General features: G+C 41.3%; 9 protein-coding genes across 20 annotated transcripts; 5 read left to right on the top strand and 4 right to left on the bottom strand.

The window, feature by feature from the left end:
• Nucleotides 1-5,650: 5,650 nt before the first annotated feature.
• Nucleotides 5,651-14,169, top strand: LOC139589942 (melanoma inhibitory activity protein 2-like). Its single transcript, XM_071426851.1, has 6 exons — nt 5,651-6,038; nt 7,577-7,710; nt 8,984-9,070; nt 9,382-10,534; nt 13,681-13,884; nt 14,036-14,169. The coding sequence occupies exons 1-6, from the start codon at nt 5,924-5,926 to the stop codon at nt 14,158-14,160; spliced, it is 1,818 nt and encodes a 605-aa protein (XP_071282952.1). The 5' UTR covers nt 5,651-5,923; the 3' UTR covers nt 14,161-14,169.
• Nucleotides 14,170-15,645: 1,476 nt separating this feature from the next.
• MIA2 (MIA SH3 domain ER export factor 2) lies at nt 15,646-45,950 on the top strand. 5 transcript variants are annotated; one of them, XM_071426847.1, is made up of 24 exons: nt 15,646-15,798; nt 17,184-17,315; nt 19,743-19,764; nt 19,882-19,970; nt 20,352-20,423; nt 21,105-21,215; nt 21,550-21,621; nt 22,030-22,134; nt 25,590-25,712; nt 26,263-26,386; nt 27,205-27,254; nt 27,437-27,527; nt 28,744-28,882; nt 30,460-30,561; nt 31,883-31,943; nt 32,264-32,299; nt 33,225-33,292; nt 33,961-34,043; nt 34,399-34,530; nt 36,055-36,207; nt 37,578-37,709; nt 40,233-40,309; nt 40,708-40,984; nt 41,792-45,950. In XM_071426847.1, the coding sequence occupies exons 1-24, from the start codon at nt 15,772-15,774 to the stop codon at nt 41,938-41,940; spliced, it is 2,427 nt and encodes an 808-aa protein (XP_071282948.1). In that variant the 5' UTR covers nt 15,646-15,771; the 3' UTR covers nt 41,941-45,950. The 5 variants fall into 5 exon arrangements, with proteins under 5 accessions (XP_071282948.1, XP_071282947.1, XP_071282946.1 ...); XM_071426846.1 differs by lacking the exon at nt 15,646-15,798 and adding an exon at nt 16,048-16,204 and having other exon boundaries at nt 27,208-27,254; XM_071426845.1 differs by lacking the exon at nt 15,646-15,798 and adding an exon at nt 16,048-16,204.
• On the bottom strand, nt 45,951-65,269 carry FBXO33 (F-box protein 33). The gene is made up of 4 exons (XM_071426850.1): nt 64,690-65,269; nt 58,193-58,303; nt 51,947-52,632; nt 45,951-47,937 (listed from the first exon to the last, which is right to left on the bottom strand). Exons 1-4 carry the CDS (start codon nt 65,196-65,198, stop codon nt 47,666-47,668), a joined length of 1,578 nt encoding a protein of 525 aa, XP_071282951.1. The 5' UTR covers nt 65,199-65,269; the 3' UTR covers nt 45,951-47,665.
• A 3,723-nt stretch (nt 65,270-68,992) lies between these two features.
• On the top strand, nt 68,993-86,923 carry ZNF410 (zinc finger protein 410). Of its 2 annotated transcripts, XM_071426842.1 has the most exons (10): nt 68,993-69,049; nt 70,228-70,437; nt 79,116-79,251; nt 79,543-79,776; nt 80,063-80,254; nt 81,105-81,264; nt 81,583-81,764; nt 84,429-84,518; nt 85,627-85,752; nt 86,300-86,923. In XM_071426842.1, the coding sequence occupies exons 2-10, from the start codon at nt 70,405-70,407 to the stop codon at nt 86,482-86,484; spliced, it is 1,338 nt and encodes a 445-aa protein (XP_071282943.1). In that variant the 5' UTR covers nt 68,993-69,049; nt 70,228-70,404; the 3' UTR covers nt 86,485-86,923. The 2 variants fall into 2 exon arrangements, with proteins under 2 accessions (XP_071282943.1, XP_071282944.1); XM_071426843.1 differs by lacking the exon at nt 70,228-70,437 and having other exon boundaries at nt 69,003-69,049.
• Nucleotides 86,924-87,397: 474 nt separating this feature from the next.
• On the bottom strand, nt 87,398-96,868 carry FAM161B (FAM161 centrosomal protein B). Its single transcript, XM_071426834.1, has 8 exons — nt 96,502-96,868; nt 94,784-95,346; nt 92,740-93,077; nt 92,220-92,347; nt 91,767-91,934; nt 91,178-91,277; nt 89,644-89,774; nt 87,398-89,425 (listed from the first exon to the last, which is right to left on the bottom strand). The coding sequence occupies exons 1-8, from the start codon at nt 96,648-96,650 to the stop codon at nt 89,335-89,337; spliced, it is 1,668 nt and encodes a 555-aa protein (XP_071282935.1). The 5' UTR covers nt 96,651-96,868; the 3' UTR covers nt 87,398-89,334.
• Nucleotides 96,869-96,962: 94 nt separating this feature from the next.
• COQ6 (coenzyme Q6, monooxygenase) lies at nt 96,963-106,292 on the top strand. Its single transcript, XM_071426837.1, has 12 exons — nt 96,963-97,154; nt 98,941-99,075; nt 99,788-99,846; nt 100,947-101,070; nt 101,503-101,633; nt 101,998-102,105; nt 102,195-102,257; nt 102,576-102,683; nt 103,065-103,267; nt 104,394-104,509; nt 104,873-105,039; nt 106,136-106,292. Exons 1-12 carry the CDS (start codon nt 96,995-96,997, stop codon nt 106,163-106,165), a joined length of 1,404 nt encoding a protein of 467 aa, XP_071282938.1. The 5' UTR covers nt 96,963-96,994; the 3' UTR covers nt 106,166-106,292.
• On the bottom strand, nt 101,629-138,165 carry ENTPD5 (ectonucleoside triphosphate diphosphohydrolase 5 (inactive)). 6 transcript variants are annotated; one of them, XR_011679171.1, is made up of 15 exons: nt 133,000-135,744; nt 132,619-132,896; nt 131,348-131,427; nt 121,403-121,546; nt 120,972-121,047; nt 119,340-119,375; nt 118,411-118,499; nt 115,755-115,834; nt 114,512-114,573; nt 113,025-113,126; nt 112,041-112,181; nt 111,646-111,702; nt 110,058-110,173; nt 109,741-109,892; nt 101,629-105,886 (listed from the first exon to the last, which is right to left on the bottom strand). XR_011679171.1 is itself a non-coding variant. In XM_071426841.1 (14 exons), exons 2-14 carry the CDS (start codon nt 132,833-132,835, stop codon nt 109,806-109,808), a joined length of 1,287 nt encoding a protein of 428 aa, XP_071282942.1. In that variant the 5' UTR covers nt 132,836-132,896; nt 138,144-138,165; the 3' UTR covers nt 106,810-109,805. The 6 variants fall into 6 exon arrangements, 4 of the variants coding, with proteins under 4 accessions (XP_071282942.1, XP_071282940.1, XP_071282941.1 ...); XR_011679170.1 differs by having other exon boundaries at nt 101,629-102,037; XM_071426841.1 differs by lacking the exons at nt 101,629-105,886; nt 133,000-135,744 and adding an exon at nt 138,144-138,165 and having other exon boundaries at nt 106,810-109,892.
• Nucleotides 138,166-143,836: 5,671 nt separating this feature from the next.
• On the bottom strand, nt 143,837-154,347 carry ALDH6A1 (aldehyde dehydrogenase 6 family member A1). Its single transcript, XM_071426836.1, has 12 exons — nt 154,226-154,347; nt 153,992-154,054; nt 151,844-151,918; nt 150,342-150,503; nt 149,683-149,761; nt 148,833-149,135; nt 148,005-148,126; nt 147,568-147,757; nt 146,707-146,888; nt 146,116-146,295; nt 145,827-145,925; nt 143,837-145,362 (listed from the first exon to the last, which is right to left on the bottom strand). Exons 1-12 carry the CDS (start codon nt 154,283-154,285, stop codon nt 145,258-145,260), a joined length of 1,620 nt encoding a protein of 539 aa, XP_071282937.1. The 5' UTR covers nt 154,286-154,347; the 3' UTR covers nt 143,837-145,257.
• A 121-nt stretch (nt 154,348-154,468) lies between these two features.
• Nucleotides 154,469-200,313, top strand: LIN52 (lin-52 DREAM MuvB core complex component). 2 transcript variants are annotated; one of them, XM_071426832.1, is made up of 6 exons: nt 154,469-154,626; nt 154,709-154,783; nt 154,968-155,005; nt 155,469-155,535; nt 156,540-156,623; nt 158,470-159,502. In XM_071426832.1, the coding sequence occupies exons 1-6, from the start codon at nt 154,608-154,610 to the stop codon at nt 158,550-158,552; spliced, it is 366 nt and encodes a 121-aa protein (XP_071282933.1). In that variant the 5' UTR covers nt 154,469-154,607; the 3' UTR covers nt 158,553-159,502. The 2 variants fall into 2 exon arrangements, with proteins under 2 accessions (XP_071282933.1, XP_071282934.1); XM_071426833.1 differs by lacking the exon at nt 158,470-159,502 and adding an exon at nt 191,869-200,313 and having other exon boundaries at nt 154,471-154,626.
• The last annotated feature ends 31,169 nt before the right edge of the window (nt 200,314-231,482 follow it).

Here is a 231,482-nt window from a genome sequence, read left to right as displayed (position 1 = left end):
AGGACAATGGGTCTGGTTGCTGAGCTAAGGACTGGATTGATCACATTGTTTTAGGTAATATTCCCAGCTGCAGTATATTTTTGACTGTGAAAATACAGGAGCTTTGTTGCTGCATAGGAAGCTAAACATTATTTAATGTTTGTTAGAAGAAACTTACTAACTACCATTGTCAAGCAGTGCCATTAATTGTTAGCATTCCTAGATCTAAGCAGCTCAGTGTAATGTGAACATCAGTGTGTGATAACTTTGAAGTTTTCTAAAAGCTAAATACTCCAATGAATATTCCACTACAGAAATAGTGCAAGATGGTAATGTACTATTAGCACCATAAACCAGTAGTGTGTATAGTAATTGTTACATTTTACTTCAAGGTTCCCTCCTCTTATCCTGAAACAATATCAGAGCTGTGGATAGGAATGAGACCATGAAAATAGCTGACAACTTTAAGACGTAATTTGATGGAACAGTTTGTATTTTCTATGTGCTTAGTGCAGATAGCATAGAGGTAGGAAATGATTGAAACATTTTCTTATCCCTTCCCCACAATGGTGAGTGGAGATCAAAGGAAAAATGCCTTGTTCACTTTTCACTCAAGTAAAGTGGACAAAGGAACAATAGTTTTTCCCTTTTCTAAGAATGAGGTAGAGATGCTTTATGTGAGCAGGGAATATACCATAGATGCTCTGTGCCTGTCTTTTGAAGTGTTTCCATCATGTGCTCCCTTGTAGCTTTCAGTATAGTTTAAGAAGGCTGTTGGTGGTTTGGTTGTTTTAGAACCTCTGCACTATGCACTGACTCTGTACTATAAGTTGCTGGGTTTTTCTTCAGTCCTGATGCACAGATAAGCTGGAATTCTCCAAGAATGTCTTTTTCCACAGTACTCCACTTGGAGTGCTTGTCAGAGTAGATGTTACACAGATTGTTCATTGAATGTAAGCTGAAACATGACTTTGAGTAAAAGGCATACTTCTTCAAATTCCTGTTCCTTAGAGTGATGTCTTTGTGCTTGGAACAGCTTCTTTATATTTTATTCAAAGGAAACCTGAACATAATTTTTCTGCAGACAGTAGGTGTTAGAGAACTGAACAACTCCCCTCCAACAAAATTAATTTCAAAACCAGTAAATTTACAAATAGATTTCTGGAACATCTTTGATTCTCGGGAAAGTAATGGTCTTGTGATTAGGCCCCAGATATAAGATTCAGGTTCAGCTGCTGATTTTATAGCAATTACTGTGGTACAACAGCGTAAACATACTCATCTAATGTATGTCAGAGATATTCAAAATTATTTGCCTGGTCAAAGAAGAATTTCTCTGAGAATATGTGTATTTATGATGGGATGAAATGCTGCAGCAGTGCTGCATTAGTAACGTATAGAGATCTGTGTTATGGAGGATGTTCAGTCTTGGGGTTTTTTTCTCCTGGTTCAGGCAGTTTTTATTACATGACAGTATTCTATTATAGGGCAAAATGTGAGGCGTTCAAAGCTTGGAAATGTGTTCTCAAGATTCAGAGGAATAAAAGTCACAACTTCCATGATTTTTTTGAAATGTGCTGTCAGTTGTCATGTTTGTAACTGTCTTTGTAATAGAGAAGTAACAGTGGCTTTTTCTTGCAACTGTTGTTCTGGTTGAAAAAGTTGGTTTGGGTCTGGGTGATGAATGACTGTTACCTGCTTAGATTTGTCTAACTGGAAGAGTGAATTAGTATTACTTCCTCTTGCTTATTTCTTAAAAGATACTTGTTTAAAGAAACAAAATTTTTCTGACATGACATTTTAAATGTAAAAGTCAATTTGTATTTTAATTCAAATATCCAAAGTCAAGAGTATTATATTGTTAAACGTGCTTTACCCACGTACTATAATCTTCCACATATTATGCAATATTCTACACTGTGAAACTGCATTCTGTGTGGAGCCCTTTGGTGCTACCAAAACAGTATAGCCGTAGCTGTATATTCTGTTCTTAGTATGAAATAGATATTAGGATAACTTCTACCAACTTCTGATATGCTTTGGTCTTTATTATCAATGCAGATACTGAATAGTCTAGGAAATGTAATATCTTCACTTCTACAAAGCCATGTCTTAAAAGAGCCATCCAGTGTGCCATATTCCTCAGATTATTTCAATTACTCCATTAATTCTGATCCTTCTTTGAATTCTACTATGCTTTAAGAGATGTCTGCCTTTCTACTTCAGTAGTTACAGTTACTAAGATGTCATTGCAAATAAAAATAGTTCAGTTCTAATGAAAGATATTGGAAATAGATCTTTTTCATGATTGTTGTTTGTTTTTGCATGTGCAATAGTACTCACATTCATTGCTCCAGTTCTCCAGAACAGAAATTAACTGAAGTCTCACTCAATCTGCTATAAAGCTTTCAACTTTGTCCTTTGGAATCTAGCTACAATAAACTCCATGAATCTTTGACTTCAGTTCAAAGGTGATTAGAAGTCATGCTTGATAGCCTATGCTATGTATAGGATTTGCACCCAAAAGATTTACAAGTAAAGTTGCTAGAGGAACAAATAACATAGAACAGAGATCAGAGCAAGGTTTGTCAGTGCTTAAGCCTTGAAGAATGCTTATAGAGACTAAGCAACACAATAAGCAGTGCCCAGAATAACTTGAAAATTTCAAATGCAGTTTTAACTGAGTAGCTGAGATTTTTACCTCCACATAAACATTTGGACTAAGTTTGGCATCTATATGAAACTGAAGCCAGTGCCATTTTCAGAGGTATTTTCACAAATACAGTAATATTGTGCAGACCTCAAGGTGTGGGTCTGATTGTTCTCCCCCACAAACCTACTTAAGTATGTAAATTTAGATGTCAGAATACCTCACTTTTCTATTTTTGGGTGAATGGGCTCCATGTTGCCAGGCTTGAAAAGGGACTGTTAACCCTTCTAGGCCCATTGTTGTGTTTTGTCCCATGTTCTATGGTTGGTGTGCAACACTATGAAAGACTTCTGACCAGTTTGATAAAAATGTCCTTTTTTTCCTTTTTTTATTCTTTATTTAATTTGTACAACACTAAGCACATAGAAAGTCCTTTCAATATAAATTACTTGTATATTTCTCACCAATCTTTTTTGTAGAAACTTGGGAATGAAAAAAAAAGGGGCAGCATTAAGGTTAGTCAGGAGTGACAGGGGTGCTGATCTGCACTGTATTCCTTGGTGCTCTGCAGTGGATTACCTAACAGCAGGGACAGCTGGTGTGACAGGTCATAGGATAGGCTGCCTGACTATCAGCTCATGTGGCAAAGGAAGGGCCAAAGTGTTAGATTGCAAGTGGGGGACATGTCGTTTCTGTGAAGTTCTGTTTGCAGGCCACTGCTGGTTAAGGTGACCCTGGCTCACTTTGTGCCCTTTTTTGCTGGCTCTGTAGATCAGGCTAAGCACCAGTGTCTGGCAGGTTTGAGCTGTGGAGCAGAAGCAAACTATGCTGCAAGTAGGATACAGCTTAGGTTTGTAGAAAGAGAATACAGTGACCTCTGCATGAGTCATACTCAGGACAGAAGGAGGGGCAGGCTTACTAGGAGCCATAATGACTGCAAAGTGCAGGTTGGGAAGTAATGCAGATTCTTGGGGTGCTATCTATAAGGCAGGGAGAAGAGGCTTCCTCATGCAGGACAGTGGGAAAGGAAATGTGAAGTTTTTTTATAGGTTAATAAGATACTGTGTTTAGCTCACCAAAGAAGTCTGGGACAATTATATAAAACCTCTGAAGCAAAACCTGCTTCTGATACAAAGAAAGAAGGTGGAGGCTTTTTCTTTTTACAAGTAGTCACATGTAAAAGATAATGAGTAGAAAATTCAGGGGAGATTCTGATTAGACAGAAGAGGAAAATATTTCACAGTGAGAGCAATTTGCCATGGGAAAAATCTCCCCATAAAGTGGTGGATACCCTATGTTTTGACACTTCTAAGATTCACATAGACCATCTTGTTTAGACCATGCTTTTACCAAGAAAAGTTGGACCAGATAAACCTTAGGCCCCCTCCCAACCTGGTATTCTGATTCTCTGCAGGTTTTCATTTATAGCAAAACTTCATGCCAATATAACTATTGTACATCTCCCTGCATAATTGCTACTTTAAAGTATAACAAATTTGAGAAAAAATATTTATAACTACATTTTGGATAATAGGTTGCTAAGAAACAGGATATTCTTTAAAAAGCAGAGCTTGTCATTTGCTTAACTTTGCTGTATTGCTCTGTGATATATGATGCAGAGATAGCATATGGATTTTCTACTTGTCTTACAAGCCTGAAAACTGCCAGGCACCTTTAAGACTTTGGAGCCAAGTAAGCATTCCCCATTCTAAAGGATGGACTGTACTTAGATGTAGTGCATGAGAAAGCTCCAAAAGAATATGTGGAAAACATTGCTGTTCCAAGTTCCCAATGACCAATTATAAATTATCTAAAACATATCAGTAAACAGAAAAAAAATTAGTTTATTCTAGAAACAAACAAACAAAAAAGCTAAAAGACTGTCAGGAGCTAGGTTAGTATTAATGCAAATCAATATAAGCATAAAATTGATAGTTCATCTATCATGTTAAGGATATAGAGATTGACAGAAAATCACAACCTCTGCATTCCAGCTGGACCTTACAGATCAGAGGGTCTGAATGTGGCTGGGCTTGATTTATAATTATAATCAGTTTGGCATTATAGGTCTGGTTGTATTAAATAAGAACTTTCACAAGCCCAGATTCACAAATTTACCATTTACCAATCCAAAACTGCAGGTCAAGCTGTGCTCAGTAAGAACCTTCACTGTCCCAGACTCACATGTAGCACACAGTTTGGTTTACTGAAACAACAGAAACACAGACTTGGAATTGCTGTTGATAAACAGCACTGGATGTGACAGAGCTCTAACAATAACAATAATATTGTGTTAGCCTGGCTAATGACAATAATCCTATGCAGAATCTTACCAAGCAAGCTTCTCTGCTTGTGAAGAGAGGAGAGTAACGCACCAAGATCTTACCAAGTTAGCAAGAGTAACTGACTCCAAGATCTTTTTGAGTCTTTCACTAAGTACATGAAAATTCTATCCAGCTTACATACAGCCCCATCTTATTCTCCTCCTCCTTCTTTACATGTAGCATAATCTAGACAGAGGATTGAGTAGTATAGTCATGTATGTAGTAGCATGTACTTCAATAATCTTATTAGCATACTTAGGGTTGTGCTTTAATATTTAAATATTTAAACCCTTACTGAGGCAGAAGTTACTTTTTGGCCATGGTGTCCTTCAAAGTTCCCGTAATATGATTTTGTTATTTTCTGTTCAGCTCTTCAGGGCCAAAACAGGACCATCCTATCTCCACCGGGCCTCCTCCAGCCCACTCATCCTTTCTTGATGTCAGCTATGCAGAAACACATCTGCAGAGATAAAGCAGAAGGAATGTGGTGTAGGCTGTAGATAGTAGGCTGTCTTAGACCTTGCCAGGTTTCTTGGTCATCACACTACACCATTCTAAAATCACATGAAAGAGGTACATTAAAAATGCATTCATAATCCAGAAATAATCCTAATACAATTGCTGTTGAATTTCCCCCACCACAATCTTGTACAAACTCAGTACAGAAGAATCTATCTGAGAGAGGCTAAATTTTTATTTGACCAGAACTACTTTCTTTGTATTCAAAACATTAGCCTAGCTATCAGAACATAGTTAATTATTAATGCATGTGTATAATCAGGACACCTGACTCTGCAGATTGTTAGTAGGTTAGCACAGTGTACTTCTGTTTAAGCAGATCAGAGAAGGAAAACAGGATTGAAAGTTTACTTGCAATGCTTTGTTAGGCTAAGGAAAATGTAGAATATTCTTGCTAACTGCACATCAATGCAGTTTCCACAGTTTCAGTGCATTCTGGATTTAATCTAAAATGTCAAGGATCTTGGATCAGAGAATTCTGTTGTTAGTAATTTCCTTTTCAGCAAGTGTGCAGAGTACAAAGATACTTTCAAAATGGAAGAAGTGTGGTGATCCAGAATGTGAGAGTAAGTAAAAATTTGGTTTTTTCAAAGGGAGTCTGTGGTGTATATGTAGCTATTGGGAATCATAATGTCGAAATTAGCAATGAAACAGACTGAAAATGAGTAGCCATAGCAAATGTTTGTGGTTAAGTTTAAGAGAAATAGGCTTAAAATTTTAAAAGAAAAAGAGGGAAAAAAAGACTTGCTGGATTGTTGTGTAAGGTTATACAGATCAAAGTTCAGTAAAAATATTTTTGAATAGCTCGTTTTCCTCAGGTGTCCCCAAAACGGGCAGTATAAAACAGCTTTAAAGTATTTTTAACTAATTCTTTACAGGTACAAAATAAAATAAACAAAATATAAATAAAATGGTAGGTTATAAACTGAGAAAGAAGACCCTTTATCATGTGTTTATAGTACATTCATAGCCCATCTGCAGAACTCTTGAGTTTTTTTTCTACCTGCAAACTGGTTTGGGATTTCTTTTGTAATCCTTCTTACGAAACACTCTTTACAAAACACTGTTAATATTTGCGCTTTACTTATTTTTTATTCTTTTACATGAAGTAAGTGCTGTAACTATTAATTGTGGTTCTCAAAGAGTAAATAACTCTGCAGGAGGCAGAGCCACTGAGTCACAAGTGGACGAATGTCCTGTTTACTAACCACTGATTACCATTGTGAAACCTGTCATAATCATAGTTGAAGCTGTTTCTAACCTGTTTCCATTTGTTCAGCAGACTTAGGTGTTGTATTTTCAATGTCTTTTCAATCTTCCATTTCCCCTGAAGTGGGAGAGACCTTAGATTTCCTCTGATAATGGATTTCTATTTTCTTGTGGGAGCCAACTTCAGTACCAACTTCAGTAGGTTTTGGATGTTCAGAAGGATGTTCCTCAATCTTTGTGAAAGAGCATGTGAAAGGGGCTCCAAACTGACCAGAGCACATTACTACTGAGTGGTTTCTGTGGGGAGACTGGGGTGGAGACAAAGAAAACTTAAAATAATTCAAACTGAGCTGGAAACTTCAATTTTAACAACATGTTTAAGGTTTATATTCCTAAAATTTACGTATTTTCATAATAAGATAAATGTATTCAAAAAAGAGGATAAAATCCCTAAAATAATTACCAGATCTAACTTAGAATTTCTGAAATATAAAATTATAAATATCCCTGGGAAATACTTTTTAGCTGTTTAGCCTAAATAAATGTTAATGTTAATTTAATTACTTTAGTAGATTAGTAATTGCTAATCCTGCATACATTCTTTCTATTTAAGCATTGAAACCTTGGCTAAACAAGAACCTAAAAATGCCATATAGGACAAAAGCTTTTCCCCTTGATGTTTGCAGTACATGGGAAAGAAAACAAGACAGGGCTGCTTTTTGCGTTAGTTGATTTCCACGTGATGATATAAATGGATTAATATTATAACAAAGCACATACATAAAAATGTTTGCTACTGCAATTCATCAGTATTTGATATATATCAGATTTCTTCAGTAAAGTGACTTCAGATAAAATGGATGCTGTAGTTGTTTATTTCTTTCCATTATTCCAGAGGCAATGAGCCGAGTTCAAGCCACTACCGACTACTTAGGGCCTGACTGCCGGTATCTTAACTTCAAAACAGGGGAGGAGATCATCGTATACTCCAAACTTTCAAGGGAAAATGAAAACTTGTGGACAGGAAGTGTAAGTAATTCAATCTGAAAGATTTTCCCCATAATTATTTTAGATATAGTAATAGCATAACAACCACAGTCTGCTTGCTTCTAAGGATCTTCTATCTCTTTTGGAATATTAACCAGCCATGGATGAATATAGTATTTGGGTCATTGTTACCATCTTTATACAGAAAGAGAAAATCCAAATCCTGGCAAAGATCACTCATAGAGAAACAAAGTCAAGATCCAAATACAAGTTTTCTGCTTCCTTCATCTTTTCATTTGGCTGTAATTATTTAATCTGGTTCCCTTGAAAACACTCAGATCTATCAGGTCAGGTTCCTACCTATAGGTCTGTGGGTAAGACATCCAGTATTGGGACCTGACTTCACAGTTCAGTGGTTAAGGAAAGCTCCCAGAGAAGTTACCATGCATATTTAATGACTTGGAACAAGTGTCAATGAAATTAGAACAGTCATTTAAGAAGGAATGGATGCATTGATCCAAATCAAGTTTTATTGCTAGTAAAACTGCCTAAGTGCTTCAAAACTACAAGACATTAGTACATCTTTTGGGTAGTTTTTTTTTCTGTAAATAATCTGTCACATCTATTGTATATCAATAAAATTCTGTCTTCCTTTCTTTTTCATCCAAGTGTATCTTTGCAGGTACATCACTATTCCTTGCTTGCCAAGATATATCCCTCCATTAAAGGCTACATGCAATGGTTTGATGTAAAGACAGCAGTGGTTTTTTGGCCAGAGGGACTTGATTCTTCTGGCCTCTATCATTAACTTATTTTCTGTAGTGTTGCCATCTTCTTTGTAATTTTCTCTTGAGTTGCAGCTAGTCTCATATCTGAATTTCATATCCTATTTTTCTTGTAACTCAATATGGGTCATGAGTTATTAAGGCATGATGACATTTTTCCCACTTGAGACAATGGGAAATTTGCAGCCAATTTTAGTAGGAGCTGGCTGTGACCCTTGGTGCACACAGCACTGTCTTCAGCTGAAGCAGCTTTAAGGATACTGCTTTGGTACTGCACAAACACATGTTCATAAAAATAATACAGAATATAATAGCATGGAGTAATATCCTTCCTTTTGCTTTCTGAAATGGCAAGGGGAACACTTCCATGAAGGAAAAATAAACCAATTATTTGACAAAACAGAATTAAGGAGATAGGGGGCTGTTCTATAAGCTTATTGTTCGTCCATACTTTTCCAGCATAGGTGCAAGTCCCTAACATATATATCACTGAAGTTTAAATGCTCTTATTAGTTTTATATTTTTTACAGAAAGGAAAGGATTTTGGATATTTCCCAAGAGATGCTGTGAAGGTTGAAGAAGTTTTAATTGGAGAAGAAGTTGAAGTGCTCACTAAGGTAAATCAATATCACTAGATTTTCCAATGTCATTTACAACAATTGAAAATCTAATATCCAGTTAGAAATTCAACTGTTGATGGATTATTTCAGATTATTCAAAATGTGTATTTATAATTGTTCCAGTTGCATCTTTATTGTTCTCTAAAATAATTTCTATAGATATAAATATATCTAGATCTAGATGTATAACCTTTAGGAATAATACCATTAATTAGAGTTCTTTGTGTAAAGTTATAACAGAACGAACAACGATATATTTTGCTGTAGAATTACACATTAGAACATTCTAAAAGTTATTATTCTTTTAGGAAACTGATTTCCTTTGTCTTCATGAAGATAAGTACAATTTTGAAAATGAAGATAACACATTACATGATCACAAAAAAGAAAGTGAATATTCATTGTCTGATGCAGAATCAAAACTGCATGAAAACAAACTCTTAAAATATACAAGAGACCCCATACAAAATGAAGAAAAAACTGAATCAGTTTCTGAAAATGACTCAGAGGATTATCACATTCAGGACTCTGTAAACAAAAAGTTGGTTAGAAAAGATGATACTGAAGAGCCACAAACACAAAACAGTCTCCCAGTAGAACCTGTTCAAACTCAGTCTAGTTGGATTTCAGGATGGTTCATCACAGAAAGTGAAAATGATGAAGAGCCCTTAAAAGCTGCTACTGAATCTTCAGAAGCAAATAACTATCAAGGGAGAAAAACAGAGGTAGCAGCTGAAAATTACAGTTTTACAGATTTACATGAGTCAAGTGATAAGGAGGAACAAGAACCCCCTGCATCTGGTTGGTTTGAAGGTGGACTGACAAGCTTTCTGTATTTTGGTGAAAAGAATGAAAATGATGATTTGGCATCAGAAAAAAATGATCCACAAAACCATGATGTCTCTGGTGTGCCTGAGCACTCTAGTACTGAACAGGAAACAACAGTCACTGAGGTACTGCCAGAAGAAGAAAAGAGTGGAAGCCAAGAATCCAAATCAAATTGGTTTAATTTGGGTTTAAGTGATGTTCTTAATTTTGGCCATGCTGAGGAAGCTACAATTGCTACAGAGGACCAGAGAAGCAGAGAAACAACAGATGAAGCAAATAAGAATGAGGAAGAGCAGAGTTTAGACCGGAAAGAATTACATATGTGCACAGAATCAAAGGAAATAGTTAGTGCGGTGACAGATGAAGGAGATGAGAATATTGCACAAGAAATAAAAGATTCAAACAGTAACAGGCCATATCCTGGGGAGGTACCAGCATGTGCACACACTCTTAATGACACCAAAAACACCTCAAATAGCAAAGAATCATCTTTTGATACACCAACACGTGACAAAGAGAAGCCAAATGAACTTTACAGTTCAGAAGAAGACTTGGTATCAGAAAGCCAACTGCTGAGAAATACTGAAGCTGAAAAGAAAAATCAGGAGTCAGAAAGCAGACATGGCAAATCAGGTTGGTATACAAATATCTATGATACTTTTATTAATTATAATATGGGCAAACATGATAATCAACAGGAACATGAATCAATTGCATCAAATCAATTGTCTAGTTCTCATGATTCCCTCCAAATTGTGATCCCTCAGACATAAAAAATACAGGAGAAAAGCCTGAAATATCTGAAGAACAAAGCCATTGCTTCTCTTTTAGTCATTTTGAGGACATACTGAAGTTTCTGAGTTCAACAACCAAAGAAGGGCAAGTACAGCATTATGGGGAACTACCAAGAACTACAAATAATCATCTGGGCATCAAAAAGACCTCATGTGACAGTGAACCGAGTCTTAGTCTGAAAACATCCAAACTAGTCAAAGGTTATGGTGTACAAAAAATTCAGCATCCAAAAGCCATTTCAAAATGGATAGTACTGTAAAAGATGAAATTCACAAATCAGAGAATAAAAGTGTCTCACAGAGTTTTTATGAAAACATCAAATATTTCAGTCAGGACATTTTTAATGATGAACATCATCAGAAATCTGGGGAGTCCTAAGAACTGACTCCAGACCAACCTCTCTCTCCTCACCTCTCATTGAATGGCCTCAGTTTAAAAGGTAACAAAATTTCCAAAGAAACTGGCCATTTGGAAAAATATGGAGTTTCAGAATGGAAGGTAAAAACTGATAGCTGAGAAGAACTAAGTTTCCATAATAAAGACAGAGTTTGGTAAGCCTTGGTAAAATACCACAGGGCAAAGAAACTGAAGGCACTTCAAATCAGAAGGTTAAACATAGCACATCAGGTTACAGTAACACAAATACCTCCACAGAGAATGATCTTTCCTGGTCAGCTGGCAGTGTGAAGTAATGAACAGGGCAGTGGAGAAAAAACTTCAACAAAATCTACCAAATGAGTAGAAGATTGGACAACTATTGATGATCTTGCTAATAGCTTGTCAGAGAGTAACAATAAACTGAACAAATTCCTATAAATGTGCAACACCACCAGGAAGGTGGAGGAGAACTAAAAGAGGAAGATTCATGTTCCAAGCATCAGCTTCTGGTACCAGAGAATGGACAGTCTTAATCTAGATCTCAGGAAGAAATATAAAAATTACCTGTGACATAGTAAAACAAAATATTACTCTACATCCTCAGATTTAGGCCAGTCAATTCAAATCACCATGACAGTGCAAGATACAAAAGCATAGAAAATTAATCTGAGTTTTGAAAGGCATACTACTTCAAAAGACAAAGTAGTACTAGTCTTCAGCTGAATTCATGTCCAAAAAAGTATTTCTAAAGAAAACTTATTGAGAATAAAAGCAACGGTCATGTGATGTAAGTCTGACCAAGTGTAAACTTTTACCCTTGGAGCTCTCTAAAATACAAGACATTTTTTAAGAAAAAAAAAAATAGATAGCTAGTGTCTTCTAAGGCCATTTAGCTAGAAAGTCAGACTGCTATTAAAAAACTGGATTAATTAAATCCTGGCAACCTGGGATTGCTCGTAAACCTGGCTGAGAGAGTAGACATTGAAAAAGAAGATGATGGTGTAACTGAAAGGATGAGTAATGCTGAACAAAAAAAATTGCTGTTACTAAAACTAGTTAGGAGAAGAAAAAAAGAAAGATTCTGAAAATGAGAGTCAAAATCCAGAAATGCAAATAATAGCAATTATATTCTAACAAAAAGGATTTCAGTAATATTTTTACTAGACAATCAGGGTTCTTTGAAAATATATTTAGTAAAACTAACAATTAACCCTGTCAAAAAAAGTCTAAGCATTTATGTTTGATCAAAAAACCCAAATGAAAATAGAAGTGACATTAGGACCAGTACACTTGAATACTACACAGAAGAATGAGAGGAAGTTGAAAGGAATCTGATCAATGTAAGATACTATTACTAAATATAGAGAAGGTGCAGAAAAAACCAAAACCAGGCAAATATTGTATGATAAACAGATTTACCAACCCCATTAATTACATTTCAACAATTTTATTTAAATTAAAACAAGATGTTAAGCAACCCTTAGAGTATCTCTGTGATGGAAGCAAACTGCTGCAGTGGCACCAGCAATTTGAAAAGATTCACAGTGAAATCACAGCTTACTCACCTAAAGATAATGCTGTGTGGAGGGAACAGGTCATTGTGTCTGCACAAAAGGGGCACAATTTGGACACTGAGCAGGAAAAATATACAGAAAAAAGGAATGTTCTTCTAGAGCTGCCAGAGCTTTTGTCTGCTATAACAATTAAGTGTGCTGCCCAAACTGCAGCTCAAGTTACTAGAGTAATGTTTCACTAACAGTGATTTAGCAAGAACAAAATATCCTTTGTTGGCAAAAATAAAACCACAACAGATGGAACATTGTCTCCTTCTGGTGATTTAAAATGAAGAGGTAGTGAGCCTAACTCATAACAGTTATGGACTGATCTATGATATTTCGAGGATCTGATAACACAAGTTGAGTTAATATAATGGTAACAGTTTCAGAGCAAATTACTCCTCTTGAACTACTGGACTACTTCTGATGTGTATCTTTGGCCAGTACTGTCTTGAAGCATATGACTAAATTTAACAATCTGTAACTTTTTTTCTTTGTGGGTAAGCACGGTGTGGGGTTTTTTTTGCAAGCAGTATTTTATTGGCTTCAGGCATTTACTCCAAGTTACTAAAACTGAGGCAGCCAGGTGCCTTCAGTCATACTTCTACATGAACATGCCTGTGGTTCTTGTATTTTGCAGGGAAGCTTGGTATCTTGGAATTTGTTAATTTTTAATCTGCCATGGTATTTTCAACTGTTCTCACTCTAAAGCTTACCCCACTTGTATTTGGATATAAAAAGGAGACCTACTAATCCTGACCAGGGAATCTACAAACTATCAAAACCAAACATATTTTTTCCTGAATACTTATTTTTAACTTACTTTACTACAATGTAAGTTTTGCTTAAAGCTCTATCCTTCAAATTCTGAGATCAATATTTGTATAGTTTCTTAAGTCATACATCTGTAGCCCATTTACTCTAGTGTTGGGCTTTAAGTTGAGGAAAATAAAAACAAAAAAAATAAAATCTCTGTAAAAGTTAATATCTTATAGGAGTAAGTTGAATCCTCTAAAAGTAACCATGATTTCCCTTCACAATTATGTGCAGGAGTAGGCAGAAGAAAGCTACTAGAAGAAACACCGGAGAAGGAGTATGAAATGTATGTAGCTGAAGACAGTGATCAAGATTCAAAAGCAACAGCCATTGCTTCAGTAAATTCTGAAACAAAAATGGACAGTTCAGCATCTGACTCTGAGGCTGATGTGAAAATGTCTTTCTCTGACGCCATCCAGAACTATGTTCCAAGTAATGGTAAGTGCTACGTTCCATAATTTTGAGGAAAAGAAATTTGCAATCTTAAAAAAAAAAAAGCAAAACAAAAATCAATTAATCCAGTTGGAATTATATGAAATTGACAATAGGAATGTAAAACCTCTTGTTTTATTCCTTATGATCTAACCAGAAGGAGGCTGGATACAACAGATACTTCTGTGCTTGAATGTTCTGGAGTTCAGAGAAACAATAAAATCTGCATCGTCAGCAGTGGTGATTATCATCCAAACGGTAAGAATTCTTTCAGGGTTATAACATCAACATTAGTGCAAATTTAAGCCAGCTACAAGTTCTGTTCTGCAGTGAAACTCCTAAAAATTTTTTTAAAAATCCTTTTAAATAAACCCTCTGCAGTTCCCTGCTTCCAGGGTTATCTGATGCCAAATGAGACAGAGCACAGTGTTAGGTCAGCTGCTCATCATCTGCCCTTTTGCAGGGCAGAATCTGATTAACTTAGGGTATGAGGATTTGGGGTTTTGTTTTGTGGGCTTTTTTAACAGGCAGAAAACACCTGAGTGGTGTTTTTAATTTTTTGTTTGGTTTTGTTTCTTTTTTTTTTTTTAATGAAACTAATAGCTCCCTCTAATAGTTTCATTAACATATTTTTCATAAAACTAATATATAGTTTCATAAAACTAATATATTAGTTTCATTAAAAATTCTCAGAACAGTACTCATGAAATTTGCTTAGACTTAAAAAACTGGGCTTATGACGAATAAAATAACCAGACAAGTTCCCTTTTTAAAGCGTATTTTCAAAACCTTGATTCACAAATCCTCCCCTCATTCATAATTGCATTAAAGATACATTTCCATGCAAAATATATATATAAAATAGAAATGGGGTTATTATTGCTATGGGGGTGTCTTAAACATCGAAACGTAGTGCAGAGTGAAGGTGAACCTTAAGGGGCACAACTGCACAAGAAACAATGCTGCCAGAGCACCGTGAGGAAAAGGCAGCTGTTCCTGCACTGTCTGCTCTAAATAAGAGAGTGGTGGCCGGTGAAGTGCCATTTGGTAAACTTCACTGTGGTGCTTTGGTTGAACTTCGTTTAGATGGGGTAATTGAAGTTTAAGAACCACATAAATTTATTTCTGATTTCCAGTATATGTATATAGAATACAGTTAATTTGTAGTTTAGGATGAGGAAAACGGAGGGGCTTTGTCCCTCGTGACTGACTGCAACTCACTGACAGGTCACTGCTATGGCCAAACTCGTTCTTGTACTGTTTGATACAGATAAAAAGCTAGAAAAGGCACTTCCACCTTCCATCTATCACTCACCTTGCATTGTAAAAGTCGCTAGCACACGGGGGGTTTTTTTGTTTGTGTTTAGGGTTTTTTTGTGGGTTAGTTTTTTGTTTTGGTTTTTTTTTTGGTATGTTGTTGCTGTTGGGGTTTTTTTTTTTGTGTTTTTTTGTTTGTTTGGTGGTGGTAGTTTTTTTGTTTTGTTTTTTGTTTGTTTGTTTTTAAGTAGTTAAAAAACAAAACCCAAATCAAATTAGCGTTAATCTTAGTGAATGAGACGAAGAAGAATCCTTTGCTATGTGGCATTGCATCTCCCCATACACCTGCTACCAGCAGCCCGCCAGGGTCATTTTTAGCACAGGCACTCGGCAGAGCTCGGGCCCGCCCAGCCCTGCGCACCCGGGACCCACCTGCGGCGGGGCCCGCCGGGAGCCGGGCAGGGCAGGGGAGGGCAGGGCCGGGCTGGCAGTGCCGGCGGGGCGGGGAGGGCAGGGCAGGGCAGGGCAGGGCCGGCCCCGCCGCCCGGGCCGGGACACGCGCGGCGGGCGGCCCGCCGGGAGCCGGGCCTGCCCAGGGAGCTTTATTGCCGTGCCACGGCTGCCGCCCGGGCGGGCATGGAGGCGGCCAGCGCCGCACGGGAGGTGAGCTTCTCTGAGCGCAACTTCAGGGAGGAACAGGAGCAGGTTCCGCGGGGCCACGTCCGTGCTGGTGGGCGCACGCCGAGTGCAGCTGGCGGTGCCTCCGGCCGGCGGCCCGTGTGCCCGGGGAGGGTCTGCGGCGGAGGTCGGGAGCGAGAGCCGGGCCCCGCGGCAGCCACCTGTGCCGTGCGCCCCCCGGTAGCAGTGGTTCCTCCCCGCCCCCCCGGCGGGCAGTGGTACGGGCCGGTTGTCAGGCGGCGGGCCGGAAGGGGCGCGCGCCGCCCGCGGGAAGATGGCGGCGGGCGGGCGCGGGGGGCCCGGGGCCGGCAGCGGCACGGCCGGGCTGTGGCCGGGGCTGCGGGACAGCGCCCGCCGCTACTGCGGGCTGGCCTGGGAAGGGCTGCGCTGGGTGAGTGACCGAGTGACGCGGGGCTCACGTCTTGTGAGCCCCCGCGAGGGCCCAGGTCTTGTGCAGCGCTGCTGCCGAGGGGCTCGGGCAGGGGAGAAACCGAAATTGCACAGTACCGTGTCCTTAGGCACGGGTCACGTGTAGTAAATTGGAGCCACATGGAGCACGTCTTATCTTTAAGCAAATAGATCCGTTTACAAATGAAACGCGAGTGTATCGAAGTGTTTAAAATGTGTTAAATCACCGTTGTGTTGAGTATGTTATTTTAGCATGAGGTTGGTTGAACAGGTTTTTCTACCAAGCAAGTTTTCTAGGAGACAGTTAAGAAGTACTTGCTATTGTTGATTCTAACAGCAGTGAAATGTGTAAGACAACTCAAAGGAGAATTTTCCATAGTAAATTCTTAGTACCTGAAGAGGCCAACAAAAAGGCTGGAGAGGCACTTTTTACAAGGGGCACGTAGTGATAGGATAAGGGGGATGGCTTTAAACTGGAGAAGATGACTTTAGGTTAGATAAGAGAAGGAAATTCTTTGCTGTGGGGGTGATGAGGCACTGGAGCAAGGTGTCCAGAGAAGCTGTGGATGCCCCATCTCTAGGAAGTGTTCATGAGCAGGCTGGATGGGTTTTGGGGAAGTAGGTCCAGTGGGAAGTGCTCTTGCCACTGGCAGAGGGATTGAAACTAGATGATCTTTTAGATCCATTTCAACCCAAATAATTCTGTGATAGTTGATAGTCTCAGAAAGAAAAGGTTCCAGAGCTTTATCTGCTGGTTTTCATGTCTTGTGGGAACTTTTTTCCTTCACCTGGTAAATCTGTCATTTAAAAATCAAATGCTTCTGTTAACCATTTTCTCAGAGTTTTGGAAAAAAATAGATATACAAGCCTTGGAAGTAAACAATGTCAACATGTAATGTCTGTTTCTGTGGATAATATTAGCCTCTTTTCCTTTAGCTGAAGCTTTTTACTTTACTTTTCAGGCTGTGGCTTCACTGCCTGAAGATATGAGACCTGGGCCTGATCTGTATGGTTTCCCATGGGAAATAGTGATTTGTGCTGGCATTGTTGGAGCCTTGACAATTCTGCTGTTCCTGTACAGAAGTTATCAATCAGTAAGTGTTGTGGTCTAACACCAGAGAGCAACTAAGCACCACACAGCCACTCTCTTGCTCCCTCTGTCAGGTTGGAAAGAGGGAGAGAATCAGAGGACTAAAAGTTAGAAAACTTGTGGGTTGAGATGAAGACAGTTTGATAGGAAAAGCAAAAGCAGTGCACGCTACAAAGCAAAACAGAGAATTGATTCACTGCTTCCCAAGGGCAGGCAGGTGTTCAGTTGTCTCCAAGAAAGCAGGGCTCCATCACATGTAGCAGTGACTCTAGAAGACAAACTCCATCACTCCACATACTCCCCCTTCCTCCTCCTTCTCTCAGCTTTTTATGCTGAGCATGATGTCAGCATGGTGTGGGTTATCCCTCTGGTCAGCTGAGATCAGCTGCCCTGTGTCCCCCTCCTAGCTTCTTGTGAACTTACAGCCTCCTTGTGGGTGAGAAGCAGAAGAGGTCTTGACTCTGTGTGAACACTGCTCAGCAATATCTAAAACATCTATGTGTTTTCAGTACTTTTCAGCACAAGTCCAAAATACAGTCCCATGCCAGCTACTGTGAAGAAAATTAACTCTATTCCAGACAAAATCAGCATGGAAAGTGTTCAAGTTACTTGCAGATACATAGAGTGCATTAATAGTTTCCATTGAAGTTGTTATCCTTCCTGTTCAAGATAGATAATGCTTCAGAATTTTAAATCTATTGTGATTGAATTTAGAATTTCACTAAAACAGAAGTTGAAAAGTCTGTTTTGTCAAGATAATAAGTGCTTGAATATGTACTGAGTGACTGTTGTAAGAGGAAATGCAATGAAACTTGCTGCAGTAAGGCTTCCTCTTTAATTTCTACACTGGACTTTCAAAGTCAGCCCTTAAATTATTTTCACAGGATACGGATGTCTTCCCTAGGGTGTATGTATTGATATCTCTGTGACTAGCTTGGCCATAGCCAGAGCAGCTCAGGTCTTTCAAGCAAAAGCAATCCATGTGGTTTCCTGTCAAGGGAGGCATTTTACAACTCTTTGAACAGTGATGCCTGGATTCTGTTTATTGCAACACTGGAACACTGAACCAATTTAACTGCATGCTCTTTGTGAGCACTAATCTGATGACTTTGAGAGTTGCAGTACTGAAACCTTTCAATGCACAAATCAGATTATATTTTTGAGGTAATGCCTATCTTCTCTTGAGAGTAAGTAAAGATCTGAGTAATAAAAGTTGCCTACCGTACTTTTCCTGCTACGGAAATGGGGTCAGTATCAGTAATTCAGTATTCTAAACTTCTTCCCATTTTTCGCATACTCTCATACAGGCATTGTGATTTGGGTAGTAGGTGTAATGACACTCATGTTTTAAGACTGGTTTCATAGCTGGTTAGTTTTTCAGTTATGAGCAGCTGCATTTTTAGGGTTTTAACATGAACTGACCTTCTCTGTAAGGGGATCAGTGTTAATGTAAGTTAAGTAACTATAATTTGGTTATACCTTTTGTTCTCTAGAGGCATCCCTCTGGGTGATACAAAAGGCATTTGGGCTGAAATCATGCAAACAAGCTAACCTGGTATTGTTTTCCTCCTGCACATGCCACTTAAGGCAGGAGATATTACAGAAGTTATTGACAGCTTTTTCAGTCATCCATACTTAGAACTGCACCGGCTGCTCCTTGAAGAATTGATGGTTACTGAAAAGTAATGGAGTAATTAACCATCCATTGGGGATGACAGGATAAAAGCATACTTAAAACTTTCTTACCCTTTTTTCGTTATTTGGATTCCTTGGCTTTAAATTAGGAGGAAACGGGGAAGATCTGAGGGCCCCATTGTTACATTAGGCACATGACCCAGGCCCAGCCTGAGAGAAATGCTGTGTTGTAACAGTTCTGTGGGTTCAGCCAAGTTCTGCATCCTTGTAGAGGCCATTTGTGACAGATTTTGCCCTGCAGTTTGTTAGATTTTGATTCTAGTGCACTAGACTCTACATGGCAGCTGCTCACTTGGCACTTGAAGGATGCCCATCAGGTTGTACCTTACTGCAGCTTTTGCTGTTTTATGTTGTAATGTGTGGGAGATCTTTCCCAATAGGAAATCTGAGCTCACGTGTGGAGCTTCCCCCTCCCTTCCCTTTCCTACTCTTCTGACTGTTTGTTATGTGGTGAATATACGGAGGTGTGTTATTAAAGTGATCCAGGTGAAAATTAATCTCCTTTCCCCTCTTTTGTCTGATAAGAGTGGGAGAAGGACAGGGCAAACACACAGACATGGAGGGGGTGAGAGCAGCAGATATGATTGCCTGTTTTTAGTAGGAGCCATATTTATATTCCTTTTTTAAGTTCCATGGTTAAACTTGGCATGGAATCACAGCTTAAAAGATTAGTTTTCAGATACTCTGTGAGAGTAATTGATCAGACATTTTCAATATTTATTCTCTTTTTTTCCAGGTTAGAAGTCGACTTTATGTAGGTAAGCTTATTTTTGATACTTAATTCTTTATATTTCACTGGAATATGACTTTATTATTTCTTTTTTCACCTTTAATTATTTGGATGATGCAACATTTGCTTCTCTTTCACTTTTTAGGAAGGGAAAAACAGCTTGCCAATAAAGTTGCTGAACTAGTTGAAGAAAAATGCAAAATTCTTGAAAAACTCAGCCTCTGCAAAAAAGAGGTAAAAGTCCTCATTTATTGCTTTCAGATGTGTTGTAGAAATGGATTCTATCAAGTAAAGTATTAACTTTTCTAAAAGTAAGATGTTTTAAAGCTTTCAAAGGGATTCCTCAAATGTTTTTTCTGTCAATGCCTTTAGGAGCAATTAAGGTGTTGGCAAGTTTTGACTTCAAACTCTCAGTACAATATATTTCACTGGAAGCAATTTCAAAATGTCTTTTTTTTGTTTATATCACTGGGATAGTGTAGTAGGGTTAAGGCTTTCCTGATTTCCAGCAAAGTGCATTTTGAATATTTAGGTGATGTCTGTGTTTCAGACTAGAGCATTGCAAATTAATGCCGGTATTTACCCATATTCTGACATAAAGTAATTCCTTTTCAGTTTGAAGATTTACAGTTGTCTCTGAAGGATGGTAACACAACAAAAGAATCAACAGACACATCTTTTTTTGAGGTAAACAGATGAATGGAAATTGTTACTTCTACAGTATAAGGCAGTATTTTAGGAAAAATGTGGCCCATATTAAAAAACACCCAAACAAACAGAGTAAAAACAGTAGCAAAAAAAGTTAGACAAACCCAAGAACTCCAACGCAATAGTTTTAATCGGGTTACTGAAAATGACTTAAAATCAAAGCATTTAAATTAAGAAAAGCCTTTTTTTAACAATTGCATTGAGGATGAGTAATACTAGAACAAATGACATATTGGACAATATTTAAGAAGTAAATTGTTCGCATTTCTAGGAGAGAGGGTAGTGCATGAATTATTTCTTTTCTCACATCTTATCTAATTCAAATAATGTCCACAGTCTACAGGTGCACAGTTTTAAGGAAAAATTCCCACTACATTGTTTATATCCCCCAAACTGAGAATATATTTGTAAAAGAGTTCTGGATAAGTGAATCAAATACCTAATAGGCTCTGTAAAATTCATGTTAAAAAAAGTAAGTAGGTTTATTTCATTTTGCACCTCAGATCCTGCAGAGCTAATTCTTAGGGCTTTTGTTCATGCAGGAGTCTCTAGAGTATTTGAGTGAAACCTACTTTGCTGTCATATTTAAAATATATTTGTTGTCTTCATATGTAATTAATATCAAATGTTTTATTAACTCACAAACCAACTTGAATTTAGGAAATGCATGAAAAGCTGAACAAGTCAAACTTGAAACTCAACGAGGAAGTAGAAAATCTAGAAAAAGAGCTGGAAGAAGAAAAATCGAAGCAGTCGGAAAATGATACCTTGGTAGGAATAAATAGAATCCTGTCTTTCTTTCTATTCATTTAAGAAAAAATTCTCACAGAAAAAAATCTCTGCAGATAAGACACACTATTTTCTTTGTGTGTTCTGAAATAAAAACTACATTTTCCATTTTGTCTTCCCTGTAACATTAGAAAAATGATAAAGAAAATACTCAAAAGAAGAAAAGCCGGTTTTGTTGCAACATGTTTTTCCACACATTTTTACTGACTCAGCAGTAGAACTTTCTCAGTTTAAAAATAAAAATAATTTTATCAATTACCTAGACATTGTCAGTCAAATATGTGAAAGAAAGTGTATGACAACTAATAATTTTCAGGTGGCTGAAATTCAGGAGAAAGTGGAGTCTTTAGAGAATGAAGAAAAATCTATCCAGTCACAAATTGATGAGGTATGTCTAACCTTTGTAGCTTCTGTTTTCAAATCTTTGCAATTTCTATATTCTCCATGTAGTTACTGCTTTAATTTTTTTTTCTATTAGGGGTGCAGAGATCATATGCTGTGTAAACCAAAAGAGTTTGTAAACTTAGTACTTTGGTGTGGGCAACTTTTAACTTCATATAGTGATTGGCATTTATTGAGAAGTAGTTACCTTGTCTTTTCTTAGTTTTCTTACTCCTCAATGATACATAGTATTGTAAAACTACAATCAGCAAAAACTGTTGAAATTGTAGAGAAAATGTGAGAATATATATGTAGCACAGCCAGAAAACCTAAGACAAGTCCTGTAATACCATTGTGACCCTGCCTATATCTTCACCAATACCATTTAAGCAACAGACTTTTTAATTTCATTTAGGCCAAGTCCACCCTAAAAGTGTATCAGATTAATACTGAGAGACTCAAGACATCTGTTCAAGATGCAGTAGATGAAAACAGCCATCTCCAGGAAAGTGAGAAACAGGTAGGTTCTTCCTAGTCATCCTTAGAAATACTGTTTTCCTATGATACTGATAAATATGATTTCTCCAAAGAGCTCATCTTCAACAAGTGTACTAACCTCTTGTGTGTTTTAGTAAATGGAATGAGGAGGAGGACATGGTTTTTAAAACAATTTTATGTTTGTCTAAAATAATTCTGTTTTAAAAGAAATGCAGTAGTTACAGTCTGTAGGGAATCATGCATGGAGCTCAGTGGAAGGAGAGCATGTGGTGATGTAAGTTTGGTAAGAACTTTGCTGAGACCTGTTGGAAAGCAGAAATACCTGAACAAGTCCACTGCTAAGATTTTCTACAGAGGCAGAGAGAAAATTCTTTTACTTGGTCTAGAAAACCAAAGAAATTGAGGAATTTCAGAGTATTCAGAAGGCAGGTAAAAACATACTCTGGTACCACTGTAGATGTATTAATTGAAAGTCAGGTATGTAATAGAGAGGAACAGAAAAGATTGTTACTTCCCAAATTTAATTGTCTATTTTCCTCAGTGCTGTAGCCAGATCACAAAGAACACTGAATATTTTAAAATATTTAGTATATGCAATAGTTGTCCTTTGCAATAGGCTGTTTTGCAGTGTAGCTATTTCTTTTTTCCTAATAAATAGTTTCTATGAACATGTAATGCTCTGTGTAATGTTGGTTTGAGATGGTTTGTTGTGGTTTTAATGGATATGTGCTTATTTTCCTGACTGATTGATAATCTGAGAGATATTATCACCCTGTTGTCTGAGGAATAATCTGATAGATACTTGCATGGGGGAAAGAGTAGTGATGGGAGTGGAAGTACAGGCCTGTTGCTTTTTAGCATATTTAGTCTTATAAAAAGCTGGGGAGTGCTTTAGTCCTCTCTGTCAAAACATGGTGTATGTCAAACTTAGTGGTTCAGGAGAAAAGAAAGAGATACATGAAATAATTTTTTTTTCAGTTCTGCACAACTCTCTTAGTAAAACTTGGTCTTTTTCCCTAATTCTAGAAGCAGTCTGTGATTGGCAAAAAAGGAAGACAGTTTTATTAAGAGCTGTGGGTGGAGTAGAAGTGGATTTGGCTGTTATAATTGTGAGATTAAGTTACTTGAGAATTACATTCTTTCAAGAGTCTTTTTTTTTTTCTAATCTCTACATCCTCTTTGTGAGGAGGAAGGATCTGGTCTCAGTGCTATGTTTCAAATGTGACAGTATTCTTACGTAATAAATTTTGAGAAGCAATACATAAATTTTTAATAGAGAGGAGTTTTCTTTTTTCCCCCCTATGGTCATTTCTTGGGTTCAAATAGAAATAATCCAATTATTTTTGTGTGACAAAAATCTTCACTTTCCTTCCTTTTTAATAAAGTAAAAAAAATAGTACTTAGAGAAAGATAATACTAAGTGCTGGCAATTGCCTATATTTCTTAGGTAATCATTTTACATCAAGGAAAACCGGGGGGGGAAAATCAGTAAAAACAATTTTTAGTGTTTAATTGCCATGTTCCTAGATGAAAAAAAGTTCTTTTGTATTCCTTCCAGATAAAACAACCTGGGTATAAGTATTTCCTTAACCACATTATTTAGGATTAATTGCTATACTTTGTTGTTAACTGAGGTTTGTTGCTGTGCATATTGTAGTTTGTTGTGCTTTTTAGTAGATAAATAACCTAATGTTATTTGTTGCTGGAGCCTGATAAGGAAAAAATAGAAAGTGTCTGCTTTATTTATTTGTGTTCTCATTTCTGAGGTGCTTTCTAATTGAGTGTTAGTTTACTGTACCAGAATATACATATCCTACTTTGTTTTTGTTTCTTACTTTTTTTTTTCAAAGATGGAATTTCACATATGCTCAAAAGGTAACAAAGGTGTTATTTGTTCACAGAAACTAGAGTCCTTTCTTCCTCTGTTCATTTGCATAAATGGGTCATAATCTTCTGGCACATCATAGCTTAAACTTTATAGGAGATGTGCTGTTTCAGGTTTGTTATGTGTCAGAGGATTGGGCCTTTTAGGTTGAACAAGGAAAGTGTTAATGAACTTCTGTGCTTTGCTGGTTTGTTTTTCTTCTTCAGGATCATTGGAAATATATATTGCTTTAGCTCATTGCAAATCCTTGCTGTTTCTCTTTATTGTAATTCTTACAGGTGTATAAAGTCATGTAAATTTATTTTCTCATTGGCTTCATGAAGAAGAAATCTCTTAAAAGTCATCTTTTGATGATGGAAATGATAAAATAGTTGTCTGTGTATGTCTTCTAATCCCTACTATGTTGTTTGCATGATGCTGCAAATTCATACGTGGCTTTTATGGCTTGGAAAGTGCAATTGTGTGCCAAGGGGCAATGTGTGTTAATTCAATTCTAGTCACATACCTTTTGTTCTGTGCTGTCTGGTTTCTCTTTGATAAGTGTTCAAGCTTGCTTGTCTATTTGCATGGCAGTTCCCCTGTTTAATTACCATTTTCTGGTTGTATTTTTAGTATAACTGCCTGTTATGTTCTTCTTGCTCAACTTAGTTATTCTTTTCTGTACTTTTACTACTCTTAAATTGATAGCCTGTTCTGCAACTTAGAGCAGTATTTTTTGACAGACTCTTAAGACAGTTTGGTTGTACTTTACCCCATGTTGTGGTAGCACGTGTTTTGTCTTAACAGAAATTTGCATCTGTTCAATTTTGTTCTCACAATGTCATGAGTTAATATGTTGCAGTCGTTATTTTTAATAGCTGGTGATAAGGTGTTCTAATCCCTTTACTCAGTAAAATATTTTTCTGAAGTGAGATTTTACTAGGGAATATCTGTAAAATGTAACCTTGGAACCTACCTATCACTTTAGTTAAGCAGAGTCAATTGCAGAGATACATACTAGTAGGTGTTGCTTACACACAGCTGTGACTTTCATTAATGGGGAAGCTTTCTTAAAATAATATTTTAAAACTATTTCAGGAGGTATGGAGGAAGAGAAATAGTACAGTATTGCAAGTCACATGACTATAAATAACTGCCTAAAAGCTTCCTGTTTTCCCTTACTTTTCTGACTGTTTCTAAGTTGAAAAGACACAGGCACTGTGTATTCCTATTGGGGTGTGTTTTCCATCCATTCTCCAGTGTATGTCATTGTTAAATAAATTGTCACTATTTTATATTCATTGCTATTGTCACATCAAGGTTTTTAAACTTCAGTGGAATAAACTAAACACGTGCTATAAATGCTTAAAATATCCTAACAACTAATTACAATGGACAGCTATAGCAGCTAAAGCAGCTGAACTAAACATAGAAGTCTTAACTTTCAACTCTATGGCTATAACTTTCTTGTACTCTTATCTCTGTTAATTCTTACTGGTGGGTGAGAGGTTTAAATCCCACTTATGTATAGCCAATACCTGTAACTCAGTACTATTCATCTTCAATTCTTGGTTTTGTAGACAGTCACACTAATCTGGTATTTCCCTTTTTAGCTTTTACAGGAAGCTGAAGGATGGGGTGAACGACTTAGTGAACTAAATGAACAAACAAAGATGTTTGAGTCTTCTAAAACAGATGTAGAAGAAGTTTTGAAAAATAAAGAGAGCCAAATCAAGGTAAATTAAGACATTTAGGATTGAATCAAATTATTCAGATTGATGCTAATCATAGAGTTCCAAGAAAGCCTGACAACCTCTCTTTGTCTTAATATGCCTTACACTGTTTGGGGCTTTTGTTTGCTGTCTCTATTCTCTAATGTAATGTTTCTGGCTAAGCAAAAAAAGGTTGCTTAGCAGCACAATGGAGCTGTCTGATAAAGACAACTAAGGAAAAACTCTTTTAGTTCTGATAGAGTATTGGCTTTCCTCCCTGTCCCCAGTTTGTAGTGTGGAACTTGGGTGTATATTCTTATAGTTGTGTACCTTACATATACAAGCCACACTAAAATCATCCATGCTTAGAGCTATCTGAAAATTCTTCACAAGGATATGCCTGTTGACCTGCAAATACATGCTTTGATAGAAAAAGTATTACCAGACATCTAGAATCTTGTATGTGGGCCTGACTTAATCTACTAAGGGACCTAAATAAAGAAAGTAATTGTAATGATAGCTACATTTTCATTGCTTTTATTTGTTTGTGAGGTTCTTGTATGCTTTTTCTTAGTCACTGACACAATATATACTGAACATGAAAGACTGGAGTTCAGCAATACAAGAAGATGGTGACACTGAAGACAACCACTGGGACACAGATATAAAGGGGGAAACAGAGAATGGAGAGCACTTAGGTATGGTTTCCCTATTTAAATATTTAACAGATGTTTTAGAAATACAGAACTGACTAACTGCCAGAAAAGTTGCAAGATTAGCTTTATAGAAGTTAGATTTTTAAATCTCACCCAATGTCTTTCATGTTGGACAGTTAACTGATGCTTGGACATCTCTGGAATAGCAACCTATTTTCCTGTTCAGCACTGTGTGGCATACAGACTGTCATAGAACAATGTAAAGACTCAGTGGCCAGTCTCTTGCAGAATTCTGCAATACATGTCTGTATATTAAGCAGTGACTTTGTGGCATTTCTAGCTGGAAATCTTGCTTTTATTTATTCTTCAAGTTCCTCCCAGCAGTAGTATTGAGGGTCCTTAGAGCCTAATTTTTTCTTCCATATCCTTACAGAGGTGTTGCTTGTTGCAGGCAGTGTGGTAGCATGTCATCTAAGGGTGTAGATGTGAGTCCCCTTAAACAGCAACACAGAAAAGCTCTTCTTCCTCCTCTTTCTTGCTGCAGCTTCTTTTTGTGCTGGTACTTAGGGTACCACAGGGCACAAGCCCATCAGTCTCGGAGTGTGTATTCAGCATCTCGCTGTTAGCATGACCAGTCTGAGTTGTGACTGACTGGCAAGCAAAGCACTACAATGGCATATCTTCTACTCACACCCCTGCTTTGGTTTTGCTCCTTTATCCTCCAAGTATGCTGTGCCTGTTGTTAGCATACCTATGTTGTATGATGGCATTGCTCTTGTATAAAAACCAAATAATAGCAGTAAGCTCTGTCACAAACCCTTTCATGCTTTTTATGTGATTTGTTGTTCTGTTCCTTCAAGCAGATGATGAGCAAAAACGAACTGTAAAGAAATTGATCTATGCTGCAAAGGTATGTGATTTTAAGTAGCTTGTGGGTAGAAGAGGGGAAACTAACTAATATGTAGTTATTCTGGTAATACCAGTATCAGAGTTTAGCATATTTTAAAGTTTAATTAGATATTTTTGCATGCTAGCACTTTCTTAATCTTGTAATCTTATAATGTTCTCCTTTTTTTTCTATTTTGATTGTAGTTAAATGCTTGTTTAAAGACCATGGAAGCAGAAAGAGACCAAATGTATTCAAAACTGTCTGATGAAAATAAAGCTAAAGAGGAACTTATGGGTAATTAAATTCTTTTTTGCCTTTAAGATGCTGCTTTGGTAAAATGGTATTACAGGCTGCAAGTATTAATTCCAGTAAAAACTGAATTAAGTTTACAGTAGTAACTACTTGATTTTTAAAATTAGTTTTTAAGTTGCTTAGCTCTTTTAAATACATGATTTTAGATGTGGAGCAATCAAAGTTGTAATTTGATTGTACTCTGTTGAAATATTCTGTAACTATAAAGTTAGCTATAGAATCTTAAAATACAAGAGCAAAGTAATGTTAATAAATACATAGTACCTTCTTTACATAATTTCTGGACATGAAACAGTGAAGTTTTATTCTAAATTTTAAAACCATCTATTAAAAGGGTGGCTTAATTATAGTTAGTTTGTAATGGGTGCAAGCTCAATCCTTAAAATATAAAGTACTGCATTTAGAGAATTGAGCTAAAAAACATCCTGCTCTGTTTCTTTTCCTCTGTTGTGTAGGACATAGTGAATTAAACCTTATGAAATGAAAACAACTCAAATTCAAATTAAAACCTGTAATTAGCTATTGCTTTCATAATCATAGCTGGCAGGGTAGCCAGCACTTGTGAATGCACGGCTTTGTTATTTGGGTGGTGAAATACTCTGTCAGACTGTATTTTTCAGTTTCTTTACAGTCCTTTAAACATGTTCCTTGCGCTAGTGAGTTCTCCAAATTGACTGTAGCTCTGTCTCATGGAGATGTTCAAACTTACTTGAAGCCTTGTTATATTTCTTGAAAAGAGACACAGGAATAGTAAATAGGAAAAGAAACATGATTTTGAATTCAATTTGGAAAGATAAAGGTAGTTTGACAAATCTGAGTTATCCATTCAGGCTGTTGAGGAGGACCTTGTTTAGGTAAATCTGCAAGAGTGTATGGTGGTGCTAGTTGTACTCCTTTAGTGAAATAATGACAATAGTAAGAGCTCTAAATGAAAATTTAGATTCTGAATTACAAAGCTGAGTTGTTTTCAAAGAAGTTAGGTGGTTTGGAGCAAAGGCCTGATACACACACAGGGCTGCACGTCATGGCAGGTAGAGAGTATAATTGCTGGTTTCTCATTTTGTGTCATATATTGAAATATGTTAACTTTGTATCTTATGTTACTAAATCAACATAGCATCAAAGGTTTTTACAGACTTCTGTATACTGAAATATTGCCAATGTGTTATCCCAGTATAATTATTTCTAATTTTGACAGAACGCATAGAAACCCTCCAAAGCCAGCAAGCTTCCTTGCAGTCTGAAAATGAATCTTTTGAAAGCGAAGTTCAAAAGCTTCAGCAGAAACTTAAAGTAATGACTGAGCTTTATCAAGAAAATGAAATTAAACTACACAGGTGCTGGTTCCTCTTCTTATCTTCAATGCTTGCTGTTGGATTTGAATGTAACTCTGATTTGGAAGAGTGAAAATTATTGAAAGTTTGAATACTGCTTTCCAGAATTTTCTGCATTGTGAAGACAATTTATTATGCTTTCATGTACATTTGTGTTTACAGTAGTTTATAGAAACTGTTTGCATGAAACAATTCATTTTAGGACTTTACCACAAGCAAGTACAGAAACAAAGAAGTAACAGATTTTTAATCTATGAAATAAGGCAATTAAAGTAGGACAGCTTGATTATTTTTTCTTTAATTGAATTATTATATGATGTAATACATGTATCAAAGTTGCTAAAAGAAAATAAGTAGGTGCTTTAACTGTGAGATATATTTTATATAATAGGGCAAGGAATGTCAGAGGAATGACAAGACAGATATAAAACTAAAAGCATAGGCAAGCTCTTGGTGGTAAGCAATATAGAGCCCTTGTGAATCAGGCTTTCCTCACCAAGAAAACCAGAAGATGAAGGGTGTACTATCTGCCTCACAGTCAGAATGTTAGTAGGGATTATGACCTAGTGATTGAAATCAGAAATATTTTTAGGACTAGAAATTAAATTTGGTCCAGGGCATATGGTAATCTTCAGGAGTGTGTGTGTGGGGCAGCAGGGCACATCACTTCAGGGCATGCATAAAATTACAGTTTTACTAATCAGAAATTATTTCTTCAAAGGGTAGGCATAATCTTGAAGGCAGCAAGACAATCAGCACAACATTAGATCCTGTACTGAGCAGTGTGCAGGACCTTTTTGAAGTATTACTTTCAGTAATCTGCTCTGTAGCATGTATATTTGTGTAGATGTTTAGCATCTTTGTAGATGCAATAAATCCTAGAAATCACTGCATTAGTATTTTGATTTTATAAAAAAGAGCAGGGAGGGAGTGGGAAGAAACCTGTTAAAAAAAAAGATACAATAAGCAGGCAGAAAGCAGACTGTGTGGATGATATTTAAAAATACCCTTGCTAAAACTCAGCAAATGTACAGTGCTTATCAAAGAATTTTAGAAAAGCCAAAAAGGAGTGGGGAGAAGCAGGTGGGGTGATGTAGCAGCACAAAAACCCCTTAGAATTAATTAAGGCAACATTTAAAAACTTGGTCCGTTCAAACAGGGAAAATGAAAAAGTAGGTAATGAAGATTGAGTAGAAAATAAATTTAAATCATGTTCACAAGATCCACAATTTAGACAGCTTGATAAGAGCTGCTGTTCACAGGAAAATTACTAGTTTATCCATTCAGGGCTGTACTCAGCAGTGTATCCATGTGTGTTCTGCAGAATTTTATGCATGAGTTTTTTCTTCTGTAATGCCCAATAAGGCATTAGGACAAAAAAGGAGGACCTGGAAAGACTTCTTTAAATAGCTAGTAACAATCTTTTTTTCCCTCTAGAAAATTATTTTTAGAAAATACCAGAACAAATCTCTGACTGTTCGTGTAGTTAGGGTTTTAGTTTGTTTGATATGATTTGTGGCTGCTTTCAAGATTGTTGACTTGAAACAAAATTAACCATCGTTTTTGAATTTTGTTTAAAGGAAGTTGACAGTAGAAGAGAGGGAGCGTCTACAGAAGGAAGAAAAGCTTTCTAAAGTAGATGAAAAAATTATTCATGCTGCTGAAGAACTTAACAGCTACAGGTAATTGCAGATTTTAGTTGTTTAATCACTTGTTCCAAAGTGAAGAAAGTGCAAATAGAGAATTTTAAAAAACCACAGTATATGCAAATGTATTTTCTTCCAGTTTCTTTGTGGTATATGTGTGTTAGACACTGGTTTGTGTGTAATAATACAGACTAAGGGTGGTTTTACTTTTAAAAAAAGTTAAAATGTTAAAACATTTGGGTGTTGAAGATTATGGCACCTGCTCTTCCATTAGAATCCTAATTGTACTGATACAGTAGCTTTAATGGTGTGGTAGAAGTGGGTCTCTAATCTAGTTCTTTTTACTGAACAAAGCTAAACATAAAAAGTTAAGAGAATGTGAAATAAATAGTATGTTCAGTTTTCCTACTGAGCTAACATTTATGCTGTATAGTTATAGTATTCTATTTCTATTTCTCAAAGCTTTTCAGATAGTCCTGTTGCTTAGAAATTATTAACAAAAATATTGTCATGGGTGAATATTTGCTGTAGCTGTTTCCTAGCTGCTTTGCTCTGGTTTTTGTTACACTAGATGTGTACCTCTGGGTTTTTTCTGGATTTCCTCTAACTGCATAATTTTTCAATATGTAATGTGTATTTGCCATTTTACTTCATTTTTTATGGGGGTAGGGTTCAGTTAGTTAGGCCTAACTGAACAGTAGTGATCAATACTTCTTCTTTGTGGACATTCTTCACTATCCATACAGGAAGACAGAATTCACTCTTCCTGATTTATCCAGAACATGGATTTTGTAGGCATCCTAATTTTAACTATAATATTAATATTGCAAATTGAGTATAACCAAGCATTGTCTGTGTCTTTGGCCCACCTGCTGAGAAAGTGTAGAGCCTAGAGAGGCTGTTCACAGGCAGCTGGCAGCAAAGGTGGCATCAGACATGAGGTCTTGAAGTAACTTCAGTGCAGGTGCTGCAGGGGCCTGTCCCTCAGGACTGACTGTGACAGTGTGGTGCTCCAGCCCCATCCGTTCCTGTGCTGAGCTGGGTGAGGCTGGCTGATAGGGCATGTGAGGAAGGGCAGCCTTTATGCTGGAAACATCACAAACCACTGAAAACTTGGGGGTGTGTTGGGGTTTGGGTTCTGTTCTCTTGTTTGCATCCCTGTTTGCTTAGAATGTAAGGCCTAGAATTTCCACTGTTAGTATAACTTTTTGTATCCCATGGGCCTAAGTGACAATACTGTCTTTTGGATTTAAAAAAAAATAATTAATTACACCTTGTGGCTATTGTTGAGTTTATTGTGTTCAAAACTTTCCCTGGAAGCTTCATTGCAATATCATAAATTCTCATTTTGTTACAGAGAGCGAGCAAAGGACCTGGAAGAAGAGCTGGAGAGAACCATTCGTTCTTATGAGAATCAGGTATTTTGTGCTGTGTGACAACATCTGTGCCAGTAGGAGGGATTTACTGCAACTGGAATACCACTTGCTGTTAGCTTGTGAGCTGTATTTGGCTTGGCTTTGTTGGGTGTCTAATTTTGCCTCCCCCTCCCTCTTCTTAATGTCATCTGGTTTTGACTGACATGATTTCATAGCAGAGATCACCAGATAACTTTATTGAAAAGTTGAATTTTCGGTTTAGGCACCTCATTATAAATTACCTACACACATTAAATTTATAAAAAAGAGTATATAATCATAAGTTTTGGGTTTTAGGAGAATGATGAATGTCTCTTTCACAGATTACTTCACATGAGAAAAAAGCTCATGATAATTGGGTAAGTTCCAAATACTGAATTTTCTGTGTTTTCTGCATCTTCATTTTTCATTATTTGTAAAGTTTGCTTTATCACCTTTTGGTTCAGACTAAAAACAGATCATCAAAATTATCTCAACCTTTCACTTTGAAACATATTTCTTGCATAAATACACAAAAACATGTTGAAAACACTTCTATTATATAAAATAGTTGGAAAAACTAAACGTGATACTTATGAACACAGTAGAATGATAATCTTATATCATTTGTTATAGCAATAAATCTGCTGGAAGAACATGACACCATATAACAAATGTGTGACATTTTGCTAATAATGAAAGCTTTTGGCCTTGTTTCAATGCCATTTTGATATTTTCTTTGCGTGTACTTCACTTCTTTTATCAACAAGTAGAACACATTATGTCCTGTGAGAACAGTATGTTCCATTGACAGCTTCCTAACAATGTTTCTACAAAATTTGTTTTTGCCTTTTTTTTTTTCCAAACAGGAAAATTTAAAATATCTCCTGACTAATACATTCTTCACTTTCACAGAATGTCTGAAATAAAACCCTGCTAAAAGCGGTCGTGCTTTGTGGTCATAATTCCAGAGATTTTATCTATCTGATTTTAAAATACAACATTCTTACATAGAATTTGAGACTTCAGATCTGTAGATGCTTCAAAGCAGGTATAACCAAAGAATTCAATTTCTGAAGTTTTAAGAACCTGCAGGAAAGCCTTATCATTCCTCCAAAATTTGAGTTTTAGAGCTGCTAATATAATTTGCTGACATATGTGAGGCTCCGTACATGAGTCATATCTTGTGAAAATACAATTTATACACTTCACATAGAATGTCTTGGACCTAGGACTTGTCATATTTGTGAAGCATTTAATTAAAAAATAGCAGTATCTAAGCCTGGTTTTTGTCCTTTCCCAAAGCTGACAGCCCGAGCAGCTGAAAGACACCTCAATGATATAAAAAAAGAAAATGCACATAACAGACAAAAGTAAGTGCAGTTCTTCTCTACTCCTAAACAAATGCAGTTTGGCATGTGTTGGATTTAGGCAGATTGATGTTTTCTGTTAATGTATTGTGGCCCAAAGACAGCAGAGAGATCACAGTGTTTGAGTTCTGAAAGAAGGGGAGTCACTTGAGCTTTCCTGTAATTATGACATGCAAGAAAGTAAGAACTGAGGAACTATGTGAAGTACTGAAATACCTGAGGAAAGAGCAGAATGTAGTACTAGAACACAAATCTTGGAGGGGAGGGGGGGGGGGGGGGTTGATTGTTTGTTTGTTTGTTTTAAGTGAGTAAAATGATTTCACAGCTTATCTTAGAAGTTAATGCTGAACTAACAGTTGGTGGTAATTGAGAGGAACTTTCAGGTGTGAGGTTAACTAATACTTGGAGGGCAGTTAGAGTGATGTCATACTAGGAATGTGACATCTAAAATGCAACTTCAACTTCTGAATTACAGTTTAAACACAGCAGCATAGAGAAATACTTCCAGGCATAATTCAGAGTACTGTGACAACCTTTGTCATATTTATTTAGGAAATAAAATACCTTGCTTCATTAACCAGTTAGGTAGAAAGCCTGGCAGTAAACAGTGTAGTCTGGTAAAGCTTTTGCATTTATTAGTCACTTACTACTTATTTGTTGTCTCTTTGCAGATTAACTGAAGCAGAATTTAAACTTGAACTTTTAGAAAAAGACCCTTATGCTCTTGATATTCCAATGAGACCATTTGGCAGAGGTACAGTATTGAATTGTAAAATAGAGCCTAATTCTTTTGGTTTATGGTTTTGTTTCCCAAGACCACACATATTTAATTGTTTGAAAACTATCTTGGCCATGTGTATGTACAATACCAGTCATTAAAAAAAAAAAATTGGGTCATAAGTGACTCTAGGTCACATCAAGTATTTTGTTGAAACTAAGAGCATTTATAGTATTGATGAGAGTAGACTGGGAATATGTTACACATGGTAATGAGAGCGCAGTTTTCATTTTAGTTACACAGTTTAGTTTTTAACTTCACATGAGAAGTTATTTATACAGTTGTTAAACTAAGTATTGTGAACTTGAGTATTTTGTTTTAACTGTTCCAGAGCATTCCCCATATGGACCCTCACCAATGGGCCGGCCTTCATCTGAAACAAGAGCTTTTCTTTCCCCTCCAACTTTATTGGAGGGTCCTTTAAGGCTTTCACCTATGCTTCCAGGTGGAGGAGGAGGAAGAGGTACAATTCTTAAACTTGAAAATGTATCTATTCTGGATTTCTCTCTCCTCTCCTATAAACCTGTTACACCTTTTCCTCTTGTTAGTGACAAAAAGTATTAAAACAACCAATTCAACATCAACAGTTAATTGAACAAACTCTTCCTGCTTTACAGTTTGCTTCTAAAGCTTTTTAATGTGTAACAAGGCAATTGGAAATCTAGTTTTTATTGGTAGGTTGGTCAGTGGATTCATTTTAGAAGCATAAATTAAGAAAAGTAAAAAGCCAGACTTATCCCTTGTCTTTTCTTTCTTGGACAGATGGGGTTCTGCTGAAATAAATGTGATTATAAAGTAAAAGGGAGTCAATTATTTTTCTGAAGAAAGAATACCACCCCTTCCATCTCACTGGTCTGCAGTCTGTGAAAGAATGTTGTCAAAACATGAGGCAGTTTTATTGGTGGTTGTGGTATTAGAAAGTTACTGGTTCACTAATTTGTTTCCCTTCCCTTTGTTCTAAATATGAAGTAGCCATCATACAAGTGTTTCTTCCCTACTGATAGAAGGGACCAGGAGGTTTGTGTGTCAGGAGTACAATTCAGAAATTCCAGAATAGGTGAAAGTAAGCTGGGGTAGCATAGGTTGTAAGGGAAGAAAAATACCCTCCATTCATATTTCTTATGCTGATGGAAGCAGTGTAGGTAAATGCTAGAGTGAAGTTCAGCATCTGTTGCAGGTAATAAAGAAGCTACTGTTTAATTTATTTTTACCATTGCACCCAGTGAAGCCTCTACTTAATTAGTGGGAAATATGTCTAAATTTCTATTCCATAAGGATTTCAGTAAGAGCCATTATAGTATTATCTCAGAGTGAACAAGACACACAATGGCTTCAAGTTTTAGGTTGAATTATAGCATGGAGAACTAGGGAAATGATAGCAGAATTCAGTATTTTTGTAATTTTTCAGACCCAGTCTGTTTTAGAGAAAGCTTGCCATTTAAAATCACTCATTTTTACGGTTCTTAGTGTGCACTTGGTTATGTGTTGACCTGGCCTTAGAGGATTTTTTTTTATTATTTGGTTCGGATTTTTTTGGTTTGGTTTTTTTCCTTCTTCTTGAATAAAGAATTAGACCCAGAAGCGTGTTGAATGCAGATGGGTGTTTTATGATACCGGTATTAACTCTCAGCCTGCTAATTGCTAGTTTGATTAGCAGCAGGTGTTTATCACTGAGAAGATTATTTATCATGAGGGTGCTGGTGTCTGGTGCACATTAACTGGAACTTGTACAATGATTAGTTTTTTAAAAGCATTGCAGGTCCTCTGTGCTGTGCTGTTACTGAGCTAAGACTTTTCACTGCACACCTTTGAACCCTTCTCGTGGTCGGTAGCAAACAGCCGGAGTGTCCCGTGGAGCCAGCACCTCCTGTGTCCTGGCAGTGCTGGCATTCCATGATCTGTTCCACTGTTTCCAGACTGAATGAGGAAAGCCATGGCAGGGGATTTAAAACACAAGGGTGAATAACTACTCCATTTCTTCAATTAGGATCCAGAGGACCAACTGCCATGTACGAAGCTGGAAGTGAAAGAGGAGAGCTGAATTCTGATAGATTAACTGATCCCCACAGACCACCATCAGATACTGGATCCCTGTCTCCTCCTTGGGAAAGAGAACGCAGGATAATTCTGCCTCCACCAGGTAAAAACTCTGCTTAGCTACTGTATCCATGGAAAAGAGCATTTACTGACTTGCAGTCTATATATTTAACTATTTGGGTTTAAAAATATTAAGTTTTTTCTTGGACCTGCACGTGCAACTGAACTGGCTTTTTTTAATAGTAGTTTTTTCCTCTTCTTGAACAGTGTGATTCACTTGTACTTCTCTGCTATGTTTTAAATACATGTTGGTATTATCAAGGGACAATCAACTGTTTGGTTTCATCATTTTACTGGGAGTTTGTTCAGTGCATTAAAAGACCTGTCTGGGCTGGATAGAAGTAAATTACTAAGAGATTTAAGAAGTAAAATTTATTTAAGTCTAATTTATTTAAATAAAAAATAGACAATGTCAAAAAAATTTTTTTTAAAAAAACCCATTTATATTAATAGTACAGGAGTACCATGGTACATTCATCCTGTCTGGCATGTGTTTTCCTGTTGATACTGTCTCTTCAATGATTAACAGCAGCAAAATCAGTCTTCACTCTCACTTCTTCAGATAAACATCTGTATTGCACTTAACCACTCAGGGAAAGCAGAGATGGGTTAATTCTGCTGATATTTCTCAAGAAAAAACTTGGGGGTATGGACAACCTTCCTGGATACCTGTAATAAAGAAGAAAAAATGTTACAAGTTTTGAAAAAAAAATTTAGGTAACCTCAGTTATTACTGCAGCAAGCAATACACATCTGTGTGAATTTCAAAAATTTCAAAAATTTCACATCTGTGTGAAAGCCTGGTGGTAGAACTCAGGGTCCTCTCAGGCTGCAGTTTCTCATCTGGCAGGTGTGGTCTGTTGACAGGATCCTGTAGAGAGGTAGTTTGGTTTCCTTGGCCTTTCCTTCTTGTTCTTAGCCCACCTTTGCCCCTGGATCTCACTGATGCAGTTTGTCTTGTAGCTGCATGACAGATTGCTAGATCTGATGCTGGCAAGTTGGTGGAAACATATTACAGCACTATGAAACATAATGGAAAACAGTATTCTTACCTAAGAATGGCTTAAAACATACAGTTACTTATTTTGTCTTCCATCTTTGCTAGGTTGAACCTTTGTTTCAAGGCCCCATTGTTTATAACTTACAGCAGAATTTTGAAAGTTATGATTGCCCAAGTTAAACCAAAAATCAATGAACTTTTTCTTTTGCAGCTCTTTAGAAACATAAGCAATTGGATATACTTAGTGGGATTCCTCTGTATTATTTAAGATTTGTTTGCTCACCCTGATTAATAGACACTTTGTATATTTACAAGAGCTTAAGATACCCAGAAAACCTTTCTGGTCTAAAATTGTGTGGAATGGAAGGAATAAATCTTCACAGACCTGGTTTTTGTGATTTCTTCAATGTTAGGTGACCCTTACACTGATCCAGCTCTTTCTGCTCGAAGACAAGAAAGATTTTTCCCTAATCCTCCAAATACTGGAAGGCTTTCTGGACCAGCAGAACTACGAGCTTACAATGTTCAGTCTTTTGATAAAACAGGTGGGAGTTGCTTCCATGATACTCTAGAATGGAAAATCCCAGTGTAAGCTGACTGTGCATGCTAAGCTGTGGCAAGAAGTCAGGTTTTTAGCTACCACAGACGTGAAGTTCCATTGTGTAAGAAACATTTGAACACCTGCTGGCCTTGATGCAGCCATTCCCTTTTGGAGCAATAGCCCTCCCTGCTGTCAGGTGGGCAGGATTCTGTCAATGGCAGTCATCAGGTATTTTTGTGGTCTACCCTCACTGTTCTGTGTGTTAACCACTCATAATTGGTTGAGAGTCTGTTTTGGTCGCTCCCATGAGGCTCATCACAGCATTAAAACATCACAAACCCATACTTGCATTTCTGTACCACATCTGGTAAAGTTAGAAAGGCTTAGACTCACAGAGAGTGAAACAGAAACAGCCAAATGTTCAGGTGTCCACTGGCTTGGTGCACAGAGGCAGAAGGTCTGAGGCCTCTTCCTTCAAAGTGTTCACCATAGTGGCAGCTTCTTGTAGGTCACAGTGAATTGCCCCCAGTTTAATCACACCTTTCACTGGCCCACTAGTTTTGAATTTGCCAATTATGTACATTTTAGTTTGTGACGCTTGGCAGCTGCCAGAAGCTCATAGTTAAAGTTTGGTCACAGAGCTTCATACTTACTAAGCATTTTTCTTCTTTATGTAATGCCCTGGTAAGTCACAATTGTCTGATTCATCAGTGAAGTGAAGCCATTAAATTCCCAGCAGAAACTTCACCACCCAGGACTCAGTTCCGGACAGGATCCAGTAGGAAGTTTCTATCTCCCTTGCACCATTTCTGGCCAGAGGAGAGAAAACCTTTGCTACTCGGTGTCACAGTATGTGAGAACTGGGACTGCTGAATGTAGTTTCAAGTTGAAGGTTCAGGTTTCAAAGTGAGTTTTCTTTACTGGAGGACAGTTCTGTTCCTGTGCAGCTACTGACCTTCCCCCTTTCCCAACCTTCTGGCAGTTGCACTTCTGCTTTCTCACTTCTGCCTTCTGATACTTCATGTTCCACTGAGCCCTTTCTTCTAGCACCTGGCTGCTGACTGAAGGACAGCAGAGGTGCACTGTCTTTGTACTTACTAATGCATCCTTTTTTTACCCCTTTCTTCAGTCACTGCCAAGCAACAATTAATTTTTTTTAAACGTTGTAGTCAGTTCCTGGGAATTCAAAGCTGCTTGAATGGGAACAGGGTTTTGGATAACTTTGTTGCAAGTATTTAACAGGTTATTAAGAACGTGTGAATGTTGCTTTTTAGAGACACATAATTTCACTAGAGTTGGCTGAGTATTTGTAAAAAACCCCAAAACCCCAAAAAAAGCCCTTCAATTAAAAAACCAACCACCAAAAAATAGCCCATCCAGCATATCTGACTTCAGAACAGAAGAGTGTCTCACAGTACTGAAATCAAGGCTCCTACTCATTAGAGTTAACAGGTTACATTTCTTAAGAAGATAATCACAATGTTATTTAAAGTGAAAAAAAGAATATGGATTTTCCTAAGATGGTGTGGTAAACTATGAAAACTTTTCACTTGAGGAGGTACCTGGAGCAGGAAACTTCTTGTCAGAAAGAAGAGTTAAAGGCTGACAGAGTTTGTGAGGAACTTCTAAGGATCTAAAATGCAAAGTGTTATGCAACATAAATATCAAGGCATGAGTATTCTCTTTGTCTGTGTGACATAGGAGTTTAAGTGTTTTAGATTAAGCAACAATATCATCAACAAGGCTGGGCCTGCTTGAAATGACAAGTAATTTAGAGTTTTTGAAAAGACCTGTCTGTTCATTGAGAAAAAAAGCTTTGTTTCCTTTCAAGGAGTAGAAATACAACATGCACATAAAAACTCTGTCACTAGTTAAAAGGCTTGTTTTGGTTTGTTCTTTTTCAGTATAATCATCTCTATTCAAGCTGAAGCATAAGAAAGCAATATTTTTCAAATCCCAGATTTGGGGGGCTGTTTGTTTGTTTAAACAAAGTGTATTTAGTGTATATATTTAGTGTATTTCTATCCAGTCGGATTCTACTCTCTGACAATTCCCTTTAATAGTTTTCTCTAGTTGTTATTGAAAATACTTGTTCCTAGCAAAGTTTAAAAGTAAAAAGACTGAAGTTTCTATTTATCTCTTTACTTATAAAGTAAATAAGGCTAATGAGAGGAGGAGGAGGAGGATGATCATGATGATGGTTATTATTATAATTTCTTCTGACAACTCATCCAAAACTGATGTAGTTCTGGAAGTTTCCTTGATATTTGTGAGCCAAGGAGGGAATTGTTTTTAGTCATACTTGAATAGGATTGGTGTGAAGCTGTGTGCCAAAAGCATATCATAGCCCAGCCATTCCCAGCATGGGGCTTACTGAAGAAATAAACTATTAATGGGAGGGAGGGGGAAAATGGAACTGCTGCTTGCTGTTGGTTTTGTTGCCAGTCTATCCTGATTTCAGAAAAAATACTGAAATCAGTGGAGAGAAAGAGATCAGCACTGAATAACTTTAAACTTTTGCATACAGATGGACAGACATCTTCAGAACATAGTCCACGAACAGAACCGAGTGGAGAGGGGATGAAGGATCATTCTAACCTTAGTGTAAGTAGCTATAGAGAGGCTTGATTTAAAGAAGCTTTAATTTTCTGCAAGAAACATAGAAACATTTGTCTGTAGTCCATTGGTCACATTATACTGCACTCTTCAGTGCAAATTATAAAATTATATGTATACTTTACCACAACAGTTATTGTCTCGTGAATTACTTTGATGTATTATTAATATAATCCCTGTTGAAAAGTAATTCTATCCCAAAAGACGAAACTATGCTCAAGCAGATGGTCAGTACGTGTAGATAGCCTTGCTCAGGATCTTGCTGCAGCTAAGGCAGAGTTGGAACTAGCTCTTAGCTAGTGTCACAGCCACATGAAAGTGGGCCTGATGGCACTGGAGATGTTCCCTTTCCCTCCCCTAACTTCCCTGGTTTCCTTGTGTTGCAGAACTCGCTCCCTGATCAGTCGCTGGCACCTGAAAGTGAAGCTGTGGGTTCAGGGTTTGCACCCCCACCTTTCCCTCCAGTCAGACCCCCACTGATGCCTGTGGATCCCAGAGCACCACCAGTACCTTTCATGAGACGAGGCCCTCCTTTTCCTCCCCCTCCTCCTGCTGGCATCTACGGGCCACGGGAATGCTTTCCAGGGCCACGGGAATGCTTTCCAGGGCCACGGGAATGCTTTCCAGCACGAGACTTCGGGCCTCCACGCCCCCCGCTGCCAAGTACGTGCCTTTAGCCAGCCTTTGCTTCAAGCTGATGAGCATGAGTGCTTTGTGCAGGTAGTGAGGTACCACAGGGGGTAGATGTGTACATATTTGCACAACTGCTTCTCAGTTCAGCTAACAGGGAGCTAAATCTTTTCTGATTTAGGTTCGTTGTGTTGTACACTTCCTTTTTCACAACAGCTCATCTTGATCTTGTAACAAATACTAACTTTAGCTGGAAAATATGGAACATGTACTGTTCAGCATCTAAAGGATTCTTTTTGGGGGGTAGGAAAGCAAGTTAGTAGGTTACCTTAATCATTTTCTTCCTATGAAATTGCATCTTCCATAAATCTTAAAAAGTTTCATCCTCTGGCTCTGAAGTGTGCTGGTGCCCTGCAAAGGGACAGTCCCAAAACAACTGTTTTCCCTTGGAGTTTGCACGACTGGAGCAAGGTGTAAGTATCAGACTGCAGGACTTCTTTCAGACTCTTGCTGTTCTCTGAGTACATGTGAAGAACTAAGCAATTTATCTGTGAAAATATCTGTAAGGTATGGCATGTAAGGGTTGCTGTGGCAGACTGAAGGGGCAGCAGCAGCCCAGGAGCTGGCAGTGGCTAGCTGCTGCTTTGAGACTGTTGTGGGTAACTACTGATAAAAGTGATGGTTTTGCCCTCCTCCTGCCAGGCATCTCTGTCTCTTTGGATCCTGACATGTGACTTCTAGTTAGATGGGCCTAGCTGAACAGTAAGCTAGCAAGAGGAGCAGGTGTACATGTTTAGTGTCATGATTGATATTAACTGCATTACTCTGATTCTCTCACAGTAAGAAATCCATTTCCAATGAGACCTTATCCTCACTATCCACCTCAACGACCTGGATTTTTGCCTCCACCACCTCCTCCTGAAAATAGAGTTGAACCATCTCAGTCAAATCCATCAGCTGTAGAACCAGAACCACAGCAGGAGACTTGACAGTCATTTGGGAAAAGTCCTGAACCAGTTTTGTGCTCTCCTACTGGCATTTTTCCTTATGTTAAGTAACCATTGTTACTTAGGTCTATACAAACTACTTTGCTCAAATTGAAGCTTAATAGGAAAAATTCTCAGGATAGTATTTTGTAAATAAAGAATTAAATACCTATGAATATTGTGAATAAGTGATTTCCACTGTACAATAGTCATTTTAAATTACGCATTTCTAACTTGAGTAGTCTCTTCAGAGGTGTATAAAATTAAATCATGTGAACCTTATTGTAAAAGTCCAGCTGCTTTGTGCTGGTTGAGCTGTACAGGGAGTCTCTCTGCATGCCAAAAGTGATGCTTGCTGCTTTATGAATAGGATGTGAAAACAAATGGAAACAGTTAATAAAAATCTACAGAAAATGAAAGCAATGTCACTGGTAACATGGTATAATAGATAGGTAAAGATGAATAACCATGATTCTCCACTTGAGTCCCCTCTGTTAGTGGCCTCCTAGGTGATCTTTCAGCTCTCAAGCTCTACACTGTGGCAGTTCTCCTGCCATGACACTGAGGGGGAAGAGGCAGCAGAAAAGCTGAGCAACTCTCCCATTACTCTTCAAAAGCTGGAGTGGAGTAGTGTTTATTGAAGATGTGTACAGGGGGTTTTTATGACCTGGGAGCAAGGAGTCACAGCTAGGATATGCTCCAGCACAGCCCAGCCCTTGCTTTTGAAGACATATGTCTGCAGCAAACCAGTAGGAGGGGTGTGTTTTTACTGTCCCAACATGAGTTTGGTTTATTAGGTTTCAGATTTTAGCACCAGTATTAGGAAAATGCTGGGCAGGACAAAAGCAGAATTAAAAAGTACAAGAAGGAAGTGGCAAACTGCAGCATTAATAAGTCTTTGTCTATGAAAGGAGTTGGTGTGGTACCTGGTTCACCTCCTCAGGTTCCTGTGTGGTGCTTCCCTGGCAGGAGTGGCTGTCCCAGCAGGCACAGTGCAGGGTGGGGCTGCCCCGTGCAGAGTCAAGCTCAGCTTTCACTGGTGGCTGTACAATCTAAAGATTTCTGCTAGCAGCTGGTGGCTGTTCTGACAGTTTGGCTTCAACTTGAAAATAATGTAAGGACTCAGTTCAGTCATTTGGTAAGGGACTCTTCTAAGACAAAGAAGCAAACTGGTTTTAGCAAGCCCCAACTCAGCAGCAGTTCAACCACCAGCCTTCATTCTCTGCATGCACACACACATTACACACAGTTTCAGGCTTTAATGTAAATGCAGCCACCACACCCCATAATTAGAAGTTACCAAAAAAACCTCCAGCCCACTTTTTTTGCAATTGCTTAGGTAGAGTCTGCCAAGAGAGCATTTTCTCTTGTAGTTCAGTCTTCCTGCTCCTACCATTGTTTCCACGTTGGCTTGTTTCAGCTGTAGAACTCTTCCATGGCTCACTCCTACAATTTCTTTATCCCTTCTGCTTCTAGCACTCAAAGCATTTAGGTTAAGTATTTGTACTCCAGTGATTCAATGACAGATTCTGACAACAGACATTTTAAAGCATCATCCATGTTAAATTAACCATGTAGTTTAATGTGGCTGTTGCATCAGCTTTAGCCAATTATTTGATGGCTATGAGTTTGCCTGAGAGACTTCACAAGGATTCTCAAAGGAGTTACTGAGTTTTACCCTTGTCCTTGTCATCAGCCCTAGGAGCAACCAGAACTGCCAAATACAGCCTTGCCCTTGCACAGAGAACCAGGGTATAGCACAGAAATCCTGGGCTGATAACACTGCCATAAACCTTTTTCATTCCTTGCCCAACTCACCTGGGAGGTGCAAAAACTATTTATGAATGTATCTCAGTTTTCTGAGCAAACACAGTATTTTCTCCACATGGGTTAAATATTTGTTCTAAGTTAACTCTAAAAAATTCTTCCTCCACCAAAACAGTCTATGCCCACAATGGTACCGAAAGCTGCAGGCAAAAGGAAAGCTAGCTGAACTGAGAAAATGCAGGAAAAGCATGGATTGGATCATCCTGCAGAGACAATGGCATAATTTGAGACATTTTTCCCCTCCCTAGTAGCAGTCCAAAATTTTATTTGCAAATTTGGAAGCAAGGTTAGGTTTATGTAATAGGAAGCAGGTAGATGGTAACCTGTCAAATGCAGAAAGGCCACACAAAAGTGTATGTGGGGAAGTCCCTGTTCTGCCCACCCCCAAAAGAATAAGCAAAAGAATAAGTTTTGACAGGTGAAGGCCTGAACCTAGCTGAACCTTGTGTTCCAACAGCTGAACCTAGAATGCAAAAGACTGACATTGCCATCTCTTCAGCAAATACAAAGAAACAACAAAAATAAAATTCCTTTTGGGATCGTGCAAGTTCAAAGCAATTTTGCAATATTTTGTAAGGTCCCACTCCAAACGCATGAGAATATTAAGATTATCTTAATTTCCTAACAATTACAGACCACTTCAGCTTGAATCCCTTCATCCTGGTATCACTAATAAAGATTACTGCTGAAAATACAGGCAGACAACAAACCTCACTTCTATCTATTCCTAAGAGAGGAGAAAAATCAGGGGTGCATTTCTCCACCACTGCTCAAGGTATGGCTTTCACCACACCCTCCTGCTTTAATGGAGTCCCTGAAATTTCCAAGATAGATTCCAGCCAGGAATCTGTTTTAGGTACAGTGATTTTGTCCCTGAACACAAGCCACACCCAGTGAGCAGAGTCCAGGCTGTATGAAACAAATCAGACCTGGAGCATTCTAACAATGCACAGCCATTGCTAAGAGCCAGCTCTGGCTGCAGCTGCAGTGAGTGAAAGGGCTGCACACCCCCCTGCTGTAGTCAAGTGAGCTGCTTCCCCTGCTCCTCATCATATCTTTCAAGATTAAATTAATTAAAACAAAGCAGAAAATAGGTTAGACCAAACAGATTAAAAACACATTTATACAACAGAAAGGCAAACAGGTTACTTCCCAACTCTATTTAGTAAGGCAGTTGCCCATAAAATGCCATAGCTTGCAGAGATAAAATTACCATTCTGCAACTGTTTAAAGCAGAGGACACTGAATTTGCTTTATTTGTTTCTGTGTGACTTCCTGAAATCTTGAAACCTTCAAAACCAAACTTCACGTTCAGATGCTGCTGAGCAATCACCATGAGATTTATCTGCTACATAAACCTCCCTTCTGAGGCCAAGCCCTGAAAGGCACCAAAACAAGTCCCAATATTTCACTTTCCTGGAACATGAAAAGCTGTAACTGTATTTACCTTATCTTAATCCCCCACAGCGTCTCTTCAGTATATTGGCAAACGATCTTGCTTACCAAATCTGGAAGATCCAGGAAACTGCTTGAACAAGCAGCGCACTTTTCACACTTGGCAGCAGTTTGGGCTATGGTAACATGAAGTTCAGAAGCTCAAATCAAGTCCGTGCTTGGCACGCACACACTGACCAGCCACTCTGACAAGCCTCACAGCACAGTCAGCCACTGCAGGGCACAGCAGCTCTCCAACAGCTGAGCAGACATTGCAGCTTTCATTCAGAAGGCACAGCTGTGTACTCTGAGTACGGATAAAACGTCAAACTGAAGCGTTGCAGGTATTCATAATCTATTTAATAGTGGGACACCAAAGAAGTACTACACATTTTTCTTGAGCACATTAGATTTTGATTTAAGCAATTGCAATTGATGAAGTAATTTCTCAAAAATAGTCTTCTATATTCTACAGTCCACAGTTTACTGTATCAGTCTAATAGGTCATATAATGATATACTGTTTGTGCTAACTGGTCTGATCTTTAGCAAAGCATCCTTCCCATTCCTCCACCACCCCAAAAAGTGTTGACAAAATTCAGCCAAATTTTAAAAAATTGTGTGACTTATTTTAGATTTTTCTGCTGTCCTAAACACAATGGGAGCTACTAGTTATACACATCTTATGAACGATGTTGCATTTTAATTCTAGAAATCTTCATGCTGATAACAATAAAGTATTTTATACAGCGATCAATTTTTAATGCTTTATTCATTGATTAAAAGAATATAACATTTAACATAAACCATACAACATCAGTCATCAATTCAAACATTCAGCTGGTTTCCTTACATTTTCTGTCAGGAGTTTTTTTTTAATCTGATCACATTTATAAGATAAAATCTCACCACATCTGGCATATACACACACTGTGCCAGTGGATTCACTCTACTGATGTACATATAAAATCCGCATGGTATGTGCTCACTGGAGACAAAACAGCGCACACCTGTCAAAAGGTCATTTTAATATAAGATGGTAAAACCATTTGTAAAACACATATAAACTTTTTCCATAAATAGAATCATATCTGGACATCTGTTGCATAAATTGTGTTTTCCAAAGCTTACAATATAGCAGCCAGGTCTCAGCACTGCTGGGCACCCACGTTGGCCACTTACTTTATTATTGCAGACTGTCCTTTAAACATTAAATGCACAACATTCGTACCACTTAAAACTGGGGTCAGGTGGAAGTCTCACAGAGACCACGTCTGTACCGCGGTTGCCCTGAAACAGTTACATCGGCTTCTAAAGCCTCTCAGATATAACAAGATTTTAAAACATACTTCATGGAATGTTCTTCATGCATCATAGCAGCTCATACCTGTGATAGAACAAGCTTTGTATTTGTTTCCTTTCCTTCCTTTACATTCACTATTCACAGTGAAACAGGTGCATGTTTGTTAAGAGTTCTGAGGTTGCTGACTGAGCCACAGCACAGCTGTGTACCACAGGTCGAAATTCGACCTTATATATTACAATCTAGCAGTATCTGGCTGGCCAAAAGTTGGCCTGCCCCTGCCAGCATGTGGGCACTTCTTCGTTTTTAATCTATTCTTTGGCAGCTGACACAGGCGCTGACAGAGAAAATCCAGTGACTTGGTTATTAGGGATTTCACGACTAATGTTTGTTTGCAGGTGTAGACCTTTGTATTGAAATCTTCACTGTTATGCGTTTACCTCACCGGAGCGCACATTTCTTGCTTTCTCCTTTTAAACTTTGGCCCAAAGCTAACTTTTAAGGAAGATGACAGAACGTGAGAACAAACAAGGAGGAGCTTGCAAAGAATCCAAAAGACTACAGCTTTATGGAGTGGATGTGTAAGTGCAGGAACCCGAACCGCTAGTGTTTCACACCGCCGCTTAGCAGCTAAGGAAAGCCGAGAATGGAGTTAAGCCATGCTGCAGAATCCGCACGTGAAATCAAGCAAGGTAAGAGTCTTACAGTGAACAGCCCTGGACAGACTTCTCGTCCCTTAAGCCTATTAAGTAGCATGCTACTGGATTAAGCACACAATGACAGCATAGAGATCCACTGGGCTATGGATATGGGTATTAAAAACAGTTGGCTCCCAAGCACAGGACTCCAATAGAATAGCAAAAGAATTCAAAATGCAGTTACTCAATTAAAGTAAAGTTAGCCGGCAACCTCTGACAGCCTTTGGCTGTATCTTTGCAAGGTTTGGTAGACAAGTCCATTAACCGTGAAAACCCTAAACACTGCCACTTTCAGCTTCTAAACCAATACCCGACTACGTTCTTTGATCAAGAAGTAGAATACACATATATAATTCTATATAGCTAATACTGATTAAACACAGCACAAAAGGGGTTAATTCACACTACCAAAAAAACATAATAGGACCCTACTTGCATATGTAACCACAGGAATTGTAAATAAGGAGCTAAATGCCTTCACTGAAGCTTTGCATCTCTCTGTAAAAGTGACGGGTTGGCTCAGTGAAGACACTGAGCAGCTCTATGTCCATGACGGCGTGCCAAGGGCGACCCAATCCAAGAGATACTTGCTCAATGAAATTGTGTACTGGATCCACATCCTGATCAGCCAGTTCTCCTTGGTCGAATTCAATGCTTTCTTCTGTGACTTCCAGTACTTTCAGGTCAGAGCCACGAAGACGAGCAATTGCTATAAGATTATGAGCCCAGACTGTGTAACCTATGGGGAAAGAAAAAGTTGTTCTGTCATTTTCCTACAAGGTATTTTCTTACTCTACTACTTAATACCAGACCATCCCAGTATCTCTCTGAACCTATTCCATCATGTTCCATCTGGCAGAATTCCCCTAGGGCATGGCGGGGGCTTTCTGGTTTCAAGTGGGGAAGCCCCCATTTTACACTCTGAATAAGTAAATATAAAAATATTTCAGACAATTTAATCAACCTTTTCTAGATCTTTTTCTCCTACTTGCAGAGCAGTGGACTACTGTAAGTTTATATAAACTTCAAACCTCCTGTGATTTACTGTGTAGTAAAATTAGAACAAAAAAAGTGAGTTATTAATTAACTGAATGCATAAAAGGAATGCTTTAAAACTCTGCTTATGCTAGAAAAAAATACTTGCTTTCATTGCTTTAGAAAGTAGACTTATTAAAAAAAACCAAGCCACCACCAAGCAAACAAAGTCAGCACGCACACAAACCGAAAGCCTCTGCAGCATCTTCATGTCACCCCAGTGTGTGTGTTTATGTACATATTATATATATATATATATATATGTAAGATAAACTACGTGCATCTTGTTATTCTGTCTGAGATAAAATATAATTACAAAGCTTCCCTCTCTTGACCCTGTATATTAGCATTTCTCTTTAAAAACTCCTACTCCTCCCCCAGTTACCTGTAAGCTTTCTGCGCCTGGCTAAGAAAAATGCAAAGTTCCTCCCTATTCAGATGCAAACCACAGATGGGAACGTCCCTTTTGGGGAGCTCTGCCAAATCAGCCCTTCCACTGCAAAAGGCAAGGCTCATTTCTGCCATGATCATCATTCTTGCAGGTGCTAAACTTCTTGGTGAGATGCCCAAGTAGATTCCAAGTAAAGCTGCAGTCTGCACAATATTTGAACTGGAAAAGATGAAGTGCTGAGCAGTAAAAGCTAACTGTGGTTTGGTCCTCCAACAATGCAGTTAACATGCTCTACATCATAACGTATCAAAATAGATTGTCAGAGAATGAAGAAAAGATGTCAAAGTAATAAATAAAAGAAATTTATGTTCTGTTTTCTTTTACTTTTTTCTATTGTGTCTCTGGAAGTATGTTGGTTAGGGTAGGTGTTCAACAAAGAAGCCTGCACAGATCTGTAAGGCTCATTTCTGGTATATTAACCATTACAAATGCATGAATTCCCACAATCTCCATCTGCTGGATACTTCACCTCCAACACAACCATCCCCAGAAGATGAAGCTGTTTTAATTCAGGCAGCTTAATTCAGTGTCCCTTCCTTAATAGGGACATTGAACTCAATGGAAAATTCCTCCCTGTATGATGACACACTCCTGTCAGGACATGGAGCTCACACCACCTTCCAGTTATCTAGACTGTAAAGGAACTTACCAAAGAAATCTTTGAAAGCAAGTGCAAGAATAAAGGGGGAAAAAAAAAAAGAAAAAAAAAGCCCGGTACACAAAACCCTTTACCATCATTTGGGCAGGTATACAGCTTTTGCTGTAACTTTTTATGGTGAGGTCCTCCATGCACTAGAACAACCATCTTATTCCCAACTTAATCTCATTTTAAATGAACTCTCCTTTCAAAAGCTCTGCCTGAAACTTCTTTGTGACCTCCCAGCTGCCAAAAACTCTCTGTCCAGCTAAGTATTCAGAGGTAAGAGGAAATGATCACTTCACTACTGGTATCACTGAACAACAAATTTACCATGAGCACACTGTAATTTATTCTTCCTTGCTAGTAAAAATTTCAACTTTAGTTTTGCTCATGGACAGAATAAAACTTCACCATGACGTTTATAACACAGAGTCATAAAAATCCATGTGGAAGTATCCTTCCCTTAAGGAGGAAGAAAAAATAAAAAAGGCCTTTGTTCTCACAGATGGACCATGCTTTTTATTCACAGTGTCAGATCATACCACTATGATATCCTACTGTCTCCATCCCATCCCAAATGGTCACACACTCTTTACAACCCTTTCTTCATTCTGCAAGAATGTATTTAACATCTGCCTTCCTCTGGCTCCTGGACATTTCCACCATTTGTCAGTGGCAAGACAATGACTTCCCCCAAAAGACAATCTTGAGGGAGCCCATAGAAGTGTCCTTAGCATATGTTTTCCCCTTTCGATCAATGACAAGTGGCAGCCACAAGTAGATGGAAATAAAAGCTTTTTCAGAAGTAAACTTATACCAGAAGAAGAAACATACACACACACATACACACAAAAAAACCCCTGAGAAGCACTGGAAGCTGAAGAATAACCACTTCAGGAGACAGAAGAAGAAACCTGAGCACTTCAAGCAAATTATGGCACCTTGAACAAAACCACCTTTTCCTGAAGGAAAACTTCACAATATAATATGACAAGTGGAGCCAGAAAACATTATATGGTAAACCTCAGGGAATCCAAGCATGAGGCTAAGATGCTGTACTGGATATTTCTTCCTAATAGTGTTCCATCTACAGCTACTACTCTCCAAGAACGATGCTTGCAGTACAGTACTAGAAAAGTTATGTCCACAACTTAGAAAAGATCAGGAGGCATTTAAAAGCAGCTTAGCCAGCTTCTGCTGCAAGGAGGGGGAAAAGAAGGGTAAAGAATGCAAATCCCAATGTAACAGCGAGGTGATATTTGGCCATTTTCTCTCACAGGCAGACACAGCATCTCTCCAAAGAAAGGTGATGTAGCAACAACCATTTGCTAGACAGAAGCATAAGGGATGTTTGCTTTCCCAATACTCTGCACAAACTAATAATTTCTACTGAATAGAGACACATGCTGATATGATACTTACACTAGCTTTTAAAGTTAGATAATATATTAGAGGGCTTTTCTGTAGCAGGAGGATAATTTAAGGTAACACAGTTTTATTTTTTTTTAAAGGTCCTCAAACATGTATCCAAATTCTAGAACAAACTGCTAAAAGCCACACCTAGATTGGCACAATCATGTACCAGCACCCAAAATCTGTCTCACCAGGAAACTATTAAGGAGATACAGCCCAATTGATCATACCTTCCCTGCCCCCAGCAATGATTTTTCAGTAAAAGACCACAGGGGAAAAAAAAAAAAAAAAAGAGCAAATAGAGCAAATTCAGCAGGACCTTCTGACTTCAACTGATGGAAATCTGAATGTCCACTTCCTGGTGAAGGTCTCCTGTTTGCACTGAACAACTGGAGATTTACTCCCCCAAGCAGTCTGATGAAACACATTTATTCTTATGCAACACAATAGCCATTGCTTTAACTCCTTCATGCATCAGCAAACTTGGTCTTGGTAAGCTGATTCCAGCACAAATAAAAAAAACATTATTCTGCATTATTTCAGTTTCGGGTGCCTTAAAATTTGCCAGACTGCTGTAACTTCTACCACCAAGTTCTCTATTGATGATAGAGCTGAATACATTCTAAAAGTTGTTTGCTACTATATGGCAAATAAGTAAGTGGGATAAACTTAGCTCTGGTATTACTGGTGAAGCCAACACACTCAGTGAGGCAACCGCCTCTACATATTTTTCAGCCTTCATCTGCTGGTAGTCTTACCAAATTGGTAACACATTTCTTCTTCTCAGCTTTGGGGCACTTAACCAGTGTTATTTACAAACAGGAAGCAAAATCATCTAATCTTGCCAGCATATGAGGTCACAGAAAAACAGCAAATGTTTTCAGTTCACGTACACGTAACCAGTCACTTAATGGAACTTGCACAGTGCAGACCACTTGCAGGATAAGCCTCCTGGAATGCTCACTTCTTAAGTTATCCTCATTTCTGTGAGGAGTTTAATAAAATCCTATGTGACTTCTCAACAGAAGTTAGTAAGACACAAGCAGGTTTAAAACTCATATATATTAAACACCTTCAACAACAGCATGTATAGCAACAGTGCAGCAGCCTTTTGTATAACATGCCACTAAAACACACTATGATTAGAAAGGCAGAAGGCTTGTAAGCATTTAAAAGTCACATACTATGCCCATGCAATGTGTTACCTACCATGAACAGCTAGGAGAGACAGTCTTGTGCACCTCCAGGCTAATAAGACAAGTGGATCTTCATTCCGGTTGTCACTGAGATCTGGGAAGGCAGACATATCTATCACATCATTCATTAGTATAAAATGAGTGAGGAACTTGTCATACTGCCTGGATATGAGATCAACAACAGCTCCTGAAACACAAGTGACATAGCTGTCAAAGTGAATCCTCTCTAGGGGGATACTGGGCTTAAGAATCCTTAACATATCATCACTCTTGACATCAAAAGCCATTATATAGACCCGAAGATTAGTGCTGTTGCGAGTCAGCGCCTGCCAATTCTCATCTTTTGGCATATTGTCCAATGACTTGTGCATTATGGAAACACTGTGGACCAGGAGAGACAGTCGATGCAAAGGCACATGGTTGCTGTCAGCCAGGACTCTTGCCATTTCAGCTGTAAAATCACAGAAATCCAAAGCGAGCGAACGCAGATTCACAAAACGCTCCAATTCGACCGCAGTGATAAGAGTGGTATTACCAGGGATGTGGTTGTCCAATAAGCTCAGATGTTCCATGGTGTTGGCTATGGGGTTTGATAAGGAGGACAATGATGTGGGAGTTACTATTTGCAGCATTAACCCACAAGACAGCCATTTCAATTGCCTGCTATTGCCTAATATCTCTTCAAACAGCTGTTGGATTCTGTAAGTAAACAAAACAGACAATGATCCTATTAAACATGGTTTAGTCTTACCAACTGCATACCATTCAACTGTTTCATTCAAGAATTACTCTTCCCTCATTTATAGCCTTATTCTGCAGGAAGATGCTATTATTATAGTTCTTATGAACTGCAACCAGATTGCAGACCTCCCAGAGCATTTCAACATCCACTGCACTAAAAAGGTTAAAATTGTAAACTAAAAGAAATAGGTACTTTGTCTTTCAAAAATGGTGACACACTATGAGCCTTCACTTCATGTATTTTCCAGCATGTATTTAACACCTTCCCACATACATTTTAAGGTTATGCAAATAAGAAAACCTGTAATGCTTTTCAAATGCAGCTCTTGTTTTTAAAAACAGCTTTTTGTATTTCCTAACTTCTCCAAAACTGCAAATTAAGTATGGAAAAAAAGTAATTTTCAATGAAAGGTGACAAACTTGGTTTTGAGAGTAAGTTAGAATGATGTGAAATTACCCGCTTGATTTGCTCATCAAAGGGTAAGGAACAAACATACAAGAAGATACTTTAAATAATTCCAAATGGAAAACTAACTGGATTTTCAAGAGCCAACAGGTTCATGTTTTACCAAAACAACTTGGACCTAGTAACATTTCAATCTCAAATTATCAGTGCCAGATTACTATGAACTTATTCTGATGCACTCACCTCTCCTACCCCTTTTTATAAGTGAATAGATGTTCTTTATGTTAAGATCTTTTGTTCAAGAATGCAACAGAAGTATTTTAATTTTTCAATATTAAATTCTAATAGTACAGTCACACTCTAAAAACTTTCTCCATGTAAGTATTTTTCCAGTCTCCATTCCAAAGCTGTAAAAGTCCAAAAGAGTCCTCCTGCCCAAATGACAAGTGCTCTTTTAGCATATTAGACACATGTGTAGGAAAGTATTTGATCTCAAGCCCTGGTCAGCATTACAGAGAAGCAGTTGAGCCAGGCTATGACATCAAGAAATAAGATGCCATAAAGCCATAAAATATCAAGAAATAAGATCCAGTATAAAAACAGCAGAAATTTTTGTTCCCCAAATCAGGTAATGGCTTTGCACAGAACACTTCTTTTACTGCTATGAGGATCTGTATAGTTTATACATCTAAGCAAAAAAAATTTAAAAAATTTATTCTCATCCACATAACTTTAATAGAGATAATATCCAGGCAAAATTAAAGGTTTAGGCCAGTATCCTGACTGACAGCAGAGAAACACTAGCACCTTAAGGTGACAGAACAAGGAAAGCACATGGGGCAACTTATCAAATACCTCTCTAGTTTCCAAAACTTTGTAACTCAGTTCTGAGAAGAAGTGGCTTTATGTATTTTGCAACTCTCAGAGACTTCACTTCTACAAATTCATCCAGGTTCCCCCCTTAGGGAAAAAAGAGTTTAGCAACCATAATAAAGAACTTTGCAGTGTGATTATCTCCTCTTCTTGCTTGCTCTGAACCTGTCACCTACTACCTTTGATGCCCCATAACCCTTCTGTTGTAATAAAGTTGAAAGATCAGTGCTCACTCACCCTCTCTCTTGGCAAATCCTTATTCATCCCCTCCCTTGCCTACATGTTCTTTCTTCCTTCTCCTATGAAGTTACTGGGTTTGCAAGGCCTGACTTCACCCAAATGGAAAAGCTGGTGTGGTTACTGTATTTATTCTACACCCCAGTTCCCTTGGGAACTGAGGTGTAGAATACTCATATCCTTTACCTAGGATAGTCATCAGGTAAAGAGACTTCTATATTTCCAGATTTCTCCAAATATTTTATTTAAAATTGAGGACTCACAACTGTGACACAAATGAAACTGTTTTAAACAACAGGTAAGACCCACAGAACAGTGCAGTTTTTCCATTTTATTCCTAGATTTATTTAGAGTTAAGAAGAAACTTATTTGATCCTGGCAGTGTTTGTTTCATCATTATTCTTGCCAATGTTCTATTGAAGGCAGATTACCTCAACATCCCCCAAAGAAAAAGATTCTACCACAGCAATCCCAAATTTCTTCCAAAGACTCTTCCCTCCCCCCATACACATCTACAAAAGGTGCTGTAATGGATGCAGCAATGGTAGGATTTATTTCGTAATAGCCCAGGTAATCAATCTTAGTAGTGCTTTCAATATTTTACAGAACTGTTGATGACAAGTTAATTTTGAGGTGTTCAGTAGAATGCTACCACCTATATGCCTCACTGCACTAAAAATCTGTTTAAATTGGGGTTCTCATACACCTTAAACATCTGAGTTTAGAAAAATATTGTTTTAGTGCCAGCAAAATTTAATAAAGAGAAATATGACACAGTACTCTGCAAGTCTAAGGTAGCTTTTTTCCCCAGTGGGAACTGCAGTAAAAAACTTTTTAAAAGAGAGAAAATGATTTAATGCAATCAACTTTTTATTGCAAGCATCACAGTATTTACACAAGTATGCAGATATCTGCTACTACTCTAATGACCTGTAGGTCCTAAGAAAACTTTCTCCAGTTTTTAGCCAGACAGAGATCAAACACGTCACTAGAGAACATTTAATAGCAATAATTTCTGAATTGTTTTTAATACCTACTTTTTAAAAAGGCCAGACAGAAAGCACTATATAAGATAGAAGTAATTAATTTTAACATATTTCAAATAATTTTTTTAACAGCCTAGCAGATTTGGTTTTTTTCTCCCCTGCAAATTCTTATGCACATTCTATTTTTCATAAACAGACTGCATCTAACTGGAGTTTGCAAAAATAGCCTGAACTGCATTCTGAAAAATAGACACATGAATTCTTGGAAATTAACACCCACTCTATTACCACGTTAATTTTACCCCAACTGCCCAGCAGGTACTACAACATTCATGCTAACTTAACACAATTATTTCAGAGCTCACTTATAAAACCAAAATTTCAGCATATAACAGAAAATCCAAGCAGAACTCACTCAGCACATGCCAAAAAGCAATGCAGCCTACTTATGTCTCAACAAGTGCCATCAGCCCCCTTTGCTTCCTGCAGGCAGCAATTATGGGATGGTCACCATTGACCTGTAACCTACAAATTATTATACTGAAACAAACAACTTAAAAAATAATATTTTTTTAAAATATACTTTCACAATTAATGTCCCAAATGATGCTTTCATCCAGAGGACAGACCAAAGCCTGACTAAACAGGCACAGTTAGCGTTTAAGCTCCCAAACCAGTCCTAACCAGGACTGAAGCACATCCATGGCCCTGGACAGGAAGCAGACAGATTACCAAGGTCCATATGGAGGCCATTTGTTTAATTAAATACTATCAATCAAAATATTTTGTTTAATAACAGAGGCTAAACTGGTTCTTTTGGAAACCAAACTATCTGAACCACATGGATCAATCACGAGAAGCAGATTTCAGAAAGCCAAAATTTCCAACAACTACCCTTTATTAAACTCAAGACAAATGAACTGTTTACACCGAGCATCCCAACACTAAGAAACAGAGTTGTAAAGAGAATTTTAGAAAGTAACCAGGGACACACATGGTGTATAGAAAAGGAATAAGCATCACAAACTCACGCAAACGTATGTTTTTGAAAATATGCTCCAAAGCCTCCTCTGCCTCAGGAAAATCCTTAACCTAAAACCTGAGGAAGCATCCTAATGGCTCTGTAATAGCTGAGATTGCACCTACAGTCTGTTACACCCAGCTCAAAGTCAGATTTCGGGAATCAACTTTTTTTCCCTGACTGCAGGAAGTTTCTGAAACAGCTAATAAGGTTCATCACCATACAGGTTCCAAAAATCCTCAACTACCAGTAACAGTCTCCAAAGGTTGCTTACACCTTTCACTGTTAGTTACCAGCATTCACATTTTGCAACTTACTGATGCAAACCCCACATGAAAAACAAGGCTAAGAAGCCATAAAAATTTACTTTCTGAACTAAGTCTGCTACTAGCTCTCAGACTTCAGACAACTGAATAAAACACTGTCAGCTTTCCTTTAATTTATACAAGGACTAGCAGGTCCAAATACACTGTTCTAGTCTAGAAAAAAAACCAACCTACTAACAATAACCCCCCCCAAAAAAGAAACAACAAAAGAAAACACCACCCCCACCAAAAAAAAAACAAACAAAACTAACCAACCAAAAACTCACAACAAGAAACAAACAAACACAAAAACCCAACACCAAAATTAACTAAACTAAAAAGAAGTAGCATTTATTATTTATTTGCTCATTCCAAAATGTGCAAAGGTTAGTATTAATCTAAAAGACAAACAAGTTAGATAATCAGTTTTGAATGGTTTATGGCTCCAAAATGTGAATACTGGTTTGAAGAAATGTTTGACCATGCACTCAGCTGAGCAAACATCTGCCTAGATGGCTCCCTTCAAGTCCCTTTGCAAAGATTTGATAATATATTTATATTTTCACAAAGGGTATCAAATAAAGGAGCTTTTACCAAATGAGCCTTTTACCTGCACACAGCACTACAGTACATATGTTAGACAGAATCACAAATTGCTCCAAGTTCTGCACTGGAAACATAACAGATGAAAAAGACACAGTATGTGACTCACAGCTCTATTTGCACTGGTTTGCAAATTTAGGTCAGGACCAAACATTCAGTTTGATGACTGTATTCACATACATACATTAATCCGATAATATACCTACATTGGTTCTAAAAATCACTCAAAACAAAAAATAGTAAAGACCTAGAGTGGCTGTACTTACTCTACTCCCAAGCTACTGGGTGAAAGATGTTTAAACTGACACAAATTAAAATTATGGTATTCAGGTTTTATTGTATCAGAAGTTTTAGCAGTACTGCTAAAATAGTTAACTCAGCATCACTCCCTCTGTGGTAATTTATTCCAGAAGTCAGCAGTTGTTTATATTGTATTTAACCTTTTCCAAAGAAGAACAAATAACTATTTGGATTATAAGCATTCAAGGACTGTCCTGTAATGTAATAATGGCAAGCTAAAATACACCTCTGAACTATACAAGCACACTGAGAGCTGTGATCTTTCAGGAATTCTGAAAATACATAACCTAGTTTTCAGATGCAGCTTGAAATAAGTTGTAGCAGTTCAACAGTTTCTCTGTTTCTCTCCCAAGTTTTGAGCAAACTTGAAAGAGAACATAAACACAAATATGTTTTTAACTCTTGTGAAATACAACAGATTGCTTCCTTTTCTAATTTTTTTCATGTACAGCAATAGTAAGAGGTGCTGGTAACAGCTCCTCACCCCTCCTCCCCTTCTGTGGCATTAATATAATATTGTTTCTAGAACACAATGAAAAGAGAAAAGAAAGGATTCTCATCCTACTGAGAATGGAGGGAAAAAAACCCAAAAAAATACAACAGCCAAAAAACCAGACTACTTCATGTAAATAGCAGGAACAAGAACTTAGATTTTCACCCTGGTAAAAAACTTAAAAGCTTCTCAGACACGTATTTCAGGAACTTCTGAAAGTCCTGTCATCTATTTTTTTTATTTTCATTATTATTATTATTATCCTGTATTTGATAATTTACAAATATAACTTACTGCTTAATCTTCTTGCCATCAGGATCAACCTTTCCAAGGTAGGTATTTGATATGGTTCCATGTTGCTGCAGAATGCTTATATCCCCAAAGAGACTTAACTTCTGGAGGTTCCTAGGAAACAACAAAATAAAAAGGAATCTGTACACAAAACTAAAATGGTGTGGGAAATCATTCTGGATAAGACAAACGCAGGCAATAAACCCCACTATTACATGGAACACATAGCCTGTGTTGGGAAACTTATGCAGGCACATAGGGAACTACAGCAAATGAGACTAAAGGGGAAGAGCACTACACAAACTGCTGAAACCAGCTGTAAGATCAAATACTGCTTTTCAGTCAGCACTGGAGTATTTTCAGCAAGCCTGTAGCACCACAAAGAAAACTCAGGAGTGGTTTCACACAATTTTTAATCCTCGTAAAATGTGTGTTAAGTGTCACAATGAAAACATCAAATAGTTACTCCTTTCAACATTTAACACTGCATTTAATGCCCAAGTAGAATACAACCACAAACAACCCTGCCTGAGAACTTACATCAGTACTCCATCAAGGCATCATAAACCTCAGACAGGAAAAGGAAAAGCTCCCCACACCCTATTCAAATGTCTAATTTCTGTTGTATCAAAGTAGGGGAAGCTTTTCTAATATTCCCCATCAGTAAGGAATAGTGCTCCACCATGACATATGATTTTAACCTTTAGAAGGGATACCTAAAAAGAAGTGAAAGAAGAACCTCTGAGTTGATGCTGAACATGACACAGTGCACTAGACAGTCACTTTTCCTTTCCCTACTTCAGTTTTCTGACTTGCATCTTTTCTATTCCTAAAACAGATCAAGAAAGAGGTATGCAAATGACTGCAGTTTTAAAGTAGCTGTGTCGCATTTACTATTATTATTTTTGTAGCTGACTAAGTTTTGGGTCAACATTTCTTGTATTTATATAGCCTATAAATTAGATTTACTCCTAACACACAAGGACTAGTCTGCAATTGATAATTAACAAGGCAGAAACTCCAGTTTCACCACAAATGGACACATAAATTAAATTAATCCTAAACAGTAGATGCCAATTAACCTGTAGCTCACAATTACATGGGTTACCATAAATCCTTATTTCTTCTGGCTCACAAAGCATATACTAGTATTTCAAATCAGCCTTGAGGAAAATGCAATATGATTACCATGCTCAAAGCATAGGGAAGCTCTGGTACAGTTCACTACCTCCACAGTACAACCTGATATTCTACCAAGAGAAGACTGGGGCAAAAAAGGATTAAGTAGCCAAGTTTTACATTTTTAGTAGGTATGAGTTGCCGTCTATAATTGTTATCTACCATAAATCATAATTTACCTGTTGAGAAGTTCCTGTATTCAAAAACAGCACCCTGATAGCCTCAAATCTATCCACTGTTGCAGCTGCTACTTTTTTTCTATATGAGAACAACAACTTAATAGCGAGATCCATGAGCTCCATATAAAGTCTGACAAATACTGGAGTCAAATACCAAGAATTTACAACTGAAATTCCAAATATTTAATATTTTGTATTTTAAATACAGGCCTATTGTACTGATGATACACTAAAATAAACTAAGCCTTAAAATATGATCAATATTCTACATATCTCACTAAGACATTGCCTGACCATACTAAAGAATAAGTTTGGCAGGGAAACCTAAAACACTGGCACACCCAACTTGAGAGTATTTTGAGCTCTTTTTTCCTCAAAAGCTGTAAGAGATAATCTGGTATGACAGGGAAGTAGCAGAAACCTCCACCAGGTTTGAAAAGTAGTGTTCACAGACAATGCTGTAAGTAACCTTTATCTTTTGATCTTGGTGACTTATTTATGAGAGTCAAGAGCCAAAATGCAGTCTCAAGAACATTTCTGAATCACCTCCATATTCACATCGAACACAGGTCTCAGTTTGTGCCACTCATACCACCAGCCAATGCTACAGTAGATGTAGGCAGGCATTAGGAGGACCACCAAAGCATAGCACACATGGAACACTAATTGCTAGCACCCCAAATATTTTTACTTCATCTTTTTGACTGCCGTTTCATGCAGTACAGAGACAAATGGAAAAGTTCTCTGCCTGAATACTTAACCAATGACAATATCCAATTATTTTTCCATTCACAGCACAGTTATTATCATCTACAAATCTGATCACAGTTCAACACAATGTTAGATTTTTGCTACTATTTGCACTTTTATTGCAACTCCATGACATTCAGCTCACTGCTCATCTTCATGTCAGAGAGTCCATAAAGTGATTGCTATTTAAAGAAAATTATTTTAAAGTTATTTATCTTTGGCTTAAAGTCATAATGGCATCTTAATCCTGTGTAGTATCCATACATACAGCTGGGGGTAAAACTTGTGTTTTGGAAGGATTTCTAAAACATTTATTTTCCGCTAGCTCAAATAGCATACTAGAAATAAAAAACTCCTTACTAGGCTCCATCTTCAGTTTTGGTCGGTCTTTTTTAATACCCAATTTAAAAAAAGCACAAAATGTCCTTGCTTACATTCAAGGCGAACAAAGTGGTAAGGCACATATTGTATTACTGCACTAGTTTCTGCCAGTTTCAGCTGCCTGTTTAGACCAATAGAAAACAGTCATTAGAAAACATCAAAACCAGATGCAGCCTACTGCTTTGAGCAATTCATCAATTTTTGGTAACTCCAAGAGATACCAGACTTCAGCAAGACACCACAGCTTTATAGTAATCTGCATTTTTGTTTCCACAGCAAAGATCAAACAAGTCACACAATTTAACATGCTGCAGAGGAAAAGAGGGGTGTGTGTGTGTGTGTGTGTCACTACCTTCCTATCTTCCTTTGTAAGCAAGGAAGGAGGAGTAGAGGAGACAATACTTTGGTATCTTAGAGTTACATAAAAGAACAGGATTTTCCTACTGAATGATCACAAGGTGCTTATTAGCTGTTGTATGCACATAAGTGCAAACAAAGTTTGTCACACTCCCACCCTGCCTTCTAGAACTCAGTTTTGAAAGATCAGATCAAGAAGGAGCAGATCATGAGGACTTAAGAAACATCATGCCCACCCACACCCTTTTTCTCAGTAGTAAGTAGAACATCAGCTTTTAAACAGTTATAAGCTTTGTTATTTTGCTACATTTGCTATCATAAACATAAAGGCTTATGGAAAAGTTACAGATCACTATAAGCACTATTTTAGTACCTTTTTAAAGGTACTAAATAAATGTTAATTCATTAAATAAATGATAGATTCTTAGAGCTCATCAAGGTCCCAATCCTATTACTTCATATGCTGCCACCCACAAAACAACTTGAGCTCTGCTTCAAATATAAGACAGACGTTGAACATACCTTTTTGGATGGTAACTGGCTGGCAGCAGGAATATTTGTCAAAAAAATTTCAGTTGTTTTTAAAACAAGTTGTAGACAAGTTGTTATTTCCTTAATTCCATCAGAACTAGCAAAGGTCACTCCAAAATATTTTTCTGGAGATTTAACATACAGATTTGCTTAGAAACTAGCAATTTCATGTTGTACAGAAAATGCTCTAAGTAGCAAAACCATACATCATTCCCCTCTAGCCAAGAGAGCATTTAGAAATTTCATTACTTTTAGTAATTACTTTTCTTAGGTCCTGCAGTATTGTAAATCCTCAAGGAAATCTGTAGCCATTTAAAATACATTATTTTTCTTGCAAGGAGGAAGGTTGCTACTGCATTGCTTAATAATAAATTTAAAACTCCAAAACAACTCTACACAGTTAAGAAACAGCATCACAAAGGCAGATTTCTTCTTTTCAGCTCTGAAGTGTAAAATGGAACATTTTTTAAACTTATCTGCCAAAAAGCTATCACAAGGGCTGACAGGAGTTATGAAAGACTGTCCTGTTCTAAACTTAATTCCAAAAGGAATGCATTTACAGTGATTCAGCCACTGAAGAAGTTAAAAATTTCCATTTACATTATTTTGGAAATTACAATTGCTATCTTGTGTACAGTGAAATACAGTGAAAACAAGAAGGAATTATTAAAGCCCTTGAGTTACAGATAAATAAAGAGAAGCAGAGAAATTAATTATGGACTGCAGTCCCTCCTTAGACAAAACTAAGCATCAAGCAGGTGACAAGGTCTCTGGTTTAGACATTAGGTGGCCACAGTAAGAACTAAGCAGCAATTTGGCACATGGTAATACTCCTCCTCACCTCTTTTCAACCTCAAAAGTCTACTTAAAGAACTAAAACACAGTGTTCTACCTAAGAACTAATAATTTATAGGTAGTTACTTTGCAAGGAAAAAAACCCCTTAAACATCACAATAAACTAAAAACCTAGTCTGTTCAAGGAAAAAAAAAGAATCTATTCTGAAAGTAAAACTCAAAAAAGGTCAAGTACTTAATGTAAATTATGACACTCTTCCCCCAGTTTTTTAAATGCTCATTAAAAAAAGCCTGCTGTAATAATCAGGTACCCTGTGTTACCCAGTCATGCATCATTCATTTCAAGCCAAAAGAGCAGCACATAAACGATTTAGAGACAGCAAGAGAGTATGGCAATGCAAAATCCTATCAAAGTCGGTATCTTTTCTTCCCTGTTTTACCACCAAAATGATACTAATCTACCAGAGAACAGGTACTGGAGAAACAACTATTTCTGCACAGTGTTTTACTGCAGTCCTGAGTCCCACTGTGCATACAGAATCTGTAAAATGAGCGTCAGAAAGGAAGTATCCTTGTACAGATTTCAGATAAGGCTATGGAGAATTTTTCAAAAGAAAAAGTGTATTAAAAGCCTTCTCACATTGCAGTTAATTTTGACAGTCTCGAACTTCAGTGAGGAAAAAAAGAAACAATTAAGTTTTCTAACAACATCCCCGTGCAACAGCTCCTATAGATATTATTTTACTTATTTTAAAATTCCAAGCCCATGTCATATCTGCCTCAGATCAGACAACCACCACAATCACCTCAACATTTTTTCCTCTTATAATACTAACTGGATTTCCCGCAGAGTCAACAGTTAAGTGAAAGCTCCTGAAATGCAAGAGGGGACCAATCAAGACAGACGATCACGATTCACACACTAAGGATTCACAGGGCAAGAAGTAAATTAAGATAAAGGTGAGCTGGACTAACGAGCTGTTTTCTGAAGTGAGGTCTGTAACTCTCAGCCATCGCAGCTGCACCACAGGAAGTACCTGCTGGGGGCAACAGAGCAGAGGAACTGAAAGCGAGACTTCACACACCACATTTGCATTCATCTCAAACCAACGAGGAACTGCATTTAAAGTTCTCTTGCTTCAATTCAAAATAAAGACAAGGAAGGCCTCAAGCTACTCTCTCATACCTCTGGAATCAAAGGAGGCGGTAACAAGATCATGACTCAGTTGCAGTTAGTTTTCTAAAGGCCATCCACAAGGTTTAATTCACCCTAAAGATGCCCTAAAACACTTGCAGCTTTTTTTCTTCCCTTGATAAGTGAAGCTATATGTGCACAGAGGGGAAATAATATTAACTATTTCCTCTCCTAAAACCTACATGGCTTTCCAAACTCATCATAACCTAACTGTAATATCCTTGCTTTCCTTACATGCTGACTAGAGGCCATACATTAGGATATCTGATTATCATCTTATTATCTCTATCACACCCCCACACAGTGAAGAGAATGCAAGTATTTTTGTCTTAAGGACCTCAAAGCTGAGGAAATTAGCTAACCTGCCAAAGTAAGTGTGTGAAAAACACAACTACAAACCACACGAAAATATTTCTACCATTTAAATTCAATTGGGCCAAGAAAGTCCTACACGTGAACATATTTTTCAATAAACAAAAGAACATAAAACCTCCTCAAACCTCAGACAGGCAGTTAAAACGAGAGGTGGCATGAAAGCTCAGCTTTTCTACAGCAAAAGACCTCATAGTTGGAAAGGCAAAGGTATGTTATTGGGGCAGTACTTCAGCGTGCCAGAGCTGTAATTTTAACTCCCCCTTACTAGTTTCTCATACTTTTTTGCAAGCATACACAAGGTCTAAACTCTGTCCGTAGTAAGGCTTATTTTAAGTGAGAAACCTGTCTTGTAATGCAGCAAATTCAGGCTCCTGGCTCTCCACTTGCTCCGTTAGAGCTGCATTCCCCGCTTCCATCCAAAAGACGAAGAACTTTTTATTACTGCAGCTGTATTTGTTTTGCGAATCGATCAGCCCGCTCGCCGACTGGTCGTCTGAGCGTCTATATTCCTCCTCAAGCCACATTATATGATAAAAATTAGGCAGCTTGAAGTGGCGCGTCCCCGTTCCTGCCCAACTCAGAGACTCTCTCTCACACACACACAGAGCAGCTCCGAGCGCAGCCCCAGCACGAACCGGCCGCCGCCGGCTCGGGCGTTGTTTCCGCCCGCACAAACCGGCGGGACGGCCGGACCGGGCCCCGCGCGGCTCGGGGGCTCCGTCTGGCCCCCGCCCGGCACGCCGCTCCCCCGGCCGTACCTGTTGTTGCGGACGCTGCTCAGGACGCACAGCACCAGCTCCAGGTAAGTCCTCAGCAGGTCGAGCCAGCGCGGGCTCAGCGGCGGCGGCGCCTCCCCGTCCCCCGCCACCGCGGCGCCCTCGCCCGCCGCCGCCCCGCCGCCGCCGGTGGGGTAGTTGTCGGCGGCGAACTGTACGCGGAGCTCACGGACGAACCAGCCGCACTTGCGCATGAGGAACTCGAGGCGCGGGCGCTCGGCGGGCGAGACGCGGAGGCTGAGGCGGAGGCGCGGCCAGAGCGCCGGGTAGAAGAGGCACTCCCGCCAGTGCGAGCAGGCGGCCGAGGCCCGCAGCCGGTCGGGGGCCGCCAAGAAGGAGAAAATGTGGACCACCAGCTCGCTGGGCAGGGAGCCGGCGCCCACCGCCTCCCTGCACACCGACATCCCTGGCGCCGGCCCCAGCCCCGCGGCGGCGGCCCCGGGCGGCGGCCCCGGCCTGGCCTGCGGCTCCTGCGACACAAACAACAACATCAATGACACGGCGCAGGGGGGCGGGCGCCGGCCGGGACGCGCCTGCTGCCGGGACGCACCACCCGCGCCGCCGCCGGCGGGGGAGGCGAAGGGGCGGAGCGGCCGCTACCACTGGCCGGCACTGCAGGGAGAGGTGGACCGGACCACTCAGACCTGAGGGCGATGTGTGAAGGAAGACACCGCCGGCGCCGCGCTCTGTTTCTGCGGGGCGGCCAGAGCCGCCGCGGCGGAGGGAGGAGGGTTCCCCCGCGGGGAAAATGGAACGTGCCGGCGGCGGGCTGGGAGGCGGAGCCGGCGCGCCCGCCCCGCGGGGGACGTTGGCCGTTCCCCCCGCCCCCCCCCCCCGTGCCGGCGGCGCGGCCCCCCCGCTCCCCGCCCCTCCGGCGGCTCCCAACGCAGTGCGGCGGAGGCTCTGCCCGGGGCGCGGCCCGGGACCACATTCCCTGCGGGCTCCACAGGGGGAGCGGCCGCCGCTGCCGGGGGGCAGACGCAGGACGGCCCCCGGTGTTTAGGAAAACTTGGAAAGGGTGTCTGGTGATGTCTGGTGGCGGCGGCGCCGAGGCCCGTACGGGACCGCACGTACGCCTCTGAGCCATCAAAATTACCTCAGCAGCATTCCTGCTGCTGCCGCGGGAAACGCGCTGACTACGCAGGAAAGGTGGAGCACGGCAGAGTCCGACATGTGACAGAACCGGGTGCGAGCCTGGGGCGATGCAGGAGAAAATGCTCCAAATCTTATCACTCTTCAGTTTCTTAAATCTCACACGCTTTTATAAAACCCGTGCCAACATCCGCTGTAGGTGTGTAAGGGTGACTTCTGTGCATACAGAGTTTTGAAAGAATTTAGGTCTGTTACGTGCTGATGCTGTAAAGGCTGAACAACAAAGTGCTGATAATTGCATACATTTTTATAATTGAAAAACAACTCATCGAAATAAAATTGAGTACTGCCAGTATCTTGGAATAATGGACACAGTTTATTTAACAACTTTATATCTCAGTTTTCAGAAATGTACGCACAAAATAATTAAAGATGTGCTAATAGAAATGAAGTCTAGACTCCCCTCTATACGGAGTAGGCACGCATTATAACCAGATTCATTAGCAACCAAATCTAAACCAGCTCTCTCCCTTTACTCCATGACTACCCGTTTCTGCTGTCTCACAACAGGGGTGAAAAAACAGCATCAGTTCTCTTTTCTTGAATCTGGTCCTGGGGGAAATCTGTCTTCCATTTCCCCCTGATTGGAGAGAAGGAGCCTGTAGAGGCAGATGTTGCTATGAAAGTAAAACTACAGAAAATTCCCAGGGCCAGTTCTCTCATCAGGGACCAGTGCTTCTTCACTCACCTGCACAAGTGACTTGAACCAGCATAAACAACTCAGGTAATTGCTGTGCTACTCCCACTGTGGATTCCACTAAAATTCCCCAGGCAGTCAAGATGCAAGTTCTGCAGCAGCCAAACTCATCTGGCCTAGAAGGATGCAAATGAAAAGAACTTATGCGCCTACATGTCTCCATATTTTAATATCTACTCAACGACTCCCCATCGTTGAGCTGGTGATGATTCAAAGGACTTCCAAGATTACTGAGCATCTTAATGTAAAACAGCATCAAGCTTTATGACTCAGTTCCTTTGGATTACCAAAGCAGCATCAAGAAAAGTTGGTTTATGAAGTTAGTAGTTCTGCATTTGTTGTTAACTTTGTTGGATTGTATTGGATCTGTAATGAAATGGCATGCTGAGTTAGGAAAACTTTCCTGTCTGACCATCCAGGACCTACTCTGGCAGTCACACTCTCACCCACCTAAGCTGGGACTGAAATCCCTTCCCAGTGGGCAGCCCCAGTGAGCCTGACTCCCCACACACCCCCATACTCACACAGTCAGACAAGGTTTCCTTACCATCTCAAAGCCAGGTTTCCCACAGCAGAGTCTCACTGGTCCCAATCCTTAAAATAATTCAATCATGATGAAATAACTAAACAGCTTGAGCTGGGGTCCTGAACAAAGGAAACCCTAGGTTTTTTACCCTCACAGTCTAAGCAGGGAACATTTGGGGGCCCTTGGCTCCTGCTGTGTCTCTGAGTGTCTGGTCACCTGGTTGGGCCACAGGTCCCTGAGCTTGTCAAAGGGTTGGCAGTTCACAGCCTCTTACCTCCAACTCCAGACATCCAGAGAACTCAATCTGCAGCTTATACTGCAGTGCAAACCAAGCTACCTGCACTGAATATATTCCTCAATATATTTCCACAGTACAGTGAAATGGTCTTTTACTGTTACTGCTGCATAGCCATTTAATGAGCTCCAGCTTTTTGGGATTGTGTTTAAAAATTCAGTCTCAGAAGCTATTACTTTCATTTTTGTTAGCTTAAATAAATGAATCTGTCTAAAGCTTCAGGCCACCACAACTGTGGCTGAGTGGTCCAATATGATAAATGCCAGACTTTATAGATTCCCTGATAGAATCCATCTGCAGGGCCAGTATGGCACTGAGGCAGCCCAGTCTCTGAGGCTGTTGATTCTGGGTGTTGAATCACTTTTCCCTGCCTTGTACAACAGAAATGTGCTTCAGCTTGACTGAAAATTGATTTCACAGTGCAGGCTTTTGTTAATATTAATGCAATGCTTGCAAGCTGATGGGATAATTACCTCAGAAAAAGACATGCATCTAATTTGCTTGCAGACTTTATGGAGTGACCAGGTGGTTCCAGCAGGTAGCTGGTCAATAGTCTTTTTGCTGAAGCACTAGGCTGTCAGTATGATTCCTCCATTAAGCCACTCACTGCACATTTAAAGCTGAGGGAGATAACTGTGAATCTTTATGCTGCAAATCAAATTTTCAAATGTTCTGAAAGGCCGTGAAGCCATATTGCATATCTTGGAGGGACTGGAAAAAAGAAATCATTCCAAAGTATTTCAAGGCAAGAGATGACAGACATTTACCAAGAAGTGACCACTGATTTTTTTCACAGTCCATTGTGGATCAGAAGAGGCAGTGTTCTGAGGGAGCCTCAGGAAACCTGATTTTGCTAGCCTTGACAGCTGCTGTTGGGTTACTTCCATAGCATGAGGGTTTTCACTGCCTATCAGCACCAGGAGTGTGCCACGAGCAGCTGTGCAGTCAGGAATCACACATGGCTCCAAAGTTATGGGTTAGCCATAACCAAGTTAAAGTTTACAGGGCCTGAAGGTCACTGATTCAGCTGCTAATGTCAGGACCAGAGGCTGCCAGCTTCTTCAGGTGCTCTGTCCTGGTCATGTACAGATAACAAGCTAAAACCAAAGTGCAAGTTTTTTTAAAATTACTCAGTCCTTTATTGTTTTTTTTTAAGTACATTGCAAAGACATGTATGTTTCTGGAATTAGTAACTTGGGTATATTTTTTTTTGTGAGCTACAGTGAACTCCAGGAGTTTTCCATCATTAGCAAGAAGAGACAGAGCAGCAAGTCAGAGCAAAGCCTAAACAGAAACAAAGTATTAGTAGGAAACAGGTGTTTCCACGTGTGCTGTAACAACCTGGAATAATGTGTCTTCCGTATTGATTTATGTGGAAAAAAGGAGCTCAGCAGATTGAAGGTTTCCATAAGGTTCCGGCATAATGTTCACCGGTACGGTAGAAATCCATATAAAAAAGGTTTACTCGAAGAGGAACCAGGCTGCAGCTGAAGACTGCAGTCCTGGTAACGATCCCAAGGGAACGGGGGGATCCCAGGCACCGAGCTGTTCTTGTCTCTTTTCGGGGCGATGAGGGAGCAGCCGGCGGCAGCGTCGCCCCGCCCCGCGCTCGCCCCGAGCCCGCGCGGTGTTTCCGGCCGGGGCTCGTCACGTCCGGGCGGCGGAGATGCCGGTAAGGCGGGTGCTGGGGGTGGTCCGGCCGCTCCTGCGGGACTTGCCGACCCCCGAGGGGTGCGGGAGCCCAGCGAGCCGCGGGGCGCGGGGGGACGCCCCGGCCCTCCTGTCCTTCCTGTCCCCGCTGCCGGGGCCGCCCCTCACGGCTGCGGCCGGACCCCCGCCCTGGGGCGGGTGGCACCTGCCCCGCCGGGCCTCGGCGCTCCGCCCTGCCCCCGTTCCTCCCCGGGCCTCCGCAGGGCTCCTCCCGGCCGGGGCGTGGGCAGCCGGGCCAGGCAGCGCTGGCTGTGGTGCCCGTGGGTCGCTCGGGGCCCGCCCTGCCGGGCACGGGCTGGCAGGAGCAGCGGGCGGCCGCGGGGGTAGCGCCGGGCCCGCTGCGAGCGTAGGGCTGAGTTACTCTGCGCTCGCTCGCTCTGTGCGGTGTCTACCCCCTCCACGGCAAGTGAAGCTCCGTGCTGCAGTGCTGCTGTCAGGAGTGTGAGAGGGAGGCTTTTAGGTTCTCTTTTTAGCTGATCCAGTATTCTCGTTACTTTTTAACATGGTCGATAGACTGGTAGTTGTGTTGGAAAGGGGAAAAAACTGTATGTAGTTCACATTTTTCTCCCATCAGCAGTGTGTGAGTGTATTCCCGGCAGGCAATAAAAGCTTGTTCTCAATGTTCCTCTTTTAGCACAAGCATCATATGTGTGTTTGTGAAATAAGTTCTATTTATCTGGGCTCACCAAGAAATTAAATTTCTGATTCTGTGAAATATCTCGACTGACAGGAAGAACTGATGTTTCCTGCTAACAGGTTGTTTGTATATGGCTCCCTTTTATCAATAATTTGGATAATTCCATTGTGTTGTGGACTGGGAATTCAGCTTCCTCATATCTTGCATACTTTATGTGATTTGCAGTTGATCCCATAAGTTTCCAGAACAAACAAGGCAATTATCCATTAAAAATTAGTGATTGCAAAGAAAATGCGGAAAATAACATCTTAACACCGTGAAATTAATTTTTAAAGGCTATTTTCTTGATTCAGTGAAAATAGAAATCCAGGAACCTCAGTTAATGAATTTTACCAATACCTCAAAGTATATTTTACAGTTGCATCAACACATGTTCACTTCTTTTTGCTTTGCTCTTGTTTTTCAGTTCCTCTTTCTTTATGTTTCCTTTTTTGTTGTTTTAGGTTAAATTAATTATTTCCGCAGCAGAGCTTCTTGCAGAAGGACCACCACACTGGTTTGCACTTAGGAAAATATGAAAATAAGCAGGGAGTGTTGTTCTCTCTGAACTAAAAAAAAAAAATTAAAAAAAAAATCTGTGCCTTGCTGAGAACAGCTGCAGGAGTTGGACACTTGAATCAATGTTATCGGATGAGTTAGAATCCAAACCTGAGGTGAGCAACTATGAACTGAGTTTGGTTCCCAGGAATGTTTGTGGGCAACACTTAGAGTCAATGAGTTTACTCAGATTGCTGCTTACATACTAATTTTCCAAGTGTTTTCAGTGACATCTTCTAATGCTTCCATGCTTTGATTTAAATGGTAAAAAATTAGGAAATATTGCAAGTTTTTTTCACTTCCTTTCAAGTATCAGCCAATATTCTTGCCTGTTCTCAGGTTACATTTTTTTCCACTATTACAGCATTCTTTTGTTATGAGAATAAAATAAATTAACAAATTGACTATTTCTTTCCCTCAAACCGAATTGGCTCTACTTGGTTTTGGACAATCTGAATTATTCTATCAGCATCAGCCAGTCCTGTTCTTCAGAGTACTCCTGTTGCCATTCAGCAGTTGGCAGAAGTGGTAGGCAGCAGCACAGGGGGGATCCCAGCTGCTCGGTGTGAGGCTGCTGGACTGTTCCAGGTTCAGCTGGGCATGAATTGCAGGGACATTTGTGCATAAACAGCTGGCCACAAACAGGTAAAGCATGAACATACAGATTATCACATGTGCAGGGAAAGCATGAACAGCCATGGTTTGCTGGTGGGTTATAGCTGCACCCTCATCACTCGACTCTTGCGCATACTCACATTCACATCTCTGCCAGGCCTATAGTCCTTCTGCCCAGAGCCAGGGCTTTTAAGCCAGTTTCTGGCTGGAATAGTTTTTGGTTTTTTTTTCCAGACTGTGGGAGCCTCCTACTTGCATTAGTCAACTAGAAGCTCACTAGCAGTGGACTCACTTGTGGGTAGAATATTTAGGAATGTCTTTGGTAATTACATAGGAGGGGCTGCAGTGATCAGGCACAGCAAACATATGTTTGGAGTCTCTTCTCTCCCCCCTACCCCTGGTTCTTAATTTATCTACCTTGATTCCTCCTTTGATCCTCCCCCTAAACAAAGCATAATAAGCTTAATACATCCTGATGTCTTTGTTGGATTGGATAGTAAGTTTGGTTTCTCATAAGACCCATTCTGATAAGCCACAATAGCTTTTCTTCTTACCAGTTAAAATTTCTGGTTGAACCTTTACAAGATGTCTCTCTGGCAGTGGCTCACTAAACAGTTGCTGAGGAGTTCTGGGTTTTGTTACTCTTACCTTTAATGTGCTAGATACAAGTGTTTGCAATTTGTTACATTCAACACCACCACCACCACCTCCTGCCTCTCCTATTTCTTGCCCTTTTTTCAGGTTGAACGGCCATTAGCTGGCTCGCTGTGCTAGAGATCCCCACTTAAAGATGCAGGGGTTTTATCACTTGGTGTTCTTGCTTTTCCTGGTTCTCAGCTTTACCTCTGCAGATAGCTGAAGTCCTAGAGCAGAGGATATGGTACAGCTATGAAATACCCTTTGGGGAAGTTTGCAAGACATAATTGAATGGTTTTTGTTGAGTCTTCTGAACAAAAGTCTTGAGTTTCTATCCCTGTGAACTATGCAGCGTGTATCTTAAACTGGTACTCTAAAAAGAATGATGATTACATGCTGGTAATTCATTACAGCTCATGTGATATGTTAAGGCATTTGTTTCTTAACAGAGCAGCCAAAGCCCTTCCAATCACACAGTTCAGGAAAAGTAGCTGCAAATTCCTAGCAGCTCTGAGTAGTCTCAGCACGATCTGCAGAGTTCCTCTCTCTTGCCTTGTCACTGATATATCTCATACATTCTTTCAATTTCCTTCTGAGTTCTGAACCTTAAGGTGGGAGGACTTTGCTACTTTTGTCTGTGAATGGGTGGTTTCCCTTAGGTTATTTCTGACAGTCAAGGACCAGGACAGTTGGAATGCTCATTGCTCATTCCTCAAATAGGAGCTGTAACTGGGCCTTGTCTTTTCTCAACTTGAGTAAGGTCTTAGTTAATTAGGCTTGTTTACATAATAGTCCTATTTCCTCATGGCAGAGTTGCATTTCCTTCCCAGCAAGCCCATAATAAGAGTTAGCTGTTTATTCTCCAGAAGAAACAGGCCTGGTAAATAAAAAAAGTTACAGTGGTTGTTGCAGAGGGTATCCTTTCTGTAGATGCTGTCTTCTAAATCATATTCCTCAATCTTGATTGAAGCTATTTTATACTAAAAATTTTGATTTATTTCCATGTATATATACCCTTTTTTTTTAGTCCTGATTATGAAACTTGGGTGTTAAGTTAGTACTATTTTCTATTGCTTTGATGTGAAACTGGTAGATATCCTTTTTACGCTTTTCCCAAATAGCAGTTCAAATGTCTCTGAAAGTAAATAATGATTTTATATCCTCTAGTAAGCCATGGCACCACAATTCTTATAGCCACAGATGTTTTTTCATATACCCTACCATGTGAGAAGTATATTAATTAAGAGCTAGCTGTATTTCTGTGACATTTAGATGATAAGAATCAAAGCACTGTGTCTCTATTGCATAGACTTCTTTGCTACTGGTTTTATCCCTAAAGAAGCCACCAACATACTATTAAATATTTAATGCTTGAGTAGAAGTGAATCCTCCTTTCATAAGAAGTTACAAAGTTGCTTGGAGACAATTGTATGAACAGATGGATCTGCTTTTTCCTCTGGACTCCCTGCCCCCAAAGCTATGTAACTATCATCCCTCAGGGAACTGCTAAGATTTGCATTTTGCATGCTTTAAGCCTTCGAGGTGATTTATCACATTTACTCGTATTTCCAGTCACCTCCACCATACTGGTCCAGTACAGGGTGCTTTCTGCTCTTGGGGTAACTCCTAGCATAATCAAATGAATTACAACTCTGTTCTGTGAATTGAATTAGTTATTGAAAAGGGGACGAAGAGAGGTATTTTAGCCTCTCCTTTCTCTCCTCCTCAGCGCTGCACAAGGAGAGACACTTGTGATTTAATTAGTTCCCCAGAGGCTGTATGGGAGGAGGACATCCCGGTTTCTAGGTAACAAGCCTTCTGCCCTGCACACCCTTCAGCTCCAGCCCCTCCTTTCTCCTCCCTCTCCACTAAATTTTCTTTTGACCTCTCTATTTTGTTGTGGTTCACTGGTTAAATTTAGAACAGGAATGGCTTTGATTAAAGACATGGTCCCTGCTGCTCTGGCAATCTAGTCTAGCTCTCCAGCTGTCTAGTGGGAGGATAGATCTGAGGTTCTGGAGAACCTTCTTACTCTGTCCCTCCCAGCAATCCCCACTTCAGCCAAAGCAGCTGCCTGACACTTCTTGCCTTTTGAATCATCTATTATGGGACAAACTTATGACCCATCCCAGGTGGCCATATCATCATTTGTTTCTGGTTTTGTTGGGTTGATTGGTTGTGGTTTTGGTTTGGTTTTGTTTTCAGTTTTTGGTTTTTTTTTGTTTGTTTTTGGTGGGTTTTGTTTGTTTGGGTTTTTGTTGTTGTTGTTTTTTGTTTTGTTTATCTGGTTTGATTTGGGGTATTTTGGATTTTATTTTGTTGGGTTTTTTGTTGTTGTTAAGGATTTCTAGTAGAGGTTCTCAATTATTTGAACAGTTTTTTGGTTGTTGTTTGTTGTGGGTTTTTTTTTCCCTCTCAGGTCAGGAACATTATTTGAGTCTCTTGGTAACACAAGCATTCTACATTGCTTGTAGTGATAGACCCTGACATAATCCTGTCCAACCATTTCTTATTGACCAGCAGGGATAACAAGTATTTGCTTAGTGACCAGAGCCAAGAAATATTTTACATTTTTTAATACGTTCACTGTATTATTTACAGAATTTTCAGTTATGTGGCATTTCAGCTGAAGTAGTTAAAGGAGAGTATATTCAAGAAGGTGATATGGCAGAGCAAAAATAAAGTTCATTATATCAATATCATTCATTATATCATTCTATCATCATATGAACTTTGCCCTCCAAGGATTATAGATTCTCTCTGTATGATTCACATCTGTCCCATAAAGTTTCAGTCTCTTAAGTCAAGGATGTCCTTTTGCAATATTAAAATTTATTTCAAATTCCAAGGGATGTCTTAGCTATAGAGTAAAGCCACCTCACACCTCTTATTGTTCCTTTGGTAATCTGTTAATATTCTGTACATTCAGTTTCCCTAACTATGCCTATTCTGGTGTCCCAAGATGACCTATCTGCTTTGTTTACTAATTCTAGCACTTTGGTCATAGTGGATCAGTCTCCTCCCTATGGAGGGATTCTACAGTGACCATCTCAGGAATATTTACAGCCCGTTTGGGGCCTGTTTGTGATGCCAGATGTTATTTGGTTATGGGATCTGTCAAACTGTATCATCCAGGAGGCTCCTGCCTTCCTGGTCTTTCAGACATGAGACCACCAGAGTGTTCCCAGGTGCACACAGAAGTGCACCTGGGCCTGAACTGCAAAAATGTGCCTGTGCACACACAGACAGTACAGACATTATGGCTGTGTGGCAGGATAGGGCTTTTACCAGCACACTCAAACACAAATGGCCTAATCCTGTCCCTACTTATCAGGTAAAAAGGCTTGACATTTGCTTGCATATCACACGTGCCCTCCCTTGGCTGACATGCATACTTGTGGTCATGCATCTGTCCACTCTTTGCCAAACCTCGAGTTCTTCCAGTATCCATCTCCAGGCCTTGGGCTTTTTAATTCAACCTCTGGCCAGGATCTTGGGTTTCCAGATGGTGTTTTTCTCTATTTCACAGGCTATGCCAAAGTGAATTTAATCAAATGAATGTACTCAGAAACCATTTAGGAGCAGAAAGCATTAGAGAGGATGAGATAGACCCCAGTGGTGATGCAGAGCAGCAACCTGCAGCCTGCTAATGTGGTCAATCAGTATTCTCCCCAATCCCCTTTCTGTTCCCAATAGTTGTTTCTCACCTATGATCCCTCCATTTCTTTGCCTTTGGTCCTTCCCCTAAACAGCCATAAGTTTTTCACAATCCTACAGTCTCCACTCAAGATACCTTGATATGTTTTACCCAGTCCCAGAATTTCCCCCGTATCCCATAGGAATTTTGCTCTTGCCAATGAGATATGGGTCTGGTAACCCAAGATAGCATTGTTCCTCTTCCTTACAAAGTTTCTGGTTGAATTTTTTCAAGGTCACACTCAAGTTATTCCTGTACTGGCCCATCCATCAGTGTCCCAGGAGTTCTGGGTATTTTTACTCTCTCTTATCTGCAGTTTGCTGGAGTTTGTTAGTGTTTGGGCATCTGTGCATTTAATTTATCACCTGTCCTGTTCCTAGATTTCTATGCTGAATAGCCAATTACCAGATACCTTTATAATTTCCTATTTACTTGCAGCTACAAAACCATATTGCAAGAAGCTTAAGACAGCATGACACAATGTTTGTAATGAGTTCTTTCCTGTATTCCAGTTGCTGTGGTTGTTCACAAAGGTATTCAATGATTTTGAATAGGAAGGTTTAGGAAAAAATCTGTCAAGATAAAACTAACATGAAAACTTTTTATTTTGTCCAAATTATTTGAGTTGATGATTGGTTTGCTTTAGTTTATATGCAGGGTTGAGGGTTTTTTTATTCCACATTTTAATAAGGGGCATGATTCATGTTAGTTTGTTTCCTTCTGCTTTTTTTTGCCCTCTCATAATTCTCTGTACTAGTTTGTCATTACTTTACAAAGCAAATTGAAAGGAATTTCTTTCTTTTGACCATCTGTTTGTGATTGCTGCATTTTGCTTTTCTCTAGCGGCTTAATATTGCTATGTTGAAGTGGAGGGTTTGAAGCAAAGCTTTGTTCTTGTAGGAGGCAAGTTTCATTTAGGACTTTTTGTATAAAAATAGGCAAGTCCATAAAGTGGGTGTTTCATGGTGGTGTGAGAAGCAGTAGGGCTCATCAGTATAAAAGACAATCCAGTAATTTAAATCTTAGTGCTCACAGTTTTTAGTGTCTACTTCTTTTTTCTACTTGCCTTGCACATTATTCCTAACTTCTTTTTACTTCTCTTTCTCCTATTTTTTAATCCTTAATTAGAATGCATGGCCCTGGGTATGGGTGGGGGGAGACTGTCTCTTATTGCCTACATATTTTTTTGACAACATAAAAATAGATTCATCTTCTTGCTAGGTCCTCTGGATACTCTTATATCTAAGATGAAACAATTCTAACCTTTCAAACTGCCATCTGGCTTGTGGCCTAGTTCAAATGGCACATTGCCATCTGAATGACTGCAGGACTTAATTTGTAGCTTCATAATTGTCAGTGATGACAGCCTGCTCCTAAGGGAGGGTGAGCAGGGAGTCAAGGGTGATCCCAGCCCAGGCAGTGCCCTCACAGACCAGGGCACAATACTGCAGCATCTGAGCATGGAAGGCAGAGGCAGGTGCTGGAATCCACAGCCCTCAGCCCTAGATAAGGCAGACTGGTGAACCAGTCCAGGGTCTACCCAAAGGCCAGGTAGGAGCAGCAGAAGATGGAGCTGGAGACACAGATGCAGTAAAAATCTGAGGTTCATGCAGCAGACAGGGCTTGAGACAGGTAAACCTACAGCACAACTCAGGAAGGGAATGACTGGCCCAGGCTGAGCTTAAAAAGAGCCCCTAGGGAGACAGTGTGGGTGCAGGTCCCAGGGAGACCAATCAGGGCTGTTAAAGCTTCAGGGTTCCTACAGCAGCAGCAACTCTTTGATTAAAAGTGTTTGAGAAAGAATCAGTATTTCTAGTGTTTTTGTGAGAGGAAATGAACATAGAGAAATCAGAGCACAAAATACAATTTTGTTTGTTTTCTTTACAGTTTCTTTGATTTAACAGACTTTCTCTTGATGTAAGAGAGACTCAAAAGGCTGCTGTCTGCCACAGGAATAATTTGGAATTAGATGCCAATAGTTCTGAAAAGGAAGTACTAAGACAATCACAACATACAGAATAAGAATCAAATTATCTGTGACTGTTGGGTTTTAATCACAAATATACATTAGGAACATCAGGATTTTTTAGTCTTTTTCTTTTGACACTGATGAACTATCTCCCTGCATGGACAACTCTATCTGGGCTCTCTGTGACTGCATGTTAAAATGTGTCACAATGAGGGTAGTAGCTTTTGAATAACTATCTTGTACAATTTCCATCGAAATGTCAAAGATAAAAATTTGCTACATACAGTTGTTTGCTAGACAGCAGCAGAATCCGCAGAATGCAGGATTTTTGTTAAGGAATTTTGTAGAGATAAGGAACTCGAGGTTAAACTTTTTAGTGTATTGTTACTGTCCATATTTCTTCATTCAGTGTTTTAAAAAAACCCTGAGAATGTGAGTATATGAGTTAATTTGTTTGACAGAAATTAAAGACAAACAAATAGGTCCTACGTGTGGGGTTTGAGCAGTATTTTCTCTGAAATGTGGAGTATGTGACTGGGTGTGTTACAGCTGGCCCCCTTCTGTGCTTCTGAAGTGTAAATCCCTACAGGGGAGGGATTTGAGACCGTGTTTAAAAAAGCTCATGCAGTTCACAGAATTTGTTCAGTTTATTGCAAAAGTTAGACTGTGTTATCTCTTAACTCCCAGCAGCACTTCCTTTGTTAAATCAAAATGAATACAGGCTGAGTGCTTGTAGCTTTATCCTCAGAAACATGGGCGACACAAAGTACCTGGTTGTGTTCAAGGGTTGCTGCCTAAGGAAAACCTTCATGGATTTCTTTGGGATGTATCCCCACACTTCTCATTTCACTTGCTAACTAGGCTGGCTTGGGGTTCATTAGCATATGACACACACTAGAAATTAGTGTGTGCCACTGGAGACCCACTGGAGAGAGCAGGACCACACAGGAAGCAGGTAAGAATGGAGTTTAATAAGAAGACAGGATGGAGTGTAAGAGTTAGGCTGTGCCAGACAACTGAATTGACCAACTTCCTGCTTATGTGCAATGGGCCCCTTTTATCCTTCCCTCTCCATTTTCTTATGTTTGTTCTGCCCTGATCCATCTTGATCTTTTCCTTTTCCTGCCTTTGGCCTTTCCCTTAAACAATGCCCTATATTCCTGGACAAATCCCCCCAAATCTTTGACCAGTCCCAAATTCCTCCCCAGGGAATGCATCTCAGTTTAAGTCCTGTACCTCTTTATGCAATAGTCCCCCTTGTTTTGTGTAGTATTTTGGAGAGGGTTTCTTCTGTTAATCCCCTTAGTGGGTGGGTTGGTTGTCCATCTTTCATGGTTTTAGGAGTAGTTGATTTGGATGGGTAAGGCTGTCTGTGTTCTTCCCTTTGTCATCCCAACCGTGTTTCTCTGACTGTTATCTGCTTTTGAATAGCCATATGACAGACATCTTTTTCTGATTGCTTTTTCTTAGTTTAGAAAAGGCCAGCTTTCAGTTAAGTATTTAAAGATAATGATGTAAAAAAATACCTGTACCAAAGGCTGAATGTGGAAAACATTACCTTGAAATGTTAGACCATAATAAAGTATCAAGTGGTAAAAAATTAAAAAGAAATATAGCCTACCTAGACTTACTTTGCAATGATCCAGAGCTGTTTTATTATATGTTGAATGAGAAGTTTGTAGGTATTTCAGAGATGACAAACAATTCTTTCCTTGTATTAATGTAAATTGAGAAGTTTACATTTATATCTGTGTGTATTCATGGTATTATATTCAATGTCTCCTACAAGACAGTAGGGACTACTGGATTGACTGGATTTAGTACCTTTTTAAATGATTTGTGCTGCTCTTGACCTAATCTTCAGTATGTTTTTCCAGCTGCTGGTTCAGTTTGTTCAAAATACTTCTATTCCACTGGGACAAGGACTGGTGGAGTCAGAACCAAAAGACATCACCTGTCTCTCTTTGCTTCCTGTTACTGAGACCTCAGAATGCAACAGACTCATGTTGCCAGGTAAGATCTATGTGGCAGATCTTTGTGACCCTGCCCTTCATACAACTGTCTTTACTTCACCACTCTGGGCCCACTGTCTCTTGCTGATACGACATTCCAGGGATGGAGGAGCAAGTTCAGCAGAGTGACTGAACTTTCTCATTTAATAGTGAAGTCTGACTAGTTAGAAACTTCCTCCTCCCTTCTCTCTCAAGTTCTGGGTTTTTTTTCTTAGAAAAATAATTTCATAGGTGTCCTTTAGTCACGGTGTATTTTTACTTTTATTTACTCTGGTTTCACTTTCCTCATTAGATGATGAAAGAGATCTCACTTCTCCAAGTCACACTAATTCTTCCAAAGATGTTTCTTCATCTGCTGTCTTGAGAAGTCTCCAGGTAAATGTAGGCCCTGATGGAGAGGAAACAAGGGCACAGAATGTACAGAAACCATCTGAACTTCTGTCAACTCCAGAAACTTCTAGTTTATTGCAAGACTTCCAGCCCAGCGACAGCACTTCATTCATTCTTCTCAACCTAACAAGAGCAGGTAATTGTCCTTCTGTTTGTCATCTGGCTGGATATGTCTCAGCAGAATGCAGGAGATACAAGTACAAATCTGTCCCTGCTGCTTATGAAGAGGAAAGATCATGAAATTTGCTGGGCATTATTGGACATTTTAGGGGCACTTAGTCATCAACATCTTTCTACAATGTAGAGGTCAGTGGAGACTTTTTCAGGGCAGCTATTTCATCCATGCTATGCGCACTGATCTCTGAGAAACAAAAGAAATTTCCCTCTGCTGCATTATTGTTTCACAAATTTGTCTTTTCTAGGGCTGGGGTCTCCCGCAGAGCACTTGGTGTTTGTTCAAGATGAAGCAGAAGATTCTGGCAATGACTTTCTCTCCCATGATAGCACAGACAGCAGTACCCCATGGTTCCTACGAGTGCAGGAATTGGCCCATGACAGTTTAATTGCTGCCACTCGGGCACAGCTCGCAAAGAATGCCAAAGCAAGCAATAATGGTAGGAGATCCACAGATTGTGGCTCAAAGTTGAATGTTCCGTACAAGACTCCTAGTTTCACATTGTCTCTTTCTCTATTTCTCTCTTGCTTTGAATCGCTTATGACATCTTCAAATCATCAGTGACAGAATTATATAGAACAATTATGCTTTTTTCTTCATTATAAATAGGCTTCTCATTTTTTCTTGGGGAATGAACTCTAGCGGAACCATCTGTTCATTGTAGCCTACTAGTTCTCCAGTACATGTAAAGAATATCTTGCTGACTATATCTGCTTGATTTTCAACTTTCATTTTCATTTTTAAGAGCCTATTTTTAATACATACTGTGAATAATACTTTCTTTTTAGCTCTACTGAGCTTGGAGATCAGTTTTCTGGAGAATTCATAATTGGATTTAGTCGCATGCTTCAGACTTAATTATTTTAATAAATAATTGCACGCAAATGCAATACCTCTTATTTTAGCTGAGGTGTTTTTAAAAGCAGCTTAGCCAATAGGTGAAATTGGCTGCTAGTTAAAATTGGTTGTTTGATATTGATATAGAGACCATTTTTACCATTTCTGGTGCATTGGCTTTCTATTCTTTTTGTGATAAGCCTTATCTGGTAGCAGCTGATCTGATCCAGATGGCTTGTTGGGAATATTTTATGGGCCTGGTAGGGTTTGCAAATCTGTGTCTGATCCCTGCTATAGGCTAGGCAGCAGCATGTAGGACATCCTAAACAGTTAGTAGCCAGACACACACGTGATTTATAATCCTGTATCGTATATGATGCTGTTTTTTCTATTAAACTTGACCGATTATAGTGATCGGTTTTTTTTTTTTTTGGTGGGCTTTTTTTTTCCAGGGGAAAATGTTCATCTTTGCACAGGAGATGGGCCACCAAAAGATTCAAGCCCCATTCCTCATTTATCTCGTGTGGAAAGAAAGCTGAAATGCACAGTTGAGGGCTGTGATCGGACATTTGTATGGCCAGCTCACTTCAAGTATCATCTGAAAACACACCGGTGAGCAGAATGAAGCTATTTGTTGTTATGGCCTTGAAAAAATGCACTCTGTATTTGAGATAATGTTAGGTTTTGACATTAAGAAGCTGTGAAAGCCTGGCATTATTCATAGAAATATTAGGTCTGTTGAGTGCTTTAAGTCAATTATGCTGAAAAACTTGGATTAGATTTAGATAATTTTGCAGGTCCTTGTTATGTTTGGTTTAGAATTTTTGTATTTTAACAGGTACTCATATTTAATAAAAGAAAGAAGTCAAGTGTTCATGAAAAAATGCGTTGCAGTAGCTGGTAATGAAACAGCTTTTTGTTGCTTTGCAGTAACGACCGCTCCTTCACCTGCCCAGCAGAGGGTTGTGGGAAAAGTTTCTACGTCTTGCAGAGGCTGAAGGTGCACATGAGAACTCACAATGGTGAAAAACCCTTTGTGTGCACAGAACTGGGCTGTGGTAAACAGTTCACAACAGCTGGAAATCTGAAGAACCACCTACGAATTCACACTGGTGTGTTTTAGACCTCACCTATTTGTGGTCTGCTGAGGTGGGGTCTTTCCTGAGGAATAAACCACTTCCTCCTCTGTCCTCAAACTATTGAAAGTATTATGTTGTTTACCTCTGCCCTCCATTAATGTCTCTTTTCTGTCAATTCACCTTGATCTGTAGGTCGGCCAAATCAAGTGCTAATCTCTTTTACTATCTTGTACAGTTTCACACAGGCTTTACCTTTCAAATGGTGTGTGGTGATGCTGTATTCTGCTCAGAACATACTCTGAAGATTCCCTTCCAGTAGTGTGATGGAGGGATGGGTGTGTGAAACTAGACTGTTACCAAGGGAATAGTTAGTGAACATGACTTCTGAAATTGTGTTTTGTAAAGAGGTTATTTAAAATTCCTGAACGGTTCAATAACTTAGATAGTAGGGGCTGTGCTGACGTCTGCCTGACTGACTAGCTTGTGTTACCTATGCTGCTTCTAGAATGACTACATTTGGGACATATGGGGAAATGAGGAATGCAGTGGAATGAGTAGCAAAAATATAGTAGCAAAGAAAAGTAGAAAAAAGCATTAATTAGAAGGCAGCATTATGGTGTGCAAACTGCTGTTTGTACCAATGCTATTTTGGGATGTTACTGTATACTGGAGCCTGTACACTCTCAATTCATGCTCAGCTTTTTATAGTAAATAAAATAAGAACTTTATTTCGTAGTGCTGTATTTTATACATGGTTTGTTTATGATGGCTCCTCTGGAGAATATGATCCTGCCTTGTCAGTATTTTTAGAAGTTGGTATAGCAGCCAAAGTGCTTTAGGTATTTTTGTACTAGAAAGTTGTTTGAGAGAGGCACAAAAGTTACTGTTGAAATGACCAGCAATATAATAATGACCAGCAATTTAATTAATGACCTGCAAAGTTCATAGTGAATAATCTGGTGATTTTGTTTGTTTAGTTTTTTAAGCCTCAGGGTTATCGCAATACTCAAACAAATGGCCCTGTTCAGGTTTCTTGGAATATTGTTAGAGATTCCCTGATGGCCTTGCAAGCATTGTATTACAGTTGGTTAACATTTCAAAATAACCTTGACTAGTGTGAGAGAACAAGGCCTCCCTGGTAAAATGAAATTACAGATTATGTGGGTCGCCAGCAGCTGTTTGTGCCTTCTGCCTGCCTTAAACACGACCGTATGGTATGTGGTGTGTCGATGCACATAATAAAAGCTGCTATTTTAAAGTATGTGCAGTCTAGCTGGAACACATGGTCTGGGGGCAGATGTTGGGATGTAGTTAAAAATTGTGTATCCCAATAATAAAATTTTGAATGTGTAGTAACAGCAGCCATAGTTTTTGCAGTTTTCTTTTGCATTTACAGCTCCCAGCCAATCTCCCAGATTAAGTTAATAGGCCCAGCTGATACATGCACAATCCTCCCTGATAAGAGAGCATTCTGCAACCAGCAGAGTAGTAGCTTCTGGAGGAGTAAATAGTAGCTTTCTAAACTGCAAATGGATAAAGTGGAATCAAGAGTTTGATCAGACCAAAGGTGTTATCAAATTGCAGGTGTAAGTAGCTCCAGGGTGTCTTATAGATGGAACCGTGTGCTGTTATTTAGGTCAATGGTAGTTTTTCCAAACTTTTAAAGATTTTTAGCAAGCCTGAAAGTACAATCAGTGTTTGAGACTCTGCTACATATTTCAGCTTTGTAACACCAATTGGAACATGCTGTGTTGATCCTTTTTGCTTACAGCTGTCAAATACTATTGTAGATAAGAGGCTAATAAATGAGGTGTTGGGAGAACAGTTCTAAAGGCAAAGTCACAGCAGAAATATCTTTAAAAACAAGTTTACTCTGAAAGAACTACATATATGTTGTACAATAAATTATTAAAATAGCTTGCTTAATCTCCTGTGGTCTTGCTATTACTCTTGTACAGGGGTCCAGTTAAAGACTTGAAATGATAGCGTTAAACATGGTATATTGAGTTCTTTAGTGGGATGTTGCAGGCAAAAGTTGTGTCTAGCTTTATTAAGAGAGTGTTCAAAACAGATTAATTTTATTGCACTGCATTAATGTAGTAACCTCCCAGTTTATCATAACTTAAATAAATCCAAAATAGCTGGGATATAAACTTCAGCCCATGAGAACAATTCGTGCCTTGAATTACAGTTCCTCCTCACATAGATATAAATGACTGACACATCTCTCACAGGATTTTGGCAAGTTCAGCCTGATCTGAAACAAAGTATAGAATCTGATATGAAGGGAAATACAGTTAATGGGGTTTTGGGCACTGAGAGGCAGAAAGGGAGCAGGACCCTGTGAGTGTGTGGAACAGAGAGCTGGTTGTTGAGAACTGCAAATAGAAGATACATCATAGATCAAGTAGTTTTATATTACTCTATTATTATTTATATACTTGGAAGATTATCTAGAAACAGTGCTTCAGTTTCGATGAATGATGGTCTAAGAATATTTTAAAATAATGCCTCTGTTTCCTCTGGTGAAGAGAATGCTGTAAAAGCCTTAGGAAGGATGTGCAATTTCCATGGAACTCTGATATACATAAGGCCAAATGGGAGAATGGAGTAGAGATGTCCAGGCTGTTCTCAGGGACTTGGGCAATCAGATTAAGTTGTGATCCCAAAATCTAAGAACTTACTTTTCCCTTGTAGGGGAAAAACCCTTTCTGTGTCAGGCACAGGGATGCGGTCGCTCCTTTGCTGAATACTCCAGTCTTCGGAAACATTTGGTTGTCCACTCAGGTAAGAGTCTTCATCTGATATTCTGTGACTTGTCTGAAAAAAGACCTTTATTGTAGGACTTTGATTTGATTTCCTTAGAAAAATCCTGGTTTCTACAGAACTTTTGGTCATAGTGTTTTTTGACTTCCCTTTTGTGGTGCCTGTAGCCTGTACATTTTAATTTTTTAGGTTGTGTCTATTTTTAAACTGAAATTACATTCTAAAAATTTTTTCTAAAATGTCGTGAAGTTGAATATCTTTTTCATAGCTGCCATTTGGTTATTTAAAAGAGAGACTCTAGCATCTCTGTATATTAACCACAGCCATTTGAATCTGAAATCTCTTTAAATTGGGTAGGTTTTCCTAGGTAGAGTTTTCTAAATGGGTAGAGTTTTCCATTATTTTTTCCTCCTACATGCTTGTAATTGGACAAAGGTTTAGGTGGAGATGTATTTCACAAGTGTTTCAAAGCTTCTGCCTTCTGTTTTGATTGATCTGTCAAAAATATCATCAGCATACAATGAAAATGGTATGTTTGGGGAATGGGAGATTTTATTGAGGTAATAACATTTGGGATTGAGTTCTCCATGCTCTTTCTGTCCTGTCTCCTTGGCTTCCATGCCATTGAGCCAAGAAGTATGGAGAGCATGCTTGTATTGTGAAAATTATGAACTGCTCTGTAAAATGAAAATCCTTTCACAGTGACAAGTCATCATCAAGTCTCTGCTCAGTAATGTAAAGCAGATGCTGCAATTCATTGTGTGATGGCAGGAGACAGCTTCTTTGACTCTGGTCATTTTATTCTATATGTGGGACATCAAGTATTTCCATATCAATGAGTAAATGATTTGAAATAACTTGTTGCTTCTCATCAGTCTGACTTGAAGACTTTGTTACTCTTCAGACTTGAGTTATCCAACAACTGCCATTACTGATATCTAAACCTCTTCTATTCTAGAAGCTTATGGCCCTCCAGGAGATGGGAATATATCTCATTTGGTTTTTACTGATAAATTACCACCAGCGGTATTAACAGCCATTTCAAAACTGTTATTAGTTTCTTAGTTGATGAGGTCTCTTCTCCCAGTTTGGTAATTCTTGGGATATTTCTTCCCCCTTTGACTCCAAGGAGTGAAGCCCCATCAGTGCCAAATTTGTGGGAAGACATTTTCCCAGAGTGGTAGCAGAAATGTGCATATGAGGAAACACCACTCCCGAATTGGAACAGCTGGCAGCAGGGAGCGAGAACAGCCAGGTAAAGAAGGGAGCACACTCACTCTGGGGGAAAAGTGCAGGAAAAAAATTAGTAGATGGTTGAAGAAGAGATGTTTGTCCTCATAATATGAGACCACAAGCCAGTAAGAAACAAAAGTCCTCTTGGAGATAAGGACTGTTTACCTTTTCCTTTTCTAGGACAGAAGACAAAGGTGTATTTTTGTATGGCGGTCAAGGGGCAGATATGTTTATTGTTTTCAAAATCAATGGGAACCTAGTTGGGTTTTTTTATGTGGATTTCTTCCCTTGGTTATGTTTTCTTGTTGCAAGCAGCCTGGGTTTTTACACAATGTGAATTATTTAAAGATAAAGACAATCCTGCATAAGATCCCACCATAGTAAGGTTCAAAACAATAAATATAGTATTTTCCATCTATTGGAGCACTGGCTGCCCAAAGAGTAGAAATGGATAAAGTAGGTGTCTAGGGAAGAATTCAGTACAACTTGAAATGGGGCAGGGATTGTAGCTTATATTGCAGTGTAATTGCATCATGGGAATTCTCTTTTGCCCTTTTTTTTCACAATAGAGTCACTGATGGGCAGCAGTTTGCTGGAAGAATCAACAGTGCATAGTAAGAATCTCATCTCCATGAACTCTCAGCCCAGCCTTGGTGTTGAGTCTCTGCACCTGCCAGACACTGAGTCAATTATTGGAGTAGAAGAGGGTGAGACCAGCTGCTCTTTTTTCCGCCCTCTTATATGTGGTGACTGAGATGGGATCCATCATTCCTCTTGAGGCTCACCATATTGCAGCGGGATGAATGAACATTGCTTTAACTGTGCACAGAGGGGTGGGTAGATAGTGGATGAATCCTAAAACTGGAGTTGGAGAAGATCTGCTGGACCAAGTTTCTCTCTTGCAAGGTTTGAAAGGTGAAGCCTGCTTAGGTGTCACTTAGCCCATGTTGTGGAACGCCATTTCAAAACTGCTTATGCAGTCCATCCCCCAAAGCCTAAAGTGTTTGTTTTGCTGGAGCACCTAGGAGCCCCAGCTAAGGACCAGGACCTCATTGTGCTAGGCACTGTTCAAATATTCAGTATCTTGAGCAACAGGCCTTCCTTCCACCCTTTACCTTCAGAGACTATATTCTAATACATCTCACTGTCAGAAGCTGACTTACTATATGAAATAAATGTACTACTTGATATCATTTGGTTACATTTCATGTGTTCTGTTCCTGCTTTTCCCAGTAATTTTTCTCCAAAATATTTTTGGTATATCAAGCTCTTTAAATGAGTCTTCCACATGGTGTTCTGAATATTTTGTTAACTTAAAGAGCCTTCATAACTGGTGTTACTGAGAATGCAGAGTTTTGCTAAGGTACTGTGTATCTGTAATAGCTTCTATGCAAAGGGAATGCCTAGAGTTTATATTGCTCCCTAGCTGAATGGAAAGGTAGTGCTGCTGCTGGTACAGGTATTGTAACCTGGAGGTTCCTGCAGAAGCTCCACCAGGTACCTGGGAATCAAAGTGATGCAGTTTGGCTGCCATCTCAGCAATTGATGGGAGATACTCCAGTGAGATGTCTTCTTTTCTACGGTATTTTTGTAGGTTAGCTGAACAGGCTGTAAATCTTGTAACTGAACATGACCAAATACTTTCATAAAATGCAAAAGTCCAGAACCATAGTTGAAACTCTTTATTTCCATACCATTTTTTGAGACATATTAAGAGACTACAGCTCTCTTTTAGGATTACAGAAACGTAATCCTCCTTTCAGAACAAAACTTTGTTTAGCAAGAGAGATGTGAGTTTCAGTTACTTAGTTTGATGCTTTTACTTTTATCACATTTCTGCAATTTCAGTTTAGGGACCAATATGAAGGCTTTAATTTATTTGTTATTATATTCATGCATGTCACCTTAGTATTTTTTAAAAGGATATGGCATAATAATTTAAACTTTTGTTCCTCCTTTCTTAGGGTTTCCCTTTTCACATCACATACTTGGAAATTTCTTTTTTCAGCACCATTAACTATTATTATGGAAATCAGCAACCAATTTTAGTAAATACCCTTTAAAATGTATGTATTAAAAATTCAGTCCCACTGCTCCAAATATATCCATACAAAGAGGCTTTAAATCACAGACTTAGAGTATGGAAGTAATCTTCTTTCCTTCCTCCTTCAATGTGGCGAGGCACAGTGACAATATGGTTACATCACTGCTCCTTTCCAGGGGGTACCCAGAGAAAGAACAGCCTCTGGATGTCCTACACAATTACACCTGTGTAGGAACTGGTACACTGGTAACAGCCTTTCTGGAACCCTCCAAGGAGCTGAAGCCTGTTCTCAGTGTGGAGACTGAGTCACTAATGAGGATGTTGCAGTTTGGTGCATTCAGTCTGTAACGTAGCAGTGTGAAACCCCTGGGCCACAAATCCTTGGATTTAGTACTTTGTTATGATTAAAAATGTCATTATTTCAGTTTTATATCTTTGTCTAATGTGGTAGCTCTGACAGGTACTGTACTTCTGACTTGATGATAAGGCTGTGTTGTTACAGTGTAAGGAAAAAAGGATTAAGGTGATAAAAAGAGACACATCTTGTATTTAAGTAATTGAAGAAAAAATAACCGATGAGGAAAATTGAGCAATATGGAAACATTTTATCTGTTTGAAAATATTTTAATGTCAAAGTGCAAAATTCTCAGAAAACATTCCAGGTGGCAAGGATTTTTATTTTTGAAATGCTTATTAGTGTCAAGCAAAGGAGGATCACTAAAGTGTGAAATACCCCTTTTAAGGTGCACTAGGCATTTGAGTGCAACGTCCTGGCAGACAACACCTAATCTTTTTTCTTCCCAAATATATCTTTGATATCACAGTAATCATACAATTAGGACAACAATAATTCAAAGTGATGCATTCAAAGTGTTTAATTACAACCTTCTTCATAACTTTGGTTGTTTTTTGCGCCAAATTAATGACCTGAATTGGTAAGATGTTGAAACATTTTCGAATCATGAAACATGGGAGATTTTTTAATATAGGAAGATTATTACTTCTTACTAATGGGGGGAAGAAGCCGAGCTGGTAGTGGGTGAATGAAGAATTAACACCAGAGAAAGACTACCTTTTGAGTCTTCTCCCAAGATAGCTCAGATCCTGATACTTGTTTTTGTAGAAGTACGTTGTTTGAAAGCATTCTACCACACGTGTCTAAAAAAAGCTTTAGCACAGTAGAAGGCATTCTCCCTTTCCTGTGTGCTTCTGTGGCATGAATGCAAGGAGCTGACAGTAGAGGATGCACCTCTTCAATCTTTCATATCTACTTTTATCCAAAGGAAGTGCTTCAACCTCTCTAACTTGTTTTGTTGCCCATTAAAGGGAAAGAGCTCACACAAGGGACACTTTTGAAGACTATGGGAGGCTGCAGGGTTTGCTGGGCTGAACAAGACATGCTCTAAACAGCAGTTGTTTTTTTCCCTTTACTAAATTCTCCCATCTCACCCCACAGCAATTCTTAGGTGTCAGCTTAAACTATTAAGTTCCTGAGGATGAACCTGGAGAATCTTGAACCAAAGAAGTCAAGAACTGATTGATGGATTCTTCTGCAAGCTTTTATGTTGCCACTCCCTTTGTGCTCAGTTCCTCCTGAGGTACTCCTTCCTGTTCAGTACAGTCATCCTTTTCACCTCGAGGCTCAGGCAGCCTGCAAAAATAGTGATGGGCTAATGGCAGAAATGGTTTGCCCTGTGCATATGAAATAGGGTGCAGTCACAGGAATTCAGAGAGAGAAGCCACAATGCTTAATAAGAGCAGTGAAGTTAATTTAGTTTTTCCTACACTAGATTATAGAAATTGGAATGCATTCATGAACAAGGAAAATATTTTTAGTCACAGATAAAAGAGCTGTACTGCATTTATTACCTGTGAACATCAGAGTCTTCTTCCAGCAAGTCATTGGCATCTTTCCCTTTTTTCCTTACAAATTCTTCGCTTAGGCCAACCTGCTGGAGGGTGCGTCTGTAGCGACGCTCTGCTCCTTGACGAGCATCATGCTGTGAAATTGAAACTTAAACAGTAAATGCAGAGAACTGGGGATTCCCCATAACAGTCAACTGGTTTTGAAGTGTACATTTGATGCTCCTGATGGGGACAAGAGGACAACACAACCTCCTGTCCAAAATTTTTGTAATCCATACAGTACAGTACCAAAACTGAACATTAGGACAATATCTTACATCTCCCAAAGCCAGGGCTCACGTTTTCCTGCTTCAGTTCTTTTTTTTCTTCCTTCTTCTGTTCTCCTCCTTCTACCACATTCCAGTCTTACCAGACTGGTATACTTGTGTCTGAGTCCTAACTCTGACACTCATATCAAAAACATGTGCAAAACCCAAGTTATGTGAAACTCTGTAAGCACATTTGCTTGTAAGTGGTAAGAACTAACAACAGTGAAGTTAATAAATAGAGACTGCCTGTGAAATAGCTTCGTATCAGCTCAATTGAAAAACAAGCATCTTGAGTCCTATATCCTCACTGTTTCCAAGTGAACCTTGCAAATCAGTGTAGTCTTGAGATTAGGGTTTTCCAGAGGGACTGGCCAGTCCCTAAAGATTAAGGTGTTCTATATGGAAGGATAGAAACCTAGTATGGACATCAGTGAACACTATTGATAATGGTGAATTCTTACCAATCTGGTACATGGAAATATTACCAGTATTTATCACACATGTGTGTTCTCTGCTTCCATTATCAGAACAGAAAGCCTGATCCAGGAGGGTACTTTCTGTTGAGAAATTTTAAATCAGCATATTGTCAATGTATTGTCACTGTCTCTAACCAGCTGCAGTTCCTGCAAGGAAATTAAAGTGAAAGAGAAAACCCAGGGAAAAAGATACAGTACAGATTGTATCTACACCTCAGGTGCAATAGAGATTTGCAGCTGGTACTGTGTGATGGTTGAGATGTGCTGAATGCAGCCCCAGATTGCAAAGGCTACAGGTGATAAAAGCGACATAACCATCATTAATGTTCTTCTGTAGCAGTAGATGTACAAAGAAAAAGTGCTTAACTGGAGAGGGTTTTAAGAAAAAATTTTGCATCTCCTAAATGTACTCTGTGGTATTCAGGTGCAGAATAGGTATTTATTTAATTTCTGGTGTGATAAGGCCTTGATTTTCATCAGACCATATATTGTGATTGCAATATATACTAAGAACTGGCAAGCTCCTAGAAATAAGCCTGAATGTTTTTTTCAAGGAAAAAATAGGAAGGAATTTAAAGTACACTTCGGTGGGTTTTCCATGTATTATTTTGAGTGCACCCCAGAGACTATGAGACCGTTTGTACCTTCTCATCCATAAATTAATTTGAGACTAGATTTCTTAATGCCTGTCTTAAATGAAAGACAATTTATCCTATTGCCCAGAAACATTCTGGGACTTCTTTGACCACTTACCTTGGTGACCTGTTCAAAAAGGAATGGTCTGTTCTTGACTCGCAGCTTCATTTCTTCCAGCTCCTTTCTGTATTCTTTTGTTCTGTCTTGCATATTTTGCCTGAAATGGAAAAATTGCCTGTCTACTATAGGTTACCTCTGACTGTAGCTGATTAGGAATGATGAATTCTCAGTGAGTGTTCCATTCTTTAAATCACTTTGGTAATACTCTTGATTCTGAATGCTGGGAAAAAAAAACCCTATTGCTGACAAGTTATGGACCTATAAGCAAAGCTCTTCTAAACTGCAAGCAAGAAACAGTGTTCACATTTTTAAAAAAACTTGTCTCATGTGTTCTTTACCAAGCTACACATTACAGTTTACTGGCTTGTACAAATTAGTTTCTACAAACGTTAATCTAAAGGAAACTGTTCTTTATGGAAGGAGAAGTGTGGAATTGTCAAGATATCCAAATGAATGTGGAATGGATACAATAACCAAAAAAGGTTAGGCTAGGAATGTTTTTATACCCAATCTGTCCTAAAGAATTATCTGATCATCTTCAGTTAGTAGAGCAAAAGGTTATTTTTGTGCAGAGTAGGATACTGACCTGTTCTGTTTTAACTTCTCCTTTTGTGTTTCCTCCAGACTTTTATGAGGATCCAGTGCTTTTGCTCGGCTGTTCACAGACTTTTGCATAGCTTGACATTTCATTTTCTGTTTCTCCAGCCAATAAATTCCTTCTTTGTCCCCTTCCTTTTTGTTATCTTGGGCATATCTGTATGAAAAAAAAGTTACTGATGAGCCCATGTGGACTGCCCAATGCTAGGTGGGAATTTCAGTTTTGAAGTCCTCCAAGGAGAAAAAGTAAAATTTCAGCTGTACAAGTGTGCATTTTCCAAAGCAACTGGGAGACAGAGCAACACTTAACAAAGAAAGAAGACAGAGAAACATTTTGGAAATGTATTGTTGATGTAGCTGATGTGATGAGGGAAAACACTGGGTTTTTTTCCTCCATATTGGTCAGTAGTTGTACAGTCTCGTAGACCAACTTTCTACCTACCTAATAGCTGATTCCCTCTTTCTAGTTGCATCTGTAATATGCACAGGAAGGGTGTTGGAAGAGAGAGAGGAAAGTCCAGGCAGAGAGTGACTTTTTTGCACTGAAACCTTGGAAAGCTTCTGAGAATCCTGAAAGAAATGAAACTTTATTGAGTGTATTTGTTCACAGACAGTTCCTAGTACAGAATCTCCTCTGTTATTTGCCTACCAAAGAGAACAACTGGGCTATGAGAATGCACTCACTCTTCTCTCTTCCATCAGCAGAGATTTACATGTGGATGGGCTGAGGGACAAGGGGAAGGAGACATGATTAGAGCTATGAAAGGGTGACTGAGCCTTAGCTGTCATAGCTCATTTTGTGTAGAATTTTGTTCTCTTGTTTGGCCTAGAATTCTGCAGTACTCTCAATACAGAGGCAGATGTCACAGGATGTTAACCATTAATAATTAAATGCTATAAACTTGAGAAGTTGGTATCTTGATAGGAGAAAGCAGTACCACAGAAATATCCGGCTATCTCACCTTTATCTTTTCATTAGCCTGCCTCTGCCTGGCATGGAGATTGGAGGTTCTCAGCTTGAATGGCTTATTACGAGTTGGCTCTTTGATTTCTTGTCTCCTTACTGTTTTCCTCTGAAACGCCCAGTAAAGTTCTTCAAAATCTGGTATTGCTGGATTAATCCGTGGTTTGAAGCTGAAACTTGTGTCCTGTAAGAAGCCAAGTTTTTCCTGCTTAGTTCTGGTGGCAGTTCGGGACTGAGGCTCCCTCCGACAGTTGCTGGTGTCTATAGGAGCTACAGAGCTCTCCAGCAAATCCTTTGCTCTCATTTGAATGCGGATTTCCCTGTAGAGTTCAGCTTCTAAAGGATCAAAAGGAAAGCAATGAGAACAGTGTGAGTGACATAAAAGGCTGTGAAATTGCCACTGCCCAAGTCTAAACTTTCCATTATTATGGCAGCTACACATATAGGAGAGACCAAATATCCTGTGCTCTCTTTCCCTCCTTTTTCAGCCCCTCTCTTCTCTGCCTCCCAGGGAAAAATAATTCAAGGATGCCAGTAAAACCACGGTAGGGTCTCTTTCTTAGGCATTCATTTCTAGATATCTCTTTTACTTATTGGAGCAATAACTGAGCAGGACTTCTCCTATTCTTAAAGGTACCAGGTAACTTGTGTCCTTTGTCTCCTTTGTCTTGCAGAAATGTTAATCTTCCATACTAGTCCCATACTTTTTATATGGGACTTACAGCTATATTGACTGTGTGATACAAATGTGTCATTCAAGTATACTTGTAACAGATGATGGCTTTTCTATGTAATCTATATTGGAAAAGTTTTTAAGTAAGGAACGTTTGATGGATAGATCGCATTTTGTGACTTTTGTGACAAACTTTCATAGTATATGCTTTAGATTATAGCATCAAACTGAAGTCCTTCCCTGTGCAGCACTAAATATTTATAAAAATGCAGACAGTAGGCTGAGGGTTGGTTTTTTGCTTTTAGGGAAAAAAAATCAATACTGCTGTTTGCAAAATAAGATGGTTTTGAGTTAATTTATAGTTATTCATTGCCTGAAGTATGAAATGTTAATTTGTCCTCCCTTCTCATATGCCAGATAGAAATAGAACAATGGTTTGTCCTTTGCTGCTTTTTACCTTTCTAATCTATTTAGGTTAAAACAGAACGTTTTCTGATGAAAACTGAACTGGTGTATCCTCAAGAAGAAATCACAGAAACAATAAAAAAGGAGAAAAGAATGAGAAAAGCCATGAGAATTATTAAGGACTGGCTTAGTTCCCACATTCAAGCATGAAGTCTGAATTGCTTACTTCAAACTTTCAACTGCGGTGGCTTAAGCCCTCTGAAAACAGGCAAGCATCAGTAACGTTTCCTTGGCTACCCTGACTAGAATGGTCCTGGCATCTACTTTCCCTGTTTTAGCAACTGAACCAACTGAGTGCAAGTGGGAAGGCCACTGGAAACATCATAAAATGGCAGGAGAGACTGGACTACTACACCATCACTTAGAACCAAACTAATTGCCTGATTTGGGCTCAGGAAATACTTGTCTCCTCTCCTAGGGGTTCTGTGCAGAATGGATCACTTGGGTAGGAGTAAAATTGTCAGATCTAAGATACTGCATGGGCCTTGGAGACCTATGGCACTACATCTGTCTTCATGTTTGTACCACAAATCATCTCAGTCCCTTCAGTGTAACCAAAGGTATGGAATCCAGCGCAGGGAAAGATTCCCAGACTGTGACGATCAGCAGCAAAGTGGATATGGAAATCTGTCTGTAGAGCTCAATGTGCCCATGTTTTCTGGGGAGTGGAACAGAACTGCTGTTGCTGACACTTATACAGGACTACTGAACTTAGGGCACTCTACTGCAAGGGTATCTAAACAAAATGCAATGACCAGTGACACACAGGAGACTCAACAACACCAGGGGACACTGGCCTTAGGCTCCAAGTGGTGCCCTACGAGCCATGATCTTACCTCCCAGCATGGAGACAGCAAGGGACAGGCAGGGAGGTGCTTTTACAGAAAGAGCCCTGGCATGTTACCTTTCAGTTTATCTCCAAGAAGTGAGTCATAAGTAGATTTAGGAACTTTTTTACTGGCTTGCTTCTGTTTGGAGCTCTCATTTGGGGTTGCTGCTGCCAGGAATTTTTGTCTGATAGCTTCTTTCTTTTTCTCTTCCTTCTCCAGAAAACTGAAGGGCCGCTGTGTTGAAAGTAGCAGCTCCTTTCTTTTCTGTGTTGCTGCTTGCCTGCGAATCTCATTCTGCTCCATTATTTCCTGATAAAGGGGCAGAAACACATGGGCAGGTACAGGCTGTGCCCGGAATTGTTTCTGACATTCAGCTTCATCCTGGCTTTGCCTTTTGTCTCTGTGTGTGTCTAGTTCAAGGAACATGTATGACTTCATCAACTCGGACTTTTTGTGAGCTTCCCGCAGGGTCATTTTGAAAGGCTGAGGGATGGTGATGGAAGGAATCCAGGGAGATGAAGCGCTTTTTGGCCTCAAGCGGGACTTAGGAAACAAGTGAGGCTTTTGCTGATCCCAGGTACTGTCTGAGGTGAGGTCGGTCAAAGAACTGGACTGCCTTATGTTACCAGATGTGTGACTAAGACAAACACATTATGAAGGGGAAATTAGTGACATTATTAAAAAACAGAGTTAAAAGAAGGGAGACACTACTGATTAAGAGAAAGACACCACAGGCTGAGCTGGTTGTTGAAAGACAGGCCTAGGGTTTGTCATTCTCAGGCTCTATATTTTGCTTTGCTACCGAAGTTTGTGAGCAGAGCTTTGCTTGTTTTGTTTTCCATGTATAAAATGGAAGTTAGGCCCACTTAGCTTTATCATGCAATTTATTATGCTGAGAGCACTCTATTGCCAGAAAGGCCACAAGCAAACCATAAAGCTCCAGCTTTAGGGTTATCTTGCCAATAGCTACTCAACAGACAAATGCAGGAGAGGCAATCAGGCACACAGATGCACAAATCCCAACAAACAGTACCAAACACTAGCATTCCTGGGATGCTGATGGGAATGTCATTACAAGAAACTGCTTTAGTGTGATGTTTGAGAGGTTCAGCTAGAAACTTTGTACCTGAGAAGATGACCATATTATTGGTAATAAGAAAACCCATCTGAGACTATCCTGGGTCTCATTAAAATGGGAAACTTCTCATAGGACGTCTGAGGGTGATTGTGAAAGTGAGTGAAACTTAGATTTTAGGGAAGGAATAAATGCAGGCAAAAGGAAGGATCAAGGTGAATCAGAATGGACCAAGAACAGCAAAGGGGAAAAAAGTGGAGGCAGATCATGTGTGAACAGACTCCTGGTCAATACACTTGCTGGTAATTGCTGCAGTCTCTTCTTCTTCATAAACTATTTCCTTTGTAAGAGTGCACGTGTGACCTGCTAGTGAATGCAAAGCTAGATTAACCACAAGGAAAGTCATCTGAGAGCTCGACCTTGGAAAGCCCACAGCTCTGAAGACTGGATACTGGATAAGAATGTGTGTCATCTGCTGGCACATTGTAAGCATGATTAGCTGGTGAGTGAGGCGGGGATTTGTGCTGTTCGTGTTTTAGGTGAAAGCTGCTTACGTGGGCACCTACTGACCCATCCTCCCTGCTGTGACTACACCTGTGGCCAGTGTTCTGGCACTATACACCCGCGTTTTGGGACATCATGCTCCGCCTCCTCCCTGGCCAGAGGGAGAGGGAATCCTGCACCCCATCCTGCCATCCGTACCAGGTATCGTCCTACCTGAGAGCCTCCCTCAGCTTCTCACGCAGAACTTCCGCCTCCCTCCTGAAACCCTCCAGCTCCTCATCTTCTTCGAACATGCCGAGGTCACCCCATAACTCTGCCTGGCACGGTACGCCCGGTTCTAACGGAGACCGCCGGCCCCCCATCCCGATAGGATGCTCCCAGCTCCTTGCCCGGCGGCGGGAAACGCAGGAGTCGGCGCGTTACAGCCTGAGGGGACGTCGCGTAACCTGGAAAAAACGAAAGGAATTGGGAAGTGCGGGATCCGGGGCTGCGACCCCGCCTCCCCGCCCGGGAGCGCCGCGGCTGAGCCCCCTCTCGTCCGCGGGCCGCCGCCTCAGCCCGCCCCGGCCCGCACCAATCGGCGCGGCCAGCGGCGCTCGGGCCCGCCCACTCCGCCGCAGGCAGCCAATCAGACGCGAGGCCGGCGGCGCGCACAGCCGTTGTCATGGCTCCGCTCGCCACTTCCGCCGCCGTCAGTTCCGCGGCGATGGCGGCGCTGTGCGGGCGGGCGCTGCTGGCCCCGCTCGGAGCGCGGCTCAGGGCCGGGCCCCGCGCCCCGCTCCGCTCTGCCGCCTCCAACCCGCCGCTCTACGATGTGGTGGTGTCGGGCGGGGGCATGGTCGGGAGCGCCATGGCCGCCGTGCTGGGTAAGGCTGTGACCCACTCTCCCGCAGGGTGAGGTAACCGTGTATAGGATCTCAGTGTCCGGGGCCTGCTGAGGGATCCTTGATCCTGCTCTAAAGTTCAGCTGAGGCTGTTTGGTGAGCCGGTCAGTGATGAGCCAAGCCATATCTCTGTATGTGCACAGTGTTAATGGGGCCGTTAACTGGAGTTTTGTAGACTGTAGTGTTTCTGTCAAATATGCTCATCCTTAAATAGCTGATGGATAATGTCACCCTTAGCTAAAATGCTTTTCTGATTATAGAATCACAGAATGGGTTGGAAGGGACCTTAAATATCACCTAGTTCCAACTCCCTGCTGTGTGCAGGGACACCTTCCATGGACCAGGTTACTCCGAGCCACATCCAGCCTGGCCTCAAACACCTCCAGGGTTGGGACATTTACAGCTTCTCTGACATTTACAGCTTCTCTGAGCAACCTGTTCCTGTGTCTCGCCATCCTCACAGCAAAGAACTTCTCCTAATATCTAATCTAAGTCTACTCTCTTTCACTTTGAATCCATTTCCCCTTGTTCTGTCACTACATGATCTTGTAAAAGTCCCTTTTTGTCTTTCTTGTGGGCTCCTTTCAGGTACTGTAAGGCCACAATTCAGTCACCCCATAGCCATCTCTTTTCCAGGCTGAATAAACCCAATTCGCCCAGTCTTTCCTTATAGGAGAGGTGCTCCATTGCTCTAAACATTATTATCTGATCCCAAGTTTCATTCTCTAACCCAGTATTTTAAACACTGGAATACCAAGTTAAAATGGATTTCTGCTTGCTTTGTGTCATTAGAGATCCTGAGAGTAGTGGGTGCTCCTTTATTTACAACATGGATTCAGAAGGGTGCAGTAGTGACAGAAACCTGAAAAAAATAGTGCCCAGAAGATCAAAGATGTGAGCAATAATAAGTGCTTTGCAAGTATAAGGGCTTACTTTGCAAGCTTAAGTTCTGCTTGTATTGTTAAACAAGAGCCCAGTGGATTTGAGATGGCATAAGGATCTCCTCCAGCAGTGGTACCTAAGGTTGACAAGCAGGTTTGGGACCTCTCAGGAGATGAGGTTATTACTGTGCATAATCTAGAGATTATGCCTAGGACACTGCTGTCTCTAGGGCTGCTGTAGTAGTAAACTCTAGATGATGAAGGACACCACTTCTGTCCTCCGTGCCTTCTGCATCTGTGGTGGTTGGGATGCTGCAGGTGTGGCCAGCTCAGCTGCAGGGTTTTTTACACTTTACTTGAGTCTTCTTTTTCTTTTCAGTTCTCTTTATGTGGAAGTTTAAAGTCTAAACTGCCTGTGCTATTCCATTGTCAAAATGAGAGGACAGGGAAAATATTAATGTAATTGCTACATATCACAGAAGTTTTATTTTGATCTCTTCTTCTATAAGGAGAATTTATGTTTAAGCTCTGGAAAACATGTTCTGGAGTAAACATGGAGTAAATATTGCAGATTTCACTTGATAATACTCCAGTAATAAATTTTCATTTAAAAATGACACAAATTTGTACAAAAATGTAAGCTTTATGTAGAAGGGAAATATGTAATCCTTGCTTTAGCTGCAAAAGAGTTGTCCATCTCAGTAACAGGACTGTAGTCATAAAACTTTAACATACAAAAGTTTACCTGCCTGGTCAAAACCTGTACTGTCTATGTAGTTCTTTATTAAGTGTTGCATCTACTGTGTCTTATTACAAAAACTCAGGTGTTTTGTTTTTGAGATTTTTGGCAGGAGCATTGTAACAAAACATGTATTTGCTTATTTTAGGGCATGACATCCACTTCCATGATAAAAAGATTGCTTTGCTGGAGGCTGGTCCTAGGAAAGAATATGATCACATGCCAGACAGTTACAGCAACAGGGTCAGTTCCATCTCCCCAGGATCAGCAACCCTCCTAAGCAGTAAGTATGATTTTGTTGTTTGCATTTTTAAAATTTATATTTGAGCTGGTTTTGTTGAAACAAAAACCCTTTTGACTATGTGTTGCCTTCAACCTAACATCATTAGCATTATTTGCCTTTGTCTCTACATGCTGAGTTGTGGTTTTTAAATCCAAATTCTCTTGATAACAAGGATCTGTGTTCTGGTATCTTGGTCTGATTTGTTATCATATAAATATTTGTGACTTTAGGCAGTGAAAGGTTGTAAGGTGCTCTCTAAAGCACCTGGAATGTTCTGTTCACATAAGAAGCTTAATGCTTTGTAGTCTGGTAACTCAGTCCTCAATTAATGAGGATTAATTGTCATTTTAAAGAGATATTTGAACCTTGATTCCTTTTGGAGAAAGAAATGTTCTTTACAATAATGGCTGTGCATTTCTACGTCTGTTTTATTACCCAGTGATGGAACAGTGAGAGCTGTCTGTTAGGTCAGAGTCTCATGGAGAGCTCTTGTTTCTTTCCTGCTGGCTTGTGTTAACAGTAAAACAATGTGATTCTGGAGCTGTGATAGCACCGAGGCAGACCTGCCACTGTCTAGGGAAGGTGCAAGCCAAGCCTGAGCATAGTCAGGGAAGAGTGGAGGAGAGTGTGGAGTGAGCTTCAGTTTAGTTTTGGTTTCAGTGTCCCATGTGAACCTGTATCTCTGTGTATTTCTGTCCTTTTTCTGTTTCAGGTTGTGGTGCCTGGGATCACGTCTGCAGCCTGAGACTCAAACCCTTCCGGCGAATGCAGGTGCCTTAGGGCTGCAGATACACCTTGTGTCTGTCTACTCTGAATTCTCAAAAGTACTTGCATCAATGACACAAAGGTTTTTATTTCTATGGTAAAGGGCAGGTCATACTTATGTTCATTTCTGTCTCTTTTCTGTGGGTAGCAGACTGCTCAGAAATACCTGTCCTCAGGGCCTTGATGTTACAGGCTGAAAAGTGGATTCCTAGTGGCAGCTGTAGATAGTGAGGCTTGGGTATTAGCCAGGAAATAAAGGTAAAGGGTGTATTGGTTTGGCTGGGATAGAGTTTCTTCTCTTAATGGTGGCTTGTATGGGACGGTGTTTCAGATTTGTGTTGAAAACTGTTGATAACACAGGGATGTTTTAGCTGTTGCTGAGCAGCACTTAGACAGTGCCAAGGCTTTCTCACACTGTCTTGCCAGTGAGCAGGCTGGGAGTGCACAAGAAGCTGGGAGGGTACACAGGCTGGACATATGACCCTGGCTGATAATCCATACATACCATATGGTGTCATGCTCAGCAATAAAAGCTGAGGAAAAGAAGGAGGAAAGATGGGAAGTTTGGAGGGATGGTGTTTGTCTTCCCAAGTAACTATTATGCTTGATGGGTCCCTGCTCTCCTGGAGATGGCTAAACACCTGCTTGTCCTTGGGAAGCAGTGAATTAATTCCTTGGATTGCTTTGCTTGAACATGTGGCTTTTGCTTTTCCTATTAAACTGCATTTACCTCAAGCTATGAGTTTTGTACTTTCATCCTTTCAGTTTTCTTCCCCATCTCAGTGCAGGGGAGAAAGGAAGCAGCTGTGTGGGGCTGAGCTGCCTGCTGGGGTTAACCTACAGTAAGGCTGTAGCATAGCTTCCTATGTCAATTATGTAACAGAAAAGTAGGGATGAAAAACTTGACTTGGAATTACTTTTTGAGCTTAAGCTAAATCATTTAATGAAATTAGTTATGTGGTGCACTTTAGTAGCTGGGAATGAACAGTAATCCAGGATGTTTAGTCTAGTTCTATATTTCTAGATTACCATGTCTTTTTGCTGTTAAGTCCCTGAAATGGACTTCTTTATCACATAGCTTCATGTAATGTATTTTTTCTTCGTAGGTGTGGGATGCTTGTTCAGAAGCCATGATCGTTTTTGAGAAAGATGACTTAGATGACATGGGTTACATAGTGGAGAATGATGTCATTATGTCTGCTCTCACTAAACAGTTAGATGCAGTAGCAGGTAGAGAACAACTTCTTCAATGTTTTATTTCCTGCAGATAGCTTTCAGTTACTTGCCTTCTATTGTGTGCTAGGTATTGAGAGGGAGAAATTTGTCTAACAAGTAATTCTTGAGAAATGGGCACCTTCTGGAATTGGGAAGGAGGGAGAAATCTGACTTCCAAAGGCTACAGAACAGGAAAGCACTTGGATATGTAGTTCTCCAGAATACTTCAAAATTGGACTTAATTAAAAAATCTGTACCTCCTTGTCCAGAGCAGGCCTTACAGTGACAAGGGGTTGTCCATATCTGGTTTTTTGGGGTGCCTTGAGAATTGTAGAGTGAACTCCTAGGGTGCTGTTAAGACACCTGCATGGCCTTGGCTGTTGTAGCGATGTTTCCTTTTCCTTGTCCATGTTGTGCTGTGACCATGGTACTCTGTGTTCCCATCAGACCGGGTGGAGGTCTTCTACAGGAGCAAAGCAGTTGGGTACACCTGGCCCCTTCCTTCCCATGGCTGTGACACAAGCCCTTGGGTCCAAGTTGAGTTAGCTGATGGACGCAGACTTCAGACCAAGCTGCTGGTAACTAAGCTCTTTATTTCTTTTGATAAGGCATCATCTCTAACCCAAGTCCTTTCCACTGGTTTGGTTCCAATTCCATGTGTGCCACTCCACCCATGTGGAGTGCTAGAGTGACATGAGTGGCTAGCCCTGTCCATGAGGGTGTGGGACACTGGGCATGGCCTTCTCTCTGCCTGCTGCAAGGAGATGCTGCTGAATTTGAGAAGAGCAGAAGGGGCCACCTCTTCTGGTTTTGGGGGGATTTTTTTTTTCTGAATAAGCAGACAATATACAGATGCAGTCTGAGGTTTTTAGAGTGAAATACTAGCTCCTAATGTTTCTAGGAGCTGCTGAAGAAGTTGCTGTGCATCTCTTTGTTTTACAGATTGGTGCAGATGGTCATAACTCTATGGTCCGGAAGGAAGCTGAAATTAAGAACATTGAACATCAGTATGACCAGTCAGCTGTGGTGGCAACTCTCCATTTATCTGAGGTAAAATTCTGCTAAACTAACTCTTCCATAAGCAGTAGAACCTAAGAGGGTGATCTGGCTTGCTGCCCACTTGCTTCTTTCCACTATAGGCCACAGACAACAATGTAGCATGGCAGCGGTTCCTTCCCACAGGGCCAATTGCGCTTCTTCCGGTAAGGCGTTAGTATTTTTTTAAATGTTTTTAAAAATTTTTGTAGTCTAGTAACTTTATTTGTGTCCATGCCTTTCTGTGTTGGTTCTGTCTCTTTAAGAATTTGCACATCAGCCCTTCACTTTTCATTTACTGCGTTTTCCCCTCCTGCCGTTTTATTCTATCCTTGGCGTTTCCCACTTGTAACAAGTTGGGCAGGAACTGTAATTTTCAGAGGGACTGACAGTGTGAGGCAGGGCAGTGGAGAAGTCTTTGCACTGAATGTTTATTTTTGTTTCTTTTTCTCTTTATATTTACCCTTTACATTTTCTTAAACTAGCTGTCTGACACTGCCAGCTCTCTGGTCTGGTCTACATCTCATGACCATGCATCGGAACTTCTTGCCATGGATGAGGAAAGCTTTGTGGATAGCATCAACTCTGCCTTTGTGAGTATCAGCCTCATGGCAGGGAAGAGGCTTTAAGAAATAGAACAGAATTCTGTAGCTAAACAACAGTAATGGGAGAGGTGCATTCTGAAGTTCCTTCCTCTGGCAAGAATGATATTAAAGAGGCACTTAGCAAAGAAAAGATGACCCCTTGGGACTGAATTAGGTTAGTTCTGAAAGTCACAGAAGTTAAATTTCCAAAAGGTAGGAAGAGTAGGCTCATCCTAGTTGGAAATTTGTATGTCCTAAAATGGTGAAGTTAGTTTTTTCTACTGTCCAAGTGGTTAAAATTTAGTATTGGAACTCAGATTTTTTTTTCAGCTGGGTTCTTTTATGGGTCTAGTTTGGGTCAGCTTCCAAAGATTTGTTTGTCTGTTTCAGTGGAGCAACATAAACCACTCTGACTTCATTGACACTGCTGGGGCCATGTTTCGTTCTGCCATTTCGCTGCTGAAGCCCTCAGGGACTGCAGTCCGTCAGCTGCCCCCAAGTGTTGCTGAGGTGGATGCAGGGAGCAGAGCCATGTTCCCCCTGGGGCTGGGCCACGCCACAGAGTACGTCCGGCCCCGCCTGGCTCTCATCGGGTAAGGTGCTCAGCGCCGCCCTTGGGTGGGCGGGTGGCACGTGGTTAGGAATGACCTGAGGACAGCAGGCTCCCGCCAACAAATAGATGTTAGAAATGATACATTGTTCCAGTCTGACTTTACCCAGATCCGGTTTGTTCTGTGTGCCCTCCTGTCCTTTTGTATGAGTAGCTTTCTGTCCATTATCTCTGCTGTCTGTGTAAATTGAAAGATAATTATTTCCCTTTCCTGGTTTGTACAGTCTAGTGAAACAATCCAGTATCTCATGCTGGATCTGTACTTCCCCTTACATTATACCAGCCATTCTGAGCACCACTTTGAGTTTTTAACTCACCTTTTTTGAACACAAATGACAAAAATTACTCCATGTGGGATGTCAGAGACTTTTATATGGTGGCCTATTCAAACAGGAAAATACCTCATTTCTTATATTCTAAGGTCACATGTATACTTTCTTCTCTGCCTCAGCTGCAGTATGGTGGTAACTTTCAGTAATTCTTGGATGCTGTGCAAAACTTTTGTGTAGTGCACTTTTCATCTTACCAACCTATGAACCACTCTATGCTTGGGAGCACGCTGTGCTTTATAGCTTGGTAAAGCACATGATCTTGCATTTCATATCAAAACTTAATCTAATTTCTTTTACTTTGTGACTCCCACAGCAATGTTTGTCTTTGAGCTTTACAGATAAGTCTGTTCAAAGAAGAGCCTGATTTTGTTTCTATTCAATGATAATCCCACCACTCCTTTATACTCACTTTGTCTGTCCACTTTGTGTTTGTGCAGTGTGCCATTGACAGAGCTCCTGTTGTGCTGAGGTCACTTACAAAAACATAAAGGCCTGTTCCACATGTAACTGAGAGGACTTTGGCTAGTCACCTCTTTATAATTTTTCCTTTCAGACGTGCTTTTTGTTACCTCCCCTATGTCTTGCTTCTTACAACTGGAGAGGCAGTCAGGTAGTTCAGCATAGCATGCAAGGAGGTACTGGATAAAGCGCATATGCTGCTCTAAGGTGGTTCATTGCAAAGAGGTGAGGAGTGCTACACTGATCCCTTCTGGGGTTTGTCAGCCACTGTGGCTTTCTTCAAGAAGGGAAATAAATTTCTGTCTTCTCTTGCTCCAGGGATGCAGCACACAGAGTCCACCCACTTGCAGGACAAGGAGTGAACCTGGGCTTTGGTGATATTGCATGTTTAGCTCATCACCTCAGTGCAGCAGCCTTCAACGGGAGCGATCTGGGTAAGGCTCCAAGCCAGCATTGGGGCAGTAAAGAATTAGTCTCCCAGGTCTTTGCTACAGTATCTCTGGTTAGCATGCTGCTGTCCTGTGTTTGAAAGCTTTGTTGAAGTGAAGCAGTTCATGATTCTTGGATGCAGTTTCCATCCCATGAATCTTAAAGCTGCTTTAAAAAAAATCAAGCTCTGCAGGATGGCAGTTAGAGATGTGGTGAGATGAAGAGCACTAGCTGGTGGAAAGAGGTCTTTATTGAGATGAACCATTTCTGTTCTCTTTCAGTTCCCAGAGGAAACTGCTCTATAGATAAGATGCACAATTGTTTGTGGCACATCAAGGGTAATAGAAACATTCAATTATCTCTTCCAGGCTCCTTAAAACACCTCCTCAAGTTTGAAACAGAACGTCAGAGGCATAATGTCTCCTTGTTAGCTGCTACTGATGTGCTAAAAAGGCTGTACTCTACCACACTGGCTCCTCTGGTGTTGCTGAGGACATGGGGATTGCAAGCAACAAATGCCCTGCCTCCTGTCAAAGTAAGGATCTCACTTCAGTGAGGGCTGTAGGAGTTGTCCAAAACTATTCATGAAATATGCACAAGATGTAAAGATCTTTATTTGTTTAAAATGAAACATTTTTGGTTGGAAAATACTATTTTAAACTGGGGGGTTTGTGTCCTGAATGGGCCTGAGGAGTTTCTAAACAACTGATGACTCAGTAGAGACTTTTTTTTCCCCCCTCCAGCACAAGGGATATAAAAGATCTAAGTGTCTTATATTCTGTATCAGTAATTAGGAGTTAGAGGTCATCAGAAATCTTTGGCTTTATTTTGCTATGGAATTAGTGTCAAACCTTGAATTGTATTCTAGACAGGCCTGTGAAGACACATCTTCACTAAGAGATTGGGTGACTTCCCAGATGCAGTGTGCAGCCTACACTTAACTGTTTCTGTGCTGTTTTGCATTGTGAATTGTTCCCTCATGGCAGAAGTTCAAGTTTCTAAAATGGAAATTACCTGAGGAAGGCTGTGGCGAGGAGTTTCTGTCTTAGACCCTCTGTTTGCAGCCCATCTGCCTGAACTTCTCACCCTCTTGACCTAGTTGCTGGATTTTTGTGAGGTTCCTTAAGCCCTCTGCTCTCAAAGCTCCCAAGCACCAGCAAATTAGGTTCTCATCTTTGGATTTCAATTTTTACTTCATTTATTCTCCATCTTTATATTAAACACAGGTACCCTGTTTCCTTTGTGTCATGGTCACAGTTGAGACACTTCCTCAACTAAAAATCAGTACGTTCCTAAGGCAGAGCAGCTGCCACAGGTCCACTGTCTTCATTAAGGAAGACTATGCTGCTGCTTCAGTGCTCACAAGTTTCTTTTCTCTTTCTCTGTTTAAAAGAAAAAAACAATTGAAGATGTCTTTTTCTGAGCACAGAACCCATTGGTAATACCAGTTTTGTACTACTTGGGAAGGACAGGAATGCTACAATTTTGTTAATTTTCTAGGACAGGGATAGGTTCTCTGTGTGTGGCTAGAAAGACTGGCCAAGAACTGTTGTTCATTTATATGAATGGGAACATGCCTAAAGGTTCTTTCTAAAACACATACTTATGAATTACTTCTCTTTTTCTTTTAGGAGCAAATCATGGCTTTTGCCAGCAAGTGATCTGTTGTCAGTCTGCCTGTCAGTCAGCAGCTTGCCTATGAATGCCTTGCCCTTAAAAGGACTGCGACTTACTTGAATCTTTGAACTTTTATTTTAATTTACAATAAAACTGAGGGATTGAGCTGTGTATTACACCATCCACTGGTTTATGCAAAAGCTGTCACATTTGCCCTCCTCAAGAGGATTTAGGGTTTCTTTCCTTAGTACCATGATGTCTTCAGCCACAGAACTAAGTATAGTATGTGCTTTTAATCTGGGCCTCCTGAATTGAAGATTGAGGTGCAAACAGCTGTCTGTCTTTTGGCAAACACAGTGCTGAATTTTGCAAACTGCTGGCTAATTTTTAACAGCTTTTGCTGCTTAATTACTTTCAGTTTCTTCTGATATGATTGCTAGAGCTGTAACATCACTCCTGGCTTCTTGGCACCTCAGCTCAGACAGAAGGGGTAGTTTGCAGCAGAGAGAAACAACACATGGTAGCAGATATATTTTAAAACTCTCTCTGTTGTTCTTTCACCCTTTTCCCTGCCTTTCTCTTGGTGCTTTATTTAATAACGGTGTTTCTTGTGGAACTGGCCAAGGGCTCCATGGAAAAGATACAAGGCAACAATAATATCCAGGAAAGAAAACTATACCACAACATCTTCAATATTGTTAAAAATGCTTTAATTACTAAAATAGACAATTCAAGATATTCTGTCTTCGGTTCCAAACACCAGCCTCTTGCATTAGACATTTGCCACTCACAGAATTAAACTAAGCACTGCCCATGGGCAAGATTTACACATATGGGTGACCAGTATCAGAAATGAACATCAGAAAGAATGAAACCTAAGTTTTGAAGTGAAAGCTATTACTTGTGCTTCTGCAGTCACTCATATTAGGCAGTCCTTGTTAGTGCCTGGCTCAAAGACATTACAAAGGAGGAGATAAAAATCAGGGCTGCAAGTAGAGCTCTTCTCTTAAAAGGCTGCTTACTCTTTAGTTTAGGTAATAAATAATCTCATTGCACTAGGGTAAGTGTGAGGACTTGACTGGGTTGTCCAGATCCCCCACCCACTTGTGTTCAGATGTAAACAGCAGGGGCTCAATTCTGCAAATTCTTGCAAAAATAAACCTTTTAACAGAGTTTTTGTTTCTCCCATAACTGAAGGATCATGCCAGTAACAGAGAGCAGAAGTTCTGCTTCAGTTAATGAATTGTGCCACTGACAAATGAAGGCCCTGAGCATTCAGATTAAATGCAACTTTGGTACTGGGAAGCAGATGCTATCCCCTAGCATTTGTAGTACCAGAGTCTGAGGAAAAGAATGCAGAAAAAACAACTTCCTCTGCATGGTACCCTTCTTCTAGCCCCTCCTTACTTTAGACAAAACCCACCCCTCAAGCCCTCCTCAGGGCTGGTGTGTTTTCAGGGGGCAGATAAGGCTGCTGCTTTTCCCTTAGGTAGAGCATCCCACCTTCAAAACACAGCCTCACTGCTGCCAGCTCTTAGCCCTAAGATCCAGTAAGAGTTTGTCATAGCACTGGCTCAGACTGAAAGATGATTTCTGGATTATTAAATTAGCTTGTTCTCAGGTAACACATCCTGGCCAGTAACCACTGCACCCTACTTTGTATTTTCTGAGAATACAGAAATGTTCACTGAAGACATAATGAATGCATTTGCAGTCACCTTGTTCTGCAGACCAGACCATATACCAAGTTTTCACAATGGTAGGAAGAGGAATAAGAAATGTTTATGGTTGAGAAGAGGCTGCAATTACTTCCTTCATGTTCAAACAGAAACTTCTAGAGAGGAAGGAACAGAACTTTGGTGTGACACAGGAATTTCTCAATGTGGATCTCAAAAAGATTCTGGTAAGGACCCACACATGCAGGATGAGCATGTCCTGTTTCAAAAAAGCAGCCTGAATTTATGGCAAAGTGTCAGTGATGAGATAAGTATGGACGGCTCCATCTGCAACCCTTGGCTTCTTGTTGCTGACTGAACTTGTTCAATCAAAAGCATGCCTTGCACCCTCGTGCTGTAAAACCTGAGATATGAGAAGCGGTAGCTTAATCAGCCACAGGCAAACTTGCACTGCTAACTAGAGGAAAAGAATTAATGTTCACAGTAAGGCAAATTTCTAAGTCTCCAAACTGTTTGGCAAGACCATTGAAGACATGAGTGCACAATTTCCTCCCCTTGCTGGGAATTACCAATTATTTTCAAATCCAGTTTGCAGAGAAGGCAGCGTGAGGGCAGTCTTTGGTTTGACAGAAAGGTGTTTTAGAGCAACTGGGACACTTGGGTAACTGCAACTGCCCACCAGGGAAATGTTCATCACAAGACATCAGTGGCTAGAAGTTTCCCTTAGTCACATGAGCAATACCTCTTTGTTGTGATGGGGTAAGTTCACCTGTACCTTACACATTCCTTGAAGAGGTGAGACAGTAGCAAGCTGCCAATTATTTCATGGGGGGGGGGGGGGGGGGGGGGGGGGGGGGGGAAGACATCTCTACAGCTGTTTTTACTTAGGGCAATGGATGGGTTTTAAATGGGAGACCACACCTTAGAGCTCACTCCAGCAAAAGGGACTGGTGCTCAGACTTGCTGGCCCAGCAGGCCTTGCTGGGCTGTGCCCTGCCTGCTGTCCTTGGGATAGCACCAGACTTGACTCTTGGGTGAGCACCACCTCAGGTCAGGTGTCCTGATTCATACAGAACCTGAGGAGCACCAGCAGCAGAGGGAAGAAGGCTGTGGATGTGCCTTGCTGAGAGCAGAGAAACAGAGCTGGCTGTCACAGCAAAGTGAGCTGTCAGATCAGCCATTTCATCTGACTGCAATCTCCTTGTGGGTGGCATATGACAAGCTCATCTTCTGGCAGTTTCAATAGCTGGCACTGCTGCCTCGTTGTGCCAGCACAACTATGTGTTATGACTACATGCTAAATGAATAAATTTATCAAGTCTGGAAGTCAGATGTATGGTGGAGCTGCACAGACTTGGAAAGGGCAGCAAAACTGAAACACAGGCACACATTCTGCTTAGGAAATACCTACTGCCTAAAAAAAATGCTTGGTAAATGACTGTTTTAGCCAGCACCTTTCCCAAAACCATGCCCAAAGTGTACTTACAGCAGGCCCTTGAAAGACTGGAATATTCTTGCCATGTATTGCTAAGCTAGCAGCTGGATTTTTGGAACACTGAGGTTGGCAGCATCCAGTTGTTCACTTTTCTCTGCATCACTGTTGATGCTATTCCTAATTTCTGTATTTAACATCTCACAAGCAAATTTAAGTTATTTATGGTTAAAATAGAAGGGGGTAGGGGAAGTCATGTGTCGTCTGCCACCACATCCAGGAACTCTGTGCTTCTAACAAACTTGCTGGTGAAAGCTGGTTTTGAGCCCCTTGCTTATTCTCTGCTGGAGTTTAGACCTGTTGACTTTCTTAAGGCAGATTCTGGATAATTTATGGCAATCACAGTTATAAATCATACTCTCATTAGGCACAATGCCAATCCAGGGTAAAGAGCTGTCATATATTTTTGGTCCATGTTCTGCTCTGTGACCAGTCCAGCTGAACACCATACCTGGAGATTGCAATTCACTTTCTCAGCATTTTCAGAAATGCTGAAGTCCACAGCAGTATCACAAGTCAATAAGTCATCCCTAGAGACTGCAGCAGGTAAAAGGTAGCACCCAAAGTCCAGCTTGTCTCTATGTTGTTTACTTTCTTTGTCAACTATAAAGGAAGAAAAACAAGTTATTCCTGACAGTTCTCTAGATTCATAAGTTACACAAATGACAGCAACTACATGTTACAAATCTGGAAAGATTCAGTAGATAATTAGTCAGAAAGATGAAGTAATGCATGTTAGTCAATAGGGATTTAACTGTTTTTTCTCACCTTTAAGACTGTGTTGTCCCTAAATCCAAACCCTTCCTTTAATAAAGCAGCGATGTAAGTGAGATCCATGCAGAGGAAAGGGCTGGCTGAGTTGTACCTCTCCATGTTATCACAGACTAGAGAAGGAAAAAAGAAAAAACAAAAGGGATCTCAGCAAAATAAGAACTTTTATCCACATTGTACATTTGAACTGAACTCAAGCCAAAGTTTACTAAAACAAGCCACCCTCTTCTATTACTGGTTATGCATGACACATGGTACACACTACAAAGCTGTTCTACAATGTTGGGAGTACATCCAGTTTCTCTTAACTACATCAAAACTACATCTTTTATTACAGCAACATAATCCACACACAGCTCTTTTGAAGAACCTCTGCTCAACTGATAACTAGCAGGGTGTTGGATTACTTATTTTTTCAGGAACACAGCATCACTTGTTTTCATCATCTCTCCTCCATGGATGGAGCCAGTAATGGATTCCACTTTCTAGGATGGCAGTTTATGTTTTCCAACCACACTTGTCTAAGGAAATGGAAGAGGCTATTGCCCAACCACCCACTCCCTTGCTGCAGCTAAGTCAAGATTCCATAGTCAGGGTGACAGTGACTGGGAAATGTATTTACACTAAGCATCATTTTCTAGACCTACTGTCACTGCCCTGTTCTACCAGCAGCAAGAGCAGAGTTCACTTCCTCCTAAGAAAAGATAAGCTGCATCCTTCTACTATTGAAATGAGATAGAGAAGAAGTAGTTCAGGCTCACAGAATTGATCTCCTGATGGTCTAAAGCTAAGTAAGTGGTTTGATAATGTTAGGTAACATCTTAGCTACATCTTTGGAAATAAGCTCTCTCACTATCCAGGGAAAAAAATAACAACCAACCCACACTCAAACTTTAGAGCCTAATCCCCCTATTCAAAGTCATCCAAGTTTCCAGGGAGATTAAGTTTAACTGAAAAATCATTAAAATTTAGGCCTTATTTTAGGAAAAAAGTCTGTCCTGAACTACGTAATTGAGCATCTTCTGCTGAAAAATATGGTCTTCTCATTGTCTTGAGAATGATCACAGTACAGAGGTAATTTGCTTTTAGCTATCAGCAGCCAGGCAAGGTGGGAGCTCTTTATCCACAGGAGGTACAAAACTAGAACAAGCATTCAGGAAAAAAGACAGGGAGGTAAAGGAATGTGGAAGAGGTTGCCAGTCTTAAAAACCCTCTCCCTCCATTTTGTTAGAGATTAAATAGGATTTAATGTGACAGACTTACAGAATTCAGTGCTCTCTTAAACTCAGAGAGTTGCAGTTTGACAGGAGCTCTTGATGCAGCAAATTCATTTTCTTTTGTAGTGACTCTATGAACTACCTCCTTCTCCTGAACAGAGCTGTAAATCCACCAACCCCTCACTGCTCTATCAGTATTATCTTCTGCATTAGTTAGAGTCTTTGACTAATAAAAGTAACATGACAGGTGTAAGTGCAATAAAGGTTAAATAAATTTGCTTTTCTTCCAAGTCACATTATGTGCTGCCTACACATTGATATTTTTGTTATTTCTTGCCCAAACCAGTTTCCCAGCTTATGACAATTACCTTCTTTGGCTTTTCTTTCAAAATCTCTCACTTCCAAAACACCTCCGCGTTCATAATCTGAAAAAGATGTGAGAAAACATCATCATAGACCTGACAGCATTTGAATTCTTTATCCAAGTTGACCCTAGAGTGCAACTCAGGGATGCTGCACTAGGAGTGAGACCTGCTTGGAACAGAAGACAGAGCTGCAGATGTGACTGGAGCCCGGAGCTTATTTCATGTGCTGAACACCAAACTGCAGTGACAGATAAAAGTCATTCCCTCGAGGCATTTTGTGTAGCTCCTCTTTCTCAATAACATTGCTTTCTTCTGCTCCCCATGGCTCCAGCCACCAGGGTTCCTCTGTCTACCTTCTGGAAGACATGCTCACATGTAGGAGATTATCCCAAATTTACCGATTAGGTTGGTGTCAGCTGCTCGATCATAGTAATAGGAGAAAGCATAGAAGGAACTTCCACGAATCTCCTCTGGTTGGTGAAGTTTCCCTTTGACAACCTTGAGTACTTCCAAGTAGCAAGGCTTGAATCCTGTTTCTCCTGTCAGGAAAAACACAGACTGGGTGAGCCAAAGAGCATATGCAAGAGATGGAAGAAATAGTGGCAACAGGATGAAAAGTTAAAGAAGCAGAGGTTAAAGCATCAGAACAAGACCTTACACATCCCCTCTGCAATCCAACATGGCACCTACACACAGGCAAGGACTCTAAAAGCCCCTCATCAAGGAGAACTGGTTAGAGCAGATCACTGCTGGGTCTGAAAGAAGGGCCACACAAACTACTTCCATGTCAGGCAAAACTACCATTGACACATTCTGTGGCCAGCAGAATCTTCTACATTTGCTCCCACTTGTTAGATAAAACCTTGCTTTCTCTCCCCAGCACACTGTAATTTTACCAACCTACTCCACACACATGAAATCTGCAATTCAGCTCTCATGTCTCCAGTCTGTTCAAGTCTATGATGGCAGCAGACTCACCCTCTCTACACAGCATTAGAGACTTATTATTAGAGACTTAAGAAACAGTTCCACGAGTGAGATTAACTGGTAGGCCAAAATGTTTGTACCCTAACACAAACAGAATTTTTGCACTTTGCTCAAAGCTTCACAAAAACCTCTCTTATTTGCACAAGTAATTCTAAACATCTCCTATAAAGGTATGATTTGTAACAAGAGATCACAGTCAGAGGACAGGGGTACAGGTCAGCTACTCTTACAGCTTCAGATTTTAATCTGGATTTCTCAGAAATCAGCCTTTGCAACTGGACAGATATCCTTCATATCCCAATCATCATCAGTTAACTGAGGAAATATTTGACAAGGAAAAAGTCAGATTCTGGAGATAAGATTTATTGTAAAAGAAACAAGTCTCCTTAATTTACCTTCTTTGTTGCCACCATACTGATATTTCACTCCCCCGAAGTGCCACTCTGCCTCCAACTGCTTAGGCAAACAAGAACTGCGGAACATTTGTCCATCCACAACTGGAAAGAGAGCAGAGAGGAGAGTCAGGAAGCACAGAATTTTACATAGCTATAAATCAATAGCAGAACCAGAAAAGGCTGAAAGATCTTCATTAAAGTCTTTAAGTGAAAGTACAAAAATCTGAATTGATGGATGTGGCACTAACTGATTACAAATGAAGGACCAGTCTCAAGTCTGGAAAAGTTGAGTCTGTTTTGTCCTGCAAACAGCAGAGCAGCCAGGCTTGTCATTTTTTAATGAGATAAATGGTACAAAGGTATCTGGATAATGGCTATTCACCACAAAAGACAAGAAATGAGAGGTGATAAACACACAGATGCACAAACCCTAATGACAGCAGATAACCAAGACAAACAAAGCAACTGAGCAATGAAGACAAATGATCTCCTAAGACAGAGATCAGTGGCCACTACAGGATCCACTGAATGTAACCTTTGAGGGGTTCAACCAGAAATACTGTAACTGATAAGAAGAAAACATGATTATTGCTGCACACACAGGTCTCACAGAAAAAGCAAACTTCTAACAGTATGCTTGAGGCAGACTCTGGGACAGCAAAATTTGCTATGAGATGCTTAGGGAAAGACTCAAAGGCTGAGAAAAGGGGGAATTAAGGGATCAGGGAAGTGCAAGTATGGCAAACCAGAGGAGACTATAAAACAAGACAGTCACAAGTAAGCAGGTCCATGTGTTTTTCTGTCTGAGCCTTGTGACCAATCATTGTAGTCTGTCCTATCTTCTTCTCAATCCCTACTCCCAACTATTTCTGATTTGAGTACATTCCAGTAATTATCACAAGTCCATCTAGCTGTCAAGTAAGAATCCAGAAGGTGGAAAGACCCCAGTTCCTGGCCAGAGACTAGACAAAAGGCCCAAGCTCTGGGTGAGGGACTGACTCAGGAATGTGAGTATGCACTCGGGTTACTGAGTGAGAGCACGTGATGTGCTCCTGGGCTTCCATCTAGACTAGGGCAGTGCACACAACAGGTCTGGGGAGCACCACAGACCATGCAGATCCTTCAAAGTGGTTTGGCCTAAGCAGGAATCCTAAGGAAAAGGATCTGTTCGTGCTGCTCATGCTTCTGTGGATGTTTGTAAAGCTGTGAGTTTGTGGCTGGCCACGGTGTTTGTAGCTCCCACATGTGCACTTCTGGAATTTGCACTTGAATGTCACTGCTGGCTGATCTCAAAAACAGGGAAAAGCAGCTGTCCCACAAGACAACCCCTTAACAAGTGGTAGCTGTTTTCAGACAAACATATACCATCAGCAACATAGAAAAGCACAAGATACAGAAGTGAAGACACACAGGAAATGGGCTGCTGACACAAGGCTAAGTCTAAGCATCTCTTCATAAATCTTGAATGTTTTAGTATATGAACATACCTTCCATGTTCAAAGCTCCAAGCGTTGCCAGTCTTGCAGCTTTTAGTCCAAACCCCAAATAGCTGTGAACAACAAAAGACAGATGTTATAGTCTCGATTCCTGCACATCTGGTATGCTTTACCCATAGCCCTCTTCCTAAGTCCTGGAACACCCAAACCAAATTTCCTTCCTCCAATTCCTAAAAGTTCTCTTTGCCAGAACAACCCTGAGGGCCCAAAGAGTGACACAAACCCAAGAAATACGAAGAGTTGTAAAATGGGTGAATCTAAAACTGCAGGAAGTGGTTAGAGCTGATGCATTTATACAAGATGATCATGAAAAGCAAAAAAGCACCACCTTAAAAATGAGGGAGGAAGAAGGGTAAGTGCTGAGTGCATGGGGAATAGGGCAGCCACTCTTATGCAGCACACACAAAACTATGTGCTCTTAGAGCAGAGTGCAGAACCTCCCACAAAATAGGAACCATGGCTTTGTGTGAAATTCACCTGTTTTGACTTCACTGGTGACTGCTACATTCATTATAAGCTAGAATATGAACAATGCTTATGAGAATGTCATCACACATTGCAGCAACACAGCTAGATTAAAATCCTGTTGACCCTTTCACTCCCATCTCTGTGTTTGGCCACTTACCACTTTTGTCATGTCATTTTAAACATTTCCAGAATATTCAGAGTTAAACTAACCTCCAGCTCTCTCTCAACTTTTAGGAGATGATTTCTCAATCTCAATTATTTTAGGCGATCTAATGGACTGTATCAATGACAACAGCAATTAGTTACATCAGCAAATGTAAGGAGTAGGAGAGAATGACTATTAGACCAGCTCTGCTGTCAAGTAAGCAGATTCTATAACTGGCTGAGATGGTAATGCTCACTCCACTAAGTTTCAGGAAATCCTCTTTTCAAATCTGATCATTTTTAGTTCTGACTACTGGCACAATATCTACCTTTCTGCTTGTTTCAGAATATTTGGCTTGAATCCAGTATTAAGAATTCTTTTCCTTAAATATGGGCTCGCAATGCTGTCCCTTCATTTGAAAGACTGCCTAATATTCCCTTGCACTGACACGAACCATGATCCTGGAACGCTTCCAGCCAGCTAATGTCATGTTCCACTTCTACTGTTCCATGCAGATAAGTAGTAAAAAAGTCATGGTCTCTGCTGCTGGTACCAGGATGATGTGGCTGTTAGCTCAGGGGCTGATTTCCCCAGTGGAAATAGCAGTCTTTTGCTCCTCACCTGTGGGTATAGAGCTTGTACGTGCTATTAAACATTTCAAATGAGGTAAGAAAATCCTCAGGGGTTTCCTTCAGAGTTTCCTAGAAGTTAAGTAAAAGAAAAAAATGTTTTCGTTTATACTATGCAATAAAGAATAACCAAGTTTAATGTAGTATCACAGATATACCCATACAGTTTACTGCACACTCATCTGACCTGCTTTGAAAACAAAGTACAGCTTTCCAGTGCTGCCACTGCTGTAATACCTGCAGCTTTTAACACCAATTTTATTTATATGCATCTTTGTGCTACTTCAACATATAACAGGGAAGCACAACAGATCAGGATGAAAACACTTTCTAATTCAGGTAACCTGAATTTTTTCAGAGTACTTACATGTTACTCTACATGTAGAGAGTCCCCATCCCCATTACCAGAAATCAGCTGCACTACAAGTGCTATGAACTTTTTCAAGTCACGCTAGGCACCTAAACTGAAGTACTCAGAAGAATTAAAAATACAAGGTATAGGCCCCATTTCAAATGTCAAATGCCTTGCTGGTACTCAAGGAAACACTGTGACCACTCACTCCCAGTCTTAGGGCTGCTTCACCTAAATTAGCCTCTTGTCTCACCACTTCCAGTTCCTTCCTCTCAGTCTTCTCTCTGCGCACACCTCCATCCCCTGGTACCCTGCCCTAGCTTCCTGACAGACTAACTCACACTCTTGCAAGGCTGAACCACTTCAGCAACCATTTACTGATTCTTTGTGTCCCCTCCCTAAGCTCTCAGTCTCAGTTTCTGTCTCTCCTCTCCTCATGGCCCCATCCTCCCACCCCTTCTTGGCTCCATGCACTTTTATCACCCGTGGTTATTCTGGGCCAAGCAGCAGAGTCAGAGAGAACTGAAGCTGTACAGTCCTGCAGTTGCCATGCAAGTAAGGAGATCCAGATCTGAGTTATTTTTCCTAGAGTCCTAGACAGAAGCCTGCTCAAAGCTGAAAGGAATTTGACAGTATTCAGCTTGAGCGTCTCCTGAGCAAACACAAATCAAAATTTGTTTTGGGTCTCAAGTTGATTATCACTGAAATGGCAGTCACATCCTTGGCCTCATACACACAGACTGCCATATTTTGAGTTCTGTTTCTAAACCTTACATCACAAAAGCTATTTAAAGGAGAGATCCTCAAAAAAAATTAGTTTGGAAAAAACAATTGTCTTCTTTATGCCCTACTTTCACAAAAAATGAGGCAGACACCAGACAGACAATTTCATAATTACTATGATTGGTTTTCAGTTGCTTTTAGCTTTGACAATAATGCCATGAAATTAAAATCAGCTCCCTGCAGTTGTCATTATATGTTCTTTACTTGCTTGTAATTCATATTTAATTTAAAAAATCTCTTACAGTATTTTGTTCAAAACTAATACAAGAGCAAGCATGTGACTGCCTCAGATTGCAGAAAGGAAAAATCTCCACTGCAAATCAAAGGGAGGTATCCCCACTAATTCTGTCAGATGGGAAAAACTCCCAAAAACATACTGAGCTTATTTATTTGAACTTGACAGCACAGGTGAGAAGCAGACATAGAGTACAAGCATGAACCTTGACTCCACACTGCTCTACAAATTCACACCATTAGTCCTAGTCAGCAGCAAACACTCCAGGCCTTTTCCTGCAAGGCTGGAAGGGGACATTTGAATCCTGAGCTGCAGTTCAGCCTATTTCACAGTTCTATTTATTCTCCAAAACCCTGACATGCAACACCCTTTCCTGTTGGTCCAGTGCCCACTTTAGCAGGTGTTATCAACACAAAACAGAGGACAAGCCCACCGTACACTTGAGGCTTTGCTGAACAGGATAAGGTTGCATGTCATGTTTCAACATAACACACAGTTGCAGAATTAGAATATCCTGATGTGAAAGCCATGTGTTTTGTAGCCACCAAACATCCTTTGATAATCTCAAGTTCTATTAAATAAAAAAAGTTAAAGAAGTTACTTCTTCAGAAAGAGCAACATAAACACATCACAATATGAAGGTACAGAATAGGTAATTTTCTCATGCAAACTGCAGACTTGGGTCACAGTTCAAACTGTTTCTAAACAGCTATGGAACTACTAAAAAATCCAGCAGAGGTGTCTGGGGGACAGAGAGCAGAATGTTTAAAAGGAGTGAGAAGAAACTGATAAGAAAACAGAGAACTGACTGTGCTGCTATTAAAGAAATTTACCCTATACAACACTACTCCCCTCCAAAACTTAGTGAAGATCTGTTATCAGACTCGAATGGGGAAAAAAAAAAAAAAAAGATAGACCAGCCCCTACATTTCTTCTAATATTCCAGAATACTACCAAGAAATGTTCTACATTTGTTGAATACACAGCAATATCAACATTAATGAGGCTTTCCCAGCCTGAGTCCAGAAAAAAAAAGCTGTTTCTTTTTGGTTTTACTCATTTACTTTCTTTTTATTTCCTCATGATTCAGCTCCTTTGTTTGCAAGCGCCTATCAGCCAGCTGCTGATCTCAAAGGGAACAGAAATACAGATGTTCTGTAAACCAGGGATGTTCTGCTTGTGCCACTGCTGACAAAGTGGCACCAGAGAGTGCAGCAGCACTCAGGTCTCTCCACCAGCCTTGCAGTCCCAGCCCACACACTTTTAACCACTCCTCACCTCAAACCGTGGCAGGAATGTGATTTGGGTTGAGGCTCCTCCCAAGTCCAGAATCCCAACAGTTTGCTGGTTCTGGCCAGACAGCTGCCCTGCAAACAACACCGTGCTCAGAACAGCCCCAAGTGCACAAATGCTGAAATGCAGATACTGTGTGGATGCTCAGGCAGCCACCAGGTGATCACAGCAATACAAGGAGGGCTGAGCTGCCCTTCAAAGAAAAAACCTCAGAGAGAACAGGAAGGCAAACAGAAAGTATTACAGAATGAGACACAGACTTTCTTCCTTGATTCCAATCTCTCCTCCAAAGAGACAAAAGCAGATAAATCTCCAGGTATCAAGCAAAAGCTGAAAGTAAGAGACAAAGTATCTCCTGCAGAAGACCGCCAGGGAGAGTACACAAATTTTGTAACCACCATATAGCTGGGCAAAAGCAGTAGGTAAAGAAGGGCAGTAAGAGCCAAACCAGCTATTGTAATTTCTCTTCACCCAGAGCAGCTTTTTTGCTTGCTCATCTATCTACTAGAGTACTGATTTTCTTTTCACTAGATTGCACTCCCAGAAGCTCTCAGAGCCAGTAGTGCTAAGGCACCATGCCCTGCAGCACCACTGTAGCTGCACAGCTCACACTGGGATGAAGAACACTGCAAGGCCTTGTTTCCCACACATTAGCAGTGCCACTCCCCAAAGCACGTTAGGGAAACCAGCCTGCCAGTGCCTCAAGATCTGAGTAAATTCTGGCACCTTCAGGGTTAAGACGTCTCCTTCTTACTACAGACTCTGGAACACAGTCTGCCCAAGGCAATCCACTGCTTCAGCACTGGTGAGAGAACAGGCAGGAAAAGCATGGCCAAGGCAGAGGAACTTAGGGTGACCATCTCCACAGAAGTTACTCAAGTTCAAGCTTAGAGTAGTTATACAGAAATAATTACCTGTCAAAAAGTTTACAGTGATCCAGGCTAAAATTCCTGCAATGAGTGAAAAAAAGAAAAAAAAGAAAAAACAGTCACCATTAAATACTCCCACAATCTCCTGCCCACTGTTACCAGCCCTCCACAGGTTATTTATTTACCTGGAAGTCATTACTAGCTTAACACAACCACCCCAGACTTCAGGGATTAACTAAAACTCATAATTAAATTATATGATAAATTATTGATTCATACAAGTCTCACGAGCTGAAATAGGTAGGACTTTGTAACATTCATGCAACTGCAGCATACATAAATCATATATATTATCCAAACAACATACAAAGAAGTAATGAGCTGACACTGCACAAGTATCCTTGGGCCTCTTTTTGCAGTCCAGCATTTCAATTCCTAATCTGAAAACTGCATTCACACCACTGTGTTTTAATCTTAAGGTTTCTATAATTACACTACAGACAGAGCACAACCAGTAAAACACAAACAGCTCCTTTGATTCCAGTGGCTTGCTTGACACTTACATGATTCTCACCCAAACATGTGACAATAGAAGAGGTAGGGATTTTAAATAAACTTGGCAGGCTACCCTGTGCTCTATTATGCCTCATTGGTCCTGCCCCTGTCAATGCAACAGTTCTCCCTACTGTACAATTCACCCATTAATCCATAGTGACAAACTATGCACTACACCATAGTTATCAAATACTTCAACACTTTATGATACTTCTCCTTTTCTCTCGGCTCATGTGGACAGATTTTGCTCTTTAATCTTCCTCCATTTACTAGTTGTGTAAGCACTGTGATAATTCTTGCTTTCCTTCAACACCTTCCAAAGTGGCAATTTATCTGCCATAAGGAAGAGTTCTGAGCTGGACATAACATGATAGGATGGCTCTTTTCATCAGGCATCCATACAGGTGATTATTACTTGCCCATTCTCCAAGGTAGTATGTCTGGATATGTAGCCAGAATGTTACACTGTTTTTTTCTGCACTGCAAAATCATTGCTCACTCCAAACCTACAACATATTTCATCTTTTCTTGTATTTTACAGTATTTGCTTGCTACTTTACTAGCAGTATTTTTCCCAACAGAATATTTTTTAACTTACTATTTTATTATTAAGTCATCTGTTTTTAATACTTGTCAATTATCCTTCATTCTCCTTTAATATTCACAATCCTCCCAATTTTAGATTGAAATTGATGAGCTGATCATCATAGGTTATTTTTAATGCTAATATTGCAGAATTTACAAGGCATTTTCCATAAGCTTCCCAGCTTGCTATATATTGTCATGTAGCCTTTCAGAGGTGGACACCATCTCTTTTGCACCAGTTCCCAGGAGCAGGCTTCAGCTGGTCAGCCTGCATCAGGCAATGCTTATTGTTGAGACAGTTTTTGTTCTGAAACTTGTGAAATCTCTTTGTATAGCTGCATTTGTAGCCTAACAGGTGACCAAGCAATTAACACCACCTCAGAAAGGCAGAATTGCATTGTTTCAAACAGGGCCAGAAACGTTTTATTTTTTTCTGCTTGGTTTAGGGACCATTTTTCTTTCCCTCTCATGTTCCTAAGATATCCCTCTTTTTCCCATTTCTCTTTGCTTTTACTTTTTACCCCTCCTAAAACATACCTTCATGAGATCCATCCATGATGCCAACACTGTCCTCTGGAACCAGGAATGGTGATTCCTCAAAGACTTCTTTCACCTGAGGAAAGAAATAGTGATTCGATTTCTTGGTCTTCAGAGACTTGCTCTGCTCTGAGGTTGACAAAGTTTTGTTTTATGCAGCAGCAGAAACTAAGACAAGTGTGTGGAGTAGGGGCTAGGAAAGAAAGAAAAGAACTATTGTAGGTCTCTCTCCATGCCTTCCACCACAGCAAGACACAGGATTTCAGGACCAGACAAGATACTCTGTGAGTTTTATGCTATCATGGGATTACAGTCTCTTTTCAGAGATTAAATTCTCTTATGCTAAACAGAATAGAGAGCTGAATTTAAAAAAAAAAAGAAGATGAAACAGGGAGAACAATACTAGTGCATCCAAAGCTACTCAGTGCTACCTCTGAAAGCAGAGCTTGAGCTTTCTCCTCTGACAGCAGGCGAAGTCCAGCCGTGGCTTTTAACACCACTGGGGTCTTTTTCCAGAGATGAGGTGGCACAGCATCGACAGCCATGTCCAGCAATGTTTTGACAGTTTCAGCACCCTAAAAGGAAAAATATGCTTTTTATATGGTTTCCTTCTACAGGCCATCAGAGAATAGGCCCCTCAGTTTCCCCTCAAAACTTGTGAGAACAGTATTCAATAGCAGAAGATACCCACACCCAAGACAAGTACAAAAACCATGCCAGATATCTCATTAGAACATTAAACAGAACGTCTGCATTGGAAAGAAAGGTGTATTCACAAATATATTTTAGGGAAGATAAATATCATTGTTTGTGGAAGGAAGGTATTTTTTTGAAAGGATGGAGGGAGGTGAGGGAACTGATTACCTGACAAATCTAAACATCTTGCAGTATGATGTGTTGTGGTGTGTTTTATGCTTGTTCAGTTTTCCCTCCATTGTTCTCTCAGAAAGTCCTGCCCTGTTACCAGTTTGTGTCAATCCCCAAACCCCTCCCCAGTTGTCTTGGATACCAAATGTATCTTTCTTGTTCCCCACCCCTGGCAGCCTGCCTGTCACTCGACACCCCTGCCTCTTTTTCTAGAGAGTTCGGGCCAGGGTGTCGAGTGATTGGGTTAGGGGCCAGGGTCCCTCCCGCAACTGTGTTTGATGGGTTCTCCGATCATGCCAATCCTTAATGTATCCCTCTCTGATTTGCTATCTTTCACCCCTCCCACCCTCAGTAAAACCGAGGCTTTTTCCCTGCCTCGGGGCTCTCAGCTTCTTCCACCGAACCTGCACGTTTCCCTACCAATAAAACCACCCCCCCGAAGAAACTGAGGGTCGCCTCTTCATTTCATCCTGCGACTTCGGAGCTCTTTACTGCGGCCACACGTCCGCAAGGCTTGACATCGCCTTGGGCACAAAGCCCTGACTCCGGGTTGGGGAAGTGCCTTACTGGCTGGAGGTTGGCTGGACACTTATCTAGCCTGGGCGTTTCACTTTTCACCGGCCACTGCTCCAGTTTTGGCGCCCGGCGCGGGGCCCCCCCCTTTTCTCGGATTCGTGGACCCCACGGACGGGATTTCGAGAATCCCAGCGGTCGCGGAACTACCCTGTGGTCGAGCAGACCTTGTGCGCGAGGTAGCGCTCCCCGGGGACCCTGGACGGCAGCTCCTTGCACCTGGGAGTCGTCCTGTCGCAGGAAACCCCTCGTTCCAGTTTTTCGTTTGTCGCCTCCGGACTTCGTGAGTATTCTGCTACTCTCCCTGTCGCCTTCCCCTCTATTGGTGTTTCGTCACCACCCTTCTTTTTCTCTAGACAGGGGCCGGGGGTAGGCACCCTTATTTTTTTTTCTCTTTCGCGTTTACTGGAACGGGGGGGGCTTTTCCGCAGCTGCCACTTATAACATCGAGCGATGGGTGCAAAGTTTTCGCTCTCGGCAGCTCAGAAGGGGCTGTTTTACCAAGTTGTGGGTATCCTAGTTGGGGGGGGTTGTTCCGTTGATAAAAAGGAAGTTAAAAAATTAATCCGATGGCTTTTTTCTGAGTTTCCCGAAGTCTCCCCCGATCTAATTAAAGATCCTGCCTTTTGGCAGAGGGCAAATGCCAAGTTATCAAACTTGATTAGATCACGAGACACCTCGCTTTCTCCGTTAGCTTTTTGGATTTCACAAATTCGATCTATCCTGAAAGCAGGAGGAAACTCAGAAAAACCTTCGGTCAGTTTTAGTTCGTGCCCCAGTTCTTCTACTTCTCCCTCTACCCCTAACCCTTCTTCCCGTCCCCATAAACGTAAAACCGGGATTCTGAAGGGTGCAGCGCGCTCCAGCCCCGCGCAGGGTGACCATTCGTCCCCTAGCCCCCTTCAAAATCCTCGGCCCCCCCGCCCTAAGAGTCCTGGCCAGTCTCTTAGGGGCTCCTCGTCTTCCCCTACCTCTCCTGTTCCCGCCCCCAGGTCCTCAGTTTCTAAAACCCCAAAATCCAAAACCCTAATTTCTAAGTCCCCAGTTTGCTCCCAGTCGCCTCCAATTCCCCAAAATGGCTCCTATGGGGCCCAAGATGGAGGCAACCACATGGCTGAAATGGCGGGAAAGCCCTCTTCTTCTCCCCAGAATCCCTTTTTCCCAAGCTCCAACCCCTTCCTGCCAGTCGGCCACTCCCAGTGTTCTACCCCCTCGTCCTTCCCCCCTCCTGGTCCCTCCTCCTTTCCAGAAACCTCCTCTTCAGTAGTCCCTCCCCTTTCTCCTCCCACATCCCCGCCCATAGCTCCTCCCTCGGTCCCTCCCATACCACCTCCCATCTCTCCACCCCCCGCCAGTCAAAAGGTTCCACCCCTTGTCTCCGCCTCCTGGGAGGGTCCCTCGATATCGGATCGCCCTGCTCAAGTTCCCAGCCACGCCCCTACCTCCTCCTCTCCCGGTTCCCACGCTCTCCCTGCCGGCTCCCGCGCTTTGGGTTCCGGTGGGGGGGCAGCAGTTGGGAACCGGGAACCGGGGTCTGCTGCGATACCATCCGCAGCCCCGGTTGTTTACCATCCAGAGGGAGATGGTGGGGTGCGTCGCCAGTGGGTCCCCTTACACCATTCACAAATTAAGGAGCTGTGCAAGGCACAGAAAGATTACGGCCGGGACAGCGAATACTTTCGGGGAGTGTTGCAGGCAACACTTACCGAAGCCGATGTCACCCCCTCTGACATCCGGCGCCTCTTCACGTGTCTGCTCAATCCCACCGAGCGGGCTATGTGGGAGGCAGCCTGGAAGAGGAGAGTGACGGAGGCCCTCCCGAGCCTGTGGGAACGGCCCCACACGGGGCTGGACCTAACGGGCAATGTCCTAGCCATCGATCAACTCCTTGGGACCGGCAACTGGGCAGATGGGCACTCGCAGGCGAGTGCCATCCCCCAGGAAGCACTCCGAGAGTCAGCGCGGGCAGCCGAGAAGGCGTTCCTGGCGCTGCCGGGGGCGGCTCCTCTCCTTTCTTTTTCCAGAATCTTTCAGGGCGCCGAGGAATCTTTCCTCGATTTTGTCGAACGTCTTCGAAAAGCTGTCGAGCAGCAAGTGGCGGACGAGGTTGCCCGGGAACATATCCTGAAGGAAGTAGCGTCCACGAATGCAAACTCTGCGTGTAGGGACGCCATCCTCAGCCTCCCGATGCACCCACCCCCCTCGCTGCACGATATGCTCGAGGTCTGCACCCGGAAGGTCCTAATCATGCCATCTAGGGAGGGAGAGAAGAGAAAACAGCTGCCACCCCGAGTCAGCGCTGCAGAAGAAGCGCCTGAAAACACCTTCTCTGAAGCCACCTGCCGCTCGCCTGCTCCCGATCCTTCCGCCGCCAAATCACCCTGCCATCTGTGCGGAAAGCTCGGGCATTGGATGCCCGACTGCCCGCTGCGGCGGGAATTTTATGAATTCAAAAGGGGGCAGGGACTCCTGGGGAAAACCCAGACAAAAAACTAACATCTGAGCGCAGTTCCCCCCTGCGCCATGATAAAAATAGGGCGGGACAACTAACACCACGCAGGGAGGGGAGATCTCAGGGACCGCCGCCTGCCAAACAAGACATATTCTCACCGGACTTGTCACATGTTGCATGTCTCCAACCTAGACCCGTGCTAACTACCTTTTCTGCTTTCAGACCCTTCCGGCTGCAGCTGACGGAGCCACTACATCTTAAGAACTCCGATTTTCAACTCGTGTCAGTCAGCCCGGAATGCCCAGGAAACTGGGGGCGGATAAGGTGTAAGTACGTCGTTGTCGGAGACACTAAGCACACACCTTTAGAGGTGAACATAATTCCAGGTCTTCTGCCATCTGACCCGGGACTGTTCGCCGTGGGGCTGCACTGTGTCCAACCCCCCACTTTCCTGCCCAAGGGACAGGTGATCGCACAAGCGATCCCTGTTCCCGAAATAACTTGGGCCCTGGGGTTTCCTCCGGCTGAACTCCAAAATCCAACAGTAGCTTGGGCCCAGGTCCTGGGGCGAGAAAGGCCTCATGTCACCTGTCATATCTCAAAAGGGGGAGAGGGCAAGCCTCTTAAAGGCTTGTTGGACACAGGAGCAGATGTGACGATCATTCCTTCCCGGGAATGGCTGTCACATTGGGAATTGCAAAACACGCCTGGCCACGTCCGAGGTGTCGGGGGTTTACAATTGGCACGTCAATCAAAGAGCGTTGTACAAATTACGGGGCCGGATGGGCAATTGGCTTCAGTGCGCCCATTCGTATTAGATTACACGGAACCCCTGTGGGGGAGAGACCTCTTGGCCCAGTGGGGAGCCCGAATTGACCTCCCAGCAGCTCCCCAGGTTTTTCGGGCAGCGGTCACTGATGAGCGCCCTACCTGGAAACTGAATTGGAAATCTGATAAACCAGTACAGGTAGTGCAGTGGCCGCTCAACAAGCAAAAATTAGCGGCGCTCAATGAGCTTGTTAAGGAGCAGCTACTCAAGGGCAACCTGGTGGAGACCATGTCAGAGTGGAACTCCCCAGTGTTCGTTATCAAAAAGCCCAACAAAGATAAGTGGCGGCTCCTTCACGACCTCCGCCAAATTAACAACATCATTGAAGATATGGGGCCTCTCCAACCAGGGATGCCGTCCCCAACGGTGCTCCCCCAAAATTGGAATTTGGTCGTAATTGACATAAAAGATTGCTTTTTCCAAATTCCCTTACACCCGGACGATGCTCCGCGTTTCGCCTTCACGGTTCCTGCCATCAACCGTGAAGCCCCAAGCAAGCGCTATCATTGGCGAGTTCTTCCGCAAGGCCTGAAGGCCAGCCCGATGATCTGTCAATGGTACGTCGCCTCCTTGCTGTCCCCAGTACGTGCAGCCGCCAAAGACACCATCATTTACCATTATATGGATGACATCCTAGTGTGCGCTCCGACCAACGACCTACTTACCCACGCGCTTGACCTAACAATCGATGCATTGGTTGTTGCAGGGTTCGAGCTCCAGCAAGATAAGATTCAACAGATGCCACCCTGGAAGTACCTGGGCCTGGAAATAACAAAGCGGACCATTGTTCCGCAAAAATTGGCTATTAAAACTAACATCAAAAACCTGGCAGATGTCCACCAGCTGTGTGGGTCCTTGAATTGGGTAAGGCCTTGGCTAGGCATTCCAACAGAAGACCTAGCCCCCCTTTTCAATTTATTGAAAGGGGGAGAAGAGCTTAGTTCTCCAAGGTCCCTTACCCCAGAGGCCCAGACAGCGCTGGAGAAGATCCAAAACTCCATCTCGGCCAGGCAGGCCCACAGATATCACCCGGGCCTGCCATTTAAATTCATTGTTCTAGGTAAGCTGCCACACCTCCATGGGGTGATTTTCCAGTGGGACGATTCCATCAAGGGCAAGGACCGGGGCTCGGGGGATCCCCTCTTAATCATAGAGTGGGTGTTCCTCAGCCATCACAGGTCCAAAAGGATGACGCAGCCAGCCGAGCTGGTGGCAGAATTGATTAGAAAGGCTAGATCACGGATCAGAGAGTTGGCAGGTTGTGACTTTGACTGCATCCACATTCCTTTAAAATTTGATTCAGGCCATCTAAAAAGAAAGATGATTGATAACCTTCTGGAAACAAATGAGATGCTTCAACTGGCTTTGGACAGCTACACCGGCCAAATCGCAGTAGATCGGCCGGCCCACAAATTATTCAATCAGGAATTCACATTGTCTCTAAAATCAGTTCAGAGTAGAACTCCTCTGAAGGCTTTGACAGTTTTTACAGACGCGTCTGGAGCATCCCACAAGTCAGTGATGACTTGGAAGGATCCTCAGACTCAGCGGTGGGAGGCAGATGTCACAGAGGTGGAAGGTTCACCTCAAGTTGCTGAGTTGGACGCAGTCGTCAGAGCCTTTGAGAGGTTCTCTGAACCATTCAATTTGGTCACTGATTCAGCCTATGTCGCGGGTGTAGTTTCCAGAGCCGAAAATGCAATTTTACAGGAGGTATCAAACATCCCTTTGTTTAACTTGCTCTCTAAGCTTGTGAACTTAGTCTCCCACCGAGAGCAACCCTTTTATGTGATGCATGTCAGGTCACATACCGATTTGCCTGGATTTATTGCGGAAGGCAATAGGCGTGCTGACGCCCTTGCCGCTCCTGTTCAAGCTGCCCCACTCCCTGATCTGTTCAGTCAGGCCAAGATCAGCCACCAGCAATTTCATCAGAACGCCCCTGGCCTTGTTCGACAATTCCATCTTACACGCGAACAGGCCAAGGCGATCGTGGCTACATGTCCTCAATGCCAGTCCCACCAGCTCCCAACAATACCCTTGGGAGCTAACCCCAGAGGTCTATCTAGTTGCGAGGTGTGGCAGATGGATGTTACCCACATCCCTGCCTTTGGCCGTCTGCAATTCGTACATGTCTCAGTGGATACCTTCTCCGGCGCAGTCTATGCCTCTGCCCACACAGGGGAAAAGGCAGCAGATTGTGAAAAACACCTAGTTCAAGCGTTTGCTGTCCTGGGCATCCCCAAGGTCCTGAAAACAGACAATGGCCCGGCGTATAAATCCAGGGAGCTGCGAAGCTTCCTGCAACAATGGGGAATAGAGCATAAGACCGGCATCCCCTATTCCCCGACAGGCCAAGCCGTGGTAGAAAGGACCCACCAGAGCCTAAAGAGAGTTTTAGAACAACAGCGAGTGGCTGTGAAGGTGGAGTCCCCCCATATCCGTCTCGCGAAGGCGCTTTTTACCATTAACTTCCTAAACTGTTCTTTCGAAAATCTCAATCCGCCTATCGTGCGACATTTCGGGAGACATGAGCAGCTGCAGGCCAGGGTCAGGCCTCCTGTCCTGATTAAGGATCCGGAGACCTGGAAAACGGAGGGGCCTTTCGATCTAGTGACTTGGGGAAGGGGATACGCTTGCGTGTCCACCCCCTCAGGTCCGAGATGGATCCCCGCTAAGTGGGTCAAGCCCTTCCGCCCTGGGAAGACTCTGAGAGCAGAAAACGTAGAACAGGTCACGGAGGCATGTTGGCGGCGGCGGCGGAAGCTCCCAGGGATGGAGCCACTCCCAGTTTAACCCTCTCCCTGCCCCGGGCAGGACCTGATTCAGAGTCATTCCTTATGTCTGTCTCTTGTTTGTTTTTAGTTTTCCCCCAATGGAACGTGTCTACATCTTAGCCCGCTTGACAGCCGTCCTCATCTGGACCCTGATGCCATCAGTGGGCCCATGGATCGTCCCCCAGCCCAAGGCCAACGTTTGGCGCACCCTCGCGAGTGCCCTTGGCCAAGAACACATATGTTTAGATATGGGCTCAGCAGAGGACCCGATGTCGTCATGCCTTGTGGGGATCCCTCTCTCCCTTAATGAGTTTCCCTCCCCTTTCAATACTTCCCTCACCTCCCTCTTATCCAAGACCCCTCCTCTAAAAATCAATGCACAAAATGCCTGGGGAGAAGGAGTCAAGGGGCTGGTCCCTTTGAGCTCTGAACCTCCAGAGCTTGATTTGCTCGGCTCAGCCAATGCTTCCCTCTGTATTTGGTTTCAGTTCGCCCCTAACCCTTGGGACAGCAGGTACTCGTGGATCAAACCATCAAGGCCCGAGTACAAAGCTGCCCAGTGGTGTCGAATGACCATCGAGATGCCACTTGCTTCCACCCTGGGTAGCCAACCGCTGTCCCTGCCCCGAGGTATCTTTTTCATTTGTGGAGACCGAGCTTGGGCTGGCATCCCCACTCGTCTAGCCGGAGGTATCTGCACTTTTGGGCGGCTGTCGCTGCTTACACCCAGCATTACCCAAATTCGCGATTGGAAAATGAAAAGAGCACAACCAAATTCGGCCCGCTCCAAAAGAGATCTCAAAGATCTCAACCCGGATTGTGACTCCCAAATTGAACATCGGTCGAAACCAAAAACTGTAGCCCTCACCCTGCTTTTGCCCTGGGTGTCTGTGGCCAAGTCTCTAGGTGAATTGGCCCACCTGGAGTGTTGGGTAGCTAAGCAAGCCAATTTAACGTCAGCGACGCTATCAGACCTCCTCACAGACGAGGAAATTACAAGGAAGGCGACCCTCCAAAATCGCGCGGCAATTGACTTCCTGCTTTTACTGCATCACCACCACTGCGAGGAGTTTGAGGGCCTCTGCTGCCTCAACTTGTCATCTCGGGCTGAAGACGCGAGGGTGGCCGTAGATAAAATGCAAGGCCTTGTCCACCAAATAAAACAACAGACATCAGACTGGCTGGGGGACCTCTTTCAAAGATGGGGCCTGTCAAGCTGGGCCGAGTCCATCCTGAAGACTATACTTTCCACCCTTTTAGGTTTACTTGAACGGTGCTTGCCCTTACAGTTCTTTTATTTTTAAACGAAAAAGGGGGAGATGTTGTGGTGTGTTTTATGCTTGTTCAGTTTTCCCTCCATTGTTCTCTCAGAAAGTCCTGCCCTGTTACCAGTTTGTGTCAATCCCCAAACCCCTCCCCAGTTGTCTTGGATACCAAATGTATCTTTCTTGTTCCCCACCCCTGGCAGCCTGCCTGTCACTCGACACCCCTGCCTCTTTTTCTAGAGAGTTCGGGCCAGGGTGTCGAGTGATTGGGTTAGGGGCCAGGGTCCCTCCCGCAACTGTGTTTGATGGGTTCTCCGATCATGCCAATCCTTAATGTATCCCTCTCTGATTTGCTATCTTTCACCCCTCCCACCCTCAGTAAAACCGAGGCTTTTTCCCTGCCTCGGGGCTCTCAGCTTCTTCCACCGAACCTGCACGTTTCCCTACCAATAAAACCACCCCCCCGAAGAAACTGAGGGTCGCCTCTTCATTTCATCCTGCGACTTCGGAGCTCTTTACTGCGGCCACACGTCCGCAAGGCTTGACATCGCCTTGGGCACAAAGCCCTGACTCCGGGTTGGGGAAGTGCCTTACTGGCTGGAGGTTGGCTGGACACTTATCTAGCCTGGGCGTTTCACTTTTCACCGGCCACTGCTCCAATGATGAAACTTAAATGGTGCAATTACTGACTGAGGCTACCAAAGCAAGGGGAAACATCTGTAGATGTCACTAAATGCAACATAAGAATTCCAAGTGTGTCCATAGCAAATATTGTAATTAAAATGCCAGCTGTGCAATGGTTACCACACAAGGTACAGACATCACTGCTGGCTCTCAATTATTTCCACTGCTCTAACAATCACAGTTTAGCATTAGCAATAAACATTCTCCTGTGAAATGCTTAGAAATTTATTTTGGGCTGAGTTCTCCTCTCCTACCCAAAAAACAAGTTTTACTGGAATCATAGGTGATCTTATAAAAGTTTTTAAAAAATCCCAAATCCATTCACTCTTCCATGAAGTGTCACACTCAAATTCCTGTAGCTTGGAATCCAACTGCGCAAAATGAGAAACCTGAAATCCCCATAATGGTAGCCCCCAACTTCAAGGCTGCTGAAGCACACAAAATACTGTATCTAATAATTTCTCTGGCACCTCCTTTAGTTTGTGAAAGAGCTTCCTGTCAGCACAGGGGGTCTGGAAAATGGCAGCTTACTTCAGAGCTAAGAAAATTATTTCTAAATGAGACAGAGTATGCATTTACTCATATTTGGGGTAGCTGTAGAGGAAATAAACACTGAATTTGGATGCTGCTAGAGACAAAAATCACTTTGTCTTTGAAATTCTCAAAGGCATATAGTCTAGTTATATAAACATTTAAGCAATTAATTAATCCACTGTTCCACTGATGAAATATGTAAAACATCAGCTCCTATTTCACCATGTTGAACTTAACTTACAAAAGTAGAGGAACAGGTTTAGAGAGACAGCAACAGAACTTTCACATTTCTTCTTGACTTTTTGCAATTGCAATCAGTAGTACTTGAACTTGGTAGAATCTAATGATTATAACAGAAGCACGACCAACTCCCAGGGAATGCAGGCCAGTCCTACCTTTTCAGGCTGATCAGCATATGCAGACAGACCTGGCTTCACAGACTCAAAGATTTCCCCTTCCACCTCTGGAAGGTTTTCTGCACAAACAAAACATTACATGATACAGTCAACAACTCAAATCTTATTCTTTAATTTCCAAAGTGAAAGTGACTATCCTTGATTCTCCTTGCAAACAAGATTATTCCTCTTCTGAAACAAGCCTTGTTCCTTCACTTCAGGAATATATTTAGCAGAAGCTTGCCCTTGTACCCTCCAAGTTCACAAACAATTTATTAATAACATGTTGTTATAATTAAAAGTATGTTCATTTAGCATTTGTGAACTACAGTAAGTTACAACTATGCAGCATAACTGTCACCTATTCTTAATAAACTTCTTTCCCTTTCTGTCCTTACACAAATTGTGAAATACTAGTGCATATTAAGACACACACCATCAATTCCCAATTATCCTTAGGTGATTCATCCAGCTGAGAACAGAGCTGACTGTGCTCAAGTACTTGGGTGAAAAGCCAAACAAGTTTGACCACTGCTCCCAGAGCAGTTTGGGTGTAGAAGCTGTCCCTGAGTATTGCACACTGCAATCCAGACTGAGTCCAACAGAACTGGACCTTGTACCAGTCCTTCCAAACCATGGATGAAGTCATGCAAAGACACATAAGCACTATGTCCCAGCAAGCAACCCTCAAGCTTTGCAAACCTGCTGGCTCACTGTACCCAAGCTACTTCATCCTCCTGAATCCATCCTGTCACACGTGCAGCCAAAATTGGGCACCTCTGCACCATGTGAGCACCAGATACACTGGAGTGTGGTGCATCTCAACACACTTCTCCTGGAAATGGCTCAGACCTTCAGTACTTAATAGCTCTTTAATTTACTGATTTTAATCTGCTACAAAATGTGACATAAACATATGCAGAATTCAAGTATCTCGTGATAAAATTTAAGGTAACATGCAACCTGACAAAACCAACCTAAGTATCTTTTCATCTCAATGAGGTATTCCTTTTAAGCAGCTGCATAGATGAAAATGTTTGAAAATTTAGAATTCTCCAGTATACCCAGAATTGTATCTCTGAGACTTAAAAGACCTACAAAAAGGTATTTACACAGCAAAACACCATGACAAATGGACAACAAACACCTGCAGGAGGACCATTTGAAGGACAAACTGTAGAAATCTTCAGCTGCTCCCAAATGCTGAGCTGGCAAAAAACAAAACTGTTTGGCGAAGTTGGAACCTAAGTCAACACACATGGGGGTCTTACCTGGGCTCTTCTGCACAAAGGTGTAAATATGAATACGGGTTCCAGTGCTTCCTGCGTCAAACATGATGCCATAAAAAGTGTTTTCTTTGGCATTTAGAGGGCACACATTAGGTGGAAAGAACTCCTGAAACCACATTTCCCTGTTTGAATGTGAGAGAACAAAGGGCAAAGAGGAAAATGCCAATGCTATAAGGATGGGAAGTCTGGAAGATGCCATCTTGCCAGGACCCCTTGAGGCTGTCAAGCATGTATCAGCAATCACAGGGCTGCAGAAGGTCCTGAAGAAAAAAAGAAAAGAAAGAAGGAATGGAAATTACCAAGACCTCTCTCCTTTAAAGCTCTGTTAAAAAAGAAAATAAATAAATCATTCTGTACACATACATTCTCCCTTTAGGTGCTTTCCATCACCTCATCTAAAAAGAGCTTATTGCACTTAGTGCTACAATTACATCTAACTAATTTGTTCTTTCAGGGTAAAGGTCTCTCCAGTTCCCAAGCGCAGAAGAGAAGGAGTAATTTGCTTTCAAGTTTGCTTTCTAGTTTTCACTTTTAGACAGTTTCTTTCTCTTATTTGTCTTGCAGATTTTAAATATTCAGAGTCTCCAGTACCTCCTCCCAAAAGCCCAGATATTATCTGAAAAACAGCAGTGCCAGAGGGGAACTCTGGGCAGAATCACTTTAACATTTGCACACTTGAGATGCTGTGGCAGAACACAAGCATTATTCAGAGTCACAAACAAAGAGAATTTCATCTCAGGCTAAGAACAGCTGCTGGGAGAGATTAGCACACAGAGAGAATGAAGGCATATCCTTCCAGCAGCATCCCCATCTCTGAGAAATGCCTGAGCTGCACCAGAGGGGCTGAACTGAAGTGCACCTGAGCACTGTCTCGCCATATTTTTTCATATTTTTCTTTTCTGTCTTTTTGGTTTGGTTGTTATTGTTAGAATTATAAACAACAACAACAACAAAAAAATCAATCATAGCAAAACCCACACACTCTCACAAACCTAAAGCAGTTGCCCCAAACACTCAGGTTGCTTACAGAGCTTTTAACAACAGTGTCCCAAAGCTGTGTTACACAGTATTGGATATCAAGATACAACTACATCGTCCCTTAAGACCTATCCCATTGCATGTATTTTTCCTAAGATATGCTAATAAAAGACAGGGGCCCAGAAATCATGGGGTGCCCAGGTAAAAAGAAGGACAAAATCTGGGCATCTTTAGGAGCAGAAAAGAGCATGTGGCCAGATGTCCCACCATATGCAGTATCGCCTGCACCAACCCACACACTGAGCACTCGGCACACAGAAGGTGCAAACAGCTCCTTATCACTTCCCAAACACTTGGTAACACATGCATCCACCCACAGCACTGCAGATTTTACTTTTTATGGCTGTTCATCAGCTGTGCCCAAGACCTCTGCCCACTGCTTGCTCTTACATTTGACTGTCTTTTAGCAATCTGCTCAGCCCCATCATGTTCATTCTCTTGAAATCTTCACTTGCTGTCTCTATCCTACACGTATGCATTCCTAAACCTTCTCCTTTCCTTTCTATGTGTGTTTACTATAGCCTCTATTTCCTCACACCTTTCTCCCACACCCAAAAAGCTCACTTATACTCCACTTCCTTTTATCCCAGATTCAGCCCTTGTAAGACTTTTATGATTTCCATTCTTCACCTTTGTCCCCAGTTACAGCAAAGGCAGATTAACTTTTACCCATTCCCAGCAAAAAACATCACATTCCTCAGGCACCTCTCTAACTCCAGCATTCTGCCATGTCTAGAGTCAAAAAGTGCACAGCCCACTGCAGATGGGTAACCTCACCTGTCTGCTGTGACCTTTATTTTTATCCTGCTGTTTCAAACAAATGCAGAAATGCAGGCAGAGACTCCTGATCCTCTCTGCCTTAGAAGCACACTCTGAAAAGAAGTGACCACAATTCCACCAGCAGACAACAGCCCTGGCTGTGTCTGTGACAAATCAACTCCAACTGCAGTAATTTCTAAAGTATACACATTTTATGTGGAAAGGAGTAAATAGGTAGTTATGTAACAAAGTGCTCTCCTGGAGAGGCTTGATAAGAAGTGCCAAGCAGTTTGGCACTTTTGTGGCTATGGATTTGTACTAAGATGCAGCTGGCATCACCCAGGTTTGCTTCATCACAGCAAGGAGGGCCACTGAAAATCCAAGCAGCTGCGCTGTTTTAACAGAACATAAGGTGCCTTAGTGAGAGCCACCTTCCAGCAGGTTCCAAGAGATGTTATTCTATGCAATGTAAGGATTTTGTTTAATGAACTATCACAAATGCAACCCAAGCACCTGTCTTAAGAACAAACTCCAGAGTCCTATTACAAACAGCTCATGTGACAGTTATGTAGGCCTCAGAATCTCTGATGATCCGAAAATATCTGAGCAACTGCCATCATTAACTCATACTTTCCTTACCAGACCTACGAGAACCTTATTTCACATGAAATTCCCTCACAAAGTTTCCCTTCTCAGATATACACCACTTTCTGTTTTCTACATTTCCCCTGACTTTTTTTCTTTCTCCTTTTATACCTCTAAGGACAAATAAAATCCCAACTAAACAACAAACTTACAACCAATCACCATGGGATTTTATTTTTCCTCTCCCTCATTAAGAATGAAAAACACACACTGAGCCCCTCCAATGACTGGTGAAGTCCATTTAATCAAGCACACCAGCAAAACAATGTCCACAAGAAGAATGACAACAGATAAGAGTAAGAAATCAGAGCAAGAGAGAGAAGTCAGCAGAGCATAACAAAAATAGAAATGGAAAAAAATGTGGAAAGACAGAATCAAAAGTATGGAAGAAAAAATTCAGGGTAGAAATAGACAAGGCATAAGTTACTGAGAAGGAAAAATATTTTCAAAACAGTTCCTCTCAAACAACTTAAAAGTCCTAGCTGGTATCAGAACTCAAGGGGGTGGAGAAAATGAAGAATAAACAGAAAGGAGAAAACAGGGTAATTGTTGTGTGAGCACAAGCTTATTAATGCAGTCAAGCAGTTCAGCGAGGTAAAGCCTAGGGCTCCCTATCAATAGGCTCAGTTACTGTCCTTCAGAAGGAGCAGCAACAATATTGCAGCACTGACCATGAACACGTTAGGCACACACCTGAAGCAGGATGGAAGCAGCAACAGCTATTCCACTCCAGGGACTCGGAATGAAAACCAGCTCCAGAGCACCATGGCAAGAGACACCTGCCTGCACTCGGTCACTGCGGCTGCCAGCTAACAGCAGTGGACTATGTATCAGGCAAATTATGAGGTCATGAAGGCACATCACATACCAATCGAGTTGTTTTATTCAAATTTGAGTTTATCATTACTCAATGCAAGCAGTGAAACATGATTATATAACTACACAGGATGAATTTCAAGAAGTTGAAAGTTAACTTGAGATCGAGTTAGTAAAACATTTACACAAACGCTGCAGTTGACCTCAACACTACTGAGGCCTGAGCCAGCAAAACAACACAGAACACTCATTTCTCAGTGCAAAGAAACACATATCAATGTCATCTGTACACAGCAGATTTTAGGTACCAAACGAAAAACATCCAATATAAAAAATTTGGGAGGTATGCAAACTGAATGATCCAGAAATACTGGGATGTTGCATAGAGACTTCCAAGACTGAAAGCATGAAAAAGAAGGAAAAAAACCCTTACAACCAAAGTCTCCCTAAACAACAAAAGTAAAAACTATACCATAATAATAACTAACCTTAAGACAGCAAAACACAACCTTACTTAGAGCCCACCATACACAGAAACACTGGTAATTTTCAAGACAAGAAATATTCTGTACTTGACTATTTCTGACAAAATAGCACACAAAACACAAACCACACAACAGAAGCATCTCCCTGTAAAAACAAATGTGATCTGAGGGGAGGGAGAAGCAGTGTACCAGAGATACACAAGAATTTCACTTCTGTTTCCTAAGACAATATTGGGAAATATTTGGAGGTACACAAAAATATTCAAAAATAATTATAAATATTAATTATATAAACACAGGCAAATATTTTACAAAAATAACTATTTTAGGAAACAAATAAAATTACATAATTCAATTAATATTCTTCCATGCTGAAGCACACCAGAAATCGTTCAGAATGGAAACTCTTCTGTGCTAAAACAGTAACAAAATCTTTTTTCCAGATGAGCAGCTCTTACGGTCACAAAATCTATTTCCCAGATGAGAGCTTTAACACTTAACACTCATGACTAAATAAATACTTTTTAACCTTTTTTTGCCACAAGAAGAAAGGTTATTACATTTTTTCTGGAGTTACTTTTATCTATTGAAAAAAAATAGCTTTATAGATTGTTTTGACAAAAACTTAAGCTTCTTAAAAGCACACTGTTTAGAAGACTCAATAGAAGGAATAACTGAATTCAAAGGCAGAATTTCTCAGTATTTCCATTAAAATAATGGCACATGTGCACATATGTTTTCAGTAAAATGCTGGCTCTAGAGCGTTAAACTCCAGGGGAAAAATGTAGAACCAACTCACAAACATGCGTTATCAGAAGTTTTAATCTTTCTTCCCCCCATACTGAGGCTCCAAATACACATTATTTATTTATTCACACTTCTGGCCAAGTGGGGTTTCAATTTTCCTCTTTAATTAGCCCAAGGCTAATTTCCAGGGAACCGCTACCCGGCGGGGCGGGCACCCGCGCAGAGCGGCGAACGCGCTCACCTGCGGGGCTCTAACGGCGCCCCGTCCTTTCCCTGGCACAGCCGCTATTCCTGGGAAACAGACCTTGGCTGCCGGCAGCCTCTGGGCGCCCAGGGCTCTGCCTGCGTGCCGGGCTGGCAGCGCTGGCTCCCGGGAATGCCGCTCCCGGGAATGCGCCGGACACGGCGCCTCAGGCCCCGCCGGACCCCGCCGCCCCGGGGCCGTGGGCTCCGTCCCTGCCGCGCACCCCGGCGCCAGCGCGTCCTGCCTCGCTCCATTTCCCTCAGCCGCCACCCAAACCCCCGCGCTGGACACGCCCGAAACCCTTCCCTACCTTCCTTCCCTCTGCCCTGGCAAAAGCCCCCGCGGCCCGCCCCGTGCCCCGGCGGGGAGCGCGGCCCGGGACGCGCAGCTCTTCCCGGAGCCGGCGGCGGTGGCGCTGGGCAGGAACACCCGCAGGACCGCCCGTCCCCGCCTCACCGGCGGCCAGCGCTATCACTCGGCCGGGACGGGACGTCCTCCCGCCCTCCCCTGGGGATAACGGGGACGCCGGCGCAGCTTTCGCGTCTCCCGCTGCCTTCCCGGCCTCGCACCCAGCGGAGCGCCCTCCCGGGACGCCGGGACCGAGCACGGCTCGGGGACGTTCAGCCAGCCCGGGAGCGGCGCTCCCGATCCCGGCGCCGTTGGCACCGGGGGGATGGGGGGCAGGGAACGGGACGGCGGGCGCGCGGTGTCCATGGCAGCGCGCGGACGCTGCCGCGCCCCTCCCCCCGCCCCCGCCGGCTGCGCGCGCTCACCGGCCGCTCGCGCCGCCGCATCCCGCCGGCCCCGCGCGCCGCGTCACCGCCCGCCCACGTGACCCGCCGCCCGTCGCGGGAGTTGCGCGTGGCGGGCGCGCGCTGCCCGCGCTCCGCGGGAACGGGAGTCAGTCCCTCCCGCCGGGCCCCGACACCGCTCCCGGCCCGCAGCCACCGGCGGCCAGCTCCCGACGGCCGGCACGGCACGGCACGGTACGGCACGGCCCGAGCTCCCCGCGGGCAGCGCCCGTCCCGCCGGGGCCGTGCTGTGGGGCGGCAGCGCCCCCCGCGGGCGGGAAGGCGCCAGGCGGGTCGGGACGAGCCCCGTGCCGCCCCCGCTCCCGCTCCGCTCCTTCGCGAGGGAGCGCTGAACGGCGGAGCGGGCACGGCACGGCACGGCACGGCACGGCACGGCACGGCACGGCACGGCACGGCACGGCACGGCACGGCACGGCGATCGGGGCCTTCAGCACGCCATGGCCAGGGAGAGGCTGGAGCGCTCGTTCAGCTCGGAAAAAGAGAAAGCTGAGAGGGAACGTGCTGGATTTGGCTCCTTGGAGGAGGCTTTAGAGAAAACGGAGCCAAACTCTGCTCAGAACACAATGAAAAAGAAGCCCTGTGCTGTGGTTCCCATTTGCTCGAACATAGATTCTTTCATTTTACCCTTATTCCTACTTTTCTAAATCCAAGTACCAAGCAAATCCCTTTTACAGTTAGAAAAAAACCCCATGAAGATGGAAACGAAAGTTCAGTTATTTAAACATCTAATTTATTGAATAACAAGATGCAAAGGTCTAATCCCCAGACATTGATGAAGTGAGTTTGTAGGAAACTATTTTCTTGCTCGTGTGCCAGTGCTTGCATTCAGCCTATCTAGTATAAAAGATCTTACTTAGACCTTTCTCCAGAGGGCCAATTTTCTTTCTGTATCTGTCATTTTTTCTCCTTTTCTAAACTTCCTGAGCACTGCACCACCATCTGTAGCACAGACCAGACAGCTGCAGTATAAAGTGGAAACACTGGAAATGGCCTTACAGGACATGACCAGAAAATCTGTGAAGAGAGACTGATAAAACTCAGCATCCACCAAGTATGGTGGGGATCAAAAAACTGCAGCAACTAATAGAAATGAAGGATTGAGAGATGGACAGAGTGAAAAACATAGCCCAGAATATCTTAAATGAGGGGATTGAGGTGGAAAGATTCTACATAGATGCTCTGTGATGTGAATCAGGAGATCATATCCAGTGGAAAGCATTAGAAGAAAAAGGCCCAAACTGCCTATAACAAAAAAATATGGAGGCATGTACATCAAAGAAGCAATTTCCCCAAATCAAAACATTCAAAAGCAACAGAAATAGCACAAATAAAATGCACAGAGACCTAGAGGAAGCACATAAATGCTGCTCGTATGCAAATGTTGAAAACTAGTGTCCATCTTTGTAGACAGATGCCTAAAAAGTCCTTTGCATGATAATATTTTTTGTATTTGGAATTTCTGTAGTGAGAATAACTGTATGAGTTCCAGTGTCCTATAAATTAGCAATGACTTTGTGGGAACCTAATTTCAACTAGGTTATCACTTTTTGGTCCTTATTTCTATGGATTAAACTAAAGGTAAACTCAAGAGTTATTTGCATATTCTGCCATGTCATGTGGAATTCAATAGAGAACTTCCAGTACAGATGTGCTTCTGTAGTTTCATTTTAATAATTATCATTGCTTCTTTTTTGTTTTATAGGCATTTCTTTTTCTGGCATTGCTCTTTTGCTTTTTACTCACTCCAGTGAGCTAACAGTGAAGCCTGAAAAAATTACAATTAAGGTGCTAACAGCTCTTTACTGTACCGCTGATCATTTTAACATAAACATACATTAGATGACAAATCCAGTCTGTTTTCCACTAGTTTTCCATATCTCAGAAGCCTCTGCTTTCATTGTGCTTTCAAGGCTGTTTTCCTCAAGCTTTCTAATAATTTAAAAATTAAGTAATTACGTGAAACAGACACTGACATATTGAAAACATGATCCCATGCAGTGCAGTACTGATTGACAGGATTACATTTTATAGTGAATAAAACAAAATGTCAGATTTACAAGTGAATCTCAGAATTTCTGTTAGGATGCAGTTTAAATTAAATTAGAGCTACACATGCTGCAGGATGTAGCCAGGATTGCAGGTCTCCAGCCTCATGCTAGACATCTGCACCTACCAACTGCAGCAGTGTCTGAGCACTTGGATTTTAAGCCAAAAGAGTTAAGGTCCCCCATAGCAGAAGCTTTCATTCATCCTTGGTGAGAGATTAACATGATCCTAAACCTCAGAAAAATGTTTGTTTAGGATGGATTGGCTACTGAATAACTTGGTGACACACAGTCAGTTGGAATGCTTTGTTCAGGTTATCTCAAAGATGGTAGAGCAGAAACACTCCCTGAAAAACCAGGGTCAAATCTGTAATTGAGGTCCAAGGAGTCTTCTCCCCTGGAGAAGAAGGGAGAGACTGGAACTGAGAGAATTGTGTATCGACCCTTTTATGTATTGATCCTTTTATGTATTAACAGGAGAGATAAGGAAAGGACAATGTATTTGAAACTAGTTACTGTTAGTACAAGGCCTCCCCCTCCCTATTTATAACCACTAACAGAAGAGAAGTCATTGGTTTGTTTTATTTACTTTAGAGAGCCTTAGATTTAGATGTTGAAAACACAACACTGTGCTTACATTTATTTTTTAAAATTATGTGCTATGAAAAGCCGAATAAGAGCAATGCAGAGCTAGAATTTTAAACCTGCTTTACACATACAGAATCCATGGATGATATGCCTTTGAAGTTTTCTCCTAATATATTGATCTCTTCCATGTTTTTCAAGGGAATTTTTTTTTAAAAACTGGGTATCAGTAAGCTGACATAAGAAAAAAACCCCCATGTTTTGTGATTGCTTTTTGTCCAAATGAATGAGACAAATCCATGGTAATATTTTGTTTCTTCAGTAGATGGATACTGAACTGAGCTGATCACAGGATTCTGGTAAATTCTAAATCTAACATAAGAATCTAGCTGTGTGGCTTGGTGTGAGGTACTTTAACTTTTTCAAAAAGTTGGTACACTATATACTGATTTTGTACATGCACTAGACTATACTGTTAGATCTTTGTGTATTGTATCAAAGAACAAGTGGAAATAAATTTTGATACTGCTAAGGTCAAGAATAGAAGTCAGAATTAACTTTGCTCAGTGCAGTGGGATTTATTTTGTTCAGTCATTAATGGAGCCCTATCCATCTTTACCAAACAATTAAATAATGTCTATTGTGACAGTAGATCTCCCCAGGTATATTTCCTTATAAGAGTATTGTAAAGCAAACTTCCCAGTATTAAAAAGTACAAATATCTGCAGCCAGATTATGAAAAGTTTACTTACTCTATGGTTCATTGCTATCTGCATAAGAAGTGTGGGAGCAGGACTTTAGAGATACTTAAAATATGGCTTACAATGAAAATTCCAAGTCCAAGAAGCATTAAGTATATTATAAGCTGTGAATTGGGATATAAGATTATAGTAAGGTATCTATATGCACATGAATGTTTGTGTGACAAAAGTGAGGATTATTTTATTATTAATTTTAAGATTTGTTCTCGTGTTGATCTTTCAGCAGCAGGCATTTAGACACAGTTCTCTCACAGTTTTTCACATGGACAAAAATCTCATGACCTCCTAAAGCCCTCTCTTGTTGAAAAGCAGGTTTATGTCTTCTAGAGGATGCTCTTGTGAAAGTCCATGATCATACAAGGAGGTGCATTTTCAGCTATCACAGTGAGTTTTGACTAAAAAGGCAAAATCTCTGCAGCTGATGTTGCATTCAGTATAGGATCACAGAGGGTAGACCATGATGAAGATTCATGTGCCTGATTTTCAGATACCAACTCAGATACAACTTTATTGCTAATTATAACACTCCAAGGCAAGCAGTGTCAGCTTACCCTGGAGGAATAGGTAGGGCGGGGTTCTGGCATGCACAGCTTGTCAGATGTGAGGCAGCCAAGCACACGAGCCAAAATGCAAAACTCAGACATCAAATTACCAGATAAAGTTCATCAGCAGGAGCCCTGCAGGCATTTATACATAAAGATATAGAAAGATGTGAGACACTTCCTTTGGAAAGGCAGGCTCCCAGTTTCCAAAATGGACATGGAAGTGGATTGGAGCCTTTTTCTTGACATAGACAGGAAAAAAACCCCTCAGAGTGGAGTCACAGCGCCCAATTCTCAGAAGTGGTTAAGCCATTTTAAAACAATTTTTTGATTTTAAAACAATTTTTGGACTGGAGCATATTAGATAGCTTTCAGAATCTATATTTTAGTGCTTTCTGAGGAAAAATTCTTTTTAATAGTCTTCAAAGAGTTGACTATGAAACTGTATTTTAATAGTCTAAAGAAATTTATTATTAGATACTTTAGACTATACTTTTGTATAACATAGAAGATACATTGTTTAGCTTATTTTAATGTGAAATATTAAATAAAAAGGAGAATAAACAGATGAGTGGAAAGCAGTAACAGCAGTGGGATGAGGCAGGTAAATTACAATCAAATAGCATCTGCATCTTGATCTAAAAAAGGCAGTTCATTATTTAAAAAGGCAGTTCATTACTAGAAAAGGAACGCACAAGATTTGTATTTCTAGTTCAATTATTTAAAACTATCTGTGTAAAAATGCTGTTGGAAATGTAGATAATTAGAAAAGATGTTTGCACACAACTGAAAAGATCACACAGGTATGTAGAAGATATCTGGAGAAAGTGCAGGAACAGTCCTGCAGTACCTCAGGGAGCAGGTAACCTTGATAATAGACTGCTTTTGTTACAGGAGAATATGGATTTTAGAATTTCTAAAAGGTTACAATGGACAAAGATACAAGGACAACAGCAAAATCAGAATAGCAATGCTGATTAGGGAGAAAATGAAAGCATTTTGAAAGTAAACGACTGTAGACAGTACAGTATTTGTTTCCTAGGTACTTGAGTGAATGCCAATGTCTTAATAGTGACTTGTCTAGAATATTTTACCTTTGCAACACAGAAAATACTTATCCCAACCTAATATTTATTACATAGCAAGCCACATTATCAGATTCATCCTCTTCTGCAGTGATCCTTCCAAATGTTCAGATGTTAAAAGCACAGACCAAGTAAGGCAGCTATATACTTTCCATGAACAGCAGCCAGCAATTAGCAACTCATCTGCACTTTTCATTTTGAAAGTTAGCTTCAGAGTAAGGCTGTGAATTCTAGATCCCCTGTCTGCTGCACTGCTGCTTTGACTCTGTGTCTGAAATCCATCTGAAATATACTTCTTTTTCTCCTTCTTAAAGACCTAATTTTTTCCCAAACCAGGAGCTTGCAAGACCCTGTACAAAGCACTACCATTTGGACTAGTGGTTAGAACCTGTGTATAAAGTGTTGGTATAATTTGGTGGAGATGTCTGTGATCAAATTATATGTACATGGAAACAGAAACAAGGCATTCCTTGAAATCTGTGCAAGGAAACTGGTTCAGAGGTCCCTGAAATATGGTAAAAGGAAAATGTATACATGGCTTACAGGAGTTGCAGGCCATCTCCTGTGAAGAGGGGAATAAAATCAACATCACACCTATGTAAGGTCTTACCAAGGAACAGTCATGCTCTGCAGAAATATATTAGCATGTTTTTAATTTGTAATCAAATGCAAGGTGAGAATTTCCCTCTAGTGTATAGCAGAGGAAAAAAACAAGATACAAACATTAGTGAATGCACAGCAATTGCACTAATATAGAGCTGTCAGTTACAAGGCATCTTTACCAGAAGGCAGGATAAAAAGTGTTCACATTCAGATTGTTTAATTAGAACACTTAACGGTTACAATCATTAGAAGAATATTATTTTCCATGGATGTTTGAGTGAGATCCCTGCAGATCCTTCATAGCTGCATCATCTTTCAGGAACCAGAAATAAAAATATAGGTTCTCCAGCTCCAAATGCACAGATTCTTAAAACCACATTGTATATACCAAGTCTTACCCCTCTCTATGAATAGGAACTTGCAGTCCCAAGAGTACATGACTGTGTTTGAGCAAATGTGACAAGGAGTCAACCAACCAACACAACAAATACAGCTACAATCAGGACAGCTGCGATCAGGAAACCAACAGACAAGGCCTGGCTGCTTTGTTATTAAAAAATGTGTTCTTTCTTCCTACTGACCTGTCTACTTAGGCTCCATTTTATTCGGATGCACATGATGCTGTGACACAAAGATACACATACATGGTTATGTTTCTGCTTCCACAGTTTCATTATGGTATAGGACGTGTAGGCTTGTATCCCTTAGCACAGGGAAAAGGCACCAAACAACTTTCAGCTATAATGGAATTGCTGGCAAGCTTGAGCATACAAGCCCCAGACAGAACAGGAACAGAAGTTTACAAGCTGTCAAAGGTACAGTGAAGGTCACTGTACCATACAGAAATTTCTTTCATGCTCAGACAAGCAATCAAATATGCTTTCCTGAAAAATCCATACAAAGCTATTTCCCAGTGCTTTGGAAACTGCTTGACAGGTGAAAGACTGACAGCTTGCTGTTTTCATCATATGTAAAGTCACTTCTGTGAGACACTCAAGATGTCCCAGTTATGTCACTCAAAATGAGTACTCATCTTAGAGTAAGGTGAACTCAGAATCTTAATATGCAAGATAAAGAGGTAAATAATCCTGCTACAAGATGTAGTCAGGAGTGAGTCACTAAGGCTAAAGATACTGAAGTGAAAACCAGAGTTATGTTCAAGTTCACGGGGTCTGGAAAGAAACACAAACTAAGACCTATGTCAGTGGCTGCCCTTTCAGTTAGATAAGGTTATTTAGTCTTTGATAGGTTGTATGGAAAAAATTAGTTCAGCTAACCAAAAAAACACTGACAGCAACAGAAAATCCAGACCATGAGTCACATGAGCCCGCACAGTAACAGATCCTTGAGACAAAGGAGCTTTCTATTCATTCCCAAGTAAAGGGTGATAGTCAGGACAAAGCTGGAAAGTGCAGCATAGAAGGGCACCAGGAACAGCATCTGCAAAGGCTGGTTTAGTTTCCCATAGTTGGCATAACCACAGCAGGCTTGGCAATGGTGGCATCTTCCTCTTTCCATTGAGAAATGATAGTTTTCAGCTGTGTGTAGAACTGCACTCCCTGGAGGAAAGATCCACGTATCAGATATTTGGCCTTATGAATTCCTCAGGTCTACACTAGTGGTATACCAAACAGTTTTTTCTTTATCTAAACAGGAGTGAGTTTTCTTCTGTGGAAACAATTCTTGTCAGCCTGTTCTTTTTACCAGTTTCACAAAGATTCTGATTCTGTGAGAAAGCTTGCTAGTTATTGCTCCCTTCTTAAACATCCAAAAAAGACTTGCATTTTTTTTACTTAGAGGAAAAATAAAGAGGAATGGGCTATCTATGACTGTGACATGCATTATGGTGCTGTGATCACTGGCTGGTTTTCAGTCTCCTGGTTGAAATACCTTCAAAGTCTCCTCACTAATGAGGTCTGATGACCATCTGCCCATTGCCTTTTATAACACTTATATCAATGATTATCACAATTCAGATTTATCACAATTCAACCCAACGGAGTACTCTGAATCAGAAAGTTACCTGTTTGCCATAGAAATTGGTGTCCCCTCTGAAAGAAGCACGAGAGCCAGTGAAAGAGAACATGGGCAGAGGTACTGGGATTGGAACGTTGACACCCACCTACACAAAGGAAAGCTGCCATATTAGTCACAAGAAATAGCAGATTGCAGAGCACTCTCCAAATGCTTCTGCATTTTGTTTTCTTATGTCTGAGGCTGGTACTGCTGGCTGAGCGGGCAGTGATTACAGCTGAATGGTTACCCACTGCAAATGGTGAGGGCTAAAAGCAACAATCCTAGCTGGAACATACCTGCCCCACATCTACTAAGTGAGAATACTTCCGAGCTGTGGCTCCATTGGTGGTGAAGATTGCAGTTCCATTCCCATAGGGGTTATTGTTCACCATCTCAATGGCCTCATCCAAAGTGTCTGCTTCCAGCACCACTAGGACAGGCCCAAAGATTTCCTCCTTATAGCAAGTCATGTTTGGCTGCCAATACAAACAGCAGAAAAAGCAGCTTGTATAAAGGATATAATAAAAATATCATAGTAAATAGCATATAAGAAACACACGTGCTGTTGGTACTCATGATATTCCTAGGATTACTGATCATACTGCATTGCCACAGGCCATCCTTCAGTCCTCCTTACCTCTTCACCATTTCCCATGCCCTGTCCTCTATCTAGTACACTAAAGAAGGCAGCACTTTTCATCTCCAGAGTGCTTTCTGCTTTTATTGCCTGCATTACAAGGAGTACTTCATTGACACTGTGCAAGGGAAGGCTGAGCCATTTATGGCCTTTCTACCTGGTGATCATTGATTCCAGACTGATTTGGCCAACCCATTTTTCAGCTGACCCTGCAATACACCCTTGCAAGCACTGATTTTGGTCATCTTACCTTGACTTTGGCAAGGATCGTTGGTCCAACGAAATTGCCCTTTTCATAACCCTTCACTTTGACATTACGTCCATCCAGGAGAAGGCTGGCACCTTCTTTTACTCCTTTCTCAATCAGACTGCAAACCCGTTCCTTAGCTTGGGGGCTGATTAGAGGCCCAAGATCTGCTCCAGGCTGGTCTCCTGTGAAGAAGCAGAGACACCAAGTTTTTAACTCTGACAACTTCCTCTTCATAGGCATCTGGGAGATAACTACACTGGCAGGAAAAATCTGAAAATCCTGATGTTTCTGAGACACAGAACACAGATTTGAGAGATTGATGAACAGGAACAATAGCCTGCAGCTCTCATAATCAATACAGAATCACCAGAAAGCCAAAATTCAACAATAGATTCTTCTCAGGAAGGAAACTTTTCCCCTTTGCAGCACTTTATTGAATATAAATGAAATATAATTCCCCATGAATTAATAACAGTCTAGCTTTTTCAAAGTACTTGTTTCCATTTTTCTTTTTTTATTGTATGCTTACTACAAATTGGAAGGATCTTGAAATGAGGTTGCTATATAAATAGCAGATATGAGTTAAACATAGAAAAATTTAACCTCAAATCTCCAGTTAAAACAAGACTGATCCTGTAAACATTGCATCACAGTCCCACCAGCAGCTGAAAACATATTCCTACCTCCAAGTCTAGGGCTGGGTTTCCCAATCCAGACAATCTGCTAGCTCCTACCCCTACACATCAAACCGGTGGTGCCAATAGCTCCAAGGGTCACAACACGGTATGGCAGATAAGCTGACCTAAAAAGCCATGGTTGTACAGAAGTGAAGTACCTTGTAAAAATTATCTCAGTCCGTACCTGCATTTACTCGAAGATTTTTGGCTCTGTCCACAAGCTCTGGCAGCCATTTCTGAGCTTCTCCTACTAGAATTGCTGTAGACAGGGCCATGCAGCGTTGGCCAGCTGCTCCAAAAGCAGCTCCAACCAGCTGGTTCAAGGTGTTCTCTTTATTGGCATCAGGCATCACCACACCATGATTCTTGGCTCCCTGAAAAACAACACACACAGTCTCCCATTATAAACCACCCCAGACTGGTTCTTCTCCAGCCCTCTGGCAATGATTTCTTATAGTGGCTATGATTCTGCTACCAACAGGCTGGCAAGAGAGCAGCCTTATCACTTAGCTATCAGCAGCAAAGTCAGCTTCTGCTGCTGAGTGGTGTGGTGTCTCTTAACATTCACAGGTGACAGAGGTGGTGTATGTGCTCAAAGAGTGCTCTGTTCAGAGACATTACCATGTTGGCCTGGACTCTCTTGCCATTCCGGGATCCTCTCTCATAGATGTACTCGCCAGCCTGATTAGATCCCACAAAGCTGATTGCTCTGATATCCGGATGGTCACAAATGAAATTCACAGCTTCAAATAGGAAATAATACATTGTAACTGTGGTGCACAAATGCTTCCCTCCATTCCCACCCCCACAGCACTAAATCTATGTATCTTTCTTCTCATTTAAATTATTGCCTCTGTGTTTCCTACATCTGAGTTCCCTGAAAGCCTGTCTGTGTAACTTTTCACTCACTTCTTAGGACACATACTTCTGCCCTGTCTTCATTCTCCTGGCTCTCTTACATCTCTTCATGCTTTGGGCATCTCCCAGGCTGTCTGAGCAATGTCAAAGTGAAGTTACTGTTCTCTATTGGTATTATCGTGTCCTGAAGCTACTTGTGTACTGTAAAAAATAGCATGTTATGAGCCAGGATACTGGCATCCACTGTATAGTCAGTGAGGCACTTAATTCTTGTTTAGGCTTCCTTGCGAAACCAAGATGATTTATCTACTTATTTTAGTTGCAGTTTAGGTTGCTAAATAGAATTTGAGCACTTACATGCCTTGGGAACTCTGACCCAAATCCCCAACATTTTGTCCACCGTATCTCCTAAAAGATCTGGTGCAAGGTGACAGAAAATCTCCCACTCACCTTTCAGCTTCATCAATAGAGCTGAAGCATCTGTCCAAACCCATCTAACAGCAGCAGTCTCAGACTCTCCAGCTGGTACCTCCCACTGAGCACACACCACAACACATACATTTGTCATCTCCCAGGAAGGGTTGTTATTACCTTCATGTTGTCCATGGATAATATTCAGGGTCCCATCAGGGGCACCAGCATCCTGAAACAGCTTGGCAAGGAACATTAGTGCTCCTGGTACACGCTCAGATGGTTTCATCAAGAAGGTGTTTCCACAAACCATGGCCATGGGGAACATCCAAAGAGGAATCATGGCTGGGAAGTTGAATGGTGCAATGCCAGCACATACGCCCAGAGGCAGGCGGTAGGTGTAAGTGTCCATGTCTTTAGTGATGGAGGGCATGGTCTCCCCAAGGATGAGGGATGTCACACTGCAAGCGTGTTCAACCACCTCTGCAGCAGAAAGGGCAAATATGCTGCTGGATGATCTGTTAACAATTAGTCCCCAAACTCCCTTTTCACTACTGCCTTGACCCGCCTCTTTCTTCCAGCCTCTTCTCCCACAACTTAAAACTCACTGTGCTCCAGAAAATCTCTCTGCCAAGCATTGTGAACAAATTTTGAATGGATTCTCTCTTGACCACACTACACATCATTATGATAGAAGCACAGACACAACAGCCCCACTACAAAATGCACAGGTATAGCACTATTGTACTACCTGGGACTCAACCTTAGATATCTGAAAACAGGTGAGAAGTTCTTATCCCTTTTTAGCAGTTTGCAGTCACTCCTAGAAAAAGCTCTAATGACTTGGAAGTGATTTAAAGATACTCTATCTAAGAAAACTCTTCAGATTAGAGCTACAATTGACACTTTTCTTTGACTAGGGGGCTATAAAGGGATCAACATATACAGAACAATCAGTTGCTCAGGAGACCTCATCCCTTCCTGTGGGTTCTCAAACCCCCTTTTTTAACAGGAGGAGCCAGCAGCTTACGGAGGCCTCGGAAAACATCTCCCTCAGCATCAGCCAGGGTCTTCCCTTGCTCATAGGTGATGAGTTTGGAAATTTCTTTCTGAAAATGGAAAGCACAATATTTATCAATGTTAGAAAAGTGCCCACCCATGAAATAGATTGCAAGGATAAGACAGAATTAACAGAGAGCTGAACATCACAAGGAATAGACTGAACAGAATCCAGAAAAACCTATGCTGACTGATTTGCTCCTTATAAACAAGAAGCCAATAACCCACATAGGTGACATTTTAGAAGAAATCATCCTAGGATGGCTTGTATTCTAATGCTTTCAGGTATGACACCACATACACACCAAAAAATCCATTAGGGAAACCCAAAAACATTGTAACATACTTGTCTTCATCAACTGACACATGTTCCATCAAGGCTCAAAGTTCCTTCCATGGTCTCTTGGTAAAGGGACAAATTCAGAATAATATTCCCTAAGAAGTGCAGCCTCTCTGTTACCATTGGATGGGAGGTGTTTTGCTGCAGCTCTCAACAGTGTCTCAGTTGGTTCCTTGATCATGGCAACACCTCATCAAGAACTCTGTAAACCCTGAGTCTCTCAATTTAGTTCCTAAAATCAGCTGCAACGCATTCGGCCATAGCCATCACACACAGCCATGGTGTCTCACCAGATTGTCTTTGATGAGTTGTTGGTAGCGCAGAAAGATTTGCTGGCGACTCAAAACAGATGTTTCTGACCAGTTCCAAAAAGCCTTTTTGCAAGAAGCCACAGCTGCCTCCATCTCACTGGCTGTGGCTTTCGGTACACGGCCAACCACCTCATTTGTGGCCTGAAACAGAAAAATTGCATCAAAACTCAGCTTTTCCCATCTGCTCCCACCAACCATTTCACAGCACACACCTAATATTCTTGTTCTACAAGGAGTTGTACTTCTGAGGGCAGCGCGCAAAGGAAATGCCTTCCCTGATTGCACACAAAAGGCCTGGGCTACAACTGGAGTAGTTCTGAAAACCTGCACTCCAAATATATCAAGTTAGGCACTCAGAAAACTACAAATGCAGTGCTGATTTCCAAGCTGGAGTTGAAGTGACTTGTCTATCTTGAAACTTCTAGAGAGTATGAGGCAAAAGTTTCTGTGGGCTATGGTCTTTTCTCTCTCCATTGTCTTGGTTAATCTGGCTGTCCCTCTTGCACACTAAATGAGGTAAAATTCCTTCGTGAAAATCAGTACATGACTGTGGAATTGCCATCGATGTTAGCTTACTCATACCCCTAGGCCAAAGTACTATATTTACATGCAACCTTAACTCTACAGTATTTTAACTTCAAGCTTTTTGCCACTTTAACCTCCTTCTAATGTTCTCTTAAAAATTAAATCTGCTTTGACATGACAAAAATTTCAGATATCTCACTAAGAGAGAAACTACTCAAAACAAGAGGAAGAAAATTAAACAAGAACACTGCTTGCTATGTAGAGACCAAATGAGCTTCCTGAACGTGACTTGCTGCTCTGATCATTTCCACAAAGCAAATGAAAATAGAGCTTCACAGAGAAGATTTAGAAACTGCTGTTTGAATGCTTACTAGGGAGGCCAGGAGGATCAGAATTCTGAGTGCAACTTGATTTCCATTTGTCTTTGGTGGAATACATAGACAATACAAGGGCTACTCATCTATTTTGCACTGCATGGCATCCAGCTCTGTGACTATTGTGGGTCAGAGATAGGAGCTCTCTGAAAGGAGAGGAGCTGTCAGGATTTTTCATCTTTTTACTCTGAGAGTAATATCAGCCTCTATCATGACTTCACTTTCAGCTGGCATCAAATCACACCCAGTTGATTTCATATACAGGGTGAAAGACACCCTTCAGAAATTTGACATAATCATCACAGAGGCTTTCTATGAAAAAAAAAACCCAACAAAATTTAAGCTTCCTTTCTGGAGATCAGAGGCTTACTATGTGAGAGAGGTAAAGGTGATAGTAACTTACTCTGAGACTGAGATTTCATGTGATTAGGAAACTGAGAAGCTGTAGTCTGCCTTAAGCTCCAAGTCTAAACCTTTCCTAAGAAATATGTGTATGTTTTTCTTCTGCCACATCCCTGAAGAGAGGCACAGACCTTTGTTTCACAGTGATCACATTTACATAAGATGAGACCATTCACTTACTGGGTTGTGGATATCAATCCATTCAGTAGTTTTGGACTCAATGAACTTCCCATCAATGAAGAGTTTGGTTGTTGGCTGTGGAGGGCAAAATATTGGACAGTGAGTTATTTTTGTCTCAATGTGCCTTAAGACCTGTGTGCCATATTACATGCAAGCCTTCATCATTTACTGCTATGTGAACCACTACAGTCTGGATCCAGTCTTCACAGCAAGACCCAGCTAACTGCTCTCTGCCCCATTTTGCTCTCACTTTACACCAAAATGGCCAAAATTCTTTCTAAAAGCAGTTATAGAAAAAAAAAAAAACAACATTGCTCTGCTTATGTTCAGAATTGTTCCAATCTATTTAATCAAAACCTGAAAAACTGCAACTCATAAATGTTCAGAAGAAACAGTTAATAATTCACTTCATGGGAATTCCATGAACCCAGTGCAGACTGTACCACTGTCCCATGTGCCTCCTTCCCATCAAGCCACTAAGCAGGTTCATCTTTGCAGTTTATGGCTTCAAGCAGAAAATTGGACTTTCCCCACCCCCCGCTGGGTCTTGCAACTAAGAGCAAGAAACCTGTATCTGTGGACTGTCCTGGCTGGCAGCACAGAAACCAGAACCTTCCCATTCAGATGAAGAGGAGGGACAAGGAAAGTTTGGATTAAGAAGTTCAGGCAAACATTGAACAGAACAGAAAGCAGAGGTAAAAGCTGTGATTAGCATTAGATAGGCAACAAAACTGTACCATGCAGGAAAACAAATTGTGACTGTATAAATTAAGGAACTAGAAAAGATGAGTTGACATTGGTAGGTAAGGGAAGAACTAGGAGAAAGCAAGACCCAGTTAATCGTGACACAAATCCATGACTTGGGGAGAAGAGGTAAGAGAAAGGGGAAATGGATCTTCTGCATGAATAACAGAAATGGGACAGGTCAACAGAACTGGGATATAAGCCCAAATATATCAGAAAACTGAAGAAATTATGATGTGAAATTATGAAAGGGAGATGAGGACTTGGATGCTATCCAAAGTGTAATGAAGAGAAAGAGATCAGAGGAAGAATCAGGAACATAAATGGTATTGGGTGGACAAGTAACAACAGTGAAAAGTGGATGAAAATGAAAAAAAATAAGCAGCAGTGTTAGTTGGAACAAATTGAGAAAGCTTTGAGATGAGAAAGCTAGGATCAGAAGTATAAAATAAGTCTGTTCATGGACAAGCAAAACTTAATGATCTGGAAAGCAACACTAGAAGGGAATTAAAATTAAAAAGTTGCAGATGATTATGTAGCTGGAATCACACTTGGGGAAGAGAGGCAGAAATCTGTGCCTATGAAAACACAATCTCGAGAACCTGGAAGGAAGCACAGGAAATCTGAGTCCCTTGACCAAATTTCCTGACTGTCAGAAAAGCTGCTGGTCTAGTGCTGGTCTAAAGAATGACAAACTCCTATGGCTGTCAATCACTCCATTAGCTTCACTGAGGCTAATGCAATGGAGCTACAAACTCCAGGGCTTTAAGACCCACACATACTTCAGTGCAATGGAGTTAATGTTTTTTTTTTCAAATTGCTTAGAAAGTATATCTCAAACATTGCACATGCAACAAAAAATACTTTAAGCAAGCCAGGAAATGGTGAATTAAAATTAATTGCACTTTTCCCATAAGATCGCCACCCTTTTTGTATGTAGGGAATGCACCGGCTGTGGAAACATGGACGGTAGCAAAGCAGACTACTTATGGAATCCTGGTTTGGAGTTCGGAGACAGTGCAGCCATGGACAGCGGAGGAAAAAAGGCAGTACAACAACTAAAGCTGTTTGATACTGTCCGAAGGAAACCAGATCCTCTCTCTGCCGCAAACAGATGCATGAGGCCAGTCCAGAGCCACCGGCAGAACGCGATGTGACAGGCGGCCCCCGCTCAGCTCCCAACTCTCACAAATCGGACATGGAACTTTTTTCCGTCCCTCCCGTCGAGCACGGGGGCAGTGCCGATGTTTGTTCCACCGGACCCACTGGCGTTCCAGGCGAGCGGGCGGGAGCGGCCTCAGCGGAGCCGCCCTGAGGGCAGTGTCCGGCGGGTGGCGGCGCCCGGGGCTCTCCCGCGCCTCCCTCCCCCGCCCACCGGCTCCGCTCCGCGGGACGGGCACTCACCACCGAGGAGGAGAAGGACGCGGCGACTGAGGCGATCCAGGGGGCACCGGCTCCCCGGGGCAGCTGGACGGGGGGAAGCACAGAGCACCTCAGGGCGGGTCAGGCAGCGCCTCCCCCCGACCCCCCTCCGGCTGCTCCCCGCCCGGGACCGACCCCCCCGCGGGGTCCCGGGGCCAGGTGAGCCACGACCCCCCTGCGCCCCCCGAACGGGCCGGGGCCGGCCGGCCGCCTCACCCTGAGCGCCACACGGCGCCGCCCGCCCCACACTCCGCGCGCCGCCGCCGCCGCCGCCATCCCGGCCGAGGGTCCCCGCTCCGAGCCCCCGGCTGCGCCCCCCGCCCCGCCCGCCCCGCCTCGGGCCCCGCCCCCGCGCGGCCCGCGGCCAATCGCCGCCAGCAGCCGCTCCGGCCCCGCCTCCCGCGGCCCCCGCCCCCCGTGCCGGGCCGCCGATTGGCGGAGGGGGCCGAGCCGCCCTCCGAGCGTCGAGGCCCGGCCCCGCCCGGCCCAGCGCCGCCCCGCGGCGGCCGCGAGAGCCGCACGTGGGGATCGGGGGCGGGGTTTGTTTTCCGCTCCCGCTCGGCCGCGGGCGTGAGGGCGGTCACGTGAGGCGCGCGCCATGGCGGCTCCGGCGGACGGTGAGGCGGGAGGACCCGGCGGCACCGCCGCTGCCCCGCGCCGCTCCCCGCCCGGCCTCCCCTCACTCCCTCTCTGTTACAGGCGCCGACCTGGAGGCCTCGCTGCTGAGCTTCGAGAAGCTGGACCGCGCCTCCCCGGACCTGTGGCCCGAGCAGCGTAAGTCCGGCGGGCCCGCGGCCCCGAGGGTGACAGCTCCGGGTGGGGTGGGGAGAGCCCGACCGGGGCCGGGCCGCTCTGGGGCAGAGTGGGGAGAGCCGCTCTGTACGGGCCGGGCTGGGCGCGGTGGCGGTGCTGCCCGCAGGGACGCTCAACCCCGCCAACCTCCGCTTTCTCTCCCCAGTGCCCGGCGTTGCCGAGTTCGCCGCCTCCTTCAAAAGCGTGAGTGAGCGCTGCTTTGCCTTTCGCGTTTCCTCCTTCCGTGTAATGGTAGATCTGCAGGTTCTCTTGCGGGCTTTACATCTTCTATGGACCGTATCTCAGTAATAACTCCAGTGTATGCTACAACATACCTTTTGGTTTTAATGTATCTTTTATATATGTGTTTCTTTTTTATACTTTATGCAGTTCACTGTGTGTGAGAATTATACTTTGAAGTAATAAAGGGTTTTAAACTTCAGAAAATCTTAATTTTCATACTGATTTTTGGCTTGTGGATAGTGGTATGCCGTTTTAAACTCTAAAATGTCCAGGAAGAAACAAGATTAAACATAAAAGTATTTCTATGGAGCGCACGCTCATATTTTTGCTGTTGGCATAACTAGTTTTCAATACAGATTGTACTTCATTGTATAATTCTAGAAATGGACTTTTCTGAATATGAACTTCTGTTTTTTCAAAACAGCCAATTACAAGTTCTCCTCCCAAGTGGATGGCTGAATTAGAAAATGATGATATTGATATGCTGAAGGGTGAGTATGAATATTTGGGGCAGGAATCGAGGTTGGCAAAGCAGATGTGAATTTACTACTTGCTTAAGAGGCTTAAAGCAGTTGTTCTTTAAATGTTCTGGTGGTGGCCCTATGGCCTGAGATCTCTAGCCATCATGTTTGCAGAATCTCCAACTCAGAAGTCTCTTCATCTTGTTAATGATAGCCATTTTCATTAAACCAGTTATTTCAAGAGCCTATCCAGATGTCAGTGGCAGGCTGATTTTTCAAAACAGGCAGTGTAACATGTTTGAGCCTTTTTTATCACTGCATAAGTATAATGAGCATCTCCTGCATTTTGAGAAGTAGCATGGATTTTTTGGAGGGGCTCAGCTGATCAGGTGGTGAGTAGGTTAATTGTTAATACGTGTTAATTGACTTGTTCAGAGATGCTCTACATGTGTGTGTGTTCCCTCACAGATCCAGGAGCTCCAATGCAATGGTGAGGCTGCAAGGGCAAGTTACAGCAGGACTAGCTAGCATGTACACTTGCTGCATGTTGCAGCTGTTAGTTTGCAGTAAACATCCTTCAGTGTGCTCTGCCTGTCGTGAATTCTGGATGGTGATGTGTGATTGTGTCATAGTGATATGTCACAGCTGCAGAGTGAAAGTGAGATGATTTAACTCTCACTTGCTCCAAGAAATGTGCTTGAACTCACGTTATTAATGCAAAGTAAGTCCGTTCCCTTACATACTTTTATATAGTTTATTCATGTTGCAATGTGACTTACAGGAGCTTCCAAAGTATGGATCAAATTACTCTTTGCAATGGTGGCAGATTAAAGCATGAACTAGAGTCATGGGTGTCTTTTTCCTTATGTTAAAATTAGCAATGGAGTCAGCTTGAATTTTGAACATATACTGTTCACTGAAACAGATCCTAACAGAAGTATGGCTTGAAAGTGCTCTGTGAAGTACTAAACAGGTGAGCTGCTCCTAGAGGACTATAGACAGGGTTAAAATTCACCTTCTTCTCTCTTCTTCAGAATTGGGAAGCCTTACTACAGCTAATCTGATGGAAAAAGTTCGTGGCCTGCAGAACCTGGCTTATCAACTGGGACTGGATGAATGTAAGTGCTGTACACAGATATGACTGACTGCATTCCAAATCTTTCCACTAAAGCATGTGCTTGTACATTGGTAGCTGGAAAAGTGTGTTGGCAGATTTGGCAAGTGTTTGACAGTGACCTCCTGCAACAGGATGAGAGATGAGCTTACATCTCCAACTTAGAGCCTGCCTGCATGGGGGAAAACATGTATGTCAGTCTGGTGTTACCCAGTGGCACAGAGACTTCTGTTCCTGAGTTAGCATTGTCTTACATAAATCAGGTCACTTTGCTTAATTTCCCACTCAGATAGTAAAGGTATTTCTCAGAGTCCTTGTGGCAGTACTACTCTCTAATTCCATGCACTGCCTCCACAGGGAAACTTGCACTTGTGTATAGGATTCTCCTGTCACTTTGCTTTTCATACTGTTTTCTGCTTCTGTTGCTGTTACTTTTTTCTACACTCAGTTGTGGCAGGCAGTGATGTCATTGAGGAATAAAGATGACTTTCATCCCAATTGCAAACAGCCAACTCTTACTGTGGTTTTTTGAAGAAAGAGTTTCTTCCATTGTCTCGTTTTTAGAGCTCTTGTTAACAGGTTGATCCAGCTTTGAGGATTTCAAGAGTATTGTGGTGTCATTTTTAATGCTACCCATACATACTGCCACATTTATTTTTTTTTCTGTTTAGTTATGCTCTAACATAGACCATGGTTGTAATTACTCTTGGGCTACACAAAGCGCCAAAAGTTTCAAGTCTTTCACCTTCCTTTTAGTGGGTAACACAACTTAGTAATAAACCTTTAGAGTCTTTCTGATTGCAAACATAGGATAGCCTAATGCATTTTTAATAACAAATCATTAAGCTTGTTTTAACATACTTCAAGTTTATTTTACTTTCAGTGCTAACATCTGTTAAGACTGTGTACAGCATTCGGTGGAGTAGCAGTTAAAGTATAACAGTGTAAAACTGAGTCAAATGCAAAGGTTGGCTGATGGTTGGCTTTCTCAGTTCAGCTGCAGGCTCTGATGTCAGACAGTGTTATTCTGCTAGATGGACTTTAGCAGAGCCTGAGTTGCAGTAAAGCTAGGGAGCTGTTTGTTTCCTTATTGCATGTGCAATATTTGTTGCATGTGGTTCCATTTATTTTTACTGAGAACAAGTGCATAAGTAAAGAAGACAAAGTGAATGAAAACTGAAATACGAGGCTCAACAGTTATAACTTAAATCTTGAATTTTCAACCTTTATGAAAGGTTTCCATGCTTGTAACTTCTTGTCACTGAAGGCAGTTTTCCTTTACTGTAATCCATTGAATACTTTGTGTGTTGTAATATAAATTTATCTTTGGAAAATTTTTACCAAAAATTAGTTGTGGAATTTGAACAGAAGCTGCTCAGGACTTTTTCCTAATACTGTCTTTAGGTTATTTTCTCTTATGAAGTTAAATGAGTAAGAGAACAAGAAAAAAATCCAAAATATCTGTCCATTGAAGGTAAGGGACTTGTGGTTTGGTCTTGGACGTATATGAGTTGCTTATATCTCTTTACTGAAATTTACTCCCTCTTGACTTGGCTGGTTCATTGAAACTGGCTGTCAAAAGCAGGAGCAAACCTGCTGCTGACCTGTGTCCTCTAGATGGCAGCATGAGGCCTCCCGCAGAAGTTTTGCTTCTTTTTTATAAAACTCTGACGTTTCAGTTATGGTTTAAAGCTGTTCTTCCCAAGATTGTTTTTTGTGACATATTTTCCTTTCAAAATCTGCACTGTCTTTTTTAATGGTATTTTCAAGTGTTTAATCAGCAGTGAGGTTGAGAGACAATTCTGCGTCATTGTATTAACTTACTTTTCCTTCCAACTCTTCTCTTCTAGATCCCACCTCAAATCCTTCGTATTTTCAAAGACTTTTATTTTCATCCAAGTTATTAATTGTGTACTGTGCAGGACCAGGGTGATTCCTGCAGCACTCCACGAAAAATATATCTATTGAGTGACATTACAATCATGTTGTGAGATCTGTTATTGTTATACCCAGTTCACAACATACTTTACATCAATTTTGCATTAGAATTCATTAGGCAAAGTGCTCTGGGACAGGGTACCTTTTTAAGAGGTTATTTATTGAGGTACTATTGCAACATTAGCATTGAAATCTGAATAATTGATTTGGCATGATGTAGTTGGATAAATTAATAATTACTGACTTACATGTCTTATTTTTTGAATTCATATGAACTGTCTTACTATTTTATCTGTATAAGAGGACTTTCTTGACAAGTTTGGAACAGATGTATTGAATGTTTTGTCCATTTTGATGAGACATCTGGATGGCTTTCATTTAGGAACAGTTGAATGCTGTTATCTGAATCCCACATTTTATTATCTACAATCCCAGCTGTCCAAACTTTTTGGCCATGGCTTTCTCAGTTCCTCTTTGGTTCTGTGCTTTTCACAGATTTCCTTTCTATACAACTAACTTCCTCCCTTCTTTTTCCCATAGGGGATTCCCGTTACTTTCTGAAACCCTCTCTATTTTGTTGACTGCCCCATGGGTTCTGTGAATCAATTTAATTTATCAACATATAATTTGGCTTTTCTTCCCAGCTTGTTCTACCACTTTCTTCCTGTCATGCTAGTAGTTGGGTTCTTGCACAAAATATTCCTTACAGAATATTCTTCCCTTCCTTAGCACAGGATTCATGTCAATAGCTTTCCTTGAATGAAGCAGAATTTTTGTAGCATGAACCATTTAAAAGAAAATTTTTACTTTCCGCTTTAAGGACAGGCTTGGGTCTCTTTTGTGTATTTATTCTTTGTTAAAAGATGATTCTGGAGTTCTCTGAAAGCTTTCAGGCTCAGGTCCTTGTATCAAGAAAGTCTTTTAAAAATAAATTATTTTTCAGCATTTCTGAGATTTCAGCTTGTGTTTCCTTGTCAGCTTTTAAAGGTCTGTAAAATTTTGCCCCATCATTTTGCTTGTAGCTGCTTTTCTCTTTTTGCTTTGGTTCTAAGAATCACAGAAACATTTAGGCTGGAAAAGACCTCCAAGATTATGAAGTCCAACCTTCTCACATTAGAGCTTCTATTTTCCTTTGGCTAATTAATTATTTTATTGGTTAGAATAATCAAAACAATTTTTAGTATTTAAAGTCCTGCTTTGTGTCAATTTTACTGTTCCTGTTAATGTGGGTATTTTAAGGGAGGAGGAATTGGGCTCCATGAATACACTGACTTTTAGTTGTTCATACAGTTAGGGTGACTTTGGGAGGCATAGTAGCTCTTCTGAATGTGGGCTGCAGCCACTCAGTGAGTCTCATTTTTGAGTTTGGGGAAGAAAAAGATATAAAAGTCTTGTTACGAACATTTTTCCACTTGCAGGCTTTGCTTGGAGTGGAGTAGTGAGCACTGCAGAATGAGCAGACCCCAGCTAATGTGGCAAGCAAGAGGGAAATAGTTCTTTTTTGAGAACACAGTCACAGGCCCTGACTCAATGTTTGTGGCCCACAAAGCAGCAAGTTTCAAAACACTTAATGTAAATAATTGCAAATTTAGGTTGGAAGCTCTGTTTTTCCACTGTATGACCATTGCACCTTTGCAAAGTCAACTTTGACTTTAGAATTTTGAAGTCTTGGTTTCATGAACTGACAACTCTGAGAAGTCCATGCATTTAAAGATATGTTCTCTCATCCTTTGGGATGTAGGTATACAGAGAGAAATATCTGAGAACTACAAACAAAGAGGAAAATGCTTTTTTTATTAAAAAAATACTTAAAGTGTGTTTTTTTTCTAAACTTCAGAAAAAAAACTTATGTATGAAATATATGTAGGATGGGAGCATGGGAAAGGCACTGTGTCACTGAAGGTATGTGGTTGTCCAGGGACTTTTGAAGGCCCCGCTATTGTTTCCCTGTGAATCTCTGATATTTTTCAGATAACACCTGCTATACTGGTTCAGAAGTCCTGAAATGTAAATATAGATAGCTGGTATCACAGCCATGTTTATAAAATCTCACTGCTGCCAGAATAGTTATTTAGCCACTGTGGTATCATGGTACAGCTCCAGTGGTACTGTCAGTGTGAGACTTCTGCAAAACTGTTGTTCTTAAGCCCCAATATCTTTGTGAGGGTAATGGTGCCTGGGTGCTGTGTGTGCCTTAAATATTAGAAAATGTGGGATAACTGACCAAACAGATATGAATATCATTTATCATTTTCTTGTCAGTGATTTTTGCTAGTCTAATCTCTTGTGTTAGGTTAAATTTTTATTTGGAGTTGAAGGTAGTTTGTAATGTTCGTGCTGTAAAATTAGGAATGACTGTGTTATCCAATGTCAGATCCTCATACTCTTTCAAGAGGAATGGGACAGTTCCCAAATATGCTCAACTAAGTCTCTTTATTTATAGTTTCCCATGGTTTTGTGCACCCTGGCTTTCACTAGGTTCTACCAACTTTGCTCGTATGTTCTTTGTAAGGCTGATTTATTTTCCATATATGTTCAAGCAAATAAAAAAAAAGGTTGCAGTTGAAGAGATCTTTAACCAAGGGCCCACAGATTAGACCTGGATGACCTGGGAGATTGCAGGTGAACACCAAAAGGTTGGTCATCTTGTAGTACCAGACTTATAGAGGAAAAGCCAGTCCAGCTTAGTCAGTCAGTGATCATTTTCTTTAATATGAGGAATAAGTAAATGGCTAGGGTTTTTTGGCCTGGAGAGAAACAGCTGATGTAGTATGTGAAAAAGGTCTGTAAAACATTAATGCACAGCAAGTGTGACTAGGGAATGACTCTTCATGGTTTCTCATAGTATGAGAACCAGAGAGATTGAAAGAGTGTGTGGGGACAGACATGAGGAGGTACTTGTGTTGTGCATTGAAATCGAACACATCACCACTGGAGCTTGTGGTCATGGAGTTTCTCACTCAGTAATGAGAAAAATGATTGGAAGATAAATCCTTCCAGGATGTCTGACTGCTGAGGAGTCCCCAGTGCCTTGGACATCTTGGAGATGCAGAAAGCAGAGAGAGATTACTGTGCAGGTACAGCTGGGTGCCTCCCTGCACTTACACTCTTCTACAGATGTTTGCCATTGGCATGTCAGTCAGGGTGGTGGGTTGGAAGGATAATGTTTTGTTTGACAATGGATATTTTCATTTATTTCTTTTAGTAATAGGCTAAACTGCCTGGTAGTTAGGCAGCCACTACCAGAAATCTCTGAGAGTTCCCTGTAATGGAGGGACTCTTCCAGAGACAGCAAGAGACGGATGGGCACATGAATGAGGAACAACTACCTTGCTCTCAAGTTAGGCTGTCATTGGGTTTGAATTGTAGTCTTCTGCAACCTCAGCAGCCTCTGAAATTTCTGGAAAATCATAAAGGAGTCCTTCTGAATTCCAAGCTATGTACAGATCACCACTTTTCCTTAGATTGGTAGTCTTCGGTTTTTCATTTTTCATTTCAGATAAATGCTGCCTGTTGTGATCTCTTGCCTGCAAGTTCAGCTTTTTTGTAGGTTTGGAGGGGCAGAGCAGTTAATCAGGATTTAACTGCAGCATTTTTTGAGCATACACCCTTAGTTCTGTCAGTGATCCTTGCAGGCTACTGTCATTGAGTTTTGGATGTTGTTTATTTTTTTTACTTCTTTTTGATGCTGATCATAGGCAGGATATGTTTAAATTGGGCTCCATCCTTGGTGGGATGGAACTTACCAAACTAGGAAACAGGGCATGACAGTTGCTACGCTTGAACTTTGTATATACAAAGTTGCTGAATTAGAATCAAAATAAGGAAATTAGGGAAGATAATGTACCCTTTTGCTGAAATATCTTTTTCCTTTTGTGTAATGGATTGCCTGGGTGTGTCTCCATGTAGCATGAACATGATTTTTAGGCTCCATGCAAAACACCTGGCCTTTGTACCCCAACAGATTTCTATCAATTATGTCATTGATCAGATAAAAATATTTTCTGATCATAACCACTTTTTCTTTAGTTCTGGCAATACAGAGGCTTTTTAAGCTCAGAAGTCTTAATTTACATTTGTGAACATGGCCTTACTTCTGCATTACAGTTGCCTGGTGCTCTTTCTGGTGTGTATGTACAGTTGTTTGCAGCAAAACGTTTCAGGTTCTTACATTTGTAGGAAACCAACATATGAACAGATGTGCAAGTAAAGGTTGCTTTAAATGTCTTATGACATCTTCTGAAATCTGTTTTTGGTCCATTTTAGTAAAAGCTGTATGTCCACTCTAGTCTGGAGAGTTGCATAGAAAAGTGAATTGGACTCGTGTGGTTTCTTAGTAGTCAAAATGAGGTTTTGAAACTGTTTAGAAGAGCTGACTCTTTCTATAACATGAACTCTTTCTCTATTTCCTTGGGAAATAAGACTATCCAAAGTGTTGTGGTGGAGCTGGAGAAAGAGAACTGATTTTTGGAGAGGCAGGAAGGAAAGAAAGTGAAAGAGCAGCGTGTGATTTGGATCTACATCCCACAGCAGTCTCAGTGCCAGTTATGATGAAGATATAGCAGTGTTATTACCAACTTGACTGCTGACAAAAGAGTGAGGAAGATGCTCACTTTTTCTTTTTTAAAAACTGGAATCTCCAGAACTACTGTGGTTTTCTAGCATTTGTGTGCTTGTATTAATCTGAAACATCATAGAAGAAAATATGTTTTGGATTGCCTACATTGTTCTAAATATGTTGGGCTTGGAAAAGAATAATGTCTGCCAAGTCTAGTGCTTGTTATATTCTTAAACAAAATTTTGTTTACATGAAAGGTGAACTGTCCTGCATAAGAAGAAGCAGTTTGAGGTGTGTGTGCTTCAGTTATTTCTGCTCTGCTTAGAATTTTCTTTGCAGCAACTGTTTTTTTTCTTGGTTAGTTTTCTGCATTCCCTGCCTTGCTGAGTGAATCTTCATCATGTTTCACTTTTGCTTGAAAGCATATTTCTCACTTATTTTGTTATTTAGTACTGTGTTTGGCAAGGACTTTATGTGAAATAGTATACTTCATGTGCTTCAAAGCTCAAAGGCAGAGTTTTACATCTGCACAACAAAATTATGCTCTTTGGACACGGGATTTCTATAATACACAGTTAGCTTGAGGTGTTACTTAGAGTTAGTAGACTTCTCCCATGCAATGGGTCACATTTTGGGTGGTTCATTTTTGGGTTAGGGGATGATCACAGAGAATTTCAGGAGCCGACAATCAGCTGAAATGGTTGTTTTAGTTTTTCACAGTAGGAAAAATATAGAGGCTGTTTTCAGTTTACATTCATAGTAATTCTTGGGCCTTATTTGATTGTTTCAGAGAGGTGAAAAGAACACCTAAATTGTCTGTTAAGATGTTTATATGGCTTGTCACCGCAATATCCAAGGTGCTATGATTTCCATGAGAAACCTTGGCCTTTCTCCTGATTCTTTTTACACTCTCCTCCCACACTGTAGATCTACTGCTTCATTTTAATGCACATTGCTGTGGTAAGAGATACTCTGCATCTGCAGAGGGACAAGGAAATCACCTTTCCTTATACTGTTTGCTGGGTGGCTTATTTACAGGCAGGGTTTTTCGGGGGCATCTCCTGTTGGAAGAGAGAGACATCAGAATGCCAGCATGAAATTGCAATTCATACATGATCTGTGAATTGGCTAATTCTGACATGTAGGTAGTTAAGAAATGATTACAGTCAGAGGAGTCATGACCTCAACTTTTCATCATCTCCATTGGCTTGTGCCCCAGTTTGGAAGTGAAGGAGGCATAGGAAGTTTTAATTGTACCTGTGTGATTTATCCTCAGTCAGCTCTTTAATTTCTTCTGGCTGTCTGAGGTTTCCGACACGCTGTAAATTTCTCCAACTTTTTCATTATCTGCAATTTCTTTATGACTCATGAATCGGAGTGGAGAGAGAGTGTGGATTTACAGCAGAGATAAACATGTCCATAAAGTCAGTATCTGTGTCAGTAATTGTACTGCTGTCAGTGACTGTCCTGTTTTACAGGTCTCTCTTGGGAGAGGAACACGCTTTGCTACCAGTGTCAGAGAAGTGTTCACTTTGATTTGCATTAACGTGCCAGGAGATTAGGTTGCAATGGTGAGGATGGAAATTGAGTTTGGACCATGGCTGCTATTGTTTGGGTTTTTTAAAATAAGTGGGTGTGTATTTGAGTTGCCCTCTGTGTGCAAAAAAAAAAAAAAAAAGAGGCAGATTCAGGTTATTCTTAAATATAAAATCAGGAAGAGGGAGTATACTGATGCTATCAGATGTGATTCTACCCATATGCATAGGTAATGCATTCTTACCATAAAACAAATGCTGTGTCTAGGTAACTGTCATATGTGGAAAGAAATACTGCATGGATCCTTAGGGTGTTCTCTGTCTGCTGGTAAAGTAGAATGAATATTTCGGTAAGTTTCAAGAAATTTCTGCATCTTTGCCTTCTTGCCCTTCCCTTACCCTTAGGGAAAGATGCTATGGTGAACATGGACAGTGAGTACTAAGGCATCATCATAGTCTCCAGGCATTGATGATTCTGATTGCTGCAGAAGGAGGTGTAAACTTGTGAAGTTTGAGAAAAGGAAAAAAAATCTCTAAAACTCTCCTGTATGTGTTAGAAGTTCAAACTTCTATAGTTTCTCTGTGCTTTTATTTTCTGTTTGATGCCTGTTGTAGATAATAGTCTCTGTGGAATCTTCTTTGTTAAATTCTACAGTTTAGGTTGCTTTTTTTTTTCTGTGACTTAATAATTTTTTTCATAATAAGGTAATTATTTTACCACAGAATTATTTTAAAATATCCAAAGTGACTGTAAAACCCCACATTTCCATTTTGTCAGGTATTCATTGAGACTCCTAAATGCAGTTGATTTCATTTTTCTAATTCTGATGGACACCTCTTACCAAAGGGAGATTATCATAAACAATGTAAACTCTGTGTTTGCGTAGATAGCTTTAAAATGTGATTAGGTATAAAAGAAATGCTAAAATGACACCTGCCATTGCATGGTTAATTCTGGAACCTGAAGTTGGGAGTACAATGGGGAGTTTTTCCAGTAGTAGACAGAGTCCCATTTCTGGTAACTGAATTTCCAAAGCTATATATATAAGGATTACATGCTGAGTGGCCCAAAAGCTGGCAGATAATTGCTGTTGAAATGAGTGATGCTCAATGCAACAGCTAAATTCTAAATAAAAGCTGAGTTGATGAGATACTTTTCACCTGATCTTTTTTGAAATGTGTTTTTTTTCTTCCTTTTCTCATCCTCCTCACCATTTCTACGTGTCCATACCTAGTTTGTGAATCTGATTTTGTTAAAACAAAGGTTACCTCTGAAAAGTACTTCAGCCAGAATGTATTACTTGCTCTATTAAAACAAGATAAAAACAACACCTTTGCCTCCACCAAAAAGAAAGCCAGGACAACAAATACCAACAAACAAGAACTACAAAGTAAAAACCAATTAAAAAACCCCCACAAAACATTTCTTATACCCTGGTATTTGTGTCTAAGAATGTCTCTTCTCAAAGTCCCCCTTGTCTCCTATAGTTTGTTGAGTAGAAGGAAGAAATTCTGCAATGGTTTGATAGTTTCTGGAAAAGATTTTTTGAGTTTATGTTGATAGAGTGAAGGTTGATCTAGATACTTCCCGTGGTTAAGAAAAGGGAAGTGTTAGTGGGGAAGAGAAAGAAATCTGATTAATCTGAAAACTGACCAAACTGCTCTGAAGACTGTGGAATCAGTCATCTGATTCATCACTATTAACTTCTGCAGGATTTTTGGTATGCTACTCAAAGCACCAATTTGTGCTTTGCAAAGACATCTGGAATATTAGCACTGGTCAGTCAAGTAGTGGAACACATTGTGCAGTCACCAGTTCTGCATTCTCTGTTCTTGGAGGTTTTCCAGACCTGACTCAAAGCTTTAAGCAGCATGATCTGCCCTCATAATCGACCCCACTTTGAGCAGGAGACCTCCTGAGCCCTTGTAACCCAAATCACGCAGTGGCTCCATGTTTCTCTGATCTATGTTCTCCTTCTAGAAGTGCATTTGAAGCCTGCATTCCCCACAGCACCAAACAGTTCAGCTTATGAGCTTTAGGCAGGTGAAGCTCTCTGATCTGCCTCTATGGGAGCAGCTGATTGGGAACAGGAAACCTAAGGATTCCTGTGTCACAGTGGTGGCTTTTGGGCTTTAGGAGGATGGTGAATGGACTTTCAAATACTTCCATCAAAGAGCAGTGTGGGCTGCAGAGCCCATATTTGTGCACAGGGAGGTATAGGTATAGTCCATTCAGTACAATTCTTTAAGCAGAGTAGAAGAATGGTCCTCAGCATACACAGAGGTTCTTGTGTCTTGGCTGAAATGAACAGTGAAACCACCCTCATCTATCTAGACAAGTAGAGGGTCAATGGGGCTTGACTGAAGAGTTTTTAGCCACAAAAGTAAAGGAATGGGCTGTCACATTAAAGCATTTCTACCTGCCACATGCTTGGCACAGAAAGAAACATGACTACAAACAAAATGTTCTTACATTATACTGTCAGAAGCCTATTTTTTGCTACTCTTATTCTGACAGGATAACTTGTAGACTACTGTCAGTGGAGGAATTGAGGATGGGGAAAAGTTTGATCAAGCATAAGGTTATGTGCATTTTTCTATTATCATTTAAAATCACAAAAATGCCTAACAAATCTCAGGAGTCATTCTAGCAGGGACTCTCAAATCTTTACAACTGGTCTGTATTTATTATTTAAACATCTTTTGCTTTGTCTATGCCTTTATTCAATTAAAACTTTCCACTTCTGTGTTACTAGAACATTTACTCTGTACAGATATTGGAAAGATTATCTGTATGCCATCTCTGTCTGAAATGTTTTCCTATAAATTTTGGCTTCTGGCAAGAATGAAGAGAGAATTTTCTTCCACAGTATGGGTTGCTGGACCTATTTGCAGAGCAGCAGCTGATCCTAGTGAAAAATCTCACTAGAGTGTGACTTTGGAGACTTGGCTGAGTTTCTGTTACTACCCTTTTCTACTTGGTTCACTTATTTGCCTTCTTTTGTACCTCTTCCTATCTCCCCAGCTGTAAGGTGGAGTTCACGTTAATTTGGTTTTGCAAGGCATTGAAAAAATAATGAATTTTTAAAAAATAGCATATAAAGCATTTATTGTGAAGTATTCTTTGCTGTGTATTGCTGTTTGTTGTTTCCCCCTGCTTGCTGCTATTATATGCCACAGGAAGGTATTAGAATATTGTGTCAGTCATCAGTAGTAAAATGAGAATATGATAATAAAACAGATCCCAATATCAAGTGCTCTTCAGCCTGGGACCCAAGCAGGGTAGCTAAGAAAAGCAAGGTTATTCTCAGCCATTTGTAGACATTTTATAAATAAAAGGATTTCTATTTGCAAGCAGTATAAAGGTTAGAAATTATTAGCCTGTATCTGTTCTAATGCCAAAGATTATTTACCTGTTTGGTTTGCTATATTCCTCTTCAGTTTCCTCCATTTTGGATCCAGTGATAATGCACACAAAGCTATGTGAAAATTTGCCAAGCATTTTGTCACTTTATTGAGTGGTTTCAGTCGTTCAGAGCATGAAGTCTTCTGTAAGATCAATAGTGAACTTGCCACCTTACCTCTTGCATCTGCAGTAAATGCAGCTTCGAGCATCTTCTCTGTACAATGTTGCTGGACCAAGTCTGATAGTATCTGTTTCTTATTGCCTCATTAACTTGTGAGTATTAGAACAAGATAAAAATGCCCTAAAGCCTCTTATCTGATGATTGTTGTAACCTTCTGAGTGCCATTAGTTTAAGTTTGCAATCAAATGCTTCCCCTGAGAATAAGGAGCACTGATTAAACCTGAAGTGTCCCCAGAGGCTTTTACAGCTGTCATGGGGGTGGTGGCTGCTTCTGTCCAAAAGGAAAGGGGGGCTGGAGGTCCCAATGGGAGGGCCACTCTGCAGACATCCACGTGGCTGCCCCAGCTGTTCTGCTTTGCCTAATGAATTGTTTTACAAGGAGAGGCTGGATATTGTCATCACAAGCTGCCTTCCCCAGGGACTGAAGCCAGCCTGATAATGACTAATGTTAGTGATAGTAATTGAAGTGTGATGGCTCTCCAGGGACTTGCACACACACAGAGCTGTCAGGCACTTGTGGCTGGTACAGTCCCATGAATACCACAGAAATGCTTTTTAATTGCTTGACTTTCATAACTAGTTCTCATACATATCCTGCAGGAATACACATTTTAAGGGGATAAGGAAAAAGAGCTCTGCCATGGCTCTTGGTGTACACAGGTAGTTACTGTCCTGATGTGTTTCCAATGCAGTGTTCTTGCTCCCCTTAGTCTTGGTGTGGACCTACTTGGTGTCTGCACAGGCATGTACAACAGATTACACCTGAATGTACCTTTTGTGTCTAAGCCTTGTCTTCTTGATGCACAAAGATTGTACTTGATTCCTAAAGAAGACAATAACTTTATTTAAGAATATTAAAGGATTGCTGCTGTTAATAGCATGGAAGCAATGAAAGCTATTTGCCTTTTCTTAGGCATTGAAAACTGAATGTAAGATAAATCTTGTAAAAGCATAGCATATCCATGTGTCCCAATATGACTGGAGTTTATGGCCATGAGATTTTGGAAGTCTAGGGCAGAGGAGTAACCAATTTATGTAAAATAGAGGGGTTTTTGTTCTGCAAATGTTATCATTTAGAAGTGCATTGTTGAATATAGCAGTGGGCCTGAGATGAAAATATCCCCAATGGGGTACTGTATTCCTGACTTCCAGGATCCCAACATGAACTTGTCAGGGTACTGAGATATATTGATTTGCCTCTCTCTCTACAGGAAGGTTTTACTGTGGCTTTTTGAGCTCTAGCTGGAGATCAAAAAAGGAAGCTTGATGCTGTTGCCAGCAGGGTAGACATACTACCTCTTCTCATCATATTCATTGCAAGTTTGTTCTTCACCTCCCCCCTCCAGTGAAATGTTGGCTCTTAGAAATTTATTTTGGTAATAAAACATTACTTTATACTTGCCCATGAAAGCATGTTTGAAGGCTGTTTGTGGATTCTTTAAAGGGTCCAAGAGATTGTTGTTCCCTAAGCACACTGCAAACTTGTATCATAATTAAGTCTGATGAATTAATGTGCAGAAAGTTAAGCTCATAACTTTAAGTGCTTAACTTAGGCTCTTAAAATGTGAACCCAAACCTGTGGTTGGTGTGCTGTAATTTGGTTGTCAGTCCCAAAATTGTATGCTTCAATGGGTTTTGGTTCTGAGAAAATAGGTGAATTTATTCTTGCTATTTTTGGTCACAATGAAGAGATAATAAAGTTGTACTTACTGCTTTTCACAGTTTTAAGTCTTGACAGTAAAGCTAAAGGATATAATTTAGTTATTTTCTTGCAGTTTATCTTACAACTTGTACTGTAATTGCGGAGGTGGGAGTAGGAAACTCCATGCTGTGTAAGAAGAGAGTTTCAGTTTGTAATTTATTTATACTGATTGGTTGCTACAGCACAAGCACAAGAGTGGAGATAATTGAAAGACATCTAATAACTGATTAAGTAGATTTCATTTATGTGCTGTTTTGAGCACTGTTTTAGTGAAGGCTTGTAAACTTTATTATAATATGTTCAGCAGAATATATTTCCCACGTAGAAATTATTTTAAATTGATAGGGCACTTTCATATGGACAGCTTTTTGTGCTATGAGGAATATATCCACATATTGTTTAACTTCACAAAGTGACAATTATTTTGGTATCACTATGCACGGTCATGTAAAATTTTGCTTTTCAGGTATTTGATGATTTTTTACAAACATGTATTATAAATAAGTATCTCTAAGTCCTTGCACAAATTCCCCCAAACCTATTATTACATTTTAAAGCTTTCCAAGTTTACTGGCAATACAATAAATATTAGCTCCCATATTCTCCAAATTAAAATGCGACTTCTCTTTTCTCACTTTGGAGTTTGATGTCTGTTCTACTGAACAGGTAAAGTCGGGTTTGGTCAGTAGGAGGGGATTCCATGAAGAGCCCAGTTGTTGCATTAAGCAGCATCGATGCCCTTCTCCTGGAGGGTTGCTGAACTGTTATCCTGTGGTAGCTCTAGAGGGCTCTCTGCTGTTGGAAATGTCACATTTCTAATGACTTTTATGACAAAGGTCTTAATAACCTGTTGGTCATTAAGGAACTCATAACACTTTTTTTGCAAATGCTACCCTCATTGTCATCAGCAAAATATAGCATATGCAATTAGAATCTAATTTTCTCCAGTGTCAATTAAAGGGTCTCATTTTTATTCTGAACTGTGTTGTACTCTGCCTGTAAATGTCTGTCACTTAAGTTACAGCATTTAAATAGTGTAGGAAGTAATTTTTGTGTGTGCAGTTTGTGACGTTCCTTGTTAAGTCAGTAAGAGTATGATGTTGGTGGCACTGACTGTGCAAGAAAGAGAGAAGATAATCATCCCAGGCTTTATTGTAATCATGCAGTTCGTTACTGTAGTAGCCTTAAAAGTATACAGGCATTGTTTCAGGAGAATTGGAAATAAATGTATAAGATGGAGGACAAGATGGGACAGGATGAAAATATACGGAGTAATTTTCAGCAGAGTAATAGCTGCTTGTCCTCAAGTTCTATGAAGGCATTAGAAAGGAAGGACTACCTTCTGGTAATACTTCTGCTTTTATTTTAATACCCTTTGGATGTTATACAGGGGCATGAATTCCAGTTCTGGAATTCTTGGTGGGTGGGCATTGGTGGGCTGGGTTTGACTGGGTATCTGCATCAGACTTGATTGCATTAAAATGGGCTTCAAACTGGTTAGTTTGAAAATCAGTCAAGCAGTTAAAGATTGTTATGTTGTTTTCTCTGTTGTAATAGTAAATTCTATTTTCTTACGGTTTTGTAGGGTTTTTTCTGTATATGTGCCAGTGCTACATTGCTTTCACTCAGTTGTGTTTTGAAAGCAATGAAAACTAGAAATAACTAGGAGTAACATCTGTGAAAACTACAAGACTAGAAATAACGTCTGTCTACACTGGAAATAACTGCAACATGATTGCAGATTACATTTTGCAGCACCTTTGGGTATCATGGGTTGGATGTTAGGGACAGTGCTGCAGTGTGCTGCATGATAAGGAGCTTACATATTGAGGGAGTGAAAATAACATTGAGCTTGATGCTCAGTGAGCTTCCCAGTTGAAAACATGCAAGAGTGTCCTATTTTTACTCGGTAGTGAGTTCTGTCTTGGGTATTCTGCAAAGCCCTCGTTTGCAATCACCCTTGTGAATTTACTGCTGAAGGGGGAAAAGGTGAAGTATAGGTAGACTCAGGAAAGGAAGGTTGTTTTATTTTCACTGGTAGCATTTGCAGTTCCCCAAGCAATGCGGGCTGCAGAAACTGGCTTTTGAGAGCCACAACTTGATTAGGTGTTTGGGTCTGTTGTAAAATCCTGTGGTGTCTGCCTCTTGTGCCAGGTGAAAATCCTCCTTATACAGTGGAGGAAAGGGGTTGAGAAATCTTTCCTGTAAATTCTATGTCTTTTTCCTTCTTCTAGGAACTACATTACATAGTAGGAAAAATACACGGAATCACTCTTATTTGAGGAAAACACAAACTAATAACAATTAGGCTATTGATTACTTTTTCAGGCAGTAAAAAGATGCTTCTCCCAGGATTCATTTCTCCATGCTATCCTTGACTTCAAACACCTGCAACTTACAAGTTCTGGTTGTAGATGAATTCAAACACTCAGTCCTCCTAGCATTTTGGATGTATTTATTGCATGTACTTCATCTTTTCATGTCTAACCACTGTAATTTGAGAGGTAATAATAAATTTTTTATTTAAGGTTATGGGTTGTACTACTTCAGTGGAAGTGGGGATTTTATATATTTTAATGCACTATTGCAATTTTTGTGTAATGGAATCTTATATTAAAACCTTTTGTGTAACTATTGAGATTTTGCTTGTAAATTTAGAGGATATAGGCATAGCCAGTTTTAAACTACATAAGATTTTGCAATGTTTTTTGGAATATATTTTCCAGTAATTGTGATTGAACTGAATTTTTTTTTGTGAAATACAGTATTGTGGAGTGGCATCTGCATCCTCTCTGTGCTTTGACTTGTTAGTTTTGAGTACTTTTGTAGTCAGTTAATAGTGTGATCAGAATACTAGAGTTGCTAAACAAAATGTCTCATAACAGTGTCTCAGAATTAGTGTTAACAGAAATGCTCTCAATATGTTTAAACATGCCTCCATCTCTGTTTCATGTAACACTGTCTGTTGTTAAATCCTATCAGTTTTGAGATCAAAATATTTTAGGAAAGAATAAGTCAAAAATACTCTTTTGGCTACTGCATCTGTGTGAGGGACATCCACCTCATTTGGAGCATTTGAAATTAGAATCCCTGTATTTACTGTGTTTACCTGTGTTTACTTCCCTGTAGAGCTATTCAGGAAAGTGACCAAAGGCAGAGGGGGACACATTGAAATTTACTTAGTACAAATTTGTATTGAGAAGGAAAAGGAAATAAACATGTTCTATAGTCTTCCATTCCTAGTTGTTTTGTGATTAAGTAGCTATGGTGGGTAAAATTCAGGTGCATGTGAGTTTTGGAGATCACTACACAGCTGACAGGGATAAAAAAGTTTTTCACCAGTGGGAGGCTTTAACCTTCAGAGGCCCATGTATATAAGCTTTGTGTTACATGAAGCTGTATTCTAAATGCCTTAAGGTATATCTAGTGCATGTACAAGTCTTTTCACTTCAAGGTCTGCTTTTTACTGATTACTCCATATCTCTTTTTTAAAAAAATAGAGAAATGATTTGTTAAATTGTTTTTAGCCATTTTCACTTTTTGGTAATCAGCAGCATCACTGACTTTTTGTGGCTGAGTTTGAGTGTACAGTGGTGATGTTCCATTTTAAAAACAATTTAGTTGAAATGATTATAGCAGAAATAATGTAAAGGTTGTAACAGCATGCAGTTTTCAAAAAGCTGAATTTTCTGTTTAAATGCATATATTGATATTACCTGGCAGTTGTTTTCAGCTCTGGTCTGAGTGTTTTATTCAAACTTTTGAAAATGCATCTTTTTTTCTTTATTATTTTGCCCTAGTTTTGTTGCACTGATGGCTCTGTTTAGTGAACTTTCTGCAGCTATTCCACACACTGAGCCATCAGTGGATGGTAATTCCCTAGTTGCAGTGAGTGGCAATGCCTGCTTTCTGAAGAGCTGGCTTGTGAATCCTTGTCTGAGGCTCTGGTCTAAATCTCTTGGTCATGCTGGGGTCACCACAGTGCATTTACCAGGCTGAAGTTGCAAAGTCCTCAGTGCCCAGGTTGCCTGGTGCTTCCCTGTTAGAATTCAGCGTGCCAGACCCATGGCACCCCTGTCTTTCATGAATGGAATTCAAGAAGACACTTATATTTCCATAAATAAATTAGGAATTCAGTGGCTTCTTCCGGCTAATCAGGGCAGGCTGATAAACCTTGCTAGCTGTTTAATAAATGAATTGTGACTGATTACCTATTAATATGGACGCCTCAGGAATTCACCCTGGGGGAAGCAGAGCAGTGAAATAGAGAGGGGCATGGCCCCCTGGGAAATCAGGGCTTCATGTTTGCAGCTTAAATATCTCTGTGAAGTATCAATAAGGAGGTAATTGAATTTTGAACACAAACATGAGCGCCGGATGGATGAAGGAGAGGGGGGCCCTGATCATCTCTTCATGCCCCTTCATACTCCCCTCCCCTTCCCCTTAGAGACCACTCTAGTGAAGATAGATGCTAAATCCATTAAATAAAGATTAGACTGTGTCGTGGTAGAAAATGGCAGCTTAGCTAGATCCCTGGGCAAATTGGGACCTTTAAGCAATACAGAAAATTAAAATATACATTTTTAACAAGTGTGCTGTCGACACAGTAATAATGACAGTGTGGCTTGTGGGGTTTGCTCACCTTTCAGATCTGCTTTTGTTTGGTTATATCACTTGCTCTTGTTTTGAAACCAGCCTGCTTGGTCTCTCTGAAGCAGAGAAGACTTAGGGGAAGGAAGGTTATTTTCCCACCTTGCTTTCTTTGGCACTTTTTATTGGCTCTTATGCTTATAATAATATAGAAGATCAGTACTCTTGTATTTGAATACAAAAATAATTAACTTTGGCTCTGACACACTCAGTCGCATGTTCTGATAAGAAGTTGGAAATAGTCTAAGGGAAGTGTGGAGATGTAAATGTGATTATACTTTTTAGAAATATTTTTTATTTTCTAAGCACATGGCTTTGTTTTTTATTTACTCCAGATCATTTTTTCTGAATTCTACTCTTATGGGAAAGATTACTATAGGGGTGTGCATTGTAAAAGGTGATTATTCTTTTTTGTCACACAGTGAATTGTAGAAACACAGCTGAAGTGGTGTTCAAAGGGTGACAGTGTTTCTTTTCAATACTGTGCTAGACATAGAACACAACGAGGCCTTCTTCACAATCTCACATACCCTATTGTCTGTTGCAGAAAGTCAACAGATTTTCTTGGGTTTTGCAGGCAGAACCTCATCTGCCTGTACAAGTAGAATACCTATTGCTATACTGAAGAGACTACTCCTCCTACTTTTTCCAAGTAAGATGATCATTCTACAGAATAAAATCCAAAATTGTTTCTGTTTAATTATTTGGAATAAGAAATGAGCCTAAACCAGTGTTTCCCTGGAGATAACTGCTGTTCCTTCCATCTAGAATTTTTTTCTTTAGTCTAGATAGTTTGGAAGATGGAAAGAGAAAAAAAAGGTTTTGTGCTTTACTGATTGTCTCAGTTTAAGACAAGTTAGGAGGAAATCCCAAAACACTGAATTATGGTGGTCTGAGACAGTATTAACATGGGGACTTCTATCTGTTCTTGCACAACATCTCCCTGATAATACCACTTTCCTGTTTTCAGACTTCTCTCAAATATTAGCACTTGTGCCCAGAAAATCCTTGATGCTGCATCTTCAGCTTTAACTGCTAAGTGAACTCAGCATGTTCATTTTTTGTTTAAAAAGAACAGTAGATATTATTAAGTCCAAAAAAGTATTAACACGCATGCGCCATTCCAGAGACAGCAGTGAGCATATTGGGAATGCTTTGTCTTCCATTAACTTAGAGCTGCATTCAGACATGGTTTTCTATTTGTTTTCCAAACTATGATCTGCATCCACATCCTAGCAGTTTCCTCACTTGTTTTTTGTGACAGTGTCTTGCACTGGGACACTGTCACACACTTTTGTGCATTGTCTTGTCTTGTGATGGTGTTTTGCATTGGGAATGTCTGTATTCTTTCATCCAGCCATGCTTCTAGGAAGAAAAAAACTTTGTAAGCTGGCTTAGCCTCAAAAATTCCCTTTCACAGTGTTGACACCAAATTGAAAATGAACAGGTACCACCCCTTAGCTAAATTGCAGTAACCACCCCTTAGCTAAATTGCAGTAATTGATTGTGCATGTGCTGGAGCCTGTCTCAATTGAAGAAGCCAGATCTCAAGCCTCCCTTGGTAAGGGGAGATTACACCGCTGGGTTTACCTTTGGTCAAGCATGTCAACCATAGGCTTCTTTTTTTTGGGACTTGCTGGCTTTTGTTCTCCTTGCAAGGGGACACTTCCTTTCCTGAACCCCACCCCTCTCTCCCCAGTTCTGAGTCTGCTGTTTATAATACATCTACTTTCCTTAACCTTAGCTGGCCCCTTTCAAAGAAGTTACCTGTACTTTGACAGCCTATGTCCCTTTTTTCTTCTTATGCTATGGGCATTCCTTAGCCTTATTGTATCACCTATGCCTCTGCCTGTTTTGGAGATTTTTCTGCCCTCTTCTTCCTGCTTGTACACTTAGACTAATTTTTTTAGCTCAGGAGTCTTCCTTCCTTTATATATCCCAAATTTAAAAGGAGTCTCTTGCTAATTTGTTCTGTAGCTTCTTCTGAAGGCAGGCATGTGCCAGGAACCTCACAAGCTTATGGCTTTCCATATTAAGGCACTTAGTGATGCAACATTTTAATTAAATTAACCAGAATTCGTAAATTGTAGATAGACAGATTTTCCAAATCATCTCAATATGAGCTTTTAGAGTGATCAACACTCTGCTGGTGTTTAATCCATCAGACTGCCATATGGAGTGTTGAAGAGTAGAATATCTGTTTATTAACAATTGTTGTTTTTTCACGTCAGCAAGTACGATTTTTGTATTTGAGGACCTAGGAGTGCAATCTGTTCTCGCATCTCTTACATGAGTTATATCAACCTCATGCCAGACCTTATTTCATGCCAACCCCTCTTTTTTTACTCAATTTAGGTGATCCACTAGGCTGTCTAAATGGCATAATAGAGCAAGAGGGTTGTTCTGCCAGAGTCTTCAGAAGTCCTTTGGTTACACTATCACAAGGGGAATGTGTTCAGATGTCCTTTATGAGAAATTGCAGATATCCATATTGTCAGTGATTTCTGTGAACATTTGAGACACATTAAGTGAAGTTTTGCAATTTGATTGACCATAATATGTCATAATTCACAAAAGCCAGAAAATTGTTCAAGATCAACCCAATATTTTATTTACTCTGAATTAATAAATACTTGTTTTATTCACTCTGAATTATGAAATACTTGTTCCCAAATCCTAGGATATCTGGTGTTGGACTACGCCGGGAATAGAATTTACCCGTCTCTTTAGAGCAGTTGGCCGTTCCATTTTATTGTGAAATACAAGTCTGCTTCTACTCATTTTGCTGAGTGAATGCTTTTCATTGTTGGTCTTTCCAATGGGAAAAATACTCTTCAGGCAAGAGGAAAAAATCTTCTTGTGTTCTGATGTTTTCATTGCTCTTCTCAGAAAGTACTAGCTCTTCTAGAATGGGAGATGAGATTAGTGCCATAAGTCCAAGCACCCAAGCCATAATCTAAATCTTCTTCCATTTTTTGATGTAACACTTATGGAATAAAACCCTTCCTATATATCCACACAGTGCTTATCCAAGTTTTTATAATATTATACCTTTCTCAGAGTCTTTTACTCTGATCTTATCAAATCTCGTTCCACTCACAAAGATGAGCTCCGTATTTTGACTGTGATCAAGATCTCCATACATTCCTACACATACTTCACTATTGTATCAGACCATTTCTCCATTTCTCTTTCTCGTCATGTTTTTTTTCTTTATTGTTCTGATGTTCTGTATATTGTGGGCTTTTACATGACTTTTGTGTTTTTGGATTAAAAACTTGGTCTCTGGCAGAATTGTCTTGACAAATCTGTCTGAACTTGCTTAAGAATTTACTCAATTACTCAAAGTAATTGAGTTTGGGTCTGTGCACAGTTGATGGATGTGGCAGGATTTAATAATGTTTTTCACGTGCTCCTGGGATCATCCAAAACAGCCAGGTCCAGAATAGGCAGGTCCTCAGCATGGTGAAGCTGAGCAAATTGTTCTTATCCTGTATGTCTTCAGGCTTGAGTGAATCTCCAAGTCACAGCAAATTATTATGCTATCTCCCACCTCTTCTGTTTGAATTTAATAATTGTTTATACTTTACACCCTATATTTCTGCATAAGGTCTAATAATCTTTTCCTAGGAAGGAAATAGGTCTCATTTTCTATTTTGTAACTTTGGATACTCTGTCACTTCAGGCAGTATTTTGGTAGGAATTATTTTGAGATAGTGTGGTATACACTGTTCACTTCTAGAGAGCTGCTTATAAATCAAATGTTTTCTTCATGAGAATGTGGCGGGGGGAAAGAGGACTTCTTTGATTTTGAAAGGTAGTGCAGTTGTTATTTTACATCTCTTCAATTGAGAAGATAAATTGAAAATTCCTATTGACTCCCAACCCTGAAAAGAATGAGAGGGGAGAAAATCAGAAAACAAGTAATGGAAGCTAGTCAGATTAAAATTAGCAAAAATAAATGCTTTTTATGTGATGAATTATTTGATATGGGACTTTCTGCCACACTGGGATTTATTTTTTTGACCAAGTACTTAGCAGCAATTGAAAAGGAATCAGGCAATTAAATGGACAATGAGCACATTTTTAGTTAGAGCAGAAAAAATCTAAAATGAAGTAGGAAATATCAGCTGTTTCAGGATATAAAACAAGCACTTAAGAAGAGGAGGAATCTTTCAGTAATAATTATTCCATATGTCTTCATGATGTGGCTCCCTAATTTATCTTTTCCTGTGATGCTTCTGATCTTGGCTGCAGTCAGACAGGATATCTGACTGGGTAGATTACTGATCTGCCTTGCTCTATCAGTTCCTGTGCTCATTTACAGTTTTTATGACTACAGAACACAGGTTCTTGTTTAATAGGAAATAACATTTCTACAATCTCTTTTAGCAACTAGTCATAGATCCTATTTATAGATAGGATTTTGTATACAAGATTTTAGTCAGTGGTATAGAATGCAAATTCTGAGCATGCTCTGAGTTACATCTCTAGAGAGAACATCATTATTAAACCTTTTTGAAGGTGTCCCTGGTGGCAGCTCCATAGAGCAGGTGGCCTGCATGGCACAAGCACACAGAGAGTCAGGAGCCTGTGTCTTATCAGACCATATAATCTAAAAATCACTCAGCCTGTTTTGGTCTCCTGGGGAGATGATGACGATGACACAGGACTCTTATGCTAAAAACTAATTGTTAACCTGCAGAGGACATCATTCAACACAAATCCCAGCAGAAAAGGGCTGGGTGATGGATATTTCTGGGTAGCAGGCCAAGCTCTCATTTGGTTTTCAACAGACAGTTCTCTGGGTTGCCCCAAGATTTTCATGTCTAGTATCTGGCTTACTTGAAAATAAAGAGCACATTAATTAAAAAAAACCAAAACAACAAAGCTTAAAATTTTTGTTTATTAATGTATGTATATAAAACTGAAAGGAGCAAAGAGTTCCTTCCCTGTCTCAGGGCATAAAATGCCCTCACTCTTACCTATGGTACTTGGGTTTCCTGGAACATTAAGCAAAGCAGTGGGTAGGTAGAAGGTTAAAGGCAAGGAAACAGTGTTGAAGATGAATACAGCAAGTAAGTAGTATATGGAAAAGGAATGTGGGATTGTATATACATCTGTTGATTGAAACATGGGCAGATGATCCATGAAGTGATTCATCTGCATCTGCAGTGCCACATCCAGTGGTGTCCTCCGTGCCTGAGCATGAGGAAGACATTGGTAATCTGGAGTGAGTTCAGTGGAGGGCCAACAGGATGATCAGGGGCTGGAGCACCTGCCCTGTGAGCAGAGGCCAGGGGAATGGGGCTCATTCAGCATGGAGGAGAAGTGATCTCACGGGGACCTGATAGCTGCCTGCTAGAACATGCAGGGAGGTTACTTGAGAAGAGAGAGTCAGGCTGGGGAGGACAAGAGACAATAATTGTAAATTGATGCAAGAATGTTTCTGACTGGAATCAAGAGAAAACTTTTCCACCATAGAACAGTCAAGTATGGGAAGGATTGTCAAGAGAGGTTGTGCAGTCTCCATCTGTGGATGTTTTTATGGCTTGACTGGATAAAGCCTTGAGCAGTGTGTCTGTTCTGGACAGAACAGTAACTGGAGACCTGCCAAGGTTCTATCAAATCTGTACAATTTTCCTCATATGATATTGTACTGTATACCTTGTTTGATATGTTGTCTTCTGGTAGATTAAATTTTCATCACTAAGCACTTTTTCCTTGTATCCTCATTTTATTATACCTCTTCTACTCTGCTGTACCTTCCTAACTCTAAATACATCTGATAATTCCAATGTCACTGGATCATGGAGTCTTCAGAGTTCTCCTGACTTCCAGAGTTTCTTCAGTGCCCCTCAACCCTCAGAGCAGTGCTTCCAGTCACCGAATCTGTGGAGACTCTTCATGGCAAAGCAGAGCCAGTGCCTTCTGCTTTCCTTTCTGAGCTGTCCTGTAGAAGGTTTGCTGTCTGCTGTGCTGCAGTGCCTCTGTTCTTTCCTCTGGTAGTGGATAAAAACCAATTCTGTGCTCATTAAAAGACAGCAATGTCACTGCATTCAGCTTTCATAGCAGAAGTACCTAATGGTAGACATGGCCTGACCCATGGTATGCATGGACTGTAAATAAACATGAAGGGACTTTTGGAAGCAGATGAGTACCAAAGCTTACTGGGCTACTCTCAGTAGACCTTCTGGAGAAAAAAAGAATGATTTTTTCTTTTGTAATGATGTTTTATTTGGCTTTATTTCTGGGTTTCAAAAAATGGGAGTTTCTTCTGGCCTCTACTCTCAGGAGATATCTTCAGACTCCAATGCCCTCTGTATTTCTTGGATTCTTAATATTTTTTTCAAAATCCATCGATACTAAAAGCATGAGGATGTTTATGAAAAATGTTCTTCTCACATTTCCTTTTGGATCTGTATTTTTGGGTATATCTTTTACATCTGCTTTTACAGTTAAGCCTTGCCTAGTTGCCTTTAAGCTTGTTAGCAGCTAAATTGTAATAATTGTAGCAGAACCTACATTGTTTAGATTTTAATACCCATTCCAAATAGCCTTATTTATTACAACTTACTACGGTTTTGTTATCAAGTAGATCAGATTAGCACTAGTCACAGATTCTCTGAGTAATAACAGATTTTTGCTATTCATTCAAGCTTGACTCTCCTAGCATTTGGATGCTGTAAAATCTGTAACATATCTAAATCAGTGCATCTCCTCAGGTGTCTTGTGATCAGCTAGGAGTTGGTAAAGATGGTTTTGAATTTCCTGAATCCTCTTCTGGTCTCTCAAATACTCTTCAGTTCAGGGTATTGCTGCCAGAACAGTACTGTAGTGGGCAGAACACATGAAACTTATCAAGTTAAAATGACTTAAATTATACAACCATACCTTAAAGCAGGCAGTGAATATACTGGGAAGAATGAGGATAGGGGTAAGGGTAATAGTTACATGAAGTACCTTTGATTCACACAAAGGAAAGAATAAAATGATGGAGGCAGTTGTGAAGGTTTTCTTCTGCAGCCCACAAACTGTATATTGCTGTTCTTTCATAATTCTGTCTTAACAAAGCCTGAGGCTTTGACCTTGGAACACTGAGATTTCAGTCATTTGCATATGTTTAGCTATACAGACTTCTTCCTTGGATTTTTGGAAATATTTGGAAGTCTTAATGTTATGTGTTGTATCGTATTCATTGCAAAAGGAATCTTGGTTTAATTAATGTGCAAATCAAATAGTATTTTTCAGTCAAAACCAATAAATCTTTTCATAGAGACCTTCAATCTGATAATGCATTGTTCTGTCAAGGGCTGCAGTCATCTAAACAGAAAAAATGTTTCAATAAGGAATCCTGGGATTATAAAACATTTTAAAGATTTAGTCTGCTCTTTAAAGTAAAGGCATACTTCTGGACAAATAAATACAGATGACCATATTATGAGCTCCTTTGATCTAGATATCTCTTTCCATTAAGTTTGTTGACGGAAGTTAAATTTTACAATTCAGTTCTTCTTCACAGTTCAGACCATTAGCTAACCTATTGACAAGGGCTAGTTTCTACCTTTAGGAGGTCAAGGAAGCTGTACCATTCTTGATCCAGTGCTGCAAGCCTCCCTGTAAACAAGCCTTGATGTCTTCTGATTGGATTTGTGTGCCCTGGCTTGCATAACCATACAGCTTGTATCCCAGCGTTATTAGCCAAAAGGAATATAGGGACTTACATAATCATTACACGATTATTTTTCAGTAACTGTACTGTAAATATGTAATTCTCTCTGCTCCTAATAACTCTTAATCCCCTTGTTTCTATTGGCTCCTGAGCTCAGATTTGGCCGTGGCCTCCATGCCCTGGCCACTGATAAAACTTGAAAAAATTGTTACTCTCAGGGTTCACCTGCTTTGCTCCCAGCAGCAAATACGTGTTCCCCAGTGCAGGCAGGGGCACTGTGTTGTGGGAGCGTGCTCAGCACTTCTGCCTCTGTTCCCTCTGAGAAAGGCCCATTCACCTCCAGAAACCTTTCGTACCTGGCTCTCTGTGTATGTTCAGCACAGACCTCTTTGCTGAGCTTCTTCTTTGTGTCTGAAAATGCCTGAGAATTCTGGTGCAAACAGTTTTGATCTCATTTCTGCATGTTGTTTGAGAAAATATTCTTCCTTGAGATCTTGTGTGAGACAATCTAAATTATCAAGAACTCTTGATACACTGCAGGTGTTGGGAGCCAGGAAGAGGTTATTTTCCTTTTGGTACAAGCAAATAGAAAAAGGCCCTTTAGAGTCCTTCTTGTAAAAGCATGGCCCTATTCTGCTGTTTAGTTGTGATATCTGTGGGATTTGGTGGTCACAGCTTTCCCAAGTTGTAGATCTTCCAATGATAACTTATGCTAGTAAAGTACCTTTCAGGTATATTTGAAAATATCCTCAACTTTGATGCAAAATTGCTTTTCTTACTGCTTTTAATATTAGAAGTGTAACTCGTTGTTTTTTTTTTTTTATTTCAGCCTTACAAAATAGTTGAAAATAATTTTTCTGTGTTTAATTAGCTTCATGAGTCAGTGCCTGGTCTTAGGTCTTGACATTTTTGGCATGCAAAATTTTCTTGTGTATTTGACCTTGGCTTTATTCCAGAATAAATATTTTAAGCTGCTATTTGTGTGTAGTTTTTTCTTTTCTTGTCTTTGGTCTGAGTCTAGGGGGCAGACATAAGGAGCACTGAGGGAAGTGAAGTGTATAAACCACAATTAGAATTGCAGTGCACAGGTGTCTGTAGATGTTACACAATTGCCAAGCTATTTGTTTCTCAAATGATAGGGGCTTTGGGAGTGTATTTTGGAGAATAAAGGGAGCAGAAGGCCTTCAATTTGCATGTTAGGGTTGTGAGTTTGGTTGTTTGGGGTTTTTTGGTTTGTTTTTTTTTTTTCAAATCCTGCTTTAAATTCTTCCAGACTTGATACATTTGATATCTTTACAGAACCGGCATATTGAATGGTTGAAAGTGATCTACTGTGGCTGGGGATGCAGTTTATAACTGCCTTCAGAGAGGAATCAGCTTTGAAGAATAAAAATTTCTTGCATAATAGCTTTTCTTTGAGCATCAGATTAGGTCTTGTGGTTTAAAAATCTGAATGCCAGCATTGAAAATAAGATGACTTGTAATAATATTAAAAAAGAATGGCTTTTGCATCAAGGTTATGGGTAAGTTCTGCTGCAGGCCCTTGAGGATCTTTTTGGGAAGAGAGGCATCTTAAATCTCTATGCTAGTCATACACAAAATATTATTGCAATGAAAAAATAGTGAAGTGAATAAACAGCAGCTCACAGTACAGGATGCATGATGTATCAGGAGTCCTAGTGTTCACTGTATTTTGCAGTTTAATGCACAATAATTTTTTAGTTCTGTATTTGTGTATGCTCCACTCACTGTGTTGGATCTGTATTCTTAGGATGTGAAGTTCCATTAAAAAATAAATAATAATGGCAGCCCCCGCTCCCCCCACGTGCACTCATTTTCTGTAATATGGTAATGATATCACCGTAGCAGTAATTACGGGTCATCTTCATTTCTTTCATCTCTGCTGCTTCTGATGGCTTCATTCCTTTGACGGAGAAGATTTGGCTCTGGGTGCTGTGATTATTTTGTTAAGCATTATTCGAATAGACAGGAGTGAGAGAAATTAATCAATCCAAATGCAATTAGCATCATGTTTAACCCAGTGATGGACGTCTCAAGGTGAAACAGCCAGGGGAGTTTCAGACATTATTATTCAATCCAGTGGCTCTTATCTAAATTATAATCAAGAGGTTTTTATTGGCTTTGCAGAGAGAAGATGTAACTCTTTCCCTGCTTTGAGGGTCAAAGGGATCAGATATTTGGCCCTACAAAATATTGGCTGTAGGCAACTCCTAGAATTGGGAGGTACTGTAAGAGTTTACTGTAATATCAGGATCACTCGGGACAAAATACCTGCACATCCTAGTATCTGCAGCCTGGAACAGAAGTTTAGTGGCTCCCTGGTCATTGGCAGGGTTGTCGTTGCCCCTTGCATTTCATTGAGTGACTTTGCCTATCTGTATGTGAGTGAATATTGTTTGTAGTTTCAGCATTCGAAGCTCGGTGAACATCACAGTTTGCAACTGAATGCAAACAGAATGGTAACCTCTTTGCAAGGTAGGGAAATCTGGTTAGGAGAACCAGATAAATTATTCTGAGGGAAGGAATCTAATTTTTCTTACAGCAGATATAATGTTAGTATTTATTGATAGCTACAATAACATTTTTGAGGATTTATTAATCTGCAGCAGATATGTTGTCACTGGATAATCCTGAATGATCTCTAAGATCTCTTATCAGGTATAAGATAAAACATGAGTACTATATGTGGAGCAAAACAAGGTGGAAAGAGGTCACATGAGGATTCACAATTCAGGAAGGCATTAGGTATTTGATTACAATTCTTAAGGCTCTAGCTAACATTCACAAAACTGTTTCAATGGTTTAAAACTTTCATCAGTCTCAGCTATTTACCACTTCTCTGTCAGAGAGGACTGTTCTCATAGCATACTGGAAGGAGCAGTCCATGTGCTCACCTGCTCCGATTCACAGCCTGGCTTTGTGCAAGCTTTCACCTTCTTTGGCATTTCAAAACAAGCCATGCCAGACTGTGAAGTACAGCTGACGTAAGGGCACATTTTGCTGGCTCATTCACCAAGGGAAGGACACTGATGTTTTGTACCAAGGGGGTGTTATTATTTAAAAATGCTGCAGCAAGACTTGACAGCTCATCTTTCAGAGCCTGAATTCTAGCACAGTTGCTGAATCCTTTTGCATACATATTGTGCTGGTTTTGGCTGGGGTAGAGTTAATTTTCTCCACAGTGGCTGGTATGGGCCTGTGTTCTGGATTTGTGCTGCACACAGGTTGATAATAGAGATGGTTTTGGTATTGGTGAGCAGAGCCAAGGCCTTTTCTGCTTCCTGTACTGCCACGCTGGCAAAGAGGCTCGAGGTGCATGGAAGGCTGGGAGGAGACAGAGCTGGGATGGGTGATCCAAACTGACCAAAGGGATATTCTAGACCACATGACATTGTGATCAGTGGATAAAGTGGGGGGGGGGGGCGGGGAAAGGAGGGAGGGGAGGGATGTTCAGAGTGGTGATGTTTGTCTTCCCACGTCACCATTATGTGTGATGATGCCATGCTCTCCTGGAGATGCTGAACACCTGCCTGCCATGGGAAGCAGTGAATCAATTCCTTGTTTTGCTTTGCTTTCTCTGTTAAACTGTCTTAATCCTGACCCACAAATTTCCCAGCTTTTACCCTTCTGATCCTCTCCCTGATTCTGGTGAGGAGTGAGCAAATGGCTGAATAGGGCTTGGTTGCTTGTTGAGGTGAAAGCACAGCTATCTGTACTGAGGCTGTGATCCCATCTGTAAGATGGGTATTAAATCACTGTATGTTTCAAGAAAATTGTGAGGCTTGATAAACTTTGCAAGTGCTTTGATACTGACTACTGAGAGATGCCATGGTAGTGCAAACTTATTCCACCTGGAGGTTTACACTGATTGTGTTGTCTTACCTGAGGAATGTGTTTCAGGAGTGTTAGGTGATTGCAGTCGTCTTCAGTTCAGTGTAACAGTTCCTGAAGCACAGCTTAGAGTGTCTGCCTGTGCCAGTTGTGCCTCCAGTGAAGGTGACTGACCTTGTTTTCACTAGCCACTGCTCTCCTGAGATGGCAGTTCAACTCTCTCTGAAATTGGGCTTGGGGTAGCATTCACTGGTAAGTATTTGTCAAAGGCCAACAGTCTTCAACTAGCAGCTCATTTGACACTTATATTAGGAAGTAAACAGCAGATAGCAGAGTAACTGAAGCTCTTTCCATGAAGAAAGAGGTGTGAGCTGGTGCCAGGTGGTGATAGGATTTTGGGGGTCTGGTTTGAGATAGATCTGCAGGGACCAGCTTCTATCTCTCTGACAGAAGTTCAGATTATGTTGTCTGGGTGAAAATATTCCCTTGGTTTTGTTGGTCATATGCCTCTTTTTTCTTTGAGGGCTGTTCAGTAATTATGTCAATCTTAAATATTTTTGCTGATTTTAAATTACCTTTTCGCCTTCAACCCTCATTCCCTGACTTACTTTTCAATTTTCCTTCCACATGCAATATTAGTTGAACCCAACTGCAAGGTGTGACTTTGCAGTTGGCTTTCACAAGTTCAGTCAAGCAAAACAGTTGTTCACAGGCAGGTTCCTCTAGGCATTTTTTATGTCCTGCCAACTAAGAAAAAGAATCATTGTGTCTTCTTATCCTCACATTGTATCTCAGCACATAAGAAATCATTTCTGATGCAACAGATTCTTGTGATAGAAGGTTAAAAACCAGAGAACTGTTCTGCTGTCTTTCTGCAATTCATATTCTTTGCCATAAAATGGTAATTTGCATTGACAGTGCTTCAGAAATAAACCTTTCTAGTTTTGTTTTCTGTGTAGTCCAAGGACACAGCAGTATTTGAGGGTACATGATTAGTACTTTAAAGGAATCCTTCCATGCTGAAAAACAAGTTCTTTAGCTACCATAAGTACAACTGCATGAGAGGAATAACTGATAAGCTAACAAAGTATAACAGTGCCTAAAATAGCCTTTTTGTAGGCAAGAATGTAGCATTCAAAATGTGGCACTGCAGGTCATTTCAGCACTAAAAACATTAATTGTATTTCTGGGTTTTATTAGTAGCAATACTTTTAGATTTCAGCAAGACTACATTTTCAGGTCAGAGGGGGATCACAGTCAAATTTGTCCCATAAGTTGTACATCTGGGAGAGAAGCTAAGAAGTGCTTCTTTAGCAAGTGACTTTGTATTAAAATATCTATAATTTGAAGGTACTCGCAGGCTTTGTTTTGAGATTTTTAGATAAACCCAGAAGTGGTAAGCAGTGAAGGTATGATGTTCATGATGTTCATGATGAATGTGTGATAAATACAGTTTGTCACATATATCTTTTACATAGACTTTATCCCCAAGTATGTTGTGGATATATTTAAGTGTATATTATGTTTAAGAAGTGTGCAAGTATGTGTGTTACTTAGGATTCTCCTGGGTGAAACTTGCTTATATAAGTCACTGTTTTCCTTGCTGATTTTAAAGCAGTAAATCCTTCCATTATTTCCTGGCTATCCAGACCTTATGACACAGTATGTCCTGTGCTGTTGTATGTGTGAGAAGGCTTTTTATGGGGAGCAATCAGGCTGGACCCCAATCTCCAGTGCAGTGGGTTTTTTTCTAATTAAATTGTCAGTGGAAGGAATATCCGGAACAGCAGTTTTCATTTTCAATCGAGGAAAAAACATTATGAGTCTTTGTCATTTGATTAAAAGTTACTTAACCTTTAAATTGCTACAGATGTAAAGATAGCTCTGAGTTTCCAATGTAATCGCCTCCAAGTTAAAATCGGGAAAATCTTTGTGTAATGAAACCCATATGTCATAGTGAAAGGATGCAAAGCACTGGCAGAGTGGGCTGCTCTAGCAGGAGATTCTGCACCCAATCTTGTTAACCAGGACTGCTTTTGGTAATCCCTCATCTCCTCACTTGTAGGAAATCAATCTGTACCACTGAATCTTTTCAGCCAGCAACTATAAAATTTACTGCGGAGAGGGAGCTTGAGGACAATTGTAGTAAAAACGGAGCCTGAGGCAACAAGGCTAAATGTGGGATTGAGGGATTGAAGTTCTAAAGAGGAGATTATATTAAACCTTATTCTGCTCCCCTATCAAGTGGAAATATCTCTTCCTCCTTTCAGCCCCAGCCTTTCCTATCCAGTACCTGTTCTTGAGATCTGCTCGGCAGATCTTTGCCAGGCAGCAAACTTAATTCCTACAGTACAGCATTCTCTGTTAATTATAATAGCCTGATACATTTTTCAATACATTTATCTGATGGAGTTTATTCAAGCACTACTTCCAGAGCAACCAGTGCTGTTATCAACCTAAACTGTTTTTTTTTCTGTGGAGTTCAGTGTCTTCCTTCTCCCTAGTAGGTGGGGTTAATTTGTATCCAAGCTATTGCAATGGTATCCATTGTTGATTTTTCTATTGTCGTAGATGCACAGCATAGGCAAGGTTGTAAATCGTGACTTGTCATGCAGATTCATGTTTCTGTTTTGTGCTGCGCAGCCTCTGTAGTGTGTCTGCTGCTACAATGAAACCTGTGCTCAAACCCTCTCTTCCAATGAAGTCCATGATTTAAACTACCATTGTAAAGAAAAAAGTCCCCGAGGTTTTCACTATAGTTTTGTCCAACCTTTTAATTAAAAAATCCACCTCTATCTACTATTCAAATGGCTTCTGCTGGTCCCTTGGGTAGTTGCTTAAAGCTGGTTTTACCATCTCTCTTAGCCTGCAATCGTATTTGGAATGTGGGTGATGGTTTCTTCATTCACAAGCTCTTCCCTCACTCCAGCAAGCTCCATAAGACCCCAATGGAAATGATATTCCTATTATTAAGAATTCATTTCTCAGAAGCAATACTGAGCAGAGAAGTCAGTTTAATATTAGAGCCTTTTACTGTGCAAAATCCATCAAATCATATTCCAGCGCAGATTAAAAAGAAACAAAGGTGAAGGAATAGCCAAGATGTTTGAAGGCAATACCATGTAGTAGAAATTTGGCCTGTGTTTACCAGGAATACATGGAACTGTGGTTCTTGGGCAAATAAGAGAAGCAGCTGAAGCAGGGAAGATGAAATTGTTAATGCTTGTGGAAACTTGCCCTTAGTTTGGCTGTGGTTTTTCTGTCAAATGAGGATGTTACTTCCTGGCCATTTTCATACATATACAAAGATAAAAGGTCCTTTTTCTTTCTCAGTTTGGCATCATATCTTTAAAAATAAAGCCCTGCTGCAAGCCTGAGTCTGTGAGGAGACGAGGAATACAGAATAGCAGAAGGCTGTCTCCTGCTCCTAATGGGATTTTGTAGCAGCATGTGCGAGTTTGTTTCAGAAGTCAGAAATGAACAGATGTTGGTATAAATTACCTCTGTGTCTGATGTCTTGCAAATTAAAAGCGCGGTTGGCATCACTAAACAATTTCACCAGGTTGGGGGGGGAAGCGGGTGGTGATTATCGTAGCAGGTCGGTAAGAATCTTTAAGCTGCAGTAGAACAGGATAGCAAGGATAAAGGAATGAAGAATAAAATGAGAGGTCTGTGAATTAATCAGAAATGTTAACATCTCCGATGACAAGTGAGCAGGCAGGCACGTGCTCTGGAGCAACCTCCAACCCACAGTAATTTCACTCAGCGCACAGAAGGAGTCTGTGCTCTCTGCCTGATTTATAGGGTGCAGCCCTCTTTGGGGGAACAGAATTGTCATGCATTTGTATATCTCCTCTATGGGACTTGCACTCTGGAAAACTTTTCACTTTATCAACTGCAGTTCAGCTTACGTACTTTTCTCGTTAAGAGTGTTTTAAAACCCTGCACTATTGTTGGAGCAAGGCAGAGAGGTGTCAAAGAACTAAGAATCTATTCCAAACTGAAATTTTGAAAATCTTTCCATTTTATTTAATCATGTTCTTTGGGCATAATAACTTAGTTCCTGACAAAATACCAATCCTCTCTGTTCTTCTGCAGCACTTTCTACCCCTGTGTCACTTCAGCAGCACTTAAGACATACAGGTTATCTTGGGGTTGGGGAGCTAGAGGTACAAATGAGTACTTTTGTGGTAGCTCATGCTGACATCGGAAGCAGGATCCCAGGTGATGTAACTCACAGCTGGAGGCCTGAGGCAAGAAAACAGTGCAATGATCTGCTTGAACCTGCAGCCAGTCTGAAGCATGTTCCACTCAGGACAGTGGACTTTGCAGCCTGCAAGTATCAGTATGTAACAGACAGCTTATATACTCTTAAATACAATTAATTGTTTTACAGGAATTTTGCTGATGACAAGACCTCGTGATAAAATTTTGTGTAAACAAGTCAGAATGTAGTAATTTAAAGAAGAGGCCTTAAGACACAAATTCTAACTTTTATGTAAACAATAACAAAATGTCTTTATCTGAGTGCACACTGAGTATTGTAAGCTGAACATTTTAATTACATTTTAGTTCTGTTCTGACAGACAATCAATAATGTCAAAAGAAAACCCAACATCAACAAACCCACCTCCAGTTCTTATGCTAATCTTAATTTCTGGTGTTTGTCTCAGTAGAGAAATCAGGAGTTGAATGGATAAAACAGAAAATTAATTCCTTTCTCCTTCTAGACTGTCTTTGAGACTAGGTGTGGGAAGCATGCATGCTTTCAGCATTCCTGTGAATAAAACCCTCCATGTTTTGATACCTGCCAGTCCAGCACAAAGCTTACACCTCTATTGAAAAGAAATGGAGGGGCACCAGTGGGAAGATTGTCTTTCTCCAGGCCTCAGTTGCTAATGGTGCAGTCTTTGATGCATTCTATTGTTATTGCAAGACAAGAACAGTATGAGACTGCTCTGCCAGCTTCTGAGCTTGTGGGTTCTCAAGTCAGAAATGTCTCATGCAGAAAAGTGGCTGTGTAAACCCTGCTGTAATACAGCTACCAGAGATTGATGGTACTGAGAGTGAGAGAGAGACATATAAGCCTTGCCTTGCTGTATTAAACATCGAAGGACTGACAACACAGAGAGAAAGAGAAGACCAAAGCTCTATAAACTTTACTTTATTACCCTATCCATAGATGAAGTACATTGAAGGAATATAAACCTCATTATATTACAGCATCCAGGGACTGACACTGCTGAGAGAGAGAAAATGCTGCCTAATTTCTGTTGAAGATCACATCATCCAGGGACCAATAATCCTGAAACAGAGAGAGTTCCATAATCTCTGACAGATTATAACATACAGGAACAATTGTGCTGAGATAGAGTGATGGAGATTTGGATTTCACCATTCAGAGATGGATAGTACAGGGAAAAGGAGGTGCTGCAAGAGCATTATGCAGTAGGAATAGAAAGCATAGATTGTATGTAATGAGACAGCCTGTGGGAATTATTGCTGAGTATAGAAGATTCCAGACCCTGCCTGCATTTGTAGCATGTCAGGAATTCAAGCTGAAATGCAGTTTTATTTATTTCCCACTTTAATAGATAAATGAAATAATTCTTAGTTTTGGTACAAGCACAAATCTAAATTAATTTCTTGTCCTATGGTTAGATTATGTTATACAATTATACAGATTATACAATTGTTTGAGTTTCTTGGCTTTTTAAAAAAATACTGATTTCTCTTTCCTCCCTTGTGATTTCAGCCAGAGAAATGACTCGAGGGAAATTCCTGAACATCCTGGAGAAACCCAAAAAGTAGCTGCATCTAACATTTGGATGAAAATACCCCAGCTAAGCCATTTAATGTACTGCAGATCCAGATGAAGCCCAGAAAGTCTAAGAAGAACAAAGCTCTTGCTCTACACCTTCAGAAGCAAGCATCTCTTTTTGCTTCCGCAGCTCATCTCTTTATGGGGGAAATGTACAATATGCACAGGTCACAAAGACTGCAGTTGGTTGCATTGGAATTCAGACTTCATCTGCCCACGGGATGTCCAGCAGAAGGACTTGGCCCTGACATGCTGTGACACAGTTACCTGTTTCAATCAGCAGTTCAAAGTGAACAGCCAGTGTCCTTACTCAGCTGCTCTCAGGGGCAGCCTGTTTGAGGTGCACAGCAGATCTGATCCTGGCCAGTGTCCACCATGAGGCCTTGACCCTTTGGTGTGTCTTTTGTCTGAGATGGATTTCCTGTGTGCGACGCCTGTGCTGAAGGATTTGAGCATAGTTTGGGGTGTGGATTGACCAGGAGCACTGGCTCAGCAGGAGCACATGCTTTTAGTGTAGAAGCCAAGTGCAGTCTCTGCATTAGATTCCAGTTGCCCACTGCCTTCAGAGAAGCACATCTGGTACCTCGAGGAAGAGCTCCAGACCTTCGGTGTGCCTGGAGCTTCATTTCATCAGAGTGGTTCTCTAAGTGAAATTGAAACTAACAGACCACGGGGAGTGAGAAGTGTTACTGTGTCTCCAGGAAGGTATCCTCACTGAAGCTTTGGCCAGTACACAGAGAAACAGCTTTGTCAGTGCTCTGCAATTCTTTGCTTCTTGCAGGGCTAGAAACCTGAAAGAGTTCTAAAGTTGAAAGATGGTAATGTTTTAAGTTATCACTCCAAGAAGTGGCATCAGGACTGTTAGCCACATTGTGAAGATGGTCGGTCTATACAAGATCTCAACGTTTCTGAAAATAATGTTTTGTGGTATTTTTAATTGCTTAACAACCAGCAACTCAAAATTTTCTTCTCCTACAAACCCAGAATTTTTAAGATAGAAACTTCTGTGAGCTGCTCCCTTTCAGAACACTGTGATTACAGTTTAATGCCTTTTTCTTCTGTTCATGCACTTCTACATATTCAGCCCTTGGAAGAGGTATAGAGCATGTTCAGACTTTTTGTTTTATTTAAGAGAAATTTTTTTTTCATTCTATCGTCTTTCCTTTTCCTAGAAAAAAACATTTTAAGCATTAGTAAATATGTTCTTTTTTAAGATAAACATAATGTTGAAACATAACATTACATAATGTTATTTTTACCATGCAGACTTTTCAAAACGTGTCATTTCTTAGGCTGTAGTCACATATGAGAGGAGAAATTATTTGGAAATATTACATGTAACAGGCTGTCCTTACAGCACTGTATTTTTCTGGCTTTGCAGAGAGAGGAGACTCTTTTTGGGTGTGCAATAAAGAGGGGGAGATTTTTTTGATAAAATAGACTTCTGAGTTTTACTGAATTGCTGGTGACCCTTTGGTTTGCAGTCTGTGGTTTTTGGTTATTGTCAGTCAGAACTAGGCTTGTTTTGAACAGCTCTGGTTAACTAAGTTTAAGTAGTTAAATTCTACATCCTGGAAAGACCCTGCACAAATTTAGAAATATCAGGAGCCTGATTTAAGACTTAACAGAGTTATTTCTGTCCTTCACAGTTTATGCAGGGCTGAGCTTAACAGGAACTCCATCCCGTGAGAACATGAGAATTAAGACAGATGAATGAAAAGAGAAGCTGAAAGTGGTAGTTCAGGAACAGAAAAAAACCCTATGGTGCAAACTGATGTTGATGTAGCTTTAAGCATTGAATTATAGATTTGGAATGCAAATTTAGGTTTGTATACTGTATATGTAATATATGTACACATATATGACATAATGGGATACTTCATCTCTATCACCAGTATTTTATAGAGGTTTCTTGGTCCTACACATTAAGGAATTGAGATCTGAAAGGAGGATAAAGGAAAATATATGAAAGCCTGACCTGGAAGTATATGTGTATTTTCTGATATGTGCAGTAAGAAATTTCAAACTCTAGGTGGTTTTTAGTAACATACATATGTTTAAAAAAAACCCAAACAACAAGATGAAAAATCTTTTGTTATACACAGTAATCAACTTCTATAGAGCAGCCATTAACATATGCTTTAGAATTGTGATATTTTTTGATTTTGTACTTATCATCTGTAGAGGTGAGTCAATGATGTTATTTTTTATTGACAATATTGATATGTATTTTTTGTGTTAGCCAGAGAAGTTTTTTCTGTCTGTTATTGCTTTTTGGTTTAATAATATGCAAATGCAAATCTCAGAGGTTTGTTTGGGTTTCCAGAATAGCCCTCTGAGATGCAAAAGCTTTTCCTTGGCCACTTAGGCAATACTATTCCTCAGGCTCTTCTTATCTGCATGACACCACCTCAGGGTTTGGCCTGTGGATGTTCCATTCCCATCAGTAAATAAATATTTGTCAATATACAAATGCTACTAAGAGTTTTTGTACCATTTTGAACCCAATTTTTTCCTTCAGTGCTATCCTTCCTGACATCCATGCAGTTATCTATCTGTGCAAGAAAAGCTGAGTGACTTTTTGTTACTGATGGGAATGAAGAGTGTAAGAAAATCAAGATTTGGTAATATTAATCAAGCTGATGCATTGTTTTATAAAGTGTTTTCATATATTGGTATATTAGATGTTACTCTGAGTTTCTTGGAAGGCAACTCAATATTTATTTGATTCCTTTTAAATGCCAGTGTTACACACATTCAGATATAAAGGCTGTTCACTTTGGTCTTGGATTATCAAATGCTTTGCTATCTAATCCAACTGAGAAGAAATTCTTGTTTGTTATATTAATCATTATGAAAATAAAAGTCTGTGTGCACTGGCAATTGAATAACGTGATATTCCATTTAACTCTGTGTTTTGCCATTACAAAATCAACAATTTTGTAACAGTCCCGTAACTCACAGTTCTCAACTTTGATTAATATTTCCCTCAAAAAGATACCTAGGAATGACAGATTTGTGAAAATTGCTTGAAGATAACATTTGAATCTTATTCTGGTTTTACTGATTTTTATGTTATGTAAAAATGCAAGGTGCTGTTACAAGTCAAATCACAAGCCAGTCTTATCTGTAATCTTCTCTTTGCTTATAAACAGTTGTAGAAGGATAGGGAAGGATATAAACAAAAGGCTTACACAGTGATTTTGTATTAGGGTAACTTACACAGTATCCAGCAATCTGTTTTAGTTGAATCTGGTCCACAGTAGACCCTACCCTCCATAAATTTGTCTTAGTCCTAATTTTTCTGTACTTCTGACCTGAAAAATTGCCCCAGGATAGTGAGTTCCATAATTCAGTTATACAAAGACAGGTTAAAAATTAAAAAAAAAAACCAAACAACCAACCAAAAAAAGCTTGGGGGGGAAAGTTGTTTTAAATCTGCTGATAATTCTGTTTTGAAACTTTCACTTATTTTATTGTTGGCAACAGTTGTTTGGATTTTTTCTTCCTCGCTGTCTGTGCACTACTCATGATTTTTCAGGTTCTTCTATAGTTTTTTTTTCTGTGATTATGTTCACTTTCCTTGTGTTCACAATGTTCAATGGTTTGTCTTCTACTACAGCCTGAGCTGGCATAATCAAAATTGCAGAGTAGTCGTAATGCAAGCATACTGTGAAGTGTGTAAGGCCTAATTGCAGCTCATACTTTGTCACTCTGCTGTTTTCTTTCACAGCATCTGGGCCTAAATCTTGTTTTGAGTATCTCTAAGAACAGGATCATCAGCCAGATTTGCAGCTGATCTCATCCATGTCACCTGCAGTAACTAGTGCTGAGCAAACAATGATTTTTCCAAATCACAGTGACAGTGATGCCAGCCATTCCATGCTGATGAATTGACACCTGGCAATTCCATCATCAGCCTATGCAGTATGAGAAAAAGGTACATTTCATCTTTGTCACGTGGTCTGAAATCATGCCCTCCCAAAAGTTCAGTAACTTCTCATAAACATTTCTATAGTACTTCTAAACTAATATAAATGTTTAGATATATACAATCCAAAGAAAAAGACAGCTTGCAAATTACTGTTGCAGGAAGTCCACAGCACTGCATACGCTCCCCTAGAACCAGCATCATTCAAAAACAGCAGATACAATCTCTGGTGTAGCACTTCAAGCATCTTCACGTTTGAGTTTCTCCTAAGTAAGAGCCTCAGGCAAGAAGGGTACTTGTAGTGGGAAAATGAGTCATTTCTGTGAGTGAGCTATCTGAACATGGCATACAAACTTCACAGAGCATGAAAATAATCCTCACTTCTTAGTGTTGTATCCCCATCTTCATATACCAGTCTGTACTGACACTTTTGAAGAAGTCATTAAATAATCTTTAGTAGAAGGTGATAATTCATTGAAAGACAATTTTCTAGCAGGTTATCTCTGTATCTTCAGCCCAGGAAAATTATAGTTGGACAGAAACTTCTCATGGAACAACAACTCTGAGCTGGATAAAAATGATTCAAAGAACAAATGCAAATGTTGTAAACACATTTCTGTTATAGCAAAACCTTCCCACTACAGAAATACCAAAACCTACACCCACTCCTACATGTACATCACAGCACATACATCAGCCAGGGTGCCAGATACATCCAAAAGGTACTGCACGTATGATGCCAAATATACATTGCCCTGATAAGAGATGCACCTTGGTATTTTTAGAAGGCAAGAAAAGAGAAAAAAAAAGTCTAAAAAGAGAGACAAAGAAAATCAAGGATAAGGAAATGAAAAAGACTGGATCCTTTTGGTTTTACATAATGCTGTGCTTCTTGGAATCAAACCTATTCTTGAAACACGTTATTTCTGCAAGCCAATCTTTACACCAGTGCTTTGAGTTTCTCTCAGGAGGATGTGAAATGCAATATTCTGAACTCAAATCGTTGTGGCCAATCATAAAGTCCACATAAAGATAGTTAAATGGTTAAGTGGCCAGAGATCCAGACTGACCCAGTTATAGAATGTAATCCACATTCTGCATAGAATATGTGCAACAATGCCAGTTTTATTTAGATTTTGCTAGATTTTCAGCATGGCAGGATCCCTTTGCATCTTGACTTCATCATCCACTGAAAGTGCTGGTTTTTAGACTTGACCTTTTCCGATGTGTCTCTTTGAGGAGGATGACTGACTCCAGGCAGCTGATGAGTGTACAGAATAGGCGTTTTCTTGTTGGGTTTGTGTGGTTGACCTCTGCCCTGCCTGCTGATTCCTATAATACAGATCAGTGACCAGTGAAGCCAGAATGCTCCCTGCCTGTCTCTGTTATAGACACCTCAGTAAGGAAGAGAAAAGAGGAAGAGGGCTGAGCTTGAAAGCCTTTACTTAATTGCTAGTAGAAAAAATGGGTAATAAGAATGACCTTGCACCTTATTTATTGACCAGATCTCTGTGAGGACAAAGTACTTGACTTGGTTCTGTATCACTTGAAAGGCTGGCTCTGTGGCCCATAGCTGATGAGTAGGCGTAATAATATAGGGTAATTAAATTTTGCACTTGCAGACACTTACATGTGAGGGAGGATTTCCCTCTCAAAAATAACAGGCTCTGTTATCTTCATAATCACAGGATTTTAAGCTAAATTTGAAGCAGCAGAAATTTGCCATCTTCCACTTACCACGATAGCCCAAAATGCAGGAGGCTATGTATAGAAAGGCAGGAAGAGAGCTCAGCAGCTACATGAGAATGAGGAATGAGACCAGCAGAGCAACCCAAATGGGCACAGGTGCTCATGCTGCCTGGTTTTGTGGCCTTCAGTTTGTTTTCCTCTCTCTTTAGTACAGTAACTTTTTAGTTGTAGTTAATTTATTTATATATATATATATATATATATATATATTATTCCAAATTGCCTTTCAGAGAAAGCAATGGCACCTGTCTTTCTCTTGTACTCTGCATGGATCAGCTTGTCATCCTGTCTTAGGTTTTCCCCCTGCTTTGCACACTGAAGCCAAATAGCACTTGTGAAAACAGGACAAATTGCTTCTGTTGAGGCTCGTTGTGGAAGGAACAGGGTGAGCCCTGATTTGCAGAAGGGATCAGTTTGTAATCAGCTGCACAGGAGGCAAGTGGATCTGCAGGCTGTGAGTATCCTTACAGGATCAGCTGTGATATTTTGCTCAATATGAGCTTGTAATCAAAAATTAGGGAAAATGTTTTTGCTGAAAAATATTTGGATGATAACAGTTTCTGAAGAAAGTGTCAGGTTGAAAATTAGAGGGACTATATGTCTTTGCCTTGTTTTAATAAGAGTGTTTGTGCTGGGATCTCCTACCCACCTCCCAACTCATGCTTTTAATAATTTTGTGAGAATCTTTAGAAACCTGACCTGTGAGACCCAGCACGTGTTCCTTTACATGAAAACCGAGAGGATCTTGTTTACTCACATGCTCCTTCCCAGCCTGAGCTCTGGGGCAGACCCATGGCAAGGCCTCCCTCGCTGGAGAAGAGCCCGTGCCAGCTGCAGCATTTCTCTAAGGGCAGCTCGCAGCAAGCCTCAGTGGAGACTTGAGGCAAATCTTTGCAGTCAGACGTTTGGGTTTGATGGTGCATTTCTGCATGGAAGTGCAAGTACCTGTGTACCCCTGGATAAGACAGTCTAGAGCTGAATTCAGGTTTCCACCATGCAGGTGGATGGTGGAGATGGAGACAGGATGGAGAAGGCCTATGTCCCCAGCACCGTGGCTGATGCCCAGCTGCTGGCCCCGTGCCATGTAGCTGGGCCCCAGCGCCTGGACGCTTTTCTGGCTGTTTCTCGCCGTCCCCCTTCTCCTGCCGGTGCCCGGGAGGCGGCTCCCTGTCCGTCTGCGGCGCAGGGAGCGCTGGCTGCCGCTCGTTAGAAGAATTCCCCCAAGTCAGACCTATGGTACGAGCCGTGTGAAGCGGAAGACAATTAGGGGCTTATTAGTGTCCTGGGGAGACGTGTAACTTGTGTTGCTGGGACTTACCAAAACAGCGAGAGTCTTACCGGCAAGCTCCAGCCGAGAAAAGACTGAGGGATTGTCTCACCTAATTACAGGGAATGGGCCTCTTTGTGTTTGTGATTCGGTACGGTTGTCCGATCGCTTTTCTCTGGCTGCTGGCTCAGGCCGAGCTGGAAGTGTGCTAATTAGAAGAGAAATGGACGTAGTGATCCTGTCAGCTCTCGTTACCGGCGTGCACAAAGCCGAATATTATTCTGAGGCAGTGTTTTGTGAGTGTCCCTCTTCCAGCTCTCATTAAGGGCAAGGTTGGTGGACGGAGAGGGGACTTGACCACATGGGTTGGCTAATGGAGCACAGTTACCGTTACTGTGCTAATTAACGGGCTCAGGAGGCAAATGTTTCTCCAACCAGCAGTCCCAGCAGCTGCACCTGGTGCTTCCAAAACCCAACCATCTCACTGGACAAGCCAGGCAAACACTTGTGTGTATGAGCAGAAAGGGGGTTATGTATGATGCATCCATCAGCCATCCAAAAGTGCAGAACCAGTAAAATGGCCATCAGAGAGATGGGAAGGACATAGTGCTGCAGTAGCAGCAGGTCAAGCTCCAGCAGTCCCCTCTCCCCAGTTACCCTTCACATAGAGCACAATGTGTCAGCTTCTGGAAAGTGGTAGCAAGGAGAGAGCTGAGGAATTGCCAGGACCTCCAGGTGCTATCAAGAAAGAAATCTGAGAGTTGTTACAATCATCACAGCTCTCAATATGGCCAGGAAGGGGAAAGTTGGAAAGATGAGAGGTGACATGGAGGTGAATCAGACGATCCCTCTCTGTGTTGAAGATGGGATGCTTCTGTTCTGAGGTGAAAAGCAAGCTGTACATACATATCAGGATGATTGTTCTGCTCCAAAAGCCATTTAGGCAACATGGAAATTATGCACAAAAGTTAATGTAGGTGAAGATGATGACCAAAGGAGCCATAGAAAATGCTAAAACCAAAATGTGTGGTTTTGTGTCATTAGCCTGCAACTAATACAGTGAGAGTAAAGAGAGTGACAGCAGATAGTGACTTACTACAGAGGGAGTAGAGAGAGACAGAGGACAAAGCAGGAGCCAGAGCAGGTCTGTGGTGTCACAGCAGCTGAGATGGCCTCAGAAGGGAAGGGGAGAAGAGAGCGTGCTGAGGAGGCTCAATGGAAGTAAGTAGTTTTATTAACTCATCACACAGACTTTTATTTTAATACATAGGTGTTTTGTAAACAGAGTAACTTGCACAAGTTAATTGCTGGTTGATGTTTCCAAAGTTATGGGCATGTATTAGTGATTAAGTCTGATTTGGATGTTATGATCATTCTAAAGTCCTTTGTATCTTTGGGCTAAATGTAGTAAAACATACAACCATGTCTTAAACGTTTTGATTTGCTTTCTCTCTTTTAACAAGGTATTCATTGCATGCACTCAGGCATGTTTGGGTACTGTTTTCAGACATCCTTTGTCAAGGGTTAAAGTTGCAAGAGGTTCCCTCTTTAGTTTCATAGTTTATTTTTCCCTGGTGGTGAAGCTGTTCCAGCAGGCGGGTTTATGTCCTTCCAAGCCTCCAGCAACAGTCTCCTGTCATCTTGGATGGAGCTTGAACTCTGCCTTGTGCTTGTGCCTCATTTTTTTTAATTCTGTCTCCAATAGCTGTGAACCCAACAAGGATCCTTTTGCCATAGCAGCATGTTCCCTATGTCCAAGCCCCATAGTCCTGCAGAGCTGTAAAAGCCTTTCCCTTTTAACTGGGGTTCATTTCCTACTGGCTGCTGTGATGGCTTGAATCTTAGGAGTCTTGATCTTAGAAGCCTGATCTCCAAAGAGGGCTTGAGAAGTATCTTCTCTGCAAAGAGGTTTATTCTAGAAGGAGGAGATGTATAATCCTCTTACTAAAACACAGAGAGGAAAGGAGAAAAGCTTTATTGCTCCTGCCTTACCCCAGTGAGCTGGCAGCTTTTATGCTGCCTCATAATAGAAAGAGGCAAAGGTCTGAGCACAAGCACTCTACCTGAGCTGAGGCTCTCTCCTGGATGCTCAGTGAAACCCATGTCTGCACTGCTTTTCAGTGTCACAGCAGAACAGTTTCTGAAAAGGAAAAACAGCTGCCTGTTACACCATGTGGCCACTTCAGTCTTGGTCTAAGGGGGAGTCACAAGTCACTGGCAGAAAATTAAAGACCATCATACCCATCTTGATTTTTGTGCTCTGGAAGCTCAGGAGTTGAGTGGCCTCCGTGTGTAAAGGTTGTGACACTTCCCAGGCCTTCCTCAAGAGGAGAAAAGACACACTGCTGGTTTTGCCAATTTATCACTGTTTCTTTGCCCAAGGAAGTATTGGTATCCCTGCTTGTAACATCTCTGTCTGACTGGCCTGCCATCTTGCTGTATGGATAATATCATGTCAAATTTCTGACTTCCAAATGCAAATAAGAATCCACTGACCATAAAAAAGTTGTTGGTTTTATGTCCTTGTGAGGATGGCATTCTGATAAAGAGCATCCATCATACAGATTAGCAGTACTCAAGAACATTGTGAAGAGAGGTGAAAATATGCAGATGGAGGGAAAGGGTGCAATGGCTTCTTGTGGCCTTCACCGAGACCTCCTGGCATTCATGTAACCCTCACTGGTTGGGTGGTGCCTGGCCCATGGGCTGGATTGGTGCTTGGAGGACATCTCTTCAGCAGTTTGAGTTCTCAAGTGTACCACCAAAGTCCTTCAATTCATGGTGACCTCAGCAAGTATCAAAACTCCATTGTGCTGTGCATCATGGAAACACATAATTAGGCAAATATTTCTGTCCTCGAGAGGTTATAAGAAGATGAAAAAGTAAAAGGATGGGAGAAGAAAAGGAGATGTCAGGATGTAAAGAGTCTTGTTAGAAGTTACCCAGCACAGTTCAAACCCTGTAACTTCTTAGCCACTTCTTAGTCGAGTGGCCCTTCCACTGCTTCCCATCTGCTTTGTTGTTTCATTATAATAGATGTGGGTTTTAAAGTAAATAAATAAATAAAAATGCAAATGCCTAAGCAACCAACAGGAATAAGAAATTTAAATAACAATAAATTACAGTGCAATACCAGACATTTTAATCTTTTTTTCAAGACCTGTAAGAACTATTCTATGAATTTAATTTTGAGTGACTTTGTGCAGTGTTAAAGATTTGAGAATTTAAAAATAGAAATGAAGGTTTCTCACAGCACTGTTAAATGCCACAGTGTGCATGTTGTACACACATATTTAGGAGAAAGCTATGAGCATTATTATAGAGACCCTACAAATAATCATAACATCTCCACTGATGTAGAACACTTACTCTGACTTTGCTGAGCCTTTTACACTCGGGCACAGAGGGTGTAAGTGCTACTTTGCAGATTTCATGTAATTCCACACTTGATTAGTCCAAATGTTTGCTGACAAACCAAGGCAGGAAAAATGTAATTTTCCTAATTTTACCATGTTGAAAATCTTGCTATTGCTCTGATGATCTGTGGATCTGATCCTGCCTTCACACAGAACATTATTAAAATCATCACTGCAGCTCTCTAGGGAGCATAAAACTATTTTCTCTAACAAAAGAGAGATAATTTTTCTCATTCACTTCAATAATTTGGAGAGGGAGGAATTTGCTACAGTAGATATTAGTGTACCCCATTTGTGTATGCATCTGGGTAAGGCTTACAGGAATTTTACTAGCACATATCAAAATATTTATTAGCAAGTTATTTTGGTGGGAGAGAACTGTGGAAATAAAGTGATATGGAAGACTGAAAGAAAAATACAGGCAAGTGAGAAGAATTAGGGACTTAGAAATAGGAACTTAGAGGACAGGAGACCAGGACAGGTAAAAAAGTACATTTTGAAAGACAGCAAGGCATGGGCAGGAGGTTGGAGCAAATGCAAAGGAATGAAGGAGGCAGAATGTTATAAATGCAGTATAAGAAGAAGAATAGTGAAAAAATCAAAACACAAGGGAAGAAAATAGGAAGAGATGGTTGTTTTCAGCAAGAAGGAGGTCAGAGAAAAGCAGAAGTTTCATGAACAGTTGCACCAGCCAAGGAAGTGTGGTTTTCCTTGTGGGTGTGTCTCTCAAGACTGCATCATGTGTGGATTCTCTGGTGCCTTACAGGACGTATGCTCCAACTTCAGCAAAGGCAGTCACTGGATTTCTTTCTTAGCCAATTAATGTAAAAAAATGTACAGAAATGTACAGAAATGCATTCTCTACCTGGAAAGTTGTCTGAAATTAGCTTACAGGTTCAAAAGTCATTGGGACACCCATGTACACCTGTGGATGGATGCTAAGATTAGATGATTAATAGCTGAAATTGCAAATGGACAGAGTGAGTGATAGAGAACAGGAAAACATTAGGAAAATGGGGATTTATGTCTGCTGTTAATGCATTTAATTTGCTTTACTGCCATTTCCTTTCCTGGTTTTACAATTTCTAAAAAATGAACAAGGATCTGTTTAAAGCCCTCCTCCCAAATCAGGCTGAATTCTCTGTATCCATACTGATTGTTTCTGGGGAGAAAAATCTCAGAAAATTACAGCAGTTTTGTCTCCAGCATCAGACAAAAGGTTCCAGGAGCTGCCCTACCAGCTACACCATCAAAACCTGCCTGGGACCTCACTGAAAGCATATGTGGGACAAGATACTGCAAAAGCCTTCTGGTCTTTCCATACTGGGGTGAATTGCAGCTCTATAACTCAAACACTTTAGCTGTTTTTCTGCTGTGCCACACAGCTAATTCCTATCTCATAGGTTCCTGCTGCAGTTATTTTCATCTGGTGTTTTCTAGGGACCTCCTTGTGACTGTTACTGTGGTTTGGACAATACTTGTATTTTTACTGGCATTTTCAGCTGCTCTATCCCTCATGTCCTTCCACATTTCAGTCTCTTTAACAAAATTTCCTGATTTTCAGGCAGAAGGTGTCATGTCAAGAGGTGTTAAAATAGGACAGAGCTGACTGCTGATCTCTGGGAGGGAGATCTCTCCCTCTAGCACAATACCTTTTAATGCATCATTATCCTTTATTTGTGGGTCTCCAGCCAATTTTTCATTCCATCTAGTGGTGTAGCCAAACCCATTTGCATTAATTTTGAGTAGGATTTATGTATCAAATCTTTACTAAAATCTAAATGTATCAAATCCATTGTGTTCCCATCATCCACTAATTTTGTAATTCTATTTTAAAAAGCAATCAGGTTTCTCCAGCACAATTTAGTCTTTAGAAATCCCTAGTACAAATGCTGTTTGTTTTCTTATCTCTGGGTGGCTAGCAATTTTTTTACCACTTTTTAAATTTCTGTTATTTTACTAGCCATAGATATTCCTGGGAACTCCACATTTACTTATTTTTTGTTTTGTTTTAATGATCAATAGCACAATTCCTTTTCCCTAGGCAGCGTCCTTGTTTTTGTAATTTAACAAAATTATTGTCCATGACAAAAAAGTAACATTTGTCATTTTCCTTGCAGCAAGTGGAGAGATGTCTCTTTTGTCCTGAACACTTAAGTGTACAGGCAGGGTGTTATATAGCTGATGAGCCACATATGCTATCAGTGAAACAAATGTGTGGAAATCATTGACTTCTTAAGTGAATCCAGTCAGGCTTTTTGCCTGATAATATCCATCCTGGTCAATTGTTATTGCCTACTGAAGAAGTATCAGGAGGGCATTTGTACATGATTTTATTATAATATTCATAAAAGTCTTAAACTAAGATGAAATAAAAATAGCATCCAAATAAGCTACATCCATATTTGTATACATATGTAAGCTATAAGTATTATTGAGGGAAGCTAACAAAAAGAACACCATATTATCAGAACAGTAAATGAATTTTGTCTCAGCACTGGATTGAAGACTGGTCATCAAAATAATGCCTAAATTGTCAGCTCCTATAAATTCTGAGGAGCTGTCCTACCACACTGGTCATAAATCCCAGCTTGGAGCTATACCAAGTAAACAGTCTGTACTTTCAAGGGCTGAGTATCTGATGTCTTTTCATGTCTAGCACTTACACAACTTCAAAATACCTTTTTTGGGAGAAGGTATGGATAGATGCTCAGAATCAGCTGTCCCTGTACTCTTTCCTGAGTCCCTTCTCCAGATCTGCAGGAGGTACTGTCAGTGCCTTAGTCAGAAGTCAGGGGCAAACCTTTTGCTGCTTGTTGCCTGACTTGTGCTGTTGGAGGGCAGCTCATCCGATACCCCCGTGCCAGTCCCAGGTTTGCCAAAGTGCCCTCTTCACTCTGGACTTTTGGTCCTTACTTGGAGGTACAGAGAGATGCATTCTAGAAAGGAGGAACTCACTTGGTCTCCTTTCAAGGTGACCAACAGCTCTGGAGCACTCCAGGAGATTAATACTCCTGGAGACTTGCTGATCTAAAAAGAAAAAAGTTTCCTTATCTTTCATCCTTGTGGTTCACACTGCCTTGCAGCATCTTCAAACAAATTAGATATAAGATCTCCCCTGTGTCTCTTCAGTTTAATTCAAACAAGTTTGCAACAGATCAGCACTGCTGTGCATGAACGTAGTGTCATGTAAGCTAAATGTTCAAAAATATTCTTTATTTTCTACAGCATGGAAACTGATAGCTTTTGGTTCTCTCACCTCAATATGTTAAAATGGAGGGCACACAAGGTGGTCTGTTTTTATTTGGGTTGGTCAAATATCTTCAAAAACTCCAACATTTAATGGAAAATTTAATATAAAATTCCTACAGAAATAATGGGAACAACACTAGCACAAAGGTCAGGCATTCAACATTTATTCATCAGCGAAATAAAAATACATTTGGGCTAGTGATAACTTTCACAATTTCTATTCCTTCTGCTAACCTAAAATGAAATAAATGTTCTTATTTTTCTTGCAAACAAGATCATTACAGTAATCCTCTTACTCCTGAGCAAGGCAGTCGATCAGGCATCTTCTCTTCTGAAACCCAGATACTGATAGAGAATAGTTACTTATCAGCTCTTTAAGGTAAAAGATGTTTGAAATTATATAAAAAGTCTGTGCACCTGTGTACACTCTTCTGCTAAATGGCTTCTCAGGCACATGAAGTTAAGTGTGTGGATCAGAAATTTGTGCATCATGTACTGCATTTGGGTAGGAACTGTAGAACTTTGATCCTGAGGTCTCATTTAAGCTTAAAATACAAGCTGGTTTTCTGCTGATTGAGAGCTATGTCACTTACATAGGCAGCACCAGAAAAATAACTTTCTTTGAACTTCAGAACTGGAGGTAGACCTGTTTGGTGTAAACATGGGCTATGGATATTTCTTAGTTTCTGAAGATGTTTAGCAAGATCTTGACCTAAAATTCAGCCTTCTAATTGCTTTGGGAGAGTTGTTACCCAGCCTTGCAGAGAAGATGCCAATATACAGATGTACAAACACGGGTATATACACAGTAGTTATGACATGGATTTTAAAGCAACATTTCACCAGGCTTCTGTTGTTTGTATCATAATTTTGAGCTACTTCACACAGGCTCTGTGTATGTAGGAAAAAAATTGTTTCTGGAGCCAGACTCAATAGAAAGAGCTTAATTTTGGTGGCCACGCCCTCCATATATTACAGAAGAAGTTCTTAGGTATGAAAAAAAACTGGAAATATTTCAGAAAAATCAGGGCTAAGAAGCTCTCCCTCCAGCCATTCCTACTCCTCAGGTTCAGAGCAGCCCTCTCAGCCTGTTGTATTATCTCTTGCTGCAGAGTACCCAAATTAAATGGGGACACTGGAGAATCAGCAGGTCACTCCTTTGGAAGTCACTGATTACAGATGGTGGTGGGGACAGGTTCAGAAACAGCTTCAGCTGCACATGCAGTTATGAGGTAGGCCTTTGTGGCTGCACATGTGCTGCAGGGATGTTAGTGCTGGAAACTGCTTGTATCTGCCAGATCCGAGAAGAACAGATGTAGTCAAGAAAATCTTAGTGTTTTACATCTAATGCTCTTCCTCCCTGAAATGGCCTGAGCCATGTCCAAAGAGGAAAGCAACAGGAAGGCTATCACAGAAGGAACAAGCTGTGTTGCCATCTGAGCACAGTTCTCATCCAGTGACACAAATGACTGCTTCAGCATCTTGTGCTGGCCCAGGTGTCAGCATCCATGTTACTGCTCAGGTAATCATCTTCTAAAAGACTCCAACCTGCTGAAAGTCCAGATTGCTTTCCAATATGGTAGTCTTACTTCCCTCGGACAAACAATTTGCTGGGACTTCCTCCCTTTTTTTGGATTCCCAAAAACAAGACAATTCCAAAGGCAAAACTTCTGAGATTAAAAGTAAATTAAATTCAAATGGGTTACCCTGTCATTGATCACAGCAATAGTTTCCATTCTGCTAACTGACTTAGAAAGCTTATGTCTAGTTTGTGTAGGGATTACTTGCACTTTTACATTGTAAAACAAACTACTGGTATTACACACTGCCAATTTTTTTTTCTCTACCATCCACAGACTTAGTACAGAAAGGAATTTCCCTAAATTTAATTGAATTCTGGATGTCCAAGTGACCTGTATTTAAATACCAATAGCTTGCTATATACCAATAGCCAGTCTCCCTGGCTGAAATGACATCAGCCTAAGTCACAACATACTGTTATAGGATGGATTTCTCTGAGGAAACATACTGATTCTTACATCAGCATGACAATCCTAGTGAGGCTACTTACCACTCCCTCCCAAAGATCATATGTGATGCTGCTTACCCAGAGCTTTAGAGCTGTGTAAAATTTCCTGCTGGACTCAGCAATTTCTGTACAGACAGAAGGAGCTCCGGGCTCAGTTACCACAGAATCATGAAAGCTGGAAAAGATCTCTAAGATTGAATCCAGCCATAAAGGCTCTCTGACAGGTCTACCACCATATCCCTAAGCACCACATCTACATGCTTTTGGAACATTTCCAGGGATGGTGAGTGGTACTTGTGGCTTCCAGATACTTCTTGGCAATTCAGGCAAACATTCAGTATCAAAAAGGAAGTTTTCTTAAAGCTTTGATCTCAGAAAAGTCATGGACCCTATGAAACATTCCTTCTTCTGGAAGGAACTCAGCATGACAGTGTGGCATTTGGTGGGTGAGGCTTTCTACAGCAAGAGAGCTCTAAAGGTTCAGTGAGTTAAAACATGCAGAATGCACTTTTCCTATCTGGATCTACCTCAGACATCCTGTTAAATGGGGGCAAACACTTAATATACCTCTGTTCTAGCACTCCATCTGTAAGCTGATAACACTACACAAGCTCATAGAAAATGTATATGGTTAAATGTATCCTTGCTTATGAGATTCTTTCATCACTGTTGATGAATCTGTGCCAACAGAGAAAAGAGGAAGAAATTCATGAGGAGGTGACCCAGTGCTATGTGTAATGCTCAATATTACTGCACCAATGTACAGTCTTTGTATTTACACTACAAGGTAACAGCCTTGTAATAGTCAAGATGAGAAATGGCCAAGGTTTAGCCAATTTCAACAACGGATTTAGAGAGAAAAAGAGGAAACTACCTGTCTGGGCTCCTCCCAATAACTCCTCTCCCAGGTTCTAAATGATAAATGCCACTATAAAAGTTGTTGGGGTGATCTCCTCTCAAATACGACTTAAATTATGGACACCTTCTCCTGAAAGAGACAGGCACGGGAAAGGTTCTAAGCAAGTGAGCAAAATTTATTTGTCACATGTGTTCATTTGGCCTCTGTACCATGAATCATCACCCAGGCCGGGTGTGTTTAGGGTAGAAAGAAGGAACAACAAATGGGAGAAGGGCATTAAATAATAATTGCCATAGAGACCAGTCAGCTTTACCCATCTCCATGAAATTTAAACAAGAGAGTTTGAAAATTAAAGATCAGTACATTTCAAAGGGATAAAGGGCACTGTACAAGTTAGCTGTGGAATGTAACAACAGAATATCAAAGCAAGTTGTTTAGTCAGGTTTCTAAAAGCTACTGTCAGCAATATGCAAATGAGACACCTATATTTTTCATCCTCTCTGATCACACCAAGAATGTGAGGATGGCATAGCACTTTCAGAGGAGCCAGAGGCAGAAATAAAGCTAAAATAAGGCAGCGGAATGATGCCAATGTGTGAAGGGAAGTGTCTGAGAAGGCTTCAGTTGCAATGCACCTTCCTGTGGCTGAAGAGCCCCAGTGGTCAGGTCAAACTGTGATTTATGATGATTTTTTAGATTCTTCACCAGCCTTCCATATGCTCACAGAAGAGTTGACTGCAATTTTGCCAGGGGATCCATTCCTTTGATTTCTGTTATCCAAGCCTTCATTGCCCACAGCAATGCAAAATACCTTGGTATGAATGAAGCCTGTGTCTGCCCTACAGTCCAGCTGTTAATGTGTCCTGTAGTCATTCTGCTCACCGGCATAGCTTACTTCTCATTCCTCCTCTCAGCCACTTTCTGTATCGGCTCACCACTGAATCCTGATCCAAGCTTACTAACCAGGCATTACATTCATCATGTCTGGGGCAAGACTTCCTGAAGATGAGAAGGAGTCTGAGGGTGGTGAGCCCTCCCACAGCAACGAGAAGCCATCACAAACCTGTGTGACCTTTCAAGCACATTTTTCCAGCCACATCCTCTCTGACAGAATTAGACAGCAGCCTTTTAAAAAGGCATCCTCTGCCCCTCTCCTCAGCATTGCCAAGAACATCCCAGATCTGTGAGATGCCGGTCCCCCAGGAGAAGAGTAGCCATAAGGCCAGACCTCTGGCAGTCATCTTCAGGTAAACAACCTTGTGCTTGTCAAAAATAGTGAAGATGGTTTTATGGTCAAGGCCTGGGGTGTAGGGCTTGAAAAGCTAGATCCAGCTTAGATTTTCAAAGTAAACTTGGTTGTGTCATTTAGCCTCTCTCTATGCAGGGATTCCACCAGTTCTAGAAAGGTGAGATAAGGATACATTTGTAAATCTAGAGGACATGCCTGAATTCTCCACTGAGGGAGATCAATAGGCTGTTAGGTAAATAGCTCTCTTACTGTCCTGTGATTTGCATGAAGAGCAACTGAGAAAAGTTGTACTGAAAAAGATACCCTTTTTTCAATCAGTAGCTGTATGATGTAAACATGAAGTGACTAATAATGTCTTGCAGTGCAGCAAGCACGAGTGCTTTCAGCCTGCCGGTAGCTGCTGTGGACTCCTGTTGGAGTGATGGACCTGTGGCATCCCTCCATAACCTTGGACACAATGCTGGGGCCATGGGCATGGTGCGGGACTGCTGGCCCAGCCTACAGGAAGCTGCAGCCTTGGGAGCCTTTATCCCATGCACATCTCTCTCCCCTTCTGCCTGCATGCTCGGCTTCTTGTCCTCAGCCTCCAGGCCATCACCAACCTCCAAACTCCTCCTGCTTTATCACCACAGGGAGCCCTCCTGCTGCGTCCCCTCTGGGGCTGGTGGCGCTCCCGACGCTCTGCGGCCGCGGCCCCCAGCATCCCCTCTCCCGCCGGGCAGCCTCACTGTCCCCACCCCGGGCCGCCAGGTGAGCGGGGAGCAAGCGGGCACCAGAGGGGGGCTGCACATCACCTGACCCCCTCCAGCTGATTCCCTCAGACAGGACGTCAAGTTAATGAGCCCTCAGGCCTGTAATTAGCTGTCAATTACCTCAAATTAATCAACTCCTCGCCTAATTAAGCATAATCGGCAGGTGGGCAGAAAACGGGCCATTGTGCGGGAGCCATGAGAAAAGCATGGCTGGCAAACTTGTTTAGGATCAGCGGCGCATTCCCGGACGCCGCGCCACCGACACCCGGGCGCCCGCCCCGCTCGCGGGCGCCCCGGCCCCCGGGACCCCGGCCCCAGCCCCCGGGACCCCGGCCTGCCGCGATGGGGCAGCGCGGACGGGGCCCCGCCGGGCCCAGGAGCAGCAGCGCTCCCGCCCTGCCGGCCTGCGGTGCTGCCTGGGGGCCCGGGCCTGCAAAGAGCCATGGCCTGGGCTTCGGGGGCGAGTTTCTTCTTGCGAAATATTCGCACCACTAAGCCTCCATGCACCACCTCGCCCTCCGCATCTTCTCTCCCGGCTTGCCGTGCTGTCTGCGCTCGTACCCCCCTCACGTCTCTCTGAGAAAGGGACTGAAACACGCGCCCCGTTCCCTGCCCCGGTCCCTCCTCGGTTCTGAGCGCACTAGCTTAACGGCGTGGAGATACATCTGGGCGGGAAACCGAGTTTCAACAGGCCACCTATAAAAATGAGTCATACTGAATTACTTTTTGTGTGGAATTAACACAATCCAAGAAAGTCCCCATCCATCCTCCAGAGCTCTGTTTGGCGATGGGGAGACATTCCCCGCCGAGGCCAGAGAAGGAGCAGGGCTCCTGCCAGCTCTGGGATGTCACTGGAGCGCAGGACGCAAACTGTTCTCCACCGTGCCGGGGTCGGATCCCGCACCCTGCCCGCTAAACCCCAGTGAGCACCCGCTTTATCTGGAGGCAAACAGAACATGATATCCTTCTGAGCTGCAGAGAAGAGTTGGGGAAAATGCAATTTCATCGTAAAAGTATTACACTCAATATTAAAGTGAAAGGTTTCGATTATGCCTAGAAAGTTTTTTTTGTTTTGGTTTTTGTTTGTTTTTGGTTTTTTAAATGTATTTATTGTTTGTGTTTTAGGGTTTTTTTATTATTATTTTTTTCTTTTTTATGTAGCCAGATTATCACCCAGCGTGCTGGATTTACACTGCATTAGCGATTGTCAAGATTAGAGCAGAATCCCCAGATAACAAACAGGAACACAAGATGTCAATTTATGACATAATAGCAATAGTAATGCAACAATAATCATAGTCGAAAGAAGGATGCAATGGAGGGCAAGTTGAATATCTTGGCTCTGAAGGGAGAAGCTCCCTGCATGGGAGTGGCTTTGATTAAAAATCCCCATTATGTCCACAAGTATAATTTTATACATCTTTTTCCTAACAGAGAGGAAAAACAACAGCCCAGCACAGGTCGGGCAAAGTTGGTGCATGAAACCACCAGCAATTATAGGGACAAGTTAGGCAGTGCAACCTTCCCCTTGGACCCTGCTAAGTGTCTATGCAGGTCACAAAAGCTTCCTGGACCTCCCAAAAGAAGGTGTACATAAAACTTGGCATTCCTGTGCCTGCAGCTATTTGGAACACAAGCCCCAAGAAGAGAGGCTGCAGGCAGCCCCTGCCCTGCAAAGGGTGTCATTGGCTGATGTGGGAGAGGCTGTAGAGTTGCCTTGCTGGGGAGCGAGTGGGATCCTGGCAGCTGCCCTGACCCTGAGGGATTAGAGACTCCCCACCTCCCCAGCTCACACGGTGGCACACACTGCAGCCGAGCCCAAGAAGCCCCTTTTTATTTCCTGCCTGCTCTGGTCTCAGTCAAGCACTCATTACTGCAGCAGGAGGCTTGGGCAGGGACCCCTCTGCACACATAATGCAAGAGCCATGAGATGCTGGGGGACTCAGTGACCCCTCTGTCCCCTTGTCAAAGCCACTGTTTTCCAGAGCTTCTCCTGCACCTGCCATCTCAGGGTGAGATGGGGAAAAACCTAGATTCTATATCCTTCTGGGGAAAAATCTCTCTTATTTGCGAATCAGGAACTCCAATATCCTCCCTTCCCTCATTTATGAGCATTGTTTTTCCAGACTCCTTTCTCCATCATGTGTCTTTGGCTGAAGCACTGATTCCCCTCTTTGGAGTCCATCAGCACATTCACAAGGATCAGGCTGGAAGGGATGCACTGCATGATGGTGTCAGGGATGGTGACATGAGCTGCAGGCAAACAGCACTCTCCAGCAGTTCCCTGCTTATTTGCCAGCATGCTGCACACTGGTTTCACCTGCTCATTCCCATTTAGAGCTGGAGCACTCAAATTACTTACATCAAGGCTGACTACCCATTTCTACTATTAGCAGCCTTCTTAATGACACATAACGCTTTTGGGTAGGGAGTGTGAAGTTCTTCAGATCTGATCTCTATCCAAGGAAGCAGTGGTTGCTTTGACTGTGCTGTGTTTGAACAAAAATGGCCCAGGAATTTATGACTTTAAGTGCCCAAGCCACAGAATCCTTATCCCATTATAAACCAAAACTCTATCTTCGTGGAAATTAAAAAAAAAAACAAACCAAAACATCAGAGAAACAGGCAATAGAATTCTGTTAGGACTAAAATGATGAAGCAACTTTCAATGATCCATTGAAAATCCATTGCAACAAGGGCTGAGTTGTTACAGGTAAAGAAATGGTGCTGAGAGAGGCAGTGTTACTGCTGCTGGGGTACTGCTGCTGCTGCTGCCTGGAAACCTCCTTGCTGAAGGGACTGTGTGGTGAGCCAGTGTGCAAGGCACTGCACAGCTGAATGCTGCCCCACAGGGAAGCCAGGGGCTTGACTGGGACTGCACATGGTCACCTCTTACGGGAGCACACCTGGAGCCTGGCTGCTGGCTGCAGAGCCACCTCTTGGAGAGGAAGAGGAGGGGTACAGGGGCAGGGTCAGAGCTGATCAGAGGAGTCCAGCAGCTATTCAAGTTCAAGTTGGAAAAATATATCTATTCCTATCTCTGACACTGTTTGAACTTGACTGGACACTCAGCTGTATCAGACTATGCTGTCCTGCAGGTAGCTGGGAACATGCTCTTCCCTTCCTTCGCACTGTCATAACAAACAGCAAAAAGAGCTGGGTAAGCAGTGAAGCTGTGCCATTCTCTGAGTATGAAAAAGCAAAAGCTATAACTATTTCATTAATTATTTTGGCCAATGAGTTGGAAACAACTGCAGGGAATTCACAATCACTTGCCTGTCATTCTGTCTGTACACAATACTGTTTGCAAGGATCATGGTCACCATCTCATTTACTTTGTGCAATGCCGTAACACTGGGGCTGGCCATGTTTTGGTTTGGTCGTTCCTTATTGCACTGCCTTGGCAAGCAGCAGGAGGAGTTTGAGGGGAAGGCACTGCAGCTCTAAACAGTCGTTTCTACAAAAGCCATGAGCTTCTGTGGACTTAATAGCTAAGTGGAGCAAGATGGAGAGTAAGATCTTCCTGACCAATCCCTCTGTGCAGCTCTACTTCATTATTATAAAGGACTCAGGTTGGAAAGTACTTACAGCATGCATAATTGTTTTAAACATTGTGATTCTCCTACATGTGTTCATTACAACACAATCTGCGGTCACAGATCTGTAGTGTTGCAGTATCTTCCTGGCCATGCATGAAACCAACTTCAGTAACAGTTGGGTGACCACTGAAAACAGCAGCACTCCCCAAGGCCAAGGGTTTTGGACTAACCTTGAGCAGGCTGCCTTTCCTCAGCTCCTGCTTGCCCTGCACCCCATGGAAAGGCACACAGCAACCTGTCAACATCAGGATTTAAGAAAAGCATGAAGGAAAGTCACAAATTTCAGAAGTGTTCATTGTCACACCTGGTGAACAGCCTCATCCTGAGGGTATGCACACATGAACACATGCAAGTCTGCTTAACAAGGTGCAAGCATGCTATGTACCTGGGCAGGAATCCCAGGGTCTAGGAGCAGCTGTGCCCAAGCCAGGAGCCTTGAGGGTGACCAAGACAAGAGGCTGGGTGTGGAGATGCTCCAGCACAGCTCCATGCTGCCAGGCAAGAGTCAGCTGCCAGGCAGAGCAAGCCACATCTGTCCTGCTTGTCTGTGTAGACACACACTGAATAACCGTGGCTGCTTCCCAGAGCAAGTTTCTAGGCTTCATTATATTTTTATTTGTCTGCAAGGGACAGAGCAAGCGCTCTGATAAATGAAGAGAAAGGGCTGCTTGCTTTGCAGGAGATTTATGTGACAGTCTCTCTCTCTCTCAGCCCAAGAAATGCTGTGTGCTGTTCCTCACAGTTGTCATCCCTAGACAGCTGTAGACAAGGTGCACTGCACTTGGGGAGCCAGCAGATAAGCACGCTGTCACTACCCTGCTCCAACCAGCAGCATTCACCAGCCGAGTCTGGGTGCTACTGAAAGACACACTGTGCTGGTTTGTTGCCAGTGTTGCTCCAGTGACCTGAGCTAGCCTTCACAACCCTTCAGGAGACCCTTGTATGTGTTCAGGAGACCCTTTGCATCACTGTCAATGCCTGTGAGCATGGATGCTGCACAATCCCTGTGTGTGTCAGACCCTCACCCATTGTGGATGCTGAAAAAGCTGCAAGTGTTGGTAGGTTCATAATGCTGGATGGGGACACCACTGCTAAGGGGGCAGGGGGCACAGATGGCCCTGGGCCAGGGGCTGTGCACATGAAGGCAGCAGTGGGTCCAGGACATGCTGCCCAGCGTGCAGAGGCTGTGGTGGGCAGCAAGCAGGGACCATATGGAAGGTGCTGCCAAACGAGGCCGTTGGAGCAAAGGCTGCAAATGAGTTTAGCAGACAGACATTTTGAGGAGGGGGAGGCAGAGGGAGTGAAGGAGAGCAGGAGAAAGGGAGAGCTCAACACCACAACCAAGAGGGGCCTGCCAGGGCCACACAGGCCTGGTGGACAGTGCTCCATTTTCCCTCACTGCACACCTTTTCCCAGTGCCTTAACTTTAAGATCTCTCAAAGGAAAGAGGGGACCAAGGTGTTGTGGCCCCTTCTTTGTTTTTAATTACTTCCCATTTTAATCTTGATTTGCATGCCGATCTCTCAGAACTGGGCCAGAGACTCTACAAAGCCCTCGTCAGCAACTCCCCCAATAATAAACAGGAAAAGGCTTAAGGGGCAAATCACTTGCATGTTAATGAGACTGTTTGCTGGAGTCAAGAGAGAAAACAGCAAACAAACAAATGGACTGAATTCCAGCGGCAGCTGTTTGCTCCTTAATCTCGGCTTGTCAGAGCTGCCCTTTGATGGGACACAATCTACACAAACGATTGTGCTAAATCTTCTAATCTACGTCCTCATTATTACATCCCTTCTTACGCATGTAAATCAGGGACAAACTCATTTTAATATTTAGATAGATTATGGAAGGGAAGGGGAGGGGATTGGAGGGGAAAGGAGCTGTTGGTGGTGTCTGCTCCTGCCGGTTAGGAGGGGTGTTAATAAGGAGCACAGGGAGGGGAACTGTCTGCACAGAGCCCAGGGCGGCAGCAGCAGGAGGAGGAGCACCTGTTGTCAAGGCAAAATGGGGAGTATAAAGGGGCAAGGACACCGACACTGGGATTCTGCAGAAGACATGGGCATGGGGCAACATTGGCAAGGGTATGTGACAGGGCATTGAGGAGGCCCCAACCCTGGCATTCCCCAAGCCCTCTACCCATGCACTCAGCCCCTGGCTTTGTCAAGGTGGGATGCTGGAGGAAGGTTTGGTGTTGTACATGGGGGCTTAGTGGTGGCACAGTGAGAGGTGACAGGGCCCCAGTATGGGGGCACACCAGGGTTGTGGCATTATCCCTGGGCACCTTGCAGTGCAGGGCCTCCCTACATCACAGCACTGTTGTCTCCCACCCCTCCTCAACCTGCGCTCACTGTTAGTGAGCTGAGGATCAGATCAACCACTAGGCTGGAGAAGCAGACTAACACCTCACTGCAGAATTCAAGGATGCAGCCTCACTGCCTCCACATAAATGTCATTAGAGCTGTGGTTATGATATTTAATAATGCTCAAAATAATTGCTGTGACCACAAGTACAACTGTGGGAAAAGGAGCTCTCCTGCATTTCCCTGCATCTGGCATCTCCTAATCCAATTGTCAACCTACAACCTACCCCTTAACCTTCTTCTTCAACTGCAGCAAACTCATGATACACCAGCCTTATTTCTCTGAGCCCATATCCTCCTCTGCTCCAGGAGGGGCCGTCATATCATAAAATAGGGAAAGAAAATTAAAACAACCTGGTTAGTTCACAAATTTGCCATTGACCTCGCACCTGTGAAGGAAGGGTGCAGAAATAAGCAATAGCTTGGTGTACAAAAGGTGACTACAGAAGAACAGCAGAGTCAAGCTGGAATATAATCAAAAAGGCCAAGCATAAAATAAGTTTGTAAGTAGCAGGATAATCAAAGGGAACAAGAAATCATTCTGTAAATTCATTAGTAGCAAGAGGAAGACTAAGCAAAATATTGGATCTCTGCTCAACAGGGAGTGAAAATTATTGACAGAGGATAATATTAGAGAAACTAATAACAGTGATAAAGAAGTAAAATCTTGGCATAGAATAAGAAAAGTGTATGGGAGAGGTAATGCTATTGAGTTAGGTGCATTCAGATTTATTTGGCATAACGAGCTTCATTGAAGGTGCTTAGAAATTTGGCTACAGCAGTCTCAGAGTCAGTAGTGGCTGTCTTCCAGAACCTGCTGAGATGTAGTGGAGTACAGGAAAATCAGAGGCATTGCTCTTACAGAAGTAAAGGAAAGGGTGATGGGTAATTATAGACCAATCACCTTAATTCCCCTTCCCATTAAAATTCTGGAATAAATTACCTAGTTTTCTCTGAATATCAAAGGCTAAAATGAGACAATTGTTTTCAGTGTGAATTTGTCAAGGATCAATCCCTTTCAGTCAATCTAATTTCTTGCTGTAGCAAGGCAACAGGTCTTGTAGATAAAGAAGGAACAAAAGAGGTTGAGTATCTTTACTTCTATTAGCTGCTTAGGCTCCATTTCAAAAGCTATCCTTGTGAGTAAACTAGGGAAATATAAATTAGCAGAAACTAACGTTAGATAGATGAAAAATTAGTTGAAAAACTAATTTTGTGTGCTCAGTGAATAGTCCTTCGTGGTTTACTATCAAAAGAAAGGATGTATTGAGCACAGCTTCATGAAGATCTGTTCTGAGTCTGGTTCTGCTCACTGGATGAATTAACAACATGGATGACAAAAGGGGAGTGGGCACATCAGGAAGACACAGACCTGGAAGGCACTTTAAGTACACTGAAGGACAGACTTAGCATTCAAAATCATCTTGGCAATTTTGGAAAGTAGTTGAAAAAACGTAGATGCAAATCAGTAAGAAACCATGCAAAGAATCTCAGTGATGCAGAAAGAATGAAATGCATAAACAGGGGTTGGAAAACAACTTGTTATGCAGCAATTCTTCCAAAAAAGCAGTAGGGGTTAGAAGGGATTACAAGCACTGTCAAAAATACTATGGTGTTGCAAATAAATCAAACCTCCTACTGTAAAGAATAGATAAGACTACAACTGTCAAGACCTCTGGAAATTACCTATTCTTGTATTCAGCACTGGTGAGACCTTAGTTGGTGTGTTGAACCCAGTTTTGGAATTGCCCTTCTAAGTGGACTCATTGGAGAGTGCCTAATGGAGGGCAGTAACAATGATCACAGATCTGACATGTGTCCTGCAAAGAAAAAACTGAAAGAAGTGGTGCTGTGTGACTTGAAGAGGGAAGACAGAGAAAGGGTAAAAGAAAATCCCCAGGCATGAAAGCTGTATAGGAAGAAGGAAAAAAAGTTGCCCTCTGTGCCTATGGCACAGGAAATTGTAGCAGAAAAGGTCTGTGTTAGACACTAGGAGCAAAATTAAGAAAAATGAGCTGGGGGAGCAAAACAGACTGCAAGGGAAACACTGGAAGAGATTACTTAGATGCTTGTCCCTCTGTCAGGAAGGAGATGGGTATAACTGCTCATGGCACAGGGCAGAAGGGACAAAGAGACAGCTTCTCTGGGTTCCCACTAGTCCTAGCTTTCTAGAAATCCATCTCCTGATTTGACATCCACCATCTAACCTTCAGCAGTGTTTGAGATGCAAGTACACAGAGGGCAATGAGGCATAAGGAAGTGACACAGGTTCACTGAACACACCACTGCTCTCCTTACCCATGCCCCACTGTATTCCTACTAACCAGGAACGACAACAGGATGGAGACCTGAAAAATGATGGAAACCCCAGAGCTGACTGGACTCTGGAGATGGACAAAGTACTGGCCTTTACCATCTGGGGTGTGGCTAAAGGGAAGGGCAGGGGTGTGCCACCCAGATCATGGCCGTGTGAGCCCATTGCTGTGAGAGTTAAAAGAGTGGTGTGAGCATCTGCTTCCCTGTCACCACCCAGTAACCAACATGACTGCTGGTCCCACTCCTCCCTGCAAGGAAAACTAAATCAAGTGATGCCTTGAAGACTTAAAATAAACTGTCTATATACCTTAATAGAAATATCTATTTCTGCAGCATTTCCTTTGGGAAATCTAGCAAGGTTGTAAATGTATGAGGTTGGCATGAGTATCCACCACAAGTAATGGAATTTCAAGTAAAGGTTGGAAAATTTTCCTTTACCCTTTCTCTCTATTCCCAGCTATTTTCACTCTGTATGACTGTCGTTCATCACCTACTTTCCTGGGACCCCTGGATTCTTAATAATAGAATAGAAATAAAGGACCATTTAAGTTGGAAAAGACCTTTAATATCATTGAGTTCAACCCAGCACTGAACCATGCCCCTAAAACCCACATCTATGTGTCTTATAAATATTTCCAGGGATATACTCAACCACTTCCCTGGGCAGCCTGTTCCAGTGCTAGGCAACCCTTTTTTTGAAGAATTTTTTTCTAATATTCAATCTAAACCTCCCCTGGCACAACTTGGGACCATTTCCCCTTCTCCTATTCCTTGTTACTTGGTAGAAGAGACTCAACATCACCTGGCTACAACCTTCCTTTCAGGTAGTTGTAGAGAAGTAAGTTCTCTCCCAAACAACCCCAGTTCCTCACAGGACTTGTGCTCCAGACCCCTCACCAGCTCTGTTGCCCTTCTCTGGACACACTCCAGCACCTCAATGTCCTTCTTGTAGTGAGGAGCCCAGAACTGAATATAAGATCCAAGGTGTGACCTCGCCAGTCCCAAGAACAGGGGACAGTCACTGCCCTGGTCCTGCTGGACACACTGACACAAGCCAGGATGCTTGTACCACACACTTGTATCACACTTGATGCTCCACACACCTTGTCTATCTGAGGAGCACAAACCTTTTCATTTGAGATGAGGGACAGACCATGAGAGGATAATGGTCCCTTGGCCAGATGGGCCTTGGACTTATATCCACTATATCTGGGATTAAAGGTGGACACATTCTCAGGATCCATCTTTGAGTCAATACAAGCAGCTCACTGTTGTGTTCTAGACGTCGTGCTGATTCTCAGGTTGCATTGTCTGCCAAGCCAGGATATTAGCTCTGGTCTTCAAAGGTCTCCCAGAGTCAATTATGCCTCAGTCTGCATTTTCATCACAGCCCACATGCTCATTTGGGAAAACACAGTGGCCTAAGTCCATGATGAAGTGAGGGAAACTGGAGATGATATGGAGATAAACGTCAATGAGGTTTGGCTACTGAATAATTTTGGCAAGGAAATACACTACCCCAGACTGGATATGTTTAGGACATAAAGCAGTGCTCCCTTTCTTATGAAGCTTTTTCACCATAACAGAAAAGAGGGGTTAATATTATAAAATATTATTAAAAGAAATAAGCAAATGCAATAGTCCCTTCTTAACAGACTATATAACCAATTACCAAACTAGTTTAATAGTCCTTAGGAAAACTGGTTTGAAACCCTAAGACATGTAGCAGCCCCCAGTATGGTTAAGGGAAGGCAGCATCAGAAAAGACACAGAGCATGCAGAAGATTGCAGGAAAACATGTCAAAGAGGTTGGGATGGGACAATGGTACATTATGTAGGAGTTTCCTGCCTTCACTGGGATTTATATGCACCAAGCAGGCAGGATGTAATGCTGCCAACTCCTGTGTCTTGCAGTGGTGGCTACTACCAGTAAGAGGGCAAATGTGTGAAAATATCTAATCTATTGAATGTTCCCCGTGACAGGGCTCCCATAGTCCTGCCAGTTACTCTGGAGAAATGGCTACAGTTCAACATCCATTCCCCCTCAATGCTCACCTTTATCCTGTGCATAGGTGAACTGTGATCTGCCTTTCACTTAGTGACTAGTACTCCTTTTCCTGGTGCTAGCCCAAATCTTAGTCTTTCTCATCAGATTCTGTACCTTTCCAGTAGCTGAGGGATTCCTATTCCTCTCTTCAGTTATCACTTAAGTCAGACACATCTCTGCATGCCTCACAGACCAAAACCACAAGTTCCCAGGCATTATCTTTCCTCTTTTCTATGCTCTGTTCCATTTATTAGTATTTCCTTAAAAAACAAAATTTCAAAACTGCATAGAAAATCTGAGTTTTAATATTGGAGAAATATAACATTAATAGGCTGCTCCACAATGTCATGTTTCTGAATGTGGAGTTGTTTCAATCCTTTTTAGAGCTTTGTCATATTCAAAAGTACATTGCAATCATACCAAACTATTATGTCCAGCTGTTCTCATTGGCCTACTGTCTGTCTCTGAGGCACATTTTTTGGCTCTGGGATTTTTCCCTTTAAGCAGGTTGCTGAATTGACTCCCACCTATGTTGTCCATGCTGCAGCACTCTGGTTTTCTTCTGCTCATGGGCATAAATTCTCCCAACTCAGTATCCTGCAAATGGCATTAATACACCCCTTGGTCACCTTTCTTTGTTGGTTATGAAGACTTGAAGAAGAGCTGATTTAAACCCTCCTTGCTGAAAACTTTTGTCCCAACTTTATGGCTGTAGTCAATCATACGGCTACATTCTTGTTATCACTGATAACTCCTATCTGAAAAACTCACAATAATTCTTCCACTGGCAATTTCACATTTTGCTAATTAGAGCCTCAAGAATCAACCTGAAAAGGGAATTTTTTAGTCAACAAAAAAACCCCTGCAGAGCTGAACAAAGCCCAGTGCATTTCTGACACTGGGCAAGAAGGTCACTTGAACCACTTTAATTTCATTTGCATTGTATTCTTAGCAATTCAACCTGAATTTATTTTGACATACAAATCTTGTGAGTAGTCTTCCCACACACTGAATGCATCTTTGGTGTTCCCTTCCTCCAACAGTTCCATAATACTAGGACAATTCAGTATGCACAGCAAAATTCCTCCAGTTATGACAGAGTGATGGAAATTAGATTTTTGTTATAGCAATTGAGTTTATCATTCTTTGCCCCTTTGGAAGAGAAATTTATCTATCATGCTTCTTTCTTCAGCACCTAGGTCTGTGGCATCCAAATGTTGAAGTAATATAACCACAGCCCAGAACAAGAACTTCATTTTGATCTTCCCTTGTTGAGGCAGAGGAATATGCAGTTGTGCTGTTCCACTGCTGCAAAAGCAGAGTAATATCTCTCCTCCCTTATAGTGGGATCCATCTTGCTTAACTTTAGATGCCCACACCTGGGCTAGTCCTGGGCCACTTCTCTAGTCAGTCTCTATCTCAATAAAGTCAGTGGAGATGCAACTCCCCTAATCCAGTTTATCTTACCTGTATCAAGGTAAGATAAACCATGTCCTAGGCTCTCCTGAGCCTATTGGTCAGAGTCCTCTGGCTACAATGGGAGTATGCCCAAAGTAGATTCCCTCCTCTGCAGGTATTCCTGCTGGATCTGACGTATCTCACTACGACATTGTGTTCTCTCTCTGGACAGTATTTGACTCCATTTCTGCATTTGCTCATTCTGACAGTGCCCATATAGATGACAATGAGCCAGAATCTTGGGGCTGTTCTTTCACATTGCTGCTGCCACAATGCTTTAGTCCAGTTCCTCTGTGGTACTTGGTTACTGCCTTTGATCGTGGAACCTCTCTTTGAACAGTCTATCTACAAAAGTTTTTACTGATTCCAAAATTCAGAGTTTGGGACAAGCAATGAAAGATTAGACCATGTCTATCAAGGAGCAGGGAGGCATTTTTGAGGAGTAAGGAATAGGCTCCAGGGTTCCAGTCAGGCCTGTGTTCTGAGTTGGAGTAGCTCCTTCACTGCTGCCTCCAGTCAGTGCAGTGCAGCTCTGGGCTGTCACACAGTAAATCATTAAGAGATCTGGGTTAGAAACAACCTCTCCCTGGAAGGCAAAGGGCACTTCCAGGTGCTGATTTGGCCACTGTTTTCAGCCCTCAGAGAAATTATGTTCAATACAGGTTGGTCCCTCAGGTAAAGTGAGACAGGTCAGGCTTGATGGCCTCTTATATGTGTGTTAATATCCAACACACAATACCCAAATATTCCTAGCATCCCCTGTCACACCTGAGTCCTCCCAGGGAGCAAGGGCAGCTTTTGGAGAGTCCTCATTAGGTCACCGGCCTTGGGAGCTGAAATCTCCCCTCCCCCTCCTTGGTACACAACTGTTCCTCATTTACATAAATTATCTCTATTCAATTATCTGTCCAGATGTCCGAATTGTGCCACCAATGATCTGTGAATGAATTAAAAAATGGAATATAATTTAATAATAACTGATTAGAAGGAGATTAGTTGTTATATAAAAAGCAAAAACCAAGAGATAGCTAGTTGCCCTTAATCCGAGCCAATCCACAGTAATTATAGAAATACAGTCTCGCTTGCTCTCCTTCCCATTTCTCTTCTTCTCCCCCCACATTTTCTCTCTTTCTCCTTTTCCCTTTTCCCTCTGTCCTTTCTTTCCTCTCTCTCTCCCCCCTATTTCTTTTTTGTTTCTTGGTCTCCATCCCTCCTGTGCCTTCTCTCCACTTTCTCCTCCTGATTATAACTACCTACGTCAACAGAGTCAAAGCCCCTCCGGCTGCTGAAACACCCGTGTGGCTGGGGATGTCCTGGCAGATCCAACCAGCAATAGCTTTCAGCTGCATTAACATGCTGTCTTTCTAGCCATGTTAATGATGGTGTCTATATACTCTCACTTTTCTGTTAAACATTTCTGGAATCACTGCTTTTTCCCTAGGTTCATAAGGCCGGCTCTTTAAAGATTTCCCTCTTCTTATCTTTTCGAGTCATGCAGAGCAATTTCTACACTGTCCTGGATATTTTAAAATCATAAGCAGCACAGAGGCTCTGCTCCTCCTCTTGCACCAGGAAGAACCAGCAGCAAGTCCCCGAGCCCCTATGGTGTCTCTTCTGAAAAAAAGCACCCAGACTTTGGCAGAAAACTTGCCACAGATTTTTTTCCAGTGATATTTTCTCCTCTCCCAATCATACAGCCAGAGCCAGGCTGAGATAGTGCCACACTTTGTAATGGAGGCAGAAAAAAATTGGAGAGAAAAATAGAGCACCTTGTTGTCTGAATGCTCTATGGGGATCCCCACCCTGTCTAACAGAGCTCCCTCCTTCCCAGCTGCCACCCACCTGTGTCAGGTGGGACTTCTGGTGCAAACCTCCACCACTCACTGTGATTTGCAATGGCATGAAGCTGAATAACTAAAAACTATTATTAGTTTATTTTTATTCCTCTTGTAAATTAGAACAAGAAAAAAAAAATTGCTGACGTTAGTGGACAATTTATTTCAGGCAATTCCATAACATGACTTGGAAACTATCAGCCAGTAATAGCCTAAGTCAAATTTCCCCACTAGTTCAACATGGGCTTTGTCAGACATGGGCAGTGATGATTAGGGATATTGCTTACAGACACACTCTTACAAGAAAAATGAAGCTGAAAACAGATATACTCACTGTCACAGACTCACCTCCCTGTACTAAGATACCAGATATTTAAAATTTCCAATGTCTTGGCTTGCTATGTGAATGCAGTCTTTCTGAATTAAAAGCTCTGCTCTCCCTTCATACATCACCCTTAAGAGCAGTGCTCACAGCAGCACTTTTTGCCTCTTCTAAGCACTAAGCCATCTGCAGCTGGTTGGCTCTACCAAGGTGGAGCAGAAATCAGAGAGACTGAAGGTCTGAGGCCCAGAGAGCAAACCTACATGATGTAATACTACATGTAAAACCTACATGATGTAATACTTCACAGATCATTTTGATGAGCTCACTAATGACACTGTGATGGTAGTTGGTAGTTATTTTACCCCTTAATGCACCTTCTATTTCTTTAAAAGAGAAGGATATTTGTAGACATAGAGGATGTAGTTAAAGCTACATGTAGTTAAAGCCTCACCTAGAAGCAGCAAATGTTTCCCAAAATAAATTTTGAGAATGTTAGCATCAAAAAACACCAACCATTTCAAAAGCAGTAGAAATTAATTACTACAAAATGTGTAAAGTTTTGAATACCCAGTCATTCAACCCCTTTCATTAGCAAAAATCAAAATGTGAAGATTTACTTTATCATTCCATTAATATGCAGTTTGGGTAAATTGTCTTGTTTTTTCAAGAAACACCACCCTGACCTTCAAAAATATTTATGAAGGTTTATTCTGGTAAGCTAGTTTGTGTAAGTGCTGGAAGCACACAGTATTTTTTTCCCTGTTTAGTTGGTAACGCCAGAATGGATGTCCAGTTCCAAAGGAAGATGATTAAGGTAACATCTTATTTACAGGTCACTGCAACTAAAATTCTTCATTAACTGTAATTTCTGTTACAATGCTGCCTTACATATCACTATATTTGTGCTTTTCATGAAGACGTCTAAGAATCAAGAGAATACAAGAAAATTTCAACTTTTATTAAAAAGCATTGCTGGTGCAAAAGGTTTGACAACACCAATTGGAGCCATTTTATTGCAGAAAAAACTAAAAGAAGTTTAATGCATTATTTAAAGCCTTCTACAATTTTGAACCTAATATATTTATTTTTTATGGACTTAATTCAAAAACTTTGGACTCCTGGGCTTTTGCAGTGAGCATTTTTATATTTTGATAATTAAAATGTTATCGCTCTGTGGCTAGAAGATGTGTTCAGCAGACTTTGAAGGATATTATTTACATATGATTTGGCTTTGATAGTCTTATTTTTTTGAGTAACATTTTACTCACAAGTAGTTCAATTGGCTTCTATGAGTACTATTCAATATGATAATGTGAGGAGAGGTAGAAAATCTGTTCCCTAGGTTAATGCAAGACAAGCCATAGTTACTGAAGGTAGATTAATGATTTCCGGTTTGAAAAAGCGTTTTGTTCTATTTTATACATCCATCACTAAAGCCCACATGAAAACATTTTTGCATTTTGGTATTTCTGTTGCAGAAATTCAAAGTTAAAGGGATTACTGAAATGTTTCTTTATTGTTAATTTTCCCAGGTTTAGATTTATGTTAGAGCATGTGTTAACTGTAATCATGATCAAACCCTTAACACACGTTACCTTTTTATTCTCCCTCTTTTTGCATTGTTTCTATCAGGGTTTTGGCATTGGTTTTCTAGGGCTCATAGTCCTCTAGAGCAGCCTTAGTTTGTTGTTTTTTTCTTGATGATTGTTATGGGGATCTTCAAGAAAAGCATGTGCATTTACAACAAATCTAAGAAAAATTGCAATGTTTTGTTTCATTTTTTAGTCCAGGTTTTGTTAGAAGTCTGAAAACAAAGGGCAGTGCCATGGCATGAGCGGAGGGACCAGGAGCACTGCAGTCCAGTCCTCCCATAAGTTCACCAGATGACAGTGGGTTTAGCACACCAAAGCCAAGTGACTCCTGCAGACCACCCCATGTGCAGGACCTTCTCCAGGTGATGCTCCTGCACGTCACCCATGCGGGGCAGTGGCACCACCCTGTGCCACTGGCTTTGCCCAGCCTCATCCCTGGGCAGCAAGCACTGCTTTCTTTCCAGGGCCTGTAACACCTTAGTTCAGTTCTGAGTGCTTCTTTATCTCTTTAACCTCTTCCCATCTAACAAACATGCATGGCTCATCTCCCTGGGCTCCACCTCTGCCACACAAACCAAAGCCCTGACAGCTGGCTGAGAGCCAGCTTTGCCCGTACTGTGCCACACAAAAGCAGCAGCAATGGCAGAGGCTTCTCTCATTCCAGACTATCAAAATGCTCTCTAAAGTCATCTAAGTTAACTGTACGATGTCTGTGGAGTGAGACTGTGGCATTTCCAGGAATCCACGCTGATCTGAAGGTGGGCTGCTCAGCTCCATACAAGGATGAAGGCAGAGATGTGTTACTAAGCAGAGGCTATTTTGCAACAGAACAGGACAAGTCTTCCAACAAAATGGGATGCACATTGGAAGATATGCAAGGATGCAAGATTAGAAAGAGGCCCAGGAGTGTTCATAAACAATGGACCTATCCCAAGCAACCCAAAGTTGGGATCCACATGAGGTATCCCAGCTGCTAACACAGTCTCCAAGGAAACAAAGGGCACCCTGGGCTCATTGTGCCTCCTCTGTCCTTTGGTTCACCAAGGGGGAAGCCAAGGGATGTGGGACTCCAGTGGTTGAGATCAAAGCAGTGTAAGTGACACCTGCTGGCAGATGCCTGGGCAGCCAGAGCACAGCAGGGGTGGCATGGGCTCACTGTGGGTCACACTGAGCCTCCACACAGCCCCAGCTTCATTGAGTCAGAATACCCTGAGCTGGAAGGGACCCACAGGGATCACCACAGTCCAGCTCCTGCCTTGGGAATGTCCCCTGTTTAGATCCAACCAGGGTTGCCCAGATAGGGGAACCTTTTGACTACATCCCTTCACCCTGATTCCCCATTACTGCATTCAGCGGTGGCTCCATGGATTTGTTTTAGACATTGCATGGCTCTACGTGCCCTGCAGGTTATTAATTCATTAGGGCACACTGGGAGGCACTAAAAACTGTTGTTGCTGAAGCCTTGGCACCTCCACTGTAGACATTTGGGGTGATTTGTTTGGCTTAGCTCTTCTCCGGAGCAAGGACCTATTGGAAGCTGGAAGGTGTTCGAAGTGGGGGCTCAAACCACATCTTCCAATGCTGTTTCATCTGCAAGGATGAAACCAGCATCTTCCAATGCTGTTTCATCTGCAAGGACACCAGGCTGAACCTCCTGCCACCCCTGTGCAACACAGAGCAGCAACTGAGGCAACCGGGGCCTTTGCATCCAGAGAGCAACCTGGATCCAAAAACCACCCTGAATGTGGACAGACTCATTAGTCACCAGGTCTGATCTGAGCCAAAACTGCAAGATTTGTCTGTACTGGAGCATGTATTTTAGAAGGTCTAAGTGGGAAAGGCCATTCCTCAGGTAAACAGTTTTAATGCTGGAATATTAGACATGGCTGTAAATCAGGTTCTCTCATACTGTGGGAAATTCTAGCATTTTAAAGTATTTCTCTCCATGGAGAATTAATGTAATTTTAAAATGCTGTTTTTGCAACTGATTCTTTTTTTAACTAGTCTTACAGGTCATCAGGAACAGCTGACAGCAAACAATATATACTGCAATATACAGACACTGTGATTGACAATGGAGCTAGTGATTCCTAGTTTATATTTTAAAATCATTAAGGTCATCTGCAATTTCATGGCACATGAAATATTTCACACTTTTGGCAGCATGAAGATTCTCTGCTGTGTTATAACAAAAGGATTTTCCATTAATTTAGCATTTACTCAGTACTATGTAGCAAATGTACTTAACAGTTTGAAAATTAAAATGAAAATAGATTTAAATGATTTTTCATGCTATAATGTGATAGTAGTAGAATAATATAAAATGAAAATGCATAAATTAACATCAGAAAATACATTTCAGAACAATTTTGCAAAACAAACGGTTTCAAAATATATTGCTCTAGGGATTTCTGTAAACAACTAGATATTTTTCTGTCAAAAGCCCAAACACTTCCATCCAAAGAAGTTTTTTTTTTCAACAAGAAGCTGTTTTTAAAATATCTTGTCTACTCTACTAATTATCCTCACTGTGAAAAATTCAGGACTTATATTAATACTTATATTTAATTAAATTAATTATGAATTAGTTAGCTTGACCTTCTAGTGCTAAATCCTGTTATGCCTTTGTTAATAAATTAAAGAACCCTCCATCCTCTGAAAGTGTCTCTCCTAACTCATAGGTTATGAAGTTCTTTTCTGAATAATTTCCAGTTCTTTGGTGTTTTTTATTGAAAATGTAGACACCAGAAGTGGACACAGTATGAGTCTGTTATGGTCTTGAGATGCCAAGACCACCCCCATTCTGCTAGGTAACATTTTCTTGCTGATAGATCCCAAAATGACATAGCTCTGATACAGCAGATTACACCAAAAATCCATGCTTAGTTTTTGTTATCTGTCACATCTCCTCCATCCTCCTCAGAGCCACTGCTTCCCATGACAGCAGCCTGTGACCTTCATTTTCTGTTCTGAGATATATAGTCTTGCATTTGGCTATATTAAAATCACATATTGTTCAAATGAGCAGAGCCTGCCAAGCGATCCAGATTGCTCAGTATAACTGACCTACTCCCATCATTATTTATCACTCCACCAATTTTTATGTCAAGTTGAAATCATTACCTGCATTGATTTCGTATTTTCTTCTGAGTCACCACAAAGATATTGCATGGTATGGACCAAGAACTGATCTCTAGACAACACATCTTTGAAATTTCTCTGGCAGTGGATGATTCCCCAGTGAATTTGTCAGAAGCACTAATTAGTCAGCTTTTAATTCATTTAACACGTGTAATTCCGATTCCACCTCAAGCTAATTTTTTACCAAGGAAGTGACGGGGTGCCAAGTGAAGTGCTGGCCCGGCACCCAAACGCACGGTGACAGCGGCTGTCCCGCACCGCTCTATTTCTCCCTCCGCGCAAACCAAGCCGCACTCCAAATGACGCTCCCCACTGAGCGCCCATGCTCCGCGATTATCGGGGTGCTGGATTCGGGCACTCCGCGCCCCGCCGTGCCAAGCGGCCCGCGGCGCTGGAGCTGCGGCTGCGGGGCTGCCCCGGGGAAAGGCGGGAGCGGCGGGAGCTGCGGCTGCGGGGCTGCCCCGGGGAAAGGCGGGAGCGGCGCTGGAGCTGCGGCTGCGGGGCTGCCCCGGGGAAAGGCGGGAGCGGCGGGAGCCCGGCTGCGGGGCTGCCCCGGGGAAAGGCGGGAGCGGCGGGAGCTGCGGCTGCGGGGCTGCCCCGGGGAAAGGCGGGAGCGGCGGGAGCCCGGCTGCGGGGCTGCCCCGGGGGTCCCCGCGCCCGGGAGCCTCCGTGGCGGCGGAGCTGCCGCCGGTAATTAGCGGCATTAGCGGAAGGAAAGTTGCCTGCTCTGATCTCCCGTCCCGAGGCCACAAGGTCCCCGGGAGTCTCCATCCCTCGCCAGCCCTTCCCTTTCCTTTCCTCACTGCTCTATTGCAGGCCAGGACGGCCACCCCCTTCTCCCCTTCCCTCCCCGGCAGCCGGGGGAGGCTCCCGCTTGTATTTACCAGCAAATGATTAATTGTTGCTCGGCGCTGGCCGCTAATGCTGCTAATCCGGGCGGCTGCGTGTTCGGCCGCTCGCCCGGTGCCAGGCCCCGCGGGCCGGGCTGCGCCCCCGCCTGTAATTACTGCCCAGACAAATCTCTGCAAACAGAGGAGCGGGGAAATCTCTGCCCATATTGCAAGGGGCTCCGGCCCCCACCCGCGGAATAATTTTGAGACTCAAATCCCAGCAAAGACCTGCTACAAATTGCTGCAAATTAAGCTGATTTTGCCCCGAATGAGGGATTTTCTGCTGCAGATCAGCCCTTCCCGGAGCTGATGAGGTGGGGATTAGAGAAGGGACTGAAATCAAAGGGACAGGATGGTGCGGGAGGGGGGAGCCCGAGAGGGTAGCCCAGCAGTGAAAGTCCTGGAGCATTAACACTTATTGATTTCTACTTTGCTGACATTTTATTCTATTACCAAGTTTACGATTAGCCTAAACTAGGATCCGTGACAGCCAGGGCAGGGTGCAGAGCCCCGAGGGGTGAGGGGCGCTCACTTCTTGGCTTTGCACCCCAGCAGCCCCGCAAGCCTCTGCCCTGAGCAAATGCCACCTTCCGGGGGCTGCCCGGCTCCTGGCACTGGAGGGGTTGGGATGGGAACTGAGTTTGCGACCCTGGGCAGGCTGCACTCTCTTTTTGCTCACCAAGAGGATGCTGCTGATTTTGAGGAGAGGGAGCTTTCTCCAAATTCTATATCCTTATCAATCCCCAAATCTTTCCTATTCTGTGTGATGGGAATAGTCAGCTCACCCCTTTTTCAACATCTGTCTGTCCATCTCTCCATCCCTTCTTCTCTCCCTCTCCCTTCCCTCTGGATCCTCATTTCCATCTGTTTAAACAGCAACAGCAATGTCTGTTGCAGGTATTTCAAATTGCACCATTAAAGATTTTATGTTGTGGATGTTAAAATTAAAAAGATATATGTGCAAATAGTCACTATGAATTTAATCAACTTGATTTAATACTAATAGGAAACAGCAAATGGAATTTATGACTCAAAAAGAAGTGAATTTTTAAAATAAATACAAGTACTTTGTGAAAAACAGAAAAAAAAATCCCAATCTGAAGAGTTTATTAGAGTCTAATCCCCCAACAACAACCGAAACCGGGGCTGCCCACCCAATAATCCTGGCTGCCATTAAAATATTAAAGATAAATCTAATCGTCTCTTTATCCAAAATAAGCGACTTTTATGTGGAGAGAAAATGTCTAACCCTTTGGGAAGAGAATTACTTCTAATGCATCAAATGGAATTCAGGATGGCAAAACTAGGTTTAAAAGCAAATGAGATGGTAATAGAGATAAAGGCCAGTATAACAAATTAAAAATACTCATTTACACGAATTAAAATCACTCCTGAAAGGGTTCTGAGTAAGGAGGCCACTGGATGGTCTTGGCCCTTCTTGGCATGCATGGCTTTATGCAGCCTCTCAGGACACAAGGGAA

The sequence above is a fragment of the Agelaius tricolor genome, unplaced genomic scaffold (assembly GCF_023055355.1).
Source record: "Agelaius tricolor isolate 1412-34295 unplaced genomic scaffold, bAgeTri1.0.p SCAF_5, whole genome shotgun sequence".
Classification (NCBI taxonomy): Eukaryota; Metazoa; Chordata; class Aves; order Passeriformes; family Icteridae; genus Agelaius; species Agelaius tricolor.
The sequence above is the reverse complement of the archived record's forward strand: the minus strand, read 5'-3'. Positions and strand labels throughout refer to the sequence as shown.

Bases quoted from the DNA above. Each gene is read 5' to 3' on its own strand.
- LOC139589942 (XM_071426851.1), top strand. From the start codon at position 5,924: ATGTCAAGGATCTTGGATCAGAGAATTCTGTTGTTAGTAATTTCCTTT. The intron at 6,039-7,576 runs GTAAGTAAAAAT...CCATTATTCCAG, and splicing joins TGGTGATCCAGAATGTGAGA to AGGCAATGAGCCGAGTTCAA. The intron at 10,535-13,680 runs GTTGGTATACAA...AATTATGTGCAG, and splicing joins AAGCAGACATGGCAAATCAG to GAGTAGGCAGAAGAAAGCTA.
- MIA2 (XM_071426845.1), top strand. From the start codon at position 16,088: ATGGCGGCGGGCGGGCGCGGGGGGCCCGGGGCCGGCAGCGGCACGGCC. The intron at 30,562-31,882 runs GTAATTGCAGAT...ATTTTGTTACAG, and splicing joins GAAGAACTTAACAGCTACAG to AGAGCGAGCAAAGGACCTGG. The intron at 33,293-33,960 runs GTAAGTGCAGTT...GTCTCTTTGCAG, and splicing joins AATGCACATAACAGACAAAA to ATTAACTGAAGCAGAATTTA.
- FBXO33 (XM_071426850.1), bottom strand. From the start codon at position 65,198: ATGTTGTTGTTTGTGTCGCAGGAGCCGCAGGCCAGGCCGGGGCCGCCG. The intron at 52,633-58,192 runs GTAAGTTATATT...GTTTACTTACAG, and splicing joins GATGGCAAGAAGATTAAGCA to AATCCAACAGCTGTTTGAAG. The intron at 47,938-51,946 runs GTAGGTAACACA...CTTTCCCCATAG, and splicing joins GTCTCTCCTAGCTGTTCATG to GTTACACAGTCTGGGCTCAT.
- ZNF410 (XM_071426842.1), top strand. From the start codon at position 70,405: ATGTTATCGGATGAGTTAGAATCCAAACCTGAG. The intron at 79,777-80,062 runs GTAATTGTCCTT...TGTCTTTTCTAG, and splicing joins TCTCAACCTAACAAGAGCAG to GGCTGGGGTCTCCCGCAGAG. The intron at 81,765-84,428 runs GTGTGTTTTAGA...TTTCCCTTGTAG, and splicing joins CCACCTACGAATTCACACTG to GGGAAAAACCCTTTCTGTGT.
- FAM161B (XM_071426834.1), bottom strand. From the start codon at position 96,650: ATGGGGGGCCGGCGGTCTCCGTTAGAACCGGGCGTACCGTGCCAGGCA. The intron at 93,078-94,783 runs GTAACATGCCAG...TTGATCCTTTAG, and splicing joins TCTTGGAGATAAACTGAAAG to AAGCTGAACTCTACAGGGAA. The intron at 89,775-91,177 runs GTAAGTGGTCAA...TCAATTTCACAG, and splicing joins TTTTTGAACAGGTCACCAAG to CATGATGCTCGTCAAGGAGC.
- COQ6 (XM_071426837.1), top strand. From the start codon at position 96,995: ATGGCGGCGCTGTGCGGGCGGGCGCTGCTGGCCCCGCTCGGAGCGCGG. The intron at 97,155-98,940 runs GTAAGGCTGTGA...TGCTTATTTTAG, and splicing joins CGCCATGGCCGCCGTGCTGG to GGCATGACATCCACTTCCAT. The intron at 102,258-102,575 runs GTAAGGCGTTAG...TTCTTAAACTAG, and splicing joins GGCCAATTGCGCTTCTTCCG to CTGTCTGACACTGCCAGCTC.
- ENTPD5 (XM_071426838.1), bottom strand. The intron at 131,428-132,618 runs GTAAGACCCCCA...TTGTTTGTGCAG, and splicing joins CTTTGTGCAGAAGAGCCCAG to AAAACCTTCCAGAGGTGGAA. The intron at 111,703-112,040 runs GTAAATTTGGGA...CATCTTTTTCAG, and splicing joins AGCTGACACCAACCTAATCG to ATTATGAACGCGGAGGTGTT.
- ALDH6A1 (XM_071426836.1), bottom strand. From the start codon at position 154,285: ATGGCGGCGGCGGCGGCGGCGCGCGGAGTGTGGGGCGGGCGGCGCCGT. The intron at 150,504-151,843 runs GTAAGTGAATGG...TTTCTGTTTCAG, and splicing joins GGATTGATATCCACAACCCA to GCCACAAATGAGGTGGTTGG. The intron at 145,926-146,115 runs GTATGTTCCAGC...TCCTTTGTGTAG, and splicing joins ACTTAGTAGATGTGGGGCAG to GTGGGTGTCAACGTTCCAAT.
- LIN52 (XM_071426832.1), top strand. The intron at 155,006-155,468 runs GTGAGTGAGCGC...TTTTCAAAACAG, and splicing joins TCGCCGCCTCCTTCAAAAGC to CCAATTACAAGTTCTCCTCC. The intron at 155,536-156,539 runs GTGAGTATGAAT...TCTCTTCTTCAG, and splicing joins TGATATTGATATGCTGAAGG to AATTGGGAAGCCTTACTACA.